Raw genomic sequence first — 260864 nt, 5'->3', positions numbered from 1 at the left:
GCATGTTATACTAACATTCATGTTAGCATTTTTATGAATGATTATGTTATAATGTTATACTATTACTCATGTCAGCCTGTTTTACTGATGATTACGTTAGCATGTTAGCACAATTCCAAGCTAAAGCAGTCAGATCTGCTGCGGGTGTTGTTATGGAAAGAAAAGGTGGTCCATGACTCCCTGGAGACCCCTCAGGTCCTCCCCTGACAGGTAACAATGGTGGGCTTTCATCTCCCTGGGGGGTCCCCAAGTACAGGACCCCGCTCCCCTGAGATGCGTTCGGAGGCCGAGGGAAGTTTCTGGTGCGCGGTGTCCGAGCGGTCTGTCCCTAATGACACGGCTGGGCCGGGCCGCAGATGTCGTCCAGATTGAGAGTCCCGGGTGCGAGTCAGAATGTGAAGGCGGTGCTGCTGAGGATCACAGACTCTCTGGTTGGTGCTGGGTCTCTGCCGGCCACCTAAAGGGGTCATTAAGGAGGCCGGACTGCTGAAACTCAATCCTCCTCAGCTGATCCGGGGAACGGTCTAGGCGGCCTGTTCTCGCGGATCCTGACAGCTTGCCCCCCTCCCTCAAAGACGTGGGCCTCTAATGAGTCCACACTTCTCACAGCTGATTCTTCCTCACCCTGTGACCTTGGTTCTGGTTCTGGAGTGGACCCTCTGACATCACCTCACACATGGCTATCTCTCAAATGCTGAAAACAGGAAGTCAACTTTTATTTTAATTTTAATATTTAATAAACCTTTATTTATAATATGCAACATTCACAAACAATCAAGAAAAAATAATCAAAACAAGTACATAAACATTACAAAACAGCGCCAGGGGACAGGAAGTGACCTACCCGGACTTCCTGTTAGGAAACGACAACATTTGAACTTGAAATGCATAGACATCTTATAAGTTGACGCAGCATTGGCTGCTGTGACGCGAGAAATTCGGCCGCCATCTTGAAGTGGTGATGAGGAGCTGGCGAGCAGCCTAAACTGACAGTTGACAGGTAGAAAAAACAAAGATAGTGTTCAGCGTTTTCCTGCTCAAATGAGCAGACTGTTGAAAATAGGAATCGGGGGGATTTCTTTTCACAAGTAAGATTTAACATTAACGTACTATTGGTTGTATTTTGTGAAAAGAATATTACCACAGAGTTGAGAAGTATATATTCAATATACAGTATATAATACAATATATCAGAGGTGGGTAGAGTAGCCAGAAATTGTACTCAAGTAAGAGTACTGTTACTTTAGAGATTTATTATTCAAGTAAAAGTAAGGAGTAGTCACCCAAATATTTACTTGAGTAAAAGTAAAAAGTATGTTGTGAAAAAACTACTCAAGTACTGAGTAACTGATGAGTAACATACACACACACACATATATATATATATATATATATATATACATTGATATATACAGTATATAATTTATATGTATTTATTTTGCTGTTTTTGTTTACATGTTAAAGATGTTTTAATGAATATACATGCATGTTTAACATATAGATTATTTTCTTTCATGAAGACTAGAATATAAGTTGGTGTATTACCTGATTCTGATGACTTGCGTTGATTGTAATCAGACAGTAGTGATGATAACGTCCACGTTTTCAAATGGAGGAGAAGAAAAGTTCCTCCTTTCTAATACCACATGAAAGTGGTTGGTTTTTGGCATCTTATTTGTCCAGCTTCCATATTCGTTTTTATACACTTTACAAGAAATATATTGGCGTCAAACTCCTTAGCTTGCTAGCTTGTTTGCACTGGCTTTCGGAGACTCTTGTTTTGAAAGCGCAGGCGCGATGGAGCGGCACTTTTATTGTGAAGACAGGAACTGTGCAGTCAGTCTTTAGGCTTTTGACGGGATGTACGGTTGAAATAAAAAAGTATCTTTTTTCCTTCACACTTTTGATTGATTGATTGGAACTTTTATTAGTAGATTGAACAGTGAAGTACATATTCCGTACAATTGACCACTAAATGGTAACACCCCAATACGTTTTTCAACTTGTTTAAGTCAGGTCATGTGACCACCTGGCTCTGTTTGATTGGTCCAACGTCACCAGTGACTGCATCTGATTGGTGGAACGAAGTGAAACGTCACCAGTAAGGCAGGCACATTTAAGGTTTGTCTGACAGACCATAACAAACAAAGCGTGCATTAACAGATCGATAGAAATTAGTAGCGAGTAGCGAGCTGAATGTAGATAAAAGTAGCGGAGTAAAAGTAGCGTTCCTTCTCTATAAATATACTTAAGTAAAAGTAAAAGTATGTTGCATTAAAACTACTCTTAGAAGTACAATTTATCCCAAAAGTTACTCAAGTAGATGTAACGGAGTAAATGTAGCGCGTTACTACCCACCTCTGCAATATACACACTGCAAAAAGTCAGTGTTCCAAAGTAAGAACTGAACTGGGCAAGAAAGCATTTAGGTTTTCAGCACCGAAGGCTTGGAATAACCTACAATCGAACATTAAACTTCAAACCCTAGTTACGTTGAATGAGTTTAAAGCTTCTGTGAAAGGATTGCAGTCTACCTTGTCTGTATGCACATGTGTCATGTGAGCAAGTTTTAATGTTGTAAATGTGATGTTTTATGTACTTGTTTACTGTTTTTAATGTAACCTTGCTGCTGCCCTCTTGGCCAGGTCTCCCTTGGAAAAGAGATCTTTGATCTCAATGGGATTTCACCTGGTTAGATAAAGGCTAATAAATAAATAAATAAATAAATAAAAACAAGAAAAAAAAATACAAAAATGAGGGGTATTTTATTCGAACTACGCAAAATTATCTGCCAATAGAACAAGAAAATTTGGCTTGTCAAGACTTTCCAAAACAAGTAAAATTAGCTAACCTCAATGAACCCAAAAATACCTTAAAATAAGTATATTCTCACTAATAACAACTGTACTACTATATGAGTACGTATTTTCTATTGTGTCATTGGAAATAAAACAGCAAAGTCCATTTGGCTGTCATCTGTTTTAATTATGAGACACAATTGTGTCAAAATCATTAATTTTTTTTCATGCTTGAAATAAGAAATGATTACTTTAAAAAAGCAGTTTTATACTTGTGAGTGTTGATGACACAGCTTTGCAACACTTGATATTCTAGTTTCAAGCATGTTTTACTCAATATAGGTCATCAAATCTCAGCAACAAGCTGTAATATCTTACTGAGATCATTTAGGACCAAAACACTTAAAACAAGTAAAACACTCGCTTAGTGAGAAGAATGATCTTATCAGACAGAAAATAAGCAAATATCACCCTTATTTGAGATATTTCATCTTTACTCAGATTTCAGTTTTTGCAGTGCACATGATTGTATATAGTTCTCTGCAAACCTATGACATGTTCTATTTTGTCTTCATTATTTTGTCAGAATGCACCAGAATGCTTCATTTGTATGTGAAAATCACAAATAAATCTCCTGGGGGAGGATGACGCCCCTACAGGGGTTTGGTTTACAAACTTTCTGTCATGACTTGGTCCTGGGGTTTAGTTTTTCTCGAAGGCAACGGAAAGTTGGCTCGGGCGAGACGGGAATGAAGGTACATTTTTATTTAAACACTATAAATACAAAACAAGGAAGTAAACAAAAGGCGCGCACAATGGCGGAGAACAAAACTCAAATAGAATTTGAAAATCCAAGAAAATATTTTAAAGACTTGGTCTTCACTTGGAATAAGCAGTAGAAAATGGATGGATGGATGGGTCTTCACTTGTTTAAATAAATTCATTTATTTTTTTACTTTGCTTCTTATTACTTTTAGAAATACAATTTTAGAGAAAAAATACAACCTTAAAAATGATTTTAGGATTTTTAGACAAATATACCTTTTTACCTTTTAAATTTCTTCCTTATCTTCCCTGACAATTTAAATCAATGTTCAAGTAATTTTTTTTTATTATTATTGTAAAGAATAATAAATATTTTAGCTTCTGTTTTTTCGACAAAGAATATTTGTGAAATATTTCTTCAAACTTACTATGATTAAAATTCAAAAACATTATTCTGGCAAATCTAGAAAATCTGTTGAATCAAATTTAAATCTTATTTCAAAGTATTTTGAATTTCTTTTAAAAAAAAAATTCTGGAAAATCTAGAAGAAATACTGATTTGTCTTTGTTAGAAATATAGCTTGGTCCAATTTTTTAAATATTCTAACAAAGTGCAGATTGGATTTTAACCAATTTAAAACATGTCATCAAAATTCTAAAATGTATCTTAATCAGGAAAAATTACTAATGATGTTCCATAAATTATTTTTTTAAATTTTTTCAAAAAGATTCAAATTAGCTAGTTTTTCTCTTCTTTTTGTCAGTTGAATTTTGAATTTTAAAGAGTCGAAATTGAAGATAAACTATGTTTCAAAATTTTATTTTAATTTTTTTCGTGTTTTCTCCTCTTTTAAACCGTTCAATTAAGTGTTTTTTTCATCATTTATTCTCTACAAAAAACCTTCCGTAAAAGGAAAAAAAAATGTATGACGGAATGACAGACAGAAATACCCTTTTTTTTTTTTTATATATATACATTTATTTATTTAGCTATTCTTGTTTAAATCACACTTACGTGTAACTTACAAATGACAATATATTTATTTATTTAAGTGTATATCAAACTGGTAGCCCTTCGCATTAATCAGTACCCAAGAAGTAGTTTTTGGTTTCAAAAAGGCTGGTGACCCCTGTACTAGAGCATAAAATCAGTGTCAGTTGAGCCGGTCCATAGGTTGCCTGTAGGGATTTTTAATGTCCAGCAGATGTCAGTATTTAGTGACACAGTATCAATACAGTTTTGCAATGTGTCGAAACGCTTCATGACGCCTCATCAACCCATCACTAGCGCGCACAATGGTGGAGAACAAACTATGAAACCAAACACTTGCACAAAGGCAAAAACTATGAACAACAAAAAACACTAACTGTGGCAATAATAAACAAAACTTACTTGGCATGGACAAAAAGGAGCAGCGTGAACGATGGACATGAAAAAAGAGTCAGAAATGTGCAGAACATAAATGTGGGGATGTCACCAGAAAGACAAACTGAAAAACAATGAACTTAAATACTACAGACATGATTAACGAAAACAGGTGCGTGACTCAAAACGTGAAACAGGTGCGTGACGTGACAGGTGAAAACTAATGGGTTGCTATGGTGACAAACAAGAGTGCACAATGAGTCCAAACGTGAAACTAATGGGTAATCATGGAAACAAGACAAGGGAGTGAAAAGCCAGAAACTGAAAAAGTCCAATAACTAAACAAAACATGACTAAGACAAAACATGATTACACAGACATGACACTTTCAGTCCCGCCTAAAACAAAATTCACCAGCCGCCCCTGATTATGATGCGTTCTCATTTTAGGCAAAGTATAAGACAATACTTTCTTAACAGTTTAATTGTAACCAGGAATAAGTCTTCAAGTAACAATATTCAAATACTAACATTGTTGGGTAAGACAGAATTTGGTTTTATTCTGAATCCAGTGAAACAGATTGGTGGTTTTAGCTGATATAAAGACTTTCAGGTGTTTATATATGTTTAAGTATTTGGCAGACACTTTTATCCAAAGTGACATACATAAAAAAATACATATAAAACAATCACTGTAAACATGATTATTTAAGGGAAGAATGTAATATAGATATATATCTATAGATATATAGATATCTACTGTATTCATACATTGTTTATGTAGGATATACGCATGTATATATAACCTAATCATATTGTTTCTTCAACTTAAAAATAGCTGACCGTTTTTTCCCCCCTTCTCTGGGATTGTATTCCCAGTTTTGATCTCGGACGTCTGGTCACTTATAACCACAACACCAGGGGGAGCTCCACTAACCACGTTAAATCCAGATTCCGATCTAACAAAGGTCTTAACTCATTCTCCTTCTATGCCACATCAATATGGAATGCACTCCCAACAGGTGTAAAAGAAAGGGCATCTCTATCCTCCTTCAAAACCGCACTAAAAGAACACCTCCAGGCAACTTCAACCCTTGACTAACACCCCCCCCCCACTACATCCCACCTCCCCGGATTGTAAATAATCAAATGTAAATAATCAAATGTATATACTTGTTCGTATGCTTTCTGAACTCACCATTGGCGTTGTTAGGCCTATTTTAGGGGGGCTTTACCCCCCTAAATAATTTGGTGTTTTTTTGGGTTTTTTTTACAAATAAATGCCGACATATTCATTATAAAGTGGCCCAAATATGAGTATGAATAAATAATCATATAACCTGTTATTATTCACTCAGTTTCCCCTCACTTAGTAGCGTAAGGTAGAGAGCCCCTTTAGTGCGTCGGTATCCAATCCATTCCACTTGTTCATATAGAAAATGCCCACATCACTCAAATTCCAGTCCGCATTTTCTCTGCGACCTTGCTTGCGGTCCTGCAGGTGTATGAAGCGCATTACCTTTACAATGAGTGAAGCTGCACAAAACCTTGTGTGTGCAATTGTAAATCATTTATTTTTTTAAGTTTTGTGTTTCTTGTAGAATCTATATAAAGTAATATACATTAGCCTATTGTTAAAATAATGAAAACAACATCATTAAATATATTTGTTTTATTGCATTGTTACATTAATAGCTGTTTTATTATTATAGGATGGCTTGTTAAACATTTCATAGGATTTTCAGAGGGAGGAAAAACCAAGACATTTAATATAAAATGTAAAATGAATAAATACATATAAAGAAAAAGAAAAAAAATGGTTAAAAGCCATCGTCCTGGGCAGGCCCGGCCCTAACCAATCTGGCGCCCTAGGCAAGATTTTAGGTGGCGCCCCCCCACATCGGCAGTGAAGTGTATATACTCACAAGAAACCGAATAGCTTTGTCTTTGACCTTTTTTTTTTTACTTACAACTATACCTAATATATAAAGGGGTGGAAAAGTGACTATTACCTGCAGGGCAAACATTAGCTAACCAGAAGCCAATAACAATGTAAACAAAAAACACCTGCTTAAAAGATCTAATACAAATGTCCCTGAGGAATGTAAGGTGGGAGTACTGTAATTACCTAACGTTACATTATTATTTTCCATAACAATTTAGCCCCCTCCACAATATTAACCCGACGTTAAAACAGAACTAGCTATTTATTGATTAGCAATTGCCGAATCATGTAACATTAGCTTAATGCTAAAAAGCCAGGTTACTATCACATTCTGTAACAGACAAATAATTTCATGTAGGCTAACGTTACCTACCTGCTACCTCTGTCTTTTCTCGTTTCTCCTCCTCTTCTTTTCTCTTTTTTCTTCCCTGGGCACCTGACAGTTTTGGCCGTTTTGACATCTTGTGTTGATTTTTTGATGTGGTGACGTCCAAAAAGAGTCATGATACGGGAAGGGAGGGGGCGCACCGTGCGGGGGGAGGGGGGTGGGGTAATGTTGTAACAAATAATATTTCTATTAAATAGGCTTTACTTTGCATTTTAATTAACGTGGGATTATTTTTTGTATTTAGAAATAATAGTACCAACTTTTTTTTTTTTTTTTTCTCTCCAACATTTGTGGCACTGGCGTGGCGCCCCCTGATGGACGGCGCCCTTAGCATTTGCCTATACGGCCTATGCCACGGGCCGGCCCTGGTCCCGGGGAGCATTTCATTTCGTCCCGTGCATTTAAAAAAAATAATAATAATAACAATGAATAATTTCTAAGTCTTTGTTAGCCGTTTGTGAACTTTTGTGCTCGTACGTAACATTCGCTCGCATCCTGTGCATCTCCTGGGGGCAAAGCCCCCCCCTGTCCTTAAAAGCTAGCGACGCCCCTGGAACTCACTATGTTCTCTGCTCGCTGTACATATCCTACCAAGTCAGACCTACACTGTTTCAATGTCCATTTCTCTGATGATGCAATTGTTGATGACTGAAGTGCTGATATCAACCAAACCCTCCTCATCCCACCCCCTGGATTGTAAGTAATGTAAATAATTCAATGTATATGATGATTAACTTGTGTGATGACTGTATTATGATGATAGTATATATTTGTACCATGAATTGATTAACGTGGACCCCGACTTAAACAAGTTGAAAAACTTATTGGGGTGTTACCATTTACTGGTCAATTGTACGGAATATGTACTGTACTGTGTAATCTACAAATAAACGTTTCAATCAATCAATCAAGCATATAATAATATGATATCACTGTTAATCAAACTATGAATAATAAAACATGTGTCCTTTATCATAGCTACACGTATGACAAAAAAAGCGCGTGAAAATCAGTGGTATTCAGTGAGGTAAATAATAAATAAATGGGTTATACTTGTATAGCGCTTTTCTACCTTCAAGGTACTCAAAGCGCTTTGACACTACTTCCACATTTACCCATTCACACACACATTCACACACTGATGGAGGGAGCTGCCATGCAAGGCGCTAACCAGCACCCATCAGGAGCAAGGGTGAAGTGTCTTGCTCAGGACACAACGGACATGACGAGGAGGTAAGATGAATTAAATGCGCTGACAGTTCATTGCTCCTGCCAAATGAATTGCACTGATCACCACTCCAAGATGGCGGCTCCGCGTCTCGTCAGCGTCAGTAGGCAGTAGCGCTCGATGCTGCGTCCCCTTATAACATGTCTGTGTTGAAATGTGTCAAACTTTGCAACATGGCGGAGGACGAGTGGGCGGGGTCATCAGCTGTCAGTCAAGTGGAGGCAGGTCACATGATCCGCACATAAACCCCCCAATCATCGCTCAGCCCCGCCCCCATCATGCCGACAGAAGCCATCAGCCGGCTAACACGCTAGCAGCTGCTAACATCATGGCTGACGTGAGTAGTAATAAATAAATAAACATGTTTAATGAGTCATGTCGCCAGCTAGTAGTAAATATGACTTAGCCGTGTTGGCGATGTTGTGCTAGAAGTGAATATTCAACAACTGAGAGGAAATATCTCAGCTAAGCTAGCTCGCTAGCACATATGCTAGTCACATGGCAGAGGAATATCATATACAATGTTTCGTTTGATACAATGTTAATAATTGTAAACACAACATTTACAATATTTTTCTCCGCTTTAAGGGAACTGAAGTCGAAATTTTTCTAATTAAATTTTTTTAAATTTTTTATATTGAACAACAAACATACATTTATAGTTCACACAAAAGTCAAGGCACTTTCAACATCAAGGAAAGAAAACTAAAGCAAATACTAGTGATGGGTTGATGAGGCGTCATGAAGCGTTTCGACACATTGCAAAACTGTATTGATACTGTGTCACTAAATACTGACATCTGCTGGACATTAAAAATCCCTACAGGCAACCTATGGACCGACTCAACTGACACTGATTTTATGACATAGTATACAGGTAAAAGCCAGTAAATTAGAATATTTTGAAAAACTTGATTTATTTCAGTAATTGCATTCAAAAGGTGTAACTTGTACATTATATTTATTCATTGCACACAGACTGATGCATTCAAATGTTTATTTCATTTAATTTTGATGATTTGAAGTGGCAACAAATGAAAATCCAAAATTCCGTGTGTCACAAAATTAGAATATTACTTAAGGCTAATACAAAAAAGGGATTTTTAGAAATGTTGGCCAACTGAAAAGTATGAAAATGAAAAATATGAGCATGTACAATACTCAATACTTGGTTGGAGCTCCTTTTGCCTCAATTACTGCGTTAATGCGGCGTGGCATGGAGTCGATGAGTTTCTGGCACTGCTCAGGTGTTATGAGAGCCCAGGTTGCTCTGATAGTGGCCTTCAACTCTTCTGCGTTTTTGGGTCTGGCATTCTGCATCTTCCTTTTCACAATACCCCACAGATTTTCTATGGGGCTAAGGTCAGGGGAGTTGGCGGGCCAATTTAGAACAGAAATACCATGGTCCGTAAACCAGGCACGGGTAGATTTTGCGCTGTGTGCAGGCGCCAAGTCCTGTTGGAACTTGAAATCTCCATCTCCATAGAGCAGGTCAGCAGCAGGAAGCATGAAGTGCTCTAAAACTTGCTGGTAGACGGCTGCGTTGACCCTGGATCTCAGGAAACAGAGTGGACCGACACCAGCAGATGACATGGCACCCCAAACCATCACTGATGGTGGAAACTTTACACTAGACTTCAGGCAACGTGGATCCTGTGCCTCTCCTGTCTTCCTCCAGACTCTGGGACCTCGATTTCCAAAGGAAATGCAAAATTTGCATGGTTGGGTGATGGTTTGGGGTGCCATGTCATCTGCTGGTGTCGGTCCACTCTGTTTCCTGACCTTAGCCCCATAGAAAATCTGTGGGGTATTGTGAAAAGGAAGATGCAGAATGCCAGACCCAAAAACGCAGACGAGTTGAAGGCCACTATCAGAGCAACCTGGGCTCTCATAACACCTGAGCAGTGCCAGAAACTCATCGACTCCATGCCACGCCGCATTAACGCAGTAATTGAGGCAAAAGGAGCTCCAACCAAGTATTGAGTATTGTACATGCTCATATTTTTCATTTTCATACTTTTCAGTTGGCCAACATTTCTAAAAATCCCTTTTTTGTATTAGCCTTAAGTAATATTCTAATTTTGTGACACACGGAATTTTGGATTTTCATTTGTTGCCACTTCAAATCATCAAAATTAAATGAAATAAACATTTGAATGCATCAGTCTGTGTGCAATGAATAAATATAATGTACAAGTTACACCTTTTGAATGCAATTACTGAAATAAATCAAGTTTTTCAAAATATTCTAATTTACTGGCTTTTACCTGTATACAATAATATAAACTAAGTCATTGTATTTCATTTAGGATTATTTCTAGAGATAAATGCATTAAAATGTAATATCGGAAATTATCGGTATCGTTTTTTTTAATTATCGGTATCTGTTTTTTTTGTTTTTGTTTGTTTAAATCAACATAAAAAACACAAGATACACTTACAATTAGTACACCAACCCAAAAAAACTCCCTCCCCCATTTACACTCATTCACACAAAAGGGTTGTTTCTTTCTGTTATTAATATTGTGGTTCCTACATTATATATCAATATATATCAATACAGTCTGCAAGGGATACAGTCCGTAAGCACACATGATTGTGCGTGCTGCTGGTCCACTAATAGTACTAACCTTTAACACTTACTTTTACTCATTTTCATTTATTACTAGTTTCTATGTACCGTATTTTCCGCACTATAAGGCGCCCTGGGTTATAAGCCGCGCCTTCAATGAACGGCATATTTCAAAACTTTGTCCACCTATAAGCCGCCCCGTGTTGTAAGCCGCATCTAACTGCGCTAAAGGAATGTCAAAAAAACAGTCAGATAGGTCAGTCAAACTTTAATAATATATTAAAACCAGCGTGATGTGGGCGCGCATGGAATCGTATATCAACATGGACAGAGCTGCGTGAAAAAAGCCACCCGGCCTCTTCGCGTAAACTTAAACTTACCTTAACCACTCGCTCATCTTTTCTTCATCCATCCCTTCGAGTTAGCTTTTATGATGACGCCGGCTGGAAAGGTCTCTTTTGGCAAGGTCTTCCTTTTGAATATCACCATGGGTGGAAGTTTCTGGCCATTAGCATGGCCAGCTAGAACCACAGTGAAGGATGACTTCTCATTCCCTGTGGTGCGAATATTCACCGTACGTGCTCCCGTTGTAACCACAGTGCGGTTCACAGGAATATCAGTTGCTGTGAAATAGTAATCCGTGTGCGGATGGAGAGATTGCGTCTTTTCATGAACCGGATCCCTGTCGCTTAGTAGGAGCCATTTTGTGGTCTTTACAGATGTAAACACACAAAGGAAATGAAACGTACGGTAATATCCGCGCGCTTTTTCTTCTTCTACGCGGGCGGGTGGTTGCTTACAGTAGAAGAAGAAGCGCTTCCTGTTCTATGGGGGCGGGTGCTTACCTTGGCGGTTGCTTGCGTAGAAGAAGAAGCGCTTCCTGTTCTACCGGGAAAAAAGATGGCGGCTGTTTACCGAAGTTGCGAGACCGAAACTTTATGAAAATGAATCTTAATATTTATCCATATATAAAGCGCACCGGGTTATAAGCCGCACTGTCAGCTTTTGAGAAAATTTGTGGTTTTTAGGTGCGCCTTATAGTGCGGAAAATACGGTAACTGTTTTTATATTGTTTAACTCTTTTTTTATTCAAGAAAATGTTTTTAATTTATTTAACTTATTTTATTTTATTAATTTTTTTTAAAAAGTACCTCATCTTCACCATACCTGGTTGTCCATATTAGGCATAATAATGTGTTAATTCCACGACTGTATATATTGGTTGATATCGGTATCGGTTGATATCGGTATCGGTAATTAAAGAGTTGGGCAATATCGGAATATTGGCAAAAAGCCATTATCGGACATCCCTAATTATTTCATATTTTCATTTAAATAAAAATAGATTTTTGTCTTTTTTAGATACAGTCAATGAATAATGTGAACATGTATCATAACATGGAAATCTAAGATAACGTGTTGTGGATGAGGATGCTTGTGGACTGGGAATGTTTTTTTTTGTTTTTTTTACACATTTTTATTTAAAAAAAACTGTTTTTCCAACGTATTAAATTTTAGACGATTTCTCTTCTTAGTTATTATTTGTTAATGTACGACAATTCTGTCGTACAAATGAGACATTTAACCTGCAGAAAATATGAATAGTAAACTAAGAATCATTTTGAAGAGATTTTGAATTCTAATAGATCAAGTGGAAACTTTGAGAGAAGAGGATGAAACGACAAGGAAATGAACACAAATACATTTTTTTCCGATATATGATCAAAATATTCCCACACGACGGAAATCTTTCTTTTTGCCTGACGACGATAAATTAGAAATGACCAACGACAGAAGTGCGACGATTCTGTTGGCAGCAGCATCTCGTTGACAGATGCGCTTCCTTATAAAAACACAGTTTGGCGCGCAGGCGTCAGTGTGACACAGTTCGCGTATCGGTCACGTGACCAAAACAGCTCATGATCGGTCACGTGACTTTCTAAAAGCGGTACGCGCACCGACACAGGGTTTTGCTCTATGAGCTCGACGCATGCGCCGATGCACCGGTGTTGCCGGACCCATCACTAGCAAATACAGATATAGTAATATTACTAAAAAATATGATAATAAAAAAGACAAAAAGGGCTATCTATATCACTTTAAATCAGACCAGGGCAAATTAAGGCCCGGGGGCCACATGTGGCCCGTTGAGCTTTTCAATCTGGCCCGCCGGACGTTCCCAAATAATTTTTTTAGATCTTTAAAGGGGAACATTACCCACAAATTCAGAAGGGTTAAAACCATTAAAAATCAGTTCCCAGTGGCTTATTTTATTTTTCGAAGTTTTTTTTCAAAATTTTACCCATCACGCAATATCCCTTAAAAAAAAGCTTCAAAGTGCCTGATTTTAACCACCCGTCCATTTTCCTGTGACGTCACATAGTGATGCCGACACAAACAAACATGGCGGATAGAACAGCAAGTTTATAGCGTCATTAGCTCGGATTCAGACTCGGATTTCAGCGGCTTAAGCGATTCAACAGATTACGCATGTATTGAAACGGATGGTTGTAGTGTGGAGGCAGGTAGCGAAAACGAAATTGAAGAAGAAACTGAAGCTATTGAGCCATATCGGTTTGGACCGTATGCAAGCGAAACCGAGGAAAACGACACGACAGCCAGCGACACGGGAGAAAGCGAGGACGAATTCGGCGATCGCCTTCTAACCAACGATTGGTATGTGTTTGTTTGGCATTAAAGGAAACTAACAACTATGAACTAGGTTTACAGCATATGAAATACATTTGGCAACAACATGCACTTTGAGAGTGCAGACAGCCCAATTTTCATCAATTAATATATTCTGTAGACATACCCTCATCCGCTCTCTTTTCCTGAAAGCTGATCTGTCCAGTTTTGGAGTTGATGTCAGCAGGCCAGGGAAGCTAGGGTCGATATTCTTCTCTTGATCATCTTCGGTGGCATAAGGGACGGTGTGAGCCAAGACATCCAGGGGGTTTAGCTCGCTCGTCTGCGGTAACAAACTGCCGCCATTGCTTGCAGTGCTACCGAGGTCCTTTGTCCCTGAATTGTTCACACACTCCGGCAGATTCAATGGGGGTCTGGCGGCAGATTTCTTTGACTTTATGGTTGGAAATGCATCTGCTTTGAGTGTCGCAGGATATCCACACATTCTTGCCATCTCTGTCGTAGCATAGCTTTCGTCGGTAAAGTGTGCGGAACTAACGTCCAATTTCTTGCCACTTTTGCATCTTTGGGCCACTGGTGCAACTTGAATCCGTCCCTGTTGGTGTTGTTACACCCTCCGACAACACACCGACGAGGCATAATGTATCCAGGGTAACGGAAAACAGTCGAAAAAACGGAAAATAACAGAGCTGATTTGACTCTGTGTTTGAGAAAATGGCGGTTAAAAAAAAAAAGGTCTTTTTTCTGCAACATCAAGGTATATATTGACGCTTACATAGGTCTGGTGATAATGTTCCCCTTTAAATGAGCTCAAACCTACTCAGTGGCCTAGTGGTTAGAGTGTCCGCCCTGAGATCGGTAGGTCGTGGGTTCAAACCCCGGCCGAGTCATACCAAAGACTATAAAAATGGGACCCGTTACCTCCCTGCTTGGCACTCAGCATTAAGGGTTGGAATTGGGGGTTAAATCACCAAAAATGATTCCCGGGCGCGGCCACCGCTGCTGCCCACTGCTCCCCTCACCTCCCGGGGGGTGATCAAGGGGATGGGTCAAATGCAGAGGACAAATTTCACCACACCTAGTGTGTGTGTGACAATCATTGGTACTTTAACTTTAACTTAACTAAATATACCTACAAATGAGGCATAATGATGCAATATGTACACACAGCTAGCCTAAATAGCATATTAGCATCGATTAGCTTGCAGTTATGCACTGACCAAATATGACAAAATGAGACAAAGAAGGAGTGGAAGATTTTACTTGTAAACAAACTGTTGCGTCACAGTCCACACTATGGTGAGTTCAAGAACCGCCGAAATTAGTAAGACAAAACGATGTTCACCAAATACTGTCATCAGTGAAGCATACACACTAGAGATGCGCGGTTTGCGGGCACAACCGCGGAGTCCGCGGATTATACGCGGATCGGGCGGATGAAATTTAAAAAAAATTAGATTTTATCCGCGGGTCGGGCGGTTGAAATAAAAAAAAATTAGATTTTAAATACATTCAGGCGGGTGGCATTTAAACCAATTGGGAAATATATATACATAGTTAAATGTTGTTACCCACATACGAAAAACGAGCAGGCACCTGCTGCATATGCCACAACAGAAGAAAAAAAAGAAAAAGAGATGGACACTTTTACGGAGCGGAGAAGGCCCCCAACGCCTCGCCGGGGTCCGGGACCGAGGCCCCTTCCCCCGAGAGGGCCCCACCGGGAGCCGTAGCTGAGGCGATCCGCGAGAAGGGCCCGACGCACGTCCAGGGTCACCACCGCGCCCACCGCACCGACACCCCGCCTCGTCCGCCTTCGCCGCGGCCGGCGTCACGCGCAGCAGGTAAGCAGCTTACCTGCCCGCCACCCCCGTGGCCGGGGGCTCGTAACAGGGGTCACTCCGCGCGCTCCGCCCGCGCAGCTTACCTGCCCGCCACCCCTGTTGCCGGGGGGCGCGTAACAGGGGTCACTCCGCGCGCAGTGCGCTCACGAAAGGAGTGGGGCTCACCCTGGTTGATATAGACAGCAGCCAGGACGGTGGCCATGGAAGTTGGAACCCGCTAAGGAGTGTGTAACAACCCACCTGCCGAATCAACTAGCCCTGAAAATGGATGGCGCTGGAGCGTCGGGCCCATATACCCGGCCGTCGCCGGCAGCGAGACGCGCTTGGAGGTGCGCTCAGCGCGGCTCCCATATGATTGCGCACTGGTGTGCGTCTGGGTCGTGACAGCGTGGCACGCGAATGTCTGTGCTGCATTGGATCAGTCTCCTTTCTTTAACAGGCAAAAGCTTTATAACCTCACTAATGCCTTGCATCGTCTATATTAGATATATAACAACGGGCGGGTGCGGGCGGGTGCGGGCGGGTGGCAGGCGGATGCGGTTCTGATCAAATGTTAGATCGGGTGGATTGCGGATGGTTGACGACTTTCTGATGCGGTTGCGGATGAAATAATTGCCTATCCGCGCATCTCTAATACACACAAATATATTAAACAGTGGACTTTCTAATAATTTGGAAGGTTTGTGTCATGTTTCTCCTCAAACAAAAAACATACTAAAACAAAAAAATTATTTTCCCCATCTTTTTCCATTTTCAATCCTTTTTTAAAAATGCTCCAGGGAGCCACTAGGGCGGCACTAAAGAGCCGCATGCGGCTCGAGAGCCGAGGGATGCTGACCCCCGACTTAGGTAATATTTCTTTACATTTGGAAATTAATTTAAAAAAAATAATTGGGGGGACGCTAATGGCACTGATTCAGTGGAATGGTCGTTCTGTTTGTCTGAAAAGGAGTAGGTCGAAGCTGAGCTTATTCAACCTTTTACCTTGTCCTGTTGGGTTTGTTTACTTCCTGTGTCTTACATGTGGACATAAGGCTAACGCTAACAGATCTGCGTGATATTTACCTGTAATGGACTTTGTAATTCTAAGCCGTATAAGATAGAGCAGAGAATTAAAATGGAGGAAAGAATCACAAATACTATATTAATCCGCGAGGGGAAATTCAGACAAAGTGCGTTTTCAGTTGAGAGGATCAAATAGCAGCAGACGCGTGTTTAAAGCGTGTAAGTGAACGAGGTGAAGCACTGGGATTATAATAACCAGTCGATCCAGGTCTGGTTGCCACATTCCAGTCCACGCTCAAATGTCCACGGAGAAAGTACGTTTGGTTTCTCATCACAAAATACCCTCAAAAGACGAATGCACCTAGCTAACCTAAACGTGACGTCATAAAACAATTAATTAATTAATCCCCTGTTTCTACTTCATACAGAGCTCCACTTGACCTCTGACCTCGCCTAGAGAGAACGCCAAGGAGGGCTGGGGCGGCGCCAAAGCAACCCGAGTAGGTACCGTGTCGTGGAAACGCTCTTTTGTGTCGGAGAAACCCGAGCCAGCAGAGAGGAAATGAGGTATCGTTGTTTGGTTTCTGCAGGAAGTGGTAAACTGCTTCACTGAGGCTTCATCACTTGCTTGTGAAGTGAATTATATTTATATAGCGCTTTTTCTCGAGTGACTCAAAGCGCTTTACATAGTGAAACCCAATATCTAAGTTACCGTATTTTCCGGACTATAAGGTGCACCGGATTATAAGGCGCACCTTCAATGAATGGCCTATTTTAAAACTTTGTTCATATATAAGGCGCACCGCATTATAAGGCGCATAGAATAGAGGCTACAGTAGAGGCTGGGGTTACGTTATGCCATACTTGCCAACCCTCCCGAATTTTCCGGGAGACTCCCGAAATTCAGCGCCTCTCCCGAAAACCTCCCGGGACAAATATTCTCCCGAAAATCTCCCGATTTTCAGCCGGAGCTGGAGGCCACGCCCCCTCCAGCTCCATGTGGACCTGAGTGAGGACAGCCTTTTTTCACGACGGGAGGACAACAGGGTGACAAGAACTAAATCATCCAGACTAGAGATACATTGTATTATTATGTTTATCTTACCCAAAAATAAATAGATATTTATTCATTTAAAAAAAACAAAAAAACTAAATACATTTTTACTATATTTTGCTAAAAACATCAAAATTAATAGTATTTTTATTTCTATTTTTTCTGACTCCTTATTACATCCAGCCATAGAATTTTACATTAAAATAAACATATTTGAAATAATTAATTTTAAATCATCATAATAATTCATTTAAAATGACAATATTTAATTATTAAAATAATTGCTTGTTTATCAACAACTTTAGCATTTTATTCACTACATTTTGAAGCTCTCAGAAGCCAAGTTATGTTATATTCCTTAATATTTATTTATGCAAATTTGAAGTATCAATTATCCAAACACAGTTTTGTTTGCATATTTTCAGGATGTAGATATATATATATATATATATATATATATATATATATATATATATATATATACAGTTAGGTCCATAAATATTTGGACATTGACACAATTTTCAGTATTCCAGCTCTGTACAACACCACAATGAATTTGAAATTAAACAATCAAGATGTGCTTTAAGTGTACACTTTGAGCTTTAATTTGAGGGTATTTACAGGTTAGTTTTGGTGAATCAACTTACTGAATAATATCCATGTGATCTTTATAAGTTTAAGTACACATTCTGATGGTGGAGCCTAACTCTAAAGTGTTTGTGAGTTGTAGTTTGTAAATGAACACTGAAATTCAAGTATTTATTTTATTTATATATATATATATATATATATATATATATATATATATATATATATATATATATATATATATATATCTAGAATTCACTGAAAGTCAAGTATTTCTTATATATATATATCTTAACCACGCCCCCCGCCCGACCACGCCCCCACACCCCACCTCCCGAAATCGGAGGTCTCAAGGTTGGCAAGTATGTGTTAAAGCTAGCAAACTAACTAAAGAGCAAATATGTTTTTTCATATCAGTCAAACAAACATTAACGTCAGAGCCCATTTTAACTCATGAAATAATTTCGACTTTGCAGTTTGAAACTTTATTTTGGCTAAAATATTTATTCAAAGCTGAGCTCAGGATGACACACATTTGTGGTGCAATGCTGCCCTCTATTGGAGTGGAGGAGTAACAACAGCAACACTTGACCGTTAAATAGAAAATATAAGTGAGACTAGCATTGATCAGTTTCATAATCAGTATTACGGGGATCCACAAGACAAACTTGATGTTAAATATTCTATTGCTGGAAAAAAAAAAAGTGAAACTCTCCTGCGGATCCTTTAACAGCATGCAAATATATTTTAATGTTGAGAAATGAAAAATGAAAAAGAGTTTGGTTTAAGTTACAAAGTTCATGATGGGCGACGTTTTTTTATGAAGATGGTTGGAGTTGGACTGACAGTGCTCATTGTGGGTGGAGTTTAAGGCATGAGGAGTCTGATGGGCGGAGTTTCGCCTGTGCGTTTGTATTCCACATTGTGGCGCCGTAACAAAACCAAAACACACTGAGCAGGCTGTGCTGTTCTGTGGCTCCGCCCCCATGCTGTTTGACTCCGCCTTTGTGGCCGTCACGCCCCTGCGTCGGTCTGTGTGCTTGTGGTCCGACCTCACTGGTGCCGCCAAGAAGCCAGGTCCGAGTGAGAGGACCAGCTGCTCAGCCGCAAGCAGAAGCACGACCCTTGCGACTCCGATCGCCTCACGGCGCCGGAGGCCACACGCTGAAGTCTGGCCGCCTCCTCGCAAGGCACCTTGCTGACGGAGCTGTACGTAACTATGACGACGCTCCAGCAGGCTGAAGCTCTTTGCTGTTGTTACCGATGACGATGGTTTCTGGTCACGTCCAGCGGATCAATCACTTCTGCGCTCACCGGACATAAGCCCCGCCTCCTCCGAGCCCACCCTCCTGACGGGCAATTCCACCCTCAGCTTCTTCCAGAAGCGAGACGTCAGCTCCTTCGACTTCTCGCCCTGCCAGCGCACCAGCGCCAGGATCACGCGAGTCCTCCTCAGCTCCCGCACCCAGTCCTGCCGCCGTACCGGCTTGTACTGCACCAGGATGACCCGCAGGTGGCCGCCCAGCACGCCGTCGATGCCGGCCTTCAGCTCCAGCATGGCCTGCGAGCCCTGGGAGGCGTAGCCGGGGCCGACCACCACCAGGAGGCGCCGACTACGAGCTATGAAACTTAGAGTCTCATCTGTGATGGCTGTGGGGACATGAGGGGTTAATGATGGGTGTGTGTGTGTCTTCTTGTATTTCTACCGGAAAAGTAGCTTCCATATGAGGAGGTGTGAACAAGTGATGACATAAATCATGGTCCCAATAACATTGCATCTAATAGAGAATGTCTCATTCGCACCCCTGCTGGTGACATCTATCAAAATGAGGGATTTTTCAAATTGACTGTGTGTCGGTTTTAAAAGTGCTCCCCCTCTGGCCAACATGTGTAATAACAAGTGTGTGTAAGAAATTCAAAAGCGCCCTCTTTGGCCAAAATTTATACAAAAAAAAAAGAAAGAAAAAAATTTATATAGAGACATACTGTAATAATGAAGTAAAAAATTAAGATAAAAAACCAATTACAAACAAAAATTAAAAAATAACTAAAAGCAGTCTTTTTCTCACAATGTCAACTTTTTTCTCATATTCTTTCTGTTTCTGTAATATTGCAATATTTTCTCGTAAAAGTATTACTTTTTTTATGTAAAGTTCCATCCATCCATCCATCTTCTTCCGCTTATCCGAGGTCGGGTCGCGGGGGCAGCAGCCTAAGCAGGGAAGCCCAGACTTCCCTCTCCCCAGCCACTTCGTCCAGCTCTTCCTGTGGGACCCCGAGGCGTTCCCAGGCCAGCCGGGAGACATAGTCTTCCCAACGTGTCCTGGGTCTTCCTCGCGGCCTCCTACCGGTCGGACGTGCCCTAAACACCTCCCTAGGGAGGCGTTCGGGTGGCATCCTGACCAGATGCCCGAACCACCTCATCTGGCTCCTCTCGATGTGGAGGAGCAGCGGCTTTACTTTGAGCTCCTCCCGGATGGCAGAGCTTCTCACCCTATCTCTAAGGGAGAGCCCCGCCACCCGGCGGAGGAAACTCATTTCGGCCGCTTGTACCCGTGATCTTGTCCTTTCGGTCATAACCCAAAGCTCATGACCATAGGTGAGGATGGGAACGTAGATCGACCGGTAAATTGAGAGCTTTGCCTTCCGGCTCAGCTCCTTCTTCACCACAACGGATCGATACAGCGTCCGCATTACTGAAGACGCCGCACCGATCCGCCTGTCGATCTCACGATTCACTCTTCCCTCACTCGTGAACAAGACTCCGAGGTACTTGAACTCCTCCACTTGGGGCAAGATCTCCTCCCCAACCCGGAGATGGCACTCCACCCTTTTCCGGGCGAGAACCATGGACTCGGACTTGGAGGTGCTGATTCTCATCCCAGTCGCTTCACACTCAGCTGCGAAACGATCCAGTGAGAGCTGAAGATCCTGGCCAGATGAAGCCATCAGGACCACATCATCTGCAAAAAGCAGAGACCTAATCCTGCAGCCACCAAACCAGATCCCCTCAACGCCTTGACTGCGCCTAGAAATTCTGTCCATAAAGGTTATGAACAGAATCGGTGACAAAGGGCAGCCTTGGCGGAGTCCAACCCTCACTGGAAACGTGTCCGACTTACTACCGGCAATGCGGACCAAGCTCTGACACTGATCATACAGGGAGCGGACTGCCACAATCAGACAGTCCGATACCCCATACTCTCTGAGCACTCCCCACAGGACTTCCCGAGGGACACGGTCGAATGCCTTCTCCAAGTCCACAAAACACATGTAGACTGGTTGGGAAAACTCCCATGCACCCTCAAGGACCCTGCCGAGAGTATAGAGCTGGTCCACAGTTCCACGACCAGGACGAAAACCACACTGTTCCTCCTGAATCCGAGGTTCGACTATCCGGCGTAGCCTCCTCTCCAGTACACCTGAATAGACCTTACCGGGAAGGCTGAGGAGTGTGATGTAAAGTTATTACTTTTTAATGCAAAACGGTGACATTTGTCATATAAAATTCTGACTTATCACAATATTACAATTTTTTTTGTTGTTCTTGTAAAATAGTGACATTTTTTGAGTAAAATTATGACTTGTCATAATTTTGCCAAGTAAAATTCAGATTATTATAATATTGCCAAAATTTTAAAGTTTTCTTTTAAAATTGTGACTTTTGTTGAACAAAATTACGACTCTTCATAAAATTGCCAAAATGTTAAGCTTTTCTTGCAAAATTACGACTGTTACTGAGTAATATTGCACAAGTGTTCGGTTTTTCTTGTAAAATGTTGACTTGTGTTGAGTAAAATGACGACTTTTATTATAATACTGCCAAAATTCTAAGTTTTTCTTGTGAAATTCCAACTCATTTCTCACAACAATATTGTATATTGTTATACAGTATTTGCATAGTATGTACATATTATTAATGTTGTAAATACACATCTTTATATATCTAGAAAGGGTGGTCCTAAAGAGGTAGGCATTTTTCAGAGGTCCCAAGATGGTAACAAATACAAAAATGTGTGCGTGTGTGTGTGTGTGGACTCACTCCCGCCCGGTAGACTGTCCCGGTCAAAGATACACACGGTGTATCCAAGCTCGTTCTCCAGGACTCTGCGGAGCGTCCGCAGAACAAACTGCTCCTCCTCGCTGTTTCTGGCATACGAGATGTAAACATCGAACTCCTTGTCATCTACACACACACACACACACACACACAGAAATGTTGTCCATTTTTTCAAAATCCCCCACATTACACTCCTCCAAGCATGCCTTTTAAAAGGGGAAACTACACTTTTCTTTTCCGCCCATAAGTCACAATCCCAATGTGAAACAAGACCACGTCTTTGTCTTTTCTCTGAGTTCTAAAGAGTAAAAAAACTACTAGCAAAAGGCGGCTAACAATTCAGATAATTGGAAGTCATTTATTCCGCCTGAAATCATGAGTTAAATTACTGCCAAAACTCCACAAACACACAAAAATGATTTTACTCACACCCAACTTTCTCCAATAAAAAAAAACAATTAAAGTAAAAGTAAAAAACTATTTTCTTCAAACAAAAAAACGACTCACAAGTATAACAACTATTTTCTTCAATTAAAAATACAATTCGCTAGTGTAAAAACTATTTTCTTCAATACAATTTTTTTTTGCTAGTATAATGCAGCTAAGATAGGCTCCAGCACCCCCCGCGACTCCGAAAGGGACAAGCGGTAGAAAATGTATGGATGGAAAAAAAAAATTTCTTCAAATAAAAAAAGTGATTTGCAAGTATAAAAAAAGTCTTCAATTAAAAAACTATTTTCTTCAGTTAAAAATATGATTCGGAATTAAAAAAAAAAAAAAAAAAAAAAAAAATGATTCCCAAGAATAAAAACTATTTTCTTCAATTAAAAAAAAGTTTCGCAGGTAAAACAAAACATTTTTTCAATAAACATTTTTTTTTAATTATAAAAACAATTTTCTTCAAACAAAAAAACGACTCCCAAGTATAACAACTATTTTCTTCAATTAAAAATACAATTCGCTAGAATAAAAACTATTTTCTTCAATTACATTTTTTTTTGCTGTTATAATGCAGCTAAGATAGGCTCCAGCGCGACCCCGAAAGGGACAAGCGGTAGAAAATGTACGGATGGAAAAAACAATTTTCTTCAAATAAAAAAAGTGATTTGCAAGTATAAAAAAAAGTCTTCAATTAAAAAACTATTTTTTTCAGTTAAAAATATGATTCGGAATTTAAAAAAAATAATTTTTTCAATAAAAAAATGATTCCTAAGAATAAAAACTATTTTCTTCAATTAAAAAAAAGTTTCGCAGATAAAACAAAAATATTTTTTTCATTACATTTTTTTTTTTAATTATAAAAAACAATTTTCTTCAAACAAAAAAAACGATTCACAAGTATGAAGACAATTTTCTTCAATTAAAATGTTTTTTCGCTAGTATAAAAACTATTTTCTTCAAATAAAAAACGATTTGCAAGTATAAAAAATGTCTTGAATTAAAAAAAAAAAGATTCGCAAGTAAAACAAAAAAAAAAAAATTTCACTTGAAAAATGATTCCCAAGAATAAAAACAATTTTTGTCAATTAAAAAAATGATTTGCAAGTAAAAAAAACAACTGTTTTCTTCAATTAAAAAATACTTGCATGTATAAAAACATATTTCTTCAAACTTTTGGCAGTACTTTTTCCACCCTACGCCACATGCAATTGTCCCTTAATTGGCAACAGGTGAGGCTGCTAAATCAATTTAAGACGGTCAGAGCTACTGTTTCTTCCCAGCTGACCATGACAAGCATAACTAAAAACAAAGGCATTAATATAGAACATTACATGATTTACATGATTGTTTCCCTTTCTCCTGTCCGCCATGTTACCCGCCACCCTGCTTCTTATTCCTTGCTACTTTTGGCGAAGGCACCATGCGCAAATACCAGTAGATCTGACGGCCTTCAATTGACTCAGCAGCACCACCTGTAGTTGTAGAGTGCGAATTACAGCTGCTCTGAGTGCAAGTGTGTGGAATATTACTCTTAACTTGAAGAAAATTGTTTTTATACTTGCCAATCGTTTTTTTAATTTAAGAAAATTGTTGTTTCTTTTTACTTGCGAATCGCTGGGCGTGTGACTAAAAACGTTTGTGCGTGGAATTTTGGCGGTAATTTTACTCCATATATTAAGCGCTCTAAAAAAACGCCCCAAAACCGCCACCAACATTTACAGGTAAAAGCCAGTAAATTAGAATATTTTGAAAAACTTGATTTATTTCAGTAATTGCATTCAAAAGGTGTAACTTGTACATTATATTTATTCATTGCACACAGACTGATGCATTCAAATGTTTATTTCATTTAATTTTGATGATTTGAAGTGGCAACAAATGAAAATCCAAAATTCCGTGTGTCACAAAATTAGAATATTACTTAAGGCTAATACAAAAAAGGGATTTTTAGAAATGTTGGCCAACTGAAAAGTATGAAAATGAAAAATATGAGCATGTACAATACTCAATACCGTATTTTCCGCACTATAAGGCGCACCTAAAAACCACAATTTTTCTCAAAAGCTGACAGTGCGCCTAATAACCCGGTACGCTTTATTACGATTCATTTTCATAAAGTTTCGGTCTCGCAACTTCGGTAAACAGCCGCCATCTTTTTTCCCGGTAGAACAGGAAGCGCTTCTTCTTCTACGCAAGCAACCGCCAATGAAAGCACTCGCCCCCATAGAACAGGAAGCGCTTCACCCGCCCCCATAGAACAGGAAGCGCTTCACCCGCCCCCGGAAGAAGAAGAAAAAACGCGCGGATATCACCGTACGTTTCATTTCCTGTTTACATCTGTAAAGACCACAAAATGGCTCCTACAAAACGATCCGGTTCATAAAAAGACGCAATCTCTCCATCCGCACACGGATTACTACCGTATTTCACAGCAACTGAACCGCACTGTGGAACGGGAGCACGTACGGTGAATATTCGCTCCACAGGGAATGAGAAGTCATCCTTCACTGTGGTTCTAGCTTGCCATGCTAACTTCCACCCATCCAAAAGAGACCTTTCCAGCCGGCGTCATCATAAAAGCTAACTCGAAGGGATGGATGGATGAAGAAAAGATGAGCGAGTGGTTAAGGGAAGTTTACGCGAAGAGGCCGGGTGGCTTTTTTCACACAGCTCCGAAGGCGAACACACCTTCACTAAGACGGGCAGATAGCGCCGGTCGACATACGCCAACATCTGCCAGTGGATCGTAAATGCCTGGGCAGATATTTCGGTCACAACTGTGGTCCGAGCTTTCCGGAAGGCAGGATTCACAGAACTGCTGGACAACAGTGACACTGACTCCGGTGACTTCGACGAGACGGAACCGGCCATTTTGGATCCCGTATTCGCCCAACTTTTCAATTCGGACACCGAAGACGAAGAATTTGAAGGATTTACGAATGAAGAATAACTTCAGAAGGTGAGCGCTATGTTTATTTTGTGTGTTGTGACATTAACGTTCGAGCAACATTATGTTGCTATTGTTCTACACCATTTTGAATTTTACTATGTTTGTGATTGCACATTTGCGTACATTTTGGGACAGAGTTGTTAGAACGCTGGTTTTCAATATATTATTAAAGTTTGACTGAACTATCTGACTGTTTTTTTGACATTCACTTTAGCGCAGCGTTTTTTTGACATTCACTTTAGCGCAGCGTAGGCGCGGCTTTTAGTCCGGGGCGGCTTATTGGTGGACAAAATTATGAAATATGTAATTCATAGAAGGTGCGGCTAATAATCCGGTGCGCCTTATAGTGCGGAAAATACGGTACTTGGTTGGAGCTCCTTTTGCCTCAATTACTGCGTTAATGCGGCGTGGCATGGAGTCGATGAGTTTCTGGCATTGCTCAGGTGTTATGAGAGCCCAGGTTGCTCTGATAGTGGCCTTCAACTCTTCTGCGTTTTTGGGTCTGGCATTCTGCATCTTCCTTTTCACAATACCCCACAGATTTTCTATGGGGCTAAGGTCAGGGGAGTTGGCGGGCCAATTTAGAACAGAAATACCATTGTCCGTAAACCCGGCACGGGTAGATTTTGCGCTGTGTGCAGGCGCCAAGTCCTGTTGGAACTTGAAATCTCCATCTCCATAGAGCAGGTCAGCAGCAGGAAGCATGAAGTGCTCTAAAACTTGCTGGTAGACGGCTGCGTTGACCCTGGATCTCAGGAAACAGAGTGGACCGACACCAGCAGATGACATGGCACCCCAAACCATCACTGATGGTGGAAACTTTACACTAGACTTCAGGCAACGTGGATCCTGTGCCTCTCCTGTCTTCCTCCAGACTCTGGGACCTCGATTTCCAAAGGAAATGCAAAATTTGCTTGGTTGGGTGATGGTTTGGGGTGCCATGTCATCTGCTGGTGTCGGTCCACTCTGTTTCCTGAGATCCAGGGTCAACGCAGCCGTCTACCAGCAAGTTTTAGAGCACTTCATGCTTCCTGCTGCTGACCTGCTCTATGGAGATGGAGATTTCAAGTTCCAACAGGACTTGGCGCCTGCACACAGCGCAAAATCTACCCGTGCCGGGTTTACGGACCATGGTATTTCTGTTCTAAATTGGCCCGCCAACTCCCCTGACCTTAGCCCCATAGAAAATCTGTGGGGTATTGTGAAAAGGAAGATGCAGAATGCCAGACCCAAAAACGCAGAAGAGTTGAAGGCCACTATCAGAGCAACCTGGGCTCTCATAACACCTGAGCAGTGCCAGAAACTCATCGACTCCATGCCACGCCGCATTAACGCAGTAATTGAGGCAAAAGGAGCTCCAACCAAGTATTGAGTATTGTACATGCTCATATTTTTCATTTTCATACTTTTCAGTTGGCCAACATTTCTAGAAATCCCTTTTTTGTATTAGCCTTAAGTAATATTCTAATTTTGTGACACACGGAATTTTGGATTTTCATTTGTTGCCACTTCAAATCATCAAAATTAAATGAAATAAACATTTGAATGCATCAGTCTGTGTGCAATGAATAAATATAATGTACAAGTTACACCTTTTGAATGCAATTACTGAAATAAATCAAGTTTTTCAAAATATTCTAATTTACTGGCTTTTACCTGTAGATGCCGTGACCTGCATATTAACCAAGTATTAGCGACATTGTTATGAAGAGACACAGATGTCAAACTCAAGGCCCAAGGGCCACATCTGGCCCACCACATCATTTTATATGGCCCACGAAAGCCTGGAAATAATAGTCAATACGGTACTTTCTTTTCCTACTAAATGTATCCGTTCTTTCCATTTTGACAGAAAAAACTGAGGGCTGTCATAAATAATGAGTTACCTCTTGCGATTAATCACAAAAAAATACTGCATCAATAATGTATATACTGTAAGTAGACTTATCACACAGTAATTGCGTTTGTGTCAAAATATTGGGGTATTTTCTTACGTTAATTTAAATTACGCAAGCGAATAATAACCTGTAGTTAATCATGATTAATCTCATTAGTAAATGTAATATTTGACAGCAGTTAAAAAAATACATTGCTGCATGCAATCTTTCAGTTAATATTATCTAATACTTCAACATATATTATATTATCATATATTCCAAACATTTGTTTTGATAAAATAAAAATAAATATTTAAATATCTTCTTAACACATAATTAAAAAAAAAAAAAGTTACCAAATTGTACACTGTAAAAATGTAAATAATTTTTATGGTAAACACATAGTTAATTCACTAAAATGTTTGCGTAATTTTTTTTTCCATTTCCTTTTTTTAAAATGTTTTATTTTATTTATTTATTTTTTCAATTTACAATACACTGTAAAAACAACAACCGGGGTAAAAAGAAAGAAAAAAAATTAAATTGTTATATGTATCCAGTGATTATACTATAAAGTTATTTTCCATTTAACTTCACCAGTTTTAGATTATTTTTATTCAAAATCGCTGAATTTTCACATTTGCCGTTCAAATACTGAGAAGAGACGGTGCGGTGATCAGCAGCCAGTTGAGGCACGTCACTCAGTGCCTCAACATGGATTCCGGACTCGGCTAACTGCTGGCCTGCTGTGCAGTGAGACCGTATTGCTATATGAACTATATTATACATTTCCATAGTTTAGTTAGCTGAGGTATATAATGTACAATGTATTTTGTCAACAACTGTATGTGTGTAACGTATTTCTTGTGCTGAGCGATCATAAAACGGCTGCAAAAGACGCACTGGCTGAGGCTCGCCTCCTGCACCCCCGCCGTAGAATTGTTATATCAACTAAAGCCCACACTTAAACTTTCCACGTGCAAGATTGAATCTATTTAAAAAAATTATTTCATAAGAAGCCAAAAAGTGCAAAAACAATAATGTTGGTGTTGGAGGAGTTGTGAATGACTGCAGGGACACAACATTAGATACACCTGCAGACTGCAGGTGTACCTAATTCACAACTCCTCCAACACGAACATGATTGTTTTTGCACTTTTTGGCTTCTTATTAAATAACTTTTGTAACCTATTTTCATGGGCTTTCCTCTTTGTGATGTTAAGTTCCTGTTATGTGCTGTTATACAGTGTATGCCTTGAGCTCTTATTTTGAAAGCGCTAAGAGCGGAAGTGATGTCACGTTGCGGAGGTTTTTGAAAGAAGGTAAATAAAGTGGTCCTCGTGTAAACTGGAGCCTCCGTGTTTGTTATTTTGTAGTTTCATACAGTATAGGCGACGTCACTGATATATATGTATATATATATATATATCTATATCGAATGTATTAGCAATTGTGCAATAATATCATGAGGCTAATCCGTAACATTTATATTCATATATTAACGGTTACAAACGGCCCTCTGAGGGCAGCCATAAATACGATGTGGCCCTCATGAAAAGTAGTTTTAAACCCCTGTTGTATGAGCTAATGCATGACATTGTAAGTCAATGTTTTGTTTTGTGCTTATCTCGTATTTCTTGTTTAGCACTACTGCTACATGATGCCTAGTGTTTCACTAGAGCTGGATCTGCTTGTGACTCAGCTTCTAAAACTTGTAACTCTTCCTCCATATATTCAGGCTCAAAAATATAAGCTTCTGGGTCAGTATTTGTCCCAAAGTAGTCTTTGGCTCTCATGAAGTCTGCCATGATTAGTGTTGTTGTTGTTGACAGAAGTAGCGTTCGTTGCTATGCACTCTGTGAAATCAATGCACTCAGGAGAGAAGTTGCGGTAATGCTTTAAATGACCAAAATACGTAAATATTAGACGTTATTATGTATGTGCTACATACATCGTTACAGCATGTATATAAAACATTGATGTAGTTTTTTTTTAAGAGCGCTTTATAAACAAATGAGATAATATCCTGTTAGCCGCCTCTTGCTAGCAGTTTTTATTTACTATTTACAAATGCAGAAAAAAGAGAAAGACGTGTGTTCTTGTCTGCAAATGTTCCCCTTCAAAGACCTGAAAAAGTCTAAGATGAAGAATTCAGGGACAACTTAGGACTAGAGTCTAACCTCTCGTTGATGAATAGGCGTGTGCCTATACTTGCGTCCTTTGCGTGCTACGGCTGCACATTGTGACATTGACCGGGCGACGCTCACCTGTGTAGCGCTCGTCAGTGCCAAACCAGGAGCGGTAAAGTAGTAGCAGCTCCAGCCAGAAGACGTGATAGACCACAAAGAGGACGAGCATGAGGACCAGCGTTACGGCGAGACCACAACCCAGCTCCACCGAGGGCAAAGACACTGATCCAGCACATTAAAAGTCCTTGTCATTACAGGCTTACTGTGAAAGGAAGTGTGTGTCCTGTCTCACCCTCCTCCTGCAGATGAGCTCTGCGGGTGTGGAAGCCTCGCTCGTTCTTCACGGAGCAGTTGAACGTCTTCGCCAGGTCTTCAGAGCGGAAGTCCTGGATCAGCAACACGCTCTCCTCTATGCGGTCCCCGTAGTCGTAGCTCACATGCCTGCGAGCAAACACAAGACCCGGACAGTCCAGCAGAGAATAACGCACCAGGACTCCGTTATAGCGTCAAAGCAGTGCCAAAATCCGCGTGATTAGTTCCTCACTTTTGGCACTTTTTTTGGCCCTCTTATCTTATTGGTTACTTTAAACAGTTTTTATCTCCTGATCAGAGCCAATCCATAAGAAATTGTTACCATCAAACTGTTTCTTCTGAAGGACATCAGACAAAAATAATTTGGACAAAATAATCCATTACATCATTCCTTATCAAATAGAAACATTTGGTCACATTGTGAGGGAATAATCATACTACCTAGCACTATGACATCAAAGCATCGATAAATGAAGACACCTTTTATCATGTATAGCAGTAATTGTCAAACTTGCGGCGTATATATATGAAAAAAACTTTTTTCCTCTTCAAATTTAGTGGGTGTGGCCTATATACCAGCACGGCTTATAGCCCGGAAAATACGGTAATTGTGAAAAATAAACATTTTTAATATGTATTTTATGTTAAATTACTAATGATCGTGTACGATAGCCAGTTGTGTTATTTATATATATATATATATATATATATATATATATATATATATATATATATATATATACATATATATATATATATATATATATATATATATATATATATATATATATATATATATATATACATATATATATATATATATATATATATATATATACATATATATGTATATATATGTATGTATATATGTATGTATGTATATATATATATATATATATATATATTAGAGATGCGCGGTTTGCGGGCACAACCGCGGAGTCGGGCGAATGAAATTAAAAAAAATTAGATTTTATCCGCGGGTCGGGTCGGGTCGGGTGGTTGAAATAAAAAAAAATTTGATTTTAAATAGATTCAGGCGGGTGGCAGTTAAACCAATTGGGAAATATATATACATAGTTAAATGTTGTTACCCACATACGAAAAACGAGCAGGCACCTGCTGCATATGCCACAACAGAAGAAGAAGAAGAAAAAAAAAAATGGACACTTTTACGGAGCGGAGAAGGGACGCCTCGTCGGGGTCCGGGACCGAGGCCCCTTCCCCCGAGAGGGCCCCACCGGGAGCCGTAGCTGAGGTGATCCGCGAGAAGGGCCCGACGCACGTCCAGGGTCACCACCGCGCCCACCGCACCGACACCCCGCCTCGTCCGCCTTCGCCGCGGCCGGCATCACGCGCAGCAGGTAAGCTGCTTACCTGCCCGCCACCCCCGTGGCCGGGGGCTCGTAACAGGGGTCACTCCGCGCGCAGTGCGCTCACGAAAGGGGTGGGGCTCACCCTGGTGAGCCGAGTGGGCCACTTTTGGTAAGCAGAACTGGCGCTGCGGGATGAACCGAACGCCGGGTTAAGGCGCCCGATGCCGACGCTCATCAGACCCCAGAAAAGGTGTTGGTTGATATAGACAGCAGGACGGTGGCCATGGAAGTCAGAACCCGCTAAGGAGTGTGTAACAACCCACCTGCCGAATCAACTAGCCCTGAAAATGGATGGCGCTGGAGCGTCGGGCCCATACCCGGCCGTCGCCGGCAGCATGAGCCACGAGGGCAAGGCCACGACGAGTAGGATGGCCGCCGCGGTGCGCGCTGAAGCCTCGGGCGCGAGCCCGGGTGGAGCCGCCGCGGGTGCGAGGGACATCGCACCTCCACGCGCTTGGAGGTGCGCTCAGCGTGGCTCCCAGATGATTGCGCACTGGTGTGCGTCTGGGCCGTGACAGCGTGGCATGCATTGAATGTCTCTGCTGCATTGGATCAGTCTCCTTTCTTTAACAGGCAAAAGCTTTCTAACCTCACTAATGCCTTGCATCGTCTATATTAGATATATAACAACGGGCGGGTGCGGTTTTGATTAAATGTTAGTTCGGGTGGATGCGGATGGTTGACGACTTTTGTGATGCGGTTGCGGATGAAATAATTGCCTATCTGCGCATCTCTAGCGGCTAATATATGAAAACAACTTTTTTTCCTCTTCAAATTTAGTGGGTGTGGCCTATATACCAGCACGGCTTATAGCCCGGAAAATACGGTAATTGTGAAAAATAAAAATGTTTAATATGTATTTTATGTTAAATTACTAATGATCGTGTAAGATAGCCGGTTGTGTTATATATATATATATATATATATATATATATATATATACAGTATGTATGTATACACTATATTGCCAAAAGTATTTGGCCACGTGCCTTGACTCACATATGAACTTGAAGTGCCATCCCATTCCTAACCCATAGGGTTCAATATGACCTTTTGCAGCTATTACAGCTTCAACTCCTCTGGGAAGGCTGTCCACAAGGTTGCGGAGTGTGTTTATAGGAATTTTCGACCATTCTTCCAAAAGCGCATTGGTGAGGTCACACACTGATGTTGGTCGAGAAGGCCTGGCTCTCAGTCCCTTAGTTCTAATTCATCCCAAAGGTGTTCTATCGCAGTGGTCCCCAACCACCATCAATTGGTACCGGGCCGCGCAAGAAATAAAAAAATAAAAAAAGATTTATTTTTATTTTTTTAATTAAATCAACAAAAAACACAAGATACACTTACAATTAGTGCACCAACCCAAAAAACCTCCCTACCCCATTTACACTCATTCACACAAAAGGGTTGCTTCATTCTGTTATTAATATTCTGGTTCCTACATTATATATCAATATATATCAATACAGTCTGCAAGGGATACAGTCCGTAAGCACACATGATTGTATTTTTGAATGACAAAAAATTAAATACATAAATAAAATACCATAACACATCTCCAAGGGTGAAGTGTCTTACTCAAGGACACAATGGACGTGATGAGGTTGGTAGAAAGTGGGGATCGAACCAGGAACCCTCAGGTTGCTGGCACGGCCACTCTCCCAACTGCGCCACGCCGTTCCCTGTAGTATTTCTGACCATTGTTGTTTAAAGGTTAATAACTTAGTTATCATAAATAGGTAAACTAAATAAAATGGACTCTCAATCTTTGTTAGCAAATTTAATTTCAACTAACATTAAACATCTAGAAGTGGTTTTTTCCTCCGTTGGAAAAACTGGGTTAAGTTTGTTTTGTTGTCTTTTTTGTTGCCAGTGCCATTGCGGCATACTGCTCGTTGGTCCGTGTCGATGGACTAGTGTTGCTCGTTCAGTTTGAAGATGAAATATTCACACTCAGGAACATTTGGCATCATGACTTTTGTTACTTAGTAGTGCTTTTCGCGAGCAAGGCGATGTCCGCGTATTCTGTGTGTGGAAGCTATGGCGGTCCCGCCTGCTCGTACCGACACAAAGATTGTGGATGACTGATAAGAGGCCTCACTCTGTTCATTTAATTCTGCTGTCACAGAGTGAGACCTCTTGTATGCATTTCGAAAGCCAGAGAGGAAGAAAAGAAACAGTGTTTTCCAACGCACCTATTTAAATAGTACATTCCACTTTTCTGCTGCTCCCTAATTTCCGTTCCGCATTTTCCAGCACACCTTCAACACATCCACAGGTCTGTGGATTCTCACGCAGTTGCTTTTAGCTACTGGCATTACATGACAGGCTCTTCTCACTCTTTCCTGTGACTCCCTCTCACAGACAGCAAGCGCACCTTCTTACACACGTCACATACTGTCACGTCATACGTCACATACGTATACGTCCTCCCCGAGCAGAGAGGTAGCAGCATGGCTAACGTTAGCTGTGATGCTAGCGCAGCCGTGTGACCAACGTTCTCTCTAAGGTGCGCGCTTGTGCAATTGCGCACTGTTTAAACGTCCTCTGCGCATAGCAATTATATGCCACGCACAAAATCAAATAAAAAAATAAGTAATTTTCGACACACGGACACGACAGAGAAAACAGTTTTCGTCATCATTGTTCAAATATTATAACGTCTGTTGAGACGCTTATCTCCATTCGGTGCCACACGCCCACACCATCAAAATGCCGAGGCAAAAATTTCCAGATCAACACCGGATGAAAAAATTATTGATTTTTTTTAGTTGTGATTTCCTTCTCTGCATGAAAGTTTAAAAGTAGCATATATTAATGCAGTAGGAAGAAGAATGTTTTAATGTAGACATGCAAGCCTTGAAAGAAAATGTTGAAAATCAAGACTACATTTCCTGCAAATGGATGCATTTCTACCCTATATTTTAACTTTAGATTTATTCTCATATCAAACTCTTTTGGCTGTCTTTTTGACACTTACATCCGGCGCCCCCCTCCACACCCTGGATTATAAATAATGTAAATAATTCAATGTGATTATCTTGTGTGATGACTGTATTATGATGATAGTATATATCTGATAGTATATATATATCTGTATCATGAATCAATTTAAGTGGACCCCGACTTAAACAAGTTGAAAAACTTATTGGGGTGTTACCATTTAGTGGTCAATTGTACGGAATATGTACTTCACTGTGCAACCTACTAATAAAAGTCTCAATCAATCAATCAAAACACATAGAATCATCATACTGCTGTGATTATATGCATCAAGTGTTCATTCAAGGCTAAGGCAAAATATCGAGATATATATTGTGTATCGCAATATGGCCTTAAAATATCGCAATATTAAAAAAAGGCCATATCGCCCAGCCCTTGTTTCAATGATGCCATTTCTGTTTGTCATGTATAATTTTGTCTATTTTGTGTTTATCCTTGAATAAACAGGTCAGTTTCTTGTTACCAACCATTGTGTATTATTCAAACTCCCCTAATTCAGCTGGCTAGTTGTTATCAAGAGTACTAAAACCCTTTTCAACATGATTCTGACAACTAAGTAGGCTAAATAACTTTAAACTTTAATACATGCTCGGATAGGCCAGTATCGGTCAGTATCGGTATCGGTCAGTATCGGTATCGGATCGGAAGTGCAAAAACCTGGATCGGGACATCCCTACTCTGGACATCATATTTAATGCTTTTTTAATGTCATTTAAGGCCTTAAATTTAGCAAAATCCATTTAATGACTTTTAATGGTTTTTAATGATCCCGGAAACCCTGGAAGGTAACGGTTTCCCTCAAATCCGCAGTTGTCGTTTAAATGGACCAATCAGGAAGGAGGGAAGTTACTGGGCAGTGTATTTAATGCCCGCTCCAAATTGCCAAAAAGGAGGAAAACTCAGAACGTCTGCGCTAGAGATGCGCGGTTTGCGGGCACAACCGCGGAGTCCGCGGATAATGGGCGGATGAAATTAAAAAAAATTAGATTTTATCCGCGTGTCGGGTCGGGTGGTTGAAATAAAAAAAAATTAGATTTTAAATAGATTCAGGCGGGTGGCAGTTAAACCAATTGGGAAATATATATACATAGTTAAATGTTGTTACCCACATACGAAAAACGAGCAGGCACCTGCAGCATATGCCACAATAGAAGAAAAAAAAAAAAAGAGATGGACACGGAGCGGAGAAGGGACGCCTCGCCGGGGTCCGGGACCGAGGCCCCTTCCCCCGAGAGGGCCCCACCGGGAGCCGTAGCTGAGGCGATCCGCGAGAAGGGCCCGACGCACGTCCAGGGTCACTACCGCGCCCACCGCACCGACACCCCGCCTCGTCCGCCTTCGCGCGCAGCAGGTAAGCAGCTTACCTGCCCGCCACCCCCGTGGCCGGGGGCTCGTAACAGGGGTCACTCCGCGCGCTCCACCCGCGCAGCTTACCTGCCCGCCACCCCCATTGTCGGGGGCGCGTAACAGGGGTCACTCCGCGCGCAGTGCGCTCACGAAAGGGGTGGGGCTCACCCTGGTTGATATAGACAGCAGCTGGACGGTGGCCATGGAAGTCGGAACCCGCTAAGGAGTGTGTAACAACCCACCTGCCGAATCAACTAGCCCTGAAAATGGATGGCGCTGGAGCGTCGGGCTCATACGCGGCCGTCGCCGGCAGCGAGACGCGCTTGGAGGTGCGCTCAGCGCGGCTCCCATATGATTGCGCACTGGTGTGCGTCTGGGTCGTGACAGCGTGGCACGCGAATGTCTGTGCTGCATTGGATCAGTCTCCTTTCTTTAACAGGCAAAAGCTTTATAACCTCACTAATGCCTTGCATCGTCTATATTAGATATATAACAACGGGCGGGTGCGGGCGGCTGCGGTTCTGATCAAATGTTACATCGGGTGGATGGCGGATGGTTGACGACTTTCTGATGCGGTTGCGGATGAAATAATTGCCTATCCGCGCAGATTCTGGCCCAGTTTGGACGCCCCTCTAAAAAGGTCCAAACCGCACGGAAGACTTTCCCATTACAGAGTAAAGACTAGTCTTACTTATTGGTTCTGGAGAATCTCGTGTCGGCCAGATCCTCCAGCGTCTTTCCATCGACGGTCCACCAGATGTCCCAAGCCGAGTCCAGATAGGGAAATTTTCCTCTGCAGACCAGACGCACGTCCGAGTCTGAGGGGAGGAAAGAAGAACAAATACGAGGAGTGTCAGAAAAGTTCCAGGACTGGCGCAGTTCCAACATTACATCTCAGAGCGGTTTACTCGCCTGGTTTGACAGTGAAGACCTGGTCTTGTGTCGGCTGGAGGACGCCGGGCTCCTTAGGCAGGCGCGGTGAATCTAAAAACGCACAAATGACCTCAGCCTGGTGCGAGCGTGTGCGATGTCACAGGCGGTCTTACAGACGGCGGTCACGTTGACGCTCCTGGTGAAGACCAAGGCTCGGCCCGCCCTCTGGTAGTGCACTCGGCAGTAATAAAGGCCTTGGTACTGGTCAACCATGAAGTGGATCTGAAGACTGACATCCTTCTGTTCACGATCACTCGTCCACCGCTCAGGCTGTTGGCACTCCTGACACACACACACACACACACACCTAGTTTGGTGGAGGTCGTCAACAAAGAGCCAATGCAAACAAAACAGTTATCTCACATGGTACCAGGTGACAGTAGGTGGACTGTCGGACATGTTTTTAGCATCCTGCCAGTCCGGGCAGTCCATTGTCTCGCCCCACTGCAAAGGAATGACCACCTGACCGGCCGCCGCGGCAACCGGCAGATCGCATTCGGAGCCCACGGACGCCTCTTCGCGCCGCAACACCGCCAGACGCACGGCCATCTTGCTGCAGTGCGACTTGTTGCTGCGGCAGGCGAGACAACAAAGCGGACGTCAAAGCAAAGCATTCCGGTTGTGTTTAGAGGGAGACACAACGTCAGGCGTGGTTCTGACCGGAGCATGCAGGTGTACTGGCCCGTGTCGTTGGCGACGGCCGGCTGCAGCCACAACCTCTCCCTCACTTTGCTGAGCTGCGCGCTGCAACACACCACAACAACACATGTGGAAACCTAAAACCAGGAATGTCCAAAGTGTGGCCGCCTGCAGATAAATGTTTTTAACTTTTGACTTCAATTTTCTTAAAATCTTATTAAAAAAACAAAAATTTGTACTAAAAGAGCAAACAGGTGAAATGTAACAAGAACAAGTTGATGGATGAATCAAAACCAATGTTATGTTATTGACCTACTTAAGGCTCCAATTACGTCACATCAAAAATTCCACTTTGAAATATTTTTTGGGGGAAATTATTGCATATTTTGTGTTTTTGCCACATAAAAAACAATTTCTCTAACCAAAAGTGCATCAAACAAACATAAAGAAATAAATACTTATAATTGATGGATATAGTTGAAGTTGATCTAGAGCAGGGGTGCTCATTACGTCGATCGCGAGCTACCGGTCGATCTCGGAGGGTGTGTCAGTCGATCACCAGCCAGGCATTAAAAAAATAGTCCTAAAAATGAGCGATCATAAATCTTCACTATGACGTCACTTTCGTCACTTGATTGACATTCACGGCACCCGAGGGTCTTCTGAGATGTCGCTGGCTGCTGCCAGCTCATTAAAATGACCGACTGGAAGGCGAGAAACACTTTATTTCAACAGACTCTGGCGCCGTACCTGTCGTCAAAACTCCAAAGACCGACTGCACAGTTGCACAATAAAAGCTCTGCTTCATCCTGCCTGCGCTACCAAAATAAGAGTCTCAGAAAGCTGGCGTGCACAAGCTAGCAAGCTACGGAGTTTGCCGACAATGTATTTCTTGTAAAGTGTATACAAAGGAGTACGGAAGCTGGACAAATAAGATGCCAAAAACCAACCACTTTCATGTGGTATTGGACGGAATGGAGGACTTTTTTTTCTCCTCCATTCGAAAATGCGGACATCAGCACCACTGTCTGATTCCAATCAATGCAAGTCATCAGAATCAGGTAATACACCAACTTATATAAAAGTTAAGTTAAAGTTAAAGTACCAATGATTGTCACACACACACTAGGTGTGGCGAGATTATTCTCTGCATTTGACCCATCACCCTTGATCACCCCCTGGGAGGTGAGGGGAGCAGTGGGCAGCAGCGGTGGCCGCGCCCGGGAATCATTTTGGTGATTTAACCCCCAATTCCAACCCTTGATGCTGAGTGCCAAGCAGGGAGGTAATGGGTCCCATTTTTATAGTCTTTGGTATGACTCGGCCGGGGTTTGAACTCACAACCTACCGATCTCAGGGCGGACACTCTAACCACTAGGCCACTGAGTAGGTATATATTCTTGTATTCATGAAAGAAAGGAATCTATATGTGTTAAACATGCTTGTATTATCTTTAAACACCTTTAACTTGTTAACAATATTAACTATATGTGTTAAACATGCTTGTATTATCTTTAAACACCTTTAAGTTAACAATATTAACTATATGTATTAAACATACGTGTATTATCATTAAACACCTTTAATTTTTTAACAATATTACCTATATGTGTTAAACATGCTTGCATTATCTTTAAACACCTTTTACTTGTTAACAATATTAACTATATGTATTAAACATACTTGTATTATCATTAAACACCTTTAATTTTTTAACAATATTAACTACCGGTATATGTGTTAAACATGCTTGCATTATCATTAAACACCTTTAACTTGTTAACAAAAACATATATTTCATAAATAAGTAAATATCAATTATATATATGAATGAGGTAGATCCCCACAACTTGATCAATTGAAAAGTAGCTCGCCTGCAGAAAAAGTGTGAGTACCCCTGATCTAGAGACTTAAAGCGGAACTACACTTTTTTTTGGAATTGTGTCTACTGTTCACAATCATTATGAGAGACAAAAGTCATATGTTTTTATGATTTTAAGAATGATAAAAAATGCTTGCAAAATGTGGCTAATGGGTGGCCTTCAAAGCCCTCCATCAGCGTTTTATATACACACTGCAAGTCTACTTATATGATGTAGTAACAGACACGTTCATAACTAGAGGTGGGGGAAATAATCTATTTTTAGATGCTTTGCAATTCGGACATGAACACATTTAAAATTAATTAGTAGATGTTAAATAATCAATGTATTTATTGTAAATAAAGTAATGCAGACAGTTCTAAAATTTGGCTGACTGCAGCGAGCCACTTGAAGAGATCCGACCAGCTCCTTTATTTTAGAGCACTTATGTTCCAGTTTTGCACATATTTCCATTAATGTATTCATCATCATCATTTCTTTTTATTCCTTTCATGAAAATGCATACCGGTATATACAAGCCATATACAGTTGACACTGTCATTGTTTTTTTGTTTCTTATACATTTCCATGATCAGAAAGGAGCAGATGGAAGAATACTATTCTTATATTTATCTGCCCCCTTTTTAACACAAATGATTTAGATGACTTTATAACTGTACCCTCCACCAACACCCGAACTCCAACATACTTTTAATTTTCGATTAAGCATTTTCAAAATGACACGTTCCAATCAACATCAAAAATCAGTTTGATATAATTCCAGTTGTCTCTTTTTATGTATTAAATGTGATGTGAATTAATTCAACTATTTCTTATTACAAATGCACTCTTTTTAAAAGTTGCAACTGCTGAATGCTTATTTAGTGAAACGAAAAGAAATGTAAAACTGCATTAATATACAGTACATAAATTAAAGATGTATTAATAATCGATTTTTAATCGAATCTATCTCCTGAATCGTAATCGAATTGTGAGGTGCCTAAAGATTCCACCTCTATTCATAACAATATGTAGTATGTACTATAATTACCGTATTTTGGTCTTTTTTTGTTCTGATTTCCTCCGCGCATTTATTTTCGTTTTCATAGTAGCTCACTTCCGACTTCTGGCAACAAACCATGTTCTAACCATGGCAGACTTGGTAAGAAACATTGAAGACGACTATTTTTGGACAAATAAGGATTCACAACCTTATCTTTTTGAAGCTGAATATGCGGAGGATTAGGGATGTCCCGATCCAGGTTTTTGCACTCCCGATCCGATACCGATATTGTTTTTGCACTTCCGATCCGATACCGATACTGACCGATACCGATACTGACCGATAATGGCCTATCCGAGCATGTATTAAAGTTTAAAGTTATTTAGCCTACTTAGTTGTCAGAATCATGTTGAAAAGGGTTTTAGTACTCTTGATAACAACTAGCCAGCTGAATTAGGGGAGTTTGAATAATACACAATGGTTGGTAACAAGAAACTGACCTGTTTATTCAAGGATAAACACAAAATAGACAAAATTATACATGACAAACAGAAATGGCATCATTGAAACAAGGGCTGGGCGATATGTTTTTTTTTTAAATATTGCGATATTTTAAGGCCATATTGCGATACACGATATATATCTCGATATTTTGCCTTAGCCTTGAATAAACACTTGATGCATATAATCACAGCAGTATGATGATTCTATGTGTTTTGATTGATTGATTGAGACTTTTATTAGTAGGTTGCACAGTGAAGTACATATTCCGTACAATTGACCACTAAATGGTAACACCCCAATAAGTTTTTCAACTTGTTTAAGTCGGGGTCCACTTAAATTGATTCATGATACAGATATATACTATCAGATATACTATCATCATAATACAGTCATCACACAAGATAATCACATTGAATTATTTACATTATTTATAATCCAGGGTGTGGAGGGGGGGCGCCGGATGTAAGTGTCAAAAAGACAGCCAAAAGTTTGATATGAGAATAAATCTAAAGTTAAAATATAGGGTAGAAATGCATCCATTTGCAGGAAATGTAGTCTTGATTTTCAACATTTTCTTTTAAGGCTTGCATGTCTACATTAAAACATTCTTCTTCATACTGCATTAATATATGCTACTTTTAAACTTTCATGCAGAGAAGGAAATCACAACTAAAAAAATCACTAATTTTTTCATACGGTGTTGATGTGGAAATTTTTGCCTCGGCATTTTGATGGTGTGGACGTGTGGCACCGAATGGAAATAAGCGTCTCGACAGACGTTATAATATTTGAACAATAATGACGAAAACTGTTTTCTCTGTCGTGTCAGTGTGTCGAAAATTGTTATGCGCTTATTTTTTTATTTGATTTTGTGCGTGGCATATAATTGCTATGCGCAGAGGACGTTTAAACAGTGCGCAATTGCACAAGCGCGCACCTTAGAGAGAACGTTGGTGACACGGCTGCGCTAGCATCACAGCTAACGTTAGCCAAAAAGGTAATAATGAATTAAAATCAATTCTATGAATTTGTGATCAATTTAATCACATCAAATATTCTACTTTGAATTTTTTTAAGGGAAAATGTTTCATATTTTTGTCATTAAAAAGTGCATAAAACTTTAAAAAAAATAAAAACTTTATATTGACAGATATACCTAAAGTTGATCGAGATATTTAAGCAAAAATAATATATGACTTAATTTTTAACATTTTTACGACGGACACCCTTCCGGGTCCCCCGGACCAAACTTAAGGGGACTTTTTTTTTTTGCTTAAAAAGGTAATAATGAATTAAAATCAATTCTATGAATTTGTGATCAATTTAATCACATCAAATATTCTACTTTGAATTTTTTTAAGGGAAAATTTTTCATATTTTTGTCATTAAAAAGTGCATAAAACTTAAAAAAAATAAAAACTTTATATTGACAGATACTGTATACCTAAAGTTGATCGAGATATTTAAGCAAAAATAATATATGACTTAATTTTTAACATTTTTACGACGGACACCCTTCCGGGTCCCCGGGACCAAACTTAAGGGGACTTTTTTTTTTTGCTTAAAAAGGTAATAATGAATTAAAATCAATTCTATGAATTTGTGATCAATTTAATCACATCAAAAATTCTACTTTGAAATGTTTTAAGGGAACATTTTTCATATTTTTGTCATTAAAAAGTGCATAAAACTTAAAAAAAATAAAAACTTTATATTGACAGATACTGTATACCTAAAGTTGATCGAGATATTTAAGCAAAAATAATATATGACTTAATTTTTAACATTTTTACGACGGACACCCTTCCGGGTCCCCGGGACCAAACTTAAGGGGACTTTTTTTTTTTGCTTAAAAAGGTAATAATGAATTAAAATCAATTCTATGAATTTGTGATCAATTTAATCACATCAAATATTCTACTTTGAAATTTTTTAAGGGAAAATGTTTCATATTTTTGTCATTAAAAAGTGCATAAAACTTAAAAAAAATAAAAACTTTATATTGACAGATATACCTAAAGTTGATCGAGATATTTAAGCAAAAATAATATATGACTTAATTTTTAACATTTTTACGACGGACACCCTTCCGGGTCCCCGGGACCAAACTTAAGGGGACTTTTTTTTTTGCTTAAAAAGGTAATAATGAATTAAAATCAATTCTATGAATTTGTGATCAATTTAATCACATCAAATATTCTACTTTGAAATTTTTTAAGGGAAAATGTTTCATATTTTTGTCATTAAAAAGTGCATAAAACTTAAAAAAAATAAAAACTTTATATTGACAGATATACCTAAAGTTGATCGAGATATTTAAGCAAAAATAATATATGACTTAATTTTTAACATTTTTAGGACGGACACCCTTCCGGGTCCCCGGGACCAAACTTAAGGGGACTTTTTTTTTGCTTAAAAAGGTAATAATGAATTAAAATCAATTCTATGAATTTGTGATCAATTTAATCACATCAAATATTCTACTTTGAAATTTTTTAAGGGAACATTTTTCATATTTTTGTCATTAAAAAGTGCATAAAACTTAAAAAAAATAAAAACTTTATATTGACAGATATACCTAAAGTTGATCGAGATATTTAAGCAAAAATAATATATGACTTAATTTTTAACATTTTTACGACGGACACCCTTCCGGGTCCCCGGGACCAAACTTAAGGGAACTTTTTTTTTGCTTAAAAAGGTAATAATGAATTAAAATCAATTCTATGAATTTGTGATCAATTTAATCACATCAAATATTCTACTTTGAATTTTTTTAAGGGAAAATTTTTCATATTTTTGTCATTAAAAAGTGCATAAAACGTAAAAAAAATAAAAACTTTATATTGACAGATATACCTAAAGTTGATCGAGATATTTAAGCAAAAATAATATATGACTTAATTTTTAACATTTTTACGACGGACGCCCTTCCGGGTCCCCGGGACCAAACTTAAGGGGACTTTTTTTTTGCTTAAAAAGGTAATAATGAATTAAAATCAATTCTATGAATTTGTGATCAATTTAATCACATCAAATATTCTACTTTGAAATTTTTTAAGGGAAAATGTTTCATATTTTTGTCATTAAAAAGTGCATAAAACTTAAAAAAAATAAAAACTTTATATTGACAGATATACCTAAAGTTGATCGAGATATTTAAGCAAAAATAATATATGACTTAATTTTTAACATTTTTACGACGGACACCCTTCCGGGTCCCCGGGACCAAACTTAAGGGGACTTTTTTTTTTGCTTAAAAAGGTAATAATGAATTAAAATCAATTCTATGAATTTGTGATCAATTTAATCACATCAAATATTCTACTTTGAATTTTTTTAAGGGAAAATTTTTCATATTTTTGTCATTAAAAAGTGCATAAAACTTAAAAAAAAATAAAAACTTTATATTGACAGATACTGTATACCTAAAGTTGATCGAGATATTTAAGCAAAAATAATATATGACTTAATTTTTAACATTTTTACGACGGACGCCCTTCCGGGTCCCCGGGACCAAACTTAAGGGGACTTTTTTTTTGCTTAAAAAGGTAATAATGAATTAAAATCAATTCTATGAATTTGTGATCAATTTAATCACATCAAATATTCTACTTTGAAATTTTTTAAGGGAAAATGTTTCATATTTTTGTCATTAAAAAGTGCATAAAACTTAAAAAAAATAAAAACTTTATATTGACAGATATACCTAAAGTTGATCGAGATATTTAAGCAAAAATAATATATGACTTAATTTTTAACATTTTTACGACGGACACCCTTCCGGGTCCCCGGGACCAAACTTAAGGGAACTTTTTTTTTGCTTAAAAAGGTAATAATGAATTAAAATCAATTCTATGAATTTGTGATCAATTTAATCACATCAAATATTCTACTTTGAATTTTTTTAAGGGAAAATTTTTCATATTTTTGTCATTAAAAAGTGCATAAAACTTAAAAAAAAATAAAAACTTTATATTGACAGATACTGTATACCTAAAGTTGATCGAGATATTTAAGCAAAAATAATATATGACTTAATTTTTAACATTTTTACGACGGACGCCCTTCCGGGTCCCCGGGACCAAACTTAAGGGGACTTTTTTTTTGCTTAAAAAGGTAATAATGAATTAAAATCAATTCTATGAATTTGTGATCAATTTAATCACATCAAATATTCTACTTTGAAATTTTTTAAGGGAAAATGTTTCATATTTTTGTCATTAAAAAGTGCATAAAACTTAAAAAAAATAAAAACTTTATATTGACAGATATACCTAAAGTTGATCGAGATATTTAAGCAAAAATAATATATGACTTAATTTTTAACATTTTTACGACGGACACCCTTCCGGGTCCCCGGGACCAAACTTAAGGGAACTTTTTTTTTGCTTAAAAAGGTAATAATGAATTAAAATCAATTCTATGAATTTGTGATCAATTTAATCACATCAAATATTCTACTTTGAAATTTTTTTAAGGGAACATTTTTCATATTTTTGTCATTAAAAAGTGCATAAAACTTAAAAAAAATAAAAACTTTATATTGACAGATATACCTAAAGTTGATCGAGATATTTAAGCAAAAATAATATATGACTTAATTTTTAACATTTTTACGACGGACACCCTTCCGGGTCCCCGGGACCAAACTTAAGGGGACTTTTTTTTTGCTTAAAAAGGTAATAATGAATTAAAATCAATGTTATGAATTTTTTATCATATTAATCACATCAAATATTCTACTTTGAATTTTTTTAAGGGAAAATTTTGCATATTTTTGTCATTAAAAAGTGCATAAAACTTTAAAAAAATAAAAACTTTATATTGACAGATATACCTAAAGTTGATCGAGATATTTAAGCAAAAATAATATATGACTTAATTTTTAACATTTTTACGACTGACACCCTTCCGGGTCACCGGGACCAAACTTAAGGGGAACCCTAAAGGTTAAAAAAATCGATATATTGTACTGGTTTCGAAAATGGCCCTTGCATGCTTTGATTTCTCAGTATGCGGCCCTTGGCGGAAATATAAACAGCCTCAAAAGCTAAACCAAACTTTGGGGTCCCGTTGTGGTTCTCAGCCATAAGCTACGGGTCAAAGGTTACCTGTAGGTGATTGGCTGCTCCAGGTCGTGTCCGTCGGGAAGGCGGTACCACACCAGATTATGTCCTGCTTTCTGCGAGGAAGAGTAGTTGTAGAGGGAGGGGTGGAGGAAGAGCGGACAGGACAGCCAGCCCGTCTCCCCCTCCAGGACGGAGACCCTCCCCAGGGTGGACTCCCCCCAGTCGTAGCAGGTTGCCTCTGAACGGCAGCAACACGAGGAACGCTGCGATTAATGGCGGCAAGGTGCACTTTGTGTGTGTCTGTAATTGACCTGTCAACTATTCCCATGCGGCGTATTTGTCTTCCCATTAAAACCCTCCCTAGCACTAAATCCATAACACACCCAACCCTGTTAAATGAAGCTTTAACATTTTAAAAATAAATTAAGTTCAAATAAAACCATATTTTACACAATGACAACCTAGTAACAACATTTAAAAAAAAACAAAACAACCAAAGTTCTCGTAGACCTACAAAAAAACATTTAAAAGCGCGTAATGTGCACGCCATGCCACTAGTTGGCGATGCCACTCTGTGGCTCATGTGTGGCTTAAACGTCTAGTAAGTTAAGTTAAAGTACCAATGATTTCTACACTTTGATGGAGAAACAGTACGGCGTTCGTCACCCTACCTGACGGGCCACTGGACTCACGGGTGGCTGGCGTTGCCATGGCAACCGCGACAGAGAGGCGGATGGAGAGGAGAGTGAAGATGAAGGCTGCCCTGAAATGAGACAAGTGTTTTATCGTACAGTCTCCACTCATGACCGGCCACAGAAGAGGATCAAACAACGACTTGCCAAGGTGTTTGTGTGTACGCGTTAGAGATGCGCGGATAGGCAATTATTTCATCCGCAACCGCATCACAAAAATCGTCAACCATCCGCCATCCACCCGAACTAACATTTAATCAAAACCGCACCCGCCCGCCATCCGCCACCCGCCCGTTGTTATATATCTAATATAGACGATGCAAGGCATTAGTGAGGTTATAAAGCTTTTGCCTGTTAAAGAAAGGAGACTGATCCAATGTAGCAGAGACATTCAATGCGTGCCACGCTGTCACGGCCCAGACGCACACCAGTGCGCAATCATCTGGGAGCCGCGCTGAGCGCACCTCCAAGTGCGCTCGCGCCACTCAAACTGCTGCAGGCAGCTGCGTTCTATCTTGTTTTAACATCCTGTGGCACTCTTCTGGGATCACGGCGGACGAAACTGCTCATGCTCAGGGTGTTTGTGGAGGTTCGGGGTTTTGCACAAATGTGATGCACCATGTTAGATGTCCCGGTTTTGTGACTGTCGTAGACATAAACAGCGTCGCAGCTCTTGCAAATCACGTAGCCAGCATTACTATCATCCTGATTTACAACCTCATAAAAACGAGTCCACGCTGAACTTTTCTGGCCTTTTTTTCCCCTGGTCTTTAGTATTCCCTTTTTTAGTTTGTCGCGTACCACGTTTGCTGCCGGCGTTGCCATCTCTTTTTTTTTTCTTCTTCTGCATGCTGCAGGTGCCTGCTCGTTTTTCGTATGTGGGTAACAACATTTAACTATGTATATATATTTCCGAATTGGTTTAACTGGTTTATCGTGGGATCACACTCCTCAGCCTTCCCGGTAAGGTCTATTCAGGTGTACTGGAGAGGAGGCTACGCCGGATAGTCCAACCTCGGATTCAGGAGGAACAGTGTGGTTTTCGTCCTGGTCGTGGAACTGTGGACCAGCTCTATACTCTCGGCAGGGTCCTTGAGGGTGCATGGGAGTTTGCCCAACCAGTCTACATGTGTTTTGTAGACTTGGAGAAGGCATTCGACCGTGTCCCCCGGGAAGTCCTGTGGGGAGTGCTCAGAGAGTATGGGGTAACAGACTGTCTTATTGTGGCGGTTCGCTCCCTGTATGATCAGTGTCAGAGCTTGGTCCGCATTGTCGGTAGTAAGTCGGACACGTTTCCAGTGAGGGTTGGACTTCGCCAAGGCTGCCCTTTGTCACCGATTCTGTTCATAACTTTTATGGACAGAATTTCTAGGCGCAGTCAAGGCATTGAGGGGATCTGGTTTGGTGGCTGCAGGATTAGGTCTCTACTTTTTGCAGAGGATGTGGTCCTGATGGCTTCATCTGGCCAGGATCTTCAACTCTCACTGGATCGGTTCGCAGCTGAGTGTGAAGCGACTGGGATGAGAATCAGCACCTCCAAGTCCGAGTCCATGGTTCTCGCCCGGAAAAGGGTGGAGTGCCATCTCCGGGTTGGGGAGGAGATCTTGCCCCAAGTGGAGGAGTTCAAGTACCTCGGAGTCTTGTTCACGAGTGAGGGAAGAGTGGATCGTGAGATCGACAGGCGGATTGGTGCGGCGTCTTCAGTAATGCGGACGCTGTATCGATCCGTTGTGGTGAAGAAGGAGCTGAGCCGGAAGGCAAAGCTCTCAATTTACCGGTCGATCTACGTTCCCATCCTCACCTATGGTCATGAGCTTTGGGTTATGACCGAAAGGACAAGATCACGGGTACAAGCGGCCGAAATGAGTTTCCTCCGCCGGGTGGCGGGGCTCTCCCTTAGAGATAGGGTGAGAAGCTCTGCCATCCGGGAGGAGCTCAAAGTAAAGCCGCTGCTCCTCCACATCGAGAGGAGCCAGATGAGGTGGTTCGGGCATCTGGTCAGGATGCCACCCGAACGCCTCCCTAGGGAGGTGTTTAGGGCACGTCCGACCGGTAGGAGGCCGCGGGGAAGACCCAGGACACGTTGGGAAGACTATGTCTCCCGGCTGGCCTGGGAACGCCTCGGGGTCCCACAGGAAGAGCTGGACGAAGTGGCTGGGGAGAGGGAAGTCTGGGCTTCCCTGCTTAGGCTGCTGCCCCCGCGACCCGACCTCGGATAAGCGGAAGAAGATGGATGGATGGATGGATGGGTTTAAATGCCACCCGCCTGAATCTATTTAAAATCTAATTTTTTTTAATTTCAACCGCCCGACCCGACCCGCGGATAAAATCTAATTTTTTTTTTATTTCAACCGCCCGACCCGCGGATAATCCGCGGACTCCGCGGTTGTGTCCGCAAACCGCGCATCTCTAGTACGCGTGCACTGTACACGTGCACCAACTGCTGAGGCGGGCGTTAAATCAGAGGTCGTTATGGAGACGAGAAGGATGGATGGGACAACGAGCCTCATCCTCAATTCTCCACCTAATGACACCATCGCCATGATCGTCACGCAACTTTCTCTTTGATGTACTGTACCGTGTACCCGGCGGTGTCCAAACAGCGGCGTATGATGTCATGGCCCCTGACTTGCATTTATAGTACATTTAAAATCAGCAAACTAGAGATGCGCGGTTTGCGGGCACAACCGCGGAGTCCGCGGATTATCCGCGGATCGGGCGGATGAAATTTTAAAAAATTAGATTTTATCCGCGGGTCGGGTCGGGTCTGGCGGTTGAAATAAAAAAAAATTAGATTTTAAATAGATTCAGGCGGGTGGCAGTTAAACCAATTTGGAAATATATATACATAGTTAAATGTTGTTACCCACATACGAAAAACGAGCAGGCACCTGCAGCATATGCCACAACAGAAGAAAAAGAAAAGAAAAGAGATGGACACTTTTACGGAGCGGAGAAGGCCCCCGACGCCTCGCTGGGGTCCGGGACCGAGGCCCCTTCCCCCGAGAGGGCCCCACCGGGAGCCGTAGCTGAGGCGATCCGCGAGAAGGGCCCGACGCACGTCCAGGGTCACTACCGCGCCCACCGCACCGACACCCCGCCTTCGCCGCGGCCGGCGTCACGCGCAGCAGGTAAGCAGCTTACCTGCCCGCCACCCCCGAGGCCGGGGGCTCGTAACAGGGGTCGCAGCTTACCTGCCCGCCACCCCTGTTGCCGGGGGCGCGTAACAGGGGTCACTCCGCGCGCAGTGAGCTCACGAAAGGGGTGGGGCTCACCCTGGTTGATATAGACAGCAGGACGGTGGCCATGGACGTCGGAACCCGCTAAGGAGTGTGTAACAACCCACCTGCCGAATCAACTAGCCCTGAAAATGGATGACGCTGGAGCGTTGGGCCCATACCCGGCCGTCGCCGGCAGCGAGACGCGCTTGGAGGTGCGCTCAGCGCGGCTCCCATATGATTGCGCACTGGTGTGCATCTGGGTTGTGACAGCGTGGCACGCGAATGTCTGTGCTGCATTGGATCAGTCTCCTTTCTTTAACAGGCAAAAGCTTTATAACCTCACTAATGCCTTGCATCGTCTATATTAGATATATAACAACGGGCGGGTGCGGGCGGATGGCGGGCGGGTGCGGTTCTGATCAAATGTTACATCGGGTGGATGGCGGATGGTTGACGACTTTCTGATGCGGTTGCGGATGAAATAATTGCCTATCCGCGCATCTCTACAGCAAACCAAATTGGGAAAAAGAAAGCAAAAAAGGCACAATGTTAAGAGAAAGGACTGAAAAGTTGATACTGTACTAAAAACATAATAATAATACGCTTTGTCTTTAAACTTTTATGTACGGTACATTGCAGCATTTAAGGGCTGGGGAGCTTTGCTGGGCCGTGAGTGAAAAACAAAAAACTGTTTCTCAGCTGTGGTCCGAATGGGCTGCAGATGTAATACACTTTTCCACCACTTGTGGCAGTAATTACAATATCAAACAAACAGAAGAAGCCTGGAACTAAAGTCATAGATGTTTCTGAAGCGCAAAAATGAGGACTAAAATTGTAAAAATATGAAAAGTGGTCCTCCACATTCTGAAAAATGTTTTATGTCCTTTTGTCTCACACGCAATATTTTTTGGGGCTTTATTAGGTAAATTAGAGTAAGAATACGATATTACAAGTGAATGTTTCATGACGCTCTCTGTCAAACACGCACATTTAATAACTGGTTAGATAATTTGATAGAATAATGGTGAGAGAATAGGTACCTTCATACTTGCCAACCCTCCCGGATTTTCCGGGAGACTCCCGAAATTCAGCGCCTCTCCCGAAAACCTCCCGGGACAAATTTTCTCCCGAAATTCAGGCGGAGCTGGAGGCCACGCCCCCTCCAGCTCCATGCGGACCTGAGTGACGTGTTGACAGCCTGTTCACAACATTGCCGTAAACAGCAATGTTGTGACACTTTTAAACAGGACAATACTGCCATCTACTGTACATGCATATGTGACCCACCCATAATGTGTCACATTTTTGTGTTGATTTATTTATTTTATTTTGTGGTTTGAATTCGTTTTTTGAGCTGTCATTACCCATTTATCAGTATTCACATTGGTCAGTAGGGGGCAGTAGGGCGTTTCTTCCCAATTGAATGCTATCACCTGCAGACCGGAAGTGTCTTTTCATTCTGATGAGAGCGGCCAGTCTGTGAACAATTGAAACGTCCTGTGTGCTTTTTCCTCCTGTATAACAGGTTAGTTTTGGTGAATCAACTCACTGAATAATATCCATGTGATCTTCATAAGTTTAAGTACACATTCTGATGGTGGAGCCTAACTCTAAAGTGTTTGTGAGTTGTAGTTTGTATTTGTGAATGAATCCGGTGCACAGCTGCAGTAATCAATACAAAAAGGCGACGTGAGTGCGCAATGTTTATATAGGAACTTCTGATCCTAATTCAGACTCCCAAATTAGAGCTCCCGTTTTCTTATTGATTTTATAATGTATATTTGTATAATGTGTGTGTTCTGAAATAGTGACAGAGAATAGAACAAGGATGGACAATTCAACCCTTAACTCAACAATGAGTAGATGAGTGTTATGTGTGTGTATATGTGTAAATAAATGAACACTGAAATTCAAGTATTTCTTTTATTTATTTATATATATATATATATATATATATATATATATATGTAATAAAATAAATAAATATATATATATATATATATATATATATATATATAGCTAGAATTCACTGAAAGTCAAGTATTTCTTATATATATATCTTAACCACGCCCCCCAGCCCCCACCTCCCACCTCCCATCGGAGGTCTCAAGGTTGGCAAGTATGGGTACCTTTCACGTTTGAACCGATACCGTACCAATACCCAGGACTAGAGAATCAATACCGGTACTCACCGGTACTAATTTTCGGTACTTTTGTGTATGTTAATAAAGGTAAATTGTTTATTTTTTAACGTTACATTTGAAAAAGAGCTGGTTATGACAACTGTGCTGTCCAGTTCTTATATTTTGTTTTCATATACCATTGGAGTGTCATTTGCAATGCAGTTGCACTTTCAAGACATTAGATGGCAGTACTGTACTGCAGGCTAACTGTGGTATGTTGTCTTACTGGAAAGTGTCTTTTTCCAGGAAGCTGAATGTGTTATGTTGCGCCCTGCAAAGTGTTTATACTCTAATGTACTTGTTACACACCAACTGTTTTATTGTACCTACATGCCACTTAGCTGAAGACTTATGTATTGTTTTCTCACGCCCCTGTCGATACCCGGTAGTACCGACTGAATTCGGTTGGTGCCTATACAAGTACTGAATTTGGTAGCCATCCCTATTCCTCCCTATACGCAGATCACGCTCTGTGCACCTTGATCTGTATTCCCCCAATGTCCTCACTGTCACCCAGGGTGCGCAGTGTTTGTGATGGCTTGTAAGCACTTAGCAGTGTTCGAGTCCTGGCTGGAGGCTCTGGGTCAGGATGATGGAGGAGTTGGTTTTTGCTGATCACATCCACTTGAAACTCAATTAAGCAGTGGATCGATGAGCATGAGGGGGTGAATTGAATGAATTGTACACACGAGACAATGGACCACATACTGTATGTTAATACTTTTCAGAGAATTGTACCTTATACCCATAATGAAGGCATCACTGGTAATCATCTGTTTTGGGGGGCTAGTTCGGGATCGTGGGTGGGTCAGCGGGAGGTCAAGGGGCGGGGAGTAGGTCTACGTCATATCGGTTTGCCACCATTTTATTAGTTTTTAAGAAATCTGCCATATTTTTACATTATAAAAATGTATGATTTATAGGACAGAACCAGAAGTAGGTCTACGTCTTATCCGTTTGCCAACATTTTTAGTAGTTTTTAAGAAATACGGAGTATTGTGGTTTTACGTCATAATGATTTATGATTCCTACGTCAGGACCGGAAGTAGGTCTACATCAGGGGTGCTCACACTTTTTCTGCAGGCGAGCTACTTTTCAGTTGATCAAGTCGTGGGGATCTACCTCATTCATATATATAATTTATATTTATTTATTTATGAAACATATGTTTTTGTTAACAAGTTAAAGGTGTTTAATGATAATACAAGAATGTTTAACACATATAGTTAATATTGTTAATAAATTAAAGGTGTTTTATGATAATACAAGCATGTTTAATACATATAGTTAATATTGTTAACACGTTAAAGGTGTTTAATGATAATACAAACATGTTTAATACATATAGTTAATATTGTTTATAAGATCAAGGTGTTTAAAGATAATGCAAGCATGTTTAACACATATAGTTAATATTGTTAATAAATTAAAGGTGTTTAATGATAATACGAGAATGTTTAACACATATAGTTAATATTGTTAACAAGTGAAAGGTGTTTAAAGATAATACAAGCATGTTTAACACATATAGTTAATATTGTTAATAAATTAAAGGTGTTTAATGATAATACAACATGTTTAACACATATAGTTAATATTGTTAACAACTTAAAGGTGTTTAAAGATAATACAAGCATGTTTAACACATATAGTTAATATTGTTAATAAGTTAAAGGTGTTTAAAGATAATACAAGCATAATTAACACATATAGATTCCTTTCTTTCATGAAGACAAGAATATAAGTTGGTGTATTACCTGATTCTGATGACTTGCATTGATTGGAATCAGACAGTAGTGCTGATAAGGTCCGCATTTTCGAATGGAGGAGAAAAAAAGTCCTCCTTTCTGTCCAATACCACATGAAAGTGGTTGGTTTTTGGCATCTTATTTATCCAGCTTCCGTACTCCTTTGTATACACTTTATAAGAAATACATTGTCGGCAAACTCCGTAGCTTGCTAGCTTGTGCACGCCAGCTTTCTGAGACTCTTATTTTGTTAGCGCAACTGTGCAGTCGGTCTTTGGAGTTTTGACGACAGGTACGGCGCCAGTCTGTTGAAATAAAGTGTTTCTCGCCTTCCAGTCGGTAATTTTAATGAGCTGGCAGCAGCCAGCGTCATCTCAGAAGACCCTCGGGTGCCGTGAATGTCAATCAAGTGACGAAAGTGACGTCATAGTGAAGATTTATGATCGCTCATTTTTAGGACTATTTTTTTAATGCCTGGCTGGTGATCGACTGACACACCCGCCGAGATCGACCGGTAGATTGCGATCGACGTAATGAGCACCCCTGACGTAGATGATAAAAACACGATTTTAAAACGCCATTGACTTGTTTGTCAAGTTTAAAATGGCTGTCTATAGTGACGCCAAGGCTGGTGACTTTGGGACGCACATCATTTTGCAATGGTCCCAAGTCAGTGAGGGCCGGACCAAAAACTAAAATTTCTGTTTTTCCCTCATTCATTATTTAAAAATTCTGGGCTAACCAAGCCTTAACGTGGCATAGACAGTTGAGAAGGGGTGTCAGGGGGCCGTGGCCTTTTGAAATCGGCATATCAATTTGGCAGTCGTCTATCTGTGTTGGCCCTGCGATGTGGTGGCGACTTGTCTTGGGTGTACACCACATTCCGCCCGAATGCAGCTGAGATAGGCTCCAGCACCCCCCACCCAAAAGGGACAAGCGGTAGAAAATGGATGGATGGAGGTCAGAACCGGAAGTAGGTCTACGTCATATCTGTTTGCCGTTTTTAGGAAATCTGCCATTTTGTGGTTTTACATTATAATCCTTCACGTTTCCTAGGTCAGGACCGGAAGTAGGACTACAACATATCAGTTTGCGGCGATTTTAGTTGTTTTTAAGAAATCGCCCATATTGTAGTTTTACATCATCATGAATTATGATTCCTGCGCCAGGACCGGGAGTAGCTCCACATCATGTCCGTTGGCCACCTTCTTTGTGGTTCTTTTTAACAGGTGCATGTCATAATGACAACTGATTCTTAATCCACTGTTTTTAAAGGTATTATTACATTTTCATTTAGTTAAATAGTACTTCATCTGGCCAAGATCTCCAGCTCTCACTGGATCGGTTCGCAGCTGAGTGTGAAGCGACTGGGATGGGAATCAGCACTTCCAAGTCCGAGTCCATGGTTCTCGCCCGGAAACGGGTGGAGTGCCATCTCCGGGTTGGGGAGGAGACGTTGCCCCAAGTGGAGGAGTTCAAGTACCTCGGAGTCTTGTTCACGAGTGGGGGAAGAGTGGATCGTGAGATCGGTGCGGCGTCTTCAGTAATGCGGACGCTGTATCGATCCGTTGTGGTGAAGAAGGAGCTGAGCCGGAAGGCGAAGCTCTCAATTTACCGGTCGATCTACATTCCCATCCTCACCTATGGTCATGAGCTTTGGGTTATGACCGAAAGGACAAGATCACGGGTACAAGCGGCCGAAATGAGTTTCCTCCGCCGGGTGGCGGGTCTCTCCCTTAAAGATAGGGTGAGAAGCTCTGTCATCCGGGAGGAGCTCAAAGTAAAGCTGCTGCTCCTCCACATCGAGAGGAGCCAGATGAGGTGGTTCGGGCATCTGGTCAGGATGCCACCTGAACGCCTCCCTAGGGAGGTGTTTCGGGCATGTCCCACCAGTTGGAGGCCACGGGGAAGACCCAGGACACGCTGGGAAGACTATCTCTCCCGGCTGGCCTGGGAACGCCTCGGGATCCCCCGGGAGGAGCTGGACAAAGTGGCTGGGGAGAGGGAAGTCTGGGCTTCCCTGCTTAGACTGCTGCCCCCGCGACCCGACCTCGGATAAGCGGAAGTGGATGGATAAATAGTACTTTTCATCATTATTTCATTTGATTTTTTTTAATGCCAATATCACAAGTCAAACTAGGCACCCTAAATTAACTTATTTAAAGGATTCAAGTTAGCTTCAGCTTCATGTATTGTAACTCTCTCTAACACATTTGAGTTATAAACATACTTCCCAACCTTGAGACCTCCGATTTCGGGAGGTGGGGGGTGGAGGGTGGGGGGCGTGGTTAAGAGGGGAGGAGTATATTGACAGCTAGAATTCACCAAGTCAAGTATTTAATATATATATATATGTATATATATATATATATATATATATATATATATATATATATACATCCTGAAAATATGCAAACAAAACTGTGTTTGGATAATTGATACTTCAAACTTGCATAAATAAATATTAAGGAATATAACCTAACTTGGCTTCTGAGAGCTTCAAAATGTAATGAATAAAATGCTAAAGTTGTTGACAAACAAGCAATTATTTTAATAATTAAATATGGTCATTTTAAATGAATTATCATGATAATTTAAAATTAATTATTTCAACTATGTTTATTTTAATGTATAATTCTATGGCTGGATGTAATAAGGAGTCAGGAAAAAATACAAATAAAAATACAATTAATTTTGATGTTTTTAGGAAAATATAGTAAAAATGTATTTAGTTTTTTTTTTTTTAAAATAAAAAAAATTATTTTTAGGTAAGATAAATATAATAATACAATTTGTCTCTAGTCTGGATGATTTAGTTCCTGTCACCCTGTTGTCCTCCCGTCGTGAAAAAAGGCTGTCCTCACTAGAGATGCGCGGTTTGCGGGCACAACCGTGGAGTCCGCGGATCGGGCGGATGAAATTTTAAAAAATTAGATTTTATCCGCGGGTCGGGTCGGGTCGGGCGGTTGAAATAAAAAAAAATTCGATTTTAAATAGATTCAGGCGGGTGGCAGTTAAACCAATTGGGAAATATATATACATAGTTAAATGTTGTTACCCACATACGAAAAACGAGCAGGCACCTGCAGCATATGCCACAACAGAAGAAAAAAAAGAAAAGAGATGGACACTTTTACGGAGCGGAGAAGGCCCCCGACGCCTCGCCGGGGTCCGGGACCGAGGCCCCTTCCCCCGAGAGGGCCCCACCGGGAGCCGTAGCTGAGGCGATCCGCGAGAAGGGCCCGACGCACGTCCAGGGTCACCACCGCGCCCACCGCACCGACACCCCGCCTCGTCCGCCTTCGCCGCGGCCGGCGTCACGCGCAGCAGGTAAGCAGCTTACCTGCCCGCCACCCCCGTGGCCGGGGGCTCGTAACAGGGGTCACTCCGCGCGCTCCGCCCGCGCAGCTTACCTGCCCGCCACCCCTGTTGCCGGGGGCGCGTAACAGGGGTCACTCCGCGCGCAGTGCGCTCACGAAAGGGGTGGGGCTCACCCTGGTTGATATAGACAGCAGGACGGTGGCCATGGACGTCGGAACCCGCTAAGGAGTGTGTAACAACCCACCTGCCGAATCAACTAGCCCTGAAAATGGATGGCGCTGGAGCGTTGGGCCCATACCCGGCCGTCGCCGGCAGCGAGATGCGCTTGGAGGTGCGCTCAGCGCGGCTCCCATATGATTGCGCACTGGTGTGCGTCTGGGTCGTGACAGCGTGGCACGCGAAAGTCTGTGCTGCATTGGATCAGTCTCCTTTCTTTAACAGGCAAAAGCTTTATAACCTCACTAATGCCTTGCATCGTCTATATTAGATATATAACAACGGGCGGGTGCGGGCGGATGGCGGGCGGGTGCGGTTCTGATCAAATGTTACATCGGGTGGATGGCGGACGACTTTCTGATGCGGTTGCGGATGAAATAATTGCCTATCCGCGCATCTCTAGTCCTCACTCAGGTCCTCATGGAGCTGGAGGGGGCGTGGCCTCCAGCTACGGCTGAAAATCGGGAGATTTTCGGGAGAATATTTGTCCCGGGAGGTTTTCAGGAGAGGCGCTGCATTTCGGGAGTCTCCCGGAAAATTCGGGAGGGTTGGCAAGTATGGTTATAAAAGATGGGCTCCCTCCTATTTCAAAAGCATCATTTAGTCTACTTTACTACTAGTCTTCTATTAGCACATTACCATGAATTGATTAACGTGGACCCCGACTCAAACAAGTTGAAAAACTTATTGGGGTGTTACCATTTAGTGGTCAATTGTAGGGAATATGTACTGTACTGTGCAATCTACTAATACAAGTCTCAATCAATCAATCAAGCGCTGGGCACTGACATCCAATAACACCTGACAGAAGACAATGGAGCAGTGCCACACTCTATAGAGAAAATGATGAAAACAAACGTTAACTTACATGAAGTCCAACTTGAGAACAGTGTGCTGTTCTGACAGTCTTCAAGTACTTCCTGTGCGAGGAACACACACGCATGCGCACACACACACACGCTGCTTCCAGTGGCATTACAAATGACCCAAAAGCGTTGAAAAGATCCAACGATTAGACTCAGTGTGTGTGTGAGAGAGGGAGGAAGTTTGAGTGTATTCCGGTAGTAGCTCCTCCTCCTCCTCAATGTTGCAACATTGTTTTTTTTTGTTAGTGGGATTTCCCACAGCACACTCACTCATACATGTAACAGCACACAGCTAGTGGCCACATCATTAGGTACACAACTAGACAAACCACTTTCAATCCGAATCCGGAAGATAAACATCCTTAATAACATTTGTGTGTATTGTTTTACTTCCACGTTGACAAAGCTTGAAGTAACTGAAATGATGTTTCCAAACAAAGTAAGACACCCCTATTCATCGTCACTAACATGGTGCAATCCGGTATGGAGGGCTGAATGGGACAAAACTAAATAAATACGTTTTAAATCATTAATGTAGTAACATTTTACATGTATTATTTAGCAAATTAATAATGCAGAAGTAAAATATGCAGAGATAAGATGTGTCAAAAATATTACTAGAAATACATTTTTGGCAGCAACAAAGTGGCCATTTGGGTAGATATTTGTTCTAAAAAGGGTATTTCAACAAGTAAACAGTACAGCATACTTGCCAACCCTCCCGAATTTTCCGGGAGACTCCCGAAATTCAGCGCCTCTCCCGAAAACCTCCCGGGACAAATATTCTCCCGAAAATCTCCCGATTTGTTTTACTCTAGGTTACGCCCCCTCCAGCTCCGGCTGAGTGAGGACAGCCTTTTTTCATGACGGGAGGACAACAGGGTGACAAGAACTAAATCATCCAGACTAGAGATAAATTGTATTATTATGTTTATCTTACCTAAAAATAAATATATTTCTTGATTAAAAAAAAAACAACTAAATACATTTTTACTATATTTTGCTAAAAACATCAAAATTAATTGTATTTTTATTTTTTCTGACTCCTTATTACATCCAGCCATAGAATTATACATTAAAATAAACATATTTGAAATAATTAATTTTAAATGATCAAAATAATTCATTTAAAATGACCATATTTAATTATTAAAATAATTGTTTGTTTATCAACAACTTTAGCATTTTATTCATTACATTTTGAAGCTCTCAGAAGCCAAGTTATGTTATATTCCTTAATATTTATTTATGCAAGTTTGAAGTATCAATTATCCAAACACAGTTTTGTTTGCATATTTTCAGGATGTATATATATATATATATATATATATGAAATACTTGACTTGGTGAATTCTAGCTGTCAATATACTCCTCCCCTCTTAACCACGCCCCCAACCCACCCCCGACCACGCCCATCCACCCCCACCTCCCGAAATCGGAGGTCTCAAGGTTGGCAAGTATGCAGTACAGTAGGTACTTCATTTTGATATATGTAATGCTTATAAGGGTATTCTAGTAAAATATGCAGAGATGAGATGTGTCAATATCAAAATATTAGGCAAGGCAAGGCAACTTTATGTGTATAGCGCTTTTCTTACACAAGGCAGACTCAAAGTGCTTCACAGACAACAAAGTGAAATGAAAGAAGAAAAAAAAGAAAAATTAAAATGCAGACAATAAAAATAAAAACAGTGCGGACGTTAAAAGTTAAAAGTTGCGGACGTTAAAAGTTAAAAGACTAAAAGATTTAGCTGAAAGCTAAGGTGAACATAAAAGTTTTCAGTCTAGTTTTCAAAGTAGTCAGAGTTGGGGAAAGTCTGACATCTTCAGGAAGTTTATTCCAGCTATTTGTTGCATAGTGACTGAATGATGCTCTCCCTTGATTTGACTTTACTCTGGGAACCGCAAACAGATTGGTCTCAGAAGATCTTAGTGATCTAGAGGGCTTATATAGTGGGAGCATATCAGTGATATACTTCAGCCCTAGACCATGCATCCATCCATCCATCCATCTTCTTCCGCTTATCCGAGGTCGGGTCGCGGGGGCAGCAGCCTAAGCAGGGAAGCCCAGACTTTCCTCTCCCCAGCCACTTCATCCAGCTCTTCCCGGGGGATCCCGAGGCGTTCCCAGGCCAGCCGGGAGACATAGTCTTCCCAACGTGTCCTGGGTCTTCCCCGTGGCCTCCTACCGGTTGGACGTGCCCTAAACACCTCAATAGGGAGGCGTTCGGGTGGCATCCTGACCAGATGCCCGAACCACCTCATCTGGCTCCTCTCGATGTGGAGGAGCAGCGGCTTTACTTTGAGCTCCCCCCGGATGACAGAGCTTCTCACCCTATCTCTAAGGGAGAGACCCGCCACCCGGCGGAGGAAACTCATTTCGGCCGCTTGTACCCGTGATCTTGTCCTTTCGGTCATAACCCAAAGCTCATGACCATAGGTGAGGATGGGAACGTAGATCGACCGGTAAATTGAGAGTTTTGCCTTCCGGCTCAGCTCCTTCTTCACCACAACGGATCGATACAGCGTCCGCATTACTGAAGACGCCGCACCGATCCGCCTGTCGATCTCACGATCCACTCTTCCCTCTCTCGTGAACAAGACTCCTAGGTACTTGAACTCCTCCACTTGGGGCAGGGTCTCCTCCCCAACCCGGAGATGGCACTCCACCCTTTTCCGGGCGAGAACCATGGACTCGGACTTTGAGGTGCTGATTCTCATCCCAGTCGCTTCACACTCTGCTGCGAACCGATCCAGTGAGAGCTGAAGATCCTGGCCAGATGAAGCCATCAGGACCACATCATCCGCAAAAAGCAGAGACCTAATCCTGCAGCCACCAAACCGGATCCCCTCAACGCCTTGACTGCGCCTAGAAATTCTGTCCATAAAAGTTATGAACAGAATCGGTGACAAAGGGCAGCCTTGGCGGAGTCCAACCCACACCGGAAACGTGTCCGACCTACTGCCGGCAATGCGGACCAAGCTCTGGCACTGATCATACAGGGAGCGGACAGCCACAATCAGACAGTCCGATACCCCATACTCTCTGAGCACTCCCCACAGGACCTCCCGAGGGACACGGTCGAATGCCTTCTCCAAGTCCACAAAACACATGTAGACTGGTTGGGCAAACTCCCATGCACCCTCAAGGACCCTGCCGAGCGTATAGAGCTGGTCCACAGTTCCACGACCAGGACGAAAACCACACTGTTCCTCCTGAATCCGAGGTTCGACTATCCGGCGTAGCCTCCTCTCCAGTACACCTGAATAGACCTTACCGGGAAGGCTGAGCAGTGTGATCCCACAATAGTTGGAACACACCCTCCGGTTCCCCTTCTTAAAGAGAGGAACCACCACCCCGGTCTGCCAATCCAGAGGTACCGCCCCCGATGTCCACGCGATACTGCAGAGTCTTGTCAACCAAGACAGCCCCACAGCATCCAGAGCCTTAAGGAACTCCGGGCCATGTAGTGATTTATATGTGAGCAGGAGGATTTTGAAATCAATTCTCTGATGTACTTGAAATACATTTTTGGCAGCAGCAAAGTGGTTGTTTTGGCATATTTTAGCTTTGTAAAGGGTATTTGTACAAGTAAACAGTACAGTAGGTACTTGATTTATATATATGTAATGCTCATAAGGGTATTCTAGTCAAATGCGCGGTGTGTGAATATCAAAATATTACGTCGAATCACTTTTTGTCAGGCAATATTACATTTAATGACAATTTTACATAAATGAATACATCCAAACACGTTGTACATATTTATTATGTGCAGGAAGAAATAACAGTTACAATTGTGTGTGTATGTTCCAAACAAGAAATAAGTTTTATCACATCAACATTTGGACTAACAGTCCTTCAAAGGCCTACTGAAATGCGATTTTCTTATTTAAACGGGGATAGCAGGTCCATTCTATGTGTCATACTTGATCATTTCGCGATATTGCCATATTTTTGCTGAAAGGATTTAGTAGAGAACATCGACGATAAAGTTCGCAACTTTTGGTCGCTGATAAAAAAAGCCTTGCCTGTACTGGAAGTAGCAGACGAGTAGCGTGACGTCACAGGTTGTGGAGCTCCTCACATCTGCACATTGTTTACAATCACGGCCACCAGCAGCGAGAGCGATTCGGACCGAGAAAGCGACGATTTCCCCATTAATTTGAGCGAGGATGAAAGATTGGTGGATGAGGAAAGTGAGAGTGAAGGACTAGAGGGCAGTGGGAGCGATTCAGATAGGGAAGATGCTGTGAGAGGCGGCTGGGAATGACTAAAACAGTAAATAAACACAAGACATATATATACTCTATTAGCCACAACACAACCAGGCTTATATTTATATGCCACAAATTAATCCCGCATAACAAACACCTCCCCCCTCCCGTCCATATAACCCGCCAATACAACTCAAACACCTGCACAACACACTCAATCCCACAGCCCAAAGTACTGTTCACCTCCCCAAAGTTCATACAGCACATATATTTCCCCAAAGTTACGTACGTGAGACTTTTTGAGACTTTTATTAGTAGGTTGCACAGTGAAGTACATATTCCGTACAATTGACCACTACATGGTAACACCCGAATAAGTTTTTTAACTTGTTTAAGTCGGGGTCCACTTAAATTGATTCATGATACAGATATATACTATCATATATATACTATCATCATAATACAGTCATCACACAAGATAATCATCAGGGTGTATACATTTAATTATTTACGTGACATGCACATAGCGGCACGCACGTACGGGCAAGCTATCAAATGTTTGGAAGCGTACTCACGGTACCGTGTCTGCGTATCCAACTCAAAGTCCTCCTGGTAAGAGTCTCTGTTGTCCCAGTTCTCCACAGGCCAATGGTAAAGATTGACTGTCATCTTTCGGGAATGTAAACAATGAAACACCGGCCGTGTTTGTGTTGCTGAAGTCGGCCGCAATACACCGCTTCCCACCTACAGCTTTCTTCTTTGCTGTCTCCATTGTTCATTAAACAAATTGCAAAAGATTCACCAACACAGATGTCCAGAATACTGTGGAATTTTGCGATGAAAACAGACTACTTAATAGCTGGCCACCATGCTGTCCCAAAATGTCCTCCACAATCCGCGACGTCACGCGCTGACGTCATCATACCGAGACGTTTTCAGCAGGATATTTCGTGCGAAATTTAAAATTGCACTTTAGTAAGCTAACCCGGCCGTATTGGCATGTGTTGCAATGTTAAGATTTCATCATTGATATATAAACTATCAGACTGCGTGGTCGGTAGTAGTGGCTTTCAGTAGGCCTTTAAATCACATTAATGCCATAGAGAGGAAAACTGTCCTTTTCCGGGCACGATAAAGTCTTAAATAAAGTCAAACACGTAGCGTTACAATAACCAGGAAGATAAAGTGTTTGTCTCACACCTAGTAATCCACTGTGGACACACCAAGACAAAAATGTAGGTTCAGTGAGCGCTGCGCGCCCCCGCAAAGGAAATACATTTTTGGCAGGCATTCACATTTTGCCATAACACACATGGGGGAAAGACCTAGGTGGAAATACAGCCAAATTAACTCCTGAACTGCCATTTTCACACACACACCTCAAACCATCTGCACGCATCCAATGCTTTCTGGTGCGCACCAGAAACTATCTCGTGCGCACCAGATACATATCTAAAAAAATAAAAATAAATAAAAAATTATAAAATACTGCCCTGCGATGAGGTGGCGACTTGTCCAGGGTGTACACCGCCTTCCGCCCGATTGTAGCTGAGATAGGCTCCAGCGCCCCCCGCGACCCCGAAGGGAATAAGCGGTAGAAAATGGATGGATGGATTAAAAAAAAAAAAATCCCCCCATGTCCCTTTAGGGGCTCCGTAGATACATGTATTTACTTTTTACTTTTTAAATTCGATCTCAATTCTGTACACTGCTGCTGGAAAATTCATTTTCCTGAGGGAACTCTCCTGAAGGAATCCATAAAGTACTATCTATCTATCTATCTATCTATCTATCTATCTATCTATCTATCTATCTATCTATCTATCTATATAATTTCAATTATATATTTAATTAGTGACACATTTAAGTAAGATTTATTTATATGCCTTTCGATCTTCCATAGTCTTGACCACCCCCATTTTATAAATCTATTTGGTTTCTCCCGCTCCCTGTTTGAATCTCCACATGGACACACCTGGTTGGTTGACGCAAAGGTACCTGCAAAGGTGATTCAAATCGTAATGCATTACGAAGAAGTGTTAGCATAGCTGGCCGTTTGATTGATTGATTGAAACTTTTATTAGTAGATTGCACAGTACAGTACATATTCCATACAATTGACCACTGAATGGTAACACCCGAATACGTTTTTCAACTTGTTTAAGTCGGGGTCCACTTAAATTGATTCATGATACAGATATATACTATCATCATAATACAGTCATCACACAAGATCATCAGAGTATATACATTGAATTATTTACAATCCGGGGGGTGGGAGGAGGAGGGTTTGGTTGGTATCAACACTTCAGTCATCAACAATTGCATCATCAGAGAAATGGACATTGAAACTTTGTGTAGGACTGACTTGGTAGGATATGCACAGCAAGTAGTGGACATAGAGAGAGATCAGAAAGCATAAGAACAAGTATATACATTTGATTATTTACAATCCAGGGAGGTGGGATGTGGTGGGGGGAGGGTGTTAGTTTAGGGTTGAAGTTACCTGGAGGTGTTCTTTTAGTGCGGTTTTGAAGGAGGATAGAGATGCCCTTTCTTTTACACCTGTTGGGAGTGCATTCCATATTGATGTGGCATAGAAGGAGAATGAGTTAAGACCTTTGTTGGATCGGAATCTGGGTTTAACGTGGTTAGTGGAGCTCCCCCTGGTGTTGTGGTTATGGTGGTCACTAGAATGCAAGTACGTGTCTCGGTTGTCAAGAATAAGCAGTGTGTGGCAGGTTTGAAAAAAAGTACAAGAGTAGTAGTAAGTGAGTAAATAGTAGTACGAGCAAGTTAAAGTACAGTACCAGAGGTGGGTAGTAACGCGCTACATTTATTCCGTTACATCTACTTGAGTAACTTTTGGTATAAATTGTACTTCTAAGAGTAGTTTTAATGCAACATACTTTTACTTTTACTTGAGTATATTTATAGAGAAGGAACGCTACTTTTACTCCGCTACTTTTACTCCGCTACTTTTACTCCGCTACTTTTACTCCGCTACTTTTACTCCGCTACTTTTACTCCGCTACTTTTACTCCGCTACTTTTACTCCGCTACTTTTATCTACATTCAGCTCGCTACTCGCTACTAATTTTTATCGATCTGTTAATGCACGCTTTGTTTGTTTTGGTCTGTCAGACAGACCTTCAAAGTGCCTGCCTTACTGGTGACGTTTCACTTCGTTCCACCAATCAGATGCAGTCACTGGTGACGTTGGACCAATCAAACAGAGCCAGGCGGTCACATGACCTGACTTAAACAAGTTGAAAAACTTATTGGGGTGTTACCATTTAGTGGTCAATCGTACGGAATATGTACTGTACTGTGCAATCTACTAATAAAAGTTTCAATCAATCAATCAATCAAAAGTGTGAAGGAAAAAAGACCCTTTTTTAATTCAACCGTACATCCCGTCAAAAGCCTAAAGACTGACTGCACAGTTCCTGTCTTCACAATAAAAGTGCCGCTCCATCGCGCTTGCGCTTTCAAAATAAGAGTCTCCGAAAGCCAGCACAAACAAGCTAGCAAGCTAGCAAGCGACGGAGTTTGCCGCCAATGTATTTCTTGTAAAGTGTATAAAAACGAATATGGAAGCTGGACAAATAAGAAGCCAAAAACCAACCACTTTCATGTGGTATTAGACAGAAAGGTGGAACTTTTTTTCTCCTCCATTTGAAAACGTGGACGTTATCATCACAACTGTCTGATTACAATCAATGCAAGTCATCAGAATCAGGTAATACACCAACTTATATTCTTGTCTTCATGAAAGAAAGGAATCTATATGTTAAACATGCATGTATATTCATTAAAACACCTTTAACATGTAAACAAAAACAGCAAAATAAATACATATAAATTATATACTGTATATATCAATGTATGTATATATATATATATATATATATATATATATATATATATATATATATATGTGTATATATATATATATATATATATGTGTGTGTATATGTTACTCATCAGTTACTCAGTACTTGAGTAGCTTTTTCACAACATACTTTTTACTTTTACTCAAGTAAATATTTGGGTGACTACTCCTTACTTTTACTTGAGTAATAAATCTCTAAAGTAACAGTACTCTTACTTGAGTACAATTTCTGGCTACTCTACCCACCTCTGGTGTTAGTCTAGGGTTGAAGTGGCCTGGAGGTGTTCCTTTAGTGCGGTTTTGAAGGAGGATAGAGATGCACTTTCTTTTACACCTGTTGGGAGTGCATTCCACATTGATGTGGCATAGAAAGAGAATGAGTTAAGACCTTTGTTGGATCGGAATCTGGGTTTAACGTGGTTAGTGGAGCTCCCCCCTGGTGTCCCTCTGCCCCTCCATGTTCGAACTGCTCCCACAGTGGAGTGTTTTAAGTCTCGTCTTAAGACCCACTTTTATTCTCTGGCTTTTAACACTACGTGAGTTGTGTGGTCCTCTGTTGTCCTCTGTGTTTTTAAAATTTTGCTTTTGCTTTCTATTTACTGTTTTAATTGGTTTTACCCTTTGAAATTGTTTTTAATCACATTTATTTTATATTGTTTTTAATTGTGTTTAATATTGTTGTGCAGCACTTTGGAAACATTTTGTTGTTTAAATGTGCTATATAAATAAAGTGGATTGGATTGGATTGATTGGTTATGGCGGTCACTAGAATGCAAGTACGTGTCTCGGTTGTCAAGAATAAGCAGTGTGTGGCAGGTTTTAAAAAAAAGTACAAGAGTAGTAGTAAGTTTTGATTGATTGATTGAAACATTTATTAGTAGATTGCACAGTGAAGTACATATTCCGTACAATTGACCACTGAATGGTAACACCCGAATACGTTTTTCTACTTGTTTAAGTCGGGGTCCACTTAAATTGATTCATGATACAGATATATACTATCATCATAATACAGTCATCACACAAGATAATCATCACAGTATATAAATTGAATTATTTACATTATTTACAATCCGGGGTGTGGGATATGGAAGGGGGGGGGGGGTTAAGTTTGGTTGATATCAACACTTCAGTCATCAACAATTGCATCATCAGAGAAATGGACATTGAAACAGTGTAGGACTGACTTGGTAGGATATGTACAGCAAGTAGTGGACACAGAGAGAGAGATCAGAAATTATAAGAAAAAGTGACTACATTTGATTGTTTACATTTGATTACATTTGATACAAGTGAGTAAATAGCATACTTGCCAACCTTGGGACCTCCGATTTCGGGAGGTGTGTGTGGGGGTGGGGGGGCGTGGTTAAGAGGGGAGGAGTATATTGACAGCTAGAATTCACCAAGTCAAGTATTTCATACATACCGTATTTTCCGCACTATAAGGCGCACCGGATTATAAGGCGCACCTTCAATGAATGGCCTATTTTAAAACTTTGTTCATATATAAGGCGCACCGCATTATAAGGCGTATAGAATAGAAGCTACAGTAGAGGCTGGGGTTACGTTATGCATCCCGTAGTTGCGAGACCTGTTGTGGCTCAATATTGGTCCATATATAAGGTGCACTGGATTATAAGGCGCACTGTCAGCTTTTGAGAAAATTAAGAGGTTTTTAGGTGCGCCTTATAGTGCGGAAAATACGGTATATATATATACATATATATATATTAGAGATGCGCGGTTTGCGGGCACAACCGCGGAGTCCGCGGATTATCCGCGGATCGGGCGGATGAAATTTAAAAAAATTAGATTTTATCCGCGGGTCGGGTCGGGTCGGGTCGGGCGGTTGAAATAAAAGAGAATTAGATTTTAAATAGATTCAGGCGGGTGGCAGTTAAACCAATTCGGAAATATATATACATAGTTAAATGTTGTTACCCACATACGAAAAACGAGCAGGCACCTGCTGCATATGCCACAACAGAAGAAAAAAAAGAAAAAGAGATGGACACTTTTACAGAGCGGAGAAGGCCCCCGACGCCTCGCCGGGGTCCGGGACCGAGGCCCCTTCCCCCGAGAGGGCCCCACCGGGAGCCGTAGCTGAGGCGATCCGCGAGAAGGGCCCGACGCACGTCCAGGGTCACCACCGCGCCCACCGCACCGACACCCCGCCTCGTCCGCCTTCGCCGCGGCCGGCGTCACGCGCAGCAGGTAAGCAGCTTACCTGCCCGCCACCCCCGTGGCCGGGGGCTCGTAACAGGGGTCACTCCGCGCGCAGTGCGCTCACGAAAGGGGTGGGGCTCACCCTGGTTGATATAGACAGCAGGACGGTGGCCATGGACGTCGGAACCCGCTAAGGAGTGTGTAACAACCCACCTGCCGAATCAACTAGCCCTGAAAATGGATGGCGCTGGAGCGTCGGGCCCATACCCGGCCGTCGCCGGCAGCGAGACGCGCTTGGAGGTGCGCTCAGCGCGGCTCCCATATGATTGCGCACTGGTGTGCGTCTGGGTCGTGACAGCGTGGCACGCGAATGTCTGTGCTGCATTGGATCAGTCTCCTTTCTTTAACAGGCAAAAGCTTTATAACCTCACTAATGCCTTGCATCGTCTATATTAGATATATAACAACGGGCGGGTGCGGGCGGTTGGCGGGCGGGTGCGGTTCTGATCAAATGTTACATCGGGTGGATGGCGGATGGTTGACGACTTTCTGATGCGGTTGCGGATTAAATAATTGCCTATCCGCGCATCTCTAATATATATATATATATATATATATATATATATATCTACATCCTGAAAATATGCAAACAAAACTGTGTTTGGATAATTGATACTTCAAACTTGCATAAATAAATCTTAAGGAATATAACATAACTTGGCTTCTAAGAGCTTCAAAATGTAATAAATAAAATGCTAAAGTTGTTGATAAACGAGCAATTATTTTAATAATTAAATATGGTCATTTTAAATGAATTATTATGATCATTTAAAATTAATTATTTCAAATGTGTTTATTTTAATGTATAATTCTATGGCTGGATGTAATAAGGAGTCAGAAAAAATACAAATAAAAACACAATTTTGATGTTTTTAGCAAAATATAGTAAACATTTTTTTTTTTGTAATTAATAAATGTATTTATTTTTAGGTAAGATAAACATAATAATACAATTTATCTCTAGTCTGGATGATTTAGTTCTTGTCACCCTGTTGTCCTCCTGTCATAAAAAAAAAGGCTGTCCTCACTCAGGTCCGCATGGCCTCCAGCTCCGGCTGAAAATCGGGAGATTTTCGGGAGAATATTTGTCCCGGGAGGTTTTCGGGAGAGGCGCTGAATTTCGGGAGTCTCCCGGAAAATTCGGGTGGGTTGGCAAATATGTTAGTGGAGCTCCCCCTGGTGTTGTGGTTATGGCGGTCACTAGAATGCAAATACGTGTCTCGGTTGTCAAGAATAAGCAGTGTGCGGCAGGTTTTAAAAAAAAGTAGAAGAGTAGTAGTAAGTGAGTAAATAGTAGTACGAGCAGGCCCGGCCCTAACCAATCTGGCGCCCTAGGCAAGATTTTAGGTGGCGCCCCCCCACATCGGCAGTGAAGTGTATATACTCACAAGAAACCGAATAGCTTTGTCTTTGACCTTTTTTTTTTTTTTACTTACAACTATACCTAATATATAAAGGGGTGGAAAAGTGACTATTACCTGCAGGGCAAACATTAGCTAACCAGAAGGCAATAACAATGTAAACAAAAAACACCTGCTTAAAAGATCTAATACAAATGTCCCTGAGGAATGTAAGGTGGGAGTACTGTAATTACCTAACGTTACATTATTATTTTCCATAACAATTTAGCCCCCTCCACAATATTAACCCGACGTTAAAACAGAACTAGCTATTTATTGATTAGCAATTGCCGAATCATGTAACATTAGCTTAATGCTAAAAAGCCAGGTTACTATCACATTCTGTAACAGACAAATAATTTCATGTAGGCTAACGTTACCTACCTGCTACCTCTGTCTTTTCTCGTTTCTCCTCCTCTTCTTTTCTCCTTTTTCTTCCCTGGGCACCTGACAGTTTTGGCCGTTTTGACATCTTGTGTTGATTTTTTGATGTGGTGACGTCCAAAAAGAGTCATGATACGGGAAGGGAGGGGGCGCGGGGGGGGGGGGGGGGGGGGGCGAAATGTTGTAACAAATAATATTTCTATTAAATAGGCTTTACTTTGCATTTTAATTAACGTGGGTGGGTTTTTTTTGTATTTAGAAATAATAATACCAACTTTTTTTTTTTCTTTTTTTTTTTTTCCAACATTTGTGGCACTGGCGTGGCGCCCCCTGATGGACGGCGCCCTTAGCATTTGCCTATGCCACGGACCGGCCCTGAGTACGAGCAAGTTAAAGTACAGTACTGCTGCAAGAACAAGTCGGCGTTATGTCTCCTCCCAGTGGCGTTGAGCTGTCATTACAAGGCAAAGCCAAGCAGGTGCACGCTCACACGCACATCTTCCCTGAACCAATCAGGACTGCTCATTACGTTCAAGTAAATTACAACCCCTATTTTTTTTACCTTTTTAATGCGGTTTTGAGGGCGCGTCACGTGACGGCTGAATAACGGTTCCCTATTGGCCGATCTGATCTTGGCCTCACTTAGCGGATTGTTGTGGATCTCCCACTCTTTGCTCGGCCCGGCGAGCACGCGCACGCGCCCACGTCCACTCTCATGCTTTTCTCACACGAACTCACTTGTTCCTAAGAATCTCGCCATGCGCGTCCACCTGCTCTGCCTGTGGCTCGTCGGCGTGCATGCGTCCCGGGAGGACCGAGGAGGGCACCGGGAGGGTGGCCAGCGTGGCGCCGGGCTGCAGGCACGGAGTCCGGATGAGGTGAGGGGGGCCGCCGGGCAGCTCCCAGGGAGAGCCGCCCAGGCAGGGTGAGATTTGACACTTTTTATTCTCACTTTTTGTCGTTTTTGGAACACTAAAACTACCACTACTACTAACCCTTGATAAATGTTTGTATGTTTTTATAGTATTTTGTGTGTAGTTTCTAGAAAGTATAAATGAATGGCAATTATAGTTTATCATGGAGAAAACAATGTGAAATAGATACAAATGATGAATGAAATGTAAAAACAAACACTTTACCTTTATACCGTTGATATTGATTTTTATTTTTTTTATTTAAAGTGTAAAGACACACATTTTTAATCAGGCTTTTACCGATCTCGTTAAGCCAAGGGGTCTCAAACTCAATTTACCTGGGGGCCACTGGGTGCAGAAACTGGGTGAGGCTGGGCCGCAAGGAAAGATTTTTGAAAAAAATGTAACATGCATTTTTTTTAATGAATTCACCTTCTTTGAATGGCTATGCCGCCCTAGCAACATACTTGCCAACTAGGGATGTCCGATAATGGCTTTTTGCCGATATCCGATATTCCGATATTGTCCAACTCTTTAATTACCGATACTGATATCAACCGATATATATACAGTCGTGGAATTAACACATTATTATACCTAATTTGGACAACCAGGTATGGTGAAGATAAGGTACTTTAAAAAATAAAATAAAATAAGATAAATAAATTAAAAACATTTTATTGAATAAAAAAGAAAGTAAAACAATATAAAAACAGTTACATAGAAACTAGTAATTAATGAAAATTAGTATAATTAACTGTTAAATGTTAGTACTATTAGTGGACCAGCAGCACAGACTGTATCCCTTGCAGACTGTATTGATATATATTGATATATAATGTAGGAACCAGAATATTAATAACAGAAAGAAACAACCCTTTTGTGTGAATAAGTGTAATTGGGGGAGGGAGTTTTTTTGGGTTGGTGCACTAATTGTAAGTGTATCTTGTGTTTTTTATGTTGATTTAATAAAAAAAAATAAAAAACTAAAAGAAAAAACCATACCGATAATGAAAAAAACGATACCGATAATTTCCGATATTACATTTTAACGCATTTATCGGCCGATATTGTCGGACATCTCTATTGCCAACCCTCCCGATTTTTCCAGGAGACTCCCGAATTTCAGTGCCCCTCCCGACAATCTCTTGGGGTAACCATTGTACCGAATTTGTCCCGATTTTAACCCGGACAACAATATTAAGGGCGTGCCGTGATGGCACTGCCTTTAACGTCCTCTACAACATGGCGTCACGTCCGCTTTACCCTAACCCTAACCCTAACCCTAACCCTAACCCTAACCCTAATCTTAATCTTAACCCTAACCCTAACCCTAACCCTAATCTTAACCCTAACCCTAACCCTAACCCTAAAAAAAAATGTTAATTGTTAAATTGTTTAAAAAAATTAAAAACAATTAAAATTGTTTTAAATTGTTTTAAAAATTTAAAAAAATTTAAAAAAAATTGTTAACTTTTTTATTTTATTTAAAAAAAAATTAAAACATTTTTTTTTAAATTTTTTAAAATAATTTAAAAAAATAAAAAAATAATTTTTTTTTTTTAAATTTAAAATTTTTTAAAAAAATTTAAAAAAATTAAAAGAAATTAAAAAAAATTAAAAAAAATTAAAAAAAATTTAAATTTTTTTTAAAAAATTTAAAAAAAATTAAAAAAAATTAAAAATAAAAAAATTGAAAAAAAAAAAAAAAATTAAAAAAAGTAAAAAAAAGTAAAAAAATATTTACAAATAAAAAAATAAAATAAAATTAAAAAAAATAATTTAAAAACATTTTTTTAAAATTAAAAAAATTTGAAAATCATTTTTTACCTTGAAAAAAAATGTTTACCTTGAAAAAAGAAATGTACCTTGAAATTTTGTTTTACCTTGAAAATCATTTTTAACCTTGAAAAAACAATTTTACCTTGAAAATTTTTTTTTACCTTGAAAATCATTTGTTTACCTTGAAAATCATTTTTAAACTTGAAAAAAAATTTTTACCTTGCAAATTTTTTTTTACCTTGAAAATAATTTCTTTACCTTGAAAATCATTTTTAACCTTGAAAAAAAATTTTACCTTGAAAATTTTTTTTTACCTTGAAAGTCATGTTTTAACTTAAAACATTTTTTAAAAATATTTTTTAATTTTTAATTTTTTTTTTTTAATTTTTGTAAAAAAAATTTAAAAATTTTAAAAAATGTTTAATTTGTTTTTAATTTTTAAAATGTTTTAATTTTTTTTTTTTTTTTTAATTTTTTTTTAAAAAAATTTAAATTTAAAAAATTAAAAATTTTTTTTTTTTAAATTTAAAAATTTTTAACATTTTTTTTAACTTTTTTTAACTTTTTTTAACTTTTTTTAACTTTTTTAAACTTTTTTAAACTTTTTTTTAACTTTTTTTTAACTTTTAAACTTTTTTTAACTTTAAAAAAAATGTTTTACCCTAACCCTAACCAAACAGGGTGTCAGTCACATGTTGTATGAGGCTTCTGCAGACACACGTAAGTGATTGCAAGACATACTTGATCAACAGCCATACAGGTCACACTGAGGGGGGCCGTATAAACAACTTTATCACTGTTACAAATATGCGCCACACTGTGAACCCACACCAAACAAGAATGACAAACACATTTCGGAAGAACATCCGCACCGTAACACAACATAAACACAACAGAACAAATACCCAGCACACCTTGCAGCACTAACTCTTCCGGGGGGGGGGGGGGGGGCGCCGCGCAGCTCCCAGGGAGAGCCGCCCAGGCAGGGTGAGATTTGACACTTTTTAATTCTCACTCTTTGTCGTTTTTGGAACACTAAAACTACCACTACTACTAACCCTTGATAAATGTTTGTATGTTTTTATAGTATTTTGGGTGTAGTTTCTAGAAAGTATAAATGAATGGCAGCTTCTGTGTAAAGTCATATAATAGGCCAATAATAATACAATAGTGCCTCAGATTTTGTTTGTAACCCATTCAAAAACAAATCATATGTAAACGTAAAAGACAGTTAATCCATTCCAATATGAACACAAACCCATTTTATTGAGTATAATTATAGTTTATCATGGAGAAAACAATGTGAAATAGATATAAATGATGAATGAAATGTAAAAACAAACACTTTACCTTTATACCGTTGATATTGATTTTTATTTTTTTTATTTAAAGTGTAAAGACACACATTTTTAATCAGGCTTTTACCGATCTCGTTAAGCCAAGGGGTCTCAAACTCAATTTACCTGGGGGGCCACTGGATGCAGAAACTGGGTGAGGCTGGGCCGCAAGAAAAGATTTCTGGAAAAAATCCAACATGCATTTTTTTAATGAATTCACCTTCTTTGAATGGCTATCCCGCCCTAGCAACATACTTGCCAACTAGGGATGTCCGATAATGGCTTTTTGCCGATATCCGATATTCCGATATTGTCCAACTCTTTAATTACCGATACCGATATCAACCGATATATACAGTCGTGGAATTAACACATTATTATGCCTAATTTGGACAACCAGGTATGGTGAAGATAAGGTACTTTAAAAAAAATAAAATAAAAAATAAAAATAAGATAAATAAATTAAAAACATTTTATTGAATAAAAAAGAAAGTAAAACAATATAAAAACAGTTACATAGAAACTAGTAATTAATGAAAATTAGTAAAATTAACTGTTAAATGTTAGTACTATTAGTGGACCAGCAGCACAGACTGTATCCCTTGCAGACTGTATTGATATATATTGATATATAATGTAGGAACCAGAATATTAATAACAGAAAGAAACAACCCTTTTGTGTGAATGAGTGTAAATGGGGGAGGAAGTTTTTTTGGGTTGGTGCACTAATTGTAAGTGTATCTTGTGTTTTTTATGTTGATTTAATAAAAAAATAAAAAAATAAAATAAAAGAAAAAACCATACCGATAATGAAAAAAACGATACCGATAATTTCCGATATTACATTTTAACGCATTTATCGGCCGATATTGTCGGACATCTCTATTGCCAACCCTCCCGATTTTTCCAGGAGACTCCCGAATTTCAGTGCCCCTCCCGACAATCTCTTGGGGTAACCATTGTACCGAATTTGTCCCGATTTTAACCCGGACAACAATATTAAGGGCGTGCCGTGATGGCACTGCCTTTAACGTCCTCTACAACATGGCGTCACGTCCGCTTTACCCTAACCCTAACCCTAACCCTAACCTTAACCCTAACCCTAACCCTAACCCTAATCTTAACCCTAACCCTAAAAAAAAATGTTAATTGTTAAAATTGTTTAAAAAAATTGAAAACAATTAAAATTGTTTTAAATTGTTTTAAAAATTTAAAAAAAATTAAAAAAATTGTTAATTTTTTTATTTTATTTTTAAAAAAATTAAAAAAAATTTTTTTAAATTTTTTAAAATAATTAAAAAAAATAAAATTAAATTAAAAAAAATTAAAAAATTAAAAAAAATTCAAAAAAATTCAAAAAAATTAAAAAAAATTAAAAAAAATTAAAAAAAATTAAAAAAAATTCAAAAAAATTAAAAAAAAAAAAAAAAAATTAAAAAAAATTAAAAAAATATATAAAAAAATTGAAAAAAAAGAAAAAAAATTAAAAAAAGTAAAAAAAAGTAAAAAAATATTTACAAATAAAAAAATAAAATAAAATAAAAAAAAATAATTTAAAAACATTTTTTAAAAATTAAAAAAATTTGAAAATCATTTTTTACCTTGAAAAAAAATGTTTACCTTGAAAAAAAAAAATGTACCTTGAAATTTTGTTTTACCTTGAAAATCATTTTTAACCTTGAAAAAACAATTTTACCTTGAACATTTTTTTTTACCTTGAAAATCATTTGTTTACCTTGAAAATCATTTTTAAACTTGAAAAAAATTTTTACCTTGCAAATTTTTTTTTACCTTGAAAATCATTTCTTTACCTTGAAAATCATTTCTTTACCTTGAAAATCATGTTTAACCTTGAAAAAAAAATTTTACCTTGAAAATTTTTTTTTACCTTGAAAATAATTTTTTACCTTGAAAGTCATGTATTAACTTAAAACATTTTTTTAAAATATTTTTAAATTTTTTATTTTTTTTTTTTTTTGTAAACATTTTTAAAATTTTTAAAAAAATGTTTAATTTGTTTTTTAATTTTTAAAATGTTTAAAAATTTTTTTTTTTTTTTTTTTTTTTTTAATTTATACATTTTTAAAAAATTTTTTAAATATTTTAAAAAATTTTTTTAAATATTTTTAAAAAAATTTAAATTTTTTTAACATTTTTTTAAACTTTTTAAAACTTTTTAAAACTTTTTTAAAACTTTTTTTAACTTTAAAAAAAATGTTTTACCCTAACCCTAACCAAACAGCGTGTCAGTCACATGTTGTATGAGGCTTCTGCAGACACACGTAAGTGATTGCAAGACATACTTGATCAACAGCCATACAGGTCACACTGAGGGTGGCCGTATAAACAACTTTATCACTGTTACAAATATGCGCCACACTGTGAACCCACACCAAACAAGAATTACAAACACATTTCGGAAGAACATCCGCACCGTAACACAACATAAACACAACAGAACAAATACCCAGCACACCTTGCAGCACTAACTCTTCCGGGAGGGGGGGGGGGGGGGGGGTTGATGTGTATGCCCATATATGCTGTACAGAATTGTTCTCTTGTTGCCTTATTTGTTTTCCACTTTATTAAATGGATTGATTTAATGTTTGGCGCAGCCGGACCAGAACAGGAGGGGATAGAAAAAAGACAAAATAGAAGACAGAGGAGGAAATTGCGGGTGCAAGAGGGGGATAAGACAGAGAAACAACAACAAAAACAACATCAGCAAATATGATATGTACAAATATGATGCCAACAGTTATAGCAAGTAGATAGTAATAAAACAGAAATGACAATGAACATTATTACACTACAAATGGAACAATATAAATACCATTATAATGAATAATGGTAATAATTACCTCCATTATCAACAATACAATTGCTTCAAATGCAACAATACATACATGTAATGAACTCTTGAATTACAAAAAGCAGATAAATGGAGAGGAAGAAAGAGAAGCGGACTATATTTAACCTTGTAGATTGTTATAGTCATGCTATCTTTTTAGATGGCGTTAATTTTGAGTCAGTCTCCAGAGTGGACGCCTCAAAGGTGTTGTTTTTCCTCAATCCTCAGTGCCATGTTTTGTTTTTGTTATTGTCAATAGTGCTGTGTGTGTGTGTGTGTGTGTGTGTGTGTGTGTGTGTGTGTGTGTGTGTGTGTGTGTGTGTGTGTGTGTGTGTGTGTGTGTGTGTGTTAGATTGATTGATGGTTTCGGACTCCTTTTGGCCAAGACGGATGCCATCGTCGTACTTTGCTATGATTTCTTTCTTGGATTTGATCGTGTTTCTTTACATCCTTTATCCAAGTGCTCGCTTTTATTGAATACGACTGCAAAAATAATCCAACGTGGGGCCAAAGAAAGAAGCGTGCCCCAGCGCTTTGATAAAGACGGCGAGAAACGCTATTGCACTCAAGCAGGAACTACAAACCCCGTTTCCATATGAGTTGGGAAATTGTGTTGGATGTAAATATAAACGGAATACAATGATTTGCAAATCATTTTCAACCCACATTCAGTTGAATATGCTACAAAGACAACATATTTGATGTTCAAACTGATAAACATTTTTTTGTGTGCAAATAATCATTAACTTTAGAATTTGAAGTTGGGAAAGGTGGCAATAAATACTGATAAAGTTGAGGAATGCTCATCAAACACTTATTTGGAACATCCCACAGGTGAACAGGCTAATTGGGAACAGGTGGGTGCCATGATTGGGTATAAAAGTAGATTCCATGAAATGCTCAGTCATTCACAAACAAGGATGGGGCGAGGGTCACCACGTTGTCAACAAATGCGTGAGCAAATTGTTGAACAGTTTAAGAAAAACCTTTCTCAACCAGCTATTGCAAGGAATTTAGGGATTTCACCATCTACGCTCCGTAATATCATCAAAGGGTTCAGAGAATCTGGAGAAATCACTGCACGTAAGCAGCTAAGCCCGTGACCTTCGATCCCTCAGGCTGTACTGCATCAACAAATGACATTAGTGTGTAAAGGATATCACCACATGAAACACTTCAGAAACCCACTGTCAGTAACTACAGTTGGTCGCTACATCTGTAAGTGCAAGTTAAAACTCTCCTATGCAAGGCGAAAACCGTTTATCAACAACACCCAAAAACGCCGTCGGCTTCGCTTGGCCTGAGCTCATCGAAGATGGACTGATACAAAGTGGAAAAGTGTTCTGTGGTCTGACGAGTCCACATTTCAAATTGTTTTTGGAAACTGTGGACGTCAAAGAGGAAAATAACCATCCGGATTGTTATCGGCGCAAAGTGTAAAAGCCAGCATGTGTGATGGTATGGGGGTGTATTAGTGCCCAAGACATGGGTAACTTACACATCTGTGAAGGCGCCATTAATGCTGAAAGGTACATACAGGTTTTGGAGCAACATATGTTGCCATCCAAGCAACGTTACCATGGACGCCCCTGCTTATTTCAGCAAGACAATGCCAAGCCCCGTGTTACATCAACGTGGCTTCATAGTAAAAGAGTGCGGGTACTAGACTGGCCTGCCTGTAGTCCAGACCTGTCTCCCATTGAAAATGTGTGGCGCATTATGAAGCCTAAAATAGCACAAGGGAGACCCCCGGACTGTTGAACAACTTAAGCTGTACATCAAGCAAGAATGGGAAAGAATTCCACCTGAGAAGCTTCAAAAATGTGTCTCCTCAGTTCCCAAACGTTTACTGAGTGTTGTTAAAAGGAAAGGCCATGTAACACAGTGGTGAACATGCCCTTTCCCAACTACTTTGGCACGTGTTGCTGCCACGAAATTCTAAGTTAATGATTATTTGCAAAAAAAAATAAAGTTTATGAGTTTGAACATCAAATATGTTGTCTTTGTAGTGCATTCAATTGAATATGGGTTGAAAATGATTTGCAAATCATTGTATTCCGTTTATATTCACATCTAACACAATTTCCCAACTCATATGGAAACGGGGTTTGTGGTAGAAAAGTCTGACAGGAAGGTGCACCTGCTCTATGTACGGCATGAAATGAAAGCACACAGCTGCTGACAAACCATCCGATGAAATGTTTTTGACCTTGAAGGAGGCCGCATGCCAATTGGCAGCCCCTCAGGTGTGTTACCATGGTGACACCTCAGGAATGTGTCAAATTTTCAGTCGGTCAGTCAGTTGATGGACGCAATGTCCACAAACACGATTTATGCTAAACCCAGTCAACTGACTCCCCCTGTATCGTGTGTGTGCATGCGCGCGTGTGTGTGCGTGTGTGTGTGTGTGTGTGTGTGTGTGTGTGTGTGTGTGTGTGTGTGTGTGTGTGTGTGTGTTAAAACATGGAGGATGAAAGATTAGTCTTGCTGATATAACAGTCTTCAGCCACCTCATTAGTGTGCAGTCTGATGAGACATTAGATGAGGACCATCTTGGTCCTAGCAGTGTGTGTGTGTGTGTGTGTGTGTGTGTGTGTGTGTGTGCGTGTGCTATCAGGAATTAGCCTCCCCCGCTCTTGTTAGTGCAGTGACCTCATGTCAGTGAAGAATAAACATGCCCCACACCTCCGCAAAGTACCTTAAGTCCTGAAAGGTCAGTGAGGTGTTAGTGTTTTAATCTTTGTGTTGGTATGAATTTGGTCGAAAAACAGAGACGTCTGTCCACGTTATTGGCCAACACACGACAACAGGTAGCGCCATAATTACAAGTTTATTGAAGCCAATGCAGCCTGAAGAAAGTCATGTCGTCCACACCCTCATATTTCTTCAAAATGAGATATTTTACACGCGACAACACTGAGGAAAAGACGCTTGGATCCAAAGTACAGTAGTCATATATGCTACTCACAATAAATCAACACCAGAGGTGGGTAGAGTAGCCAGAAATTGTACTCAAGTAAGAGTACTGTTACTTTAGAGATTTATTACTCAAGTAAAAGTAAGGAGTAGTCACCCAAATATTTACTTGAGTAAAAGTAAAAAGTATGTTGTGAAAAAACTACTCAAGTACTGAGTAACTGATGAGTAACATACACACACATATCATATATATATATATATATATATATATATATATATATACACACACACACACATATATATATATATATATATATATATATATATATATATATATATATATATATACAGGTAAAAGCCAGTAAATTAGAATATTTTGAAAAACTTGATTTATTTCAGTAATTGCATTCAAAAGGTGTAACTTGTACATTATATTTATTCATTGCACACAGACTGATGCATTCAAATGTTTATTTCATTTAATTTTGATGATTTGAAGTGGCAACAAATGAAAATCCAAAATTCCGTGTGTCACAAAATTAGAATATTACTTAAGGCTAATACAAAAAAGGGATTTTTAGAAATGTTGGCCAACTGAAAAGTATGAAAATGAAAAATATGAGCATGTACAATACTCAATACTTGGTTGGAGCTCCTTTTGCCTCAATTACTGCGTTAATGCGGCGTGGCATGGAGTCGATGAGTTTCTGGCACTGCTCAGGTGTTATGAGAGCCCAGGTTGCTCTGATAGTGGCCTTCAACTCTTCTGCGTTTTTGGGTCTGGCATTCTGCATCTTCCTTTTCACAATACCCCATAGATTTTCTATGGGGCTAAGGTCAGGGGAGTTGGCGGGCCAATTTAGAACAGAAATACCATGGTCCGTAAACCAGGCACGGGTAGATTTTGCGCTGTGTGCAGGCGCCAAGTCCTGTTGGAACTTGAAATCTCCATCTCCATAGAGCAGGTCAGCAGCAGGAAGCATGAAGTGCTCTAAAACTTGCTGGTAGACGGCTGCGTTGACCCTGGATCTCAGGAAACAGAGTGGACCGACACCAGCAGATGACATGGCACCCCAAACCATCACCCAACCATGCAAATTTTGCATTTCCTTTGGAAATCGAGGTCCCAGAGTCTGGAGGAAGACAGGAGAGGCACAGGATCCACGTTGCCTGAAGTCTAGTGTAAAGTTTCCACCATCAGTGATGGTTTGGGGTGCCATGTCATCTGCTGGTGTCGGTCCACTCTGTTTCCTGAGATCCAGGGTCAACATATATCAGAATACATATTTAATGACCACACACCATACACCCCCCCTACACATTTCTATTACATATAAGATGGGTCAAAGTGTGTGTGTGTGGAAATTGATGTTCTGTGTACCACACACACACACACACACACACACACACACACACACACACACACACACACACACACACACACACACACACACACACACAGCAGGCCTAGACAGGAGGAGGACAGAGTGTAGGTACTGTCGGAGGCAGATATTTACATATATCCGAATTTAAATGTTACTTCTTTTGATTTCATTGTCATATTACAAAACGGCTAGTGTTTTTCTTCCAAATGTGGTCTTTTGGTTGTCTGCAAAACTGTGTGCTTAACCTTGAAGTGAGGAATGTTAGAGAGAGCGATAATAAGCATTTGTTTTGGCTAGAGAAAGATGAGTGCCTGCGACTTAAGAGGGAAGAGGGTGTTTCAGGGGGGAGACAGACCAGTTTGGCGGGGCGATAGAATGTTCTATGCTGGACTGGTCTCAAATGTATAACTGCAAAGCTTTGAAAATATACAACAAAATACCTATTCTGTCTCTGGTGGTTTTTCAACTCAGCTTTAAGTGTCGTAAAAAGCTTGGGAGCGACTTGTGACTTGAATTCCCTGGGAGGAACAACTGGTCCAAAACGCAACAGTACACAGAACATCAGAGGGTCAAATGTGCGAGAAAATGAGAGCAGACAGTGTTGACAAACAATGTTGCAACCTTGTGTGGGAACCGCAAAAGTAGAAACACAAAAGAAGAATCCCTGTGGGATGCGGAAACTGGCAGGGAAATTTTCCGTGCGACGTTCATATTGTTGTTACTCAGCCAGCGTTTGTGGGTCTGATGGACTTGTTACATTTTGTGGCTTTTAATGCCTCACAATCAAACACTTTTATGTTAAAATACTGAACAGATGTTTACCTTATCCCAATAAACATCTGTTCAATATTTTAAAATGCAACGGGTCCATCAGACCCACAAACGCTGGCTGAGTAACAACAATATGAACATTACACAAGGGTTAAGAAACTCCGGGCGGATCTCATCCACCCCCGGGGGCCTTGCCACTGAGGAGCTTTTTAACTACCTCAGCAACCTCAGCTCCGGAAATAGGAGAGCCCACCACAGATTCCCCAGGCACTGCTTCCTCATAGGAAGACGTGTTGGTGGGATTGAGGAGGTCTTCGAAGTATTCCCTCCACCGATCCACAACATCCGCAGTCGAGGTCAGCAGAACACCATCCTCACCATACACGATGTTGACAGTGCACTGCTTCCCCTTCCTGAGGCGGCGGAAGGTGGTCCAGAATCGCTTTGAAGCGATTAAAAAAAAAGCCACTAAGTAATCTGTAATTAATTTTATGGATCATTTTAATCTCACCTAAATAATGCTGAGAAAAGCTCTCACTTGAAGTATTTTCATTTAAATGCATTACATTATTGTCGCAGATCGAACGATTGATCCATAATAGCTTCATAAAGTCCCTTATTGTTTTAACAGACTTTATACCAGTGACGTGCGGTGAGGTTGATGGCTGGTGAGGCACTGACTTCATCACAGTCAGATTTACAAACATATGAACCCTAAAGAGTATCTTATTCACCATTTGATTGGCAGCAGTTAACGGGTTATGTTTAAAAGCTCATACCAGCATTCTTCCCTGCTTGGCACTCAGCATCAAGGGTTGGAATTGGGGGTTAAATCGCCAAAAATTATTCCCAGGCGCGGCGCCGCTGCTGCCCACTGCTCCCCTCACCTCCCAGGGGGTGATCAAGGGGATGGGTCAAATGCAGAGGACAAATTTCATTACACCTAGTGTGTGTGTGACAATCATTGGTACTTTAACTTTACACATACAAACTGTAGCACACAAAAAAGCACATTTAATTAAAAAAAACGTTATTATGGTCTTACCTTTACTTAGAAATTAAGTCCATGCGCCGCAACTAAAGCCCTCACTTAAACTTTCCACGTGCAAGATTGAATCTATTTAAAAAAGTGTAACCGAGGGTTTATAAATGTCGCCTATACTGTATGAAACTACAAAATAACAAACACGGAGGCTCCAGTTTACACGAGGACCACTTTATTTACCTTCTTTCAAAAACCTCCGCAACGTGACATGACTTCCGCTCTTAGCGCCTTCAAAATGAGAGCTCAAGGCATATACTGTATAACAGCGCATAACAGGAACTTAACATCACAAAGAGGAAAGCCCATAAAAATAGGTTACAAAAGTTATTTAATAAGAAGCCAAAAAGTGCAAAAACAATAATGTTCGTGTTGGAGGAGTTGTGAATTAATGTTGTTGTGGCCCTGCAGTCATTCACGACTCCTCCAACACCAACATTATTTGTTTTTGCACTTTTTGGCTTCTTATGAAATAATTTTTTAAAATAGATTCAATCTTGCACGTGGAAAGTTTAAGTGTGGGCTTTAGTTGATATAACAATTCTACGGCGGGTGTGCAGGAGGCGAGCCTCAGCCAGTGTGTCTTTTGCAGCCGTTTTATGATCGCTCAGCACAAGAAATACTTTACACACATACAGTTGTTGACAAAATACACTGTACATTATATACCTCAGCTAACTAATCTATGGAAATGTATAATATAGTTCATATAGCAATACAGTCTCACTGCACAGCAGGCCAGCAGTTAGCCGAGTCATTGCGCAATCCATGTTGAGGCACTGAGTGACGTGCCTCGACTGGCTGCTGTTCACCGCACCGTCTCTTCTCAGTATTTGAACGGCAAATGTGAAAATTCAGCGATTTTGAATAAAAATAATCTAAAACTGGTGAAGTTAAATGGAAAATAACTTTATAGTATAATCACTGGATACATATAACAATTTAATTTTTTTTTTTTTTTTTTTTTTACTTTTTTTTTCTTTCCACGGGGCCTCACCTGCCTTTAGTGACTGCACGTCACTGCTTTATACAGTCTTAGCCATTGATACTAAAATAAAAAAATCATTAGGTCCATATTGTCATGTCTGTGTAATCATGTTTTGTTTTAAGTCATGTTTTGTTTAGTTATTGGACTCTTTAGTTTCTGTCTTTTCACTCCCTTGTCTTGTTTCCATGATTACCCCATTAGTTTCACCTGTTCCACGTTTGGACTCATTGTGCACTCTTGATTGTCACCATAGCAACCCATTAGTTTTCACCTGTCACGTCACGCACCTGTTTCACGTCTTGAGTCACGCACCTGTTTTCGTTAATCATGTCTGTAGTATTTAAGTTCAGTGTTTTTCAGTTTGTCTTTCTGACGACCTCACCACATTTATGCTCTGTCCATTCTTTCCATGTCCATTCCTCAAGCAACTATTTTTGTCCAAGCCAAGTAAGTTTTTGTTCCATGTTTATAGTCTTTTTGGTTTCATAGTTTGTTCTCCGCCATTGTGCGTGTTTTTTCGTTTGTACTTTTTTGCTATACTCTTTTGGTTTCATAGTTTATTCTCCGCCACTGTGCGCGCTTTTTTTTGATATATTAATAAATCACGTACCTTAATTCCCGTCTCGCCCGTGCTAACTTTCCGTTGCATCCCGGAAAAGCAAACACCCAAGACCAAGTCATGACAGTAGGTCGTCAGACAGACAAACTGAAAAACACTGAACTTAAATACTACAGACATGATTAACGAAAACAGGTGCGGGACTCAAGACGTGAAACAGGTGCGTGACGTGACAGGTGAAAACTAATGGGTTGCTATGGTGACAATCAAGAGTGCACAATGAGTCCAAACGTGGAACAGGTGAAACTAATGGGGTAATCATGGAAACAAGACAAGGGAGTGAAAAGACAGAAACTGAAGAGTCCTATAACTAAACAAAACATGACTTAAAACAAAACATGATTACACAGACATGACACATATGAAGTTAAGACATCAAAACAGTCTGACAGGATTTTCCTGATGTTTGAGTCATTCAGTGTGTGCGTGTGCCTGGCCCCCTCCCTACAATACGAGCAGCGCACTGTGAGTAATGATTAAATCCTCAGAGAGGTCGCGTCCTCCCTCGGCCTGACGCTCCAAGTGCCACTCCCTTGGTGTGCCATGCTGAAGCCTGCGTCAACAACACATGCGAGCCGGTCACACAAACCAACAAAAGTCCAGTTTGACCCGAGCGCTTCCTGTCGCACACCACCGCGAGGTCACGCCGCCTCTCCACTTTCTCTCAATGGCACATAGTTAGCGTTGATCTGCTAATTGACTTTTCCTGGAGGCGACCGGAACGCCTTTTTGTGGAAAAAAACGTAACCAAAATCATTGTTGTCACGGAAATGATGCGTTAGTCATGACAAAGTGCATTTTGACTTCATGTTGTCATTGACCCGTGTGTGTGTGTCTCTAGGTCAGGTGCATGTGCAGACAGGTGTTGTCAGGTGCGATGGATCACAACCAACAGGTGTGTCAAACGTGAGTACTCACTTCCAAAACGCCTGTTTTCTTCATTTACTGTTTCACTCATTGGAAAAGTTTGCGTGTCTGTGTGTGTGTGTGTGTGTATACACTGCTGGTTTTATTTTATTTGATGTGACATTAAAACAACAAAAATAAAACTAAAGTACACTTCAGTTAGGTATAACAACCCGTCTGCCAAAACACACTTCAGTCACTGACCTGCTGGCACGCACACACACACACACACACACGCACGCACGCACACACACACACAGCGTGTATTAATTACAGTGTATAGACACATAGAGTGCACATTGATGCTGGTACAGTCTATGTACAGGTAAAAGCCAGTAAATTAGAATATTTTGAAAAACTTGATTTATTTCAGTAATTGCATTCAAAAGGTGTAACTTGTACATTATATTTATTCATTGCACACAGACTGATGCATTCAAATGTTTATTTCATTTAATTTTGATGATTTGAAGTGGCAACAAATGAAAATCCAAAGTTCCGTGTGTCACAAAATTAGAATATTACTTAAGGCTAATACAAAAAAGGGATTTTTAGAAATGTTGGCCAACTGAAAAGTATGAAAATGAAAAATATGAGCATGTACAATACTCAATACTTGGTTGGAGCTCCTTTTGCCTCAATTACTGCGTTAATGCGGCGTGGCATGGAGTCGATGAGTTTCTGGCACTGCTCAGGTGTTATGAGAGCCCAGGTTGCTCTGATAGTGGCCTTCAACTCTTCTGCGTTTTTGGGTCTGGCATTCTGCATCTTCCTTTTCACAATACCCCACAGATTTTCTATGGGGCTAAAGTCAGGGGAGTTGGCGGGCCAATTTAGAACAGAAATACCATGGTCCGTAAACCAGGCACGGGTAGATTTTGCGCTGTGTGCAGGCGCCAAGTCCTGTTGGAACTTGAAATCTCCATCTCCATAGAGCAGGTCAGCAGCAGGAAGCATGAAGTGCTCTAAAACTTGCTGGTAGACGGCTGCGTTGACCCTGGATCTCAGGAAACAGAGTGGACCGACACCAGCAGATGACATGGCACCCCAAACCATCACTGATGGTTTGGGTTGGTTTGGTTTGCATTTCCTTTGGAAATCGAGGTCCCAGAGTCTGGAGGAAGACAGGAGAGGCACAGGATCCACGTTGCCTGAAGTCTAGTGTAAAGTTTCCACCATCAGTGATGGTTTGGGGTGCCATGTCATCTGCTGGTGTCGGTCCACTCTGTTTCCTGAGATCCAGGGTCAACGCAGCCGTCTACCAGCAAGTTTTAGAGCACTTCATGCTTCCTGCTGCTGACCTGCTCTATGGAGATGGAGATTTCAAGTTCCAACAGGACTTGGCGCCTGTACACAGCGCAAAATCTACCCGTGCCTGGTTTACGGACCATGGTATTTCTGTTCTAAATTGGCCCGCCAACTCCCCTGACCTTAGCCCCATAGAAAATCTGTGGGGTATTGTGAAAAGGAAGATGCAGAATGCCAGACCCAAAAACGCAGAAGAGTTGAAGGCCACTATCAGAGCAACCTGGGCTCTCATAACACCTGAGCAGTGCCAGAAACTCATCGACTCCATGCCACGCCGCATTAACGCAGTAATTGAGGCAAAAGGAGCTCCAACCAAGTATTGAGTATTGTACATGCTCATATTTTTCATTTTCATACTTTTCAGTTGGCCAACATTTCTAAAAATCCCTTTTTTGTATTAGCCTTAAGTAATATTCTAATTTTGTGACACACGGAATTTTGGATTTTCATTTGTTGCCACTTCAAATCATCAAAATTAAATGAAATAAACATTTGAATGCATCAGTCTGTGTGCAATGAATAAATATAATGTACAAGTTACACCTTTTGAATGCAATTACTGAAATAAATCACGTTTTTCAAAATATTCTAATTTACTGGCTTTTACCTGTAGTCTGTAAGCCAAAATAGAGCTTAAACGGAACCCAAATTCTGAATGAGGTTTTTACGATTGAATTTTTCGTAAAAGCGGAAATAGAAGAGTGGATGGGAGAGTGAACCAGAGCCCGAAGAGATACTGGTTTAGTTGAGTTAGCCTCCATAACAAGCCATAACAGAGGGGGATTTTAAGGAAAAACGTTCAGTGTACCGGTATGTTGTAGTGTTGGTAACTTCCTTATCACTAAGTCACAACATAAGTAACGTTTATTTACACAGTGACTTCCTGTTCAGTACAAAATAGGCTTAGATAAAATATTGTCATGTCAACTGAATGCTGATGAGGCAAAAAAATCAGCACTTTTAACACTTCAGTGTGACTTCCTCTCTCTTGGTCTGTCTGGCAGGCAAACACCACTGCCCCCTAAAGGCCACTTTATTACTCACCTTTTCTTCTACTCCTCTCCTCCTGCAGGGAGGTGTCTCCCTGGTTGCCGTGGCGCTGCCTCATGTCCAAAAAGTCAGTGTGTGGTTTCGAAGGCGACGACGTCACCATCCGACATCTCAAACACAGCCCCTGTCCAGCACCTAGCCCCGCCCTCCTCCAGCGCTCCTCCAGGAGTCAAAGATCTTCAACGCTCCGCTGAAGCACCTCCTGTTGCTGGGCGTGTGAGACTCCTCGGATCTTTAGTTGAAGGTGACAAAAGAAGAAGTCTGCAGGAGGGACAGGAGGCCAAGTTCTCCGCTGAGGAACGTCCAAACTCCAGCAGAGAGAGCAGACGGTCTCAGATTGGGGACATGAAGCCTGTCGCAGCAAAGAAGACTTTTCTCAGGTGAGACTTAAATTGTGTCTTCCCACAGCCTCTTTTTGAAGCACTAATAGTTGCAGTTTGTGCATTGAAGCAGCAGGGGGAGCTCCTCACCTTAGACCAGGGACGTGCAAAGCTGTTTTCACTAAAGGCCGCCCACTGAAAAATTTAAGTACAGAGGGGCCATTTTCAAAACCAATACAATATATTAGAGATGTCCGATATTCCGATATTGTCCAACTCTTTAATTACCGATACCGATATCAACCGCTATATACAGTCGTGGAATTAACACATTATTATGCCTAATTTGGACAACCAGGTATGGTGAAGATAAGGTACTTTAAAAAAAATAAAATAAGATAAATAAATTAAAAACATTCTCTTGAATAAAAAAGAAAGTAAAACAATATGAAAACAGTTACATTGAAACTAGTAATTAATGAAAATGGGTACAATTAATTGTTAAAGGTTAGTACTATTAGTGGAGCAGCAGCACGCACAATCATGTGTGCTTACGGACTGTATCCCTTGCAGACTGTATTGATATATATTGATATATAATGTAGGAACCACAATATTAATAACAGAAATAAACCCTTTTTGTGTGAATGAGTGTAAATGGGGGAGGGAGGTTTTTTGGGTTGATGTTCTAATTGTAAGTGTATCTTGTGTTTTTTATGTTGATTTGATAAAAAAAAAAAAAAAAAAAAAAAAGATACCGATAATAAAAAAAACGATACCGATAATTTCCGATATTACATTTTAACGCATTTATCGGCCATCTCTACAATATATATACTGTATATATATATATATATATATATATATATATATATATATATACACCGGATAGTCGAACCTCGGATTCAGGAGGAACAGTGTGGTTTTCGTCCTGGTCGTGGAACTGTGGACCAGCTCTATACTCTCGGCAGGGTCCTTGAGGGTGCATGGGAGTTTGCCCAACCAGTCTACATGTGTTTTGTGGACTTGGAGAAGGCATTCGACCGTGTCCCTCGGGAAGTCCTGTGGGGAGTGCTCAGAGAGTATGGGGTTTCGGACTGTCTGATTGTGGCAGTCCGCTCCCTGTATGATCAGTGTCAGAGCTTGGTCCGCATTGCCGGTAGTAAGTCGGACACGTTTCCGGTGAGGGTTGGACTCCGCCAAGGCTGCCCTTTGTCACCGATTCTGTTCATAACTTTTATGGACAGAATTTCTAGGCGCAGTCAAGGCGTTGAGGGGATCCGGTTTGGTGGCTGCAGGATTAGGTCTCTGCTTTTTGCAGATGATTTGGTCCTGATGGCTTCATTTGGCCAGGATCTTCAGCTCTCACTGGATCGTTTCGCAGCCGAGTGTGAAGCGACTGGGATGAGAATCAGCACCTCCAAGTCCGAGTCCATGGTTCTCGCCCGGAAAAGGGTGGAGTGCCATCTCCGGGTTGGGGAGGAGATCTTGCCCCAAGTGGAGGAGTTCAAGTACCTCGGAGTCTTGTTCACGAGTGAGGGAAGAGTGGATCGTGAGATCGACAGGCGGATCGGTGCGGCGTCTTCAGTAATGCGGACGCTGTATCGATCCGTTGTGGTGAAGAAGGAGCTGAGCCGGAAGGCAAATCTCTCAATTTACCGGTCGATCTACGTTCCCATCCTCACCTATGGTCATGAGCTTTGGGTTGTGACCGAAAGGACAAGATCACGGGTACAAGCGGCCGAAATGAGTTTCCTCCGCCGGGTGGCGGGGCTCTCCCTTAGAGATAGGGTGAGAAGCTCTGTCATCCGGGGGGAACTCAAAGGAAAGCCGCTGCTCCTCCACATGAAGAGGAGCCAGATGAGGTGGTTCGGGCATCTGGTCAGGATGCCACCCGAGCGCCTCCCTAAGGAGGTGTTTAGGGCATGTCCGACCGGTAGGAGGCCACGAGGAAGACCCAGGACACGTTGGGAAGACTATGTCTCCCGGCTGGCCTGGGAACGCCTCGGGATCCCCCGGGAGGAGCTGGACGAAGTGGCTGGGGAGAGGGAAGTCTGGGCTTCCCTGCTTAGGCTGCTGCCCCCGCGACCCGACCTCGGATAAGCGGAAGAAGATGGATGGATGGATGGATGGATGGATATATATATATATATATATATATATATATATATATATTTTTTTTTTTACCTTTAGGGCTCTCTCAAGTTTGGTCCGGGGGACCCAGAATGGTCTCGCCAATAAAAACGTAAAAAATTAGTCATATATTATTATTTTTCATTCAGTGCTTAAATCTCAAGATCAACTTTAGGTCTATCCGTGGATATAAAGTTTTTTTTTTTTAAATGTTTTATGCCCTTTTTGTCAAAACCCCGTTTTTATGGTAAACACATAATATATGCAATATTTTCCCCTCAAAAAAATTTCAAAGTGGAATATTTGATGTAGAGTAATTGCAGCCTAAAATAGGTTAATAATTAATAACAAAATAGATTTCAATTCATTGATGTTTTTTGAATAATGGCAGTTAAAAAAAAAATCCCACTAAACTTCTCAAGGATCCAAAAGTCATTAGTGTGTAAAAAGGTCATAGACTTTTCTTTTCTTACTTTCAACGCTTATTTTTTTATTTTTCATACTTGTTTTATACACTTTTTGTCAAACAAAACCTTGTTTTGTACATGGCAAACACACAAAATATGCAATATATTCCCCCAAAAATATTTCAAAGTGGTATATTTAAAAGGTCAATAAAACATTGATCAATAAACATTGATTTTAATTTACTATTATTTTTAAGTAATGACAGTTTAAAAAAAATCCGACTAAAATTCTTGGGGATCCAAAAAGACCTCCTCATAAAAGTGTTAAAAAGGTCATAGATTGTTTTTTTTAAATTCCTTTTAACGCTTAAGTCTCTTGATTAACTTCAGATCTAGCTATCTATGGGTTATACGTTTTTATTATTTTTGTAATGTTTTGCGCACTTTTTGTAAAAAAAAAAAAATCTTGTTTTTTTATGGCAAACACACAAAATATTCAACATTTTCCCCAAAAAATATTTCAAATTGGAATATTGATGTGAAGTAATTGGAGCCCTAATTAGGTCAATAATTCATAACATTGATTTGAATTCTATATATTTAAAAAATAAAAAAATAAAAAATCCAATTAAAATTCTTGGTGATCCAAAAAGGGGCCACTCTTTAAAGTGTTTAAAAAAAGGTCATAGATTTGGTGTTTTTAATTTTTTTTATTTTATTTCAACGTTTAAGTCTCTAGATCAGATTCAGGTCCATCTATCAATTTTATATGTACCGTATATATATATATATATATATATATATATATATATATATATATATATATATATATATATATATATATATATATATATATATATATATATATATATACATACAGTCGTGGTCAAAAGTTTACATACACTTGTGAAGAACATAATGTCATGGCTGTCTTGAGTTTCCAATAAGTTCTACAACTCTTATTTTTTTGTGATGTAGTGATTGGAGCACATACTTGTTGGTCACAAAAACATTTATGAAGTTTGCTTCTTTTATGAATTTATTATGGGTCTACTGAAAATGTGACAAAACGTGCTGGGTCAAAAGTATACATACAGCAATGTTAATATTTGCTTACATGTCCCTTGGCAAGTTTACCTGCAATAAGGCACTTCTGGTTGAATTTTTTGACCACTCCTCTTGACAAAATTGGTGCAGTTCAGCTAAATTTGTTGGTTTTCTGACACGGACTTGTTTCTTCAGCATTGTCCACACGTTTAGGGACTTTGGGAAGGCTATTCTAAAACCTTAATTCTAGCCTGATTTAGCCATTCCTTTACCGCTTTTGACATGTGTTTGGGGTCATTGTCCTGTTGGAACACCCAACCTCCGGGCTGATGATTTTAGGTTGTCCTGAAGCATTTGGAGGTAATCCTCCTTTTTCATTGTCCCATTTACTCTCTGTAAAGCAGCAGTTCCATTGGCAGCAAAACAGGCCCAGAGCATAATACTACCACCACCATGCTTGAAGGTAGGTGTGGTGTTCCTGGGATTAAAGGCCTCACCTTTTCTCTTCCAAGCATATTGTTGGATATTGTGGCCAAACAGCTCAATTTTTGTTTCATCTGACCACATAACTTTCCTCCAGAAGGTCTTATCTTTGTCCATGTGATGTCAGATGAAACAAAAATGTAGCTGTTTGGCCACAATACCCAGCAAAGGTACCCAAAAAGGTCTTAGATTTTTTTTTATATTACTTTCAACACTTGAGTCTTTAGATCAACTTCAGATCTATTCATCGATTGTAAGTTTTTATTATTTTTCTGTTTTTTTATACACTTTTTATATATATAAAAAAAACAAACGTGTTTTTTTATGTGGCAAACACACAAACTATGCAACATTTTTCCCCAAAAATATTTCAAAGTGCTATTTTTAATATGAGGCTTAAATAGGTCAGTAATTCATAACAACATTGATTTTAATTTATTACTATTTTTTAATTAATGACATTTTTTTTTTTTTATCCCACTAAAAGTATTGGGAATACAAAAGGAAAAACTTACAAAAGTGTTTATATAAAAAATAAAAAAAAGGTCACAGATTTTTTATTTTATTCTTTTTACTTTCAACGCTTAAATCTCTAGATGAATTTCAGATCTCACTATTTATCGATTATATGTATCGATTATATTTTAATGTTTTATGCACTTTTTTTCTTTTATGTCTATCACACAAAATATGCAACATTTTCCCCCAAAAAATATTTCAAAGTAGAATATTTGATATGAAGTGAAGCCTTGAATAATAAAGTTAAATTTAAAGTACCAATGATTGTCACACACCAGTGACGTGCAGTCACTAGAGGCAGGTGAGGCGGGGCCTCACCTGCCATCATGGAATGAAAAAAAATTTTAAAAGAAAAAAATAAATATTAAATTGTTAAATGTATCCAGTGATTATACTATAAAGTTATTTTCCATTTAACTTCACCAGTTTTAGATTATTTTTATTCAAAATCGCTGAATTTTCACATTTGCCGTTCAAATACTGAGAAGAGACGGTACGGTGAACAGCAGCCAGTCGAGGCACGTCACTCAGTGCCTCAACATGGACGGACTCGGCTAACTGCTGGTCTGCTGTGCAGTGAGACTGTATTGCTATATGAACTATATTATACATTTCCATAGTTTAGTTAGCTGAGGTATATAATGTACAGTGTATTTTGTCAACAACTGTATGTGTGTAAAGTATTTCTTGTGCTGAGCGATCATAAAACGGCTGCAAAAGGCGCACTGTGTGAGGCTCGCCTCCTGCACCCACGCCGTAGAATGCACGGCAACCCCTGACGGGAGTGTTATATCAACTAAAGCCCACACTTAAACTTTCCACGTGCAAGATTGAATCTATTTAAAAAAGTTATTTCATAAGAAGCCAAAAAGTGCAAAAACAATAATGTTCGTGTTGGAGGAGTTGCGAATGACTGCTGGGCCACAGCATTAGGTACACCTGCAGACTCACAACTCCTCCAACGCGAACATGATTGTTTTTGCACTTTTTGGCTTCTTATTAAATAACTTTTGTAACCTATTTTTATGGGCTTTCCTCTTTGTGATGTTAAGTTCCTGTTATGCGCTGTTATACAGTATATGCCTTGAGCTCTTATTTTGAAGGCGCTAAGAGCGGAATTTTGACACGTTGGAGTGGAGCGGAAGTTTTTGAAAGAAGGTAAATAAAGTGGTCCTCGTGTAAACTGGAGCCTCCGTGTTTGTTATTTTGTAGTTTCATACAGTATAGGCGACATTTATAAACCCTCGGTTACACTTTTTTAAATAGATTCAATCTTGCACGTGGAAAGTTGAAGTGAGGGCTTTAGTTGATATAACACTCCCGTCAGGGGGTGCATTAATCCAGCACAACAGCAACGCATTTATAAGTAAAGGTAAGACCATAATAAAGTTTTTTTTATTAAATGTGCTTTTTTGTGTGCTACAGTTTGTATGTGTAAAGTTAAAGTTAAGTTAAAGTACCAATGATTGTCACACACACACTAGGTGTGGTGAAATTTGTCCTCTGCATTTGACCCAACCCCTTGTTCACCCCCTGGGAGGTGAGGGGAGCAGTGGGCAGCAGCGGTGCCGCGCCCGGGAATCATTTTTGGTGATTTAACCCCCAATTCCAAGCCTTGATGCTGAGTGCCAAGCAGGGAAGAATGCTGGTATGAGCTTTTAAACATAACCCGTTAACTGCTGCCAATCAAATGGTGAATAAGATACTCTTTAGGGTTCATATGTTTGTAAATCTGACTGTGATGAAGTCAGTGCCTCACCAGCCATCAACCTCACCGCACGTCACTGTCACACACACACGAGGTGTGGCGAAATTATTCTCTGCATTTGACCCATCACCCTTGATCACCCCCTGGGAGGTGAGGGGAGCAGTGAGCAGCAGCGGTTGCCGCGCCTGGGAATCATTTTTGGTGATTCAACCCCCAATTCCAACCCTTGATTCTGAGTGCCAAGCAGGGAAGTAACGGGTCCCATTTTTATATTCTTTGGTATAACTCGGCCGGGGTTTGAACTCACAACCTACCGATCTCAGGGCGGACACTCTAACCACTAGGCCCAGTGATAGGTCAATAATTGATTTTGATCTATTATTTTTTGAGCAATGACTGCCAAAAAACTGCCTGCATGACATCTTTGTGGTATTTGTTATGGTTTGCTGAGAGGAGGTGACGGCAAACAGACACCAGGGGGTAGTATATACAATTATTTATTATATATATAGTCAATATATATATATATATATATATATATATATATATAAATAATAATAAACAATACTACTGAACTAAGGAAATGAAGTGTGAACTAGAATACAAGAGTGTGTGGTGTAAGACTATGTGTGTAGTTAGCTGAAGTGTGTTACCAAGTGTTGAAGAGAGCAAACGAGGCAGTCCATGGGGCAGGCAGGTGATCCGGGGCGAGAGAGAAGCGTCAAAGTCCAGGGGCAAGCGAGGAGTCAAGGAAACGAAGGAGGCAGTCAAAATCCAGGGCAACGGAAGGTAAACACTGCGGAGGTACGGGAGAACAAACAAGGATGTCAGACACGAGGGAAAACACGCAGAGAGCGAGACAGAGAGAGATCATAAGCCTTACGGTACACCATGAGAAAACTAAGTTCCCGCCCTGATCCTTGGGTCCACTGGTCCTTTATTGAGCTTGCCCTCATCAGACCCAGGAGTGTAGATTGCCGGTGAGTGATTGCAGCTGGTGGCTGCTGCAGGGCGGGGACGCGCGCGGCGCGTCCCTGGATGTGCGCACCCGTGGGCGTGTCCCGAGGTGCGCACAGACGGATGAGCGGCGTTGGCAGGAGCCTGAGCCGTAACAGTATTAGAGTCAATATTGCAACTTTTTCTTGTTACATTTCACCTGTTAGCTCTTTTGTTCCACTTTTTTAGTATTTGTTTAAATATTATTTTTCGAATGTGGCGCAGGCTGTTTAAAAAATTAGCCACAAATGGCCCGCAGGCCACACTTTTGGACAGCCCTGCCTTAAACCTTGTCACTGCTTTGAGGAGTGGCAGCACTTTCGTGAGATGCAGAAACAAGGACACGCACTCTCACTTTCCCAGATCTTAGTGTTGAAGTGTCAACTCCTGTCAAGCAGGAGGCTCCCCCTTGGCTGAGGTCGCAGGTCACGGCCTCAGTCAGGTCAGACCGTGGGAGTCCGAGCAGCCTGAGGGTCTGGTTTTAGACTTGAGGAAGGATAAAACTGCTCTGTGTTGACTCAAAGAGAGGCTGTGTGTGTGTGGAATGAACATAAAAATACTTTACTGTTTATCACCAAACGCAGCTTCTAAACCCTGCTTTGTGTCCCTCAAAGCAAAAATGATGAATGTGTTGTTCTGCAGCAAATGTTTCCAACGAGGACCACATACAGAAAAATGAAAGAATGCTAAAAGAAAACCAATTATGCTAAAATGTATGGAAGAAACATCCACATCTTGGCTTGGTGATTTAAACGGCAAAGCAAATGGTAATTACTGGAATATTTAATCATCCGTGTCAATATTTAATTTCATCTTCACAATTTGCCAAGGGCCAAAAAAAAGCTGAGGGCCAAAAGTGTTCCAAATAGTGACTGAAAAGCAACTCCCTATTTTGAAATCATTATTTATAAACTAATTTTTTAGGAGTTTCCCAAGCCCATATTGATATCGGATGTCAGCAAAGTATGGGATTATGTGGGCTTGCATGTCAAATGTCTGATACAAGCATACTTGCCAACCTTGAGACCTCCGATTTCGGGAGGTGGGGGGTGGGGGCGTGGTTATGGGCGGGGCCGTGGTTAAGAGGGGAGGAGTATATGGACAGCTAGAATTCACCAAGTCAAGTATTTCATATATATATATATATATATATATATATATATATATATATATATATATATATATATATACAGGTAAAAGCCAGTAAATTAGAATATTTTGAAAAACTTGATTTATTTCAGTAATTGCATTCAAAAGGTGTAACTTGTACATTATATTTATTCATTGCACACAGACTGATGCATTCAAATGTTTATTTCATTTAATTTTGATGATTTGAAGTGGCAACAAATGAAAATCCAAAATTCCGTGTGTCACAAAATTAGAATATTACTTAAGGCTAATACAAAAAAGGGATTTTTAGAAATGTTGGCCAACTGAAAAGTATGAAAATGAAAAATATGAGCATGTACAATACTCAATACTTGGTTGGAGCTCCTTTTGCCTCAATTACTGCGTTAATGCGGCGTGGCATGGAGTCGATGAGTTTCTGGCACTGCTCAGGTGTTATGAGAGCCCAGGTTGCTCTGATAGTGGCCTTCAACTCTTCTGCGTTTTTGGGTCTGGCATTCTGCATCTTCCTTTTCACAATACCCCACAGATTTTCTATGGGGCTAAGGTCAGGGGAGTTGGCGGGCCAATTTAGAACAGAAATACCATGGTCCGTAAACCAGGCACGGGTAGATTTTGCGCTGTGTGCAGGCGCCAAGTCCTGTTGGAACTTGAAATCTCCATCTCCATAGAGCAGGTCAGCAGCAGGAAGCATGAAGTGCTCTAAAACTTGCTGGTAGACGGCTGCGTTGACCCTGGATCTCAGGAAACAGAGTGGACCGACACCAGCAGATGACATGGCACCCCAAACCATCACCCAACCATGCAAATTTTGCATTTCCTTTGGAAATCGAGGTCCCAGAGTCTGGAGGAAGACAGGAGAGGCACAGGATCCACGTTGCCTGAAGTCTAGTGTAAAGTTTCCACCATCAGTGCCATGTCATCTGCTGGTGTCGGTCCACTCTGTTTCCTGAGATCCAGGGTCAACGCAGCCGCCTACCAGCAAGTTTTAGAGCACTTCATGCTTCCTGCTGCTGACCTGCTCTATGGAGATGGAGATTTCAAGTTCCAACAGGACTTGGCGCCTGCACACAGCGCAAAATCTACCCGTGCCTGGTTTACGGACCATGGTATTTCTGTTCTAAATTGGCCCGCCAACTCCCCTGACCTTAGCCCCATAGAAAATCTGTGGGGTATTGTGAAAAGGAAGATGCAGAATGCCAGACCCAAAAACGCAGAAGAGTTGAAGGCCACTATCAGAGCAACCTGGGCTCTCACAACACCTGAGCAGTGCCAGAAACTCATCGACTCCATGCCACGCCGCATTAACGCAGTAATTGAGGCAAAAGGAGCTCCAACCAAGTATTGAGTATTGTACATGCTCATATTTTTCATTTTCATACTTTTCAGTTGGCCAACATTTCTAAAAATCCCTTTTTTGTATTAGCCTTAAGTAATATTCTAATTTTGTGACACACGGAATTTTGGATTTTCATTTGTTGCCACTTCAAATCATCAAAATTAAATGAAATAAACATTTGAATGCATCAGTCTGTGTGCAATGAATAAATATAATGTACAAGTTACACCTTTTGAATGCAATTACTGAAATAAATCAAGTTTTTCAAAATATTCTAATTTACTGGCTTTTACCTGTATATAACCTAATCATATTGTTTCTTCAACTTAAAAATAGCTTAGCGTTTTTTTTCCCTCTTCTCTGGGATTATATTCCCAGTTTTGATCTCGGACGTCTGGTCACTTATAGCGTATAAGAATATTATATTACTGTTAAGCAAACTATGAATAATAAAACACGCCAAAACATCTGTCTGTTATCATAGCTACACGTATGACAAAAAAGCGGGTGAAAATCAGTGGTATTCAGTGAGGTAAAATGAATTAAATGCGCTGACAGTTCATTGCTCCTGCCAAATGAATTGCACTGAGTGGAGCGGATCACCACTCCAAGATGGCGGCCCCGCGTCTCGTTTGCGCCAGTAGGCAGTAACGCTCGATGCTGCGTACCGTTATAAGATGTCTATGGTTATAACGTTAGCAGTGAGTTTGCATCCTACACAGCAAATAAAAGTCACGTTACTTAGCCAATAAACGTTATCTTACATTCCAAATTTACCCTTCTTTGTGCAACTTCAAATGTCGAACGAAGTTGGAAGTTGTTGCGTCTCCGTCTGTAATATTCGAACCGCGTGATTTGCATACGGCAATTCGTTTTTTTGTTGACCATGTCGTAGTTTTTATACCCGAACGAAACCAACTTTGGCATAATTGTTTCTCACTGGCACGTTGTTCGACAATTAGGAAGGTCGGAGAGACATGAAACAAAAACCTCTATGTAGGTCTGACTTACACCTACCTTTCATAATTGTACATTCTCGGGCTAAAATCAACAGGAAGTTGGCAATTCCCCCTTCAAGACAAAAAAGTACTAAAAACAGACACTTTTGCCTCTTTGAGCTGTAATTTGACCCCCTTAACATGCTTCAAAACTCACCAAACTGAACGCACACATCAGGACTGGCAAAAAGTGTGATCTAATAAAAAAAAAACCTAACCCCAAATCTCAAAATTGTGCTGTAGCGCAATTTTTTAATAAAACGCACAAAAAACTGCTCCTCGGATGAAAAATCCGACTAAACTGCCTGTAACTCCCACTGGGAAGGTCGGAGAGACATGAAACAAAAACCTCCATAATAATAATAATAATAATAACTGGGATTTATATAGCGCTTTTCTAAATACCCAAAGTCGCTTTACATGTAGAACCCATCAATCATTCACACCTGGTGGTGGTAAGCTACTTTCATAGCCACAGCTGCCCTGGGGTAGACTGACGGAAGCGTGGCTGCAATTTGCGCCAACGGCCCCTCCGACCACCACCTATCATTCATCATTCAGTTCACCGGTGTGAGTGGAACCGGAGGCAAAGGGTGAAGTGTCCCGCCCAAGGACACAACGGCAGCGATTTTTGGATGGTAAGAGGCGGGGAGCGAACCTGCAACCCTCAGGTTTCTGGCACGGTTGCTCTACCCACTACGCCATGCCGCTCTATGTAGGTCTCACTTGGACCTACATTTCATAAATTGACAACCCCCAGCAAAAATCAACAGGAAGTTTGCTATTCCCCCTTCAAAACAATTTTTTTTGTAAAAACCGGTCACCTTCCTTCAAAAACGAACTCCTCTGAGCACGTTTCTCGTTTCGCCTTCAAACTAACACAGGAGAGAGATTGAACCCTTGTGATTACAATGACAGAAGCGCTTTTTTTTCTAACTGCTCCGGTTTGGATTTTATGACCCTTCAAAGACCCGCTGCGCTGATGCTGCTGCGCTGCTGTTTTTTTTAAGATGGCTGCTTAAAAGCAGGAAGCACCAACGTGCCCACACAATGCAGACAAGGTAGGTACACTAGACAAAAGTCTTGGGACACTTCAGACTAAAAGTAGACAAAAGTATTGGGACACTTATGACCAGGCCCGGCCCGTGGCATAGGCCGTATAGGCAAATGCTAAGGGCGCCGTCCATCAGGGGGCGCCACGCAAGTGCCACAAATGTTGGAGAGGAAAAAAAAAAGAGAGAAAAAAAGTTGGTACTATTATTTCTAAATACAAAAAATAATCCCACGTTAATTAAAATGCAAAGTAAAGCCTATTTAATAGAAATAGTATTTGTTGCAACATTCCCCCCCCCGCACGGTGCGCCCCCTTCCTTCCCGTATCATGACTCTTTTTGGACGTCACCACGTCAAAAAATCAACACAAGATGTAAAACGGCCAAAACTGTCAGGTGCCCAGGGAAGAAAAAAGAGAAAAGAAGAGGAGGAGAAACGAGAAAAGACAGAGGTAGCAGGTAGGCAACGTTAGCCTACATGAAATTATTTGTCTGTTACAGAATGTGATAGTAACCTGGCTTTTTAGCATTAAGCTAATGTTACATGAGTCGGCAATTGCTATTCAATAAATAGCTAGTTCTGGTTTAACGTCGGGTTAATATTGTGGAGGGGGCTAAATTGTTATGGAAAATAATAATGTAACGTTAGGTAATTACAGTACTCCCACCTTACATTCCTCAGGGACATTTGTATTAGATATTTTAAGCAGGTGTTTTTTGTTTACATTGTTATTGCCTTCTGGTTAGCTAATGTTTGCCCTGCAGGTAATAGTCACTTTTCCACCCCTTTATATATTAGGTATAGTTGTAAGTAAAAAAAAAAAGGTCAAAGACAAAGCTATTCGGTTTCTTGTGAGTATACACTTCACTGCCGATGTGGGGGAGGGGGGGGGGGGGGGGCGCCACCTAAAATCTTGCCTAGGGCGCCAGATTGGTTAGGGCCGGGCCTGCTTATGACTATCACTGGACAAAAGTATTGGGACAGTTAGGACTAGCACCTGCCAAATACGCGGGCCCGACCAATGCTGCTTGCAGCTTTAATTTGATTGGCTGTTGTACTGACGGCACACCAGCTGGACAGGAACAACACGCTGATCGACACAGACGAAGAAAATGAAAGATACGGAGCGCTCCCAAATAACTTTTTACGCTTTGGATTTTGGGGAAAGTGGCAAGTCATGTCAAGTCAAAAGGCTCAAGTCCAAGTGAAGTCACAAGTCATTGATGTTAAAGTCTAAGTCGAGTTGCAAGTCTCTTTACATTTTGTCAAGTCGAGTCTAAAGTCATCAAATTCATGACCCGAGTCTGACTCGAGTCCAAGTCATGTGACTCGAGTCCAAGTACTAATGATTGGCCTGACAATAATAAATACTATTGTGCATAACATGTTTCTTTTTGACCAAAATGTGTACCTGACACAAGAAATGGACCAAAAACAAATGTCCACTGCAAAGGACGCTGGTTCTCAGGAGGATTTATGTTATTTCTGTTGAAGAAGAAATTGTGTCTGATGTCTTATGTCTTAAACCTCAGCCACACTTTTTCTAGACGTGTTTAATGGACCTTATCTCTGTGAAAGTCCTCACATAAACTTTAGGCTAATTCCCGCCCGCTGTCGTCATCTGAAGCATTTCGGTTGAGGAAAGAGCAGGAAGGACGAATAAATCTTCGACCACTTAAATAGGTTCGCTGTGTGCGTGCTTTTTTTTAATCCTGCAACAGTTTTATTGCTGTGTGTTTTGACAGTCTGCGCGAGGCCCAGGCCGTACTGCTCAAGAAGACCGCGGGAGGAAGAAGAGACAAGATCGCCGCCGCCCTGGTGAAGCACATAGAGAAAGAGAAGAAGAAACTCGGAGCGTCGACGTCATCGCTTGTGAGGACGTCAAAGGCTCGGGAGGGAAATGTCACCACAGGTAGAGAATTAGGACACATGCTTTTATAAGGTGTTGAAACATCTCCATCCACACTTTATCAAATAACATCTCTGTCTGCAAGGACATTTTAGCCAATCATAAGCGCCCGAGACGTCATTTACATAACGAGGCTGGTAACAGCAAGAAAAAGGCGCCTTTTTGTCGATGTAGTGCAGGGGTGGGCAATTAATTGCATGAGCAATAAAGATTCGCGGATAGGCAATTATTTCATCCGCAACCGCATCAGAAAGTCGTCAACCATCCGCCATCCACCCGATGTAACATTTGATCAGAACCGCACCCGCCCGCCATCCGCCCGCACCCGCCCGTTGTTATATATCTAATATAGACGATGCAAGGCATTAGTGAGGTTATAAAGATTTTGCCTGTTAAAGAAAGGAGACTGATCCAATGCAGCACAGACATTCGCGTGCCACGCTGTCACGGCCCAGACGCACACCAGTGCGCAATCATATGGGAGCCGCGCTGAGCGCACCTCCAAGCGCGTCTCGCTGCCGGCGACGGCCGGGTATGGGCCCGACGCTCCAGCGCCATCCATTTTCAGGGCTAGTTGATTCGGCAGGTGGGTTGTTACACACTCCTTTAGCGGGTTCCGACGTCCATGGCCACCGTCCTGCTGTCTATATCAACCAGGGTTAGCCCCACCCCTTTTGTGAGCGCACTGCGCGCGGAGTGACCCCTGTTACACGCCCCCGGCAACAGGGGTGGCGGGCAGGTAAGCTGCGTGGGCGGAGCGCGCGGAGTGACCCCTGTTACGAGCCCCCGGCCACGGGGGTGGCGGGCAGGTAAGCTGCTTACCTGCTGCGCGTGACGCCGGCCGCGGCGAAGGCGGACGAGGCGGGGTGTCGGTGCGGTGGGCGCGGTGGTGACCCTGGACGTGCGTCGGGCCCTTCTCGCGGATCGCCTCAGCTACGGCTCCCGGTGAGGCCCTCTCGGGGGAAGGGGCCTCGGTCCCGGACCCAGGCGAGGCGTCGGGGGCCTTCTCCGCTCCGTAAAAGTGTCCATCTCTTTTTTTTTTTTCTTCTGTTGTGGCATATGCAGCAGGTGCCTGCTCGTTTTTCGTATGTGGGTAACAACATTTAACTATGTATATATATTTCCGAATTGGTTTAACTGCCACCCGCCTGAATCTATTTAAAATCTAATTTTTTTTTATTTCAACCGCCCGACCCGACCCGACCCGACCCGACCCGCGGATAAAATCTAATTTTTTTAAAATTTCTTCCGCCCGATCCGCGGATAATCCGCGGACTCCGCGGTTGTGCCCGCAAACCGCGCATCTCTAATGAGCAACCTGAGCACTGCTGGAGGGCCACACCGACAATATTTCAAATACATTTTGCTCAAATTATTTTTGATATACCGTAAGATAAATAATAATAATAATCATTTCATTTAACCTAACTCAGGGGTCGGCAACCCGCGGCTCCGGAGCCGCATGCGGCTCTTTGATCACTCTGATGCGGCTCAGCAGCTTACTTGCTGAACCCCCCAATTTTCCCGTGAGACTTCCGGATTTCAGTGCCTCTCGCAGAAAACTCCCGGGATTAATATTCACCGATTTTCACCCTTACAGCTATAATAAGGGCGTGCCATGATAGTACAACATTTGGCGCCCTCTACAATCTGTATTAACGGCGTGCCAGCCCAACACTTGTTATACAATATACATCTTCTGCTTGCACACGTACGTGACAGCAAGGCATACTTGGTCAACAGCCACACAGGTTACACTGACGGTGACCATATAAAATAACTTTAACACTCTTACTAATAATGCGCCACACTTTGAACCAAAACCAAACAAGAATGACAAACACATTTCGGGAGAACATCTGCACCTTAATACAACATAAACACAACAGAACAAACACCCAGAATCCCATGCAGCCCTGACTCTTCCGGGCTACATTATACACCCCTGCTACCACCAAACCCCGCCCCCCACCCCAACCCTGCTCCCTCACACATCAACCCCCCCCCCCCGTATAGCATGTTCTATATGTTATAGTTATTTGAATGACTCTTACCATAATATGTTACGTTAACATACCAGTTGCTTATTTATGCCTCATATAACGTACACTTATTCAGCCTGTTGTTCACTATTCTTTATTTCTTTTAAATTGCCTTTCAAATGTCTATTCTTGCTGTTGGCTTTTATCAAGTAAATTTCCCCAAAAAATGCGACTTATACTCCAGTGCGACTTATATATGGTTTTTTCCTTCTTTATTATGCATTTTCGGCCGGTGCGACTTATACTCCGGAGCGACTTATACTCCGAAAAATACGGTAGGCAATAGGATTTGCCTGAGTTTCTAGACAAGAATTTAAAAAAAAATAATAATAATTTTTATGAATGGATTAATTGATTGATTAATTCGAAAATCTATTTTTTGACACCCCTATGTGCTATACCATTAAGGTCTTGAATGTATCCCTGCCTTACATTTTATTGTGCCACTCGACTTCAGGAAGTCCATATATGGCAACCTTGTCCAGCCTCAATCGTTGCCAAGTAACGTTGATTGCTTTTCATTGAAAATGGCAGCCAGAAAGTGTTTTGTCGAATATGAGACCTGTGTAAAACGAGGTAAGGCAGCGATTGGGAAAAAGTTTTGGGGGTTTTTCTGGGAGCTGCTCTTCTACTCTAGCCACTTGACGGACAGCTATTTGGTAAAGAAAGCACAGTTCCACGGCACATTATCCATCCGATCATATCCGAGTGGAATAAGTCAGACAAATTTGCGAATTCCGAGCATTTCGGCAAACAAGAGAAGAATGCAGATTTGCCTTGAGTATTTTATTCAAATAGCCTCACTATAGTAGCCACTGGGATTGGATATCATTTTAAAAGCCGTAAATAAATGTACCATACACATACTTGCCAACCTTGGGACATCCGATTTCGGGAGGTGAGGGAGGGCGTGGTTAAGAGGGGAGGAGTATATTGACAGCTAGAATCCACCAAGTGAAGTATTTCATACATACCGCATTTCCCGCACTATAAGGCGCACCGGATTATAAGGCGCACCTTCAATGAATGGCCTATTTTAAAACTGTGTTCATATATAAGGCGCACCGCAATATAAGGCGCACCACATTATAAGGCGCATAGAATAGAAGCTACAGTAGAGGCTGAGGTGACGTTATGCATCCCGTAGTTGCGAGACCTGTTGTGGCTCAATATTGGTCCATATTAGAGATGCGCGGTTTGCGGGCACAACCGCGGAGTCCGCGGATTATCCGCGGATCGGGCGGATGAAATAAAAAAAAATTAGATTTTATCCGCGGGTCGGGTCGGGTCGGGCGGTTGAAATAAAAAAAAATTAGATTTTAAATAGATTCAGGCGGGTGGCAGTTAAACCAATTGGGAAATATATATACATAGTTAAATGTTGTTACCCACATACGAAAAACGAGCAGGCACCTGCAGCATATGCCACAACAGAAGAAAAAAAAAAAAAAGAGATGGACACTTTTACGGAGCGGAGAAGGGACGCCTCGCCGGGGTCCGGGACCGAGGCCCCTTCCCCCGAGAGGGCCCCACCGGGAGCCGTAGCTGAGGCGATCCGCGAGAAGGGCCCGACGCACGTCCAGGGTCACCACCGCGCCCACCGCACCGACACCCCGCCTTGTCCGCCTTGTCCGCCTTCGCCGCGGCCGGCGTCACGCGCAGCAGGTAAGCAGCTTACCTGCCCGCCACCCCCGTGGCCGGGGGCTCGTAACAGGGGTCACTCCGCGCGCTCCGCCCGCGCAGCTTACCTGCCCGCCACCCCTGTTGCCGGGGGCGCGTAACAGGGGTCACTCCGCGCGCAGTGCGCTCACGAAAGGGGTGGGGCTCACCCTGGTTGATATAGACAGCAGGACGCGGTGGCCATGGAAGTCGGAACCCGCTAAGGAGTGTGTAACAACCCACCTGCCGAATCAACTAGGCCATACCCGGCCGTCGCCGGCAGCGAGACGCGCTTGGAGGTGCGCTCAGCGCGGCTCCCATATGATTGCGCACTGGTGTGCGTCTGGGTCGTGACAGCGTGGCACGCGAATGTCTGTGCTGCATTGGATCAGTCTCCTTTCTTTAACAGGCAAAAGCTTTATAACCTCACTTATGCCTTGCATCGTCTATATTAGATATATAACAACGGGCGGGTGCGGGCGGGTGCGGTTCTGATCAAATGTTACATCGGGTGGATGGCGGATGGTTGACGACTTTCTGATGCGGTTGCGGATGAAATAATTGCCTATCCGCGCATCTCTAGTCCATATATAAGGCGCACCGGATTATAAGGCGCACTGTCAGCTTTTGAGAAAATTGGGAGGTTTTTAGGTGCGCCTTATAGTGCGGAAAATATGGTATATATATATATATATATATATATACATCCTGAAAATATGCGAACAAAACTGTGTTTAGATAATTGATACTTCAAACTTGCATAAATAAATCTTAAGGAATATAACATAACTTGGCTTCTGAGAGCTTCAAAATGTAATAAATAAAATGCTAAAGTTGTTGATAAACGAGCAATTATTTTAATAATTAAATATGGTCATTTTAAATGAATTATTTCAAATATGTTTATTTTAATGTATAATTCAAAGGCTGGACGTAATAAGGAGTCAGAAAAAATACAAATAAAATACAATTAATTTTGATGTTTTTAGCAAAATATAGTAAAAATGTATTTAGTTTTTTTTAATTTTAATTAATAAATATATGTATTTTTAGGTAAGATAAACATAATAATACAATTTGTCTCTAGTCTGGATGATTTAGTTCTTGTCACCCTGCTGTCCTCCCGTCGTAAAAAAAAAGGCTGTCCTCACTCAGGTCCGCATGGAGCTGGAGGGGGCGTGGCCTCCAGCTCCGGCTGAAAATCGGGACATTTTCGGGAGAATATTTGTCCCGGGAGGTTTTCGGGAGAGGCGCTGAATTTCGGGAGTCTCCCGGAAAATCCGGGAGGGTTGGCAAGTACGACCATACATGGCTTGAAGATTATACAGGAGCCTTTTTTTTTGCATACATTGCAGTGAGGTCGTTAGTTGCTGAATGCAGTCGACTATAAAACGTTTCCAGTGACCTAACGTGTAACATTGTGTGTGTTCATTGTGTGCGCTAATGTGTGTTTGTCTTTGAAGAATGACGCTAAGCTCACAGACGTGTGCTGGGTTTGAGCCTAATCCTTATTTTCTCTAATAGCCAATGTGAGGCTGATATGGCCGTGATGATTGACGCGTTGCACGCACCCACGCGCACACACATACACAAAATGAAGCTGCGGCTGATGTCACGCCGCTGGAATGTTGCTTCGGGGGGCTTCAGATAAGGCGAACATGGTCAGCCCAGATCCCTGCAATGTGATTACAACATTAACCACTTCCTGCTTTTGTGCACGGCCATGTTTGAGTGTTTGAAACACTGATGGTGCAGTCAGTGGGATTTAAGGTGACGGAAATACTTCATTACTTTTGCCAGGGGTTCATGCAGTGCCGGCCCAAGCCTCCATGGGGCCCTAAGCAAAATTTGATTTTGGGGCCCTCTATTTCTGCCAATAATATTGATTGTTGATCATTCACACACCTACTATAAACTCATTGCGGCTCTGGCAGTGTTGTTTACATTATCCTATTGTCAGCCTGGCATGTCTTTACAAATGACATGTCATTTATAAAGATATGGGGGTGGCCCAGTTAAGAACCTAAATAATACCAATGAATGAACGAATGATGTCCAGAGTGCCACATATGGTTCCTAATCTTAAAATGTAGAAAACATTCAGCTACAAGAGTGGCCTGGGGTTGAACAGTCCAAGTGATAAAGCTTTGTATTTACAGTAAAAGTGTCATCTTGTCTCATCAGTCTTGTACATATTAGTCTTTAATTACGAGTTTATATTTTTAGTTCATTGTTCATATTTAATGTTTACTTTGTACAAAGAGAGCGCAGTCTACTGAAGTTAAAGTCATCAATAGTTTTCCCCTTTGAAAGACGCAAGGCAAATTCCTTCCATTTCACCATGTTGCTACAATGATCTTCACTGTTTTCATGCTGTTTCAGCAGTGCACCTATGTTGACCCAATCCCGCTGTCCCTCGGCTGCCAGTTTTAAGGACTTTTTGGAAAATAATTTGCAGCAAAAGCAATAGACTGCATCTTTACTTCTTGAATAAGTCAGCCAGCTACGCTTGACTTTTTCCCCATTATACTGTAGGTATAATGATAATGAAAACTTCGGCCATCATGCCGTTTGGGGAATGAAAAGTTCTCCTTAATAGACAGTGGTCCTCTGATCACCTGCTCAGTCCTGTCTGAATCTGAGAGGAAAGATATGGCGTCACATTAGTGCCAAAAATCCGAGCGCATAAAAACTGTTATCGCGCGCTGATTCTCCACTTCGTGCGCGCGCGACACCCTTTTGCACGCACGTGGTGTCTTTTTGCGCGTGCGCCGTGCCTTTCTGCGTGCGCGCTGTCTCGGTCTGTGCGTTGTCTGTGTACTCCTGCAGACTGCAGGTGTACCTAATTCACAACTCCTCCAACACGAACATTATTGTTTTTGCACTTTTTGGCTTCTTATTAAATAACTTTTGTAACCTATTTTCATGGGCTTTCCTCTTTGTGATGTTAAGTTCCTGTTATGCGCTGTTATACAGTATATGCCTTGAGCTCTTATTTTGAAGACGCTAAGAGCGGAAGTGATGACACGTTGGAGTGGAGCGGAAGTTTTTGAAAGAATGTAAATAAAGTGGCCCTCGTGTAAACTGGAGCCTCCGTGTTTATTTTGTAGTTTCATACAGTATAGGCGACATTTATAAACCCTCGGTTACACTTTTTTAAATAAATTCAATCTTGCACGTGGAAAGTTTAAGTGAGGGCTTTAGTTGATATAACACTCTAGTCAGGGGGTGCATTAATCCAGCACAACAGAGGCTCATGGACTTATTTTATAAGTAAAGGTAAGACCATAATAATGTTTTTTTTAATTAAATGTGCTTTTTTTGTGTGCTACAGTTTGTATGTGTAAAGTTAAAGTTAAGTTAAAGTACCAATGATTGTCACACACACACTAGGTGTAATGAAATGTGTCCTCTGCATTTGACCCATCCCCTTGATCACCCCCTGGGAGGTGAGGGGAGCAGTGGGCAGCAGCGGCGCCGCGCCCGGGAATAATTTTTGGTGATTTAATAACCCCCAATTCCAACCCTTGATGCTGAGTGCCAAGCAGGGAAGAATGCTGGTATGAGCTTTTAAACATAACCCGTTAACTGCTGCCAATCAAATGGTGAATAAGATACTCTTTAGGGTTCATATGTTTGTAAATCTGACTGTGATGAAGTCAGTGCCTCACCAGCCATCAACCTCACCGCACGTCACTGATATATATATATATGTATATATATATATATATATATATATATATATATATATATATATATATATATATATATATATATATATATATATATATATGGTGTACCCCGCCTCCCGCCCGCTTGTAGCTGAGATAGGCTCCAGCGCCCCCCGCGACCCCAAATGGAATAAGCGGTAGAAAATGGATGGATGGATGGATGGATGGATATATATATATATATATATATATATATATATATATATATATATATATATATATTAGTGGTGTAACGGTACACAAAAATGTTGGTTCAGTACGTACCTCGGTTTAGAGGTCACGGTTCGGTTCATTTTTGGTACAGTAAGAAAACAACAAAATATACATTTTTGGGTTATTTATTTACCAAATTTGCAAAATCTTCCACCAAAAATATTTTTGTCAGTGGAATATTTGATGTGAAGTAATGGGAACCTTGGATAGGTCAAAAATTCATAATAACATTGATTTTGATTCAATATTATGTTTTGAGCAATGACAGTTTGAAAGAAAAAAAAAAACATCTTTGTTTTATTAGTCAACATTGCAACTTTTTCTAAATTACATTTAACCTTTAAGCTTTTTTATTTCACTTTTGTTATGTTTTTGTTTATTTTAATAGTATTTTTAGAATGTGGCGTGGGCCTTTAAAACATTAGCTGTGGGCCGCAAATGGCACACTTTTGACACCCCTGCTATAGATAATAAAAAATTCAATGTGCTAAATCTATGGATAAAAAGCAGAACCTGGCGACGCATGCACGTTTATCATAACTCTCTCTCTCTCTCTGTCTCTGCCCCTCTCTCACCAATGCTGCTGCACGCACAATTTGTTTTGTTTTCAACCCCTTCTTAACCCTGAACGTACATTGAAAATACACGCAACCCTAACTCAAAATGCCGAACATTTGAGGCATTTAAGAAACTCCGCCCTGACAGCTCCGCAAAAGAGGACATGTCCGGTGAAAAGAGGACGTATGGTCAGTCTATCCTAGCCCGGTCGCTGCTAGCATGCCGTGTGTTGTGCCTCGTTGTGCATTGTTTACACAAAGTGCGTTACGCTACTTAATATGTCCATGTGGAAACTCGTTCGGTACACCTCCGAACCGAACCGAAACCCCCGTACCGAAACGGTTCAATACAAATACACGTACCGTTACACCCCTAATATATATAAAGTTCAGTATGTTAGTTGCATTTTTTTTCCCCCGCACCATGACTAGGGAAGGTTGTTTGGATTGGGTCATATAAGTCAATGCTGTGCTCGTGTTTCTAAATACCGTCAAGGGTCAGTGATCTGATTTACTCACAATGTCCACAAGATGTCAGAAATTGGTAGCATTCAGGGACCGCCTGGTATTTAAGATTAATTTGCGTCTCGCGGGCCAAACTTAAGACGCTGGCGGGCTGCACTTGGCCAGCAGGCCTAGTTTGGATACCCCTGCTTTAAAGGCTAGCGTCGGCCATCTCGGTGTGGATTGTGTTGCTGTTCCGCAGAGGTGTGTCATAGCGGCGTGGCAATAATGTCCGCAGTGTTTCCACGCCGCTGGGCTGTTTATGGACCTCACAGCTCACGACGTGTGTCAGGACATGAGCTCATACACAAACAGCCTGCAGGAACAAGACGCCTTTATCCCCATTCCCCAAAAAATGAAAAAAAAAAAAAGTGTCCCTGTGCTCTTTACGAGGGTCCCACAAGACGACACGTGGTAGGAACAAGCCTGAGCACAAATTCAAGTTTGTCTCAGCCATCAACCAGGAAGTGTGTGACTGTGTTTTGATGGGAAACAGGAAATGAAATATGATTTATTAGACAAGATGAGGGCAGGAAACATGCCAGAATCGCTGAAATTGACCTTTTTTTCCTGGTGTGTGTGACCTCGCCTCCTTTATAGTATCCTAGCAACCAAAGACGGATGACCTCTCGGCCTCTCAGCCTGTGTTTGTTGAGGAGATTAGCGCTCACAAATCTTTCTATTTGTGTGGTTTTTTTAGCCCTTTTGTAGCAGTCTGACCCCCAAATTTCACCACCTGTCAATCACTTTTCTTGTTGTTAGCATTCAACATCTGTCTGCCTAAGAGCACACACACACACAAACTCTATACCAGTGGTTCTTAACCTTGTTGGAGGTACCGAACCCCACCAGTTTCATATGCACATTCACCGAACCCTTCTTTAGTGAAAAATAGATTTATATGTTTCTGTTCCTCCTTTATCGAATCCTCTTATCGAACCAATTCCTTATCGATTCTCTTATCGAATCCAGATAGGTTGTTGTACATGGAAAAAAACACAATATTTGGTTTAACAAAAGCTCACTTTTATTTTATAAGAAAAAAATAAAATAAAATAAATAAATATTGACTGTTAACCCCCTAAAAAAAAAAAAAAAAAAAAAAAAAAAAAATATTGACTGTTGTTACCCAAAGTATATTAAGTGGGATTTTTCAGAAAAACAAATATATACAGTAACACAAAAACAACCTGTCTCTGTGATCACTATAAGTGAATAGCCAAGCCTTGAGGCGTTTTTTCCGGTCCATTAATTTTGCTGCTTGTGTGACATCACAGGAAATGACGTAGCTCAGTCTAATGCAGTGGTTCTTAACCTGGGTTCGATAGAACCCTAGGGGTTCGGTGAGTTGGGCTCAGGGGTTCGGCAGAGGTCAAAACACACCCGATTCATCGTGTAAATAAAAACTTCTCCCTATCGGCGTATTATGGAAGTCAGACTGATTTGCAGGTGTGTAATTTGTTGTGAGTTTATGCACTGTGTTGGTTTTGTTCTTTGAACAAGGTGATGTTCATGCACGCTTCATTTTGTGCACCAGTAAAAAAAACATGGTAACACTTTAGTATGGGGAACATATTCACCATTAATTAGTTGCTTATTAACATGCAAATTAGTAACATATTGGCTCTTAACTAGTCATTATTAAGTACTTATTAATGCCTTATTATAACCCTAACCCTCTAACCCTAACCCTAACCAAATAACTCTAAATTAAGTCTTTGTTACTTAGAGCAGTGTTTTTCAACCTTTTTTGAGCCAAGGCACATTTTTTGCGTTGAAAATATCCGGAGGCACACCACCAGCAGAAATCATTAAAAAACGAAACTCAGTTGACAGTAAAAAGTATTTGTCGCAATTTGTTGGTTATGACTTTAAACCATAACCAAACATTGCGCTCCTATTTTGGTGGCTTTTTCTCTTATTTTGGTATTCTCCTGTAGCAGTTTCATGTCTTCCTTTGAGCGATATTTCCCGCATCTACTTTGTTTTAGCAATCAAGAATATGTCAGTTGTTTTTATCCTTCTTTGTGGGGACATTGTTGATTGTCATGTCATGTTTGGGTGTACATTGCGGACGCTGTCTTTGCTCCACAGTAAGTCTTTGCTGTCGTCCAGCATTCTGTTTTTGTTTACTTTGTAGCCAGTTCAGTTTTAGTTTCGTTCTGCATAGCCTTCCCTAAGCTTCAATGCCTTTTCTATCGGGCACTCACCTTTTGTTTATTTTTGGTTTAAGCATTCGACACCTTTTTACCTGCACGCTGCCTCCCGCTGTTTCCGACATCTACAAAGCAATTAGCTACCGGCTGCCACCTACTGATATGGAAGAGTATTACACGGTTACTCTGCCGAGCTCTAGACAGCACCGACACTCAACAACAACACATCATTTGCAGACTATAATTACTGCTTTGCAAAAAATATTTTTAACCCAAATAGGTGAAATTAGATCATCTCCCACGGCACACCAGACTGTATAGTATGCCGCGGCACAGTGGTTGAAAAACACTGACTTAGAATATGTTCCCCTAGTGTCCAAAAAACTCTAAATTAAGTCTTTGTTACTTAGAATATGTTCCCCATACTAAAGTGTTACCAAAAACATATAACTTTGTCTTGAATTTGAAGAAATTTTTTTTTTTATGTTTCACTAAAGAAGGGTTTGGTGAATGCGCATGTGAAAGTGGTGGGGTTCGGTACCTCCAACAAGGTTAAGAACCACTGGACTAGACGTATAAGATTTCATGGGATTTAGCGATTAGGAGTGACAGATTGTTTGGTAAACGTATAGCATGTTCTATATGTTATAGTTATTTGAATGACTCTTACCATAATATGTTACGTTCACATACCAGTTGGTTATTTATGCCTCATATAACGTACACTTATTCAGCCTGTTGTTCACTATTCTTTATTTATTTTAAATTGCCTTTCAAATGTCTATTCTTGCTGTTGGCTTTTATCAAATACATTTCCCCAAAAAATGCGACTTATACTCCAGTGTAGGGATGTCCCCATCCAGGTTTTTGCACTTCCGATCCGATACCGATATTGTTTTTGCACTTCCGATCCGATACCGATACTGACCGATACCGATACTGATTGATACTGGCCTATCAGAGCATGTATTAAAGTTTAAAGTTATTTAGCCTACTTAGTTGTCAGAATCATGTTGAAACGGGTTTTAGTACTCTTGATAACAACTAGCCAGCTGAATTAGGGGAGTTTGAATAATACACAATGGTTGGTAACAAGAAACTGACCTGTTTATTCAAGGATAAACACAAAATAGACAAAATTATACATGACAAACAGAAATGGCATCATTGAAACAAGGGCCTTTTTTTAATATTGCGATATTTTAAGGCCATATTGCGATACACGATATATATCTCGATATTTTTCCTCAGCCTTGAATGAACACTTGATGCATATAATCACAGCAGTATGATGATTCTATGTGTTTTGATTGATTGATTGAGACTTTTATTAGTAGGTTGCACAGTGAAGTACATATTCCGTACAATTGACCACTAAATGGTAACACCCAAATAAGTTTTTCAACTTGTTTAAGTCGGGGTCCACTTAAATTGATTCATGATACAGATATATACTATCAGATATATACTATCATCATAATACAGTCATCACACAAGATAATCACATTGAATTATTTACATTATTTATAATCCAGGGTGTGGAGGGTAAGTGTCAAAAAGACAGCCAAAAGAGTTTGATATGAGAATAAATCTAAAGTTAAAATATAGGGTAGAAATGCACCCATTTGCAGGAAATGTAGTCTTGATTTTCAAAATTTTCTTTCAAGGCTTGCATGTCTACATTAAAACATTCTTCTTCATACTGCATTAATATATGCTACTTTTAAACTTTCATGCAGAGAAGGAAATCACAACTAAAAAAATCACAAATTTTTTCATACGGTGTTGATGTGGAAATTTTTGCCTCGGCATTTTGATGGTGTGGACGTGTGGCACCGAATGGAGATAAGCGTCTCGACAGACGTTATAATATTTGAACAATGATGACGAAAACTGTTTTCTCTGTCGTGTCCGTGTGTCGAAAATTGTTATGCGCTTATTTTTTTATTTGATTTTGTGCGTGGCATAGATTTGCCGTGCGCAGAGGACGTTTGAGCAGGCGCGCACCTTAGCGGCTGCGCTATCATCACAGCTAACGTTAGCCATTCTGCTACCTCTCTGCTGGGAGAGGACGTATACGTATGTGACGTATGACGTGACAGTATGTGACGTATGACGTGACAGTATGTGACACAGGCCCGGCCCTAACCAATCTGGCGCCCTAGGCAAGATTTTAGGTGGCGCCCCCCCACATCGGCAGTGAAGTGTATATACTCACAAGAAACCGAATAGCTTTGTCTTTGACCTTTTTTTTTTACTTACAACTATACCTAATATATAAAGGGGTGGAAAAGTGACTATTACCTGCAGGGCAAACATTAGCTAACCAGAAGGCAATAACAATGTAAACAAAAAACACCTGCTTAAAAGATCTAATACAAATGTCCCTGAGGAATGTAAGGTGGGAGTACTGTAATTACCTAACGTTACATTATTATTTTTCATAACATTTTAGCCCCCTCCACAATATTAACCCGACGTTAAAACAGAACTAGCTATTTATTGATTAGCAATTGCCGAATCATGTAACATTAGCTTAATGCTAAAAAGCCAGGTTACTATCACATTCTGTAACAGACAAATAATTTCATGTAGGCTAACGTTACCTACCTGCTACCTCTGTCTTTTCTCGTTTCTCCTCCTCTTCTTTTCTCTTTTTTCTTCCCTGGGCACCTGACAGTTTTGCCCGTTTTGACATCTTGTGTTGATTTTTTGATGTGGTGACGTCCAAAAAGAGTCATGATACGGGAAGGGAGGGGGCGCACCGTGCAGGGGGAAAGGGGGGGGCCGTAATGTTGTAACAAATAATATTTCTATTAAATAGGCTTTACTTTGCATTTTAATTAACGTGGGATTATTTTTTGTATTTAGAAATAATAGTACCAACTTTTTTTTTTTTTTTTTTTCTCCAACATTTGTGGCACTGGCGTGGCGCCCCCTGATGGACGGCGCCCTTAGCATTTGCCTATACGGCCTATGCCACGGGCCGGCCCTGATGTGACGTATGACGTGACAGTATGTGACGTATGACGTGACAGTATGTGACGTGTGTAAGAAGTTGCGCTTGCTGTCTGTGAGAGGGAGACACAGAAAAGAGTGAGAAGAGCCTGTAGTGTAATGCCAGCAGCTAAAAGCAACTGCGTGAGAATCCAGACTTGTGGATGTGTTGAAGGTGTGCTGGAAAATGCGGAACGGAAATAGGGAGCAGCAGAAAAGTGGAATGTATTATTTGAATCTGTGCGTTGGAAAACATGGAGCGGAGTTTTTTTTAAACTGGATCTGGATCGGCATTTTCCAATGCCTTGCCGATACGCATTTTTTGACAAATATCGGCGGCATCCCTACTCCAGTGCGACTTATATATGTTTTTTTCCTTCTTTATTATGCATTTTCGGCCGGTGCGACTTATGCTCCGGAGCCACTTATACTCCGAAAAATACGGTAGTTAAGCTTCGCAGCTTTGCTCCATGTAGCTTGCTACTGCCCATCACTGGGGACTAGAGATGCGCGGTTTGCGGACACAACCGCGAAGTCCGTGGATTATCCGCGGTTCGGGCGGTTGATATAAAAAAATAATACGATTTTATCCGCGCGCGGGTCGGGTCGGGCGGTTGAAATAAAAAAAAATTAGATTTTTTTTATTTATTTATTTTTATTTTTATTTTGCGGGTGGCAGTTAAACCAATTCGGAAATATATATACATAGTTAAATGTTGTTAGCCACATACGAAAAACGAGCAGGCACCTGCAGCATATGCCACAACAGAAGAAGAAAAAAAAAAAGAGATGTGGACACTTTTACGGAGCGGAGAAGGGACGCCTCGCCGGGGTCCGGGACCGAGGCCCCTTCCCCCGAGAGGGCCCCACCGGGAGCCGTAGCTGAGGCGATCCGCGAGAAGGGCCCGACGCACGTCCGGGGTCACCACCACGCCCACCGCACCGACACCCCGCCTCGTCCGCCTTCGCCGCGGCCGGCGTCACGCGCAGCAGGTAAGCAGCTTACCTACCCGCCACTCCCGTGGCCGGGGGCTCGTAACAGGGGTCACTCCGCGCGCTCCGCCCGCGCAGCTTACCTGCCCGCCACCCCTGTTGCCGGGGGCGCGTAACAGGGGTCACTCCGCGCGCAGTGCGCTCACGAAAGGGGTGGGGCTCACCCTGGTTGATATAGACAGCAGGACGGTGGCCATGGAAGTCGGAACCCGCTAAGGAGTGTGTAACAACCCACCTGCCGAATCAACTAGCCCTGAAAATGGATGGCGCTGGAGCGTCGGGCCCATATACCCGGCCGTCGCCGGCAGCGAGACGCGCTTGGAGGTGCGCTCAGCGCGGCTCCCATATGATTGCGCACTGGTGTGCGTCTGGGCCGTGACAGCGTGGCACACGAATATCTGTGCTGCATTGGATCAGTCTCCTTTCTTTAACAGGCAAAAGCTTTATAACCTCACTAATGCCTTGCATCGTCGATATTAGATATATAACAACGGGCGGGTGCGGTTCTGATTAAATGTTAGTTCGGGTGGATGGCGGATGGTTGACGACTTTCTGATGCGGTTGCGGATTAAATAATTGCCTATCCGCGCATCTCTACTGGGGACTCAACGGGCTAAATTTGGCCCCCGGGCCCCACTTTGAGCACCCCTGACTTACTGCTGTGTGGTGACATGGCGTCACCTCTTTGTTGTTGAGTGCAGCAGGCCTGCAGCATGTTGACACGGTGTGCCGATGAGTCGGTCCCACATGTGGCGACGACACAACACCATGGTAACACAAACAGCACACAACTCTGTGTTTGTTCCAGCCGCCTCCAAGTGGCCAATAAATCACTTCATGCAGGTTTTTAAAGTTGACACGCCCGGAGTTTCCTCGAGCTGCACAAGGAGTTCCTTTTAGCTGCGGCGTGTTTTGTCAGGCTGAAACTCAAGCCAGGTTTGCATCATCACTCCGACATCCCGGCCGGCGTATTTATTGCAGCCCTTCGCGGCGAGAAGCCGCAGTAGAAAGCAGGAGGCGAGAGCGGGGAAGTCGTGAAGGGAAGCAGGCGGAAAGTGGCTCGACGGAGCGGATCAGTGCTTGACGTTTATCTTGGACCCGAGCCCACTGCAGCTCACTGCTTTCAATTATCTCTCTCTCCCGGCTTTTAGAGCACGACACTCTTACTTTGTGCTCAGACGCTCGAAAGTGCCGCAGCTCCGACTCACCGTGCTGACTTTGGATGATGCTGAAGCTCCTGAGGACAAACTGAGGAGTCAAAACTTCCGTCATGCTCGTCTTTTTCCTGACATGCGCGCTCATCCTGCTCTGCCCTGCTCCAGCCGACGGGCAGGCCCGAGGCGGGGCGGAGAGGCTCCAGGTGATGTTCACGCCGACCATCTGCAAGGTGCGCTGCAGCCACCAGCGATGCATCAACCACTGCGAGCGAGGGAACGTGACCACGCTCTTCAGCGGGCCGGCGCCACCTTCAGGGGGACGGAGAGACGGACCGGGCTTCCGAGTCTGTGAGTTCCTCCGAACCGATGTTGACGGCCGTTCGAGGGGGTTAGAGTTAGCGCCACCTGCGTTTGTATGGTCGAAGCTCGGAGACGAGGACATGTGGCTTTCATTATGTCGAATGTTGAAACAATCAGTGGCGTTAAAGTGGAAGAGGCACCAGCAAGCAGGCGATGATGTCATGCAGTTCAAAGGTCAACAGAATTGAGTTAGTTTGTATTTGTGGGTGGGGGTTTGTTCGCTCACTTGGTTGGTTCGTGAGAAAAAACTGATTTGTCGCACACAGCACGGTGACTCACCATTTAATCCAATACGATACATACTGGCTGATAACAATATTGATCTGATACGATATCAGCATGGATCATACAAACCCCGTTTCCATTTGAGTTGGGAAATTGTGTTAGATGATTAAATGATTTGATTTGCAAATCATTTTCAACCCACATTCAGTTGAATATGCTACAAAGACAACATATTTGATGTTCAAACTCATAAACTTTTTTTTTTGCAAATAATTAACTTAGAATTTCATGGCTGCGACACGTGCCAAAGTAGTTGGGAAAGGGCATGTTCACCACTGTGTTACATGGCCTTTCCTTTTAACAACACTCAGTAAACGTTTGATTGGCAGCAGTTAACGGGTTATGTTTAAAAGCTCATACCAGCATTCTTCCCTGCTTGGCACTCAGCATCAAGGCTTGGAATTGGGGGTTATTAAATGATCAAAAATTATTCCCGGGCGCGGCGCCGCTGCTGCCCACTGCTCCCCTCACCTCCCAGGGGGTGATCAAGGGGATGGGTCAAATGCAGAGGACACATTTCATTACACCTAGTGTGTGTGTGACAATCATTGCTACTTTAACTTAACTTTAACTTTACACATACAAACTGTAGCACACAAAAAAGCACATTTAATTAAAAAAAACACGTTATTATGGTCTTACCTTTACTTATAAAATAAGTCCAAGAGCCGCTGTTGTGCTGGATTAATGCACCCCCTGACGAGAGTGTTATATCAACTAAAGCCCTCACTTAAACTTTCCACGTGCAAGATTGAATCTATTTAAAAAAATGTAACCGAGGGTTTATAAATGTCGCCTATACTGTATGAAACTACAAAATAACAAACACGGAGGCTCCAGTTTACACGAGGACCACTTTATTTACCTTCTTTCAAAAACTTCCGCTCAACTCCAACGTGTCATCACTTCCGCTCTTAGCGCCTTCAAAATAAGAGCTCAAGGCATATACTGTATAACAGCGCATAACAGGAACTTAACATCACAAAGAGGAAAGCCCATGAAAATAGGTTACAAAAGTTATTTAATAAGAAGCCAAAAAGTGCAAAAACAATAATGTTCGTGTTGGAGGAGTTGTGAATTAGGTACACCTGCAGTCTGCAGGTGTACCTAATGTTGTGGCCCTGCAGTCATTCACAACTCCTCCAACACCAACATTATTGTTTTTGCACTTTTTGGCTTCTTATGAAATAACTTTTTTAAATAGATTCAATCTTGCACGTGGAAAGTTTAAGTGTGGGCTTTAGTTGATATTACAATTCTACGGCGGGGGTGCAGGAGGCGGGGCTACTGGAGCCTCAGCCAGTGCGTCTTTTGCAGCCGTTTTATGATCGCTCAGCACAAGAAATACGTTACACACATACAGTTGTTGACAAAATACACTGTACATTATATACCTCAGCTAACTAAACTATGGAAATGTATAATATAATTCATATAGCAATACAGTTTCACTGCACAGCAGGCCAGCAGTTAGCCGAGTGCGGAATCCATGTTGAGGCACTGAGTGACGTGCCTCGACTGGCTGCTGTTCACCGCACCGTCTCTTCTCAGTATTTGAACGACAAATGTGAAAATTCAGCGATTTTGAATAAAAATAATCTAAAACTGGTGAAGTTAAATGGAAAATAACTTTATAGTATAATCACTGGATACATATAACAATTTAATTAGTTTTTTTTCTTTTTACATTTTCTTTCTTTCCATGATGGCACGTGAGGCCCTGCCTCCCTTGACTGCACGTCACTGATTATACATATATATATATATATATATATATATACCCCGTACCTGTGTACCCCGCCTTCCGCCAGATTGTAGCTGAGATAGGCTCCAGCGCCCCCTGCGACCCCAAAGAGAATAAGCGGTAGAAAATGGATATATGTGTATATATATATATATATATATATATATATATATATATATATATATATATATATATACTTGTATGTATATTTACATGTATGTATTTATTTTTTACTTTAAACGCAAAAATATTTAGATTAGATTATTAACTTCAGATTTATCCATTGACATAAAGTTACATTTAAAAAAAAAAAAATGTAATGCCCTTTTTGTCAAAGAAAACCCTTTTTTATTACAAAAACACAAAATATGCAATATGTTCCCCTCAAAAATATTCAAATTAGAACATTTTATGTGAAGTAATTGAAACTTTAAAAAGGTAAATCATTCAAAACAACATTGATTTTGATTCAATATTATTTTTTGAACAACGACAAAAATGAGGCTAAAGGCCTTGGGGGTCCAAAAGACTCATAAAAGTGCTAAAAAAATAAGTCATATCAATATGTATTATTTTTATTTTCAATGTTTAAATCTGGAAATCAACTTCAGAACCATCCGTCGGTTATATGTTTTTATTATTTTTTAAGCAATGCCAGTTTTAAAGTAAAAGAACTGTCTGCTCTATTTGTGTCAATATTGCAACATTTTCTTGTTACATTACACTCGTTTGTTCTTTTATTCCACTTTTTGTGTTACATTACACTTGTTTGCTCTTTTATTCCACTTTTTGTGTTACATTACACTTGTTTGCTCTTTTATTCCACTTTTTGTGTTACATTACACTTGTTTGCTCTTTTATTCCACTTTTTGTGTTACATTACACTTGTTTGCTCTTTTATTCCACTTTTTGTGTTACATTACACTTGTTTGCTCTTTTATTCCACTTTTTGTGTTACATTACACTTGTTTGCTCTTTTATTCCACTTTTTGTGTTTTTTTATGTACCGTATTTTTCGGAGTATAAGTCGCACCGGTGTATAAGTCGCACCTGCCGAAAATGCATAATAAAAAAGGAAAAAAACATACATAAGTCGCACTGGAGCCCGGTTAAACTATGAAAAAAACTGCGACTTATAGTCCGAAAAATACAGTACTGTATTTTTCGGACCACAAAGCGCACCGATGTAGGCGTGTCAAAATAAGAAAATGGATTTTCTAATGAATCGCAATTTTTATTAGTAACGATTCTTAACTGATTAGAAAAACAATGTTTGAAAAAAAATACATATAAAAAAAATATATATATATATGCGTATATATATATATATATATATATATATATACGTATATGTATATATATATATAAATACATACACACACATATGTAAGTATATATATATATATATATATACACACATATATATGTAGGCGTCTCAAAATAAGAAAATGGATTTTCTAATGAATCGCAATTTTTATTTGTAACGATTCTTAACTGATTAGAAAAACAATGTTTGAAAAAAAATACATATAAAAAATATATATATATATGCGTATACATATATATACGTATATGTATATATATATATATATATATATATATATATATATATATAAATACATACACACACATATGTAAGTATATATATATATATACACATATATATGTAGGCGTGTCAAAATAAGAAAATGGATTTTCTAATGAATCGCAATTTTTATTTGTAACGATTCTTAACTGATTAGAAAAACAATGTTTGAAAAAAAATACATATAAAAAATATATATATATATATATATATATACGTATATATATATATACGTATATATATATATATATATATATATATATATATATCAATATATATACTACGTATATATACAGTATATATTTATATATATATATATATATATATATATATATATATATATATATATATATATATATATATATATATATATAAATGCATACACACACATATGTAAGTATATATATATATACACATATATATATGAAGGTATTAATATATTTTCTGTCATGTCTAGTCACTCAGGCAAACCATATTGTTGATGTTGATGCCCAAATATACTTAGATTTAATTTAGAAAAGAGATGTGTGGAATATTTCTCTTGTTGCCTTATTTCTATTTGAATTTATTAAATGTTTGGGTAGAATATTATTAAACAACACCAGTTTTTTTTAAAGTAATACATACATTTAGAGCTCTTATCTATTTTATTGAGGAATGTAGTTAATCATAGAACTGAAACCGCTTTCTGACCGTCTCTTCAGGATGCGCCGTTTTCTGTGCGGTCTTATTTACGTGCCTCCACTTTGACAGCATCTTTTCCCCCTCATTTTTATTGTAACGGTAGTTTTTAGTGCTTCCATAGCAGATATGTTACAACTATGCACTACTTTGTATTAGAAATGGCAACAGTGGAGGATGAATGCCCCACAACAAGAGGATAGAGAAAAAGAAGGAGCTTATTGACTACGGCGGACGGCGTGACTCAGTTGGGAGAGCGGCCGTGCCAGCAACCTGAGGGTTCCCGGTTCGATCCCCAGCTTCTACTACCCGAGTCACGTCCGTTGTGTCCTTGAGCAAGACACTTCACCCTTGCTCCTGATGGGTCGTGGTTAGCGCCTTGCATGGCAACTCCCTCCATCAGTGTGTGAATGTGGAAATACACTCTTAGAAATAAGGGTTCTAAAAGGGTTCTTCTACAAGGGCTGAGGTTCTAACTGGAACCATTTGCTTCTGAAAACCCCTTTCCCGAAGAAAGGGTTTTTCAAGGGTTCTTGGTAACGCTAATGGTTCCAGTAAGAACCATTTTGATCCAGAGAACCCTTTAAAACCCCTTTTCTGAATAATTGGTTTTAAAAGGGTTCTCACTAACACTAAGGGTTCCAGTAAGAACTATTTTGATCCAGAGAACCGTTTTTGGAAGAAAGAGTTCTTCAGGGATTGTTGAAAGCATGGGTAAGATCCTGTGTCACCAGGGACATACTTCCTGATAACATTTGCCAATAATGGTGCCTATCTTTAAATAAATGTTTTTCTCATTAAAATGTTTGTTCAAAGTCAACATGATAAATGACCACAATATAATATGAACTAAACTGATCTGTAGAATACAATATGGTTCTTTATAGAACCCTCAGAAGACAAGACGGTTATCGGTGAAAACCTTTGAAAAGGGATGTTTTTAGAACCCCCTGTGTCAGGTCTAGATGAAACCCTTGAAACATGAAAGAGTTCTTTGTGGAACTCCCTGTGTGGGTTCTAGATGAAACCCTTGAAACATGAAAGGGTTCTTAGTGGAACTCCCTGCATGGGTTCCCAGATGAAACCCTTGACAAACGAAAGGGTTCTTAGTGGAACTCCCTGTGTGGGTTCTAGATGAAACCCTTGAAATACGAAAGGGTTCTTAGTGGAACTCCCTGCGTGGGTTCTAGATGAAAGTCTTGAAATACAAAAAGGTTCTTAGTGGAACTCCCTGTGTGGGTTATAGATGAAACCCTTGAAATACGAAAGGGTTCTTAGTGGAACTCCCTGTGTGGGTTCTAGATGAAACCCTTGAAATACGAAAGGGTTCTTAGTGGAACTCCCTGTGTGGGTTCTAGATGAAACCCTTGAAACATGAAAGGGTTCTTAGTGGAACTCCCTGCGTGGGTTCTTTGTAGAACCTCTCATGGGGGGTTCTGGGTGGAACCTTACACACACAGTTCTAGGTAGAACCCTCCAAAAGGGTTCCAGGTGGAACCTTTATAAAAAGGTTCTACCTGGAGCCAAAAAGGGTTCTCCTATGAGGACGAGCCGAAGAACCTTATATGGTTCTACTTAGCACTTTTATTTCTAATAGTGTAGTGTCAAAGTGTTTTGAGTGCCTTGAAGGTAGAAAAGCTCTATACAAGTATAACCCATTTACCATTTTACGGCACAGACTTTAACGGCGGACACGCGCATTTTCAGGACTTATGCAGATCCCAAATACACATCAGCAGGTACCATTAGGTAATAAATGTTGGTTTTGCATAAAATTGCGAAACAAAATGTCGGATCACGTCTCCTCATAAGTGCCATTTTGGGGTCCTTATACACACACCATAATAATACCCGTATGTTGAAGCACTGTACGTCTGGCTAGGGTAGCTTACCAAAGTCTTACTAAAACATTTTGACGGATTGTGAGCGCTGTTTGTAATGTTCTATAATCTCAATGAAACATCAAAGTTTTGGGCCTGTTCAGGTGGCGTTCACCTGCAGTCTACACATTTCTCTTATGTGTGACTGCCATCTACTGGTCACTATTATCATTGCACCAAAGGTAAAAAAGTGCTATACAAGTATAACCCATTTACCATTTTACGGCACAGACTTTAACGGCGGACGCGCGCATTTTCAGGACTTATGCAGATCCCAAATACACATCAGCAGGTACCATTAGGTAATAAATGTTGGTTTTGCATAAGATTGCGAAACAAAATGCCAGATCACGTCTCCTAATAAGTGCCATTTTGGGGTCCTTATACACACACCATTATAATACCCGTATGTTGAAGCACTGTACGTCTGGCTAGGGTAGCTTACCAAAGTCTTACTAAAACATTTTGACAGATTTTGAGCGCTGTTTGTAGTGTTCTATAATCTCAATGAAACATCAAAGTTTTGGGCCTGCTTGCGAGCGTCATGTATTGAACAGGTGGCGTTCACCTGCAGTCCACACGTTTCTCTTATGTGTGACTGCCATCTACTGGTCACTATTATCATTGCATCTTGTGCCAAATAAAATTGCTTCGAGGTCAGTAAACACAATCAGAACTAGTCCTAAGTGTCCCAATACTTTTGTCTACTTTTAGTCTGAAGTGTCCCAAGACTTTTGTGTAGTGTACCTACCTTGTCTGCATTGTGTGAGCACGTTAGTGCTTCCTGCTTTTAAGCAGCCATCTTAAAAAAACAGCAGCGCAGCAGCATCAGCGCAGCGGGTCTTTGAAGGGTCATAAAATCAAAACCGGAGCAGTTAGAAAAAAAAGCGCTTCTGTCATTGTAATCACAAGGGTTCAATCTCTCTCCTGTGTTAGTTTGAAGGCGAAACGACAAATGCGCTCAGAGGAGTTCGTTTTTGAAGGAAGGTGACCGGTTTTTACAAAAAATGTGTTTTGAAGGGGGAATAGCAAGCTTCCTGTTTATTTTTGCTGGGGGTTGTCAATTTATGAACTGTAGGTCTAAGTGAGACCTACGGAGAGGTTTTTGTTTCATGTCTCTCCGACCTTCCCAGTGGGAGTTACAGGCAGTTTTGTCTTTTTTTTCTTCCGAGGAGCAGTTTTTTCTCCGTTTTATTCAAAAATTGCTCTAGAGCGCAATTTTTAAATTTGGGGTTAGGTTTTTTTATTAGATCGCAATTCTTGCCAGTCCTGATATGTGCGTTCAGTTTGGTGAGTTTTGAAGCGTGTTAAGGGGGTCAAATTACAGCTCAAAGAGGCAAAAGTTACTGTTTTTAGTACTTTTTTGTCTTGAAGGGGGAATTGCCAACTTCCTGTTGATTTTAGCCCGACAATGTACTATTATGAAATGTAGGTCTAAGTCAGACCTACATAGAGGTTTTTGTTTCATGTCTCTCCGACTTTCCTAGTGGGTGTTACAGGCAGTCTAGTTTTTTTTTTCCTAGGGGGCGCTAGAGCGCAATTTTGAGTTTTGTGGTTCGTTTTTTTTTTTTAAAAAAGGCAATTTTCGCAGGTCCTGATGTGAAGTATAACCCATTTAATACATATATAAGGCAAAACCGGATTATAAGGTGCAAAAATTCAAGTATTTTAAGTGCGCTTTATAGTCCGAAAAATACGGTAGTATTCTTTTTTTAATGTGTTGAGGACCGTTAAAAATGTAGCTGCGGGCCGCAAATGACCCCCGTGCCGCACTTTGGAAACCAGTGATCTATTGGAAGTACAAGTCGTAACAAGGTTTTTGTAGGGGAACCAGTGGAAGGATAATTACTGTTGCCAGAAGAGAGCAGTGAGGGAGACCTCCTGCCTGAGCGATTTGTCGATTATACACCTCCGAGCTGAGGCGGCACAACATCTACGTTCTGGCACATGCAGCTGTCCACGAGGGGCCTTACGTACTTCACTTGACCCCCTCCTGAGAAGGGAGGAGGGGGGGTTAAATGTTGGACAATTCCACTGCAAGGTTTACAGTGGAATCAAACTCCTCCGTATTGAATTGTCAAATAGTCGACTAGTACAGGCCACCATAAATCATACTTGCCAACCTTGAGACCTCCAATTTCGGGAGGTGGGGGTGGGGGGTGGGGGGCGTGGTCGGGGGTGGGGCGGGGGCGTGGTTAAGATATATATATATATATATATACATATATATATATATATATATATATATATATATATATATATATATATATATATATAAAAGAAATACTTGACTTTCAGTTAATTCTAGCTATATATTTTTTTTAATTACATATATATATATATATATATATATATATATATATATATATATATATATATATATATATATATATATATATATATATATAAATAAATAAAAGAAATACTTGAATTTTAGTGATCATTTATTTACACATATACACACACATAACACTCGTCTACTCATTGTTGAGTTAAGGGTTGAATTGTCCATCCTTGTTCTATTCTCTGTCACTATTTCAGAACACACACATTATACAAATATACATTATAAAATCAATAAGAAAACAGGAACTCTAATTTGGGAGTCTGAATTAGGATCAGAAGTTCCTATATAAACATTGCGCACTCACGTCGCCATTTTGTATTGATTACTGCAGCTGTGCACTGGATTCATTCACAAATACAAACTACAACTCACAAACACTTTAGAGTTAGGCTCCACCGTCAGAATGTGTACTTGAACTTATAAAGATCACATGGATATTATTCAGTGAGTTGATTCACCAAAACTAACCTGTTATACAGGAGGAAAAAGCACACAGGACGTTTCAATTGTTCACAGACTGGTCGCGCTCATCAGAATGACAAGACACTTCCGGTCTGCAGGTGATAGCATTCAATTGGGAAGAAACGCCCTACTGCCCCCTACTGACCAATGTGAATACTGATAAATGTGTAATGACAGCTCCAAAAACGAATTCAAACCACAAAATAAAATAAATAAATCAACACAAAAATGTGACACATTATGGGTGGGTCACATATGCATGTACAGTAGATGGCAGTATTGTCCTGTTTAAAAGTGTCACAACATTGCTGTTTACGGCAGACGAAAACTTGACTGCTGTTGTTGTGTGTTGTTGCCGCGCTGGGAGGACGTTAATGAAACTGCCTAACAATAAACCCACATAAGAAACCAAGAACTCGCCCTCGGTCATTAGCTGTTTATATTGTGGGAAAGCGGACGTGTGAACAGGCTGTCAACACGTCACTCAGGTCCGCTTGGAGCTGGAGGGGGCGTCTGAATTTCGGGAGATTTTCGGGAGAAAATTTGTCCCGGGAGGTTTTCGGTGAGAGGCGCTGAATTTCGGGACTCTCCCGGAAAATCCGGGAGGGTTGGCAAGTATGCCATAAATACAAGTGATGGACGATCCTGCATTTTTTGGCAACGATCCGATACCAAGTGAATACAGAGCATCTGTTGACCATGCTAATCCCGACATTTTTACTCATTGAATAATTTAGCTTTTAATGTGATCATGATAATAATCCTGGACGAAGATTCCAGGCAAACAAGAACATGTTACGTGTTTTTAGTGCTGCACACTTCCTGTCTGCTGCAGAGTGTTATCGGCTCATTAGCAGCAGGTTCAGCACTTCCTGTCGCACAGGAAATAGGACTTGGCTGGCTGGTTCCAGTGCCCAGTGGCCCCTGGACCAGGCCAGGTCAGGCTGTGTTTTATATCAACACATCTCTTTCCGTTTCTTTGTTTTTTGATTTTTTTTTTTAGAGTTTCCTAGTAACTGCATGGCAGATATTTCCCAGAGTGCATTGCTGCACTCCACTGACACGCGCTAATGATCCAATTGTGTCGTTCTGGCTCTTTCTGCAGTTCTGTGTCCGCTGCTGTGTAAGAACGGCGGCGTCTGCCTGCTGAAGGACCGCTGCCTCTGCCCGTCAAACTTCACTGGAAAGTTCTGCCAGATCCCCGTCGCCCGAGCATCCACCCCCTCCTCCACCAATGAAGTCGTCGATCAGGGGCTGACCCGGTCTGAGTTTCTCCTGCCTCTGGCAGGTCCGAACCAGGCCATAGGGAGACCAGCATGTGAGTCTGAAAGTTGGATCCTGTGTGGACATGTTCACTTTGTTTTTTTCTGTTTTCCCCAGCAGCTCCTAGTCCCTCCATGGTGAAGGTCAGAGTGCAGCACCCCCCTGAGGCCAGCGTGAAGGTCCACCAGGTGATGAAGGTCAGAGCTCTTATTGGCTGATCTGCAGGGGAACCTCGATTTAGGAACCTAATTGGTTTGTGAACAGGGTTCCATCCATCTTTCTTCTTCCGCTTATCCGAGGTCGGGTCGCGGGGGCAGCAGCCTAAGCAGGGAAGCCCAGACTTCCCTCTCCCCAGCCACTTCGTCCAGCTCTTCCTGTGGGACCCCGAGGCGTTCCCAGGCCAGCCGGGAGACATAGTCTTCCCAACGTGTCCTGGGTCTTCCCCGCGGCCTCCTACCGGTCGGACGTGCCCTAAACACCTCCCTAGGGAGGCGTTCGGGTGGCATCCTGACCAGATGCCCGAACCACCTCATCTGGCTCCTCTCCATGTGGAGGAGCAGCGGCTTTACTTTGAGCTCCTCCCGGATGGCAGAGCTTCTCACCCTATCTCTAAGGGAGAGCCCCGCCACCCGGCGGAGGAAACTCATTTCGGCCGCTTGTACCCGTGATCTTGTCCTTTCGGCCATAACCCAAAGCTCATGACCATAGGTGAGGATGGGAACGTAGATCGACCGGTAAACTGAGAGCTTTGCCTTCCGGCTCAGCTCCTTCTTCACCACAACGGACCGATACAGCGTCCGCATTACTGAAGACGCCGCGCCGATCCGCCTGTCGATCTCACGATCCACTCTTCCCTCACTCGTGAACAAGACTCCGAGGTACTTGAACTACTCCACTTGGGGCAAGATCTCCTCCCCAACCCGGAGATGGCACTCCACCCTTTTCCGGGCGAGAACCATGGACTCGGACTTGGAGGTGCTGATTCTCATCCCAGTCGCTTCACACTCGGCTGCGAACCGATCCAGCGAGAGCTGAAGATCCTGGCCAGATGAAGCCATCAGGACCACATCATCTGCAAAAAGCAGAGACCTAATCCTGCTGCCACCAAACCAGATCCCCTCAACGCCTTGACTGCGCCTAGAAATTCTGTCCATAAAAAAAACAGAACAGGGTTTGTAAGTAGAAAAGTTTGTATAGTGCAGGGGTCAACAACCCGTGGCTCCGGAGCCGCATGCGGCTCTTTGATCACTCTGATGCGGCTCAGCAGCTTACTTGCTGAACCCCCCAATTTTCCCGTGAGACTTCCGGATTTCAGTGCCTCGGGGGAACATCTGCACCTTAACACAACATAAACACAACAGAACAAACACCCAGAATCCCATGCAGCCCTGACTCTTCCGGGCTACATTATACACCCCTGCAAATTTTCATCTAGTCCCGGCCTTGGCACGTATATATGTGTCCTCTTTTTGGGATTTCACAATATGGTCAGCCTAGACCAGGGGTCGGCAACCCGCGGCTCCGGATTCTTTGATCACTCTGATGCGGCTCAGCAGCTTACTTGCTGAACCCCCCAATTCTCCCGTGAGACTTCCGGATTTCAGTGCCTCTCGCAGAAAACACCCCCTTACAGTTATAATAAGGGCGTGCCATGATGGTACAGCATTTGGCGCCCTCTACAATCTGTATTAACAGCGTGCCAGCCCAACACTTGTTAAACAATATACATCTTCTGCTTGCACACGCACGTGACAGCAAGGCATACTTGGTCAACAGCCACACAGGTTACACTGACGGTTAGAGATGCGCGGTTTGCGGGCACAACCGCGGAGTCCGCGGGTTATCCGCGGATCGGGCGGATGAAATTAAAAAAAATTAGATTTTATCCGCGGGTCGGGTCGGGCGGTTGAAATAAAAAAAAATTAGATTTTAAATAGATTCAGGCGGGTGGCAGTTAAACCAATTCGGAAATATATATACATAGTTAAATGTTGTTACCCACATACGAAAAACGAGCAGGCACCTGCAGCATATGCCACAACAGAAGAAAAAAAAAAAAAGAGATGGACAGCAGAGAAGGGACGCCTCGCCGGGGTTCGGGACCGAGGCCCCTTCCCCCGAGAGGGCCCCACCGGGAGACGTAGCTGAGGCGATCCGCGAGAAGGGCCCGACGCACGTCCAGGGTCACCACCGCGCCCACCGCACCGACACCCCGCCTCGTCCGCCTTCGCCGCGGCCGGCGTCACGCGCAGCAGGTAAGCAGCTTACCTGCCCTCCACCCCCGTGGCCGGGGGCTCGTAACAGGGGTCACTCCGCGCGCTCCGCCCGCGCAGCTTACCTGCCCGCCACCCCTGTTGCCGGGGGCGCGTAACAGGGGTCACTCCGCGCGCAGTGCGCTCACGAAAGGGGTGGGGCTCACCCTGGTTGATATAGACAGCAGGACGGTGGCCATGGAAGTCGGAACCCGCTAAGGAGTGTGTAACAACCCACCTGCCGAATCAACTAGCCCTGAAAATGGATGGCGCTGGAGCGTCGGGCCCATACCCGGCCGTCGCTGGCAGCGAGACGCGTTTGGAGGTGCGCTCAGCGCGGCTCCCATATGATTGCGCACTGGTGTGCGTCTGGGTCGTGACAGCGTGGCACGCGAATGTCTGTGCTGCATTGGATCAGTCTCCTTTCTTTAACAGGCAAAAGCTTTATAACCTCACTAATGCCTTGCATCATCTATATTAGATATATAACAACGGGCGGGTGCGGGCGGGTGCGGTTCTGATCAAATGTTACATCGGGTGGATGACGGATGGTTGACGACTTTCTGATGCGGTTTAAATAATTGCCTATCCGCGCATCTCTACTGACGGTGACCATATAAAACAACTTTAACACTCTTACTAATAATGCGCCACACTTTGAACCAAAACCAAACAAGAATGACAAACACATTTCGGGAGAACATCTGCACCTTAACACAACATAAACACAACAGGACAAACACCCAGAATCCCATGCAGCCCTGACTCTTCCGGGCTACATTATACACCCCTGCAAATTTTCATCTAGTCCCGGCCTTGGCACGTATATACTGTATGTGTCCTCTTTTTGGGATTTCACAATATGGTCAGCCTAGACCAGGGGTCGGCAACCCGCGGCTCCGGAGCCGCATGCGGCTCTTTGATCACTCTGATGCGGCTCAGCAGCTTACTTGCTGAACCCCCCAATTTTCCCGTGAGACTTCCGGATTTCAGTGCCTCTCGCAGAAAACTCCCGGGATTAATATTCACCGATTTTCACCCTTACCGCTATAATAAGGGCGTGCCATGATGATACAGCATTTGGCGCTCTCTACAATCTGTATTAACAGCGTGCCAGCCCAACACTTGTTATACAATATACAGCTTATGCTTGAACATGTACGTGACAGGCATACTTGGTCAACAGCCACACAGGTTACACTGACGGTGACCATATAAAACAACTTTAACACTCTTACTAATAATGCGCCACACTTTGAACCAAAACCAAACAAGAATGACAAACACATTTCGGGAGAACATCTGCACTTTAACACAACATAAACACAACAGAACAAACACCCAGAATCCCATGCAGCCCTGACTCTTCCGGGCTACATTATACACCCCTGCAAATGTTCATCTAGTCCCGGCCTTGGCACGTATATATGTGTCCTCTTTTTGGGATTTCACAATATGGTCAGCCTAGACCAGGGGTCGGCAACCCGCGGCTCCGGAGCCGCATGCGGCTCTTTGATCACTCTGATGCGGCTCAGCAGCTTACTTGCTGAACCCCCCAATTTTCCCGTGAGACTTCCGGATTTCAGTGCCTCTCGCAGAAAACGCCCGGGATTAATATTCACCGATTTTCACCCTTACCGCTATAATAAGGGCGTGCCATGATGATACAGCATTTGGCGCCCTCTACAATCTGTATTAACAGCGTGCCAGCCCAACACTTGTTATACAATATACAGCTTCTGCTTGCACACGCACGTGACAGCAAGGCATACTTGGTCAACAGCCACACAGGTTACACTGACGGTGACCATATAAAACAACTTTAACACTCTTACTAATAATGCGCCACACTTTGAACCAAAACCAAACAAGAATGACAAACACATTTCGGGAGAACATCTGCACCTTAACACAACATAAACACAACAGGACAAACACCCAGAATCCCATGCAGCCCTGACTCTTCCGGGCTACATTATACACCCCTGCAAATTTTCATCTAGTCCCGGCCTTGGCACGTATATATGTGTCCTCTTTTTGGGATTTCACAATATGGTCAGCCTAGACCAGGGGTCGGCAACCCGCGGCTCCGGAGCCGCATGCGGCTCTTTGATCACTCTGATGCGGCTCAGCAGCTTACTTGCTGAACCCCCCCAATTTTCCCGTGAGACTTCCGGATTTCAGTGCCTCTCGCAGAAAACTCCCGGGATTAATATTCACCGATTTTCACCCTTACCGCTATAATAAGGGCGTGCCATGATGATACAACATTTGGCGCTCTCTACAATCTGTATTAACAGCGTGCCAGCCCAACACTTGTTATACAATATACAGCTTATGCTTGAACATGTACGTGACAGGCATACTTTGTCAACAGCCACACAGGTTACACTGACGGTGACCATATAAAACAACTTTAACACTCTTACTAATAATGCGCCACACTTTGAACCAAAACCAAACAAGAATGACAAACACATTTCGGGAGAACATCTGCACCTTAACACAACATAAACACAACAGAACAAACACCCAGAATCCCATGCAGCCCTGACTCTTCCGGGCTGCATTATACCCCCCCCCCCGTGCGTCGGTTGAGGTGGGCGGGGTTTGGTAGCGGGGGCGTATAATGTATCCCGGAAGAGTTAGAGCTGCATGGGATTCTGGGTATTTGTCCTGTTGTGTTTATGTTGTGTTACTGTGCAGATGTTCTCCCGAAATGTGTTTGTCATTCTTGTTTGGTTTTGGTTCAAAGTGTGGCGCATTATATAAAGTGCTATACAGTACTGTATATCAAACAAACATAACAAGGAGGTGATAGATCAACTATTAATGTAATAAAGTCAAAACAACAACAAGCTGAAGTATGCTCTGCTCTGCCAACACTCACACACACTGAAGTCACTGTGCTGCCCTCTCTCTATCACAAAAATCATTAACTTCGACAATCGTATTGCTACAATAATAAACATTTTAAAATGTAAAATGCACACACATTAACAACGGCAGAGAACTGACGAGAAAGTAGTAGACAGAAGGAGGGGCCGCTTTGGAAAGAGAGATGATACTGTCTTCTCCTCTTTTAATTCTTCATCAGAATTAAAACGTGATGTTGTTACTTTCTGTGCTGTGCTGTGCTGTGGTCATGCTTGTATGGAAGTAGAATTGTCTCACATCAACTTATATATATCAATATGATATTAATACATATACAAATACAAATTTGATATACAAATAAATAAATAATTTGTATAAATAAACACATATTTGTAAATATATTTTTGAGATTTGAAAATATATACAAATGTATAAATATACAAATGTGACATACAAATAAATCAAGAATTTGTATAAATAAACGTGTATTTGTAAATTTATTTTTGAGATTTGATTATAAAAATGATTTTGTTTTAGTATTTGTATTGAATTTGCATATGTGGTTCGCTTTTTTGCTTTTGTGTCGATGAGACATTCCTCCCACAAACCAGATGCACAAACAGTGTTGGGACTAACGCGTTACTGTAACGCCGTTACTATCGGCTGTAACTAGTAATCTAACGCGTTATTTTTTATATTCAGTAACTCAGTTACCGTTACTACATGATGCGTTACTGCGTTATTTTGCGTTATTTTTTATGTAGTATCGGCTAGAAACTGAGAAGATCTGAGTGTTGCAGCGCTGCTGAAGAGGCGACAAAAAAGAGGCGCGCCGCGCGCTGTCTGTGTGTACGTGTGTGTGTGTGAGTGTGTGTGTGTGGGAGGGGGCGTGTCTGTGTCTACTATCAAGACGTCATGGCGAACCCCGAAGCAGAGTTTCTTAAAATGGAGATATTTTCAGTACGTTTCTTTTATCGACCACAAAGAAAAGAACATTTTAGTTGAATGTAAGTTTCAAATATGCTGAAACCGCTGCAAAAACAACATGCTTCGACGAAGCTAGTAAAGAGACACACACTTCACCTCCACCTCCAACAGCGGCTGGATTTTAACGAGGCACTGCACACTGAAGGTACACACACTCTGTCAATTCTCTTATATACTCTTTCATTTTAGACTTTTAGAGTGTTTGATTATCACATCACTCTAAATGTTTAGACTATAAAGTTCACAAACCTAAAGAGGGGTACTAGTGGGCCAGGCTAATATTTCCTTTTCTCTAAACTAAGTGGGGAAATGTGTAGAGTGTTCTGGGCTTCAGACATGATTTTATTTCAGAATTCCTTGAGATAAAAAAATGCCTGGTTAGGCTTTATGTATGTAGTGTGTGCCTTTCTTGTTTTACAGCTATGTTGTTATTATGCTGTTTGTTACTTATGTATGTTAAGTTGCAGCTATTTAAAATAGTTTTGTCAATTTGTTCTGGTCTGAAACAAATTGGCCCTTTAAAACATATCTTTGTCTTTGTGTGTTGTATGTAGAGCACATTGCTTAGCAGAGTTCAGTGATGCAAATGCATGTCAAGTTGATCAACAGATTGTATTATTCTCCAGTGCAATAACAGTACTAAAATGAAGGCTAAAAGGGCATTAAATGGGGCCTTAAAAAAATAAAAAATATATATATAAGTAACTAAATAGTTACTTTTCACAGTAACGCATTACTTTTTGGTTTAAGTAACTGAGTTAGTAACTGAGTTACTTTTGAAATAAAGTAACTAGTAACTGTAACTAGTTACTGGTTTTCAGTAACTAACCCAACACTGTGCACAAATAAATGTGAACTACACACTCCCCTGAACAACCAGCAGAGGGCACTGCAGCCAGAGTGGTCTGGGTCACAGAGCATTATATGCATTATATGCAAAATGCCTGGAGTTCTCTGCACAAAAACAATCCACGTCTTTACAGAGAGAACGAACGCACAAGAGGCCTGAGCTAGCTAACATTAACATTGTATTAGCTAATGCTAGTTCATCCATCTGAAAGACCGTGCTAGCTGCTTATTTTATTCTATCAATGCCGTTTAATGACCTTGTCCCGATGTAGATACTGATCTCTTATCAGTGCAATGTGTGTCAAATCATCCCGAAAGTCATGACTTAATATGACCCTCCCAAGTGTGCCTCTGATTAGCTCGCCAGTGTCTGACCATGTCTGCACGCTCTGGCTGCAGTGCCCTCTGCTGGTTGTTCAGGATTGTGCATCTGGTTTGTGGGAGGAATGTCTCATCGACGCAAAAAAGCGATCCACATATGCAAATTCAATACAAATACAAAATAAAGCATATTCATATTAAAATCTCAAAAATATATTTGCAAATACACGTTTATTTATACAAATTCTTGATTTATTTTTATGTCACATTTTTGTATTTAAACATTTTATTTGTATATATTTTCAAATCTCAAAAATATATTTACAAATACGCGTTTATGTATACAAATTATTTATTTATTTGTACATCACATATGTATTTGTATATTTATTTATATATGCATATGTATTAATATCATATTTATATATATATAAGTTGAGACAATTCTACTTCCATATGCTTGTGAGTGCCATGAATGTACTCCTCGCAAATAGAGTTTTTACTTCTTTTTTTTTTTCTTAACTCCACAGCAGTTTCCTCTTTCTTTCCAGGCGGGTTTGTTTAGTTTTTGGGACTCTTATTGAGTTAGCACAATGGACAAAACCTGTCAAAAGGCGAAAAAACAAATAAAAGGCACACAAGCTGGAGTGTTGAGATGTGACCTCTCCTCATACTTGCCAACCCTCCCGGATTTTCCGGGAGACTCCCGAAATTCAGCGCATCTCCCGAAAACCTCCCGGGACAAATTTTCTCCCGAAAATCTCCCGAAATTCAGGCGGACTCAGGTCCTCCACAATATAAAAAAGCGTACCTGCCCAATCACGTTATAACTGTAGAATGATGGAGGGCGAGTTCTTGGTTTCTTATGTGGGTTTATTGTTAGGCAGTTTCATTAACGTCCTCCCAGCGCGGCAACAACACACAACAACAGCGGTCACTTTTTTGTATACCGTAAAGCAGTTCGTCTGCCGTAAACAGCAATGTTGTGACACTCTTAAACAGGACAATACTGCCATCTAGTGCATTTGATGAAAGCACTTTTGTGCGTGCCACACAGCAATGCATCATCAGAGAGGGTTTTCAGCATGGTTCGAAAGATAGTGACAGAGAATAGAACAAGGATGGACAATTCAACCCTTAACTCAACAATGAGTAGATGAGTGTTACGTGTGTGTATATGTGTAAATAAATGAACACTGAAATTCAAGTATTTATTTTATATGTATATATATATATATATATATATATATATATATATATATAATAAAATAAATAAATAATTATACATATATATATATATATATATATATATAATTTAAAAAATTAATAAATATATATATATATATATATATATAATAAAATATATATATGAAATGCTTGACTAGGTGAATTCTAGCTGTAAATATACTCCTCCCCTTTTAGCCACGCCCCCGTCCCACCCCGGCCACGCCCACCCCTCCCACCTCCCGAAATCGGAGGTCTCAAGGTTGGCAAGTATGCCTCTCCTGCACAGCAAGTAATGTTTTTTTGCCTGCGAGCGTCCGACTGAAGCGTTGGTCCACAGAGACATGGTTCGATCACAGAGGCATATTTGGCTTGATTTAAAACCTTGTAAACCGAAAAATGTGCATATAGAGTGGGTCGTAACTCGAGGTTCCACTGTATATTATTCGCTGTGTGTCCACATTTGGCCATCTTTGACTCCCCAGGTGTCTGGATTCTTCCCCGCGCTGCAAGCGCTCTCATCAGCCACGCAATCCGGATCAGCGGGGGCTCCTGCACCAGCCGGGCTCGTGGTCCAGGCCCAGACGACGAGGGGGGATGGCGTCTACACCCAACACTCGGGCTTCAAATACTGCTTCAGAGAGGTGAAAGACGGACAGGTGAGAGGCGTTTTGTCTTCTTAAGAACACAATGGTGGGCTGACTGGGAGGCAAACAACCAAAGAAGTCCCTTAGTTTGAAAGTTTCTTCCATACCTGCCAACTACTCCGGTTTTCCCGTAATTAGTACGGTTTTCATCAACCTATTCCGGGTTACGGTTGCAGTGATAAAAAATACGGTTTTTCATTAATAATTTTTTAAATTTTTTTAAAAAGTTTTATTCACGAAATCGCGTAACAATGACAATCGACACTGCTTCCCGTACCTTCCTATCGAGCCATTCCGAATGCCATGAGCGAGGCTATTTATAGCACCGCTGCCAAGCAGTTGCCATTGTTTCCAAACGAGCGAACGATCATGGAATCAGCCGGAGAAAAATCGCAAACGAGTCTTAAACCGAAAAGAAAACTGCAGTCATTCCGTGAAGAATATTCAAAAGCCTATCCGGGAATAATTATCCGTTCCAAAAAGGGTGAAAACTACGCGAATTGCACCTTGTGCAGACAAGATTTTTCGATCGGACACGGAGGAATTAGCGATGTAAAAGACCACGTTGGGACAAAAAAACACAAGTCTAATGCCGTTGCTAGCGATACAAGTGGACAACTTTCAACGTTTTTCGTCGCCCAAACAGATTCTTTGGATGTGATAAATGCCGAAGTTTTATTTACGGAGGCAATAATTGAGCATGGACTAGAATACATTTGGATTTTAGCCACAAAAAGGTAATGACACCAATGTTATCTATGGGAGAAGACTCCGGGTCCCACTATGCAAATCTAACCGCCTTAAATTATCATTTGTTCCAGCCTCCATTAAGCTGACCAACGATGTGCAATAGAATTTTAATACATAGGTTAGCACTTTTTTAGCACATAGCACTTTAGAACTAAGCACTTTAGCACACAGCACTTTATCCATGAGCTCTAGTGCAATGCACATTGGTACTTTATCTTTATCTCCATACTGTAGATTTTATGCCTACATCAAAGTGCCACCTATGTCTATCAAGCTCCATGTTCTGATGTTTAAATGTTAGTTGTATGGTTGTGGTTGTGTCTGTGCTTGTGTTTTTGTTCTGTTGTTTTTGGGTATGTTAAGAAAGCAATGATGCACTGTGCCCAAGACAAATTTCCCCGCGGGGACAATAAAGTTGAACCTTGAACCTTGAACCTTGAATTGTTTAGTACTGTTATACTGTTAAAAGTGTTTATACTATTTATGCTTTCAAGTCCAAGTTGAAGAAATCTTGTTAAATGTTGACAGCATAACTACCAAAATACAGAAGTATGTCCTTAATATTTTTGCAGTGCTATTTCTGTTGAAAAGTTCAAATGATTACATTAGAGATGTGATGTGCCACTTTTCAAGTGTCTGATGGCTTCAATTAATTTTCATTAATTTTTCATATTTTGAATTCTTTTGAAAGGCTTACAAAAAAACTACATTTGAATTGTAATTCCATGCTATTGACAGGACTAATTAATTTTAATGAAGTTAGCTTACCATGTTTACAGTATGATAATTGTGATAGAAATGTGAATTTTAGGCACAGAATATTTTTTACAATTGAACAAGGCAGTAGATTATACAAGCTTGGACAGAAAGTTAATAATGACACCAATTTTTTTTTTTTAATGGAATTGTTTAGTACTGTTTTACCATTTGTTTACTGTAAAAAGTGTTTATACTTTCAATTAACAAATTGAAGTCTTGTGAAAGGTTGACAGGATAACTGGCATTAACTGTCAAAATAATTTCAAACTATTGAAGTTAGCTTACAGAATAAACATGTCAATCAACCCATATGATTTTTGCTGTAATATTTTTGTTCTGAAAAGTCACTGTGACTGATAGAAAAGTGATGGTTTTAGCAACATTTTAACCTGTCGGAATGCTAATAATCATTTTGCTTCGGTGGGGCGAAGTGAACCCCCCACCAGGACTTTGTCCTGGACCTACCGGGGCCTGCGGCCCCTGGACCCTGGCTACTAGGTTTTTCTGATTTCAAAAGTTGGCAGGTATGTTCTTCTATCTCACAACCAGTCCTCACATGCTCGCCCCTTCATGTACTGTTCAAGTCCAGAATGTGGGTCAAGTTGACACGGGAACGTTGAGTACATAAATTCAGGCTGCCCAGCATCAAATTGTAGCCAAAGACAAAAGCTCTCATTTTTACGAGCGGCATAAAGTATGGCTGCCGAGCGCTTTTGTTGTCCACGACCGAGTGCGAACAGGCTGTTTTTGTCTTCACACGCCGTGAAACATGTGTGCACCTCCGCAGCCAGGAACTTAATGTGAACCAGAACGTCTCCTGACAGCCTCCCAGGAATCACCGCGTCGTAAACTTCACTTCCACCCTCACGTGAAACATCCGACACAAAAGAAGCCAAAAGAAGAACACACACACACACACACACACACACACTTGACGGGACCATTTGGGTGCCATTCGGTCCCCTCATGACTCTACTGTACTTCCAGTGCTCTGTGTCACTGCTTCAGTTTGTTCTCCTCAGTCTAAAAAAAAAAAACATTTTGTTGATGTGTTGCAGTGTAGTTCTCCTTTGCCGGGGCTGAGGAGCAAGGAGACGTGTTGCCGGGGTCTGGGGAAGGCTTGGGGCGCCACAGACTGCGTCCTCTGTCCTAAACATGCAGGTCAGCGTGCTTCATGTTCACCTCCACAACAGCAGCAAACAGAGAAGATCCACTGGAGGAAAACAAACACGCTGCGTTCTGTCAGTGTGGGGTGGTCCTGGATGAGTCAAATATTTGGGAAGATTTCCACATGCTTATGTAACACACACACACACACACACACACACACACACACACACAGAGGACTTAACGCATTCCTTAGTCCGTAACGAGCACAACCAAACTCCAAAACACGACCCTAAACTGAACCTAGTCTTTGCCTCAAAATGTTTTCTTCTACAGTGATACTTTAACTTAAAGGGGTCATATTATGAATTGTTTTCCTACGTTTAAAAGACTTTCTTGTGGTCTACATAACATGTAATGGTGGTTCCATCATTTTTTTATTTTTTTTTTTATTTTTTTTTTTTACAGATTTTCTCTTTAGGATGCGCCGTTTAATGCATACTTGCCAACCTTGAGACCTCCAATTTCGGGGGGTGGGTGCGGGGGGCGTGGTTGGGGCGGGGGCGTGGTTGGGGGCGTGGTTAAGAGGGGAGGAGTATATTTACAGCTAGAATTCACCAAGTCAAGTATTTCTATTTCATATATATATATATATATATATATATATATATATATATATATATATATATATATATATATATATATATATATATATATATATATATATACCGTATTTTCCGCACCATAAGCCGCCCCGTGTTATAAGCCGCGCCTTCAATGAACGGCATATTTCAAAACTTTGTCCACCTATAAGCCGCCCCGTGTTATAAGCCGCATCTAACTGCGCTAAAGGAATGTCAAAAAAACAGTCAGATAGGTCAGTCAAACTTTAATAATATATTAAAAACCAGCGTTCTAACAACTCTGTTCACTCCCAAAATGTACGGTAATGTGCAAATGTGCAATCACAAACATAGTAAAATTCAAAATAGTGCAGAGCAATAGCAATAACTTAATGTTGCTCGAACGTTAATGTCACAACACACAAAATAAACATAACACTCACTTTCTGAAGTTATTCTTCATTCATAAATCCCTCGAATTCTTCTCCTAAGGTGTCCGAATTAAAAAGTTGGGCGAATACGGATCCAAAATGGCCGGCTCCGTCTCGTCGAAGTCATCAGAGTCAGTGTCGCTGTTTTTTTTCCAGCAGTTCCGTGAATCCTGCCTTCCGGAAAGCTCGGACCACAGTTGAGACCGAAATATCCGCCCAGGCATTTACGATCCACTGGCAGATGTTGGCGTATGTCGTCCGGCGCTGTCTCCCTGTCTTAGTGAAGGTGTGTTCGCCTTCGGTCATCCATTGTTCCCACGCCGTTCGCAGTCATGCTTTAAATGCCTTGTTGACACCAATATCGAGCGGTTGGAGTTCTTTGGTTAATCCACCCGGAATGACGGCGAGTGTTGTATTTGTGTGCTTCACTTGTTTTTTGACACCATCTGTGATGTGGGCGCGCATGGAGTCGTATATCAACATGGACGGAGCTGCGTGAAAAAAGCCACCCGGCCTCTTCGCGTAAACTTCCCATAACCACTCGCTCATCTTTTCTTCATCCATCCCTTCGAGTTAGCTTTTATGATGACGCCGGCTGGAAAGTTCTCTTTTGGCAAGGTCTTCCTTTTGAATATCACCATGGGTGGAAGTTTCTGGCCATTAGCATGGCAAGCTAGAACCACAGTGTGTCGCTTAGTAGGAGCCATTTTGTGGTCTTTACAGATGTAAACACACAAAGGAAATGAAACGTAATACCCGCGCGCTTCTTCTTCTATGGGGGCGGGTGCTTACCTTGGCGGTTGCTTACCGTAGAAGAAGAAGCACTTCCTCTTCTACGGGGAAAAAAGATGGCGGCTGTTTACCGTAGTTGCGAGACCTAAACTTTATGAAAATGAATCTTAATATTAATCCATATATAAAGCGCACCGGGTTAAAAGCCGCACTGTCAGCTTTTGAGTAAATTTGTGGTTTTTAGGTGCGGCTAATAGTGCGGAAAATACGGTATATATATATATATATATCCCCGTGACTCCGAAGGGAATAAGCGGTAGGAAATGGATGGATGGATATATATATATATATATATATATATATATATATATATATATATATATATATATATATATATATATCCCCGTGACCCCAAAGGGAATAAGCGGTAGAAAATGGATGGATGGATGGATGGATGGATATATATATATATATATATATATATATATATATATATATATATATATATGTATATATGTATATATGTGTATATATATATATATATATGTATATATATATATATATGTATATATATATATATATGTATATATATATATATATATATATATATATATATATATATATATATATATATATATATAAGAAATAATTGACCTTCAGTGAATTCTAGCTATATATATATAAATAAAAGAAATACTTGAAATTCAGTGTTCATTTATTTACACATATACACACACGTAACACTCATCTACTCATTGTTGAGTTAAGGGTTGAATTGTCCATCCTTGTTCTATTCTCTGTCACTACCTTTCTAACCATGCTGAACACCCTCTCTGATGATGCATTGCTGTGTGGCACGCACAAAAGTGCTTTCATCAAATGCACTAGATGGCAGTATTGTCCTGTTTAAGAGTGTCACAACATTGCTGTTTACGGCAGACGGACTGCTTTACTGTAGACGTTCTTTATATTGTGGGAAAGCGGACTCAGGTCTGCTTTCTTTTCTTTCTGAATTTCGGGAGATTTTCGGGAGAAAATTTGTCCCGGGAGGTTTTCGGGAGAGGCGCTGAATTTCGGGAGTCTCCCGGAAAATCCGGGAGGGTTGGCAAGTATGGTTTAGTGGCCGGTCTTCTTCATGTGCTTCCACTTAGACTGCATCTTCTCCCCGTCAGCCGTGTTGTAGCTTTTAGCGCTGTGTTAGCGATTCTACTGACGGATACAGTCGTGGTCATACTTGCCAACCCTCCCAGGAGACTCCCAAATTTCAGTGCCCCTCCCGAAAATCGTCACATCCGCTTTTTTTTTGGATACTAGTTCATTAATGTTGGGGCTCAGGCTTTGAGCTGAGGCAACCTTCATTATCGAATTAAGTTGTTCATCAGTCATTATATCAAGATATGTGCGGCTTCTGCACGCACACACGAGTGAATGCAAACGCATACTTGATCAACAGCGATACAGGTTACACTGAGAGTGGCCGTATAAACAACTTTAACACTGTTGGAAATATACGCCACACTGTGAACCCACACCAAAACAAGAATGACAAACTTCCGCACCGTAACACAACATAAACACAACAGAACAAATACCAGTGTTTCCCGCAGGACAGGCATCTATTTGTGGTGGTGTGGTCGGGCGATGACAAAGAAGAACGCGGAGTTGGAATATAATTACAACATTTTATGTACATATTTATATACAGATTTGAACAATTAGTGATTCACTGAAATATATATATTAATTGTGGTTCTTACAAAAAATATATCTTGTAAAATATAAAAGCTAAAATGTCTCTTAAAGCTCTGCCCCTTTAATTAGTGAATACTAAATAATTTAACTTTAGCCTACTACTACAACCATATTATTTACCAGCAACATGAAGTGAAACAGAGGCAGAGGTGTCCTGCCACAGTCAGTCAACCTCCTCCTCCTCCTCCTGCTGCTGCTGAACAGGTCACACCTGTGGTCCAGACTGTAGGCCTACCTCCTTTCCAAGTGGAGCCCTTTTCGGCCGTTGAAAATATTTTTCTATACTCATCTGTGTGAAGGAGTGAACATCCAACATTAGAATGTATTACTAACGAGCAGAAGCGCTCTATGTACAGTGCCGTCTAACCTTAAGCGGCAGCAGCTCAACACATGCAGGGTTCAACGTTAAGGTTTTTTTCTACTTGCCCGACTTCTCAAATCTACTTGCCCCAATATTTTTACTTGTCCTGCCTAGGTTTCTTTCTGGCTGTGTAGTGCTCATGGCTTATATCTTACTAAAATCCTTCCCGTTGACTATTTACAACACTACACAGTATTTATTATTATTATTATCTATAATTATATTTAAATGGCATTGCATACATGTAAAATTAAATGCTATTTCACATTATTTGACCAGTAGCAGTTACACCCATCTGAACAGGTCAGCCACCTGTTTAAAGCCCGATCACAGTTGAAATCTTGAAATGAAGGGCCTTTAATGGCCAAAACATTAACCTGGACAACATTTTAACAGCTGGTTGGCTCAGATTTTATTCTTTTCATTGCATTCACATGCTGCAGTGGACAGTGGACAATTAAGCTTGAGTATTAATGTAGTATCTGAAGCACCGTCTCCACGTGTGTTTATTGACAACAGGGTTATAACCTGGACACGTTAGCTCGTTGGTATGAAAACACGTGACTGTTACTACGTGCATGAAGCAGCGTCAGGCTGCTCACCGTCAGTGAAACGCTCGGTGAAATCGCGGATTAACGTTAAATATATGACGAGCCGCGAGCGATGCAGCTATAACCTATCTACCTATATTACCCTCGTATTTTGATCCCTCCCGTCTGTCCGTCCCTCTTCTTCTTCTTCTTCTTCTTCTTCTTCTTCTTCTTCTTCTTCTTCTTCTTCTTCTTCTTCTTCTTCTTCTTCTTCTTCTTCTTCTTCTTCTTGCCCACCAAGTGAATTAAGTGCTATTGGCGGAGTTATAGGATACCGCCACCTACTGCACCGGAGTTGTAACTACAAGGTACATTCACAGACAGTCCCATTGCTTTTATGAGCGGTCGAGTGAGTCAAAAGCCGAAAAATCCATTTGTGGCGGACGTAATTCTTTCGTGGCGGGCCGCCACAAATAAATGAATGTGTGGGAAACACTGAATACCCAGAATCCTTTGCAGCACTAACCCTTCCGGGAGGCTACAAGGTGTGTGTGTGTGAGGGGGGTGTATTTTGTAGCGTCCCGGAAGAGTTAGAATTGCAAATTCTTCTGGGTAATTGTTCTGTTGTGTTTATGTTGTGTTACGGTGCGGATGTTCTCCCGAAATGTGTTTGTCATTCTTGTTTGGTGTGGGTTCACAGGGTGGCGCATATTTGTAACAGTGTTAAAGTTGTTTATACGGCCACCCTCAGTGTAACGTGTATCGCTGTTGATCAAGTATGCGTCGCATTCACGTGTGTGTGCGTACAGAAGCCGCACATATCTTGTGACTGGGCCGGCACGTTGTTAGATTGGATGAAAAGCGGACGTGACGACAGCTCGTAGAGGACGTTAAAGGCGGTGCTTTCTTTGACTGTGGTCCGGGTGGACTACGGAAATAATGACTGATGAACAACTTAATTCGATAATGAAGGTTGCCTCAGCTCAAAGCCCGAGCCCCGACATTAATGAACCAGCATCCAAGAAAAGATGGCAGGTATCTGGCTTGGGCACATCAGATTAGATCAGTGTGTTGCAAACTGAGCAGTTTAAAATCCTGAATGGTTGGTTTATTCATTGTTATTTTATTTTCAAATTTATTAGCCTGTGGAAAAAGTTAATGTTTATATTTACCTCAGAAGGCTGCAAATAGAAAAGAGGCATTCAATTTGTATTTAAATTGTATGATATGCCATTGATATTTTTTAATTATTATTATTTGAAACTGGATTTTGCATGTCACTATAAAGTTATATAAGCCTTGCTTGTTCAATATTCAATGCAAAACTTGTTTGGGTCCCTATTAAAAGGTTCATTTGTTCAACCTTGGCCCGCGGCTTTGTTCACTTTTAAATTTTGGCCCACTCTGTATTTGAGTTCGACACCCCTGGTTTAGCGGAAGTATAAAGGAAGGCAAGATTGTTTTATAAATATCTCCGCCATTCCTCCATAGTCGGATTTTGAATTTTTGGCACCTTTTGCAGATCCCAAATACACAAAGCAGGTACCAATAGGTAAGAAAAGTTGGTTTTGCATACTATGTGCCCGAAGTTAAGAATGTTTTGAGACAAGAGTTGTGTCTTGGTTTTAAGTTGTCAGCAACATTTTTACAAGAATTAGTTGACGCAGAAAATGTTAAAGTGAACCCCGTTAGATCTGCCCAAAACATGCTGTCTTAGAGATCCACATAACTTTGTTTTTCAAGCTTGGGAAGAAAAAAATTAATGTGAAGGACAGTGCTTAGGACATACTTGCCAACCTTGAGACCTCCGATTTCGGGAGGTGGGGGTGGGCGTGGTCGGGGTAGAAAGGGGGCGTGGTCGGGGGCGTGGCTAAAAGGGGAGGAGTATATTTACAGCTAGAATTCACCTAGTCATATATTTCATATATATATATATATATATATATATATATATATATATATATATATATATATATATAAACAAATACTTGACATTCAGTGAATTCTAGCTATATATATATATATATATATATATATATATATATATATATATATATATATATATATATGTATATATATATATATTTATTTTATTATATGTATATATATATATATATGTATATATATATTAATTTTATTATATGTATGTATATATATATATATATATATATAAAATAAATACTTGAATTTCAGTGTTCATTTATTTACACATATACACACACATAACACTAGATGGCAGTATTGTCCTGTTTACGAGTGTCACAACATTGCTGTTTACGGCAGACGAACTGCTTTACGGTATACAAAAACGTGACTGCTGTTGTTGTGTGTTGTTGCCACGCTGGGAGGACGTTAATGAAACTGCCTAACAATAAACCCACATAAGAAACCAAGAACTCGCCCTCCATCATTCTACAGTTATAACGTGATTGGGCAGGTATGCTGTTTATATTGTGGGTTAGCCTGAATTTCGGGAGATTTTCGGGAGAAAATTTGTCCCGGGAGGTTTTCGGGAGAGGTGCTGAATTTCGGGAGTCTCCCGGAAAATCCGGGAGGGTTGGCAAGTATGGCTTAGGAGAAAAAGTGGATGATGTTCTTTGAATTAAAGAAAAAACATCATCAAAAACATGACTGAGCCTGTCGCTAACTTGGGAAAGCAGTTCCAGCGTATCACTGCTCGTTATAGCTAAAATTATATCTACCGGGTAAACGTCGGACATTTATCCATGAAAATATGGAAAAGCTGTTGGTGTGTTTGACGGTGAAGCAGCCAAAGGGAAATACAGTAAAAGTCCACTCGCCAAGGTAAATGCTGTACAATAATAATTATTACATTACCTCATAAAACTACAGTAGTTGTTTAAACTATATTCTATTGTTTTTTACAATGTTAATTATCTAAAAGTAATTTTTTATTTAAAAAAAAAAGCATGTTTGGGAGGGTGCAAGCACCGGTTAAATTGACTTCAATTAAATTCAATGGGAGATGTTTTGAGTCAAGAGCTCCGTCACAGAAGGAATTAAGCTCGTAAGTTGAGGTACTTTAATTTCTTGTGTGTGGTCACGTGATCGTTGTCCATCATCAGCAGGTCCAAACAGCAGCTGTCCTGTTGGCTTCCAGCGAGGCAACGGAACCAATTGCGTTGGTGAGTTCGACATCGCAGATCGCTACTTTGTTGTAATCACTATTTTGTACAGGTGGAGTCTGCTTTGTCCCACTTCAGTTGCAGACAGTGAACTAACCACTCATGCTCGATTGTCCCACTCTGGTTAGAGACATTGAACTAACATGCACACCGTGATGCCTTTCGAGCCGAAGACATTTGAAAATATGAATAAGCTTAAGTCAAAAATGTGAGCAAAAGATATGTGAAGGCAATATATCAAATCCTGATTTTGTTATTTGTAGAGGTGAATGAGTGCCTCCAGCCAGGGCTTTGTGAGAACGGCGTGTGTGTGAACACCAGGGGGAGCTATAGCTGCGTGTGCAAGCCGGGTTTCATCCTGGATGCCTCACATGGACTTTGCATCTGTAAGTAAACACACACACACACACACACACACACACACACACACACACACACACACACACACACGCAGCTGCCCTCTTGAGAATGACCTGAGGAATAACTCATCCCATACTTGCCAACCTTGAGACCTCCGATTTCGGGAGGTGGGGGGCGTGGTCGGGGGTGGGGCGGGGGCGTGGTTGGGGACGTGGCTAAGAGGGGAGGAGTATATTTACAGCTAGAATTCACCAAGTCAAGTATTTCATATATATATACAGTATATATATATATATATATATATATATATATATATATATATATATATATATATATATATATATATATATAAATAAATAAATGGGTTATACTTGTATAGCGCTTTTCTACCTTCAAGGTACTCAAAGCGCTTTGACAGTATTTCCACATTCACCCATTCACACACACATTCACACACTGATGGCGGGAGCTGCCATGCAAGGCGCTAACCAGCAGCCATCAGGAGCAAGGGGTGAAGTGTCTTGCCCAAGGACACAACGGACGCGACTAGGATGGTAGAAGGTGGGGATTGAACCCCAGTAACCAGCAACCCTCCGATTAAAAAGTTAAAGTTAAAGTTAAAGTACCAATGATTGTCACACACACACTAGGTGTGGCGAGATTATTCTCTGCATTTGACCCATCACCCTTGATCACCCCCTGGGAGGTGAGAGGAGCAGTGGGCAGCAGCGGTGGCCGCGCCCGGGAATCATTTTGGTGATTTAACCCCCAATTCCAACCCTTGATGCTGAGTGCCAAGCAGGGAGGTAATGGGTCCCATTTTTTATAGTCTTTGGTATGACTCGGCCGGGGTTTGAACTCACAACCTACCGATCTCAGGGCGGACACTCTAACCACTAGGCCACTGAGTAGGTTGCTGGCACGGCCACTCTACCAACCACTTTACCAACGTCACCACGCCGTCATATATATATATATATATATATATATATATATATATATATATATATATATATATATATATATATATAATAAAATAAATATATATATATATATAGCTAGAATTCACTGAAAGTTAAGTATTTTATTAAATGTATATATATATATATATATATATATATATATATATATATATCAAGAGGGACAGAGACAGCGCACAGTGCGTGTGGATCACATGTTACCATGGCGAGAAAACATGGAGAGACTGCCAGTTATCTAGTCTCCACCAGTTGCAGAAAATGTGCCATCAGTTCAACTGAACAGTGCTGTTTCAGTTCCATCACCAGGACCATCAGTGAGTCAGACACAAATATACCTTGAACCAGATTCAAGGGCTGCTGAGTTGCCATCATCTAAAAGGGGAGGAATCTAATAGAGTGATCTATGTTTGTCTGTTGCCATCTCCTGGTGAATGTTGGCTATAGCGTACTGGGGTTACTTTTTGGTTGGCCAACGATTTACGTGGTGTTGCGCACCTGACGTCAAGTGTGTGAGTCTGTTCTGATTCTGAAGTCTACAGTAAAGAGACTTACTTCATCCCCTCGCCTGTCTATTGCCTCCAACTCAATATATTACAACAACATTGCTCCATGCAGACCCTCCAGGTCCGCATGGAGCTGGAGGGGGCGTGGCCTCCAGGTCCGCCTGAATTTCGGGAGATTTTCGGGAGAAAATTTGTCCCGGGAGGTTTTCGGGAGAGGCGCTGAATTTTGGGAGTCTCCCGGAAAATCCGGGAGGGTTGGCAAGTATGACTCATCCCAGCTCCCTAACTCTGTACATCAAGCAAGAATGGGAAAGAATTCCACCTGAGAAGCTTCAAAAATGTGTCTCCTCAGTTCCCAAACGTTCACTGAGTGTTGTTAAAAGGAAAGGCCATGTAACATAGTGGTGAACATGCCCTTTCCCAACTACTTTGGCACGTGTTGCAGCCATGAAATTCTAAGTTATTATTTGCACACAAAAAAATAAAGTTTATGAGTTTGAACATCAAATATGTTGTCTTTGTAGTGCATTCAATTGAATATGGGTTGAAAATGATTTGCAAATCATTGTATTCTGTTTATATTTACATCTAACACAATTCCCCAACTCATATGGAAACGGGGTTTGTACTTATATGTCAGCAGTCAAATTAGAAGCCTTTGTAAACCATTAAAAAAAAATTGCTTTAATTGTTTGAATACCAAATAATATATTGTGATGTATATATTGTTATCGCAATATAGATTTTAGGCCATCCCTACTTCCTTCTGCTCTTGTATTGAAGGAGTTCTGCATGCTGACCACTGAAAGTCTTTTTATTGCCGTCATCTCAGCCCAGACTGTGATAGCAGAAGACAAGAATCAGTGTTACCGGGTTCTGGGTTCGGGTCTGGGCCCGTCCTCCTGCTCCCTGCCCATCCTCAGGAACATCACCAAACAGATCTGCTGCTGCAGCCGGGTCGGGAAGGCCTGGGGTCCTGACTGCCAGCGGTGCCCATACTTCGGGTCAGGTCGGTCGCCAGTCATGTGACCTGCGTGCTCTGTCGGAGGTGAGGTGTATCACTTAAAGGTGTTTTCTCTCTCAGTGGCCTTTAAGGAGATCTGCCCTGCTGGTCCTGGCTACCACTACTCCCCCTCCGCCCTGCAGTTCAGCCAGAGAGCGGCAGAGCAGCTGGGCACCCAAGGGGCTCAGCTGGTAACCCACCTGGACCAAGGTCTGTGTGGGCAAGTCATAAGTGACAAATCACAACAGAGATCCTCCCTCCATCCGTATGTCTCTTTTTCTCCCAGGTGAGACCACTAGTTCTCAGCCGAAACCCCCAGCAAGAGAGACCGTGAGCTCGTCCAACCGACCCAGTTCACCTGTCAGTACCCCATCCTCTAGACACGTAAACCCGGTGAACACCAACCGGCATAAACCTCAAACTCCAGGCAGTGCCGCCGTCCGGCCGACCCGCCCACGGCCGACCGTATCGTCGAGGAGATCACCACAGCAATCTAGTGGGGGTCAAGGTACGAGCGGGAGTCAGAACCAGGGCACCGGAAGAAGCCAAACTTCCAACCAGAACCAAGAATCAAGTGGCAATCGCAACACCAGCAGGAACCCAAGTCCCACTGGGGGTCAAATCACAAGCAGGAACCAAGGAACTAGCCAGAACCAAGGCACTAGCAGGATCCAAGGCCCCAATGTGAATCCAGTTTCCACCCAGAACCAAGGAACAAGTGGCAATCGCAACTCTGGCCAGCCTCAAGGAACCAACAGGAACCACAGTCCCAGTGGAGGTCAAGGCACAAGTAGGAACCAAGGAACCAACCAGAACCAAGGCACTAGCAGGGACCAAAGTCCTAGTGGAGGTCAAGACACCAGCAGGAACCAAGGCATTAGCAAGGACCAAAGTCCTAGTGGAGGTCAAGGCACCAGCAGGATCCAAGGAACCAACCAGAACCAAGGCATTAGCAAGGACCAAAGTCCTAGTGGAGGTCAAGACACCAGCAGGAACCAAGGAACCAACCAGAACCAAGGCATTAGCAAGGACCGAAGTCCTAGTGGAGGTCAAGGCACCACCAGGAACCAAGGAACCAACCAGAACCAAGGCACTAGCAAGGACCAAAGTCCTAGTGGAGGTCAAGGCACCAGCAGGAACCAAGGAACCAACCAGAACCAAGGCACTAGCAAGGACCAAAGTCCTAGTGGAGGTCAAGGCACCAGCAGGATCCAAGGTGTCAGTGGGAGTGAAGGTACAGTAACTGCTGATCAGAATGTCCGATGCTGGTCACATGACCAATTGCTTCTTTCGGTATTTTTCGTGTGTCCGTGCAGATCGGCCGACTGGACGAGGAGATTCTCTGCCAGCTTCGCCTCGACGGATCCCCGAGGGAGACTCGAGAACCGGTGGACAATCCCCGCCGCCTAAGAAGCCGACGACGCGTCCCCCCCGCGTCCAGTGTGAGTACCAGCCGACACCAGGTAGTCCGGTAGGCCGTGCTTCTCCAAAATCACCAGAGGTGACCCCTGAGGTCAAGGTTCACATCAGTCCATGCTCCTTTTAGATCCATCTTCTTACCAAAACACTCTTTTAGTATCATATTACCGAGAACGGTATTTATTAAGAACGGGCCTATCAAGAGATCAAAAGTTAAAGTGTGTGTGTGTGTGTGTGTGTGTGTGTGTGTGTGCAGCATCGCAGGATGTGTGCGCGAGCAAACCAGGTGTGTGTGGCGGTGGTCGCTGTGTGTCGCAGCCAGTTGGGAAACACACCTGTGTGTGTGATCAGGGATACCAGGCCAACTCTGAGCGCACGCACTGTCAAGGTGAGCGAGCACGCAAACGCACACAAAAAAACACACACAAAGCCTTCAATCGATTGTGTGCGTGTGCAGATGTGAATGAGTGTGTTCAGCCTGGAGGTGTATGTTCGCCAGGAGAGTGCGTGAACAGCGCGGGCAGCTTCAGGTGTGTCTGTCGCCACGGTTACAAGCTCAGCGGCAACACCTGCACAGGTAAGGAGGCGCGGTTGCATGCTTTTAGTTTGAAGGACTCAAAACGTCACATGTCTTTTGAGTACGCGTGATGTCATTAATGAGCGTGTCCTTTTCAGACGTGGACGAGTGTGAGGATCCTCTGCTGTGTCCGGGTCAGCAGTGCGTCAATACTCAGGGTTCCTACCGCTGCGTGTCCTGCCAGCCTGGACACGGACTTCTCAATGGACTCTGCACAGGTAGCAAAACAAAGCATGATTGATCACATAGAGTAAGGGGTGTCTAAGTGCGGCCCGCAGCCCCAGTCTTGTTGGCCCGGAGCAAAAAACTGCAAAAATCTAAGATAAAAGTGTCAAAAAGTCTGACATTTTTTTGTCAAAAAATCTGTATTTTTTCTAAGTGTCAAAAACTTGGGATTTTTTCTAAGTGTCAAAAAGTGTTTTTTTTAAGTGTCAAAAAGATGGACATTTTTTTGTCAAAAAGTCGGAGATTTTATTGTCAAAAAGTCGGTATTTTTTCTAAGTGTCAAAAGGTCTAGATTTTTTCCAAGTGTCAAAAAGTCGGGATTATTTTTTTCCAAAAATTTTGATTTTTTTGTCAAAAAGTCGGGATTTTTTCTATATGTCAAAATGTTGTGATTTTTTTGTAAGTGTCAAAAAGTCTGGATTTTTTTCTAAGTGTCAAAGTGTTGGTCATTTTATTGTCAAAAAGTCTGGATTTTTTCTAAGTGTCAAAAACTCTGGATTTTTTCCAAGTGTCAAAAAGTCTGTTTTTTTTAAGTGTCAGAAAGATGGAAATTTTTTTGCCAAAAAGTCGGACATTTTATTGTCAAAAAGTCGGTATTTTTTCTAAGTGTCAAAAAGTCTAGATTTTTTCCAAGTGTCAAAAAGTCGGGATTATTTTTTTCAAAAAATTGGGATTTTTTTTGTCAAAAAGTCGGGATTTTTTCTATGTGTCAAAATGTTGCGATTTTTTTGTAAGTGTCAAAAAGTCTGGATTTTTTCTAAGTGTCAAAGTGTTGGACATTTTATTGTCAAAAAGTCTGGATTTTTTCTAAGTGTCAAAAACTCGGGATTTTTTCTAAGTGTCAAAAAGTCTGTTTTTTTTTAAGTGTCAAAAAGATGGACATTTTTTTGTCAAAAAGTCGGACATTTTATTGTCAAAAAGTCGGTATTTTTTCTAAATGTCAAAAAGTCTAGATTTTTTCCAAGTGTCAAAAAATCGGGATTATTTTTTTCAAAAAATTGGGATTTTTTTGTCAAAAAGTCTGGATTTTTTTGTCAAAAAGTCTGGATTTTTTCTATGTGTCAAAATGTTGCGATTTTTTTGTAAGTGTCAAAAAGTCTGGATTTTTTCTAAGTGTCAAAGTGTTGGACATTTTATTGTCAAAAAGTCTGGATTTTTTCTAAGTGTCAAAAAGTCTGGATTTTTTCTAAGTGTCAAAAAGTCTGTTTTTTTTTAAGTGTCAGAAAGATGGACATTTTTTTGTCAAAAAGTCGGACATTTTATTGTCAAAAAGTCGGTATTTTTTCTAAGTGTCAAAAAATCGGAATTTTTTTTTGTCAAAAAGTCAGGATTTTTTGAAGTGTCAATAAATCGGGATTTTTTTCTAATTGTCAAAAAGTCTGGATTTTTTCTAAGTGTCAAAAAGTCTGTTTTTTTTAAGTGTCAAAAAGTCTGACATTTTTTTGTCAAAAACTCGGGATTTTTTCAAAGTGTCAAAAAGTCAGCTTTTTTTAAGTGTCAGAAAGATGGACATTTTTTTGTCAAAAAGTCGGACATTTTATTGTCAAAAAGTCGGGATTTTTTCTAAGTGTCAAAAAGTCGGGATTTTTTTTTTCAAAAAATTGGGATTTTTTTGTCAAAAAGTCGGGATTTTTGATACTAATTATTATTAAAAAAATACCTTTTGTCACCTGTAACACAAAGCTATCACAAAGTTTTGTCTTTAAATAAATATGTCTGTTTTAGTTTTTTGTTTTTTTAAAATAAAACAATATCAAAATCAACAGACATCGATGAGTGTCGTCAGGCTCCCTGCGCCAACGGTCGCTGTGAGAACACACCTGGGAGCTTCCGCTGCGTCTGTCGCCATGGTTACAAGCTGAAGAACAACACCTGTACAGGTAAATGTGCGCACAGGTGGACTGGGATCAGAAAAGAGTGAAGGAATGAATAAATGACGTGTGTGTGTGCGTGTCCAGATGTGGACGAGTGTGCAGAGCCGTCTCAGTGTCCTGGTCAGGTGTGCGTCAACTCTGTGGGATCCTATCGCTGTGTGTCCTGTCAAACTGGGTACACACTGACCAACAGACAGTGCACAGGTACAACGCACACACACATGTTCTCACAAAGAAACACACACACATCTCCTATCCTTGACAGATGTGAACGAGTGTAAGGACGAGGCCTTGTGTCCGGGTGGGCAGTGTGTCAACACTGAGGGGTCCTATAAGTGTGTGGACTGTCGCCAAGGCTACCACGCTGTGAACAGAGTGTGTGAAGGTACACACACACACACACACACACACACACACAAAGTTTGTGGAGAATGTGTTACCAATTGGCGTTTTCCACACAGACATCGACGAGTGTGTGAGTGCCTCAGCTTGCGAGGCGGAGCGCACGTGTGTCAACACCCTTGGCTCGTTCCGATGCGACTGCCTACCAGGGTATCGAACCTTCGGCCGGGGGCGACAGTGCAGAGGTGAGCCCGCTTGTCCACCCTCTTCACTGACAGGGCAGCCTTTTGATTGGTCGCGGAGCGGCAATTCAGTGCGATGTGAAAAGTTGATCAGTTGTGGTGTGCGCCAACATATAAGGCAGCGTTTCTCAAAGTGTGGGGCGAGCCCCACTGGTGGGGAATAGAGACATGACAGGTGGGGCGCGAGGAACGGGAGGAAATTTCACTTTAAATTTTTTTTTTAATTATTATATTCTTAGATTATTTTTTTTTTTACTATGCTTTCATTTTCTATACACACTGTAAATCACTTTGTGATTCTGTCTGTGAAATCCGCTATATAAATACATGGAAATTACCGGTACTTATTTTTACTGTAGGCTTTAAATTTCTCGGTAGAAGCGAAAGTTTGACAGACATAGCAACAGTAACTAATGGGGGCGGGGCTAAGCGGAACAAACTTTTGCGCGGATGGGTAGCAGGCTAATGTGTGGACCACAATTACACAAATATATACATTTGTGACTCGCACTTCAAAGGTTGTCGAGCCAGAGCCAGCGCCTGCAGAGAAACAAAAATGTGACGGGCACACACTGTGTCATTCACCGGGAAGCACTCGCGTCAAGGCAGCTCAGCCCCGAACTCAATTAGGTTTTAACAGATGTTGTGAGCGCGGTCAATTTGATCAAAACACGACCACTGAAAGTGCGACTGTTCTCTGCACTGTGTGAGGAAATGGGAGCTGATCATACAGCCGTGCTGTTCACAGTGAAGCAAGGTGGCTCTCCCGGGGAAAAGTGCTGTCACTTGCCCTGTCTTGCCAAATGCATAGCTCCTCCTTTTTTTTGTTGCAAAGATTGCAAAGTGGCACTTTTATTTTATTTATTATTGAACTTGATGCAAGTTATTTGATGTATTATTGAACTTGATGCAAGTTATAACACTTTTTTTGATTTATTATTGAACTTGATGCAAGTTATAACACTTTTGTTTTATTTATTATTGAACTTGATGCAAGTTATAACACTTTTTTTGATTTGTTATTGAACTTGATGCAAGTTATTTGATTTATTATTGAACTTGATGCAAGTTATAACACTTTTTTTGATTTATTATTGAACGTGATGCAAGTTATAACACTTTTTTTTATTTATTATTGAACTTGATGCAAGTTATAACACTTTTTTAGATTTATTATTGAACTTGATGCAAGTTATAACACTTTTTTTGATTTATTATTGAACTTGATGCAAGTTATAACACTTTTATTTGATTTATTATTGAACTTGATGCAAGTTATAACACTTTTTTTGATTTATTATTGAACTTGATGCAAGTTATAACACTTTTATTTGATTTATTATTGAACTTGATGCAAGTTATAACACTTTTATTTGATTTATTATTGAACTTGATGCAAGTTATAACACTTTTTTTGATTTGTTATTAAACGTGATGCAAGTTATAACACTTTTTTTGATTTATTATTGAACTTGATGCAAGTTATAACAGTTTTTTTTATTTATTATTGAACTTGATGCAAGTTATAACACTTGTTTTGATTTATTATTGAACTTGATGCAAGTTATAACACTTTTATTTGATTTATTATTGAACTTGATGCAAGTTATAACACTTTTTTTGATTTATTATTAAACGTGATGCAAGTTATAACACTTTTTTTTTATTTATTATTGAACTTGATGCAAGTTATAACAGTTTTTTTGATTTATTATTGAACGTGATGCAAGTTATAACACTTTTTTTGATTTATTATTGAACTTGATGCAAGTTATAACACTTTTGTTTTATTTATTATTGAACTTGATGGAAGTTATTTTATTTATTATTGAACTTGATGCAAGTTATACCACAGCTGCACAGTTATTTTATTTATTATTGAACTTAATGTTATTTTATGTTATTGAGTTTGAATGTATACAACTTGATGTTCAATAAATTTGAAAATGTTAAAGCTTGGCATTAGCGCTCTGTTGGGGCGATGGGGGCAGGTGGGGCTTGAAAACTCCCCCTTGTCCAAAGTGGGGGATTACAAAAAAAGTTTGAGAACCACTGATATAAGGTAACCATGGCAACACAGATATGTGCGTGTGTCGTCAGACATCAACGAATGCTTGGAGGAGAACTGGTGCCCCCCCACGGGAGAGTGTGTGAACACGGCCGGCTCGTACACGTGTGTGTGTCCTCAAGGGTTGGCCCTGGGCAGCGACGACAACAACAGGACCGCCTGTGTCGGTGAGCACCTCTCCTTCTCTCGCCTGGACTCTGACTGTTGCCACCACCATGTCCCCCGCTCAGTGACGACTCTCGGGTCCTCTGTGCAGACGTGAACGAGTGTGAGCGGTCGAGGGCGTGCGCAGACGGCGACTGCGTCAACACCGACGGCTCCTTCCTGTGTCGATGTCATGATGGCTTCACCAACAACCCTGAGAGGAACACCTGCCTCGGTACACTAACACACACACACACGTATGCAGAGGCCTTTAACCTTTAGGGCTCCCCTTAAGTTTGGTCCCGGGGACCTGGAGGGGTCTCAGTCATAAAAATGTTAAAAATAAGTCGGCTTATATCATTAGGGACCGCAATGTCCCTTTGGGACAGAGGACCCTATTGAATTTCGTGCCTTTTATTATTATTATTATTATTATTCCGCCGCCTCTTTGAGCTCTAATTTGACCCCCTTAACCATACTTGCCAACCCTCCCAAATTTTCCGGGAGACTCCCGAAATTCAGCACCTCTCCCGAAAACCTCCCGGGACAAATATTCTCCCCGAAAATCTCCCGATTTTCAGCCGGAGCTGGAAGCCACGCCCCCTCCAGCTCCTTGCAGACCTGAGTGAGGACAACAGGGTGACAAGAACTAAATCATCCAGACTAGAGATACATTGTGTTATTATGTTTATCTTACCTAAAAATAAATATATTTATTAATTTAAAAAATTTACTATATTTTGCTAAAAACATAAATGATAAATAAACATTTATTTATTTACTATATTTTGCTAAAAACATCCAAATTAATTTTATTTTTATTTGTATTTTTTCCTGACTCCTTAGCCATAGAATTATACATTAAAATAAACATATTTGAAATGATTGATTTTAAATTATAATAATTCATTTAAAATGACCATATTTAATTATTAAAAATAATTGCTTGTTTATCAACAACTTTAGCATTTTATTCATTACATTTTGAAGCTCTCAGAAGCCAAGTTATGTTATATTCCTTAATATTTATTTATGCAAGTTTGAAGTATCAATTATCTAAACACAGTTTTGTTTGCATGTTCTCAGGATTTTTTTTTTTAAGTTCCATTTAAAATGATTAGAGATCCAAAAGAGTCCCACTCATAAAAGTGTTAAAAAAGGTCATACTTTTTTCTTTTTCTTTTTTTTACTTTGAACGCTCAAGTCTTTAAATCAACTTTAGATCAATCTGTCGATTATATTTTATTATTTTTTCCTTCTTTGATTTTTGAGTTGAGTTGAGTCGAGTTGTTTGATTTTTGCCCTCTTTGTCAAAGAAAATTTAGTTTTTTATATGGCAAATACAAAAAATATGCAATATTTTCCCCAAAAACATATTTCAAAGTGGAATTGTTGAGGTGAAGTATTTGGAACCTTGAATAGGTCAATAATTCATAAAAACATTGATTTTAATTAGTTATTACTTTTTCAGTTATTTAAAAAAAAGGCCCAGTAAAATTATTGGGGATCCAAAAGGGCCCCATTCATAAAAGTGTTAAAAAAGGTCTTACATATATATTTTTTATCTTAACACTTAAGTCTCTAAATCAACTTAAGTTTAATCTATTGATTATTCTTATTCTTTTTTTTTCCTTTTTGTCAATAAAATCTTTGTTTTTTGTTTGGCGCAAAATATGCAATATTTTCCCAAAAAAAAATTTCAAAGTGGAGTTTTTGATGTGAATAACTGTAGCCTTAAATTGGTCAATAATTCATAACAACGTAGATTTTGATTAGTTATTATTTTTTGAACAATGACAGTTTTTTTAAGTTCCATTTAAAATGATTAGAGATCCAAAAGAGTCCCACTCATAAAAGTGTTAAAAAAGGTAATACTTTTTTTTTTCTTTTTTTTTTTTTACTTTGAACGCTCAAGTCTTTAAATCAACTTTAGATCAATCTGTCAATTATATTTTATTATTTTTTCCTTCTTTGATTTTTGAGTTGAGTTGAGTTGAGTCGAGTTGTTTGATTTTTTCCCTCTTTGTCAAAGAAAATTTAGTTTTTTATATGGCAAATGCAAAAAATATGCAATATTTTCCCCAAAAACATATTTCAAAGTGGAATTGTTGAGGTGAAGTATTTGGAACCTTGAAAAGGTCAATAATTCATAAAAACATTGATTTTAATTAGTTATTACTTTTTCAGTTATTTAAAAAAAAGGCCCAGTAAAATTATTGGGGATCCAAAAGGGCCCCATTCATAAATGTGTTAAAAAAGGTCATACATATTTTTTTTTACACTTAAGTCTCTAAATCAACTTAAGTTTAATCTATTGATTATTATTATTCTTTTTTTCCCCTTTTTGTCAATAAAATCTTTGTTTTTTTGTATGGCGCAAAATATGCAATTTTTGATGTGAATAACTGTAGCCTTAAATTGGTCAATAATTCATAACAACGTAGATTTTAATTAGTTATTATTTTTTGAACAATGACAGTTTTTTTTTAAAGTTCCATTTAAAATGATTAGAGATCCAAAAGAGTCCCACTCATAGAAGTGTTAAAAAAGGTCATACTTTTTTCTTTTTTTTTTTACTTTGAACGCTCAAGTCTTTAAATCAATTTTAGATCAATCTGTCGATTATATTTTATAATTTTTTCCTTGTTTGATTTTTGAGTTGAGTTGAGTCGAGTTGTTTGATTTTTGCCCTCTTTGTCAAAGAACATTTAGTTTTTTATATGGCAAATGCAAAAAATATGCAATATTTTCCCCCAAAAAATATTTCAAAGTGGAATTTTTGATGTAAATTAAGAACAATGCCAGTTTTTTCTTTCGAAATTCCCACTTAAAATTATTAGGCATTTAAAAGGCCACCTCTTATAATCTGTCGATTATATTTTATTATTTTTTCCTTCTTTGATTTTTGAGTTGAGTTGAGTTGAGTCGAGTTGTTTGATTTTTTCACTCTTTGTCAAAGAAAATTTAGTTTTTTATATGGCAAATGCAAAAAATATGCAATATTTTCCCCAAAAAATATTTCAAAGTGGAATTTTTTTATATAAAGTAAGATCAATGCCAGTTTTTTCTTTCAAAATTCCCACTTAAAATTATTAGGCATTTAAAAGGCCACCTCTTATAATCTGTTGATTATATTTTATTATTTTTTTCCTTCTTTGATTTTTGAGTTGAGTTGAGTTGAGTCAAGTTGTTTGATTTTTGCCCTCTTTGTCAAAGAAAATTTAGTTTTTTATATGGCAAATGCAAAAAATATGCAATATTTTCCCCTAAAAATATATTCAAAGTGGAATTTTTGATGTAAAGTAAGATCAATGCCAGTTTTTTCTTTCAAAATTCCCACTTAAAATTATTAGGCATTTAAAAGGCCACCACCTCTAAACATGTTAAAAAAGGTCTTCTTTTTTTGTTCTACTTTCAACGCTTACAGTAAGTTTTTAGATCAACTTCAGATCAATCTGTCGATTATTTTTATTATTTTTTTCTTGGTGTTTTGCCCCTTCTGTTAAAGAAAACTTTGTTTTTTTATATAGCACACACACAAAATATGCAACATTTTCCCCCAAAAAAATATCTCAAAGTGGAATTTTTGATGTGACTTAGGAAAACAATGACAAAAGTCCTACTTAAAATAATTGGGGATCCAAAAAGACCCCACTTATAAAAGTGTTAAAAAAAAAAAGGTCATACATTATTTTTCAACAGCATTATCTTTCAACGCTTACAGTAAGTCTCGAGATCAACTTCAAGTCAATCTGTCGATTATATTTAGGGATGTCCGATAGTGGCTTTTTGCCGATATCCGATATTCCGATATTGTCCAACTCTTTAATTACCGATATCAACCGATATATGCAGTCGTGGAATTAACACATTATTATGCCTAATTTGGACAACCAGGTATGGTGAAGAGAAGGTACTTAAAATAATAATAATAATAATAATAAAATAAGATAAATAAATTAAAAACATTTTCTTGAATAAAAAAGAAAGTAAAACAATATAAAAATAGTTACATTGAAACTAGTAGTTAATGAAAATGAGTAAAATGAAGTGTTAAAGGTTAGTACTATTAGTGGAGCAGCAGCACGCACAATCATGTGTGCTTACGGACTGTATCCCTTGCAGACTGTATTGATATATATTGATATGTATATATTATATATATGTATATGTATGTATATATATATATATTGATATATAATGTAGGAACCACAATATTAATAACAGAAAGAAACAACCCTTTTGGGTGAATGAGTTTTTTTGGGTTGGTGCACTAATTGTAAGTGTATCTTGTGTTTTTTATGTTGATTTAATAAAATAAACAAAAAAAACAATTAAAAAAAACGATACCGATAATAAAAAACCTGATACCGATAATTTCCGATATTACATTTTAACGCATTTATCGGCCGATAATATCGGCAGGCCGATATTATCGGACATCTCTAATTATATTTTTTATTATTTTTCCCTTTTTTTGCCCTTTTGTCAATGAAAATGTAGTTTTTTTATATGGCAAATGCACAAAATGTGCAATATTTTCCCCAAAAAATATTTCAAAGTAAAATTTTTGATGTGAAGTAATTAGAGCCTTGAGTAGGTCAATAATTCATAACAACAGTGATTTTAATTAGTGATTACTTTTTAGGCAATGACTACTATGACTGTGTTATAAGAGTCAATATTACAATATTTATTGTTGCATTTTACCCGTTTGCTCTTTTTTATGACACTTTTTATTTATTTTTTTATAGTATTTTAGGATGTACCACGGGCAGGGGCGCCGCTAGGGATTTTGGGCCCCATGAAAAGAATCTTTACAGGGCCCCCAACACAGTCAATCAATCAATCAATCAATCAATGTTTATTTATATAGCCCTAAATCACAAGTGTCTCAAAGGGCTGCACAAGCCACAACGACATCCTCGGTACAAAGCCCACATAAGGGCAAGGAAAAACTCACCCCAGTGGGACGTCGATGTGAATGACTATGAGAAACCTTGGAGAGGACCGCATATGTGGGTAACCCCCCCCCCCCCTCTAGGGGAGACCGAAAGCAATGGATGTCGAGTGGGTCTGACATAATATTGTGAGAGTCCAGTCCATAGTGGATCCAACATAATAGTAAGAGTCCAGTCCATAGTGGATCCAACATAATAGTAAGAGTCCAGTCCATAGTGGATCCAACATAAGAGTAAGAGTCCAGTCCATAGTGGATCTAACATAAGAGTAAGAGTCCAGTCCATAGTGGATCTAACATAAGAGTAAGAGTCCAGTCCATAGTGGATCTAACATAATAGTGAGAGTCCAGTCCATAGTGGAACTAACATAAGAGTAAGAGTCCAGTCCATAGTGGATCTAACATAATAGTGAGAGTCCAGTCCATAGTGGATCTAACATAAGAGTAAGAGTCCAGTCCATAGTGGATCTAACATAATAGTGAGAGTCCAGTCCATAGTGGATCTAACATAAGAGTAAGAGTCCAGTCCATAGTGGATCCAACATAATAGTAAGAGTCCAGTCCATAGTGGATCTAACATAAGAGTAAGAGTCCAGTCCATAGTGGGGCCAGCAGGACACCATCCCGAGCGGAGACGGGTCAGCAGCGCAGAGATGTTCCCAGCCGATGCACAGGCGAGCGGTCCACCCCGGGTCCCGACTCTGGACAGCCAGCACGTCATCCATGGCCACCGGACCTGTGCCCCCCCCCCCCTCCACAAGGAATAGGGGAGCAGAGGAGAAAAGAAAAGAAACGGCAGATCAACTGGTCTAACAGGGGGGCTATTTAAAGGCTAGAGTATACAAATGAGTTTTAAGATGGGACTTAAATGCTTCATTCAGTGTCATTATTTTTTCTGTATTATAATTTCATCATCATTAGGGGCCTCTCTGGGCCCCCCTCCATCATGGGCCCCTAGAATCCGTCTCCTTTACCCCCCCCTTTTCGGCGCCCCTGGCCACGGGCCATATATGTTCTTCCTGTTGCTCGTCCTGGCTGCTTTCAAGTGTGTGTGTGTGTTTGTGTCCATGACAGATGTGGACGAGTGCGTCTCGTCTGGCGGTTCAGTCTGTGGCGCGCTCAGGTGCGAGAACACCATCGGTTCTTACCGTTGCCTCACTTCCTGTGATCCGGGCTTCCAGGTGTCTGCTGCGGGTCAGTGTGAGGGTGAGTAAACATCTGCAGGTGCCCACACAGACGCCTTCCTGGCGTGGGAATGACTATTGTCTCCTCTTAACCAGACGTGGACGAGTGTGTTAACAGGACGGTGTGCGGCGATCACGCCGTCTGTCAGAACGTGGTCGGAACCTACGTGTGCCTTTGTGACCAAGGTTTTACCTCCACCTCTGATGGAAAGTTCTGCGTGGGTACGTCCGTCCAAACTACAAACATGACATTAACGTGTCAATTGTGGAAAGGACATATTAACAGTTGTCTTGTTGCGTCTTCCAGACGAGGACGAGTGTGTGTCCATGCCAGGTGTGTGTGGCTCTGCTCGATGTGACAACATGGAGGGGTCCTTCATGTGTGAATGTGACACACCTGGAGAAGAGTTTGACACCACGAGTAGACGGTGTGTGAGCACCCCGCCCTCACCACCACAGCGAGGTACACACACAAGGACCAAATTTACATTAAATAACTAAGGAGGCATGATGAATTATTCTATACGTGTTTTTTTTTCACTTGAATTTTGTTTTTTGATACAGTTTGACTCAAACCTAAATGTATTTACAAACCCCGTTTCCATATGAGTTGGGAAATTGTGTTAGATCATACTTGCCAACCTTGAGACCTCCGATTTCGGGAGGTGGGGGGAGGGGGTGGGCGTGGTCGGGGTGGGACGGGGGCGTGGCTAAAAGGGGAGGAGTATATTTACAGCTAGAATTCACCAAGTCAAGTATTTCGTATTTCATATATATATATATATATATATATATATAAGAAATACTTGACGTTCAGTGAATTCTAGCTATATATATATATATATATATATAAATAAAATAAATACTTGAATTTCAGTGTTCATTTATTTACACATATACACACACATAACACTCATCTACTCATTGTTGAGTTAAGGGTTGAATTGTCCATCCTTGTTCTATTCTCTGTCACTATTTTTCGAACCATGCTGAACACCCTCTCTGATGATGCATTGCTGTGTGGCACGCACAAAAGTGCTTTCATCAAATGCACTAGATGGCAGTATTGTCCTGTTTAAGAGTGTCACAACATTGCTGTTTACGGCAGACGAACTGCTTTACGGTAGACAAAAAAGTGACCGCTGTTGTTGTGTGTTGTTGCCGCGCTGGGAGGACGTTAATGAAATAAACCCACATAAGAAACCAAGAACTCGCCCTCCATCATTCTATAGTTATAACGTGATTGGGCAGGTACGCTTTTTTATATTGTGGAGGACCTGAGTCCGCCTGAATTTCGGGAGATTTTCGGGAGAAAATTTGTCCCGGGAGGTTTTCGGGAGAGGCGCTGAATTTCGGGAGTCTCCCGGAAAATCCGGGAGGGTTGGCAAGTATGTGTTAGATGTAAATATAAACGGAATACAATGATTTGCAAATCATTTTCAACCCATATTCAGTAGAATATGCTACAAAGACAACATATTTGATGTTCAAACTCATAAACATTTTTTTTGTTGCAAATAATCATTAACTTTAGAATTTGATGCCAGCAACACGTGACAAAGAAGTTGGGAAAGGTGGCAATAAATACTGATAAAGTTGAGGAATGCTCATCAAACACTTATTTGGAACATCCCACAGGTGAGCAGGCAAATTGGGAACAGGTGGGTGCCATGATTGGGTATAAAAACAGCTTCCCAGAAAATGCTCAGTCTTTCACAAGAAAGGATGGGGCGAGGTACACCCCTTTGTCCACAACTGCGTGAGCAAATAGTCAAACAGTTTAAGAACAACGTTTCTCAAAGTGAAATTGCAAGAAATTTAGGGATTTCAACATCTACGGTCCATAATATCATCAAAAGGTTCAGAGAATCTGGAGAAATCGCAAACCAACATTGAATGACCGTGACCTTCGATCCCTCAGACGGCACTGTATCAAAAACCGACATCAATCTCTAAAGGATATCACCACATGGGCTCAGGAACACTTCAGAAAACCACTGTCACTAAATACAGTTGGTCGCTACATCTGTAAGTGCAAGTTAAAGCTCTACTATGCAAAGCGAAAGCCATTTATCAACAACACCCAGAAACGCCGCCGGATTCTCTGGGCCCGAGATCATCTAAGATGGACTCTTGCAAAGTGGAAAATTGTTCTGTGGTCTGACGAGTCCACATTTCAAATTGTTTTTTGGAAATATTCGACATCGTGTCATCCGGACCAAAGGAGAAGCGAACCATCCAGACTGTTATCGACGCAAAGTTGAAAAGCCAGCATGTGTGATGGTATGGGGGTGCATTAGTGCCCAAGACATGGGTAACTTACACATCTGTGAAGGCACCATTAATACTGAAAGGTACGTACAGGTTTTGGAGCAACATATGCTGCCATCTAAGCGCTGTCTTTTTCACGGACGCCCCTGCTTATTTCAGCAAGACAATGCCAAGCCACATTCAGCACGTGTTACAACAGCGTGGCTTCGTAAAAAAAAGAGTGCGGGTACTTTCCTGGCCCGCCTGCAGTCCAGACCTGTCTCCCATCGAAAATGTGCGGCGCATTATGAAGCGTAAAATACGACAGCGGACACCCCGGACTGTTGAACGACTGAAGCTCGACATAAAACAAGAATGGGAAAGTTTCCTCAGTTCCAAATCGTTTATTGAGTGTTGTTAAAAGAAAAGGTGATGTAACACAGTGGTGAACATGCCCTTTCCCAACTACTTTGGCACGTGTTGCAGCCATGAAATTCTAAGTTTATTATTATTTGCAAAAAAAAAAAATAAAGTTAATGAGTTTGAACATCAAATATCTTGTCATATTCAATTGAATATGGGTTGAAAAGGATTTGCAAATCATTGTATTCCGTTTATATTTACATCTAACACAATTTCCCAATTCATATAGAAACGGGGTTTGTAGTTGCATGTTCTGATACACTCAAACGGACCAAATTTAGATTGAGTACAGAGGGCGGGAATGATGGCGTCTCCCTCTTACATGTACTGTAACCACACATCTGACCACGGATCGGTCAGCTGCTGTGTGCTGTCAATCATCGTCACATTGACAAGAAGGCAGCGACAATCAATGATCCCGTGGGCGGTCTAAAGGGTCACGCTGCAGTCCAAGCGGCAGTTTTTCCGCCTGCCACAAGTGTTTGACTTGTCTCTGTTTAATAGAGTAACATTGTTTTTGCACATTACACATTTTGATATTTTTTTATTTTCAAAACCAATACAACATGCATTGTAATCATTCGGGCCCCCCTCAATTTTGGTGAATGTTAAAGGCCCCGGAGGACCCAAAATGGTCCCAGTCAATAAAGTGTTAAAACCAAGTCATATATATATATATTTTTTTTATATCAAGCTAACGTTAAATATCTATAAATCAACTTCAGAACTATCTGTTGACATAAAGTTTTAATTTTTTTTAAAATGTGTTATGCCCTTTTTGTCAAAGAAAACCATGTTTTTTATGGCAGAAAAAAAAGTGAAGTAATTGGAGCACTAAATAGGTAAATATTTCATAACAACATTGCTTTTAATTCATTGTTATTTTTTGAACAATGACAGTTTGATTAAAACAAATCTGACTCGAGGTCTCGAGGATCCAAAAAGCCCTCACGAGTAAAAGTGTTAAAAATAAGTCATGTCAATATATATTATTTTTACTTTCAACGCTTAAATCTCTAGATCAGGGGTGCTCACACTTTTTCTGCAGGTGAGCTACTTTTCAATTGATCAAGTCGTGGGGATCTACCTCATTCATATATATAATTTATATTTACTTATTTATGAAATATATGTTTTTGTTAACAAGTTAAAGGTGTTTAATGATAATACAAGCATGTTTAACACATATAGTTAATATTGTTAATAAGTTAAAGGTGTTTAATGATAATACAAGCATGTTTAACACATATAGTTAATATTGTTAATAAGTTAAAGGTGTTTAAAGATAATGCAAGCATGTTTAACACATATTGTTAATAAATTAAAGGTGTTTAATGATAATACAAGAATGTTTAACACATATAGTTAATATTGTTAATAAGTTAAAGGTGTTTAATGATAATACAAGCATGTTTAACACATATAGTTATTATTGTTAATAGGTTAAAGGTGTTTAAAGATAATGCAAGCATGTTTAACACATATAGTTAATATTGTTAACAACTTAAAGGTGGTTAAAGATAATACAAGCATGTTTAACACATATAGTTAATATTGTTAACAAGTCAAATGTGTTTAATGATAATACAAGCATGTTTAACACATATAGTTAATATTGTTAACAAGTTAAAGGTGTTTAAAGATAATACAAGCATGTTTAACACATATAGTTAATATTGTTACTAAGTTAAAGGTGTTTAAAGATAATGCAAGCATGTTTAACACATATTGTTAATAAATTAAAGGTGTTTAATGATAATACAAGAATGTTTAACACATATAATTAATATTGTTAATAAGTTAAAAGTGTTTAAAGATAATACAAGCATGTTTAACACATATAGTTAATATTGTTAACAAGTTAAAGGTGTTTAAAGATAATACAAGCATGTTTAACACATATAGATTCCTTTCTTTCATGAAGACAAGAATATAAGTTGGTGTATTACCTGATTCTGATGACTTGCATTGATAGGAATCAGACAGTGGTGCGGATAACGTCCACATTTTCGAATGGAGGAGAAAAAAAGTCCTCCTTTCTGTCCCAATACCACATGAAAGTGGTTGGTTTTTGGCATCTTATTTATCCAGCTTCCGTACTCTTTTGTATACACTTTACAAGAAATACATTGTCGGCAAACTCCGTAGCTTGCTAGCTTGTGCACAAGCTCATCTCAGAAGACCCTCGGGTGCCGTGAATGTCAATCAAGTGACGAAAGTGACGTCATAGTGAAGATTTATGATCGCTCATTTTTAGGACAATTTTTTTAATGCCTGGCTGGTGATCGACTTACACACCCTCCGAGATCGACCGGTAGCTCGCGATCGACGTAATGAGCACCCCTGCTCTAGATCAACTCCAGATCTGTCGATTATAAGTTTTATTTTTTGAGCAATGTCTCTTTTGCAGTTTTGTGTTATTAGGTCAATATATTTTCTCGTTGCTCTTGTATTCCACTTTTTTTATGTGCCACAGACCTTTAAAAAATGAGCTGCAAGTCACACTTTCGACACCCCTGCCTCAGATGTTCTACTGTGTTTGTCTTTCTTACTCCCCAACAGGGACGTTCCCCATCGGCTCCTCTTCTTCTCCGTCGTCCTCCACCTTCCATGCCGGTGTATTTGACCTTGCTCCGGTGCTGCCCCGCCTGCCCGCGGCCGGCCCCGGCGAGCTCAGAGAGTGTTACTACAACCTGGCCGACGGCGGCTCCTGCAGCCTGCTGGCCGCCAACACCAGCCAGCAGGAGTGCTGCTGCACGCTGGGGGAGGGGTGGGGCCTGGGCTGCCAGTACCACGCCTGCCCCCTCATCGGCACAGGTGAGACGACGCCGTACTTGCCAACCCTCCCGAATTTTCCGGGAGACTCCCGAAATTCAGCGCCTCGGCCGAAACAAATATTCTCCCGAAAATCTCCCGATTTTCAGCCGGAGCTGGAGGCCACGCCCCCTCCAGCTCCATGCGGACCTGAGTGAGGACAGCCTTTTTTCACGACGGGAGGACAACAGGGTGACAAGAACTAAATCATCCAGACTAGAGATAAATTGTATTATTATGTTTATCTTACCTAAAAATAAATATATTTATTAATTATAAAAAAAAAAAAACTAAATAAATGTTTACTATATTTTGCTAAAAACATCAAAATTAATTGTATTTTTATTTGTATTTTTTCTGAATCCTTATTACATCCAGCCATAGAATTATACATTAAAATAAACATATTTGAAATAATTAATTTTAAATTATCATAATAATTCATTTAAAATGACCATATTTAATAAAGAGATAAATTGTATTATTATGTTTATCTTACCTAAAAATAAATATATATTTATTAATTATAAAAAATAAAAAATAAAAAATGAATGTTTACTATATTTTGCTAAAAACATCAAAATTAATTGTATTTTTATTTGTATTTTTTCTGAATCCTTATTACATTCAGCCATAGAATTATACCGGTACATTAAAATAAACATATTTGAAATAATTAATTTTAAATTATCATAATAATTCATTTAAAATGACCATATTTAATAAAGAGATAAATTGTATTATTATGTTTATCTTACCTAAAAATAAATATATATTTATTAATTAAAAAAAACAAAAACTAAATAAATGTTTACTATATTTTGCTAAAAACATCAAAATTAATTGTATTTTTTCTGAATCCTTATTACATTCAGCCATAGAATTATACCGGTACATTAAAATAAACATATTTGAAATAATTAATTTTAAATTATCATAATAATTCATTTAAAATGACCATATTTAATAAAGAAATAAATTGTATTATTATGTTTATTTTACCTAAAAATAAATATATTTATTAATTAAAAAAACCAAAAACTAAATAAATGTTTACTATATTTTGCTAAAAACATCAAAATTAATTGTATTTTTATTTGTATTTTTTCTGAATCCTTATTACATTCAGCCATAGAATTATACCGGTACATTAAAATAAACATATTTGAAATAATTAATTTTAAATTATCATAATAATTCATTTAAAATGACCATATTTAATAAAGAAATAAATTGTATTATTATGTTTATTTTACCTAAAAATAAATATATTTATTAATTATTTAAAAAAATAATAATAATAAATGTTTACTATAATTTGCTAAAAACATCAAAATTAATTGTATTTTTATTTGTATTTTTTCTGAATCCTTATTACATCCAGCCATAGAATTATACCGGTACATTAAAATAAACATATTTGAAATAATTAATTTTAAATTATCATAATAATTCATTTAAAATGACCATATTTAATAAAGACATAAATTGTATTATTATGTTTATCTTACCTAAAAATAAATATATTTATTAATTATAAAAAAAACAAAAACTAAATAAATGTTTACTATATTTTGCTAAAAACATCAAAATTAATTGTATTTCTATTTGTATTTTTTCTGAATCCTTATTACATTCAGCCATAGAATTATACCGGTACATTAAAATAAACATATTTGAAATAATTAATTTTAAATTATCATAATAATTCATTTAAAATGACCATATTTAATAAAGAAATAAATTGTATTATTATGTTTATTTTACCTAAAAATAAATATATTTATTAATTAAAAAAACCAAAAACTAAATAAATGTTTACTATATTTTGCTAAAAACATCAAAATTAATTGTATTTTTATTTTGTATTTTTTCTGAATCCTTATTACATTCAGCCATAGGATTATACCGGTACATTAAAATAAACATATTTGAAATAATTAATTTTAAATTATCATAATAATTAATTTAAAATGACCATATTTAATAAAGAGATAAATTGTATTATTATGTTTATCTTACCTAAAAATAAATATATTTATTAATTAAAAAAACCAAAAACTAAATAAATGTTTACTATATTTTGCTAAAAACATCAAAATTAAATGTATTTTTATTTGTATTTTTTCTGAATCCTTATTACATTCAGCCATAGAATTATACCGGTACATTAAAGTAAACATATTTGAAATAATTAATTTTAAATTATCATAATAATTCATTTAAAATGACCATATTTAATAAAGAGATAAATTGTATTATTATGTTTATCTTACCTAAAAATAAATATATTTATTAATTATAAAAAATAAAAATAAAAATAAATAAATGTTTACTATATTTTGCTAAAAACATCAAAATTAATTGTATTTTTATTTGTATTTTTTCTGAATCCTTATTACATTCAGCCATAGAATTATACCGGTACATTAAAATAAACATATTTGAAATAATTAATTTTAAATTATCATAATAATTCATTTAAAATGACCATATTTAATAAAGAGATAAATTGTATTATTATGTTTATCTTACCTAAAAATAAATATATTTATTAATTATAAAAAATAAAAAATAAACTAAATAAATGTTTACTATATTTTGCTAAAAACATCAAAATTAATTGTATTTTTATTTGTATTTTTTCTGAATCCTTATTACATCCAGCCATAGAATTATACCGGTACATTAAAATAAACATATTTGAAATAATTAATTTTAAATTATCATAATAATTCATTTAAAATGACCATATTTAATAAAGAGATAAATTGTATTATTATGTTTATCTTACCTAAAAATAAATATATTTATTAATTATAAAAATAAAAAAAACTAAATAAATGTTTACTATATTTTGCTAAAAACATCAAAATTAATTGTATTTCTATTTGTATTTTTTCTGAATCCTTATTACATCCAGCCATAGAATTATACCGGTACATTAAAATAAACATATTTGAAATAATTAATTTTAAATTATCATAATAATTCATTTAAAATGACCATATTTAATAAAGAGATAAATTGTATTATTATGTTTATTTTACCTAAAAATAAATATATTTATTAATTAAAAAAACCAAAAACTAAATAAATGTTTACTATATTTTGCTAAAAACATCAAAATTAATTGTATTTCTATTTGTATTTTTTCTGAATCCTTATTACATTCAGCCATAGAATTATACCGGTACATTAAAATAAACATATTTGAAATAATTAATTTTAAATGATCATAATAATTCATTTAAAATGACCATATTTAATAAAGAGATAAATTGTATTATTATGTTTATCTTACCTAAAAATAAATATATTTATTAATTATAAAAAATAAAAAAAACTAAATAAATGTTTACTATATTTTGCTAAAAACATCAAAATTAATTGTATTTTTATTTGTATTTTTTCTGAATCCTTATTACATCCAGCCATAGAATTATACCGCAACATTAAAATAAACATATTTGAAATAATTAATTTTAAATTATCATAATAATTCATTTAAAATGACCATATTTAATAAAGAGATAAATTGTATTATTATGTTTATTTTACCTAAAAATAAATATATTTATTAATTAAAAAAACCAAAAACTAAATAAATGTTTACTATATTTTGCTAAAAACATCAAAATTAATTGTATTTTTATTTGTATTTTTTCTGAATCCTTATTACATTCAGCCATAGAATTATACCGGTACATTAAAATAAACATATTTGAAATAATTAATTTTAAATTATCATAATAATTCATTTAAAATGACCATATTTAATAAAGAGATAAATTGTATTATTATGTTTATTTTACCTAAAAATAAATATATTTATTAATTATTTTAAAAAAAAAACTAAATAAATGTTTACTATATTTTGCTAAAAACATCAAAATTAATTGTATTTTTATTTGTATTTTTTCTGAATCCTTATTACATTCAGCCATAGAATTATACCGGTACATTAAAATAAACATATTTGAAATAATTAATTTTAAATTATCATAATAATTCATTTAAAATGACCATATTTAATAAAGAGATAAATTGTATTATTATGTTTATTTTACCTAAAAATAAATATATTTATTAATTAAAAAACCCAAAAACTAAATAAATGTTTACTATATTTTGCTAAAAACATCAAAATTAATTGTATTTTTATTTGTATTTTTTCTGAATCCTTATTACATCCAGCCATAGAATTATACATTAAAATAAACATATTTGAAATAATGAATTTTAAATTATCATAATAATTCATTTAAAATGACCATATTTAATTACGCCTCGGGATTCCCCCGGGAAGAGCTGGACGAAGTGGCTGGGTAGAGGGAAGTCTGGGCTTCTCTGCTTAGGCTGCTGCCCCCGCGACCCGACCTCGGATAAGCGGAAGAAGATGGATGGATTTAATTATTAAAATAATTGCTTGTTTATCGACAACTTTAGCATTTTATTCATTACATTTTGAAGCTCTCAGAAGCCAAGTTATGTTATATTCATGTTATATTTATGCAAGTTTGAAGTATCAATTAACACAGTTTTGTTTGCATATTCTCAGAAGATATATATATATATATATATATATATATACAGTATATGTCTTAATAAGATTGTCCAAAAAATAGTGCTCGATACCGTGGTAGAGCGCAATATATGTATGTGTGGGAAAAATCACAAGACTTCTTCATCTCTACAGGCCTGTTTCATGAGGGGTTCCCTCAATCATCAGGAGATTTTAATAGAAGCATTCACATACCATGGTTTATATAGGGCACAGAGTGGGTGGGTACAGGCTGGCGAAGGGGCGTGGTGATTGGCTCATGTGTTACCTAGGAGGTGTTTCCGTCTGTGACGGCATGCTGATACAATTTCGCTGCGCTTGTTAAGGGATGACAGGTCTGGACGGTAAATAATAAACAGTTTCTCTTTCAAGCATAGGTTGCATCTTTTATTACCACTATTGTAAGGTGTGCTGGATGCAGGAATTTGCCATGTTATTGAATATTCAACATTATTGTCTTTGAGGTCCCAAATGTGTTTGCTGAGTTCTGTGGTATTCCGCAGGTTTTGGTTCCTGAAAGAAGCCTTGTGATTGTTCCATCTGGTTTTGAACTCTCCCTCAGGTAACACGCAAGGACATTAACACATCCGACACATATGTAGGATTAACCGAGGGGAGAGTTCAAAACCAGATGGGACAATCACAAGGCTTCTTTCAGGAACCAAAACCTGCGGAATACCACAGAACTCAGCAAACACATTTGGGACCTCAAAGACAATAATGTTGAATATTCAATAACATGGCAAATTCTTGCATCCAGCACACCTTACAATAGTGGTAATAAAAGATGCAACCTATGCTTGAAAGAGAAACTGTTTATTATATACCGTCCAGACCTGTCATCCCTCAACAAGCGCAGCGAAATTGTATCAGCATGCCGTCAGACGGAAACACCTCCTAGGTAACACATGAGCCAATCACCACGCCCCTACGCCAGCCTGTACCCACCCACTCTGTGCCCTATATAAACCATGGTATGTGAATGCTTCTATTAAAATCTCCTGATGATCGAGGGAACCCCTCATGAAACAGGCCTGTAGAGATGAAGTAGTCTTGTGATTTTTAGAGATGCTCGGTTTGCGGGCACAACCGCGGAGTCCGCGGATTATCCGCGGATCGGGCGGATGAAATTTTAAAAAATTAGATTTTATCCGCGGGTCGGGTCGGGTCGGGTCGGGTCGGGTCGGGCGGTTGAAATTAAAAAAAATTAGATTTTAAATAGATTCAGGCGGGTGGCAGTTAAACCAATTGGGAAATATATATACATAGTTAAATGTTGTTACCCACATACGAAAAACGAGCAGGCACCTGCTGCATATGCCACAACAGAAGAAAAAAAAAGAAAAGAGATGGACACTTTTACGGAGCGGAGAAGGCCCCCGAGGCCTCGCCGGGGTCCGGGACCGAGGCCCCTTCCCCCGAGAGGGCCCCACCTGGAGCCGTAGCTGAGGCGATCTGCGAGAAGGGCCCGACGCACGTCCAGGGTCACCACCGCGCCCACCGCACCGACACCCCGCCTCGTCCGCCTTCGCCGCGGCCGGCGTCACGCGCAGCAGGTAAGCAGCTTACCTGCCCGCCACCCCCGTGGCCGGGGGGCGCGTAACAGGGGTCACTCCGCGCGCAGTGCGCTCACGAAAGGGGTGGGGCTCACCCTGGTTGATATAGACAGCAGGACGGTGGCCATGGACGTCGGAACCCGCTAAGGAGTGTGTAACAACCCACCTGCCGAATCAACTAGCCCTGAAAATGGATGGCGCTGGAGCGTCGGGCCCATATACCCGGCCGTCGCCGGCAGCGAGACGCGCTTGGAGGTGCGCTCAGCGCGGCTCCCGTATGGTTGCGCACTGGTGTGCGTCTGGGTCGTGACAGCGTGGCACGCGAATGTCTGTGCTGCATTGGATCAGTCTCCTTTCTTTAACAGGCAAAAGCTTTATAACCTCACTAATGCCTTGCATCGTCTATATTAGATATATAACAACGGGCGGGTGCGGTTCTGATCAAATGTTACATCGGGTGGATGGCGGATGGTTGACGATTTTCTGATGCGGTTGCGGATGAAATAATTGCCTATCCGCGCATCTCTAATATATATACAGTATATATATATATGTATGAAATACTTGACTTGGTGAATTCCAGCTGTCAATATACTCCTCCCCTCTTAACCACGACCCCAACAACGCCCCGCCCCACCCCCCACCTCCCGAAATCGGAGGTCTCAAGGTTGCCAAGTATGAACGACGCTCATTGCAAGGGCTCTTAACCTTTTTGACATTGTCATTACTGCCACAAGTGGTGGAAAAGTGTATTACAACGGAGTATTTTTTCTGGCGGCCCCAACAATGGTTATGAAACGCCGCTGTACTGAGTGGTCATGTTTGACGGTTTGTGTGCAGCGGACTTCCTGTCGCTGTGTCCGAGTGGGAGAGGATACGTGTCCACAGGAGCTGGAGCCTTCAGCTACACAGGTGTACACACACACACACACACACACACACACACACACACACACACTTCTCCTATACGGCTCACTGCCACTAAGGGGCGTATGTGCATGCTATGATGTGCTGCGGTAGATTAAGCCCTGTTATTATCAGCATTCCACGCTAATCCTGTTAACATCTCTCACTCAAGTGTGAACATTTGTGCTCAATTTTCCCGAGAAAAGCATCTGTAAACTATTTATCTTTCAAAAGAAATATCACGCTTTCGCCATCAATGTTTACTGTTTGCCAGATGTGGACGAGTGCAAGCGCTTCCATCCAGAGGTGTGTAAGAGCGGAGTGTGTGTCAACAACATTCCTGGGTACAACTGCTACTGCTCCAGTGGATTTGTGTACAGCAGCACACTGCTGGAGTGTGTTGGTAAGCGCACACACACACACACACATTATGGTTATTGTGGTCTTGTAACGACATGAAAGAGTGAAGGAAGGTTGTCGCTGGCTACTTAAAGTTAGCACCTTCATGATTTGTTTATCAAAGTGTGGCCACACCAGAACAAAACAAAAGTCAAACGTCACTGATCGTGCAAGTCATGTGACCACAACACACACAATGGTCACATGACTTGCATGAAAAGACTTTAAAGCAGGCCTGGGCAATTATTTTGACTCGGGGGGGGGCCACATTTTTAGAGAAAGAAATGTGTCTGGGGGCCGGTATATCTACAGGTAAAAGCCAGTAAATTAGAATATTTTGAAAAACTTGATTTATTTCAGTAATTGCATTCAAAAGGTGTAACTTGTACATTATATTTATTCATTGCACACAGACTGATGCATTCAAATGTTTATTTCATTTAATTTTGATGATTTGAAGTGGCAACAAATGAAAATCCAAAATTCCGTGTGTCACAAAATTAGAATATTGCTTAAGGCTAATACAAAAAAGGGATTTTTAGAAATGTTGGCCAACTGAAAAGTATGAAAATGAAAAATATGAGCATGTACAATACTCAATACTTGGTTGGAGCTCCTTTTGCCTCAATTACTGCGTTAATGCGGCGTGGCATGGAGTCGATGAGTTTCTGGCACTGCTCAGGTGTTATGAGAGCCCAGGTTGCTCTGATAGTGGCCTTCAACTCTTCTGCGTTTTTGGGTCTGGCATTCTGCATCTTCCTTTTCACAATACCCCACAGATTTTCTATGGGGCTAAGGTCAGGGGAGTTGGCGGGCCAATTTAGAACAGAAATACCATGGTCCGTAAACCAGGCACGGGTAGATTTTGCGCTGTGTGCAGGCGCCAAGTCCTGTTGGAACTTGAAATCTCCATCTCCATAGAGCAGGTCAGCAGCAGGAAGCATGAAGTGCTCTAAAACTTGCTGGTAGACGGCTGCGTTGACCCTGGATCTCAGGAAACAGAGTGGACCGACACCAGCAGATGACATGGCACCCCAAACCATCACTGATGGTGGAAACTTTACACTAGACTTCAGGCAACGTGGATCCTGTGCCTCTCCTGTCTTCCTCCAGACTCTGGGACCTCGATTTCCAAAGGAAATGCAAAATTTGCTTTCGTCAGAAAACCAGACTTTGGACCACTCAGCAGCAGTCCAGCTCTTTTTTTCCTTAGCCCAGGTGAGACGCTTTGCGCGCTGTTTCTTGGTCAACAGTGGCTTGACACGAGGTATGCGGCAGTTGAAACCCATGTCTTTCAAGCGTCTCTTGGTGGTGGATCTTGAAGCACTGACTCCAGCAGCTGTCCACTCCTTCTGAATCTCCCCCACATTTTTGAATGGGTTTTTTTTCACAATCTTGACCAGGGCGCGGTGATCCCTATCGCTTGTACACTTTTTCTGACCACGGTTTTTCCTTCCCTTTGCCTCTCCATTAATGTGTTTGGACACAGAGCTCTGAGAACAGCCAGCCTCTTCAGCAATAACCTTTTGTGTCTTTCCCTCCTTGTGCAATGTGTCGATGGTTGCCTTTTGGACAGCTGTCAAATCTGAAGTCTTCCCCATGTTTGTGCTTCAGAACTGGACCGAGAGACCATTTAAAGCCCTTTGCAGGTGTTTTGAGTTAATCAGCTGATTAGTTTGTGGCACCAGGTGTCTTCAAAATTTAACCCTTACACAATATTCTAATTTTGTGACACACGGAATTTTGGATTTTCATTTGTTGCCACTTCAAATCATCAAAATTAAATGAAATAAACATTTGAATGCATCAGTCTGTGTGCAATGAATAAATATAATGTACAAGTTACACCTTTTGAATGCAATTACTGAAATAAATCAAGTTTTTCAAAATATTCTAATTTACTGGCTTTTACCTGTATTTCTAGGAACACTAATACAAAACCTCACAATAATGTCTGATTGAATGCTAAAAGACTTCGACTTCCTTTTTACTGTCATTCAAAATTTGAACTTTACAGCACAGATAAGAACGGAATTTCGTTACATAAGCTCATGGTAGTGCAGGATAAAAAAGCAATACGGTGCAAATTGTCAGAGGCAGATATTTACATATATCCGAATTTAAGTTGTACTTCTTTTATTTCATAGTCATATTTGAAAACAGCTCGTGTTTTCCATTTCTTCTCTTGCTGCTCTGTCTCCAAGTAAACTGTGTGTGTTAACCTTGAGGCTGAGGAATGTTAGAGAGAGCGATAATAAGCATTCGTTTTGGCTAAGAGAGACATGACTGCCAGGGGGGGGAGGAAGAGAAGAGGGGTTTTTGACCATTTTGGCGGCGCGATAGAATGTTCTATGCTGGACTGGTCTCAAAAAAATATATCTGCAAAGCTTTGTCAATATATTACAAAATACCTATTCTGTCTCTGGTGGTTTTTCAACTCGGCTTTAAGTGTCGTAAAGAGCTTGGGAGCGACTTGTGACTTGAATTCCCTGGGAGGAACAACTGGTCCAAAACGCAACAATTTGGGGGCTCGTCCGGGATTTATAATATATAAATAATACATAAATATATATGTAAGATAAATAAATATATATAAATATCCATCCATCTTCTTCCGCTTATCCGAGGTCGGGTCGCGGGGGCAGCAGCCTAAACAGAGAAGCCCAGACTGCCCTTTCCCCAGCCACTTCGTCCAGCTCCTCCCGGGGGATCCCGAGGCGTTCCCAGGCCAGCCGGGAGACATAGTCTTCCCAACGTGTCCTGGGTCTTCCTCGCGGCCTCCTACCGGTCGGACGTGCCCTAAACACCTCCCTAGGGAGGCGTTCGGGTGGCATCCTGACCAGATGCCCGAACCACCTCATCTGGCTCCTCTCGATGTGGAGGAGCAGCGGCTTTACTTTGAGCTCCTCCCGGATGGCAGAGCTTCTCACCCTATCTCTAAGGGAGAGCCCCGCCACCCGGCGGAGGAAACTCATTTCGGCCGCTTGTACCCGTGATCTTGTCCTTTCGGTCATAACCCAAAGCTCATGACCATAGGTGAGGATGGGAACGTAGATCGACCGGTAAATCGAGAGCTTTGCCTTCCGGCTCAGCTCCTTCTTCACTACAACGGACCGATACAGCGTCCGCATTACTGAAGACGCCGCACCGATCCGCCTGTCGATCTCACGATTCACTCTTCCCTCACTCGTGAACAAGACTCCGAGGTACTTGAACTCCTCCACTTGGGGTAAGATCTCCTCCCCAAGCCGGAGATGGCACTCCACCCTTTTCCGGGCGAGAACCATGGACTCGGACTTGGAGGTGCTGATTCTCATCCCAGTTGCTTCACACTCAGCTGCGAACCGATCCAGATATAAATATATAAATATATATAAATAAATAAATAGATTACTGTACAGATAAATATATTGCACTTTTTCACATGCGTCCACATTATATTGTCTTTTTTATTCCAGCGAGTTAATCCATTTTGGGGGGAGTTGAGGGGATAATTTAATTATGATGCGTTCAAGAGTCTTACGGCCTAAGGGAAGAAGCTGTTACAGAACCTGGAGATTCTGCTTCGGAGGCTGCGGAACCTCTTTCTAGAGTCCAGCAGTGAAAACAGTCCTTGGTGGGGGTGGGAGGAGTCTTTACAGATTTTCTGAGCCCTGGTCAGGCAGCGGTATCGTTTTTTTTATTTTTTTATTAAATCAACATAAAAAACACAAGATACACTTCCAATTAGTGCACCAACCCCAAAAAAAACTCCCTTTCCCATTTACACTCATTTACACTCATTCACACAAAAGGGTTGTTTCTTTCTGTTATTAATATTGTGGTTCCTACATTATATATCAATATATATCAATACAGTCTGCAAGGGATACAGTCCGTAAGCCAGGACCGGCCCGTGGCATAGGCCGTATAGGCAAATGCTAAGGGCGCCGTCCATGAGGGGGCGCCACGCCAGTGCCACAAATGTTGGAGAAAAAAAAAAGAAAAGAAAAAAAGTTGGTACTATTATTTCTAAATACAAAAAATAATCCCACGTTAATTAAAATGCAAAGTAAAGCCTATTTAATAGAAATATTATTTGTTACAACATTACGCCCCCTCTCCCCCCGCACGGTGCGCCCCCTCCCTTCCCGTATCATGACTCTTTTTGGACGTCACCAAATCAAAAAATCAACACAAGATGTCAAAACGGCCAAAACTGTCAGGTGCCCAGGGAAGAAAAAAGAGAAAAGAAGAGGAGGAGAAACGAGAAAAGACAGAGGTAGCAGGTAGGTGAGCCGAACATGAAATTATTTGTCTGTTACAGAATGTGATAGCAACCTGGCTTTTTAGCATTAAGCTAATGTTACATGATTCGGCAATTGCTAATCAATAAATAGCTAGTTCTGTTTTAACGTCGGGTTAATATTGTGGAAGGGGCTAAATTGTTATGGAAAATAATTATGTAACGTTAGGTAATTACAGTACTCCCACCTTACATTCCTCAGGGACATTTGTATTAGATCTTTTAAGCAGGTGTTTTTTGTTTACATTGTTATTGCCTTCTGGTTAGCTAATGTTTGCCCTGCAGGTAATAGTCACTTTTCCACCCCTTTATATATTAGGTATAGTTGTAAGTAAAAAAAAAAAGGTCAAAGACAAAGCTATTCGGTTTCTTGTGAGTATATACACTTCACTGCCGATGTGGTGGGGGCGCCACCTAAAATCTTGCCTAGGGCGCCAGATTGGTTAGGGCCGGTGATGCCGTAAGCACACATGATTGTGCGTGCTGCTGGTCCACTAATAGTACTAACCTTAAACAGTTAATTTTACTAATTTTCATTAATTACTAGTTTCAATGTAACTGTTTTTATATTGTTTTACTTTCTTTTTTATTCAAGAAAATGATTTTAATTTATTTATCTTATTTTATTTATTTATTTTTTTAAAAAGGACCTTATCTTCACCATACCTGGTTGTCCAAATTAGGCATAATAATGTGTTAATTCCACCACTGTATATATCGGTATCGGTTGATATCGGTATTGGTAATTAAAGAGTTGGACGATATCAGCAAAAAGCCATTATCGGACATCCCTACTTATTTCCCATAAGTGATAATCTTGTATTATTATTCAATATTATGGTGATATTGTATTTATTATATATTTGTTTCCTGAGTTTTTTATGCAGAAATGTCAGAATACGTGTGAAAGTGTATTTGTGTCTTCAGACCTGGACGAGTGTGAGCAGGAGACGTGTGTTGGAGGCCAGTGTGTCAACACAATCGGTTCGTATTACTGCAGCTGTCCGCCGCCTCTGGTGCTGGACGACACCCAGCGCAACTGTGTCAACTCGTCTCACCTCAACCTGGGTGAGCCGCCTTCAAGGACCAATGCAGGCGGTGAATATATCCATGAGGGACACTGACTTCATTTGTGCTGCAGATGAGAACCTGTCAGTGTGCTGGCAGACCGTCAGCGCCGACTTCATGTGTCAGAGTCCCCTCTTGGGGGCGCAGGTCACCTTCACGGACTGCTGCTGTCTCTATGGCGACGGCTGGGGCATGGAGTGTGCCCTCTGCCCTGCCACCGACTCTGGTGAGACAACATGTTTTCTAGATCGCATACTTGCCAACCCTCCAGAATTTTCCGGGAGACTCCCGAATTTCAGTGCCTCTCCCGAAAATCTCCCGGGACAACCATTCTCCCGATTTCCAGCCGGACGTACAATATACACACTGCAAGTATATATATAATGTAGTAACAGACACTTTCATAACAATATGTAATATGTACAATATACACACTGCAAGTATATATATAATGTAGTAACAGACACTTTCATAACAATATGTAATATGTACAATATACACACTGCAAGTATATATATAATGTAGTAACAGACACCTTCATAACAATATGTAATATGTACAATATACACACTGCAAGTATATTTATAATCTAGTAACAGACACCTTCATAACAATATGTAATATGTACAATATACACACTGCAAGTATATATATAATGTAGTAACAGACATCTTCATAACAATATGTAATATGTACAATATACACACTGCAAGTATATATATAATGTAGTAACAGACACTTTCATAACAATATGTAATATGTACAATATACACACTGCAAGTATATATATATAATGTAGTAACAGACACTTTCATAACAATATGTAATATGTACAATATACACACTGCAAGTATACAGTATATATAATGTAGTAACAGACACTTTCATAACAATATGTAATATGTACAATATACACACTGCAAGTATATATATATAATGTAGTAACAGACACCTTCATAACAACATGTAATATGTACAATATACACACTGCAAGTATATATATATAATGTAGTAACAGACACTTTCATAATAATATGTAATATGTACAATATACACACTGCAAGTATATATATAATGTAGTAACAGACACTTTCATAACAATATGTAATATGTACAATATACACACTGCAAGTATATATATAATGTAGTAACAGACACCTTCATAACAATATGTAATATGTACAATATACACACTGCAAGTATATATATAATGTAGTAACAGACACAAGTATATATATAATGTAGTAACAGACACCTTCATAACAATATGTAATATGTACAATATACACACTGCAAGTATATATATAATGTAGTAACAGACACAAGTATATATATAATGTAGTAACAGACACCTTCATAACAATATGTAATATGTACAATATACACACTGCAAGTATATATATAATGTAGTAACAGACACAAGTATATATATAATGTAGTAACAGACACCTTCATAACAATATGTAATATGTACAATATACACACTGCAAGTATATATATAATGTAGTAACAGACACTTTCATAACAATATGTACTATGTACAATATACACACTGCAAGTATATATATAATGTAGTAACAGACACTTTCATAACAATATGTAATATGTACAATATACACACTGCAAGTATATATATAATGTAGTAACAGACACCTTCATAACAATATGTAATATGTACAATATACACACTGCAAGTATATATATAATGTAGTAACAGACACCTTCATAACAATATGTAATATGTACAATATACACACTGCAAGTATATATATAATGTAGTAACAGACACCTTCATAACAATATGTAATATGTTCACTATATACAGTATTTTGATAATTTTAATCATTTCCGGGATTTATTTCTTCTGCACATTGATTTCTGTTTCCATAGCACCGCATGTCTGACTTCTGGCAACATGTGTGTTCCTACTTCCGGAATCAAACGCGCGTGTGTGTTCTAATCATGGCAGACTTGGTAACAGACAACAAAGACGACTATTTTTGGACAAATGAGGATTCACAACCTTATAGTTTTGAAGCTGAATATACTGAGGATGAACTACTGCTTATAGAAGCCAGCACAAAGCAAGAGTGAGACGTTGGAGCAAACGAAAGCCGGGCGAGGGGAATGAAACTGATTTGGACGCTATAAATATGGAACTTGGAGACAAGCTACTTCGACATAAATGGAGTGCTTACCCCAAATAAACTGTCCATCAGTAAAGTCACCACATATCGACCATGATACACGCAGCACGTCATGCGTGTTATTACAACTACAGTACATACACTGTCTGGCTAGCTGTGTACAAACAAAACATGAAATAATACTTTACAGATACTACAAACCCCGTTTCCATATGAGTTGGGAAATTGTGTTAGATGTAAATATAAACGGAATACAATGATTTGCAAATCCTTTTCAACCCATATTCAGTTGAATGTGCTCCAAAGACAACATATTTGATGTTCAAACTGATAAACATTTTATTTTTTGCAAATAATCATTAACTTTAGAATTTGATGCCAGCAACACGTGACAAAGAAGTTGGGAAAGGTGGCAATAAATACTGATAAAGTTGAGGAATGCTCATCAAACACTTATTTGGAACATCCCACAGGTGTGCAGGCTAATTGGGAACAGGTGGGTGCCATGATTGGGTATAAAAGTAGATTCCATGAAATGCTCAGTCATTCACAAACAAGGACGGGGCGAGGGTCACCACTTTGTCAACAAATGCGTGAGCAAATTGTTGAACAGTTTAAGAAAAACCTTTCTCAACCAGCTATTGCAAGGAGTTTAGGGATTTCGCCATCTACGCTCCGTAATATCATCAAAGGGTTCAAAGAATCTGGAGAAATCACTGCACGTAAGCAGCTAAGTCCGTGACCTTCCATCCCTCAGGCTGTACTGCATCAACAAGCGACATCAGTGTGTGAAGGATATCACCACATCGGCTCAGGAACACTTCAGAAACCCAACGTCAGTAACTACAGTTGGTCGCTACATCTTTAAGTGTAAGTTAAAACTCTCCTATGCAAGGCGAAAACCGTTTATCAACAACACCCAGAAACGCCGTCGGCTTCGCTGGGGCTGAGCTCATCTAAGATGGACTGATACAAAGTGGAAAAGTGTTCTGTGGTCTGACAAGTCCACATTTCAAATTGTTTTTGGAAACTATGGACGTCGTGTCCTCCGGACCAAAGAGGAAAAGAACCATCCGGATTGTTATAGGCGCAAAGTGTAAAAGCCAGCATGTGTGATGGTATGGGGGTGTATTAGTGCCCAAGACATGGGTAACTTACACATATGTGAAGGCACCATTAATGCTGAAAGGTACATACAGGTTTTTGGAGCAACATATGTTGCCATCCAAGCAACGTTACCATGGACGCCCCTGCTTATTTCAGCAAGACAATGCCAAGCCACGTGTTACATCAACATGGCTTCATAGTAAAAGAGTGCGGGTACTAGACTGGCCTGCCTGAGTGTTCGCTCTTACAATAACTATGTCACTATATATACAGCTTACAGAACGTAAATAAAGTATTGGTGACGGTTTTTGAATGCATTTTTAAAGTAATTTAGAGGTAGAACTGATTGCTCCCATTAGCTGCATTGCTAGCCAACTAGAACGAGATTATTTGTATAAGTTAGACCATACTTGCCAACCTTGAGACCTCTGATTTCGGGAGGTGGGCGGGTGGGGGCGTGGTCGGGGGTGGGGCGGGGCGTGGTTAAGAGGGGAGGAGTATATTGACAGCTATATACTGTGTATACATATATATATATATATATATATATATATATATATATATATATATATATGTCTTAATAAGGTTATCCAAAAAATAGTGCTCGATACCGTAGTAGAGCGCAATATATGTATGTGTGGGAAAAAAATCACAAGACTATTTCATCTCTACAGGCCTGTTTCATGAGGGGGGGTACCCTCAATCATCAGGAGATTTTAATGGGAGCATTCGCATACCATGGTTTATATAGGGCACAGAGTGGGTGGGTACAGGCTGGCCTAGGGGCGTGGTGATTGGCTCATGTGTTACCTAGGAGGTGTTTCCGTCTGTGGCGGCATGTTGTTACAATTTCGCTGCGCTTGTTGAGGGATGACAGGTCTGGACGGTAAATAATAAACAGTTTCTCTTTCAAGCATAGGTTGCATCTTTTATTACCACTATTGTAAGGTGTGCTGGATGCAAGAATTTGCCATGTTATTGAATATTCAACATTATTGTCTTTGAGGTCCAAAATGTGTTTGCTGAGTTCTGTGGTATTTCGCAGGTTTTTGTTCCTGAAAGAAGCCTTGTGATTGTTCCATCTGGTTTTGAATTCTCCCTCGGTTAATCCTACATATGTGTTGGATGTGTTAATGTCCTTGCGTATTACCTTAGATTGGTAGACAACTGATGTTTGTAAGCACCCCCCGTTGAGAGGGCAATCAGGTTTCTTTCGACAGTTACATCCTTTGTTGGTTTTGGAGTCGCTCTGTCTGGGGGTCGACGGCTCATTTGCAATTGTTTTGTTGTGGTTTGAGATGATTTGTCGTATATTGTTCATGCAGCTGTAGCTCAATTTAATGTTGTTCTTGTTGAAAAACGTCTCAACGAACATTGGACACAAATTCCTCAATCTGATTGACAAACACTTTCCCAAAGACAACATCCTAAGAAAAGTATTCAACAAGAACAACATTAAATTGAGCTACAGCTGCATGAACAATATACGACAAATCATCTCAAACCACAACAAAACAATTGCAAATGAGCCGTCGACCCCCAGACAGAGCGACTCCAAAACCAACAAAGGATGTAACTGTCGAAAGAAACCTGATTGCCCTCTCAACGGGGGGTGCTTACAAACATCAGTTGTCTACCAATCTAAGGTAATACGCAAGGACATTAACACATCCGACACATATGTAGGATTAACCGAGGGAGAATTCAAAACCAGATGGAACAATCACAAGGCTTCTTTCAGGAACAAAAACCTGCGAAATACCACAGAACTCAGCAAACACATTTGGGACCTCAAAGACAATAATGTTGAATATTCAATAACATGGCAAATTCTTGCATCCAGCACACCTTACAATAGTGGTAATAAAAGATGCAACCTATGCTTGAAAGAGAAACTGTTTATTATTTACCGTCCAGACCTGTCATCCCTCAACAAGCGCAGCGAAATTGTAACAACATGCCGCCATAGACGGAAACACCTCCTAGGTAACACATGAGCCAATCACCACGCCCCTAGGCCAGCCTGTACCCACCCACTCTGTGCCCTATATAAACCATGGTATGCGAATGCTCCCATTAAAATCTCCTGATGATTGAGGATACCCCCCCTCATGAAACAGGCCTGTAGAGATGAAATAGTCTTGTGATTTTTTTCCCACACATACATATATATATATATATATATATATATATATATATATATATATACATATACATATATATCTACATCCTGAAAATATGCAAACAAAACTGTGTTTAGATAATTGATACTTCAAACGTGCATAAATAAATCTTAAGGAATATAACAAAACTTGGCTTCTGAGAGCTTCAAAATGTAATGAATAAAATGCTAAAGTTGTTGATAAACAAGCAATTATTTTAATAATTAAATATGGTCATTTTAAATGAATTATTATGATAATTTAAAATTAATTATTTCAAATATGTTTATTTTAATGTATAATTCTATGGCTGGATGTAATAAGGAGTCAGGAAAAAATACAAATAAAAATACAATTAATTTTGATGTTTTTAGCAAAATATAGTAAAAATTGATTTAGTTTTTTTTTTTTTTAATTAATAAATATATGTATTTTTAGGTAAGATAAACATAATAATACAATTGATCTCTAGTCTGGATGATTTAGTTCTTGTCCTCCCGTCGGGAAAAAAGGCTGTCCTCACTCAGGTCCGCATGGAGCTGGAGGGGGCGTGGCCTCCAGCTCCGGCTGAAAATCGGGACATTTTCGGGAGAATATTTGTCCCGGGAGGTTTTCGGGAGAGGCGCTGAATTTGGGGAGTCTCCCGGAAAATTCGGGAGGGTTGGCAAGTATGAGTTAGACTGCAAAGAAAACAACTTTTGTCTTCTTGTCTCTCATAATGATTGTGAACGATAGGCAACATTCCAAAACAAAAAAAGTGCAGTCCCCTTTTAAAGTGGTGGTGTGTCCACAGATGACTTTGCCAGCCTGTGCAGCTCGTTTGCTCCTCCCGTGTTTCCCCAACCTTTCCCGGACTCGACTGGACCGGAGACACCTGAACGAGGAAGAGTGGGAGGTAAGAATTATATTTGTTATTTTCATTTCTAGAATTCTCATCTGATCTCCTTTTCGACTTCCCTTCTGCTCCCGCTCAGCTCCCCTGTTCTTCCCTCCCTTCAGTAGCGACACTTTCCCCCCCAGCACGGACTACGGGGGTCCCGAGGACTATGAGGATTACTCCCCGGGAGGGGGTGGCCGGCCTCAGGCCAGCCTCAGCCTGCCTGGCGCCGTTTACCGAGGAGAGCCCTTTGAGTGAGAGGGGACTACTTTCTGAGGCGTATGAATACCCAGCAGATGTTGCATTGACACGTCCGTTCTATGTTGCAGTGGTTACTACACCGACCCCGGTGGATCGCCGTTCAGGCCTTCGGACCCCCGGCCTGGCACTCCTCCTCTGGGCCTGGCTCCTCGACCGGGAGCCTACGAGGAGGAAGAGGAGGACTCTTGGGGGCCGGGGCCGCCGTTCCCCCCCTTCGGCGGTGACAGGAGCAGAGGGGGCGGGGCCCTGAGAAGGGTGTACGAGAGTGAGTTTTGCGGGAGAAATAACGGACCGGCAAAGCACGGCGACAGCGACGGATTCACTTCCTGTGCTCCTCAGGGCGTTACGACTCCTACGCCGGACTGAGCGCGGCGGAGGATTGTGGATTCCTCCACGACTGCCAGAACGGCAGCTGCATCCGCGTGGACGAGGGCTACACCTGCGACTGTTACCACGGTTACCAGCTGGACATGACCACCATGACGTGCACAGGTGCGACACGACCACTTCTTCTTTTAGCTCCAAGCATACTTGCCAAGACTCTCGAATTTCAGTGCCCCTCCCGAAAACATACCTGCTAACTACTCCGGTCTTCCCGTAATTAGTACGGTTTTCATCAACCTATTCCGGGTTACGGTTGCAGTGATAAAAAATACGGTTTTTCATTAATTAAAAAAAAATTTTTTTTTAAGTTTTATTCACGAAATCGCGTAACAACAATGACAATCGACACTGCTTCCCGTAACTTCCTATCGAGCCATTCCGAATGCCATGTGCGAGGCTATTTATAGCACCGCTGCCAAGCACGAGGCACCTGTTGCCCATTGTTTCCAAACGAGCGAACGATCATGGAATCAGCCGGAGAAAAATCGCAAACGAGTCTTAAACCCAGGGCCGGCCCGTGGCATAGGCCGTATAGGCAAATGCTAAGGGCGCCGTCCATCAGGGGGCGCCACGCCAGTGCCACAAATGTTGGAGAAAAAAAGAAAGAAAAAAAAAAAGTTGGTACTATTATTTCTAAATACAAAAAATAATCCCACGTTAATTAAAATGCAAAGTAAAGCCTATTTAATAGAAATATTATTTGTTACAACATTACGCCCCCTCTCCCCCCGCACGGTGCGCCCCCTCCCTTCCCGTATCATGACTCTTTTTGGACGTCACCACATCAAAAAATCAACACAAGATGTCAAAACGGGCAAAACTGTCAGGTGCCCAGGGAAGAAAAAAGGGAAAAGAAGAGGAGGAGAAACGAGAAAAAGACAGAGTTAGCAGGTAGGTAACGTTAGCCTACATGAAATTATTTGTCTGTCACAGAATGTGATAGTAGCTGGCTTTTTAGCATTAAGCTAATGTTACATGATTCGGCAATTGCTAATCAATAAATAGCTAGTTCTGTTTTAACGTCGGGTTAATATTGTGGAGGGGGCTAAATTGTTATGGAAAATAATAATGTAACGTTAGGTAATTACAGTACTCCCACCTTACATTCCTCAGGTACATTTGTATTAGATCTTTTAAGCAGGTGTTTTTTGTTTACATTGTTATTGCCTTCTGGTTAGCTAATGTTTGCCCTGCAGGTAATAGTCACTTTTCCACCCCTTTATATATTAGGTATAGTTGTAAGTAAAAAAAAAAAAAGGTCAAAGACAAAGCTATTCAGTTTCTTGTGAGTATATACACTTCACTGCCGATGTGGGGGGGCGCCACCTAAAATCTTGCCTAGGGCGCCAGATTGGTTAGGGCCTGCTTAAACCGAAAAGAAAACTACAGTCATTCCGTGAAGAATATTCAAAAGCCTATCCGGGAATAATTATCCGTTCCAAAAAGGGTGAAAACTACGCGAATTGCACCTTGTGCAGACAAGATTTTTCGATCGGACACGGAGGAATTAGCGATGTAAAAGACCACGTTGGGACAAAAAAACACAAGTCTAATGCCGTTGCTAGCGATACAAGTGGAAAACTTTCAACGTTTTTCGTCGCCCAAACAGATTCTTTGGATGTGATAAATGCCGAAGTTTTATTTACGGAGGCAATAATTGAGCAAACAAAAAGGTAATGACACCAATGTTATCTATTGGAATTGTTTAGTACTGTTATACTGTTAAATGTGTTTATACTATTTATGCTTTCAAGTCCAAGTTGAAGAAATCTTGTTAAATGTTGACAGCATAACTACCAAAATACAGAAGTATGTCCTTAATATTTTTGCAGTGCTATTTCTGTTGAAAAGTTCAAATGATTACATTAGAGATGTGATGTGCCACTTTTCAAGTGTCTGATGGCTTCAATTAATTTTCATGAATTTTTCATATTTTGAATTCTTTTGAAAGGCTTGCAAAAAAACTACATTTGAATTGTAATTCCATGCTATTGACAGGACTATTAATTTTAATGAAGTTAGCTTACCATGTTTACAGTATGATAATTGTGATAGAAATGTGAATTTTAGGCACAGAATATTTTTTACAATTGAACAAGGCAGTAGATTATACAAGCTTGGACAGAAAGTTAATAATGACACCAATTTTTTTTTTAATGGAATTGTTTAGTACTGTTTTACCATTTGTTTACTGTAAAAAGTGTTTATACTCTTTACTTTCAATTAACAAATTGAAGTCTTGTGAAAGGTTGACAGGATAACTGGCATTAACTGTCAAAATAATTTCAAACTATTGAAGTTAGCTTACAGAATAAACATGTCAATCAACCCATATGATTTTTGCTGTAATATTTTTGTTTTGAAAAGTCACTGTGACTGATAGAAAAGTGATGGTTTTAGCAACATTTTAACCTGTCTGAATGCTAATAATCATTTTGCGTCGGGGGGCGAAGCCCTGAACCCTCCACCAGGACTTTGTCCTGGACCTACCGGGCCCTGCGGCCCCTGGACCCGGGCTACTAGGTTTTTCTGATTTCAAAAGTTGGCAGGTATGTTCATATATACAGGACTGTCTCAGAAAATTAGAATATTGTGATAAAGTTCTTTATTTTCTGTAATACAATTTAAAAAAACAAAAATGTCATACATTCTGGATTCATTACACATCAACTGAAATATTGCAAGCCTTTTATTATTTTAATATTGCTGATTATGGCATACAGCTTAAGAAAACTCAAAAATCCCATCTCAAAAAAATTTAATATTTCCTCAGAGCAAGTAAAAAAAAAAGATTTTTAACAACAAAACAAAATCAAACATTTGAAAATGTCAATTAATGCACTCAGTACTTGGTTGGGAATCCTTTTGCATGGATTACTGCATCAATGCGGCGTGGCATGGAGGCAATCAGCCTGTGGCATTGCTGAGGTGTTATGGATGCCCAGGATGCTTCATTTGCATTATTGGGTCTGGTGTCTTTCAGCTTCTTCTTCACAATACCCCACACATTCTCTATGGGGTTCATGTCAGGGGAGTTGTCAGGCCAATGGAGGACAGTAATGCCATGGTCAGTACACCAGTTACTGGTGGTTTTGGCACTGTGGGCAGGTGCCAGATCATGCTGGAAAAATGAAATCATCACCTCAATAGAGCAGGGGTGCTCACACTTTTTCTGCAGGCGAGCTACTTTTCAATTGATCAAGTCGTGGGGATCTACCTCATTCATATATATAATTTACATTTACTTATTTATGAAACATATGTTTTTGTTAACAAGTTAAAGGTGTTTAATGATAATGCAAGCATGTTTAACACATATAGTTAATATTGTTAAAAAATTAAAGGTGTTTAATGATAATACAGGAATGTTTAATACATATAGTTAATATTGTTAACAACTTAAAGGTGTTTAATGATAATACAAGCATGTTTAACACATATAGTTAATATTGTTAACAAGTTAAAGGTGTTTAAAGATAATACAAGCATGTTTAACACATATAGTTAATATTGTTAATAAGTTAAAGGTGTTTAAAGATAATACAAGCATGTTTAACACATATAGATTCCTTTCTTTCATGAAGACAAGAATATAAGTTGGTGTATTACCTGATTCTGATGACTTGCATTGATTGGAATCAGACAGTGGTGATGATAACGTCCGCATTTTCGAATGGAGGAGAAAAAAAGTCCTCCTTTCTGTCCAATACCACATGAAAGTGGTTGGTTTTTGGCATCTTATTTGTCCAGCTTCCGTACTCCTTTGTATACACTTTACAAGAAATACATTGTCGGCAAACTCCGTAGCTTGCTAGCTTGTGCACGCCAGCTTTCTGAGACTCTTATTTTGTTAGCGCAACTGTGCAGTCGGTCTTTGGAGTTTTGACGACAGGTACGGCGCCAGAGTTTGTTGAAATAAAGTGTTTCTCGCCTTCCAGTCGGTAATTTTAATAAGCTGGCAGCAGCCAGCGTCATCTCAGAAGACCCTCGGGTGCCGTGAATGTCAATCAAGTGACGAAAGTGACGTCATAGTGAAGATTTATGATCGCTCATTTTTAGGACTATTTTTTTAATGCCTGGCTGGTGATCGACTGACACACCCTCCGCGATCGACCGGTAGCTCGCGATCGACGTAATGAGCACCCCTGCCATAGAGCTTTTCAACAGATGGAAGCATGTAGTGCTCTAAAATCTCTAGAAGCGTCTGACTTGGGCTATGGAAAAGAAGCACTGGACAGTTGCAGAGTGGTCCAGAGTCCCGTTTTCAGACGAAAGCAAGTTTTGTATTTCATTTGGAAGTCAAGGCGCTAGAGTCTGGAGGAAGGCTGGAGAGGAGCAAAATCCAAGTTGCTTGAAATCCAGTGTGAAGTTCCCACAGTCAGCAATGGTTTGGGGAGCCATGTCAGCTGCTGGTGTTGGTCCACTGTGTTTCATCAAGTCCAGAGTCAATGCAGCTGTGTACCAAGAGATTTTAGAGCACTACATGCTTCCCATCTGTTGAAAAGCTTTATGGAGATGATGATTTCATTTTCTAGCATGATCCAGCAGTGCCAAAACCACCAGTAACTGGTGTACTGACCATGGCATTACTGTCCTCCATTGGCCTGCCAACTCCCCTGACCTGAACCCCATAGAGAATTTGTGGGGTATTGTGAAGAAGAAGCTGAAAGACACCAGACCCAATAATGCAAATGAAGCATCCTGGGCATCCATAACACCTCAGCAATGCCACAGGCTGATTGCCTCCATGCCACGCCGCATTGATGCAGTAATCCGTGCAAAAGGATTCCCAACCAAGTACTGAGTGCATTAATTGACATTTTCAAATGTTTGATTTTGTTTTGCTGTTATAAATCTTTTTTTTTTTACTTGCTCTGAGGAAATGTTCACATTTTTTGAGATGGGATTTTTGAGTTTTCTTAAGCTGTATGCCATAATCAGCAATATTAAAATAATAAAAGGCTTGCAATATTTCAGTTGTTGTGTAATGAATCCAGAATGTATGACATTTTTGTTTTTTTAATATTAATATTAATTAATAATAAAAAAATAAAATAAAGAACTTTATCACAATATTGTAATTTTCTGAGACAGTCCTGTATGTAATGCAGGCCCGGCCCTAACCAATCTGGCGCCCTAAGCAAGATTTTAGGTGGCGCCCCCCCACATCGGCAGTGAAGTGTATATACTCACAAGAACCCGAATAGCTTTGTCTTTGACCTTTTTTTTTTTTTACTTACATCTATACCTAATATATAAAGGGGTGGAAAAGTGACTATTACCTGCAGGGCAAACATTAGCTAACCAGAAGGCAATAACAATGTAAACAAAAAACACCTGCTTAAAAGATCTAATACAAATGTCCCTGAGGAATGTAAGGTGGGAGTACTGTAATTACCTAACGTTACATTATTATTTTCCATAACAATTTAGCCCCCTCCACAATATTAACCCGACGCTAAAACAGAACTAGCTATTTATTGATTAGCAATTGCCGAATCATGTAACATTAGTTTAATGCTAAAAAGCCAGCTACTATCACATTCTGTAACAGACAAATAATTTCATGTAGGCTAACGTTACCTACCTGCTACCTCTGTCTTTTCTCGTTTCTCCTCCTCTTCTTTTCTCCTTTTTCTTCCCTGGGCACCTGACAGTTTTGGCCGTTTTGACATCTTGTGTTGATTTTTTGATGTGGTGACGTCCAAAAAGAGTCATGATACGGGAAGGGAGGGGGCGCACCGTGCGGGGGGAGGAGGGCGTAATGTTGTAACAAATACTATTTCTATTAAATAGGCTTTACTTTGCATTTTAATTAACGGGGGATTATTTTTTGTATTTAGAAATAATAGTACCAACTTTTTTTTTTTCTTTTTTTTTCTCCAACATTTGTGGCACTGGCGTGGCGCCCCCTGATGGACGGCGCCCTTAGCATTTGCCTATACGGCCTATGCCACGGGCCGGCCCTTATGTAATGCTACCTTACAACTTAACGCATGAGAAGGTAAACAAAAGTGAATTTGTACTACGACGCCATCTCAGATGACATCGCAAATTAACGCGCACGACAAAGATCTCTTTATACATCACAAATCGTAAATTTAGCTCGAAGTATTTTAGACAAAAACCAAGTTTCAAAGTTCAACTTATGATACATACCGGCGATGCAACCTTAAACAAAAGATATATGCAGTATTTCTTCGAAAAGAACCACCATAAAGTATATATCAAATATTTCTCTGCTTGGCTTATGCATACTTGCCAACCTTGAGACCTCCGATTTCGGGAGGTGGGGGGCGTGGTCGGGGGCGTGGTTGAAGGCGGGGGCGTGGTTAAGAGGGGAGAAGTATATTGACAGCTAGAATTCACCAAGTCAAGTATTTCATACATATATATATATATATACACATATATATATATATATACATATATATATATATATATATATATATATATATGTGTCTTAATAAGGTTATCCAAAAAATAGTGCTCGATACCGTAGTAGAGCGCAATATATGTATGTGTGGGGAAAAAAAATCACAAGACTATTTCATCTCTACAGGCCTGTTTCATGAGGGGGGGTACCCTCAATCATCAGGAGATTTTAATGGGAGCATTCGCATACCATGGTTTGTATAGGGCACAGAGTGGGTGGGTACAGGCTGGTGTAGGGGCGTGGTGATTGGCTCATGTGTTACTACCTAGGAGGTGTTTCCGTCTATGGCGGCATGCTGTTACAATTTCGCTGCGCTTGTTGAGGGATGACAGGTCTGGACGGTAAATAATAAACAGAAAACGAAAACGACATCATCTGGTACAACCCCCCATACAGCAAAAACGTCTCAACTAACATTGGACACAAATTCCTCAATCTGATTGACAAACACTTTCCCAAAGACAACACCCTAAGAAAAGTATTCAACAAGAACAACATTAAATTGAGCTACAGCTGCATGAACAATATACGACAAATCATCTCAAACCACAACAAAACAATTGCAAATGAGCCGTCGGCCCGCAGACAGAGCGACTCCAAAACCAACAAAGGCTGTAACTGCCGAAAGAAACCTGATTGCCCTCTCAACGGGGGGTGCTTACAAACATCAGTTGTCTACCAATCTAAGGTAATACGCAAGGACATTAACACATCCGACACATATGTAGGATTAACCGAGGGAGAATTCAAAACCAGATGGAACAATCACAAGGCTTCTTTCAGGAACAAAAACCTGCGGAATACCACAGAACTCAGCAAACACATTTGGGACCTCAAAGACAATAATGTTGAATATTCAATAACATGGCAAATTCTTGCATCCAGCACACCTTACAATAGTGGTAATAAAAGATGCAACCTATGCTTGAAAGAGAAACTGTTTATTATTTACCGTCCAGACCTGTCATCCCTCAACAAGCGCAGCGAAATTGTAACAGCATGCCGCCATAGACGGAAACACCTCCTAGGTAACACATGAGCCAATCACCACGCCCCTACACCAGCCTGTACCCACCCACTCTGTGCCCTATATAAACCATGGTATGCGAATGCTCCCATTAAATTCTCCTGATGATTGAGGGTACCCCCTCATGAAACAGGCCTGTAGAGATGAAATAGTCTTGTGATTTTTTTTCCCACACATACATATATATATATATATATATATATATATATATATATATATATATATATAGATATACATCCAGAAAATATGCAAACAAAACTGTGTTTAGATAATTGATACTTCAAACTTGCATAAATAAATCTTAAGGAATATTGTCAGGACTTGGACTATGGCTTGGTTTGTTCTCCCGTGGTGCAAATGAACTGGACTGGTCAAGGCTTGAAGGTGGGTACATGATTTATTTAAACTATCAAAAAAGGAATAAACGAAAAGCGCGCACAGGGGCGGAGGTACAAAACTAGACTTTAAACACAAAACTTGCACATTGGCAGAAACTATGAACAATTAAACAAAACACTAACTGTGGCTTAACAAACAAAAACTTACTTGGCATGGAACCGGCATGAAAAAAAGAGTAGCAAGGGTCATCAGGGTGTGGAGAGAGTGCAGGAGCATAAATGCGGGGATGTCGTCAGGACGAACAACAGAAAATGAATGAACTTAAATACTATGGACATGATTAGTGAAAGCAGGTGCGTGACTCAAAACGTGAAACAGGTGCGTGACGTGACAGGTGAAAACTAATGGTTGCTATGGTGACAAGAGTGCACAATGAGTCCAAACGTGGAACAGGTGCGTGACGTGACAGGTGAAACTAATGGTTGCTATGGTGACAAAACAAAACAAAAGTGCACAAAAAGTCCAAAATTTAAACCGAACATTACTAAAACAAAACATGATCACACAGACATGACAGATATAACATAACTTGGCTTCTGAGAGCTTCAAAATGTAATGAATAAAATGCTAAAGTTTTTGATAAACAAGCAATTATTTTAATAATTAAATATGGTCATTTTAAATGAATTATTATGTTCATTTAAAATTAATTATTTCCAATATGTATATTTTAATGTATAATTCTATGGCTGGATGTAATAAGGAGTCAGAAAAAATACAAATAAAAATACAATTAATTTTGATGTTTTTAGCAAAATATAGTAAAAAATGTATTTCGTTTTTTTTTTTTAATTAATAAATATATTTATTTTTAGGTAAGATAAACATAATAATACAATGTATCTCTAGTCTGGATGATTTAGTTCTTGTCACCCTGTTTTCCTCCCGTCATAAAAAAAAAAAAAAAAAGGCTGTCCTCACTCAGGTCCGCATTGAGCTGGAGGGGGCGTGGCCTCCAGCTCCGGCTGAATTTCGGGAGAATATTTGTCCCGGGAGGTTTTCGGGAGAGGCGCTGAATTTCGGGAGTCTCCCGGAAAATTCGGGAGGGTTGGCAAGTTATGCAACTTCCGGTCAATAAAGTCTGATTCAAAGCGCACACTTCTCAAAGATGTAGTAACTGCCCTGACCACATGATGGCGACAAATACACATGTAATAATGTTGATTAAATGACAATAAGCACAACACACTTCAACAACAAGAGTTGGCCCAGTCACATGTTGTATGCGGCTTCTACAGACACACACAAGTGAATGCATGCATACTTGGTCAATAGCCATACATGTCACACTGAGGGTGGCCGTATAAACAACTTTAACACTGTTACAAATATGCGCCACACTGTGAACCCACACCAAAACACATTTCGGGAGAACATCCACATTGTACACACAACAGGACAAATACCCAGAATCCCTTGCAGTCCTAACTCTTCCGGGCTACAATATACACCCCGACTCCACCCCCCCATCTCCTGAATTCGGAGGTCTCAAGGTTGGTAAGTATGGCCCCGAGTCACCTCGCTGTTTTGTTCGCAGATGTCAACGAGTGCGAGGACGGCGCGGGCGTGGACTTCCCGTGCGTGAACTCGCGCTGCGTCAACACGGACGGCTCTTTCCGCTGCGTGTGTCGGAGAGGCTACGTCATGTCCCGCAGGCCCAATCACTGTGTGGCCGCCTAGACCGCTCCGGATATGAAGACCTGTATTAATCACTTCCAACGAAAACATGGCCATTAGCATTGCGGTTAGCTCGAAGCTAGTGTTGCGTTTTGGACCAGTTGTTCCTCCCAGGGAATTCAAGTCACAAGTCGCTCCCAAATTCTTTACGACACTTAAAGCTGAGTTGGAAAAAACCCCCACCGGAGACAGAATAGGTATTTTGTTGTATATTTTCAAAGCTTTGCAAATATACTTTTTGAGACCATTCTATTGCGCCGCCCAAAATGGTCTGTCTCCCCCGACCCAAAACCCTCTCTCCTCCCCCCCTCTCTCTAGACAAAATATATGCTAGTCTAAACACATTCCAAAGCATTCAAGGTTAACACACACAGTTTACTACAAAGTCGGTGAAACGGCGAAACAATTAAAACGATTCCGGTTCTCCATCAAGCAGTGATTGATATTAAAGTCTTAAGATGTTCAAACCAACATCTTAACAGCCCCAACAAGCATTTGAAGTGCCTAGCTAAAAGCTACATTCGTAGTTAGCCATTAGCTTACTGATAAGCATGCTAGGAACTGAAATGTTCTGAAAAAATTTTTTTTTTAAAGCCTCAACTTAATTTTTAATATTTAATTGTGTCCCCTTGAATATGTTGTAACTTTACATCTGACAAAACCCCAAACTTGATTTACCCTCTTAAGGCCCAAGCTGTTTGTTTACATGATTGTTTTATTTCTCTTTGGACTTATTGGACCCTAATTAGAATAAAAAGTAAAAATCATGATGTACTTAGTCCATAAGTACACACACGTGTACTTCATGTGTAGTGACATGCTAGTTTTAATTTTTTTACACTTTTTCCCCCCAAATTCCATTGTATGTTATACTCTTCTGACACCACCAGATGGCAGTATAAGTGTCCACATACGTGGCCATAAGACCCCAATTCAGTAGTGTACACAATTTTGGACATAAGAGCTGAAAGGTGCTGTCCACACATGTGGCCACTAAGCCTTTAGAGGTTAATTAAACGAAAATTCAGTTTGATGGTTTCAATTCCAAGTTCTAGGACTCGAGTTAACGGTTGCAAAAATAGTTTAAAAATTAGCATGTTAATGTTAGCATACTAACAGTTAATATAGGTCACGGACCAAGTTATGACTCTTGTGTTGTACGGTTGCAAAATTAGCTAAAAAGTTAGCATATATCAAATTCCAAGTTCTAGGACTCGAGTTAATCGTTGCAAAAATAGTTGTAAAAATTAGCATGTTAATGTTAGCATACGAACATTTAATATAGGTCATGGACCAAGTTATGACTCTTGAGTTGTACGGTTGCAAAATTAGCTAAAAAGTTAGCATGCTAATAGTTAGGATATATAAAATTCCAAGTTATATGACTGAGGTGTACTGCGGAAACATTTCTTAAAAAAGGTTAGCTTGTTAATGTTAGCATACTAACAGTTAATATAGGTCACGGACCAAGTTATGACTCTTGAGTTGACGGTTGCAAAATTAGCTAAAAAAATTAGCATGTTAATGTTAGTATACTAACAGTTAATATAGGTCACGGACCAAGTTATGACTCTTGAGTTGTCCGATTCTAAAATTAGCTATAAAGTTAGCATGCTAACAGTTAGCATATATCAAATTCCAAGTTATATGACTCGAGTTAACCGTTGCAAAAATAGTTGTAAAAATGTTATACTCTTCTGACACCACCAGATGGCAGTATACGTGTCCACATACGTGGCCATAAGACCCCAATTCAGTAGTGTACACAATTTTGGAAATAAGAGCTGAAAGGTGCTGTCCACGCATGTGGCCACTAAGCCTTTAGAGGTTAATTAAAAGAAAATTCAGTTTGATGGTTAAAAAAAGTGTTTCTTATAAAAGAATCCTCTTTAGTGTAGCTTTTCTAGTTAGTGTTTTTTTTTTCTATTACAAGTATTTAATAACAGCTTCCACGCCAAATGTAAATATGGAAGAATATTTCATATCCTGTTTTATGACTGTGTTGTGATGAACTTTTAAAGGTGACCACGTTCTACCATGCACTGTAAGACGTGCCAGAGACTTGATTTTATATTTATATTTACAAAGTCATCCTACTCCTTGTCTCTGGTACCTTTTTTTTTGGAAATGGAATTATATTTGCACACCTTTTCATCTAAACATGTGTTTGTGTTCCTTTGTTTGGTGTGGAAAGTGTGTGTGTGTTAGGCGGGGTGTGCAGTGGATTTGGTACCTGGAGGTCTTTTGTTCGAATCCCTGACATATGAGGTCAGTCTGCCATTCAAACTTTCAATAATAATACAATTAAAAGTTAGCTTGTTAACGTTAGCATGCTAACAGTTAATATAGGTCACGGACCAAGTTATGACTCTTGAGTTGTACGGTTGAAAAATTGGCTAAAAAGTTTCCATGCTAACAGTTAGCATATGTCAAGTTCCAAGTTACATGACTCGGATAAACGGTTGCAAAAATAGTTTAAAAATTAGCATGTTAATGTTAGCATACTAACAGTTAATATAGGTCACGGACCAAGTTATGACTCTTGAGTTGTATGGTTGTAAAATTAGCTAAAAAGTTAGCATGCTAACAGTTAGCATATATCAAATTCCGAGTTATATGACTCGAGTTAACGGTTGCAAAAATAGTTGAAAAAAATTAGCATGTTAATGTTAGCATACTAACAGTTAATATAGGTCACGGACCAAGTTATGACTCTTGTGTTGTACGGTTGCAAAATTAGCTAAAAAGTTAGCATGCTAACAGTTAGCATATATCAAATTCCAAGTTATATGACTCGAGATAACCGTTGCAAAAATAGTTTTAAAAAATTAGCATGTCAATGTTAGCATACGTCCTGTACCAAGTTACTCTGAGGTGTACAGGGACAAAATTAGCTAAAAAGGTTAGCTTGTTAATGTTAGCATACAAACAGTTAACATAGGTCACTCAGCAAATTGTATGAGGAAAATTGGCAAAAAACTTAGCATGCTAGCAGTTAGCATATGTCAAGTTCCAAGTTATATGACTCGGGTAAACTGTTGCAAAATTAGCTAAAAAAAGTTAGCAGGCTAACAGTTAACGTAGGTCGCGTACCAAGGTATGACTTTGAGGTGTACGGGGGCAAAAATGGCTAAAAAGTTAGCATTCTAACAGTTATTATATGTAAAGTTCCAAGTTATATGACTCGGGTAAACGGTTGCAAAATTACCCGGGAAAAAAAATGTGTATGTTAATGTTAGCATGCTAACAGTTAGCATAGGTCACATACCAAGTTATATGACTCTGAGGTGTACGAGGGCAGAATTAGTTATATGTCAAGTTCCAAGTTATATTATGGCTAAACAAATGCAAAATTAGCTTTTAAAATTTTTTTTTTTTAAATGTGCATTTTAATGTTAGCATGCTAACGCTAACATGTTAGGTCACGTACCAAGCTATGACTTTGAGGTGTATGGTGACAAAATTGGCTAAAAAAAAGTTAGCATGCTAACAGTTAGCATATATCAAATTCTGAGTTATATGACTCGAGTTAACGGTTGCAAAAATAGTTTTAAAAAATTAGCATGTTAATGTTAGCATACTAACAGTTAATATAGGTCACGGACCAAGTTATGAGTCTTGAGTTGTACAGTTGCAAAATTAGCTATAAAGTTAGCATGCTAACAGTTAGCATATATCAAATTCCAAGTTATATGACTCGAGATAACCGTTGCAAAAATAGTTAAAAAAAATTAGCATGTCAATGTTAGCATACGTCCTGTACCAAGTTACTCTGAGGTGTACGGGGACAAAATTAGCTAAAAAGGTTAGCTTGTTAATGTTAGCATACTAACACTTAATATAGGTCACGGACCAAGTTATGACTCTTGAGTTGTACGGTTGTAAAATTAGCTAAAAAGTTAGCATGCTAACAGTTAGCATATATCAAATTCCGAGTTATATGACTCGAGTTAACGGTTGCAAAAATAGTTGAAAAAATTAGCGTGTTAATGTTAGCTTACTAACAGTTAATATAGGTCACGGACCAAGTTATGACTCTTGAGTTGTACAGTTGCAAAATTAGCTATAAAGTTAGCATGCTAACAGTTAGCATATATCAAAATCCAAGTTATATGACTCGAGTTAACCGTTGCAAAAATAGTTTAAAAAAAATTAGCATGTTAATGTTAGCATACGTCACGTACCAAGTTACTCTGAGGTGTACAGGGACAAAATTAGCTAAAAAGGTTAGCTTGTTAATGTTAGCATCCTAACAGTTAATATAGGTCACGGACCAAGTTATGACTCTTGAGTTGTACGGTTGCAAAATTAGCTAAAAAGTTAGCATGCTAAAAGTTAGCATATATCAAATTCCAAGTTATAAGACGCGAGTTAACGGTTGCAAAAATAGTTGAAAAAATTAGCATGTTAATGTTAGCATACTAACAGTTAATATAGGTCACGGACCAAGTTAGGACTCTTGAGTTGTACAGTTGCAAAATTAGCTATAAAGTTAGCATGCTAACAGTTAGCATATATCAAATTCCAAGTTATATGACTCGAGTTAACCGTTGCAAAAATAGTTTAAAAAATGAGCATGTTAATGTTAGCATGCTAACAGTTAGCAAAGGTCACGTACCAAGTTATATGACTCTGAGGTGTACGGTGGAAACATTTCCTAAAAAGGTTAGCTTGTTAATGTTAGCATACTAACAGTTAATATAGGTCACGGACCAAGTTATGACTTGTGTTGTACGGTTGCAAAATTAGCTAAAAAGTTAGCATGCTAACAGTTAGTATACATCAAATTCCAAGTTATATGACTCGAGTTAACGGTTGCAAAAATAGTTTAAAAATTAGCATGTTAATGTTAGCTTACTAACAGTTAATATAGGTCACGGACCAAGTTATGACTCTTGTGTTGTACGGTTGCAAAATTAGCTAAAAAGTTAGCATATATCAAATTCAAAGTTCTAGGACTCGAGTTAATCGTTGCAAAAATAGTTGAAAAAAATAGCATGTTAATGTTAGCATACTAACAGTTAATATAGGTCACGGACCAAGTTATGACTCTTGAGTTGTACGGTTGCAAAATTAGCTAAAAAGTTAGCATGCTAATAGTTAGCATATATCAAATTCCAAGTTATATGACTGAGGTGTACGGCGGAAACATTTCTTAAAAAGGTTAGCTTGTTAATGTTAGTATACTAACAGTTAATATAGGTCACGGACCAAGTTAGGACTCTTGAGTTGTACGGTTGCAAAATTAGCTAAAAAGTTAGCATCCTAACAGTTAGCATATATCAAATTCCAAGTTATATGACTCTAGTTAACGATTGCAAAAATAGTTAAAAAAATTAGCATGTTAATGTTAGCATACGTCACGTACCAAGTTACTCTGAGGTGTACAGGGACAAAATTAGCTAAAAAGGTTAGCTTGTTAATGTTAGCATACTAACAGTTAATATAGGTCACGGACCAAGTTAGGACTCTTGAGTTGTACGGTTCCAAAATTAGCTAAAAAGTTAGCATGCTAACAGTTAGCATATATCAAATTCCAAGTTATATGACTCGAGTTAACGGTTGCAAAAATAGTTAAAAAAATTAGCATGTTAATGTTAGCATGCTAACAGTTAGCAAAGGTCACGTACCAAGTTATATGACTCTGAGGTGTACGGTGGAAACATTTCCTAAAAAGGTTAGCTTGTTAATGTTAGCATACTAACAGTTAATATAGGTCACGGACCAAGTTATGACTCTTGTGTTGTACGGTTACAAAATTAGCTAAAAGTTTGCATACTAACAGTTAGCATGTATCAAATTCCGAGTTATATGACTCGAGTTAACGGTTGCAAAAATAGTTTTAAAAAATTAGCATGTCAATGTTAGCATACTAACAGTTAATATAGGTCACGGACCAAGTTATGACTCTTATGTTGTACGATTGCAAAATTAGCTAAAAAGTTAGCATATATCAAATTCCAAGTTCTAGGACTCGAGTTAACGGTTGCAAAAATAGTTTAAAAATTAGCATGTTAATGTTAGCATACTAACAGTTAATATAGGTCACGGACCAAGTTATGACTCTTGTGTTGTACGGTTGTAAAATTAGCTAAAAAGTTAGCATGCTAACAGTTAGCATATATCAAATTCCGAGTTATATGACTCGAGTTAACGGTTGCAAAAATAGTTTTAAAAAATTTGCATGTTAGTGTTAGCATACTAACAGTTAATATAGGTCACGGACCAAGTTATGACTCTTGAGTTGTACGGTTGCAAAATTAGCTAAAAAGTTAGCATGATAACAGTTAGCATATATCAAATTCCAAGTTATATGACTCGAGTTAACCGTTGCAAAAATAGTTTAAAAAAATTAGCATGTCAATGTTAGCATATGTCACGTACCAAGTTACTCTGAGGTGTACAGGGACAAAATTAGCTAAAAAGGTTAGCTTTTTAATGTTAGCATACTAACAGTTAACGTAGGGGGAAAATTGACAAAAAAAACTTAGCATGCTAACAGTTAGCATATGTCAAGTTCCAAGTTATATGACTCGGGTAAACGGTTTCAAAATGAGCTAAAAAAAAAGTTAGCAGGCTAACAGTTAACGTAGGTTGCGTACCAAGGTAAGACTCTGAGGTGTACGGGGGCAAAAATGGCTAAAAAGTTAGCATTCTAACAGTTATTATATGTAAAGTTCTAAGTTATATGACTCGGGTAAACGGTTGCAAAATTACCGGGAAAAAAAATGTGTATGTTAATGTTAGCATGCTAACAGTTAGCATAGGTCACATACCAAGTTATATGACTCTGAGGTGTACGAGGGCAGAATTAGTTATATGTCAAGTTCCAAGTTATATTATGGCTAAACGAATGCAAAATTAGCTTTTAAATGTTTTTTTTTTTAAATTGCATTTTAATGTTAGCATGCTAACGCTAACATGTTAGGTCACGTACCCATGTTATGACTTTGAGGTGTATGGTGACAAAATTGGCTAAAAAAAAAAAGTTAGCATGCTAGCAGTTAGCATACGTCACGTACCAAGTTATGACTAAGGTGTGTGGCGGAAAAATTAGCTGAATAAGTTAGCCTGTTAATGTTAGCATATTTCAAGTTCCAAGTTATACGACTCGAGTATAAATTAGCACCCAAAAAAAAGTTAGCATGCTAATGCTACTATGCTTTCCAACGTCCACACAATACAAATAGACAGTTTAAGATTTAGATGGAAAAAGTGGAATAATTAATTCCTGTAATAAGTGTAGAATAATTCATCTATCTGTAACAATAAGCTTGTTGACCCAAACTAATCCTACCTGCTTCTGTAACTTTAATGCCTTCTGTTTATGTGCAGACAAAGATTACACACACACACACACACACACACACACGTAATGAGATTAAACAGGTCCACTCAGTAGCAACACTGAACCTGTGAGCAAGCGGAATATCAGCTTACACACACTGCATCCTATTTAATCATTTATATTATTATAAATATGACTAATAATACTTATAATTAAAGCTGCAAGCAGCATTGGTCGGGCCCGCGTATTTGGCAGGTGCTAGTCCTAACTGTCCCAATACTTTTGTCCAGTGATAGTCCTAAGTGTCCCAATACTTTTGTCTACTTTTAGTCTGAAGTGTCCCAAGACTTTTGTCTAGTGTACCTACCTTGTCTGCATTGTGTGGGCACGTTGGTGCTTCCTGCTTTTAAGCAGCCATCTTAAAAAAACAGCAGCGCAGCGGGTCTTTGAAGGGTCATAAAATCCAAACCGGAGCAGTTAGAGAAAAAAAAGCGCTTCTGTCATTGTAATCACAAGGGTTCAATCTCTCTCCTGTGTTAGTTTGAAGGCGAAACGACAAACGCGCTCAGAGGAGTTCGTTTTTGAAGGAAGGTGACCGGTTTTTACAAAAAAATTGTTTTGAAGGGGGAATAGCAAACTTCCTGTTGATTTTTGCTGGGGGTTGTCAATTTATGAGAAATTTATGAGACCTACATAGAGGTTTTTGTTTCATGTCTCTCCGACCTTCCCAGTGGGAGTTACAGGCAGTTTTGTCATTTTTTTCTTCCGAGGAGCAGTTTTTTTTTTTTGCGTTTTATTAAAAAATTGCAGTAGAGCGCAATTTTGAGATTTGGGGTTAGGTTTCTTTTTTAGATCGCAATGTTTGCCAGTCCTGATGTGTGCGTTCAGTTTGGTGAGTTTTGAAGCATGTTAAGTGGGTCAAATTACAGCTCAAAGAGGCAAAAGTGACTGTTTTTAGTACTTTTTTGTCTTGAAGGGGGAATTGCCAACTTCCTGTTGATTTTTGCCCGAGGATATACAATTATGAAAATTAGGTATAAGTCAGACCTACATAGAAGTTTTTGTTTCATGTCTCTCCGACCTTCCTAGTGGGAGATATAGGCAGTCTAGTTTTTTTTTTCCTAGGGGGCGCTAGAGCGCAATTTTGAGTTTTGGGGTTTGTTTTTTTTTATTAAAAGACAATTTTCGCAGGTCCTGATGTGTGGGTCAAATATGGTGAGTTCTGAAGCATGTTAAGTGGGTCAAATTACAGCTCAAAGAGGCGGTCGGCATAATAATAATAAAGAATAATAAAACCGTACAAATTCAATAGGTCCTTATGTCCCATTGCATAAGGACTCCCTTTGGGAGTCCTTATACAATGGGCCATGCGGGCCTTAATTATGTCCCATTGCATAAGGACTCCCTTTGGGAGTCCTTATACAATGGGCCATGCGGGCCTTAATAAAACCTTACAAATTCAATAGGTCCTTATGTCCCATTGCATAAGGACTCCCTTTGGGAGTCCTTATACAATGGGCCATGCGGGCCTTAATTATGTCCCATTGCATAAGGACTCCCTTTGGGAGTCCTTATACAATGGGCCATGCGGGCCTTAATAAAACCTTACAAATTCAATAGGTCCTTATGTCCCATTGCATAAGGACTCCCTTTGGGAGTCCTTATACAATGGGCCATGCGGGCCTTAATTATGTCCCATTGCATAAGGACTCCCTTTGGGAGTCCTTATACAATGGGCCATGCGGGCCTTAATAAAACCTTACAAATTCAATAGGTCCTTATGTCCCATTGCATAAGGACTCCCTTTGGGAGTCCTTATACAATGGGCCATGCGGGCCTTAATTATGTCCCATTGCATAAGGACTCCCTTTGGGAGTCCTTATACAATGGGCCATGCGGGCCTTAATAAAACCGTTGTTGTAAATGTGATGTTTTATGTATTTGTTTACTGTTTTTAATGTAACCTTGCTGCTGCCCTCTTGGCCAGGTCTCCCTTGGAAAAGAGATCTTTGATCTCAATGGGATTTTACCTGGTTAAATAAAGGCTAATAAATATATAAATAAAACCTTACAAATTCAATAGGTCCTTATGTCCCATTGCATAAGGACTCCCAAAAGGGAGTCCTTATACAATGGGCCATGCGGGCCCTAATAATATAAAAATTGCATAAGGACTCCCAAAGGGCCATGCGGGCCTTAATAAAACCTTACAAATTCAATAGGTCCTTATGTCCCATTGCATAAAGACTCCCTTTGGGAGTCCTTATACAATGGGCCATGCGGGCCTTAATTATGTCCCATTGCATAAGGACTCCCTTTGGGAGTCCTTATACAATGGGCCATGCGGGCCTTAATAAAACCTTACAAATTCAATAGGTCCTTATGTCCCATTGCATAAGGGCTCCCTTTGGGAGTCCTTATACAATGGGCCATGCGGGCCTTAATTATGTCCCATTGCATAAGGACTCCCTTTGGGAGTCCTTATACAATGGGCCATGCGGGCCTTAATAAAACCTTACAAATTCAATAGGTCCTTATGTCCCATTGCATAAGGACTCCCTTTGGGAGTCCTTATACAATGGGCCATGCGGGCCCTAATAATATAAAAATTATTAGTAACATTTATATTATAAAATAATATTTATAAATATTAAAATAGGCTACACCCTCCGCAACCCCGAAAGGGACAAGCGGTAGAAAATGGATGGAATATTCATATTATAAAAATTCTATAAGTATTTGTAGTATCATAAATATTATGAATAATATATTTGATGTTTATGTCATTATAATGTAAAGTTGTATAGTCATTGTTATTAATTAAATGCTTTTCATTGCGCTCCGAAGACAGTGACTCCCTATCGCCCCTAGTGGTGTGTTTCTGTTGGTGCACAAGAGTGTGTGGTGGTTCTGTCCGGTCCAGACACTTCTTAAGGGACAGTAAGTGAGAGTGTAGAGACCCTGACCCGCACTGACCTGGATCCCTGCAGGCAGCTGAGCTGCAGAGAATCCGGGTGGACTCAGAGCCGCCGTGACCCTGATTTGCACCCACCCGGAACCGTCAGGTCCACTTTGTACGACTCTTTGACGGCGCCGAGGCGGTTCTGTCCTTTGAGCTGCATTTTGTCCCCGCAGCGTTAGATTCCCCGCCGTGTTTACAACGTTGTGATGTTTCATAACCGCGCAGACGGCCTACATCTGTCACTGTCCAAATCAATAGAGATGATTGAAGAACCGTCCCATCGCCTGATTGGCTGAGCCGCCTGGCCCGGCCCCGCCCCCTCCCCGCCGCCACAGGAGGCAGATAAAATACGAGACAAGTTCAGATGAGTTCTCATCCTTCCTTTTGTCATCTTGACTGTTCCAACATTGAATTGTTGCTACTGCACCTGAACGCACCGTCTCTCTACTTTTACACGTCAGGTTCTGAAGTGGACTGGATCTGGACCAGGATGGATGTGGAGGATCTGGACTATCACTCGGCCAGCACAGAGCGGTGAGACTCGGCAAGATGATTCATTACGAAACATTACAAACAAATGATTGGCGAATATAAAAGTTATTTTGGGCACCTTTAATTTAGAGCAGGATTTTTTTTACTCTTATCCAAAATGAAGAAATAAATTTTTTTTTACATCAATAACATATCTGTGATGTTGACAGACGTCTCACTCTGATAAAATAATACATTATTTGCAGAACAAAACAGTGATGTCGACTGAGTTGTCTCACTCTGATCAAAAAAGTAAAGATATTTCAATAAGAAAACAGTGACGTTGATTGTGATGTCTCGCTCGGATCCAGAATTTTTTTTATTTTTTTTAAATCAATAACGAAACAGTAACGTTGACTGAGATGTCTCACTCTCATCCTAAAAGAAAAACTATTTTTTTTATATCAATAACATAACAGTGATGTTGACTGAGATGTCTCACTCTGACCTAAAAGGGAAAGATATTCCAATAACAAAACAGTGACGTTGATTGTGATGTCTCGCTCGGATCCAGAAATATATATATATTTTTTTAAATCAATAACGAAACAGTAACGTTGACTGAGATGTCTCACTCTCATCCTAAAAGAAAAACTATGTTTTATTATATCAATAACATAACAGTGATGTTGACTGAGATGTCTCACTCTCATCCTAAAAGAAAAACTATTTTTTTTATATCAATAACATAACAGTGATGTTGACTGAGATGTCTCACTCTGACCTAAAAGGGAAAGATATTCCAATAACAAAACAGTGACGTTGATTGTGATGTCTCGCTCGGATCCAGAAATATATATATATTTTTTTAAATCAATAACAAAACAGTAACGTTGACTGAGATGTCTCACTCTCATCCTAAAATAAAAACTATTTTTTATTAAATCAATAACATAACAGTGATGTTGACTGAGATGTCTCACTCTGACCTAAAAGAAAAACTATTTTTTATTAAATCAATAACATAACAGTGATGTTGACTGAGATGTCTCACTCTGACCTAAAAGGGAAAGATATTCCAATAACAAAACAGTGACGTTGATTGTGATGTCTCGCTCGGATCCAGAAATATATATATATTTTAAAAAATCAATAACGAAACAGTAACGTTGACTGAGATGTCTCACTCTCATCCTAAAATAAAAACTATTTTTATTATATCAATAACATAACAGTGATGTTGACTGAGATGTCTCACTCTGACCTAAAAGAAAAACTATTTTTTATTAAATCAGTAACATAACAGTGATGTTGACTAAGATGTCTCACTCTCATCCTAAAAGAAAAACTATTTTCTTTATATCAATAACATAACAGTGATGTTGACTGAGATGTCTCACTCTGACCTAAAAGGGAAAGATATTCCAATAACAAAACAGTGACGTTGATTGTGATGTCTCGCTCGGATCCAGAAATATATATATATTTTTTTAAATCAATAACGAAACAGTAACGTTGACTGAGATGTCTCACTCTCATCCTAAAATAAAAACTATTTTTTATTAAATCAATAACATAACAGTGATGTTGACTGAGATGTCTCACTCTGACCTAAAAGAAAAACTATTTTTTATTAAATCAATAACATAACAGTGATGTTGACTGAGATGTCTCACTCTGACCTAAAAGGGAAAGATATTCCAATAACAAAACAGTGACGTTGATTGTGATGTCTCGCTCGGATCCAGAAATATATATATATTTTAAAAAATCAATAACGAAACAGTAACGTTGACTGAGATGTCTCACTCTCATCCTAAAATAAAAACTATTTTTATTATATCAATAACATAACAGTGATGTTGACTGAGATGTCTCACTCTGACCTAAAAGAAAAACTATTTTTTATTAAATCAGTAACATAACAGTGATGTTGACTAAGATGTCTCACTCTCATCCTAAAAGAAAAACTATTTTGTATTATATCAATAACATAACAGTGATGTTGACTGAGATGTCTCACTCTCATCCTAAAAGAAAAACTATGTTTTATTATATCAATAACATAACAGTGATGTTGACTGAGATGTCTCATTCTGACCTAAAAGGGAAAGATATTCCAATAACAAAACAGTGACGTTGATTGTGATGTCTCGCTCGGATCCAGAAATATATATATATATTTTTTTAATCAATAACGAAACAGTAACGTTGACTGAGATGTCTCACTCTGACCTAAAAGAAAAACTATTTTTTATTAAATCAATAACATAACAGTGATGTTGACTGAGATGTCTCACTCTGACCTAAAAGGGAAAGATATTCCAATAACAAAACAGTGACGTTGATTGTGATGTCTCGCTCGGATCCAGAAATATATATATATTTTTTTAAATCAATAACGAAACAGTAACGTTGACTGAGATGTCTCACTCTCATCCTAAAATAAAAACTATTTTTATTATATCAATAACATAACAGTGATGTTGACTGAGATGTCTCACTCTGACCTAAAAGAAAAACTATTTTTTATTAAATCAATAACATAACAGTGATGTTGACTAAGATGTCTCACTCTCATCCTAAAAGAAAAACTATTTTGTATTATATCAATAACATAACAGTGATGTTGACTGAGATGTCTCACTCTCATCCTAAAAGAAAAACTATTTTTTTTATATCAATAACATAACAGTGATGTTGACTGAGATGTCTCACTCTGACCTAAAAGGGAAAGATATTCCAATAACAAAACAGTGACGTTGATTGTGATGTCTCGCTCGGATCCAGAAATATATATATTTTTTTTTAAATCAATAACGAAACAGTAACGTTGACTGAGATGTCTCACTCTCATCCTAAAATAAAAACTATTTTTTATTATATCAACATAACAGTGATGTTGACTGAGAAGTCTCACTCTGACCTAAAAGAAAAACTATTTTTTATTAAATCAATAACATAACAGTGATGTTGACTGAGATGTCTCACTCTGACCTAAAAGAAAAACTATTTTTTATTAAATCAATAACATAACAGTGATGTTGACTGAGATGTCTCACTCTGACCTAAAAGGGAAAGATATTCCAATAACAAAACAGTGACGTTGATTGTGATGTCTCGCTCGGATCCAGAAATATATATATATTTTTTTAAATCAATAACGAAACAGTAACGTTGACTGAGATGTCTCACTCTCATCCTAAAATAAAAACTATTTTTATTATATCAATAACATAACAGTGATGTTGACTGAGATGTCTCACTCTGACCTAAAAGAAAAACTATTTTTTATTAAATCAATAACATAACAGTGATGTTGACTAAGATGTCTCACTCTCATCCTAAAAGAAAAACTATTTTTTATTATATCAATAACATAACAGTGATGTTGACTGAGATGTCTCACTCTCATCCTAAAAGAAAAACTATGTTTTATTATATCAATAACATAACAGTGATGTTGACTGAGATGTCTCACTCTGACCTAAAAGGGAAAGATATTCCAATAACAAAACAGTGACGTTGATTGTGATGTCTCGCTCGGATCCAGAAATATATATATATTTTTTTTTTAATCAATAACGAAACAGTAACGTTGACTGAGATGTCTCACTCTCATCCTAAAAGAAAAACTATTTTTTATTATATCAATAACATAACAGTGATGTTGACTGAGATGTCTCACTCTGACCTAAAAGGGAAAGATATTCCAATAACAAAACAGTGACGTTGACTGAGATGTCTCACTCTGATCCAAAAAGGAAATATATTACTTTAATAACAAAACAGTGATGTTGATGTCTCACTCTGATCCAAAAAGGAAATATATTACTTTAATAACAAAACAGTGATGTTGATCATGATGTCTCACTCTGATCAAAAAAGGAACAACATTTCCATAACAGTGATGTTGACTGAGATGTCTCACTCTGATCCCAAAAGACAAAATATTATTTCAATAACATAACAGCGATGCAGACTGAGATGTCTCACTCTGATCAAAAAAGTAAAGATATTTCAATAACAAAACAAAGACGTTGATTGTGATGTCTCGCTCGGATCCAGAAATATATATATATTTTTAAAATCAATAACGAAACAGTAACGTTGACTGAGATGTCTCACTCTCATCCTAAAAGAAAAACTATTTTTTATTAAATCAATAACATAACAGTGATGTTGACTGAGATGTCTCACTCTCATCCTAAAAGAAAAACTATTTTTTTATTATATCAATTACATAACAGTGATGTTGACTGAGATGTCTCACTCTCATCCTAAAAGAAAAACTATTTTTTTATTATATCAATAACATAACAGTGATGTTGACTGAGATGTCTCACTCTGACCTGAAAGGGAAAGATATTCCAATAACAAAACAGTGACGTTGACTGAGATGTCTCACTCTGATCCAAAAAGGAAATATAGTACTTTAATAACAAAACAGTGATGTTGATCATGATGTCTCACTCTGATCAAAAAAGGAACAACATTTCCATAACAGTGATGTTGACTGAGAGGTCTCACTCTGATCCAAAAAGACAAAATATTATTTCAATAACATAACAGCGATGCAGACTGAGATGTCTCACTCTGATCAAAAAAGTAAAGATATTTCAATAACAAAACAGTGACGTTGATTGTGATGTCTCGCTCGGATCCAGAAATATATATATATTTTTAAAATCAATAACGAAACAGTAACGTTGACTGAGATGTCTCACTCTCATCCTAAAAGAAAAACTATTTTTTATTATATCAATAACATAACACTGATGTTGACTGAGATGTCTCACTCTGACCTAAAAGGGAAAGATATTCCAATAACAAAACAGTGACGTTGACTGAGATGTCTCACTCTGATCCAAAAAGGAAATATATTACTTTAATAACAAAACAGTGATGTTGATCATGATGTCGCACTCTGATCAAAAAAGGAAAATATATTACTTAAATAACAAAACAGTGATGTTGATCATGATGTCTCACTCTGATCCAAAAAGGAAATATATTACTTTAATAACAAAACAGTGATGTTGATCATGATGTCTCACTCTGATCAAAAAAGGAACATTTCCATAACAGTGATGTTGACTAAGGTGTCTCACTCTGATCCCAAAAGACAAAATATTATTTCAATAACATAAAAGCAATGCAGACTGAGATGTCTCACTCTGATTCAGAAAGAAAATGTATTACTTCAATAACAAAACAGTGACGTTGACTGAGATGTCTCACTCTGATCAACAAAGGATTACTCTAGTAAAACAGTGATTTTCATCATTGATGTCTCACTCTGATCCAAAAAGGAAAATATATTACTTTAATAACAAAACAGTGATGTTGATCATGATGTCTCACTCTGATCAGAAAAGGAACGATAATTCAATAACAAAACAGTGACGTTGACTGAGATGTCTCACTCTGATCAAAAAAGGAACGACATTTCCATAACAGTGACGTTGACTAAGGTGTCTCACTCTGATCCCAAAAGACAAAATATTATTTCAATAACATAACAGCAAGGCTGAATGAGATGTCTCACTCTGATCAAAAAAGAAAAAATTCTATTTGAACAACAAAACAGTGATGTTGATTGTGATGTCTCACTCTGATCCCAAAAGACAAAATATTATTTCAATAACATAACATTTGACTGAGATATCTCACTCTGATCCACAAAGAAAATACATTACTTTAATAACAAAACGGTGATGTTGACTGAGATGTCTCACTCTGATCCAAAAAGAAAAAGTTCTATTTGAACAACAAAACAGTGATGTTGATTGTGATGTCTCACTCTGATCAACAAAGTATTACTTTAATAACAAAACAGTGATGTTCATCATGATGTCTCACTCTGATCCAAAAAGGAAAATATATTACTTAAATAACAAAACAGTGATGTTGATTGTGATGTCTCACTCTGATCCAAAAAGAAAATATATTATTTGAACAACAAAACGGTGATGTTGATTGAGATGTCTCACTCTGATCCAAAAAGAAAATATATTATTTGAACAACAAAACGGTGATGTTGATTGTGATGTCTCACTCTGATCCAAAAAGAAAATATATTATTTGAACAACAAAACAGTGATGTTGATTGTGATGTCTCACTCTGATCCAAAAAGAAAATATATTATTTGAACAACAAAACAGTGATGTTTCAGATGTCTCACTCTGATCCAAAAAGAAAATATATTATTTGAACAACAAAACAGTGATGTTGATTGTGATGTCTCACTCTGATCCAAAAAGAAAATATATTATTTGAACAACAAAACAGTGATGTCTCACTCTGATCCAAAAAGAAAATATATTATTTGAACAACAAAACGGTGATGTTGATTGTGATGTCTCACTCTGATCCAAAAAGAAAAAATATTATTTGAACAACAAAACGGTGATGTTGATTGTGATGTCTCACTCTGATCCAAAAAGAAAAAATATTATTTGAACAACAAAACGGTGATGTTGATTGTGATGTCTCACTCTGATCCAAAAAGAAAAAATATTATTTGAACAACAAAACGGTGATGTTGATTGTGATGTCTCACTCTGATCCAAAAAGAAAAAATATTATTTGAACAACAAAACGGTGATGTTGATTGTGATGTCTCACTCTGATCCAAAAAGAAAATATATTATTTGAACAACAAAACAGTGATGTTGATTCTGATGTCTCACTCTGATCCAAAAAGAAAATATATTATTTGAACAACAAAACAGTGATGTTGATTGTGATGTCTCACTCTGATCCAAAAAGAAAAAATATTATTTGAACAACAAAACAGTGATGTTGATTGTGATGTCTCACTCTGATCAACAAATGATTACTTTAATAACAAAACAGTGATGTTCATCATGATGTCTCACTCTGATCCCAAAAGACCAAATATTATTTCAATAACATAACATTGACTGAGATGTCTCACTCTGATCCAAAAAGAAAATATATTATTTGAACAACAAAACAGTGATGTTGATTGTGATGTCTCACTCTGATCCAAAAAGAAAATATATTATTTGAACAACAAAACGGTGATGTTGATCATGATGTCTCACTCTGATCAAAAAAGGAACAACATTTCCATAACAGTGATGTTGACTAAGGTGTCTCACTCTGATCCCAAAAGACAAAATATTATTTCAATAACATAAAAGCAATGCAGACTGAGATGTCTCACTCTGATTCAGAAAGAAAATATATTACTTTAATAACAAAACAGTGACATTGACTGAGATGTCTCACTCTGATCAACAAAGGATTACTCTAATAAAACAGTGATTTTCATCATTGATGTCTCACTCTGATCCAAAAAGGAAACTATATTACTTTAATAACAAAACAGTGATGTTGATCATGATGTCTCACTCTGATCAAAAAAGGAACGACATTTCCATAACAGTGATGTTGACTAAGGTGTCTCACTCTGATCCCAAAAGACAAAATATTATTTCAATAACATAACAGCAAGGCTGAATGAGATGTCTCACTCTGATCAAAAAAAAGGTTAATACTTAAACAACAAAACAGTGATGTTCATCATGATGTCTCACTCTGATCCCAAAAGACCAAATATTATTTCAATAACATAACATTGACTGAGATGTCTCACTCTGATCCACAAAGAAAATACAGTACTTTAATAACAAAACGGTGATGTTGACTGAGATGTCTCACTCTGATCCAAAAAGAAAAAATTCTATTTGAACTACAAAACAGTGATGTTGATTGTGATGTCTCACTCTGATCCAAAAAGAAAAAATATTATTTGAATAACAAAACAGTGATGTTGATTGTGATGTCTCACTCTGATCAACAAATGATTACTTTAATAACAAAACAGTGATGTTCATCATGATGTCTCACTCTGATCCACAAAGAAAATACATTACTTTAATAACAAAACGGTGATGTTGACTGAGATGTCTCACTCTGATTCAAAAAGAAAATATATTTCAATAACATAACAGTGAGGCTTACTGAGATGTCTCACTCTGATGTATTTGTGTGTACTGTCACCTTCATCACACTCGTCTTCCTCAGGAGCTTCCTGGACTCCCCCTCCTCATCCTCGTCTTCGCCCCCCCCCACGCAGCTGGGCTCCCCGACAGGGTCCAGCTCCAGCGCAGGAAGTGGCGTCAGCACGCCGTCTGTGGCTTCCTCCTGTTTCTCTGAGTCCCAGCACTTTTCCTGCCAGGTGACAAACTTTCTTTTCAAAACTTTATTTTCCCATCTTTTGAGGTTTGAGCGGGATTGTCTGTTGGCCCGCAGGTGGAGGCGCTCTTCAGAGGACACTTCCCCCAGCGGCTGTGCCTGGTCTGTGGCGACGTGGCGTCGGGATTCCACTACGGCGTGGCGTCCTGCGAGGCCTGCAAGGCCTTCTTCAAGCGCACCGTCCAAGGTGACACGAGTCTCACGTTATTGCGATACAAAACATCTGAACCTTTCATTTCATTGCTAATCTCAGGCTGAACCCCAACATTTGTTATTGATTAGCGTGAGAGCAATAATCACATCTATTGATCAGTCGGTCTAACTTGGAGTCCACCATGTGGTTGCCTAGGCAACATGGAGTACAGCTGTCCCGTGAGCAAGGAGTGTGAGATCAACAAGCGCAGGAGGAAGGCGTGTCAGGCTTGTCGCTTCCACAAGTGTCTGCAGGCCGGCATGATGAAGGAAGGTCAGTGGTGCTTTATTCCAGCTTAGCCTCTATTTATTCCATGTTAACTACTATTTTATTCACTTTTATCTTCTACTTTAATCCATGTTAACTCCTATTTTATTCACTTTCAGCTTCTACTTTCATCCATGTTAACTACTATTTTATTCCATTTCAGCTTCTACTTTAATCCATTTTAACTATTTTATTCCCTTTTATCTTCTACTTTAATCCATGTTAACTACTATTTTATTCCATTTCAGCTTCTGCGTTATTCCATGTGAGCTTAATTTTATTCCACGTTAGCCTCTATTTTAGTACGTTTTATCTTCTACTTTAATCCATGTTAACTACTATTTTATTCCATTTCAGCTCCTGCGATATTCCATGTGAGCTTCATTTTATTCCATGTTAGCCTCTATTTTATTCCATTTATCTTCTACTTTAATCCATGGTAGCTTCTACTTTATTCCCCTTTATCTTATACTTTATTCCATTTCAGCTTCTTCGTTATTCCATGATAGCCTCTATTTTATTCCCTTTTATCTTCCACTTTAATCCATGTTAACTACTATTTTATTCCATTTCAGCTTCTGTGTTATTCCATGTGAGCTTAATTTGATTCCATGTTAGCCTCTATTGTATTCACTTTTATCTTCTACTTTAAATCCATGTTTATTACTACGGTATTTTATTCCATTTCAGCGTCGGCGTTATTCCATGTGAGCTTCATTTTATTCCATGTTAGCCTCTATTTTATTCCCTTTTATCTTCTACTTTAATCCATGGTAGCTTCTACTTCATTCCCCTTGATCTTATACTTTAATCCATGTTAACTATTTTTATTCCATTTCAGCTTCTGCATTATTCCATGTTAGCCTCTGTTTTATTCCCTTTTATTTTCTACTTTAGTCCATGGTAGCTTCTATTTTATTCCCTGTTAACGACTATTTTTTATTCCAGTTCAGTTTCTGTTTTATTCCATGTTAGTGTCTATTTTATCGCATGTTTGCTTCTATTTCAGTCCAGGTTAGCGTACATTTTGTTCCATGATAGCGTTTATTTAATTTAATGTTAGCCTCTTTTATCTTCTACTTTAATCCATGTTAACTACTATTTTATTCCATTTAAGCTTCTGCGTTATTCCATGTGAGCTTCATTTTATTCCATGTTAGCCTCTATTTTATTCCCCTTTATCTTCTACTTTAATCCATGTTAACTACTATTTTATTCCATTTCAGTTTCTGTTTTATTCATGTTAGCTTTTATGTCATTCCACTTTGACTTCAATTTTAGCCTTAATGTTATTGGGTGATGGCTTCCATGTTTGTTTTTATGCTACTTTCTATGTTATTCCACGTTAGCTTTTATGTTATGCCACCTTGGCTTCAATGCCATTTTCTATGTTATTCCATGTTGTCTTCAATGCTAGCTTCTATTATTATTCCACGTCAAAATCAATGCTAGTTTCTATGTTATGCCACATTGGATTCAATGCTCGCTTCTATGTTATTCCACGTTGATTTAAATGCTAGCTTCTATGGTATTCCACGTTGGCTTCAAGGCTAGCTTCTATGTTATTCCACGTTGGCTTTAATGCTAGCTTCTATGGTATTCCACATTGGCTTCAATGCTAGCTTCTATGTTATTCCACGTTGGATTAAAATGCTAGTGTCTGTTATTCCATTTTGGATTCAATGCTAGCTTTTATGTTATTCCACGTTGGATTCAATGCTAGCTTCTATGTTATTCCACGTTGGATTCAATGCTAGTTTCTATGTTATTCCATGTTTGATTAAGTGCTCGCTTTTATGTTATTCCTCGTTGGATTAAATGCTATCTTCCATGTTATTCCACGTTGGATTAAAATGCTAGTGTCTGATATTCCACGTTGGATTCAATGCTAGCTTTTATGTTATTCCACGTTGGTTTCAATGCTAGCTTCTATGCTATTCCATGTTGGCTTCAATGCTCGATCTATGTTATTCCACGTTGGATTAAATGCTAGCTTGTATGTTATTCCACGTTGGATTAAATGCTAGCTTCTATGTTATTCCACGTTGGATTAAAATGCTAGTGTCTGTTATTCCACGTTGGATTCAATGCTAACTTTTATGTTATTCCACGTTGGTTTCAATGCTAGCTTCTATGCTATTCCACGTTGGCTTCAATGCTCGATCTATGTTATTCCACGTTGGATTAAATGCTAGCTTGTATGTTATTCCACGTTGCATTCAATGCAAGCTTGTATGTTATTCCACGTTGGCTTGGATGCAAGCTTGTATGTTATTCCTCGTTGGATTAAATGCTACCTTCTATGTTATTCCACGTTGGATTAAAATGCAAGTGTCTGTTATTCCACGTTGGATTCAATGCTAGCTTTTATGATATTCCACGTTGGCTTCAATGCAAGCTTGTATGTTATTCCACGTTGGCTTGGATGTCCCACTGACATCTAAAAGGTTTGTTCCCTGCAGGCGTTCGCATGGATCGAGTGAGAGGAGGACGACAGAAGTACAAAAGACGAGCGGAGGCGGGAATAACTTCCTATTCCAGAACAGCGCACGGCGCCTGCAGCAGCAGCAGCCGTGAGTGAAATGTTGGTGAAGGCCATTTTGAAGGTCACCTGACTGTGGCCGTTGCGTCGCCTAGGAAACAAGGTCATTTCCCATTTGCTGCTGACAGAGCCCGCCCCTCTGGCTGCCAATCAGGATGAATCGACCAATGACGGCACCCTGCTGACCCTCTGCGACCTCCTCAACCGCCAGCTGCTGGTTCTGATTGGCTGGGCCAAGCAGATCCCAGGTACAGGCGGGCGGGCGGGCACACCTTAGTCATTCATGCCAGCTACTCACATGGACACTTCTGCCGTGTTTACATTCCAGGCTTCTCCGCGCTCTCGTTGGTGGACCAGATGTCACTGCTGCAGAGCGGCTGGATGGAGGCGCTGCTGGTGGGCGTGGCCTGGCGCTCGCAGGGCGCGGCGGGGAAGGAGCTGGTGTTCGCCAAGAACCTTCGCCTGGACCAGAGTCAGTGTCGCCTCGCCGGCCTCAGCGAGCTCTACGACGCCGTACGTCACCTGACCTCACGTTACTGTCTCATGGAGCTCAGCCTCGAGGAGGTGGTCACCCTCAAGGCCATGGCCCTCGCCAACGCAGGTAAGCACACACACACACACACACACACACACACACACACACACACACACACACACACACACACACACACACACACACACACACACACACACACACACACACACACACACTCACACACAAGGCGTCTAAAGTATAAAGCATATTTGTATGTGCTATCTTAATGTAATCAACATTACGTTGCTTTGAGCCGGAAGTATAACCGTCGCATTCGTGCTCAAAATGATTTTTCACAGCTAATTTTTATATTGTGAAAATTAAATAAAAAATGAAATCACTTAAGAACAATTACTATTACCAACACTAAATATATATATATACCAAATATATATATACTGTTATATTTCTATACATTAAATATCAATTATGAATACAGTATGCCTCCCCTTAGCCACACAAATCATACATTTTTAAAACACGTTATATATATTTATATATGTGTATATGTATATATATATATATATTTAGATATCATTTATTTATTTATACATATATACTTTATTTATACATATATATGTATAAAATGTGTATAAATAAAATATACTGTATATATATATATATATATGTATGAATAAAATATTCATGTGTGTGTATATATATACATAGATATACTAGAGAAATAGCGCTATATAAATATAATTCATTTCACTTCACATGTGTATGAATAAAATATACAATTAAATATATTTTTTCTATTTTATTAATTGCAATATGTATTATTATACCTGTATATATTATTTGATTATGATAAAAAATATTTAATTGTAATATTTATTTTTATATATGTGTATATATTTGTTTTTTTAATATGGTAAAAAATATTTAATTGTAATTTTTAAATTTTTATGTGTAATATTAATTCATGATAATCAACACATTGTAATTGTAATTTGAAATGTTTTATACGTAATATATATACATATATATATATATATATGTATATATATATATATATTACGTATAAAACATTTCAAATTCAATGTTATTTGATTTTTGGTGTATATATATAAGTATATATATATATATACACCAAAAATCAAATAACATATTTTTTTCATTGTATTTATTAATTGTAACATATATTATACCTGCATATATTTTTGTATTATGTATGAATAAAATATTCATGTGTGTGTGTATATATATATACATAGATATACTAGAGAAATAGCGCTATATAAATATAATTCACTTCACTTCACATGTGTATGAATAAAATATACAATTAAATATATTTTTTCTATTTTATTAATTGTAATATGTATTATTATACCTGTATATATTATTTGATTATGATAAAAAATATTTAATTGTAATATTTATTTTTATATATGTGTATATATTTGTTTTTTTAATATGGTAAAAAATATTCAATTGTAATTTTTTAATTTTTATGTGTAATATTTAATTCATGATAATCAACACATTGTAATTTGAATTTGAAATGTTTTATACATAATATATATATATATATATATATATATATACACACCAAAAATCAAATAACATATTTTTTTCATTGTATTTATTAATTGTAACATATATTATACCTGCATATATTTTTGTATTATTTTATTATAGTACATATTTAATCGTAGTATATTGTTATAACTGTATATGTTTTATAATATTTAATTGAAAAATATTTTAATACAATTATTTAAAAAATAATGCATTACTTTGTGATGTTATTGAATAATAATATGTAATATTTGGTGTAATTGACAGTTTTTGTATAATCTACAATGTGTACTTTAGGGACAATTAGTATTTTAAGCTACATTGCATTCATGTGAGCATGAATATAAAGAAACATATGCAATATGTGGTTTGCAGTTGTTAGACTTGGGTCGGCGTGGACCTATTGATCCCTGAGGAGTGGTTATTGGTATTGATCAGTGGCTGGCTGGGAGGCCATTGTAGTAATATTGATCAGCAACTCCATGAGTCGTCTTTCTGGGGGCTTTTGGAATAAACAAGGTGGTTGGATGAGACAAGCAGCTGTGTTTGCGATCAATAAGAGACACCCTGGCCGAGGTCTCCTCTCTTTTAAAGTGTCTGCCGCAGGACGTGATGCCCATTAGCGCAGCGCGCGTCAATAGCGCGCACAAAACAAAGCGCCGTCTGATGTGCGAGCGTGCACGCATGGACGCGCATCCACGGGGAACCGTGTCAAACATTATGCATGATTTACTTTTCCAATGTCTCCGCCTCCACCAGACGTGGACCCGGTGGACTGTCCCGACTCGCTGCAGCGCTTCCAGGACGGCCTGCACGAGGCCCTGCAGGAGTACGAGGCGTCCTGCGGGGGGCGCCACCGAGCGGGCCGCCTGCTGATGAGCCTCCCGCTGCTGCGCGAGACGGCCGAGCGGGCCGTGGAGGTTCTGCTGAGGACGCGCCGCCGCGTTCCGCTCCACAGACTGCTGCTGGAGATGCTGGACGCCAACTTGGCTAAGGTCTGAGCGCGTCCTGGCCATCGTCCACGCGACAATGGAAGACAAACATCTCGGGGGCACGCCGCATCACGCCTTGTTTGGCGGATTCATCCGCCATCTCAGAATGGACTACTTAGACCAGGGCTGTCTACTTACAAATGAACCCACGCCGGGGCCATTTTGATAGTTTATTTTCAAAACAAATACCATATTTTTCGGACTATAAGTCGCAGTTTTTTTCATAGGTTGGCCGGGGGTGCGACTTATACTCAGGAGCGACTTATGTGTGAAATGATGAACACATTATAATATTATTTATCTCATTCACGTAAGAGACTAGACGTATAAGATTTCATGGGATTTAGCGATTAGATTGTTTGGTAAACGTATAGCATGTTCTATATGTTATATCAGTGACGTGCGGTGAGGTTGATGGCTGGTGAGGCACTGACTTCATCACAGTCAGATTTACAAACATATGAACCCTAAAGAGTATCTTATTCACCATTTGATTGGCAGCAGTTAACGGGTTATGTTTAAAAGCTCATACCAGCATTCTTCCCTGCTTGGCACTCAGCATCAAGGGTTGGAATTGGGGGTTAAATCACCAAAAATTATTCCCAGGCGCGGCGCCGCTGCTGCCCACTGCTCCCCTCACATCCTAGGGGGTGAACAAGGGGATGGGTCAAATGCAGAGGACACATTTCATTACACCTAGTGTGTGTGTGACAATCATTGGTACTTTAACTTAACTTTAACTTTACACATACAAACTGTAGCACACAAAAAAGCACATTTAATTAAAAAAAACGTTATTATGGTCTTACCTTTACTTAGAAATTAAGTCCATGCGCCGCAACTAAAGCCCTCACTTAAACTTTCCACGTGCAAGATTGAATCTATTTAAAAAAGTGTAACCGAGGGTTTATAAATGTCGCCTATACTGTATGAAACTACAAAATAACAAACACGGAGGCTCCAGTTTACACGAGGACCACTTTATTTACCTTCTTTCAAAAACCTCCGCAACGTGACATCACTTCCGCTCTTAGCGCCTTCAAAATAAGAGCTCAAGGCATATACTGTATAACAGCGCATAACAGGAACTTAACATCACAAAGAGGAAAGCCCATAAAAATAGGTTACAAAAGTTATTTAATAATAAGAAGCCAAAAAGTGCAAAAACAATAATGTTTGTGTTGGAGTAGTTGTGAATTAGATACACCTGCAGTCTGCAGGTGTACCTAATGTTGTGGCCCTGCAGTCATTCACAACTCCTCCAACACGAACATTATTGTTTTTGCACTTTTTGGCTTCTTATGAAATAACTTTTTTAAATAGATTCAATCTTGCACGTGGAAAGTTTAAGTGTGGGCTTTAGTTGATATAACAATTCTACGGCGGGGGTGCAGGAGGCGGGGTTACTGGAGCCTCAGCCAGTGCGTCTTTTGCAGCCGTTTTATGATCGCTCAGCACAATACATACTTTACACACATACAGTTGTTGACAAAACACACTGTACATTATATACCTCAGCTAACTAAACTACGGAAATGTATAATATAGTTCATATAGCAATACAGTCTCACTGCACAGCAGGCCAGCAGTTAGCCGAGTCCGGAATCCATGTTGAGGCACTGAGTGACGTGCCTCAACTGGCTGCAGTTCACCGCACCGTCTCTTCTCAGTATTTGAACGGCAAATGTGAAAATTCAGCGATTTTGAATAAAAATAATCTAAAACTGGTGAAGTTAAATGGAAAATAACTTTATAGTATAATCACTGGATACATATAACAATTAATTTTGATTTATTTATTTTTTTACATTTTTTTCCTTTCCATGATGGCCTCACCTGCCTCTAGTGACTGCACGTCACTGTGTTATAGTTATTTGAATGACTCTTACCATAATATGTTACGTTAACATACTCAGTTGGTTATTTATGCCTCATATAACGTACACTTATTCAGCCTGTTGTTCACTATTCTTTATTTATTTTAAATTGCCTTTCAAATGTCTATTCTTGCTGTTGGCTTTTATCAAATACATTTCCCCAAAAAATGCGACTTATATATGTTTTTTTCCTTCTTTATTATTAGTGATGTCCGATAATGGCTTTTTTGCCGATATCCGATATTGTCCAACTCTTAATTACCGATACCGATATATACAGTTGTGGAATTAACACATTATTATGCCTAATTTGGACAACCAGGTATGGTGAAGATGAGGTCCTTTTTTAAAAAATTAATAAAATAAGATAAATAAATTACATTTTCTTGAATAAAAAAGAAAATTAAAACAATATAAAAACAGTTACCTAGAAACGAGTAATTAATGAAAATGAGTCAAATGAAGTGTTAAAGGTTAGTACTATTAGTGGACCAGCAGCACGCACAATCATGTGTGCTTACGGACTGTATTGATATATATTGATATATAATGTAGGAACCACAATATTAATAACAGAAAGAAACAACCCTTTTGTGTGAATGAGGTTTTTTGGGTTGGTGCACTAATTGTAAGTGAATCTTGTGTTTTTATGTTGATTTACTAAAAATAAAAAAACTTAAAAAAAAAAAAAAAAACGATACCGATAATAAAAAAAAAAAACGATACTGATAATTTCTGATATTACATTTTAACGCATTTATCATATTTTCGGCCGGTGCGACTTATACTCTTAAAAAATACGGTACTAAATATTTTGTAATCCTCAATTTTGGTGAGTGTTAAAGATTCCAAGGACCCAAAAGGGTCTCAGTCATTAAAGTGTGAAGAAAACAAGTCATATATTAAACATTATTTTTTTACTTTCACCGCTTAAATAGCTATAGATCAGGGTTTCTTAACCATTGTTAGGTCGTGAGCGCCCCCTGGAGGACCATCAAAAATATTTCAGCTGTAATACAATTTTCTACCACTTGTGGCAGTAATGACAATATCAAACAGAAGTCTGGAGCTTAAGCGCAAAAATTATGACTAAAGTGGTGTAGCTGTATTTTCATTTTCACTTTAGTTAAAATATTTGTTATTAATTTAGGTAATCTATGTACTAACTGTATGTACATTTATTTGTGTGTTAATATTGAGCAACTTCAGATCTATCCGTTGGCAGGTTTTTATGTTTTATGTCTTTTTGGTCAAAACCTTCTTCACTGTAACAGAAACATTTGTATTTAATAGAAAAATTAATTGGAAAAAAATCATCAAAGTGGAATATTTGATGTGAGGTAATTGGAGCCTTACAGTACATTGAAAACATTCATCACAATATCGCTTTTGGTTCAATAAGTTAAAAATAGGTCATATCTATAAATTGTAGTTTTACTTTTAAACCTTAAACATCTCGATCAACTTCAGTTCTATCCGTTGATTATCATTTTCTATTTTTGAGAAATAAGTTTTAAAGTAAAAAATTTAAAAAAAAACTGCCTACATGGCAGCTGTGTGTTATTAGTGTCAATCTTGCAATTTTTTATTTTTACATTTTGCCTGTTTGCTCTTTTATTCCACATTTTTCTTGGTAATATTTTTAAACGAGTTAAACAGATGAGCTGCGGGCCGGATACCCCTGCTTTAGAAGCGGGCCTGTTAGCAAGACGGCGGACATGTCTGGTTGGCGGGGCTTAGCCAGCTTGAGTTACTTCCACCAACCAGAAGGCGCACCATTGCCCCAACACGGATGTCACGTGGTTTGTGCGACGTCAGCGGCTGATTTAGCGCTTATGACCACACATTCACACCCTCCAGGATTTCACAATTTCTATGCAAATTCCTCGCACGATTCGGGCAATCCGATTGGTTCCTGCGTCCTCACTTCCTGGTAGGAAGCAGAAGTGAGACGTGGACAGGAGAAAGACTCACTGAAATGGGAGTGCCCCCTGGTGGTGGAGTGGAGGTAGGACTCCCAACATCAATGAAATACATCACTTGAAAATTTGCTCTAACTATCGTGGGATCACACTCCTCAGCCTTCCCGGTAAGGTCTATTCAGGTGTACTGGAGAGGAGGCTACGCCAGATAGTCGAACCTCGGATTCAGGAGGAACAGTGTGGTTTTCGTCCTGGTCGTGGAACTGTGGACCAGCTCTATACTCTCGGCAGGGTCCTTGAGGGTGCATGGGAGTTTGCCCAACCAGTCTACATGTGTTTTGTGGACTTGGAGAAGACATTCGACCGTGTCCCTCGGGAAGTCCTGTGGGGAGTGCTCAGAGAGTACGGGGTATCGGACTGTCTGATTGTGGCAGTCCGCTCCCTGTATGATCAGTGTCAGAGCTTGGTCCGCATTGCCGGCAGTAAGTCGGACACGTTTCCAGTGAGGGTTGGACTCCGCCAAGGCTGCCCTTTGTCACCGATTCTGTTCATAACTTTTATGGACAGAATTTCAAGGCGCAGTCAAGGCGTTGAGGGGATCTGGTTTGGTGGCTGCAGGATTAGGTCTCTGCTTTTTGCAGATGATGTGGTCCTGATGGCTTCATCTGGCCAGGATCTTCAGCTCTCACTGGATCGGTTCGCAGCCGAGTGTGAAGCGACTGGGATGAGAATCAGCACCTCCAAGTCCGAGTCCATGGTTCTCGCCCGGGAAAGGGTGGAGTGCCATCTCCAAGTTGAAGAGGAGATATTGCCCCAAGTGGAGGAGTTCAAGTACCTCGGAGTCTTGTTCACGAGTGAGGGAAGAGTGGATCGTGAGATCGACAGGCGGATCGGTGCGGCGTCTTCAGTTATGCGGACGCTGTATCGATCCGTTGTGGTGAAGAAGGAGCTGAGCCGGAATGCAAAGCTCTCAATTTACCGGTCGATCTACGTTCCCATCCTCACCTATGGTCATGAGCTTTGGGTTATGACCGAAAGGACAAGATCACGGGTACAAGCGGCCGAAATGAGTTTCCTCCGCCGGGTGGCGGGGCTCTCCCTTAGAGATAGGGTGAGAAGCTCTGCAATCCGGGAGGAGCTCAAAGTAAAGCCGCTGCTCCTCCACATGGAGAGGAGCCAGATGAGGTGGTTCGGGCATCTGGTCAGGATGCCACCCGAACGCCTCCCTAGGGAGGTGTTTAGGGCACGTCCGACCGGTAGGAGGCCGCGGGGAAGACCCAGGACACGTTGGGAAGACTATGTCTCCCGGCTGGCCTAGGAACGCCTCGGGGTCCCACAGGAAGAGCTGGACGAAGTGGCTGGGGAGAGGGAAGTCTGGGCTTCCCTGCTTAGGCTGCTGCACCCGCGACCCGACCTCGGATAAGCGGAAGAAGATGGATGGATGGATGGACTTGAAAATTTGTAAAATCACAAATTTAAAACGTTGCGCCTTTTTTTTTTTTCTTTCTTAAAGCCGTCGCACAATCAGGCACTTTAGTCTGAGACTAATCCTCAAAAGTGGGTGAGATCCTGTGATTGGTCCTCACTGTTGACTCCAATGAACCAAGCTACACACTTTTTGCAAACTCATTCATTTGTATTAAAATATCTTCTATTACTTACTTTTTTGTAGGAAAGTCTTCTGCTTCACGCGCTCGTAAAAATGGCGACTTTGACACGCAGCTTATTTACAAATGTCACAATCATGGCGCTTGTTAACGACTTCCAAGGCCGAGAGGGTCGGAAGACGAGCGTTACAAACCCTAAAAACAAGGAAAAGATTCTCACTCCTCTTGAGGCGTTTTTTTTCCTCGACCATTGAAGTGAAGCTTTGGCGACGTGTTGGTAACCATGGCAACAGCCCTCTCAGCCAGGAAGTCAGAAGCTGGTTTCGTTCATCTGAGGTTTGGGGCTGGCGGCCGTGCTGCCGGCCGGACTGTCCGGGCTTTCGGGCGACGTCGGAGCCTCGGACGGAGAAGGGGCGGAGTCGGCCGTCTCAGAACGCGTCGGGCTTGACGACGCTGAGGCGGGGCTTGTGGGGGAGGTGGGCGTGAGCCTACATTGCGGCAACGATGGCGACGGTGTCGGCATCATGGAGGGAGGCGCTACCCCGGGGGAGGGGCGGGAGCCGGGCAAGACGGAGAAGGCGGTCGGCGTCCTGAAACCAAAGCGGGCTTCTAACTCGCTGCACACGGCCAAACTCCGCCTCATTCCCTCCGCTCCCGCCGCCGCCACCTCGGAACCCTTGGCGAGCTCCTGGCAACGCTCCACGAAGCTTCCCCTGCGAGCGGACCCCCATTCCCTGTCTCGGTCGGGGTGGCGATGGGGGCGAGGGCTGCTGCCGGAGAGGGACTGCGGTCCGTAGGCGGAAAAGGCGAAGGAGGGCGGGTCGCGAGCGGGCCTGGCGAGCGAGGCTTGGCGAGGAAGACTCCCGCATAGCGACCCGGATGAACCCAACGCTCCGGCTCCTCTTCCTGCAGAGTGAAGACGCTCCGGTCTGACGCCGTCACTGAGCTGTGAGTGCAGACTGGAGCGACAGGAAGTGGCAGAATGAGCGGCGCCGATGACATCATCGCGGTGTGCGTGCGTGCGTACCTGCATGTGGAGGCTCGAGGTGTGCTGTCAGGAGTTCTGGTCAGAGCCAGGTCACACTGGTCCAGAAGCTCCAGCAGCTCCTCCTCGGTGGGCCCGCCCAGTGCTGCGAGACACCCAATCAGAGCACACGTCAGCGATCACAGAGCTCGCCATCGCAACACGAGGGCGGGGTCTGACCTCTGATGTCCACTTTGCCGGCGATCTCCATGGCGGTGGTCAGGTCCCACATCTGGATGCTGCCGTTGCCGTGGCCGCTGAACAGGTAGCGGCGCTGCCGTGAGCCGATGCGGCTGGATCCTTCGCACTCGTGGACCACAAAGGCTGTGATGGAGGTGCCGTCCACCGAGCGCACTTCACACACCCTGAAACACACGCGGAGGATTAGTGACGGGTCGTACTGATGCATTGTGGGACACAAGGAGTGAAACTGTGTCACCATGTGACCCATACCACTGCATACCTGCCAACTTTTGAAATCAGAAAAACCTAGTAGCCAGGGTCCAGGGGCCGCAGGCCCCGGTAGGTCCAGGACAAAGTTCTGGTGGGGGGTTCAGGTTCGCCCCCCGACGCAAAATGATTGATTGCATTCAGACAGGTTAAAATGTTGCTAAAACCATCACTTTTCTATCAGTCACAGTGACTTTTCAAAACAAAAATATTACAGCAAAAATCATATGGGTTGATTGACATGTTTATTCTGTAAACTAACTTCAATAGTTTGAAATTATTTTGACAGTTAATGCCAGTTATCCTGTCAACCTTTCACAAGACTTCAATTTGTTAATTGAAAGTATAAACAGTATAAACACTTTTTACAGTAAACAAATGATAAAACAGTACTAAACAATTCCATTAAAAAAAAAATTGGTGTCATTATTAACTTTCTGTCCAAGCTTGTATAATCTACTGCCTTGTTCAATTGTAAAAAATATTCTGTGCCTAAAATTCACATTTCTATCACAATTATCATACTGTAAACATGGTAAGCTAACTTCATTAAAATTAATAGTCCTGTCAATAGCATGGAATTACAATTCAAATGTAGTTTTTTTGTAAGCCTTTCAAAAGAATTCAAAATATGAAAAATTAATGAAAATTAATTTAAGCCATCAGACACTTGAAAAGTGGCACATCACATCTCTAATGTAATCATTTGAACTTTTCAACAGAAATAGCACTGCAAAAATATTAAGGACATACTTCTGTATTTTGGTAGTTATGCTGTCAACATTTAACAAGATTTCTTCAACTTGGACTTGAAAGCATAAATAGTATAAACACTTTTAACAGTATAACAGTACTAAACAATTCCAATAGATAACATTGGTGTCATTACCTTTTTGTGGCTAAAATCCAAATTTAGCAACGGCATTAGACTTGTGTTTTTTTGTCCCAACGTGGTCTTTTACATCGCTAATTCCTCCGTGTCCGATCGAAAAATCTTGTCTGCACAAGGTGCAATTCGCATAGTTTTCACCCTTTTTGGAACGGATAATTATTCCCGGATAGGCTTTTGAATATTCTTCACGGAATGACTGCAGTTTTCTTTTCGGTTTAAGACTCGTTTGCGATTTTTCTCCGGCTGATTCCATGATCCTTCGCTCGTTTGGAAACAATGGCAACTGGTGCCTCGTGCTTGGCAGCGGTGCTATAAATAGCCTCGCGCATGGCATTCGGAATGGCTCGATAGGAAGTTACGGGAAGCAGTGTCGATTGTCATTGTTGCTACGCGATTTCGTGAATAAAACTTAAAAAAAAAAATTTTTTTTTTAATGAATGAAAAACCGTATTTTTTATCACTGCAACCGTGATGAAAAAAGGTTGATGAAAACCGTACTAATTACGGGAAAACCGGAGTAGTTGGCAGGTATGCATTGTGGGACACAAGGAGTGAAACTGTGTCACCATGTGACCAATACTACTGTCGTTTGACCGTGCTAGCTAGCACTAGCTTACGTCTCCAGGAAATGAGCAGTGTCACCAATCCATGAGTTCATCCATCAATCACCCTTTTCAAAACCATAATACTGTCAAGTCCAAACTTAGGGTTATAAAACGGCATAGCTAATTTATGGATTTTTCTTTGCTGACGGCCATAATACAAGAAGAGTTTCCATTAAACACGCGAAGACACTGAAAAGGTGTGTTATTGTTTGTGCTATACTGCCATCTTTTGGACGAGTTCACTCACTGCAGGTGCTGCTGGGTGAAAGTGGATTCTTGCTTTTTAAAGCTTTGAACCGGAAGTAGAAGTGCCGTTCTGTATTCTAATCGTCCGTAGCGTCTCTACTCATATACTCCAAACAGTGTTTGTAAGTTTGACAATATAACTAAAACAATTCTTACTCCTTTCTGAGCTGCCACCTTATCTTGGTAGGAGTTTGCGTGTCCCAATGATCCTAGGAGCTACAGTATGTTGTCCGGGGGCAACGTGGGTCCCCCCTCCAATGGGCTCACCACTCATGGTAGGGGTCATAGAGGTCGGTTGCAGTGTGAGCTGGGCGGCAACCGAAGGCAGGGCACTTGGCGGTCCGATCCTCGGCTACATAAGCTAGCTCTTGGGACGTGGAGCGTCACCTCACTGGGAGGGAAGGAGCCTGAGCTGGTGCGCGAGGTGGAGAAGTTCCGGCTAAATATAGTCGGACTCACTTCGACGCACAGCAAGGGCTCTGGAACCAGTTCTCTCGAGAGGGGCTGGACTCTTTTCCACTCTGGCGTCGCAGGCAATGAGAGGCGACGGGCTGGGGTGGCAATTCTTGTTGCCCCCCGGCTCAAAGCCTGCATGTTGGACTTTAACGCAGTAGACGAGAGGGTAGCTTCCCTCCGCCTTCGGTGGGGGGGACGGGTCCTGACTGTTGTTTGTGCTTACGTACCTTTTGTGCTCGTCACGGATTGTCCATAACAAACACCATGTTCAAACATAAGGGTGTCCATATGTGCACTTGGCACCAGGACACCCTCGGCCGCAGTTCCATGAATGACTTTGTAGATGTGTCATCGGATTTACGGCCTCATGTTTTGGACACTCGGGTGAAGAGAGGGGAGGAGCTTTCTACCGATCACCACCTGGTGGGTGAGCTGGCTCCGATGGTGGGGGAGGATGCCGGACAGACCTGGCAGGCCCAAACGCATTGTGAGGGTCTGCTGGGAACGTCGAGCAGAGTCTCCTGTCAGAGAGAGTTTCAATTCCCACCTCCAGAAGAACTTTGAACATGTCACGAGGGAGGCACTGGATATTGAGTCTTAGTGGACCATGTTCTGTGCCTCTATTGTTGAGGCGGCTGATTGGAGCTGTGGCCGCAAGGTGGTTGGTGCCTGTCGTGGCGGTATTCGTAGAACCTGCTGGTGGACACCAGCAGTGAGGGATGGCGTCAAGCTGAAGAAAGAGTCCTATCGGGTCTTTTTGGCTCATGGGACTCCTGAGGCACCGACAGGCCAAGCGAAGTGCGGCTTCAGCGGTCGTGGAGGAAAAACTCGGACATGGGAGGAGTTTGGGGAAGCCATGGAAAATGACTTCCGGACGGCTTCGAATCGATTCTGGTCCACCATCCGCCTCCTCATGGGGGGGGGAGCAGTGCACTGTCAACACATGGATGGTGTGCTGTTGACTTCTACTGCGGCTGTTGTGGCTCGGTGGAGGGAATACTTTGAAGACCTCCTTAATCCCACCAACACATCTTCCTATGAGGCAGCAGTGCCTGGGTTATCTGTGGTGGGCTCTCCTATTTCTGGGGATGAGGTTGCCGAGGTAGTTAAAAAGCTCTTTGGTGGCCAGGCCCCGGGGGTGGATGAGATCCGCCCGGAGTTCCTTGAGGCTCTGGATGCTGTGGGGCTGTCTTGGTTAACAAGACTCTGCAACATCGGGGGAGGTACCTCTGGATTGGCGGACCGGGGTGGTGGTTCCTCTCTTTAAGAAGGGGAACCGGAGGGTGTGTTCCAACTATTGTGGGATCACACTGCTCAGCCTTCCCGGTAAGGTCTATTCAGGTGTACTGGAGAGGAGGCTACGCCGGAGTGTCGAATCTCGAATCCAGGAGGAACAGTGTGGTTTTCGTCCTGGTCGTCGAACGGTAGACCAGCTCTATACTCTTGGCAGGGTCCTTGAGGGTGTATGGGAGTTTGCCCAACCAGTCTACATGTGCTTTGTGGACTTGGAGAAGGCATTTGACCGTGTCCCCCGGGAAGTCCTGTGGAGAGTGCTCAGAGAGTATGGGCTATCGTACTGTCTGATTGTGGCGGCCCGCACCCTGTATGATCAGTGTCAGAGCTTGGTCCGCAATGCCGGCAGTAAGTCGGACCTGTTTCCAGTGAGGGTTGGCCTCTGCCAAGGCTGCCCTTTGTCACCGAATGTATTCATAACTTTTATAGACACAATTTCTAGGCGCAGTCAAGGCGTTGAGGGGATCCGGTTTGGTGGCTGCAGGATTAGGTCTCTGCTTTTTGCAGATGATGTGGTCCTGATGGCTTCATCTGGCCAGGATCTTCAGCTTTTACTGGATTGGTTCGCAGCCGAGTGTGAAGCGACTGGGATGAGAATCAGCACCTCCAAGTCCGAGTCCATGGTTCTCGCCCGGGAAAGGGTGGAGTGCCATCTCCAAGTTGAAGAGGAGATCTTGCCCCAAGTGAAGGAGTTCAAGTACCTAGGAGTCTTGCTCACGAGTGGGGGAAGAGTGGATCGTGAGATCGACAGGCGGATTGGTGCGGCGTCTTCAGTAATGCGGACGCTGTATCGATACGTTGTGGTGAAGAAGGAGCTGAGCCGGAAGGCAAAGCTCTCAATTTACCGGTCGATCTACGTTCCCATCCTCACCTATGGTCATGAGCTTTGGGTCATGACCGAAAGGACAAGATCACGGGTACAAACGGCCCAAATGAGTTTCCTCCGCCGGGTGGCGGGTCTCTCCCTTAGAGATAGGGTGAGAAGCTCTGTCATCCGGGAGGAGCTCAAAGTAAAGCCGCTGCTTCTCCACATGGAGAGGAGCCAGATGAGGTGGTTCGGGCATCTGCTCAGGATGTCACCAGAACGCCTCCCTAGGGAGGTGTTTGGGGTACGTCCAACCGGCAGGAGGCCAAAGGGAAGACACTGGACACGTTGGGAAGACTATGTCTCCCGGCTGGCCTGGGAACGCCTCGGGATCCCCTGGGAGGAGCTGGACGAAGTGGCTGGGGAGAGGGAAGTCTGGGCTTCCCTGCTTAGGCTGCTGCCCCCGCGACCCGACCTCGGATAAGCGGAAGAAAATGGATGGATGGATGGAATTCTTACTTACTAAACCGTCCCATGTGTGATGTCTGTAGGAGTCTTTTCATGCATATTTGTACCTGCTATTGTAATGTAATCACGCTAGCGTCGTTAGCGTCAGCTAATATGCTAACACTGTGTCTGTGTTAGTATTATTAACTTACAACGGATTTCAGTTTCACAAATTCCTCAGCGTGCTAGCTGCCGCAGCTAGTGGGTCCATGACCATGACTTCTGTTTTGTTTTACGGCCGTGTTACAGACACCGTTTGGAAACAATTACAGTATGTAAATAAACATTTATCAAATCTTTATGCGTAAATAACTCATTTCACAAGGTTTATATCTGCGGATTATAGTCCGGTGCAGCTAATATATGGGAAAATGTATATCCAGATGCGCTCAATAGTCTGAGAAATACGATATATTTTATCAATGTTATTTACAAATAAAATGACTTTTTAAAATCCAGCAGATGGCAGATGACCATTATGAAAAATGATCACGGAAACAGTGTAGCATCAATACAGCTATTGAGTGTGCCATACACTCACTGAAGCATCACTTGTGACTACTATTACTTATAGACACAAACCTTTTGCCGTTGGATGACAATCTGACGTAGAGTTTGTCGGTGTCTGGTACGACTCTCTGGATGAACACCTGCTGGTCGTCTCTCTCCCCGTACGGTCCTGACGCCACAACACAAGGTTAGCGTGCGACCCTTGACCCCCCGCTAGCTGCTAGCACGCTACCTATCTCTGTGCCGGCACTGCAGCCTGCGTGCGCGTCGTCGGGGTCCAGGCTGAGGACCTTGAAGGAGGTGAGTGGCGTGGAGCCCGGCTGGGTTGATATCATCCCTCTGAAGCGGGTCACGGTCCAGGTGCGTACGTGGTTGTTGTCTGCGCACACTGGCGGGCCCGCAAACGAGAAAACATTAGCGTGTGCTAAGACCTGGAAGACAAGTAAGTCACATGCTCCTTATCCAGCACCTGAGATGAGATGTTTCTCGGACAACATGATCTTGGTGACGGGGCTCCGGTGGACCGAGAAGGTCTGGAACAGCTGAGGGCCCGAGCCCACTGTCTCCGGGTGCTGCACGATGACCCGAACGGAGCCAGAGCTGGTGCCGTAAGCGATTTCGATCCAGTTGCCACTGTCGCCTGAGCGGCACAAAGACACGATTAAGACGACGGTTGACGAGTCGCCGCACCGAGAGCTTCTGAGAGTCCGTACTGGTTTTAGGGGTGAGGTACACGCTCAGTGCAGTGATGGCGTCCTTAGTCGGGTCGCGGTACAGTTCTGTCACCAGCAGGTCGTTGTCCTTCATCCTTAGAGGAAACTTCTGGACGTCTAAAACAGGGGTGTCAAACTCAAATACCGAGTGGGCCAAAATGTAAAACTGAACAAAGCCGCGGGCCAAGATTGAACAAATTAACCTTTTAATAGGGACCCAAACAAGTTTTGCATTGAATATTGAACAAGCAAGGCTTATATAACTTTATAGTGACAAGCAAAATCCAGTTTCAAATAATAATAATAATAATTAAAAAATATCAATGGCATATCAAATACAATTTAAATAAAAATGTAATGCCTCTTTTCTATTTGCAGCCTTCTGAGGTAAATATCAAATTTTTTTCCACAGGCTAATAAATTAGAAAATAAAATAACAATGAATAAACCAACCATTCAGGACTTTAAACTGCTCAGTTTGCAACACACTGATCTAATCTGATGTGCCCAAGCCAGGTACCTGGCATATTTTCTTGGATGCTGGTTCATTAATGTCGGGGCTCAGGCTTTGAGCTGAGGCAACCTTCATTATCGAATGAAGTTGTTCATCAGTCATTATATCTCGTAGTCCACCCGGACCACAGTCTTGGGGGCAGTGCCTTTAAGGCACTGCCTTTAACGTCCTCTACGAGCTGTCGTCACGTCCGCTTTTCATCCATTCCAACAACGTGCCGGCCCAGTCACAAGATATGTGCGGCTTCTGTACGCACACACACGTGAATGCAACGCATACTTGATCAACAGCGATACAGGTTACACTGAGGGTGGCCATATAAACAACTTTAACACTGTAGTGTCTCGAAAGAGTTAGTGCTGCAAAGGGTTCTGGGTATTTGTTCTGTTGTGTTTATGTTGTGTTACGGTGCGGATGTTCTCCCGAAATGTGTTTGTCATTCTTGTTTGGTGTGGGTTCACAGTGTGGCGTATATTTCTCCATCCATCCATCCATCTTCTTCCGCTTATCCGAGGTCAGGTCGCGGGGGCAGCAGCTTAAGCAGGGAAGCCCAGACTTCCCTCTCCCCAGCCACTTCGTCCAGCTCCTCCCGGGGGATCCCGAGGCGTTCCCAGGCCAGCCGGGAGAGATAAGTCTTCCCAGCGTGTCCTGGGTCTTCCCCGTGGCCTCCTACCGGTCGGACGTGCCCGAAACACCTTCCTAGGGAGGCGTTCGGGTGGCATCCTGACCAGATGCCCGAACCACCTCATCTGGCTCCTCTCGATGTGGAGGAGCAGCGGCTTTACTTTGAGCTCCTCCCGGATGACAGAGCTTCTCACCCTATCTCTAAGGGAGAGCCCCGCCACTCGGCGGAGGAAACTCATTTCGGCCGCTTGTACCCGTGATCTTGTCCTTTCGGTCATGACCCAAAGCTCATGACCATAGGTGAGGATGGGAACGTAGATCGACCGGTAAATCGAGAGCTTTGCCTTCCGGCTCAGCTCCTTCTTCACCACAACGGATCGATACAGCGTCCGCATTACTGAAGACGTCGCACCAATCCGCCTGTCGATCTCACGATCCACTCTTCCCCCACTCGTGAACAAGACTCCGAGGTACTTGAACTCCTCCACTTGGGGCAAGATCTCCTCCCCAACCCGGAGATGGCACTCCACCCTTTTCCGGGAGAGAACCATGGACTCGGACTTGGAGGTGCTGATTCCCATCCCAGTCGCTTCACACTCGGCTGCGAACCGATCCAGTGAGAGCTGAAGATCTTGGCCGGAGGAAGCCATCAGGACCACATCATCTGCAAATAGCAGTGACCTAATCCTGCAGCCACCAAACCAGATCCCCTCAACGCCCTGACTGCGCCTAGAAATTCTGTCCATAAAGGTTATGAACAGAATCGGTGACAAAGGGCAGCCTTGGCGGAGTCCAACCCTCACTGGAAACGTGTCCGACTTACTGCCGGCAATGCGGACCAAGCTCTGACACTGATTATACAGGGAGCGAACTGCCACAATAAGACAGTCCGTTACCCCATACTCTCTGAGCACTCCCCACAGGACTTCCCGGGGTACACGGTCGAATGCCTTCTCCAAGTCCACAAAGCACATGTAGACTGGTTGGGCAAACTCCCATGCACCCTCAAGGACCCTGCCGAGAGTATAGAGCTGGTCCACAGTTCCACGACCAGGACGAAAACCACACTGTTCCTCCTGAATCCGAGGTTCGACTATCCGGCGTAGCCTCCTCTCCAGTACACCTGAATAGACCTTACCGGGAAGACTTCCGGACGGCTTCGAAGCAATTCTGGACCACCATCCGCCGCCTCAGGAAGGGGAAGCAGTGCAGTGTCAACACCGTGTATGGTGGGGGTGGTGCTCTGCTGACCTCGACTGCGGATGTTGTGGATCGGTGGAGGGAATACTTCGAAGACCTCCTCAATCCTACCAGCACGTCTTCCTATGAGGAAGCAGGGCCTGGGGAATTCTGTGGTGGGCTCTCCTATTTCTGGGGCTGAGGTTGCCGAGGTAGTTAAAAAGCTCCTCGGTGGCAAGGCCCCGGGGGTGGATGAGATCCGCCCGGAGTTCCTTAAGGCTCTGGATGTTGTGGGGCTGTCTTGGTTGACAAGACTCTGCAACATCGCGTGGACATCGGGGGCGGTACCTCTGGATTGGCAGACCGGGGTGGTGGTTCCTCTCTTTAAGAAGGGGAACCGGAGGGTGTGTTCCAACTATCGTGGGATCACACTCCTCAGCGTGTATTTCTAACAGTGTTAAAGTTGTTTATACGGCCACCCTCAGTGTAACTTGTATCGAAATCCGCACATATTATGTGACTGGGCCAGCACTTGTTGGACTGGATGAAAAGTGGACGTGACGATTTACGGGAGGGGTACTGAAATCTTGGAGTCTCCCGGGAGGGTTGGCAAGTATGACAATTAGCGGTGAATGCGGTATTACCGCGGCACCGCCGCTGTATATAATCGGCGGGCCAGCTCTAGTGATAATTTGATATCGCCTCAAGGGCCGCGGGCCAGAGTTTGACACCCATGGTCTAAAACAACAACACAAAGATGTATATCATGGAGTTGGGCTGGAAGATTATGGCAACAAATAATTATTTTGATTGACTTCTAAAGTGGCAGAAAAGTATTCAAAACCATGATTTTTAGGTTTCAACATACAAAATCAACTAAAAAGCTAGCATAAAATGCTAGCATGCTAATATAAAAGACATTAGCATATTTATAAGATGGTGCCGAGTATCTAAAGCCATGGTTTTTAGGTTTAAACATACAAAATCAGTTAAAAGCTAGCCTAAAATGTGTGGTACCGATGTAATAGATGGATCCATTATTGCATCCCAGGATGAGGAAGGATCCCGCCGTGTCGTAGCTGCTGATGGGAACCACATCCTGGTTCTGCTCGGACGACACAACAAAAGCTTCAAGGTGAGCACAAGGACGGCGCTTCTTCACGCGCACGCCGACCCACCTGCCAGTGTTTGGTGACGGCATTCCACACGCCGACCTTCCCGATGTGGCTGGTGGCGATCAGCTGGTTACCCACGAAGAAGAGCGCCTCCACCGGCACGTTGAGGCTGAAGACGCCTGCAAGGACAGCAGCGCAACGTGAAGACTCGCTCTCAGACGCCACCTGCTGCCCGTGTGAGGAACACACCCTTAAAGGGTTCCTCAAATGCTGACATTGACTTATTTCGGAGTTTAAGACCTAAAAGACATGTCTACAGGTAAAAAGTGATTTTATGCTGGTTTTCAGCACATTTAGGAACGCCCACTTTTTGGAGCTGAAAGTGACGTCACCGACAGAGGACCAAAGGTAATTTTATATTGTTTAGTGTGTGTTTTGGTGGCGTCTTCATCCCCAAACGGGTTATTTTTGTGCAGAATTTGAAGGAATGATCAAAGATGGCTGCCAGACAGGTTGTTGCTAGTTGTAGCAATGCAACAAAAGAAGGGGACAGAAGGCATACATTTCCAAATGATGGCAACATGAGGAAGGTAAGGACCGTTTTACTACAGGATTTGGAAGGAAATAGTTTAAAAGACTCAAGCCAAATGTGATCCTTAAAATCAGGAGCATCCTCGAGGGGCGAAAGACTGAGTCAGAACCTGCGGAAAAACGAAGAAAAGGTGTTGTATTTTGCGTCCTCTTCTGATGTTTTTTCTTAAGATGCTTGAGGAAACACAAGCTATGGTGTCTATGGAAGAACAGGGAAGTCCGGAAATGGCAATTATTTGATATAATTTTTTGCTCATAATGTAAACCATAGGGCTGGGTGATAAAACAATATCAATATACAGTACAGGCCAAAAGTTTGGACACACATTCTCATTTTGATGCGTTTTCTTTATTTTCATGACTATTTACATTGTAGATTGTCACTGAAGTGAAAACCATTTCTGGTGACTACCCCTTGAAGCTCATCGAGAGAATGCAAACTAGAATATAAAACATGTTTCATACCTGCCAACTTTTGAAATCAGAAAAACCTAGTAGCCAGGGTCCAGGACAAAGTCTTGGTGGGGGGTTCAGGCTTCGCCCCCCGACACAAAATGATTATTAGCATTCATCCTGGTGGGGGGTTCAGGCTTCGCCCCCCGACGCAAAATGATTATTAGCCTTCAGACAGGTTAAAATGTTGCTAAAACCATCACTTTTCTATCAGTCACAGTGACTTTTCAAAACAAAAATATTACAGCAAAAATCATATGGGTTGAATGACATGTTTATTCTGTAAGCTAACTTCAATAGTTTGAAATTATTTTGACAGTTAATGCCAGTTATCCTGTCAACCTTTCACAAGACTTCAATTTGTTAATTGAAAGTATAAACAGTATAAACACTTTTTACAGTAAACAAAACTAAACAATTCCATTAAAAAAAAAATTGGTGTCATTAACTTTCTGTCCAAGCTTGTATAATCTACTGCCTTGTTCAATTGTAAAAAATATTCTGTGCCTAAAATTCACATTTCTATCACAATTATCATACTGTAAACATGGTAAGCTAACTTCATTAAAATTAATAGTCCTGTCAATAGCATGGAATTACAATTCAAATGTAGTTTTTTTTGTAAGCCTTTCAAAAGAATTCAAAATATGAAAAATGAATGAAAATTAATTTAAGCCATCAGACACTTGAAAAGTGGCACATCGCATCTCTAATGTAATCATTTTAACTTTTCAACAGATATAGCACTGCAAAAATATTAAGGACATACTTCTGTATTTTGGTAGTTATGCTGTCAACATTTAACAAGATTTCTTCAACTTGGACTTGAAAGCATAAATAGTATAAACACTTTTAACAGTATAACAGTACTAAACAATTCCAATAGATAACATTGGTGTCATTACCTTTTTGTTTGCTCAATTATTGCCTCCGTAAATAAAACTTCGCCATTTATCACATCCAAAGAATCTGTTTGGGCGACGAAAAACGTTGAAAGTTTTCCACTTGTATCGCTAGCAACGGCATTAGACTTGTGTTTTTTTGTCCCAACGTGGTCTTTTACGTCGCTAATTCCTCCGTGTCCGATCGAAAAATCTTGTCTGCACAAGGTGCAATTCGCCCTTTTTGGAACGGATAATTATTCCCGGATAGGCTTTTGAATATTCTTCACGGAATGACTGCAGTTTTCTTTTCGGTTTAAGACTCGTTTGCGATTTTTCTCCGGCTGATTCCATGATCGTTCGCTCGTTTGGAAACAATGGCAACTGGTGCCTCGTGCTTGGCAGCGGTGCTATAAATAGCCTCGCGCATGGCATTCGGAATGGCTCGATAGGAAGTTACGGGAAGCAGTGTCGATTGTCATTGTTGTTACGCGATTTCGTGAATAAAACTTAAAAAAATTTTTTTTTTTTAATTAATGAAAAACCGTATTTTTTATCACTGCAACCGTAACCCGGAATAGGTTGATGAAAACCGTACTAATTACGGGAAAACCGGAGTAGTTGGCAGGTATGCATGTTTTCAGTTATTTCACCTTTTTTTGTTAAAGTACATAACTCCATGTGTGTTCATTCATAGTTGTGATGCCTTCAGTGACAATCTACAATGTAAATAGTCATGGAAATAAAGAAAACCCATTGAATGAGAAGGTGTGTCCAAACTATTGGCCTGTACTGAATATTTTGATAAACACGTAATCGATATAGTTTTTTATTCATTTTTCGTCTGAAGAAATTTGTAAAGCAAGGTTGGTTGCATGAAGAAAGGCGCTCGCTCTCTGGTAACCGAGCAACGCAGGAAGTGATCACTGATCGGCGGGAGTTACACGCCAAAAGCCAATCAACTATCAAGTTTGGTTGCGCCATCTTGTTGTGTCGCAAGGTTGATTCTTTGCGTGGAGTGAGAGGAAAAAGTAGCAATGAGTGCTTCAGAAAGAAAATAAATTGTGGATAAAAGAGGAAAAGTCACCTCTACAGTATGGCAGGTTTTTGGGATTCTTTAAAACAGACCGTAGTCAGACCAACGTGGTCTGTAAATGATGCAAGACCGGTAACACCACGCAAACTTTAGCCATGCTCACCCTTTAGAGCACAGCTGTAACTTCCTGACAGTAAACCTGCAAAAAAAATAGTTCTTCTAAGGTTTCTCTGTTTACATTCACTTGTTACGCCATATTAAGCATTTCTTACATATTCCTTATTTTTGCACCCTCATTTTAAGAGCTTATTGTTAAATATTTGGTGTGATTTTAGAATTTTGATTAAGTGTTTTCCATGCTTGTGTTGACATTTCCTTTATGCCTTGATAGCTGAGGGTGTCATAAACCATACTTGCCAACCCTCCCGGATTTTCCGGGAGACTCCCGAAATTCAGCGCCTCTCCCGAAAACCTCCCGGGACAAATTTTCTCCTGAAAATCTCCCGAAATTCAGGCGGACTCAGGTCCTCCACAATATAAAAAAGCGTACCTGCCCAATCACGTTATAACTATAGAATGATGGAGGGCGAGTTCTTGGTTTCTTATGTGGGTTTATTGTTAGGCAGTTTCATTAACGTCCTCCCAGCGTGGCAACAACACACAACAACAGCAGTCCCTTTTTTGTATACCGTAAAGCAGTTCGTCTGCAGTAAACAGCAATGTTGTGACACTCTTAAACAGGACAATACTGCCATCTAGTGCATTTGATGAAAGCACTTTTGTGCGTGCCACACAGCAATGCTCAGAGAGGGTGTTCAGCATGGTTCGAAAAATAGTGACAGAGAATAGAACAAGGATGGACAATTCAACCCTTAACTCAACAATGAGTAGATGAGTGTTATGTGTGTGTATATGTGTATATAAATGAACACTGAAATTCAAGTATTTATTATATATATATATATATATATATATATATATATATATATATATATATATATATATATATATATATAATAAAAAAAATATATATAAATATATATAATAAAATAAAATAAAAAATAAATAAAAAATATATACATATATGATCAAATAAATATATATATATATATATATATATATATATATATATATATATATATAGCTAGATATCACTGAACGTCAAGTATTTCCTATATATATATATATAGGAAATACTTGACTTGGTGAATTCTAGCTGTAAATATACTCCTCCCCTTTTAGCCACGCCCCCAACCACGCCCCCGTCCCACTCCGACCACGCCCACCCCCTCCCGAAATCGGAGGTCTCAAGGTTGGCAAGTATGTCATAAACAGAGGAAGGTTATGTTTTAAATTAAAAAAAATTATATTTAATACGTTTTCCTACGATAGGTCATAGAAATATCAATAATGACCGATATAAAACACTTATATTGTGATACAGCTCTAGTTAACCGTATCAGTTTTGAAGTAATCACGGACCAGGGTGACAAAAACATGTTAGTAATAGTTGTACACGCCTTTCTTTATCCACACTGTCTAGGGATGTGCGGATCGGCTGCCGATATTTGCCAAAAATTGCGTATCGGCAAGGCATGGGAAAATGCCGATCCAGATCCAGTTTAAAAAAAAAACTCTGGTCCGTGTTTTCCAACGCACCGATTTAAATAATACATTCCACTTTTCTGCTGCGCCCTAATTTCCGTTCCGCATTTTCCAGCACACCTTCTTACACACGTCACATACTCTCACGTCATACGTCACATACTGTCACGTCATACGTCACATACGTATACGCCCTCCCCGAGCAGAGAGGTAGCAGCATGGCTAACGTTAGCTGTGATGCTAGCGCAGCCGTGTGACCAACGTTCCCTCTAAAGTGCGCGCCTGCAGCAATTGCGCACTGTTTAAACGTCCTCTGCGCACAGCAAATCTATGCCACGCGCAAAATCAAATAAAAAAATAAGCGCATAACAATTTTCGACACACGCACACGACAGAGAAAACATCATTGTTCAAATATTGTAACGTCTGTCGAGACGCTTATCTCCATTCGGTGCCACACGTCCACACCATCAAAATGCCGAGGCAGGCAAACATTTCCACATCAACACCGTATGAAAAAAATAGTGATTTTTTTTTGTTGTGATTTCCTTCTCTGCATGAAAGTTTAAAAGTAGCATATATTAATGCTGTATGAAGAAGAATGTTTTAATGTAGACATGCAAGTCTTGAAAGAAAATTTTGAAAATCAAGACTACATTTCCTGCAAATGGGTGCATTTCTACCCTATATTTTAACTTTAGATTTATTCTCATATCAAACTCTTTTGGCTGTCTTTTTGACACTTACATCCGGCGCCCCCCTCCACACCCTGGATTATAAATAATGTAAATAATTCAATGTGATTATCTTGTGTGATGACTGTATTATGATGATAGTATATATCTTATAGTATATATCTGTATCATGAATCAATTTAAGTGGACCCCGACTTAAACAAGTTGAAAAACTTATTCGGGTGTTACCATTTAGTGGTCAATTGTACGGAATATGTACTTCACTGTGCAACCTACTAATAAAAGTCTCAATCAATCAATCAAAACACATAGAATCATCATACTGCTGTGATTATATGCATCAAGTGTTCATTCAAGGCTAAGGCAAAATATGGAGATATATATCGTGTATCGCAATATGGCCTTAAAATATCGCAATATTAAAAAAAGGCCATATCGCCCAGCCCTAGTTCAATGATGCCATTTCTGTTTGTCATGTATAATTTTGTCTATTTTGTGTTTATCCTTGAATAAACAGGTCAGTTTCTTGTTACCAACCATTGTGTATTATTCAAACTCCCCTAATTCAGCTGGCTAGTTGTTATCAAGAGTACTAAAACCCTTTTCAACATGATTCTGACAACTAAGTAGGCTAAATAACTTTAAACTTTAATACATGCTCGGATAGGCCAGTATCGGTATCGGTCAGTATCGGTATCGGATCGGAAATGCAAAAACAATATCGGTATCGGATCGGAAGTGCAAAAACCTGGATCGGGACATCCCTAACACTGTCTATGTGGCCAAATGTGCCCCAGTTCTGCACATTAGTAAAAACTAATTGTGACACCTATTTAACATTTAAACCTGTACTGAAACAGTAGTTCAAAACTAATCAGATATCCACGCACAATTAGATTATTCACATGTTTTTTTGTGTGTGTTGTTTGTTTCATTTTTTTGTCCATGGTCTGTGCTTATGGTATGCTTGTAATGTGTAATGTCTTGTGACTTATGTATTCTTTTGTATCATGACCTGTTGAATTTTTACTGTATTAACCTGCCGTAGGACAACAGATGAAAATGAGCTATTGTGCTAAAACTCCGGCATATTTACATTGTTGCTCTATGTCAGGGGTGCTCATTACGTCGATCGCGAGCTACCGGTCGATCTCGGAGGATGTGTCAGTCGATCACCAGCCAGGCATTAAAAAAATACCGGTAGTCCTAAAAATGAGCGATCATAAATCTTCACTATGACGTCACTTTCGTCACTTGATTGACATTCACGGCACCCGACGGTCTTCTGAGATGACGCTGGCTGCTGCCAGCTCATTAAAATTACCGACTGGGAGGCGAGAAACACTTTATTTCAACAGACTCTGGCGCCGTACCTGTCGTCAAAACTCCAAAGACCGACTGCACAGTTGCGCTAACAAAATAAGAGTCTCAGAAAGCTGGCGTGCACAAGCTAGCAAGCTACGGAGTTTGCCGACAATGTATTTCTTGTAAAGTGTATACAAAGGAGTACGGAAGCTGGACAAACAAGATGCCAAAAACCAACCACTTTCATGTGGTATTGGACAGAAAGGAGGACTTTTTTCTCCTCCATTCGAAAATGCGGACGTTTTTAGCACCACTGTCTGATTCCAATCAATGCAAGTCATCAGAATCAGGTAATACACCAACTTATATTCTTGTCTTCATGAAAGAAAGGAATCTATATGTGTTAAACATGCTTGTATTATCTTTAAACACCTTAACTTGTTAACAATATTAACTATATGTGTTAAACATGCTTGCATTATCTTTAAACACCTTTAACTTATTAATAATATTAACTATATGTATTAAACATGCTTTTATTATCATTAAACACCTTTAACTTGTTAACAATATTAACTATATGTATTAAACATGCTTGTATTATCTTTAAACACCTTTAACTTATTAATAATATTAACTATATGTATTAAACATGCTTTTATTATCATTAAACACCTTTAACTTGTTAACAATATTAACTATATGTATTAAACATGCTTGTATTATCTTTAAACACCTTTAACTTGTTAACAATATGTATTAAACATACTTGTATTATCATTAAACACCTTTAATTTATTAACAATATTAACTATATGTATTAAACATTCTTGTATTATCATTAAACACCTTTAATTTATTAACAATATTAACTATGTGTTAAACATGATTGCATTATCATTAAACACCTTTAATTTATTAACAATATTAACTATATATGTTAAACATGCTTGCATTATCATTAAACACCTTTAACTTATTAACAAAAACATATATTTCATAAATAAGTAAATATAAATTATATATATGAATGAGGTAGATCCCCACGACTTGATCAATTGAAAAGTAGCTCGCCTGCAGAAAAAGTGTGAGCACCCCTGCTCTATGTTGATGAATATACATTGTCCTAATTCAAATAAAAAAATAAATACATAATTGATAATATAGGATTGACCTCCAAATTCATTTTCAGTCGTAGAATATACACAAAGAGAAGTTGTTAGTGAAATTTCACAGGTTACGAGTCCTTGAAGACTTACCTATCTCGTTCCCGTTGCCATCCGAGCAGATGGACCACAGGATGATCTCCGTTCCCGAAGCGACGGCCACCATCTTGTCGTTGTCCCCCAGGGAGCCACTCATCACCTTAGCGTTGAGCGCCACCCGGTCGATGACCCAGTCTAGGCGAGGAGACGTGAAGACCTGCTGCCACCCGGTGGACTCCTTCACCCTGACAGACGGAACGCAGGGATTTTATGTTTCGATACTGTCGGGCCGTCAAAGTCCAATATAAGCTTTGCCGACGTCGCCGTGTACCTGTAACACACCACAAACTGAGAGTACGCCGCCGCGATCCAGTTATGATGGCCACAGATGATTCGAACCAGGCCCGGATCTGATGAGGGACCTACACACGTCCTCTGTTGGTACTTTTTACACTTGAAGTCAACTTTGACAGGCATGTGTCCTAACCTCCAGTCACCCTGTCCTCCCCTCTGGCCAGCATCCCAGAGTTGCCCAAGTTGGGGGGCATTGTGTTGCTGCGTTTGACGGGCGTGGCTCGACCCGTCGTGAACTGTGACCCCGCCACGCTGTGGCGATTGCGACGCTTGGCGGGGTACACTGGGACACAGACAGGAAGTCATCATCATCATCATCAGGTTACCGGACTGTCAGGTGCGTTTTGAGATTACCCGGCGGAGGCAGGTAGCCGTTGAACAGGACGTTTCCGCAGGAAGAGCGGTCCAACTCGTCGCACAGCTGCAGCTTACGCACTGAACACACGACAACGACGTCACCGCATTGCAAACATCCTACAAACCGTGCGGCGGAGCAGCTCACCGAGCGGCGTGATCCCGTAGAACTCGGCCTCGTGCATGAGCATGTGCACGCTGACGGAGCGTGGGTGGAGCTCTTTGGTGCGCAAGAAGTTGAGGATGGGCGCGAACAGAGAGGGATCCCTGTCGATGAAGATCTACGGCGGACAAGGGGGGGCGTTACCACAAGGCACAAGGACACAACGCTAACTGATGCCAAGTCACTCACTGCGCCAGTTTCATCCTTCAAAGTGGAGATCCGGCCGCTCAAAAGACTGAAAATAAACACATAAGCCACCCAGAAGTTAGAACAGTGATGATAATTGTTGGAATAATTGTTTGTAAGTTATCACAAAAGAAACATTATATTGCATTATGTTCCTGATGAGAAGATGAAGGCTGTCTTTGGAGGCCTAACAAGAGAAAGAAGGCTCGTGAAACGCCACTGTGATTTCAACACGGACAGATGGCAGCATCTGCTCAACTTCCGGAGGAACTCTCTTTGAAGTAATTCACAAACTCTCTTCCAACTATTTGGTCAACGCTATTTACGACCCGCTGCCCTCTTGAAGTTGCTGTGGACAGGAGACGGGAGGGGTTGTCCATTGTCCTCCAACACCTGCCCCAGCTGGATCCAGGAAGAGCCCAAGCCCGAGAAGTCCTCTTCTTGGACTTCAAGGCGACCGAAAACAATGACTGTTTTACATACTCCCAATTCCTGCTGTGACATATGTTGGTGCGTGAACATGGAACATCTGAATTAAAAGAGGAGACGAAGACCTTCTTCGTCAGAGCGTGGTGCAGGACTGTGCAGAGAGAGCAGCGGCCATGTCTTTCCTCAATATTGAGTCCAAATTGAATTCTGTCTCTGTTTGATTCTTTGCCTTGATTCTTTGCCTTTTGTCTTGTGTAATATGATAAATGGTATGTCCTGTGTTTGAACGTGACATCTAATAATATTGTAGAGGCAGGGATTTGTTTCTCACTTGTCACTTGGGATAGTGGGTGTGGCTACGTGTGTGAGTGGAGTGTGTGTGGGGCTGATTGCTGAATATATAACACCTGCACCTCTCTGTGAATTGTTTTGGCTTGTATGGAGAGAGTGTGAACCTGGGTGCTGTTACTTCCGTTGACCGCAAAGGGATCGCAAAAGGACCACAAACCATCTGCATGTAATGTATTGTATTTTTACTCAAAGGGAAAATAAATCACTAGTGATGGGTTGATGAGGCGTCATGAAGCGTTTCGACACATTGCAAAACTGTATTGATACTGTGTCACTAAATAATGACATCTGCTGGACATTAAAAATCCCTACAGGTAGTGATGGGTTGATGAGGCGTCATGAAGCGTTTCGACACATTGCAAAACTGTATTGATACTGTGTCGATACTGTGTCACTAAATACTGACATCTGCTGGACATTAAAAATCCCTACAGGCAACCTATGGACCGACTCAACTGGCACTGATTTTATGACCTAGTACAGTGGTTCTCAAATGGGGGTACGCGTACCCCTGGGGGTACTTGAAGGTATGCCAAGGGGTACGTGAGCTTTTTAAAAAATATTCTAAAAATAGCAACAATTCAAAAATCCTTTATAAATATATTTATTGAATAAGACTTCAACAAAATGTGAATGAAAGTTCATAAACTCAGTGAAGCACAAGCTCAGGTTTGTCACTAAAATGTCTGTCAAAAAGAACTGTGAAAAGAAATGCAACAATGCAATATTGAGTGTTGACAGCTAGATTTTTTGTGGACATGTTCCATAAATATTGATGTTAAAGATTTTTTTTTTTTGTGAAGAAATGTTTAGAATTAAGTTCATGAATCCAGATGGATCTCTAATACAATCCCCAAAGAGGGCACTTTAAGTTGATGATTACTTCTATGTGTAGAAATCTTTATTTATAATTGAATCACTTGTTTATTTTTCAACAAGTTTTTAGTTATTTTTATCTTTTTTTCCAAATAGTTCAAGAAAGACTACTACAAATGAGCAATATTTTGCACTGTTATACAATTTAATAAATCAGAAACTGATGACATAGTGCTGTATTTTACTTCATCTTTTTTTTTCAACCAAAAATGCTTTGCTCTGATTAGGGGGTACTTGAATTAAAAAAAAATTCACAGGGGGTACATTGCTGAAAAAAAGTTGAGAACCACTGACCTAGTATATACAATAATATAAACCAAGTCATTGTATTTCATTTAGGATTATTTCATAAATTCATTTAAATAAAAATATATTTTTTGTCTTTTTTAGATACAGTCAATTAATAATGTGAACATGTATCATAACATGGTAATCTAAGAGAACGTGTTGTGAATGAGGATGCTTGTGGACCTGGAATTTTTTTTTTTTTTTTACACATTTTTATTTTAAAAAAAAACAACAGTTTTTCCAACGTATTCAATTTTAGACGCTTTCTCTTCTTAGTTATTTTTTCTCCGGCTGTAGAAAAGGCCCGCTCACAGGGCACAGAGGAGGCGTCAGCGCGACACAGTTCGCGTATCGGTCACGTGACCAAAACAGCTCATGATCGGTCACGTGACTTTCTAAAAGCGGTACGCGCACCGACACAAGGTTTCGCTCTATGAGCTTGACGCATGCGCCGATGCATCGGTGTTGCCGGACCCATCACTACTGTATTGATACTGTGTCGATACTGTGTCACTAAATACTGACATCTGCTGGACATTAAAAATCCCTACAGGCAACCTATGGACCGACTCAACTGACACTGATTTTATGCTCTAGTACAGGGGTCACCAACCTTTTTGAAACCAAAAACTACTTCTTGGGTACTGATTAATGCGAAGGGCTACCAGTTTGATACACACTTAAATAAATAAATATATTGTCATTTGTAAGTTACACGTAAGTGTGATTTAAACAAGAATAGCTAAATAAATAAATTCATATATATAAAAAAATGGGTATTTCTGTCTGTCATTCCGTCGTACATTTTTTTTTTCCTTTTACGGAAGGTTTTTTGTAGAGAATAAATAATGAAAAAAACACTTAATTGAACGGTTTAAAAGAGGAGAAAACAAGAAAAAATAAAAAATAAAATTTAGAAACATAGTTTATCTTCAATTTCGACTCTTTATAATTCAAAATTCAACCGACAAAAAGAAGAGGAAAAACTAGCTTATTTGAATCTTTTTGAAAAAATAAAAAAAATAATTTATGGAACATCATTAGTAATTTTTCCTGATTAAGATAAATTTTAGAATTTTGATGACATGTTTTAAATTGGTTAAAATCCAATCTGCACTTTGTTAGAATATTTAACAAATTGGACCAAGCTATATTTCTAACAAAGACAAATCAGTATTTCTTCTAGATTTTCCAGGACAAAAATTTTAAAAGAAATTCAAAATACTTTGAAATAAGATTTTAATTTGATTCTACAGATTTTCTAGATTTGCCAGAATATTTTTTTTGAATTTTAATCATAGTAAGTTTGAAGAAATATTTCACAAATATTCTTCGTCGAAAAAACAGAAGCTAAAATATTTATTATTCTTTACAATAAAAAATAAAAAAATTACTTGAACATTGATTTAAATTGTCAGGAAAGAAGAGGAAGAAATTTAAAAGGTAAAAAGGTATATTTGTTTAAAAATCCTAAAATCATTTTTAAGGTTGTATTTTTTCTCTAAAATTGTATTTCTAAAAGTAATAAGAAGCAAAGTAAAAAATAAATGAATTTATTTAAACAAGTGAAGACCCATCCATCCATTTTCTACCGCTTATTCCAAGTGAAGACCAAGTCTTTAAAATATTTTCTTGGATTTTCAAATTCTATTTGAGTTTTGTCTCTTTTAGAATTAAAAATGTCGAGCAAAGCGAGACCAGCTTGCTAGTAAATAAATACAATTTAAAAAATAGAGGCAGCTCACTGGTAAGTGCTGCTCTTTGAGCTATTTTTAGAACAGGCCAGCGGGCGACTGATCTGGTCCTTACGGGCTACCTGGTGACCCCTGCCCTAGTATATACAATAATATAAACCAAGTCATTGTATTTCATTTAGGATTATTTCATATCTTCATTTAAATAAAAATATATTTTTATCTTTTTTAGATACAGTCAATAAATAATGTGAACATGTATCATAACATGGAAATCTAAGAGAACGTGTTGTGGATGATTGTGGACTGGGAATTTTTTTAATTTTATTTTTTTACACATTTTTATAAAAAAAAAAGAAGTTTTTCCAACATATTCAATTTTAGACGATTTCTCTTCTTAGTTATTATTTCTCCGGCTGTAGAAAAGACACGCTCACAGGGCACAGAGGAGGCGTCAGTGCGACACAGTTCGCGTATCGGTCACGTGACCAAAACAGCTCATGATCGGTCACGTGACTTTCTAAAAGCGGTACGCGCACCGACACAGGGTTTTACTCTATGAGCTCGACGCATGCGCCGATGCATCGGTGTTGCCGGACCCATCACTATAAATCACCCTCAAAACAGCAGTAATGACTTCATGTTGCATCCTTGGACCCAGCGTGTCAGACAGAGCCCTGCTTTCCACTCTCAATGACTAATTAGTTTCTGATAGTCACACAACAAATATAATTGTTGCAATTAAGTCAAGCTAACGCCCTTTTGAGTCATGTCACTAAACCACCTCTACAAGATTTACTTGTTTATTTTGCAGAGTGATAAAAACTGCCATGAAGATCACTGGCTGCTCTCTCCCCTCTCGAGATGAACTGTACAGTGCCAGGTGCTTTGAAAAGGCCCAAAACATCATAAGGGACCCATCTCACCCTGGACATAAACTTTTTGAACTGCTGCCCTCGGGCAGGAGATACAGACTTAAGAACACTTTTTACCTGAGAGCAATAGTGTCGCTGAACACAAGACGACAATAATGACTGTGCATGTGTGCTCGGTATTTATCTATTTTATGTATTTTATCTATGTTCTTATGTTTTTATGTGTTATGAATTTGCACTAAATTAGTTTTGCTTGCAATTTCGTTGTACAATGTCCTGTTCGTGACGCCAATTTTATGTGGTGGATGGTCCGAATCTTAAACAGCAACAAAAGTGAATTTAGTACAAAAGTTTTATTTACCCATAATCAAAAAGTACAAAGTTGGATTGAATTCCATCCATCCATCTTCTTCCGCTTATCCGAGGTCGGGTCGCGGGGGCAGCAGCCTAAGCAGGGAAGCCCAGACTTCCCTCTCCCCAGCCACTTCGTCCAGCTCTTCCTGTGGGACCCCGAGGCGTTCCCAGGCCAGCCGGGAGACATAGTCTTCCCAACGTGTCCTGGGTCTTCCCTGCGGCCTCCTACCGGTCGGACGTGCCCTAAACACCTCCCTAGGGAGGCGTTCGGGTGGCATCCTGACCAGATGCCCGAACCACCTCATCTGGCTCCTCTCGATGTGGAGGAGCAGCGGCTTTACTTTGAGCTCCTCCCGGATGGCAGAGCTTCTCACCCTATCTCTAAGGGAGAGCCCCGCCACCCGGCGGAGGAAACTCATTTCGGCCGCTTGTACCCGTGATCTTGTCCTTTCGGTCATAACCCAAAGCTCATGACCATAGGTGAGGATGGGAACGTAGATCGACCGGTAAATTGAGAGCTTTGCCTTCCGGCTCAGCTCCTTCTTCACCACAACGGATCGATACAGCGTCCGCATTACTGAAGACGCCGCACCGATCCGCCTGTCGATCTCACGATCCACTCTTCCCCCACTCGTGAACAAGACTCCGAGGTACTTGAACTCCTCCACTTGGGGCAAAAGCTCCTCCCCAACCCGGAGATGGCACTCCACCCTTTTCCGGGCGAGAACCATGGACTCGGACTTGGAGGTGCTGATTCTCATCCCAGTCGCTTCACACTCGGCTGCGAACCGATCCAGTGAGAGCTGAAGATCCTGGCCAGATGAAGCCATCAGGACCACATCGTCTGCAAAAAGCAGAGACCTAATCCTGCAGCCACCAAACCAGATCCCCTCAACGCCTTGACTGCGCCTTGTTGGATTGAATTGCCCATGCAAACAGACAACGTCCTCCGGAGGAGTTGGATGAATCGAAAATCATGCGAATCACACACAGGCTTGGTCTATTTGGCCATTTATCTGTTTTCCTCATGTGTCAAGGTCCCGTTGTTTTGGACGTGTTTATTCTACAACCTCCTTGAATCATTTAGCCATAACAAACAATCAAAACATTTTGTAGAATGGTCAGACCGACCACTCATTCAATTATAACCCACATATGGTCCTTCAATGGTTCAGAATAGAAAAAAAAGAAACTAGCAGACATTCTTAGTGCTTCAATGTCGTTCTCTTTTCATGCTTCGACAGACAAAATATGTTTCAAAAGGTCAGAAATTCCACTACATTCTATTCTGGGATGCGGTTTTGATTAAAAAAAATGTTTTAAATACACTAAATCCAGAGGTGGGTAGTAACGCGCTACATTTACTCCGTTAAATCTACTTGAGTAACTTTAGGGATAAATTGTACTTCTAAGAGTAGTTTTAATGCAACATACTTTTACTTAAGTATATTTATAGAGAAGGAACGCTACTTTTACTCCGCTACTTTTACTCCGCTACTTTTACTCCGCTACTTTTACTCCGCTACTTTTATCTACATTCAGCTCGCTACTCGCTACTAATTTTTATCCATCTGTTAATGCACATTTTGTTTGTTTTGGTCTGTCAGACAGACCTTAAAAGTGCCTGCCTTACTGGTGACGTTTCACTTCGTTCCACCAATCAGATGCAGTCACTGGTGACGTTTGACCAATCAAAGAGAGCCAGGCGGTCACATGACCTGATTTAAACAAGTTGAAAAACTTATTCGGGTGTTACCATTTAGTGGTCAATTGTACGGAATGTGTACTGTACTGTGCAATCTAATAATAAAAGTTACAATCAATCAATCAATCAAAAGTGTGAAGGAAAAAAGATACTTTTTTATTTCAACCGTACATCCCGTCAAAAGCCTAAAGACTGACCGCACATGAAGACGTTCCTGTCTTCACAATAAAAGTGCCGCTCCATCGCGCCTGCGCTTTCAAAACGAGAGTCTCCGAAAGCCAGCGCAAACAAGCTAGCAAGCTAAGGAGTTTGACGCCAATATATTTCTTGTAAAGTGTATAAAAACGAATATGGAAGCTGGACAAATAAGATGCCAAAAACCCACCACTTTCATGTGGTATTAGACAGAAAGGAGGAACTTTTCTTCTCCTCCATTTGAAAACGTGGACGTTATCATCACTACTGTCTGATTCCAATCAACGCAAGTCATCAGAATCAGGTAATACACCAACTTATATTCTAGTCTTCATGAAAGAAAGGAATCTATATGTTAAACATGCATGTATATTCATTAAAACACCTTTAACATGTAAACAAAAACAGCAAAATAAATACATATAAATTATATACTGTATATATCAATGTATATGTATATATATATATATATATATATATATATATATATATGTATATATATATATATATATATGATATGAGTGCAGAGGTGGGTAGTAACGCGCTACATTTACTCCGTTACATCTACTTGAGTAACTTTTGGGATACCGTATTTTCCGCACTATAAGGCGCACCTAAAAACCACAATTTTTCTCAAAAGCTGACAGTGCGCCTTATAACCCGGTGCGCTTTATTACGATTCATTTTCATAAAGTTTCGGTCTCGCAACTTCGGTAAACAGCCGCCATCTTTTTTCCCGGTAGAACAGGAAGCGCTTCTTCTTCTACGCAAGCAACCGCCAAGGAAAGCACCCGCCCCCATAGAACAGGAAGCGCTTCACCCGCCCCCGGAAGAAGAAGAAAAAACGCGCGGATATCACCGTACGTTTCATTTCCTGTTTACATCTGTAAAGACCACAAAATGGTTCCTACTACGCGACAAGGATCCGGTTCATAAAAAGACGCAATCTCTCCATCCGCACACGGATTACTACCGTATTTCACAGCGACTGATATTCCTGTGAACCGCACTGTGGAACGGGAGCACGTACGGTGAATATTCGCACCACAGGGAATGAGAAGTCATCCTTCACTGTGGTTCTAGCTTGCCATGCTAACTTCCACCCATGGTGATATTCAAAAGGAAGACCTTGCCAAAAGAGACCTTTCCAGCCGGCGTCATCATAAAAGCTAACTCGAAGGGATGGATGGATGAAGAAAAGATGAGCGAGTGGTTAAGGGAAGTTTACGCGAAGAGGCCGGGTGGCTTTTTTCACACAGCTCCGAAGGCGAACACACCTTCACTAAGACGGGCAGATAGCGCCGGTCGACATACGCCAACATTTGCCAGTGGATCGTAAATGCCTGGGCAGATAGTTTCGGTCACAACTGTGGTCCGAGCTTTCCGGAAGGCAGGATTCACAGAACTGCTGCACAACAACAGCGACACTGAATCCGATGACTTCGACGAGGCGGAGCCGGCCATTTTTGGATCCCACGCTTGCGCAACTTTTCAATTCGGACACCGAAGACGAAGAATTCGAAGGATTTACGAATGAAGAATAACTTCAGAAGGTGAGCGCTATGTTTATTTTGTGTGTTGTGACATTAACGTTCAAGCAACATTATGTTGCTATTTATTGCTCTACACCATTTTGAATTTTACTATGTTTGTGATTGCACATTTGCGTACATTTTGGGACAGAGTTGTTAGAACGCTGGTTTTCAATATATTATTAAAGTTTGACTGAACTATCTGACTGTTTTTTTGACATTCACTTTAGCGCAGCGTTTTTTTGACATTCACTTTAGCGCAGCGTAGGCGCGGCTTATAGTCCGGGGCGGCTTATTGGTGGACAAAATTATGAAATATGTAATTCATAGAAGGTGCGGCTAATAATCCGGTGCGCCTTATAGTGCGGAAAATACGGTAAATTGTACTTCTAAGAGTAGTTTTAATGCAACATACTTTTACTTTTACTTGAGTATATTTATAGAGAAGAAACGCTACTTTTACTCCGCTACTTTTATCTACATTCAGCTCGCTACTCGCTACTAATTTTTATCGATCTGTTAATGCACGCTTTGTTTGTTTTGGTCTGTCGTAGTGCCTGCGTTTCAACAAATACAGTCACTGGTGACGTTCACTCCGTTCCACCAATCAGATGCAGTCACTGGTGACGTTGGACCAATCAAACAGAGCCAGGCGGTCACATGACCTGACTTAAACAAGTTGAAAAACTTATTGGGGTGTTACCATTTAGTGGTCAATTGTACGGAATATATACTGTACTGTGCAATCTACTAATAAAAGTTTCAATCAATCAATCAAAAGTGTGAAGGAAAAAAGACCCTTTTTTATTTAAACCGTACATCTCGTCAAAAGCCTAAAGACTGACTGCACAGTTCCTGTCTTCACAATAAAAGTGCCGCTCCATCGCGCCTGCGCTTTCAAAACAAGAGTCTCTGAAAGCCAGCGCAAACAAGCTAGCAAGCTACGGAGTTTGCCGCCAATGTATTTCTTGTAAAGTGTATAAAAACGAACATGGAAGCTGGACAAATAAGATGACAAAAACCCACCACTTTCATGTGGTATTAGACAGAAAGGAGGAACTTTTCTTCTCCTCCATTTGAAAACGTGGACGTTATCATCACTACTGTCTGATTCCAATCAACGCAAGTCATCAGAATCAGGTAATACACCAACTTATATTCTAGTCTTCATGAAAGAAAGGAATCTATATGTTAAACATGCATGTATATTCATTAAAACACCTTTAACATGTAAACAAAAACAGCAAAATAAATACATATAAATTATATACTGTATATATCAATGTATATGTATATATATATATATATATATATATATATATATATATGATATGAGCAGAGGTGGGTAGAGTAGCCAGAAATTGTACTCAAGTAAGAGTACTGTTACTTTAGAGATTTATTACTCAAGTAAAAGTAAGGAGTAGTCACCCAAATATTTACTTGAGTAAAAGTAAAAAGTATGTTGTGAAAAAACTACTCAAGTACTGAGTAACTGATGAGTAACATACACACTCATATCATATATATATATATATATATATATATATATATATATATATACATACATACATACATACATATACATTGATATATACAGTATAAAATTTATATGTATTTATTTTGCTGTTTTTGTTTACATGTTAAAGGTGTTTTAATGAATATACATGCATGTTTAACATATAGATTCCTTTCTTTCATGAAGACAACAATATAAGTTGGTGTATTACGTGATTCTGATGACTTGCGTTGATTGTAATCAGACAGTTGTGATGATAACGTCCACGTTTTCAAATGGAGGAGAAGAAAAGTTCCTCCTTTCTGTCTAATACCACATGAAAGTGGTGGGTTTTTGGCATCTTATTTGTCCAGCTTCCATATTCGTTTTTATACACTTTACAAGAAATATATTGGCGTCAAACTCCGTAGCTTGCTAGCTTGTTTGCGCTGGCTTTCGGAGACTCTTGTTTTGAAAGCGCAGGCGCGATGGAGCGGCACTTTTATTGTGAAGACAGGAACGTCCTCGTGCGGTTGAAATAAAAAAGTATCTTTTTTCCTTCACACTTTTGATTGATTGATTGGAACTTTTATTATTAGATTGCACAGTACAGTACACATTCCGTACAATTGACCACTAAATGGTAACACCCGAATAAGTTTTTCAACTTGTTTAAGTCAGGTCATGTGACCACCTGGCTCTGTTTGATTGGTCCAACGTCACCAGTGACTGCATCTGATTGGTGGAACGAAGTGAAACGTCACCAGTAAGGCAGGCACTTTGACGGTCTGTCTGACAGACCAAAACAAACAAAGCGTGCATTAACAGATCGATAAAAATTAGTAGCGAGTAGCGAGCTGAATGTAGATAAAAGTAGCGCAGTAAAAGTAGCGTTCCTTCTCTATAAATATACTTAAGTAAAAGTAAAAGTATGTTGCATTAAAACTACTCTTAGAAGTACAATTTATCCCAAAAGTTACTCAAGTAGATGTAACGGAGTAAATGTAGCGCGTTACTACCCACCTCTGGATATGAGTGTGTATGTTACTCATCAGTTACTCAGTACTTGAGTAGTTTTTTCACAACATACTTTTTACTTTTACTCAAGTAAATATTTGGGTGACTACTCCTTACTTTTACTTGAGTAATAAATCTCTAAAGTAACAGTACTTTTACTTGAGTACAATTTCTGGCTACTCTACCCACCTCTGACTAAATCCCTACTCTTTAAGTGCTTCGTTTCTTGAAAAAGCAATTCGTGTTTGTGTGCGTTTGTTTTATTCACCCACCTGGAAAAAAAGGAGTCAGGAACCCAAGTGAGCGTCTGTCGGGAGGTGCTGAACCTGCAAACAAACACACCCTTCAGAGTCCACGTCAGTGTGTTGTTTAAAAACTAAAGAAAAGGCGAATAAGTCGAAATGTGACAAAAGTGTAGACCGAGGAGGTAAGAGAGAACATTCGTGTCAACCTTTGTTGATGTAGTTGTTTAAAACCGCCTCAATATCGTGTGTTTCCAAAGGGGACAGTGGCATGTTGTAGCGTCCCTTTCTCAGCTATGTTTCCATTGTCGGACGGTGGCCATCGTTTGGTGCTTTAAGTTTCCTTTAACGTTCAGCCTCATCTCGTTGAGTGTATAACTTCAGAGTAACAAAAACCCAGGCCATGTTTCACCACATCGTAGTTCCACTGGAAGGTTTTAACGGAGTGATGGAGTCGCCGTGTCCGACAATGGAAGCTTCCCGAATGAAGCTAAGCTAGTTTAGCTGCAGTTAGCCGTCAAAAAATGTCGCCGCTTGCTCACCTTTTCCCGCCCACGTTCAAGTGGATCAAATCCCCGCTTCTCGCCGTGTTAGACATCACTTTGACACACAGGCGCCCTGGGAAACAACAACTGTACTTTTAATCCATGTTTGGGCAGCGCTCCGGTTTCAGTGGTGTTGTTAGATCCACTTCCGGTCGCACAAGGGAGACGTCTGGATGGTGAGAAAAGATGGAGAGGATTTCCGGACGGGATCAGAACTCCGCATCCTTTTTTTAATTTTAATTTTATTTTATTTTATAAACCTTTATTTATAATATGCAACATTTACAATCAAGAAATAATATTAATCAAAACAAGTCGCATTGATGACCCTTGAGTATACTTGCCAACCTTGAGACCTCCGATTTCGGGAGGTGGGGGGTGGGGGGCGTGGTCGGGGGTTGGGCGGGGCGTGGTCGGGGGCGTGGTTAAGAGGGGAGGAGTATATTGACAGCTAGAATTC

The 260864-nt window shown here is 40.1% G+C and overlaps 4 protein-coding genes across 9 annotated transcripts; 2 read left to right on the top strand and 2 right to left on the bottom strand.

Moving 5' to 3' along the window:
- Nucleotides 1-18663: 18663 nt before the first annotated feature.
- il1rap (interleukin 1 receptor accessory protein) lies at nt 18664-58153 on the bottom strand. Its single transcript, XM_061972274.1, has 12 exons — nt 58016-58153; nt 46438-46529; nt 45809-46004; nt 37347-37430; nt 37050-37257; nt 36800-36968; nt 36666-36737; nt 36445-36571; nt 30011-30159; nt 29797-29940; nt 22244-22387; nt 18664-19851 (listed from the first exon to the last, which is right to left on the bottom strand). Coding segments are annotated over exons 1-12 (1743 nt in total). The 5' UTR covers nt 58018-58153; the 3' UTR covers nt 18664-19495.
- Nucleotides 58154-70869: 12716 nt separating this feature from the next.
- ltbp4 (latent transforming growth factor beta binding protein 4) lies at nt 70870-200798 on the top strand. Of its 5 annotated transcripts, XM_061972262.1 has the most exons (37): nt 70870-71061; nt 85586-85650; nt 88031-88388; nt 101888-102054; nt 128510-128722; nt 128785-128864; nt 137663-137836; nt 140392-140494; nt 147956-148015; nt 148279-148401; nt 150691-150867; nt 150943-151071; nt 151148-151711; nt 151766-152095; nt 152178-152303; nt 152537-152668; nt 152738-152857; nt 152956-153075; nt 154849-154962; nt 155041-155160; nt 155222-155341; nt 155418-155543; nt 157641-157775; nt 157865-157987; nt 163787-163918; nt 163993-164118; nt 164204-164359; nt 169132-169386; nt 176344-176415; nt 176684-176812; nt 182021-182161; nt 182235-182387; nt 188371-188472; nt 188552-188708; nt 188784-188980; nt 189055-189207; nt 198499-200798. In XM_061972262.1, the coding sequence occupies exons 1-37, from the start codon at nt 70895-70897 to the stop codon at nt 198639-198641; spliced, it is 5862 nt and encodes a 1953-aa protein (XP_061828246.1). In that variant the 5' UTR covers nt 70870-70894; the 3' UTR covers nt 198642-200798. The 5 variants fall into 5 exon arrangements, with proteins under 5 accessions (XP_061828246.1, XP_061828244.1, XP_061828245.1 ...); XM_061972260.1 differs by having other exon boundaries at nt 128788-128864; nt 151148-152095; XM_061972261.1 differs by having other exon boundaries at nt 147959-148015; nt 151148-152095.
- An 8092-nt stretch (nt 200799-208890) lies between these two features.
- LOC133614359 (estrogen-related receptor gamma-like) lies at nt 208891-224407 on the top strand. Of its 2 annotated transcripts, XM_061972246.2 has the most exons (9): nt 208915-208991; nt 209062-209422; nt 217416-217569; nt 217644-217773; nt 217936-218052; nt 220509-220619; nt 220684-220836; nt 220917-221189; nt 223407-224407. In XM_061972246.2, exons 2-9 carry the CDS (start codon nt 209253-209255, stop codon nt 223646-223648), a joined length of 1350 nt encoding a protein of 449 aa, XP_061828230.1. In that variant the 5' UTR covers nt 208915-208991; nt 209062-209252; the 3' UTR covers nt 223649-224407. The 2 variants fall into 2 exon arrangements, with proteins under 2 accessions (XP_061828231.1, XP_061828230.1); XM_061972247.2 differs by having other exon boundaries at nt 208891-209422; nt 220717-220836.
- Nucleotides 224408-229053: 4646 nt separating this feature from the next.
- shkbp1 (SH3KBP1 binding protein 1) lies at nt 229054-260550 on the bottom strand. Its single transcript, XM_061972266.1, has 17 exons — nt 260402-260550; nt 259890-259943; nt 248810-248855; nt 248606-248738; nt 248458-248538; nt 248237-248386; nt 248081-248171; nt 247804-247994; nt 240042-240157; nt 239881-239968; nt 236547-236663; nt 236303-236473; nt 236066-236221; nt 235906-236002; nt 230250-230434; nt 230073-230175; nt 229054-230004 (listed from the first exon to the last, which is right to left on the bottom strand). The coding sequence occupies exons 1-17, from the start codon at nt 260455-260457 to the stop codon at nt 229356-229358; spliced, it is 2484 nt and encodes an 827-aa protein (XP_061828250.1). The 5' UTR covers nt 260458-260550; the 3' UTR covers nt 229054-229355.
- Nucleotides 260551-260864: the final 314 nt, after the last annotated feature.

The sequence above is a fragment of the Nerophis lumbriciformis genome, linkage group LG17 (assembly GCF_033978685.3).
Source record: "Nerophis lumbriciformis linkage group LG17, RoL_Nlum_v2.1, whole genome shotgun sequence".
Taxonomy (NCBI): domain Eukaryota; kingdom Metazoa; phylum Chordata; class Actinopteri; order Syngnathiformes; family Syngnathidae; genus Nerophis; species Nerophis lumbriciformis.
Note: the sequence above shows the minus strand (reverse complement) of the source record. Positions and strands in the feature narration are given on the sequence as shown.

What these genes read in the sequence shown, in the direction of transcription:
- il1rap (XM_061972274.1), bottom strand. An exon ending in CGTCAACGTGACCGCCGTCT is followed by an intron (nt 36,738 to 36,799) that starts GTAAGACCGCCT and finishes GTGCGTTTTTAG; the next exon opens with ATTCACCGCGCCTGCCTAAG. An exon ending in GGACAGTCTACCGGGCGGGA is followed by an intron (nt 19,852 to 22,243) that starts GTGAGTCCACAC and finishes ATGTCCCCACAG; the next exon opens with CCATCACAGATGAGACTCTA.
- ltbp4 (XM_061972259.1), top strand. Translation starts at nt 70,895, where the DNA reads ATGCGCGTCCACCTGCTCTGCCTGTGGCTCGTCGGCGTGCATGCGTCC. An exon ending in TGAACGAGGAAGAGTGGGAG is followed by an intron (nt 188,473 to 188,551) that starts GTAAGAATTATA and finishes GCTCCCGCTCAG; the next exon opens with CTCCCCTGTTCTTCCCTCCC. An exon ending in GACCACCATGACGTGCACAG is followed by an intron (nt 189,208 to 198,498) that starts GTGCGACACGAC and finishes TTTTGTTCGCAG; the next exon opens with ATGTCAACGAGTGCGAGGAC.
- LOC133614359 (XM_061972246.2), top strand. Translation starts at nt 209,253, where the DNA reads ATGAGTTCTCATCCTTCCTTTTGTCATCTTGACTGTTCCAACATTGAA. An exon ending in CTTCAAGCGCACCGTCCAAG is followed by an intron (nt 217,774 to 217,935) that starts GTGACACGAGTC and finishes GTGGTTGCCTAG; the next exon opens with GCAACATGGAGTACAGCTGT. An exon ending in CATGGCCCTCGCCAACGCAG is followed by an intron (nt 221,190 to 223,406) that starts GTAAGCACACAC and finishes CGCCTCCACCAG; the next exon opens with ACGTGGACCCGGTGGACTGT.
- shkbp1 (XM_061972266.1), bottom strand. Translation starts at nt 260,457, where the DNA reads ATGTCTAACACGGCGAGAAGCGGGGATTTGATCCACTTGAACGTGGGC. An exon ending in TGGATCCATCTATTACATCG is followed by an intron (nt 236,664 to 239,880) that starts GTACCACACATT and finishes CCCCTGTTTTAG; the next exon opens with ACGTCCAGAAGTTTCCTCTA. An exon ending in GTACCTCACCCCTAAAACCA is followed by an intron (nt 236,474 to 236,546) that starts GTACGGACTCTC and finishes TGTGCCGCTCAG; the next exon opens with GCGACAGTGGCAACTGGATC.